This window comes from Prinia subflava, chromosome 1 (genome assembly GCF_021018805.1).
Source record: "Prinia subflava isolate CZ2003 ecotype Zambia chromosome 1, Cam_Psub_1.2, whole genome shotgun sequence".
Classification (NCBI taxonomy): domain Eukaryota; kingdom Metazoa; phylum Chordata; class Aves; order Passeriformes; family Cisticolidae; genus Prinia; species Prinia subflava.
The window spans coordinates 5,437,745-5,726,102 of NC_086247.1; the positions used below are offsets into that span (position 1 = coordinate 5,437,745).

General features: G+C 40.1%; 1 protein-coding gene across 1 annotated transcript; it reads left to right on the top strand.

The window, feature by feature from the left end:
- Nucleotides 1-234: 234 nt before the first annotated feature.
- Nucleotides 235-189,269, top strand: FAM135B (family with sequence similarity 135 member B). Its single transcript, XM_063408387.1, has 20 exons — nt 235-350; nt 65,607-65,702; nt 89,934-90,013; nt 122,151-122,290; nt 128,196-128,266; nt 130,187-130,360; nt 141,022-141,148; nt 164,070-164,223; nt 166,881-166,930; nt 169,675-169,830; nt 171,874-171,947; nt 174,726-174,880; nt 176,019-178,077; nt 179,862-180,028; nt 181,243-181,334; nt 183,477-183,574; nt 183,900-184,051; nt 184,834-184,944; nt 187,428-187,541; nt 188,849-189,269. Exons 2-20 carry the CDS (start codon nt 65,626-65,628, stop codon nt 189,052-189,054), a joined length of 4,257 nt encoding a protein of 1,418 aa, XP_063264457.1. The 5' UTR covers nt 235-350; nt 65,607-65,625; the 3' UTR covers nt 189,055-189,269.
- The last annotated feature ends 99,089 nt before the right edge of the window (nt 189,270-288,358 follow it).

The following is a 288,358-nucleotide window of genomic DNA, read 5'->3' on the forward strand; positions in this document are numbered from 1 at the left end:
GCCCCTGTGGCTGCACATGGAGGGTGGCTCGGTTGGAGCAGATCTGGGCGCTGGGGCAGCTGTTGCTCTGAGCGGTGCCGCCGCCGAGTTGGGTAACCATGGCAACAGCATCACCGCCAGCATCCTCCTCCTCCTCACTCGGCTCTCCTCCTCCCCGGCATCATCAGGAGCAGCAGCAGCAGCAGCAGCCCTGGCAGGAGCCAGAGCCCGGCAGCCGAGGCTGCAGCCAGCTGCTGCCAACCCCAACCCGCACCGGTGCCCGGTCACAGCCCCGGCCCCGCTGCTCCCGGGGGGAATAGGGCAGAGGGAGCCGAGGGAGCTGCACTGCAGAGGGACCCCAGACAAGCCAGGTAAGAGCTGTGGGGCTCTCACAAACTCCCCGGGATCGATGTGCTGTGTGCCTGGCGGGTGTTTGCGTGCGAGTGTTGGCTGAGTTTTCCGGCTTGCTCCTTCCAGCAGCAGTGTGGTGACAATTCCAGGCAAGCGTGTTTTCCAGCTCGTGTTCCCCATCTCTGCCATACTGTCCCTCTCTCTCTCCTCCACCCAGATACATAAGGAATAATAAATAATGTTCTAAAAGGTTAGAAAATGGGATGGTGGGGGGGCCAAGTGTGATCAGAGTGGGGAACGGCTGCGCTTCTAAAATAAAAGTGGGCAGCAGCAGTGGAGCAAAGGTTGACGTGGTAATTAATAACCCTTAAAGAAAAAAAATTATGCGACAACATACTTCTGTGTCTACCCACTCTACAAATAAATCTCTCTCATCATATTCAGCAGAGAGCTGTAAAGCAGAGAGGTATATGAATAGACAAGACTAGAAATCTCACTGTAGTCCACAACTGTCAGATTCACCTTAAGTGCTTTAAAACCAGTCTAAATTATTACAATATCAATGCAGTCATACCTGAGAATATATGTATGTATAGAAGTGCAAAAATACTGCTCTTAAACCTTTAAACTCCTAAAAAATAAATTAAAAAATAAAATTATCTTAAAGATGTGCATCTGATGGCCACACAGTAAAAGATGCTCACTTCATCTGTTGTGAGAGTGTGGAGTGGGTACATTTCAAAAGGTAGGAAGTATAGTTCTGATCCAAAAGCACATGAGGACAGTCCTTGTTGTTTTATAAACAGAAGAGATACAAAGCTGTGGAGTGTCCTTGTGCAGGCAAATAGATGTGGACGAGTGCATATGTCTGAGGAGCACAAAGGAGGGACAATAAGAAGTAAGTTTAAGCCGAGTGTTTAAACTGTGAGTGTTTGCTGTGTAATGACTGCAGAGAGCTCTTTCCACTTCCACAGAACTATTTTTATTTCTTTGTTTGTTTGTTGTTGTCAGCAGTAAGGAGAAAGAGATCTGACGCTGCTGCTGTCTCTGTCTCCTTCTCTAAAACCCTGTTCCTCCTCTCTGGTGTCCCTTGTCGTACCTAAATCATCTTTGTCTGTGTAGCTGGAAATGCTTCCTAATTCAAACCTAGGAATGGTCTGGGTATGACCCAACACAGTTACTCGTATATTTGTTTGTATATGTATTTATATATATTTGTATATCCTTGTACATAGGTTAAGAGGCACCTGTCTCTCATGTTCAACCAGATTTGAAAATCAGAGTGGTTTTGAGTCCCAGTTCTGCATTTTGCTACATCTGTAGATCCTCCTAAAATCAGCAGGAGCTAGAATATAGTTTAAGTTTATAGATACAGAACAGAGGGCAGAATTGTGCCCACCTTTTCTCTATGTTTACAAACATTTTCCTCTTGCAAGCTACAGAACAAGGAATTCGGGTTGGCAGGACCTCATGTCCAGTTCTTATGCAGAAGTGCTGTAAAAATTACCTGGGAATTGTGTTCCATCCCAAGGGAAATTGATAAGGTAAAGCATAGAAAAGGAAAATATAAGCAGTTATTTGGAGTCAGTGCTTCAATTTGAAAAATAATTTCAGGAGGAACTTGACCTCATCACAACAGGTCTTCTTGACAAGGGGCTCTTTGATCCATGGTAATGACAGTGCTCACAAGTTTAACTGAAGAGGATGATTTTGGATACTTACATTAATTAAACTAAAGCACTGTAGGGCTACAGTCCTTCAGAGTCTGGGCACATGACATGGTGTATTTCTGCATGACATTTGGTGTTTGCTTCAAACTCAGAATATGTAAATCTTGAGACTTCTTTGTAATAACAGAGAGGGAATAAAAGTGCCTGTCAAAATGCCTGTAAAAAGAGCACAGACCTGATCATGTGTCTGACACTGAGACACCAGTAACAGAGCCACAATCCTGTTTACATGTGTTACAGAGATGAACAGTGCATAATCCAGGGGCAGCTCAGTGAGGCACAGAGCAGTGACCCTCTCATCAGCACAAGCAGATGATTGAAGGTCAAAGGGCTCTGGGTAATACACATTAACACTCTGCAAGTATTCCTACAGGGTCCTACTCTGCTGCTCTGGGCAGGTGATTACAGAGAAGCCTGAATTTGCACAGTGCTGAAAACTTCTGTCAGAAATGACTCTGGGTAAGGCAGGGAAGCCTGATGTTTTCATGAGCACTGCTTGGCCACATAAATCTTCTGTGGGAGCTGTTCATGGAAAGTCAGGGCTCTGAGGCTGGTATCAGTGGAAACAGAAAGGATGTTCCCCACCTCAGATATCCAGTATTTAATTCTTAGTGTCCCCCAGTCCTGCAGCTCTTTCCATTGCTTAACCTGGAAAGCTAAGGAGAGATTTTTTTCATTTTCCCTTATGGTTTTTTCTATTATATTTTTATTAGTTTAGTAATGGATGGGAACATGGGTCTTTCTTTTGTTTTGTGCATGGCTGTTAAGAGCTGCTCCCTCAATGATCACTTATTGTTCACTAGCACTGTTCTAAGGGGAAAAAAAATTATATCTCATGATATAATGAAGCATCTTTTAAAATCTCAATCCTAATTTTCATTAGTCACTCACGGTGGCTCTCAGAGCTCAGACAAAAGAAGACTTATACAGTAGTTGCTGTTCTAAAGTCAGCATTTGCCAACAAGTTGAGGCAGGATTTTTGGAAATGCTGCAGCCAGGGTTTGGGGTTTTTTTGTTGTTTGTTGGTTTTTTGGTTTTGGTTTGGTTTTGGTTATTTGTTTGTTTTTTTGGTTTTTTTTAATAAGGAAGATGCTTTTTTCCAGATCCTGCTCTGTAGTAAGCTGAAGCAAAAGATGATTTGAAGAAGAATGTTGTACCTTGCCTTTAGTTTAACAATACTATTCATTTTATTTTGAACCTGTTTGTACAGTGCTGATTATTATTCTATTCAGCAATCACACTCTGTTATTTTTCCCTCTTGCAATATTATGTTTTTTCCCTTTGCACTCTATTGTGCTTGGCTAGATTCACTGTTTAATAAGACAGACACTTAACCATGGAGAAGTTTTCCCAGTGAGGAGGGGGCTGATGGGATCTTTACATTAGAAACTGGACACTGCTCTGTTTGGTTCCCTTAAAATTATATACCCAATCCATACTTTATACAGAAATAACCTTTTTTTTTTGCCAATTTTCATCTTTTTCCAGAGTTAGACTGGTCTTGGCAGGTTCTCTTAGTCTAACTGACACCCATGATGCTGCAATGGGAACCTTTGTGTCCACTGAGCAGATACCCCCTCAGCACTCAGGAAGGTTATAATTCCTTCTGTTGGCCTTCTATAATTCCTTGGTCTATTGGCTCAGTGATGTAAGCCTTGGTTCTCCGTTCTGTGACCCCTGGGTCCATCACTTTCCTTGCTCATGGTTTGAAACCTTCTTCCCCCACTGGTGAGACAATCTGAGTGTCTGTGCTTCCCCCCAGCACAGCTCTGACAGGAGTGTGTCCATGAGCACAGAGCAGGTGTCTCACTTTGTGTGTATTTCTTCTGGTCCCCTCTGTCCCCAGTTCCCTCCCTTGCATGCTGGTGGTTCCTGACATGCTGCAAGAACCTCAGGGCCTGTGGTGTAGCATGACCTCTGCCAACACTGCTCCAAGAGGGCATGGGCTGAAACCACCTGGGCTGTTGTGGCTGCTGGGCTGATCCTCCTTCAGAAGGTCAGCACCGTGACATGCCTGATCTCTACTTGTTGGGAGAGTGAGTCAGAAGCTGGCTTCCTCCAAATGTTCCAAATCCAACAGGATATGATTTTATTCCCTCTCTAATCCTATTATTAGTGCCTGCAATGTTAAGGACTCTGTTATTCAGCAGTTTTATTTCTTCCCTGTTCTACTGCTGCAGATGGAGCATCCAAACAAAGTGTAAAAGGAAGAATTTCTTTATTTTATACACTCAAATGTTGCTGATATCCATGTGCTGTCCCATATTGAAACAGAATACCTTTTGGAGGAGGGAGAAGCTCTGGTCCTCCTGCAAATCTGCCAGAAATCTCATGGCATTTCTGCTTCTCTCTCAGGTTCAGACATGTCTTGGTGTGGAGTCTTTGTTTCTGTAGCCTCCACACCTCTAACCTGGGTATGTTTCAGTACTAAGGTCATTTTCAGTGGTCACAGAGAGACTCACAAAGTTTACTTCTCTTACTGCACATGAGACACTGCAGGTAAATGCAATATCCTGATACACTCTTCCTACCTGTTGTGTTTTTTCAGGGGAATAAGAGAACATAAGCAGTACTTTCACCTTTTCTTGGTATATACACTCACTAAATTGATGATTTTGTAGTAGTATATCTAGTATGTATGTATGTATGTATTTATATATGTGTATATATATATATATACACAAAACCATGTATATATAGTAGTTATATTCATCATAATTCCTTTTTATTTGTTCTTAGCTATGAGGTGTTGTCATGGATTGCTAAGACCTTGTGCACTCTGTTGGAATGAGGTGAAACTGTAGGTATGAAACAACAGACTTGTACTGAAAAAGCTTATCAGTGGTGTGACAGTAAATTGATGTTTGTCTTATTTGGATGGAAACTTCAAACTCTGGTTACTGGATTTTGAGGATTCACAGAATGCAGCACAATGACAAGTGGGACTTTCTTATTGTAACTTGGCTTGGTAGGGGCCAGCAGTGTTATTAAGACCCTGGTGCTACCTTTTAGCAGCCTGGGGAGGACCAGGTTCTTTCTTGGTCCAGCTAATTGAGCAAAAAATCTCCCCATTGTATTGCTGTGCAGATCTGTACAACTGGGAAGGAATCCAGCTCTGCACCATCTTCTAATGTGCAATTTTGGTTTCCCTCATTGTTAACACTGCATTTATTTCTGAGGCTGGCAATCACAGTCTCATTACGTTTTTATGGCCCTAAAGAACGTGAGTGTTATTTGGAGGATGTGGCTTGAGTAAAATGTTGCTTATGTCTTGGTTAGTTTGTCAACCCATACTGCCAAAACCATTGTGGCAGTAGGAAAAGCAATCCTGCTGTATGAGAATGATTTCTTAAAGACCAGAGCAAAAGAACCAGAATTTCCATCCACTGAATCCTAGACAAGAGAGGGGTTTCAGTATGAAAACTTCCATCTCTGTTAAATTTTCTATTCCTTTCTACTCTTAGGCTCCTGTTCTGCTCAGTGGCTTTGAGTTGACCTCATTGCAGGGAGATGATGCCTATGGATGATGTAACCTCATATTCTTGCTAAATAGGCCCTTGGCTTGTAAGTGCCAGCCTTGAGGTGTCTGCATGAAACCACTGATTTTATTTGCATAAAAAGTCTCCCATTTGTTTCAGAGGTGATGGGGCAGAATAGGGCAACACCCACTTTTGGGAGATGGCTTCTCTTTGTATGCTCCTCTTCCAGATTTGTGTGCTCTAAAATAAATTGAGTTCTTAACAGTGTTTTAGTTTCTGCAGAGGACTCTGGCCTACAGGTTTTGAGCTGGCAGTCTGCCAGTACCTGTAGCAACTACTCCCCCTCTGTGTGATTGAGCACCTGAGTGCTGCAGGTGCTGGCTCACATCTGCACAGCCCTCCTGTGCTATTAGGGCCCAACTACCCCACGTCAAAGGCCGTGAGGAGCTCTGTGGGACAAGGCAGGTGGATTTCATTTGATCTGAGCAGTGTCTGCTGCTGCAAGTATCTCTTCTTACAGGCACTTACAGAGTACACTGCCCTGCATAATAAACCTGTTCTACACCCTGCAGTCGCACAGCGCTATTTATTTTCTTTTCCTGCCTGTCTTGGTTTAAAATCTCAGCTGAAAACTTCTTTTTTCTGTTCGTGCCTCATTGTTTTCTCTCTGTTTCCCTCACCCTTTGCAGCTGTGTTTAGTCTGAGCTGTGTGAGGGTGCAGTTTGCCACGGTAGATGTTAGAGGAAATAAAGTCTCATTGTGTGATGTTCTAGAGTGCTTTGCTCCACAGCCACCCAGCCCTTGCACCACTGGAGGCTGTGGGATGTTTGCCACTGACCTCAGGAACAGCAGGAGTCATCCCCGTGCACAAAAGTCTTTTCAGAAGGAAAGATAATGCACAAGGCTGTGAAGAGATTGTTGTTTGAGAAAGGCATGGAAGCCTGAACCCTCTCGGTTGAAAAGCTTTTGTTGGCTGCCACGGATGGATCAAAGTCAAGCTGCTGTTTTAGCCTGGGATGTCACAACCACCTGAACATTTCTTGTCTTTGCTTGGGGAACCAGGCAGCAAAGTCAGGGGCATTGTGAGGCAAAAGAGGGACAAGGCAGAGAGACATTATTTCAGCAAGGCTACTCTTTTTTGAAAGAAGTCTATATGGATGAATGGATGAAATGCAGATGAATAATAATTCCAGAAGGTTACGTGAAAAGCCCTTAGATGTGTTCTTTCTTTTGTGGTGGGGAAAGGAGAAATAGATTTTGGATTGCATCAATTCATTCGGATTGCTTCAATTCTTTTGGATTGCATCAGTTCTTTTGTCTGAAGAGGGAAGAAAGATTGTTAGAAAAAAAAAAGAAAAAAAATCCAGTGAAAAAACCTAGTGAGGAATGATCACCAGACTCTTGCTAATTTTTCGTAGCAGTGTAAATTAGGCCTTGTTTTCTTGAGGTGCCTTGCGTTGGTAGTGGGTGACATTAGTGCTTTATTAAACTTGCTGTGCTGAGGAGCTCATTGGTTTAGTGCAGCTAATAATAATACCCCGATGGAGAAACAGAAGGTGGGATAGCTCAGACATCGGAGTGCAGAAATAGGCGCTGCTAGTTGAACTAAAAATACACACCAGCATAACCCTCTTGCCTACAGCAGCACATGCTGAGCACCTCTTGGATGCTGGCAGTGGGGGGAATGGCTTCCCTTGGTTTTTGGCAGCTGCTGGGTCTGCAGTGCTCCAGGCTGATTCCTTTGAGTGACTGCCTGACGTTACCTGAGGCGTGCACGGCCCCTCAGAGCAAGTTAATTAATATCTTTGGATAGTTAATCATTATCCAGAGTCATAAACACACTATATAGGGTGAAACAGGCTGCATCAGATGACTTGTTAAGCCAATTTGTCCCAGGGTGGGACTTTGTGATCATGGAATCACCCATGACACGGGAGTGACCGGCAGCAGCCACCGAGATGTAACCATGGCTACTCTGTTCCACTGCTCCCTGCTCCTGCTTGGGGACAAACACCAGATGTCAAGATTGCTGCTGAATTATGAGCCTTGGAGTTATAGCACAGTGCGGTCAAAGAGATTTATCTAATTTTTTCCTTCTGCCTCCTGGGGTTTGCCCAGCCTCTCCCCTTGGGCACTGCATGGGTGAAATTCAGTTCAGCATATACAGGTTTTTCTGCTGTGAGCTTCAAAATCTCCATGACAATAAGCTGAAAGTGGCCCAGATGTAGTGGGGATAGGGTACCCTGAAATAGGTTAGGTAGATGAAATTAGGACACATCTAATGCCAGAATCAGCAGTGCAACATGGATATCTGCTGCATTGTCAGATGGTAGATCAAAGGTGAGGAACGCTTCGTAGATGAATCATAGAATCATAGAACAATTTAAGTGGGAAACGACCTTTTAAGATCATCAAGTCCAACCTCTAACCCAGCACTGCTGAGATGAGGAAAAGTGCTGGGTGAAAAGAGGGAGTTAATTGCCTGTGTTGGGTACAAGTGATGAGACATTGTCTCCAGATAAAGGATACTTACACAAAGTGCTGAGATAGTGAAGACGAGAAGCAAGGTCTGAATACTCTAATTTGAAATTTCTGGATTATGTGTAATAAAACCCAACTATGGTGGGAGTCCTTCCCTTGTTTGAGTACAGAGAGACCTGTGGGGTGGGACAGGAATGGACAAGGATGTGGCTGTAGCTACTTTGGTCACCACACCTGCAGGTAGGAGGAATACAGGGGCTGCATCATCACTCCTGCCTTGCTTCCTCTCCCAAAGTCAGGTGCCTGCTTCCTGTACGGGCACAGGTGCATCTCTCAATCTCTCAGGGCAGAACGTGTCAGGATATTGCATGACAATGCTGAGCTTTTTTTTTTTTTTTTTTTACTTTATTACAACCAGGAGATGCATGCAAGGACATCAATCTCTTTTGTGTCTCCTCTGGAACTCTTTGGAGTTTGAGGGTTCAGCTGGAGACAGAGCAGGCAAAGCACAGAAGGGTTTTTTTTTTTTTTTTCTCTTGGAATAGGTGTTTCTTTGTGTGGACTTCTCTGAGTTGAGCTTACCTTCATAAAGGGAGCACCAAGAGTGCCAAGCTTCCTTGCCTGTCTTTCTTAGCCAGTCTGAGCTTCTTTCTGGGACTGCTATTGTACTTACTCTCTGATGAAGTGAATAGCAAAAAGCTATTTTTGTTCACAGGATAGTTTCCTAGGATAATTCTGGTTGGAAGAAACATCTATTCCAATCACCTCCTAAAACCAGGGTCACCTGTGGGGTCAGATGAGCTTTCTTAGGGTTTTATCTAGTCCAGCTTTTTATACATCTATAACAGAAAGTGAGTGTCTAAAATCTTCTGAGTTGTCAGGACCAGAGTAATCAGGAGCTTTCAGAGAGAGTTTTGAGAGAGAGACAGGTCTGGCAGCACATGCAAAGAGCATTTCCACGAGGACTTCTGACCGTGGAGGTTTCCAGGGGAAACTCAGCAGCTCTGAAAGGAGAGTGGTGTGCAGAGCATGACAGAGGTAGAAATGAACTTATCAAAAGCCTTCTTGGGCTGTCAAGGGCAGGTTTATTCCTCAGCATAAGTGGCTTCCTCTGGGGACTTGTGGAATATGCAGTGCTGAGGTTGGCAGTGCAGTGAGTCTGGCTTGCCCTGTGTCTGTACTTGGTAGATGACTCTTCTGGGAGATAATGCCTCAGGTCAGTGACTTAATTATGTCTGGTTTGGAGACCTTTTACCATACCTAACTCAAGGCTTGTAGGATGGCTTTTGGAAGAATCATCTTGTTCAGCAGCAATAATCACCAATTACTAAGAAAAGATCACCTTATTTAGTCATTTCCCACTGGTCTCATCTTCCCACCAAACGCTCTGCTTATAAAAGCTTTTCTTTCAGGACCAGTGTGACTGATGATCAGAACCCCTACATCACAGGAACATTTTCAAAAGAGTTTGAGGGCCAATTATATAAATGTTTCCTCTTTTGTAAAACAGCTTGGGACTTGTAAACATATTAAGTCCACATATCTCTACATAATTCATGATGATGAATTATTTACTTGCATAAGCTGTGTTTTAATGAAGGAAATTTTTTTTCCTAATATGAGGGAAATAAAGATATTTTAGATAATTTTGAAAAAAGTAGCTGCCATTTCACTCTTTTGCTTTTCTTGTGATTTCCAGTTGATTTTTCTGATGAGTGTGTTCTTCAGGAGTGGCTGATACCAGATCTGTAGTGTGTGAAGGTGGCTTCCTCAGCACCAAAACCCACAAAACCTTTCAGCAGAATAAGCCTTATCAGAAATCAAGGACTCCACTTCATGTTGTAAATGTGCAAAGGGCACATTTTGGAACTCAGAATTTTAGAATCGTTGTTTATTTTCCAGATGAAATTGAGGATGACAACTTAAATCTGTGTAAAGTAAGGGTGAATGCTGTTACTATGGAGTCCTTTTTATGATACTTTTGAGTTTGAGCCTTATTTATGAGATTATTTTGAACTTTGTCCCTTTATATATATATATATATATATATATGTCTATATGGATCATTCTGTTGCATTTTCTTTCCTCTCCCCTTCCTTTTCCTCCCTCAACAACAGATGATTTTGAAGACAGCATGAATGAAACAAAATGTTGGCATGGTCTAGCTGAATTTCCTGAGAAGATAAACATTAAGTTAAATGTGAGACATATGCCTTAGTGTGTGACTGTAATTTTATAGGTTCTTTTATATGTTATGGTTGGCAACAGAATCCCTGTAGCCTATTCTGGCTACAAAGAACAGTATTTCTTAGTCTTAAGGAAGACATGTGATTTAAAATCTGTATATGCTACCAGCTGTGTGAGTGTTATACTGTGTGAGTGCTGCAGTGTATCTTGGTTATAAGTATTGTCCATTCCAATTCATCTCATAATCAAAGATGGTTATTCAAGCATGGTGCAGGGGATAATGTTCTTATCAGAAGTCCTCTTTTCTGCCTTCATCCCCCTTTGGAGTTGAACTGTCTGGAGGTGGTGTCCCTCCATTTGCTCCCACTGTGGAATGCAGGCTTGCATTGGGTGAGAATATTTCCTCTGATGGCTGCACAGGTACAAAATTAGAGGAATATTGGCTCTAGCTCATCCTGTGAGACTTTAGTTTGTGCAGCCAGACCATCAGAGGATAAATGCTGTGCCCTTCCCCAGCCCCCTTTATTTTGGGGACCACTTGCATAATCTTGGAGTACTTTGAACTGCAATGAAATTTGCTCATCCCCTCTCACCTTATTACACAAGGATCCCCATGCTGAAATGACATTCACGATTTTTCTATGGTAATTTTCAGGTCTAGGAGTGCATTTTGTCTGAGATCCTCATCACGAGTGGAATTTATTTTAGTTCACTTTAGTAGAATCAGCTTCATTCAAAGAAGCTACCAGCTTTCTTTTTGTGGATAGGGCAGAGAAATAGATGTTTCTAAGGAACTACCCAGTTAATTCTTTAAAAATGCATGGTTTAGGGCAGAAAAATCATGCTCAAGCTTTGTATTCACTGTCTGAACAGGAGCCTGGACAAGTAGTTGAGGAACAGCCATTTACCCTGTAGATGTATGTCCTTTTACTGAGTATGAACTTACTTATTGTCAAAATATGGAACAGGAGACAGACATCCAGAGCCTTATCCCTCTTTTCCAAACACCCTTCACTCTTGTCTTTATGGCATAGTGATCTTTTGTTTTCCATCAATCATACACATTCCTACTGCCTTTGCCATTCAGGTTTCCAGTCTGTTCTGGCATTTTGCATGGCAAGACCACATTTCCTGTGACCTGCCATCCTGTTCTCTGTGTGATGCCACACTCTGGACTCCTGACTGATTACTGGACTAACACAGGGGAGAAATGGTGAAGTAATCCTAGCATTGCTTCAATCAATGGCATGTTTGGCAAAAATGTAACCTGTTCAGAAACAGCATTTGAACTTGAAAGATGCAAAGATCCATGAGCCAGCTTGGCTAACAGAGGCACTATAACTTGCTTGGGCAGGTGCCCAGCTGCAGCAGGACGTCTCTGGGATGCACAGCTGTTGGGAAGGAAGATTTAGCCCAAGCAGAGCAGCATCTGCTCCTTGCCCCTGGGAGAGCTGCTTCAGAGACAGCTCAGGCACACCTCTGTAGTGGTTCAGAGATGCAGAACCCTTTGTTTGGAAGAGTAATTTAGCACTTTGTGTGGGTGCATTTATGGGAACACACAGATCCTCTTAAAGCAATAGGCACGCTTCTGGTATTTGCAGGGGTTATGGCTGCACATTAAGAGAAAAAAGATAAAACAAAGCACATTTAGTAGAGGAAATTTCCATTATTCATCAGCAGTTCTTATTTGTATCTTGATAGCTTATTCGCTGTGGGGAAAGGAGTTGGAAGCTGATTTCCAAAAGGATGAAGTATGTCTGGTACTTAGTAAATCAAAAAACTTGTGGAAAGAATTGCACCTGAAGGTCTTATTCCTACAACTGCTATTAGGGTGGCAATAAGAGAGGCTGAGGATGTAAGGATACAGAGCTATTGGAAATTGTCCAATAGAAGGCCATGGAGATGGTGAAGGGCCTGGAGGGGAGGTCACACAAGGAGTAGCCACTCCTTGGCCTGTTCAGGCTGAAGAAGAGGAGGCTGAAGGGAGAGACCTCATTGTAGTCCACACCTTCCTTGTGAGGTGAGGACAAGGGGCAGGCACTGATCTCTTCTCTGGTGAGAACAAGGCCAGAAATTTGGCTCAAGAGCATGAAGCTGTCAGGGGAGGTTTAGTTTGGGTATTAGGAAAAGGGGTATCACCCAGAGGGTGGTTGGACACTGGAACAGTCTCCCCAGGGAAGTGGTCACAGCATCAGCTTGATAAAGTTAAAAAAATTGGACAATGGTCTTAGGCACTTGGTCTCAGGTGCTGCACACCAGCCTCTCTTAGGCAGCCACTCCCCAGCTGGGAATGTGCTCTGCCAGCCCAGCCTGAGGTGCCTTCACTGTGCCTGGTGGTGCAGAGGGTGCTGAGATGCTTTGCTGCTGCAGATGCTGGCAGGAGTGGCTGTGAAATACACATTTTTCTGCTATGAGCTTCAAAATCTCCATGACTTTTGTGGCCTTTCTGCAGCCTGTGATTACACAGGTGCTGCTGTTGTTGCCCCCTGTAGTGGGTGATATGTTCTGGAAACTTGTTCCAGAAATTTTCACTTCTGTGTCCTCTTAGACATTGCAAACAAAATGTTAAGAAAACCACTTAAGTGGTTGTTTCCTTCAGTCTCCAGTGCTGTGCAATGCACTACCCAGTGGCTGCTGTGGTTGTTCTGGTAGGACCAGCCACAGCATCCTAGAACAGTTTGAGTTGGAAGGGACCTCAAATCATCTCATTCCAACTCCCCTGACACAGGCAGGGACACCTTTCACTAGACTGGGAAGATCCTGCTCAGGATCTGCAGGTCAGGAGGGTGTGTTATCACCAGCAACATTAACTATTCATTTAAACATTTCTCTGCTTGACTTTGTTGCGCTGGAACTGCTGAGGTAGAAGACAAACTCCTCCTTTTTAATTCTAAGGGCAATATTGATCTTGTTTTGTTTATGAATATTTGTCAAATCTCAGCACATCTATTGTAAGCCTCAAATCACCATTGAATACATCCTTTTTTTTTGGATCATTGATTTAATGATCAACAAAGTAATAAAGATGGTAGGAAATTCAGAATTATTATGCCTAGTGAGACTTGTGGCACCTTAACAAAGCTGCCTGAAAGAAGATGAAATTCTCTGTTGATGAATACAAAGTAATGTACAATGGAAGGAATTAACTTAAATGATTCATAGCCCTTTCTGACTTAAAAATAAATTCTGACTACTTGAGAGGAAAGAAAGCCTTCAGAAAACCTTTCTATGTGTATGGGTACCTAAGGAAATAAAATCTGCTGTGAATAAATAGAATATTTGGTGCATAAGAACTGGGATGAAGATTATTGGTGAATAGAAAAAATTAATTATGTTTTTTTTTGTTTTCTCTACAGTGAAATTATTGGCAATTAAAAATGTTTTAACTTCAATTAACATGAACCTGTGGGAAGTATTCATCTAGAATTTGTTTAGGGCAAAATCTGGAAATTAAGGAATCCAGTTGGAAAGTTCAGGGTTTGTTTGTTTTGAAACACTTTTTTAAATGTCAAAATGCAATTGTTTTAGAAAAAGCTATTTACATAAAAAAAATCTTAAATGGAAAGTGTTGATTCACTGAGACACAGTGTTTCTGATCCATCAAAATATTTTTATTTCTGTCAAAAAGTTTTGTAGGAAATATAGGGCTTTCATTTGAAGTCTGAACACAAACACCCACCCACTCACAGCCTGAGAATTTCTTGCTACAGGTCCCATGGGTGTGTTCTCCAAAACATTGCAATGTCTCACCAGAAGCGTGGCCTCTCCTGAAGTGCTGCATTTTAATTTGGTCATTCTCTCCCAAGGGTCCATATCACACAAGCAGGAGGCTCCAGAAACAGGTGACAAGAATTGATAATGGTTTTTGTGCTTCGGATTTGAGTAAAATGAATATGTTTTTTCAGCTGAGAATTAAGAAAGTGATTAGCTGAAGGGTGAGGTACTCATGTTCTCAGTTTCTGCCAAGTTAATGGAAAAACTTCCTTTTGGATGAGAAAGGTTTTCACTTCTGGTTTCTGTGTGAACAAGGTAGTCCATGTGGCAAGCTGGGTGCAGTTGTGCTATGCAGAACTAACTGCTGAGTACCTAGAACAGCAGAAAGTGAAACAATTTACATTTGCCTCTTTTATTTTCTTAAATACAGGAGAAATCTAGCATTCTGTGAATGTCAAAGGCATTACCTTGAATGTAGGTTAAAAAAACCCAACACTTTTAAATCATGCAGCTTGCAGAAAACTAAACCAAATCAAACAAAGCCAAAACAAACCCCTCAACAACTAAGCAAAAAATATCAGAGGAAAATTTAAAAATTAAAATGGGGAAGTGTGGGAAAAGTGCTCCATATGTAGTTAGAGGATGAGAGGATGACTTTAAAATCAGGTTTTAAACAGAGGTCACAGGGGCTGAGAAAGTGGAAGGATTTCACCTGGTTCATTTTTGCATCATGCAATATCTGAGAGAAATCATAACAAAACATACGTGCTGGGAAATAAATTTTTAAACTTTTCATTCTCATAGAATAACCCTGTTTGGAAGAGATGTCCAAAGTTCATTCAGCCCAGCCTTTCTGGGAAGGGGAGCCCAGGGGGGATCATGTAACAACCTGCCCAGTCACATCTGAAAAACACCCAGAGCTGGAGGCTCTGCCATGATCATGCAGGGTTGTTCCAGGGAATGATTCTTCTCACTGTAAAAACTTCCCCTTGTACAGGGATGACACCTTTTCTGGTGTAAATTGTAACCACTTCCCCTTTCCTTCTCCATGTGGTTGCTCATGTAGAAACGCTGCACTCTTTGTAGTTATCCAGGAATAGTTACTGGAATAATGTGATGAGATTCCCCCTGAGTCTTCTTTTCTCCAGGGAAGAGATCTCCTCCTGTCATTCCTCAGAGGTCAGGTCATGGCACTCCTTTGGAGCCTCTCCCATTTTTCTGTGTCTTTCTTGACCTGTGGGGACCAGAGCTGGACACACTCTGATCACCACTCTGAGTGCAGCCTTTTAGCCAATTTCCTGCCCATCTTGAGACCACCCATCCAGTCTGTATCTTGCCAGCTTGTCCCACAGATGCAGTTTGTCTAATTTATAATTTCAGGATGATTTTTCACCTTTTCATTGAAGCCTCTACCATTGGTACTGCAATGTGGTATTTGTCTCCAGTATTCTGAAGTGAAAAGGTGAACTCCAGCATCTATTTCTTGGGTCATAAACCCCTATCCATATGTAGAGATGTTTCTGGGGTTTTATATTTTTTATGTTTGTTTCTATCAGTACTGAAATTCTTAGGTCATAGTGCACATAACACTAGGCTTTAGTACATGGAACACATATTCTGCATTTGCTTTTTAAATGTCACAGTGCTTTCCTCACTAAAAGCATTCAGAAAGTCTGGGTTTGGTGCTGCATTAGGAAAAAAAAAAAGATTAGGAGAAAAAAAAAGAAATACTCAACCCAACATGTTAATTAAATTCCTTAGGATATTTTTAGGCTTTGGGATTTTTTTTTAAATTATTTTTTTTATTATTTTTTAAATGAAAATTAAAGTTCCATTTATTCAGGGTGTAAAAAATAAGAATGTTGAACTCTATGTGAAAAATGGAAAGGAAGGAATTACAGAGGTACTGGAGAATGCCAGGGCTCAGTATTTGCACAGAAAAATAAGACACTTGTGACAAAGGAAAACAAAACTAGAAACATTTTTTTCTCTTCTGTCTGCATGGTGAAATTGTCCTATAATAAATCAATTATTAGCAATCTCTTCTTCAGGAGACCCATCTGCATGGCCACTGTAGGTTAAAACATTCAGTGTCTCTCTCAAGAAAAAACCCCACTGTGCCATAATAGGATTTAGTATTTTCCATCATTGGGTAGCTGTGATTGTAAAAGGTAGTTGTTAAAAGCCCCAGTGTTCATGATGACAGGTTTAGAACAAGAAGGCTGAAGGTAGCAAAGTTCCAATGGGCATTTTCCTTTCTTTTATTCTCTCAGCTTAGAAACATCTCTTCACAGCTTGTCCTCCCTCTTTCCCCTCTTTGCCAGCATCTTCCATGGCCTCCTCTAGGTCTCATGTAAAAATGGAGGCAGAGTTGTGTAAAATACCTCTCAATATATAGAACTTGTATTGCTTGGGCCCATTCTTACCCCCAGGTCCCATAAACAGATTGCTGCAGAAACAAGGGAAATTGTTTCATAGCCACTTTTCTGAAATTGTGTTGTTTAATTTCTGCTTTGTGTTAATGTGCCCAGGCATAATTCCTGACTGGAACACGTCCTGATTTCAGTGGTGCTTCAGCAGGTTTGTCCTGCCCATCTCCAATTTCATGGACATGTGCTGACTATTGCCTCCTGCTGTTTTACACTCTCCCCTGTCCTTGTCTCTGCTGTCCCTGCATGGGAACCTGCCACATTTCTGTCACAGCTCAGAGTCAATATCAGCAAACCACCGTGCTGACTGCCAGGTGGGCCTCCCAGGGATTTGCCTTTTCTTTTGCCCTTCTTCCCATTAGACAAGAGCAAAAAGCTGTGATAATTTGTCTCTGGTTTTGGAGGGTGGTTCTTCCCTTTCAAAATTAAATCTCCTTCTCACTTTTCATTCAGTTTGGGAAGGATGTTCTTTAGCTGAGCCTATCCTTGTGCTTTTTTGTGTCAAAGAAGCTCAGCTCCTTCCCTCTGTTGATTGATTTCTCTGTTTCTGTGAGCCTGTTCAGCTCTGGGTGCTAAACATGTCTGAAATGCTGCAGAAATAAACATCATAACTTTGCTGAAATCTATAGCCCCTTAATCTTAGGTGTGCTTGAGATTGCTGTATTCTCTGGGAAAAAAAAAAGCTAAGATTGTCCATGTTCTTCTTTTCATTCACTGCCTTCCCTCTCCATACCTGTGTTCCCTACCTTCCAACGTATAACCAGTCTGTTTCTTAAAAATCTCATCATCTTTCCCTAGAAAGACAGCTTTTTCCCATCCCTCTATTCTCCTGTGGAGTTCTGACCATCCAGGCCCTCTGGAGCCAGCAGTGCCCCTGTGGCCAAGAAGGCTCATGGTATCCTGGGTGCTTTAGAAGGGTCATTGATTCCAGCAGATCAAGGGAAGTGATCCTGTCCCTTTATGATCCTGTCCCTTTACTCAGCCCTAAGAGGGCATTGGGAGTGCTGTGTCCAGTTCTGGGCTCCTCAGAGCAAGAGAGACATGGAGCTCCTGGAGCAGGTCCAGTGGAGATGATGAAAAGCCTGGACCATTTCTCTTGTGAGGAAAGGCTGAGGGAGCTGGGGCTGTTCAGCCCTGAGAAGAGATGACTGAGAGGGGACCTCATCCCTGTCAGTGTCTGCAGGGAGGGCTCATAGCAGGGACCAGGCTCTGCTTGGTGGTCCCAGTAATGGGACAAGAAGAACAGGCAGGAACTGATGCCCAGGAAGTTCCATCTGGACATGGGGAATCCTTTCTTCACTGTGCAGTGACTGAGCACTGAACAGACTGCCCAGAGAGGGTGTGAGGTCTCTTTCACTGGAGATATTCCAGCACTGTCTGGACACAATCCTGTGCCTGTGCTCTGGGGTGACCCTGCTTGATCAGGGAGGTTTGACCAGATGACCCCACTGTGGGTGTTTCCAACCTTACCCATTCTGAGATTTTGTGATTGATTCTTTACTTGAGGTGGGGACCGATTTTGTCAGTCAGTAACGTGTCCTTATCTCTGCTGCCAGTTGTCTTCTGGAAGGACCCCATCCTCTTCTAAGCCAGGCAGAGAAGTGAGAGGAAATGGTAATTTTTAAAATTGTTTCTCTCTTAGTGGTCACAACTAATTATGAAGGCTACAGCTACTGTGAGATGAGGTATTAAATGCCTTGAACAGGTTTCTGAAGTCTGTACTGGAATGGGATGAGTCACAGTTGCACCAGCTGAGTGCAAATGAGTGGGTGGGAGGGGAAGAGGCTCTGTACTTTGTTGGCAAGGTGGGAACAAAGAGCTATCCACAGGCCTGGGATATGGTCTGGGGTAAGGTAGGACTGACAGCTCGCAGCAGTAGGATGGAGGCAACAGAGTGCTCGTCAAAGAGGTAAAGCTGAAGCTTTTAAGTTAAATGACACCTTGAAACCATTCTGTCTGAATGAAGGAAGTGGAAGATCAGCAGAGGACTGCTCAGGCTGTGGGATGCTGCGTAGGATCTGGTCTGGCTTCTTGGTCTGACTGCTTGTGTATAGCTCCCTGAACAGCAACATTAGGAAAAAGAATGTGCTAATTTGAGTCAGATCAGAAAACACATTCAAGCTTCAGTGTTTAAGATCAATATAATGGAACATAGGCAGATAGTGACAGGACTGTGACTAGGAGTAGCAGTTTTAAACTAAGAGGAGAGATTACATGTTAGGAATAAATTCTTCACTATAAGGGTGGTGAGGCACTGGGACAGGTTTCCCAGACAAACTGTGGATACTCCAACCCTGAAAGGCTTCAGGGCCAGGTTGGATGGGGTTCTGAGCAACCTGGCCTCATGGAAGGTGTTCCTGCCCATGGCAGGGGGGAAGAAACTGGATGGTCTTTACAGTCCCTTTCAATGCAGGCCAATCTATAATTTCAACGAGTCTACAAAACTGTCTGCATCTGTGGCCTGGCACAGAGGGTCCAGATGCAAAAGTTAATTCTGGACCTGGGTTTATGCCAAAGATTTGGTGAAATTCCAGCAGAGGTTTCTGATTTGCCACCATGATCTTGCAGAGGCCAGAGTTCGGTGTGTCTGATTTACAGCAAAACTGTGCAGAGTTGTTTGAGGGAGGATAATATCCTGGTTGATAAGACCCCTGAGTGTCCTTTCCCAGGCTAAACACCCTCAGGTTCAGCTTCTCTTCTCCAGACTTGTGTTCCAGACCCTTCCCCGGCTCTGTTCCCTTCTCTGGACATGCTCCAGCATCTCAATGTCCTTTTTGTCACGAGGGGTCTGACACTGAATACAGGTTTGAAGGCGTGGCCTCACCAGGGCCCAGCACAGGGGGACAGTTACTGATTTGTCCTGTTGGCCACATTATTGCTGATACAAGCAAGTCAGTGCAGCTTATATGGGAAAACTCACCCAGCCTAGACCAGCCATGGTGTTTTCTGTTCTCTCTGATGAGATAATGCAGGAGATAACTATTTTGGGCACATCTTACTTGAGTTTTTGAGACATCGTCTGGACTTTTGAGGCGTGCAGATCGACTTGCTGCTTTCAGCATGGCATAGGCTGAAATATCTCACAAAATGGGATCCAGCCTTGCAGGTGGATAAACAGGGATGGATGGAAAGTCCTGAGTCAGGCTTAGCATGGGCCTAACAATGAATATTGGGAAAACAGGAAACTATGGGCTACTCGTGCCAGGAGGATGAAGACAGTATGACAATGTGGTCTCCTTGCAGTAAGAAAAAACAACCAACACTGACTGATCTAGTTAAAAAAATATTCTAGAGAGGTTAAAACAATTCAGCCAGACACATCATCAATAACTGATCATTTGCAGCTAAAATTAGACCTGGAATTGGCATCTTGTATCTTAATTAAAACAAAGCTATCCTTATCAATGAGCTACGACAACTTTGAGCAGACATTTCCTCGTGAATGTTAATCCCTTAGTCTCTTTTGATTAGTAGATGGGATTACATTAAAACTGATCCTCCTTCCGAGGTCCATTTGTGTGCTCTGTCTCAGTATTGAATTACATGGCTGGCCCTGTGCCAGGCACAGGTTCCCCATTGGGACAATGAAATCACAGCCACAGTGATGCTCATTTGTGTTTTACAGTATGCCATTTATTTATCACAGAAGGCTCAGGAGACTTTATGCCTTGGTGAGATGATATTTAGGCTTCAGATCTCTGTCAAACCTTATTACTCTCTTCAGTTCGCTTTGCACAGAGATGGCTTTTGAAGATAGGAAGGGAAAGGCTAGGGAAGAAAACCAATTTCATATTTAAAATCTAGCCCTGGTGAGTTTTCTTCACTTGTACAGGCTGTTCTGAGGGAATTGTTGAGTTTCAACCTGGGAGAAAAGATCTCTAGACGAAACATCACTGGTCAATCTCAGTGTAACAGGTTTGGAAGCTTCAGTTTGGAGCTGTGTGGATCTCATTAAAAGATGAGTCCCTCTGGCTCATGATTGAGCTTCAGACAGCCAAACTGAAAGAAGCTGTTCCTAAATTGTGCTGACCTGTTGCAATTGTTCTCTGAGCATCTCTGTGAAGCTGGTGGGAGTCGGGTGGGACATGATCCACACAAAACTCAGGAGCAGAGAACTGCTGTGTCTTTGTTTCAATGTTCTTTCTTAGTAATTGAGAGTAATTAAAGCTATGAACAATTCTCCTCAGGGGAATTGAAAAAAAACTTCACAAAAAATAACAGAGAAGAGCTGTTGACAGTCTGAAAAGCTGGACAGCTTTCCATTTAACTCCCTCCCACCTTTTCCATCTGTAGCTCTTGTCATCAGCCAGCAAGCCAGCCAGGAGACGGTGATAGATAAATGGTGTGCAGTCCCCTGAAGTTCCAGATTACATCTTCCCTTCCCTTCCCTTCCCTTCCCTTCCCTTCCCTTCCCTTCCCTTCCCTTCCCTTCCCTTCCCTTCCCTTCCCGCACCTTCCCTTCCCTTCCCTTCCCTTCCCTTCCCTTCCCTTCCCTTCCCTTCCCTTCCCTTCCCTTCCCTTCCCTTCCCTTCCCTTCCCTTCCCTTCCCTTCCCTTCCCTTCCCTTCCCTTCCCTTCCCTTCCCTTCCCTTCCCTTCCCTTCCCTTCCCTTCCCTCCCCTCCCCTCCCCTCCCCTCCCCTCCCCTCCCCTCCCCTCCCCTCCCCTCCCCTCCCCTCCCCTCCCCTCCCCTCCCCTTCCCTTCCCTTCCCTTCCCTTCCCTTCCCTTCCCTTCCCTTCCCTTCCCTTCCCTTCCCTTCCCTTCCCTTCCCTTCCCTTCCCTTCCCTTCCCTTCCCTTCCCTTCCCTTCCCTTCCCTTCCCTTCCCTTCCCTTCCCTTCCCTTCCCAAACCTTCCCAAACCTTCCCAAACCTTCCCAAACCTTCCCAAACCTTCCCAAACCTTCCCAAACCTTCCCTTCCCAAACCTTCCCTTCCCAAACCTTCCCTTCCCAAACCTTCCCAAACCTTCCCTTCCCAAACCTTCCCTTCCCAAACCTTCCCTTCCCTTCCCTTCCCTTCCCTTCCCTTCCCTTCCCTTCCCTTCCCTTCCCTTCCCTTCCCTTCCCTTCCCTTCCCTTCCCTTCCCTTCCCTTCCCTTCCCTTCCCTTCCCTTCCCTTCCCTTCCCTTCCCTTCCCTTCCCTTCCCTTCCCTTCCCTTCCCTTCCCTTCCCTTCCCAAACCTTCCCTTCCCAAACCTTCCCTTCCCTTCCCAAACCTTCCCTTCCCTTCCCAAACCTTCCCAAACCTTCCCTTCCCAAACCTTCCCTTCCCAAACCTTCCCTTCCCAAACCTTCCCTTCCCAAACCTTCCCTTCCCAAACCTTCCCTTCCCAAACCTTCCCTTCCCTCTCTTATATCCTTTATTAGACTGCTTTTATAAAGGGTGCTGTGTTGCTTGGCTTGTGCTGTTGTGATTTGGAAGCTATTTTCCAGCATCTGACTGGTTCACTAGGGAGTTACATGAGCATTTTGTGAGTGTGAACTGATGCCTTAACTGAGCTAGTAAAGCATCACTCTGAGCCTGCCAAGGTTCAAATGAGAAGTGGAAACATGTATATATATATATATACATATATATATAATTTAGGCAGAACATATAAAACATTATGGGATTCCATACAGTGTTGTAAACAATATTCTGTTCCACTTTGCTTATGTGATTTGGCATTTCTTACAGAACTAATGCTCTGTGATAGCAGTAAGAAGGATGCTGTGCTTGAGTGGAAATAACGTGGGATGAAAGTGATTGATGTTGCTTGAAATGAGGAATATAACAGACTCGGGATAGCAGGCTAATTATGTAGCTTGTTTATTTTCCAAGGAAGGTCTCATTACTACAGTTGGTGTCGAATGGAGAAGAGGGATCAGTTATTCACTGTCTTGGATCTGTTTATTCTTTCATCTGCAGGTCTTTGAATGCCTAGAGATGGGCTGGTAAGGGTTTCAGAGGAAAAGAGATGCACACAGTACACGACTGTATTTTGTAAAAGTGTCACCTTGACTCCACAAACCCATATTGAATTTTCTTTTTATTGTGGTAGCCATACCGTGGTAGATAGTTTATCATCTTTTTTGTGCTTCAGCCAATATTCTCCTGCAACATCTCCAAGTTTTCCAAGTACACGAAGTGCTTCACAGCATTGTGTGCTTCTCAAAACTATACAAAAACTTGGGAGATGAGGCGTAGGTGCTAGAAGTTTATTTTTTTGCTGTGATCTTTCCACTCAGGAAAAAGCAGCCTTAATTAGACTGGTTAAGAACTGATAGCAACCTTTATCAAGTGAAGTTGATGATGATAATTCTGTCTTGGAACTATAACACGAACATGAACATATGTAGCTTTGAAACAGTCTCCTGCCTTTGTAGTGCACTGAGACAAGAAACTTCCAGAGCAAATGTGAAAAAGATACAAAGGGTACCTCCAGTAGTATATGACTGAGTGAAAAAAAACCCCAAACAAACCCACTGATTGTTTTCTGTACTTCAAATGTCTTCATAACGCTGTGGGGAACATTCATAACCCAGTTTCTTCTGCTTTATCTGGACATTTCCAACATAAGGGATGACTTCTCCATGCTGCTGTTTTCCTGCAGAATCTGGGCCTTTTCACCCTATATCTCCAAAGGCACCATGGTGTCAGTTTGAGTCATGTTGTTTTGAGACACTACCTTGTCTCACTCTGCTCAGGGTAGCCCATTTTATTGTGATAGCTGACCAAAAAATGAGGAATAGTTTGTTGGTTTTTTTTTTTTTATTTGCATTTCATAGTGTTTCTTCAGTCTTATGTGGCCAAATCTCTTTGGACAAAGGATTGATTAATTTCTTTTAATTTTCCTAGCTTTTAGTTGCTTTCTCCCAACACAAAAGAGTAAACTGCTTTTGATAAGCAAACCAGTTCTATTTTTTGCCTACCTAACTGCATGCAAGCTGGAAGTTTCTTCTTTATGCAGCAAGCTCCACACTGTTATATTGAGCCTTGGAGAGCCTTGGCTTTCCATCTACCCAGGCTCTGTGGCTGTGCTCACCATGCTTGTAATACCAGAAGTGACTTTTAAACTATAATGGTTCAAATTCTGGTTTTTAGCTCAATGATTTATCTGTGTGACTGGGAAGAGGATGCAGATCTTTTGACTACTACCACAAAATCAAATAAAGTGGTAGTTCTGCATATATTTTTGAAAGCAAACTGAGCTGCTGCTTAAATTTGTTTAGTTTTGCTAGAAATGTAAGGAAATGTTTTAGGAGCAATCAATCCAGTGGTGCCAGCTCCAGGTTTGACAGAGAACATGAAGACTTACCACGAAACAAAGCAGAGTGATTTGGAAGATGATGTGGGTAGAAAAGTCTAATCCCCTGAAGCTTTGCTTGTATGGATTTAGGCATGAGTTTCTACTATTAACCTGTACACTCTCTACCCTGGTTGTTTTGCCTTCAAAATCAGGTTAGACTGCAAATGGATTTGAGCTGCTGTGCATCCACCTTGACCTCAGCATCAAGTTTTACCTGGAAAAGCAGATTTTGTTTTTACAGATGTTTCAAACAGGTTCACTATATAAATCCTTTGTACACAACCTCTGAGACCAGATTTTGCACATGGTACTGAAAGAGAGCATAGAAGGCAAGTACTGCCTTTAATTTGGTATTTTTTTCATTAGTGGAGGGAGTTTTTACATAATGCCTTTTCTAGCAAGACACCATATCAGTTGAGTTCTCTGGTTCAAGGTAAAGAACAGGCTGATTTCTTCATGATTTCTAGTAGACAACAGTAAATCATTCCCTCACACTTTTATTTTTTTTTTTTTACTGCATCTGAGCTACATCAATGCTGTTCTTCTGCTGGTGGCACAAATAGTTAACTACCGTGATAAACCAAGCTGATCCCTTTCCAAGTCACTCCTTGCTGCAGGTCACTGTCCTCTGTAGATCAGTTCAGGAGGTGACAGAACTTTGTGGCAAATTGATTGCCAAAGAGACTCTAATAATATCAGTGAATACCATCAGACAAAGCAAAAATTTCAGCACCTGCTTCGAAGCAAAAATTCATCTTGATTTGAGATATGAGTATCCTCCAATGAACATTCAATTTTAAAGAGTTTCCACTAGTTCTGGGTATTTTAAGCTATTGAAGCTGATCTCCAACCACAGAAGCAGAGAAACCTTTTTTTTCATACCTGCCTTTCCCATAAAAAGTTGCTGAAGCCCATGGAGAGGAACATTTTACAAGATCATGTAGTGATAGACCAAGGGGCAATGTCTTCAAACTGAAATAGAGGGGCTTTGGATTAGATATTAGGAAGAAATTATTCACTGTGAGGGTGGTGGGGCCCTGGCACAGATTTCCCAGAGAATCTGTGGATGCCCCATCCCTGGAAATACTCAAGGCCCAGTTGGATGAGGTTCTGAGAAACCTGGTCCAGTGAAAGATGACCCTGCCCATGGCAAGGGATTCAGATCTGGATGTTCTTTAAGGTCCATTCCAAACCAAACCATTCTATGACCCTCTCTGTACATAGTCAATGATTGCAGTCAATCATTTTGTGCAGACAAAGTGGCTTACTGAGGTAGTTACAAAAAAAAAACAACCCCAAACCAAATTGCTTACTTAAAATCATTTATTGCTGCCTAAACTAAAAAAAAAAAAAAAAAAAAAAAAAAAAGGGTCACCATGAAAGCCAGTCTCTGTCCTTGTTTGGCTGGGATGGGGTAATTTTCTTCCTAGTAGCTGGTATAGTCTGAAGACAGAGACCCTCTGATGCCAGGGCAGTGTGTTTGTTGCCTTGAATAAGACCAGCATTTCACCTGCTAGTTTTTCAGAACGAAGCCTTCTCAAGCTTACTGCTGTGTGCAGTCAATAGCTGCTGCAAGAACAGTATCCACAGATGGAGGGTGAACAGCTCTGCAGCAATTTCAGATATGAAATGTTTGTTTTCAGTTTACCAACATTTAGCAATTTCTTAATTATAGTACCCAGCACTTTGAGCTCTTTACCTTTTCAAAGCACTGCACAATTATTAACAAAATAATTGCTGCCTCATTGCCCTGTGAAATATGATGATAGTTATTTGATTATCTGGTTCTCCAGTAAACCAAAATAACCATATTGCATACAAGACTACATATTGTATATATGTGTACACATAGTAATATAAGTGGCCTCTATATATGTAATTCAAAGAAAGTTTTGCTGAATGAGGGCACTGAAGCCATCCTTTATGAATTTGTTTATTGCAAAGGTTATTCGATGCTACAGTAATATTCCTGTATTTGTGGCAGATTATTTGGAGAGAACAGAAAGAACAAAGGGAAGTTTGTCTTGTAATGGAAGCAAAGAATCTTCTTCACATGGGAATCCACTGTGGTGGGAGTGTGACTTAACAGGCAGAGGATTATAATTTCTTCAAGCTTCTCCTGAGGAATGGGGGTAAAAATAAGGATATCATAGAATCATAGAATGGTTTGAGTTGGAATTGACCTTTAACACTGATTATCTCCAGCCCTGTTGCCATGGGCAGGAACACCTTCCACTAAACCAGGTTGCTCAAAGCCCAGTCCAGCCTGGCTTTGGACACTGTGAGGGATGGGACATCATTTCCCTGGGAAGCCTGTTCCAGTGTGGAGGAAATGGATAATGTTTGAAACATTGCAATTAGTGGGACTGTAATTGGACAGAAGAGCTGAACTGGGATTTTTTTGATAAAGGGGAACTGCCATTTTGTTGACATTCTTTCTTTACCTTCTACAAATTGAAGTATTTCCCTGAAAGAAACTGTGATCTAACATGAGGATTAATTAAACAGTTAACCACATTTATCTCCTTTACCCAAGAGATCATTCCCTGATGGGGGGCGGGGGGAGAAGGGGGATAAAGGGATGTTTTATAACGAGTAATGAAAATATGGCAATTTAGGGAATTAACATAGTGTAGTGGCTGACGCAAATGTTTTTTCTATTTATAAGACTAAATATGTTCAGCTGTCTGAGCCTTAAGAGCTAAACAGTGGTAATGATGGACCCCTAGTGCCAAGGCTGTACAAACAGGCACGGGGAAGACTTGCTTGCTGAAGGCCAAGAAGGGATCAAAATGACATTAAGAATTGTTCTGTGCCTAATAAAGCTCCAGTTTTTGAGTCCTCCTTAACAAAGTCTACCAGTTTTTAAATCCAGGAACAACATATTATTTATCATATTTAGGTATCTTTAGGGGTTCCTCTGATAACTGCTTAGTCTTTCTGGGGATTCATGTATGTGTTTAGTCTTTGTGATCAATGATGGAAGTATATTTAAACTGTTGGCATGAAATGTCATGTTTTCTGTCCAGCAGGTTTTTTGTGCTTCCTGTTGTCTAATGGGTCCACTCTGATTTGGCTTAATAAACTGAGGGCATTAGAAATCACCAGTAGTGAATTATGCAGCCATACATCACTTGAAAGGAATATACTGCCTTTATGCCTGTTTGACCTCTGAAGCACCAGGAGAAAAACAACACATTCCTGTTTGAAGATTGCCCTCTGTTTTTGTTTTTGTTTTATTGTCGATGAATTGTATAAACCACAGCTCTGAGTTCCAAAGGTTCCTTTGTGCATTTGGGTGGTGCCTTGTCCATTTGATGTTGCTCACACAATTTTATTCTTCATGGTGGTACAATCCTGTATCATGATATTTTCAGAATTCAGCTTTGCTTTTCTTGCATAGTTTATTCATGCTCATCTCACTTTGGGAGCCTCAAACAAACTGAAGATTTAAAGTTTGCAAAGGAACAAGGGATAGCTCCTCTTCCCTGACAGAAAAGTACCTGGAGATTATGGAGGTTAGAGAATAGCAAATACCTCCTTAGTGTTCATCACTTTTGAGATTATGGGTTCTCTCTGTGTGAGGCTGTGGGTCCTCCTGAAGAGGACTCGTTAACTCCTTAACTATTCTTTTGTTCACTGCTCTCATTTTGTGGTGAATTTTTTCCACTTCTTTGGATCATTTGTGCTGTTTTTTATTTTTAAAACAAGGTTATGAATCTCTTTATCCAATAACATGTCCCTGTTCTCCAGAATTTAGCTGGAGGGTTTTTTGCTAGAGAGACTGAGTCAATGATTTGGCCACTAAACGTTCATGCCAGATTTGCCTCTTGCCATTGCAGTGAAGTTGACAGCATGTGTCTGGGGTTTTTTATATTTGTTTTGTTTTTTTCTTTAGATGAATTAATATTCCCAGCTGACAAAACCCTCTAGCAAAAAGGATGGCTAACCTGTGAGCCATGTTTATGCATACAAAATTATCTCATTCTGAAGATGTAATTAATACTCTGCTTCATAGAGTTAGGAATAAAGTCCTGAAGGTTTCATTTATTCTATCACTTTAAAATTTAGCATTTTGAATCTCCTTTCAAAAGATTAGTGCAGTGTTGTTGACTAAATGGTTCAGTACATCCTTTTTATATAACCTTTTTGCTGGGCTAGATTCCAGATTTTCTTGATTTCATATGTTTTATATCTCCTCAAGAGAGATTAATTCTATGTTAATTACCATATTAAGGTCAGCTAAGTTAACAAATATGATTTGTGGCTTATATAACCTTAAAAGCACTTTACGTGATAACTTTTTGTTTTTTGATCTGATGTTTGAATACATTTGGGAAAATGTTAATAATAATTTTTTTAAAAGACAAATATTTTCACATATTAATATAAAAATCCAGGCTTTAATAAGTGTTTTATTATTCTGTGGCACTTTGTTTTAGGGGAACTGCCAATACTGATGAGAAGAGAGTAAGTATTAACTCTTCCTTGAAGCTCAGAGACTGCCACTGGCAGACTTTCAAAAAATAAAGTTCTGCTTTTTGTCCCTTCCTACCAGAGCTAGTCAGATTGTACGGAAATGACCCAGTGCAAAATTAAGCCATTCTCTGCTGATCATTCTTAATTAAAATTTAACACATTTAACCTTTAAAATTGTCTTTCTTTCTTATATATAATTGTTTAGTTTTGGTTGGTTTGTTTGTTTGTGTTAAATCCCTTGCTCTTTGGCTGTGCTGTCAGGCAGAAGCTGTTTAAAAATTACAATTGTAGCAAAAGTTAGCATGCAGATCCCAGCATGGATGTGCCTTTGCAGTGATAAACTGACCAAGTCCAAGCTGTTTCCCACAACAGTCATGCTGTGTGCAACATTTTGTATATATTTTACAAAGGAGAAATACAGCTTCCTATCAGTCTCCAGCTTCCTCACAGGAGAAGGCAGAGAGGCAGGCACTGATCTCTTCTCCCTGGTGACAGTGACAGGACCTGAGAGAATGAATGGAACTGTGTCAGAGCAGGTTTATGTCAAACATTAAGAAAAGGCTCTTCTCCCAGAGGGTGATTGGGCACTGGCAGAGGCTCCCCAGGGAAGTGGTCACAGCACCAAGCCTGCTGAAGTTCAAGAAACTTTTGGCCACCACTCTCAGGCACATGGTAGGATTGTTGGGGTGTCCTGTTTAAGGCCAAGAGCTGGACTCAGTGGATCTCTGATTCTGGGAAGGCTTAGAAAAGCCATAATCCTTGATCAAAGCAATAAAGATTTGGAAAGACTTCTCTTTTCAACCTGTAATCTGTGCCATGCAAAAGAAGTTCCAAAAGGATTCAGGGAGAGAGATTTCAGGTCTGCACAAAAATCATGAGACTGCAGTAAGGATAAGTGTGAGTTCATAGTCATTTGCCAAGATCATCAGCCAGATTTCCATTTTGTCAATTCCAAAGCTCTTTTGTTAAATATGAGCTAAAAAAGACCACTTGTGGCATGAAGTAGGAATGGTTGGTGAGCTTTTACGGAAACCAGTTCAATACCCGCAGGATGCTGAAGTACAAATTGCCTGGTGTGCTGTAAGAAAAAGGAAGTCTTTGAAACAGCATGAGAAAAACAGTGTGTAAAGTAATCTTCTAGGATGTGAGCTTTAATTGTAGCCAAGTGAGTGGTATTGATTTGGTGGAGTTGGGGTGGGTTTGGTTTTGTTTTTTCTGTAAAGGAAATAAAACCAGAAAGGAACTAAAAATGTGCCTAAGCACAGAAATAAATGTGGATCAGAACAAAATCACAAGGTTGCCCAGTGTACATGAAATCCTTCTTCCACCTTGAGACAGGAGCAGAGTGCCAGGCTATTTTGTATTGAACAAATATCTATGCAGGAGTGAGACTGTGAAATGAAGTTTTGGAAAGGATACAGGGACCCCTGCAATCACAGATTGGAAGAGCTGGTCATGGTTCCTCCAGATCCAGCCAAGAGACAAATAGTGGAAAGATCCAAGAGCTGAATAGATAGGTCATTTCATCAAAATGTTTAGTGACTAGAACATCCACCGTTGTTTAGTGAATAAAAATGATGCTTGTAGTGAGTCTCTGTCTCATGACCAATTACCCTGGCTGAAGTGGCTGAGGAAAACAGGCAGAACTCATAATAGGAAAATTCTTTTAGAATTCATAGGGGATTCAAACCTTTATGTAGTTTCATTTGGTTGGAAGCATGGCTATTTAATTTTTTGAGCAGTTAGCCCAAACCATATGAAAAGCCACTCAATGCTCAGAGGCAGTGAGCAGATATTAATTTAATTTCTTCTCAGATGAATTATGAAAATGTGATATTTCTGTACATAAACCCTAGAAACTCCAAATTATACAGAACAGTAAAATATGTATCTTCAGAGACATCTGGCAACCAACCCCATGGATATACATTATATTTTCTGTCCAAGAATATCCAAAATATTTTAGTCTTCAGTATCATCAGACAACCACACGACACCTTGGAGATCAGCTAATGATGATGTAAAACATAGTTTGTTGGATAGCTCCTATGATCTGCTTGAACTCTATGTAATAAAAGCTCTTATGTGTACAAGAGAGGAATTTCTCAGTAGAATTCCACATTGACCTTCTGCAGGCAGCAAAGGGTTGACATAAGTCTCACAGTTCTGTCTGTAAGAAATATTTGCTTTCAATGCTCTTTAATTCAAATAGTGACACAAACACCTATTAAGGGCAACTTAAATGAAACATTAAAAGAAAAAAAAAGTCCAAAGCAAGAAATATTCCCTGTAATTCTGGAACAATAATCACCTTTGTGAGATTTATGCTAGTTTTGAACAATTCTTACAGAGAAAGGCAGAGTCTGCTACTGACAAGGCTTGCTGCAGGAGTCCAGGCTTTAGTAGAGATGTACTTTGATTTCTAACTGATTTTTCTTCTATAACTTGTTTCAACATTCTTCATTTTTGTCAGGGTCATTAAACTTGAGGCTGCCCTTTCAAGGAGTTGGATGTGAGCCACAATTTATAGGGCTGCTCCCTCAGTGGGAAGTACCAAAGTCTGGTGAAGTCAGATATTAAACTGCAGCCCAACAATTGGCTGAAGCTTGAAACATTTTCAACACAAATGACAAAAAAACCCAGAAACACCTAAAAAACAAAACAAAAAAACCCCTCCAAACAACCAAAACCCACACCCCTTAAAACTGCAGGATCTGCTTTTCAGTGTTGACATATATTTGTCATGTTTATACAAGTCTTCATTCACCATCTCTGTATGCTTTGGTGAAGCACTTGGGATATTTTCAGACACTGTGGCTCAGCTGCAGAACAAAATCCTAATATTATCACTTCTGTCATGGGGATTGCTAGCCATGCTCATAAACAACAGGAATGTGGTCTTCAAAACATTTAGATTTTGCCATTAGATATCATGGAAAAAGCAACAAACATGGAAATGACATAAAGAATTCTCCTGCACTTACGTTATATAAGTCAACATGGGTGTATGTACTGGTTTGAAAGCAAAACCAGTGAGACTCCAAGTCAGAAATACAATTTAATAGAGAGGGAACGAACAACAAGAAACGTAAAAATAAAGTAAGATAAATGCAATAGTACAAAGACTACTGACAGAGTCAGAATGCAAACCTGACACCCTGTTGGTCAGGGTGCTGGAAGCAGCCCGCAGTGAGTCCTCCCAGAGTGACAGATGTGGCTCTGTTGGAGCAGAGATGATCCTCAAGAAAGGGTCCAGTTCCTCTGGGAATCCAGTGCAAACAGGCTCCCTTGGTGTTTGGGATTGCAGGTTTTATCCCAGTGGAAAGGCTTTGGCTCCTCCCACTGGGTGGAGCATCTCCCAATGGGATGAGGTGATGTTATCAGTCATGTGAGAGGCCTTCAGTGGCCCATTCACAGGTGATGTCCCTCGGAGGAGGATGGGTGGAGGAAGAGATAAGAAGGCCCTGCCTTATCTGGTGTTATCAGGTGTCCCATTAACAGAAGGTATCTGCCCTCTTTCCACCCCTAGGGTAACAAGAGATAAGGAACAATATCTCCCAACTGGTTTCAACAGATTAAAATAGAACACACATTTTTGGTTACATTTCTCAACCCAAGACAGTGTATGATTTTGTGCAGGTGTATTTTTGGCTGTATGCACGTGTCTTGGTAAAAATATGGTGTGAGAAGCTGTGGGTGCTCCATCCCTGGAAGTGTTCAAGGTTGGATGGGCCTTTGAGTAATGTGGCCTGGTGAAGAGTGTCCCTGCCCATGGCAGGGGTTGGAACAAGATGAGCTTGAAGGTCCCTTCCAACCGTTCTGTGACTCTACATTTCTTCCTTTAGTCTGTAGCAAACATACCTTGAACAAGCCCCATCCTCAGCCATAGCATTTCTTGTACCCACGCCAGTGGTTGGTTCATTAAGGATCTCTTTAAATTCTAATAGATCTTCACATCTCACAATTTTTAAATACCCAGCTATTCTGTCTCCCTCCTGAGGACTGAAGGAGTAAACACTGCCTCCTATTAAACCATTTAGCCACTTTGTGTAGTGACAGAACATTCTGGGCTGTTGACAGGTAGAAAGGGATGAAGATGTTGACTTCACAAAGTGCAGCATGTAGATCCCTCCTGTGTGCATTTCTTGCTGCATTAAAGTGTAATAATCCACTCACTCCACACAGCTGGAACTTTGTATGTTTCAAAATATAAGAACTTGATATATTTTAGTGTGAAAATCCCTGGGAAGCAGGGGATGGGAGTTGCTTTATTGCTTTCAGGTGTTGACTGTGTATGGAAAGATTAGGAATTTAATTGTGAATTTACCTAAAACATAATTGTATTGGATACTTCGAATTCAAGACAAGCTCCATGATGTTTCGTCTCCCGTCTTTGTTGGTTAGATGCCTGAATTCATATCACCATATTGGCATTCCATGTTGACACAGTATTTGGTGCTAGGGCTAATCTTGGCCTTCCTCTACTAAAATCCTGGTTGAAGCCTCAAGAGTGGATTATTGGGTTTCAGGCTGCAGATCAGATGGAGTTCATGGGTGAATATTGATTTTTCACATATCAAATGCACTGAAAAGGAAGAATTTCTTTTTCTTTTCTTCTTCCTTTCTTTCTTTTCTGACTCATCAACCCAAGAGGTTAGGAATTTCCTTGGGGTAGAGCGAGAATTTTAGCGTGGATAAAGGGGGAAACAACAACTCATTTCTCCTTCTGTACAGAGTCCTGTTCACTCAGTTGTGCCATTTGTGCGCAGGTCAATAAAGCACAGCTGCTAAGGTCAATTTTCTTGTGTACCAGAGCCAAAGAAGCACAGTATCTTTCAGATCTTATTCCTGCAGCTCAGGCTGGGCCAATATTCACATTTCCTGTTGTCTGCTGCCATGGCTTGTTGGTCTGAGGGTTTTAAAGTGGAGAGCCAGCAATTTTCCTGTCATTTAAAAGACAGTGTTCATATGTAAGGGAAAGGTTGAAGGGACTTGAATTAATTCCTTTAAATCTTCGTTTTTGGTGTAGTGCCTTTATTCTGTGATACCAGTTTGTTAAGACTGTGTGTGCAGCCTTCTTTTTCTTGTCCTGGAAGTGTCCCTGCCCTCTGAAATCATCCTTTTTCCTGAGAATATTTCTACTGTGCTGGTAAGAAAAGTATAAAAGTGCTCTGAGCTGAAACTCAAGAAGGGAAGAAAAATTAACTTCTCAAAATTTGATTTTGTAATGCATTATTTTCATATATATTTTTTAATATTTTTGATATTTAATTAGGAAAGTGATTGTTTATTTTAATCTTTCATGCAGCAATAGGAAAGAAAAAAAGTAGGACTTAAAATTGGAATGCTTTTATAACAAACTTCCAAAATTAACAATATTTTTTGCCACACATGGTGGCTGTAGAAATTTGGCTTTTCTTTTTGTTTGTTTGTTTGTCTCCCATGAAACCAGATCCTTTTAGATCTTCAAATGGCAACTAAACAATAAGGAAGGACCTCACAACAAGGAAACAAAAAGATGCTTTTGTAATCCTGTTTGTAGTCATACAGGTGGTATGTAGTCATAAAGGTTATAGATCACAGAATCACAGAATCTTTAGGGTTGGAAGGGACCTCTGGAGATCATCCAGTCCAACCCCCTGCCAAGGCAGGGTCACATGAAGCAGGTGACACAGGGACACATCCAGGTGTGTTTGGAATGTCTCCAGAGAGTGAGACCCCCTGGGCCATCTGTACCTAAATTCACAGAATGAATTTATGTCACATGTCAGGTCACACGCTGTACCTTTTCAGTTTCTCCTTTAGCCTTCTTCACTTTTCACTTTTAAAAAGAAATAAGTATCTCTTTGTATTTACTCTTAAAAAAAAATTCCACCTATTTTTAAATAAATGTTGCACACCTAGGTAAATAATCTATTAAAAAGTATGTTAGTATATATATAGTATATATAGTCATAGCTCACAATTATTTCAAAAGAGATGAGACCCATGATGTTTGCTTTATGCAAGAAAAGTCAAGCTCAATGTTTTGCTCTGCATTCTACAGCTCTCATCATTTTAATGTTGATGGGAAAGTGCCAGTATGCTTAAAAATCCTGGGGGACTTTCTGCCTCCTGACAATGCCATGGATGCTTTCAACTCAGGTGAAATGAACAAACACATTAGTGTACAAATCTCAAGTTCTGCAGGTCTCCTTAAAGCAGTATCGAAATACATTGCAAGGTGACCCTGGCAGCTGAGGATACATGCAACAAGTAAATCTACCTTATGAAATTTCCAACATTTGCCATGTGCAGGGACACATGAGTTGGAATGGGAATTTATGCACCATCCTGCTCTTCTGCAGACACACCAGTCTTGTGTATGTTAGAGCTGGTGTGATCCCACATTTGTTTTGTAGGTAACTACGTGCCCATTACAATGAACATCAGTGCTCGTGCTGCGCTTTGAAAATCATATTTTATTTCCTGTATGAGACTAATGGTGATTTATTGACTGCACTAAAACAGCTCATTGGTGGAGTTGTTTAGAACAAATGGCAGTTCAACCAACTAAATGACTAATGGGAGATTTTAACAACAAAAGAAAATAGCTTCTGTTGTTCCTTTGATTTAGGCCATGAAGCTAGACAAAAAAATCCACTGCGAATTATTCTCTTATTCTCTACCATGACTGGTTCTGGCTAACAGTTGTGTTGATATCCTCTTAGCAACAGTGAATAGGTCCTAAATAGGCTTTACCAGTATTTCAGTCTATTCCTGACACAAAAATTATACAGAGGAATGCGAATAAGTTCTGAATTAGTGGGTTGTTTACAAAAAAAAATTAAAAGGATGTATTACAATATAACTTGTTTCAAAGCTTTTTGAAAAAGCAGATGTGCAGATAGCATATTAAGCTAAATTAGATGTTGAAAGATTGAGGCATTTGCTTGCTTGGTATTTCATCAATAGAAACCTTTCAGGCTGTATACAGGTGGTTTTCAGTAATTATTAGTTATTTAGATTATTAGTGACTTGCTGATGTTGAAGTACCAGAGTGCTTCATTTTAATGCACGTTGTTGTGTGGGCATTGAGACTGATTTCCAGACTGGTTTGGCTTCCACAAATTGCAGTTAATGTGAGCTGCAGGTGTTCAGCAGCTCTTTAAAGGAGAGGTGAGCAGAGAGAAAAAGTCTGCTCTGCCTGCAGTGCTCTTACAGCTCTCCCACGCCTCCCCTCCCATTTAGAGTTAAGTAACATCAAAGCTCAAGTGTCATCCATGAGATTTTGGGAATTTTAAATTCTCTATTCAGGTGGTTTGATTGCTAGAGAAGGAACAGAAATTAATCTCCCTTCTCCCAGGAGAGAAGTTTGCCAGGGTTGTAGAGGCTTCAAGTTTTAGACTGGCTTTTTATTGATTTATTAAAATTTTCCTGTTTTGTATTTAAAAAATTAAACATTAATGACAGTGCAGTTGGAGACAATGTGTCTTGCAGTCCCTCCAAATTTATTATTTTATATGAAATAGAGATCTTTCTTCCAATAAAACTTTGAAAAGATAAAAAAAAATTCCACTATTATTTTTAATACATGGAGATACATCTTATATCTATTCCTCTATGCATTAAGAGTAGTGAAGGATAGGGTGACAAGAGGAACAACATTTTCATGTAGGTTGATCTTTATATTACCCTCCCAGGAAACTTCTATCACCTTCCAGTCTTTTCATTCATCCTACTTTAGACTCTTAGTCTTTGTTCATCTCTTTCACAACACAGACTTTAAGAGAACCCAGGAGAAAGGTACTGATCTTTCTGCTGCAAAGGCCAGCCTATAGATGTTAGATGTGGAGAAAATAGTAAATTTACAATTAAGACATTCAATTTAGGTTTTTATTCCAGAGCTAATGCATTCCTACAATTTAAAACAAAGTTCTGTCAAGTAAGGAAAAGAAAGGTACTAGTCAGGATTTTCAGGTTTCACCTTCTCTCAATATTCTTTAAATTAGGCTCAAAATGTAAATACAGAAAGAGCTAGAATACTGTGGAGATTTTTTTCAGGGTTGACCCAGTCTATTAATTTGTCCACATATTGCTGCAGTGTATAATAAGCACAGGTATGGATTTACGTTTGCAACCCTAACAATCTTCTTCTTTAGTCAGCCAGGCACCAGTGACATCAGGACTTTCAGTCTCATTTCTTCCCCTCCTGCTCCTACCCCTAACTTTACACTGTGGCTGACATGGGCAACATGAGGCAAGGAGTAAGAAGTGTCCCTTGGCTTGTGCATCCTGCAGTCCTTCACCTTGACAGCCTGACCCCTGGATCTCCCAGGCCAACAGGAGTGCTTGTGACAGCAGCCTGCAGTGCTCATTCCATCCTGGGCTCCTCTCATTTCCCCTCCTGCACCCAGGCCTGCAGGGCTGAGGAGCACAGGGAGGTTCAGGGGGGTCTGTACCAGCTGTGAGTCTCACAGTGGGAGCAGCTCTGTGTAGGTGTTTGCCAGGGCCCTGCTGTTAAAGCTCAGAAAGCTGCAGCACTTCCACTCACTTCCCTCTTGAGACAGTACTTACAGCCCGCCTTGCTTGTCTGATTGTTCTCAGGTTGCATTTGGGATGTTGCAGAGCCCTACTGTTCAAGGGAAGGACATGAGGAGGTGGACCTGTTAGCCTTTGTGTAACACTTGCTGATTCTTTTTCTTACAGTTATGACTGATGAGTCATTAATTTAATTTTGCTCTGAAATATTCTTGCTCCTGTAGAAAGGGCCCCAGTAGCTCTGCTATGGAATTTCTCCACAGTTGGTGAGTTTCTCTACAGTTGATGACATTTCTCTACATATGCCATCAAATACGGCACAAATACGCTTTCTCCTTTTTTTTTCCCCTGTTGTAATAACACAGATGTGCAGTTCTAAATACCCTGATTTAGCTGTGCCTCTTGGGAGGGATCATCTTTATGCTGCAGATTTACAGTGGGGCACCATGACTAGATTTAGCTGTCAGCATGTCATGGCTGCAAAGGACTGCCAGCCTTTGTCATATCATTACTAATTTCAGTTGGAAGGCACCCTTGGAGAACTGGCCCATCCCATGCCCAAAGCAGGGAAGCTTTTGAAGATAGTCTCAGTTGCTCAGGCCCATGTCCTGAAGAGTTTTAAAGTATCTCTAGAGACTGAGATTCCCTCAGCTCTCTGGGCAAGTTACCAAAGCAAAACCACCCAGAGTAAATATTTCCCTTACCTCTGATCATAATTTACTTTGCTGCATTTTATGCCTATTGTCATCTAAACTAAATATTTTGGCTGATGTTATCAACTTCTACTTGTATATGAGGCGATTCTGTTGTTTATGCAGATTTCTCAATGGACAGAGAAAACTGTTGTAAGGAAGTTCCTTACTGCAGAAAAAGTAACAGAACTCATATGTCAAGGATTTAACCTGCTTTTTTTATAAATCCTGAGTGTTCTGAGAAATACCTCAGTTAGACTAAAACTGTGCTGGACCCATACTGCTTTCAGCATCAGGTGCAAGTCTTTGGATTTGCCCATATCAAAATAACTCAGAGCACTATGAGGAGTCACTTCAACTGTTGAATGCTCAGTCCTACCAAACCCATGAAATTCCTCGTCTGTGAACGAAGAAAGCCCAGTAAATTGTCTTGGGGATATTGATATAAAAATAGCATATGAACAGAAATACTTAGATAAACAGAGAGGGAAACAAGTGAGAAATTACTCTGGAGAGCTGAGTTAGAAGATAAGAAGGCTTTTCTATTAATGGTTAAGATGGGAATCCTTCAATAAAAAGAAGTGTCTGGTTTTGAGGGGTTGCTAGAAATCTTGTACCTTACATTTTAGGTTTGGCCCTTATATGTAATTGAGCATAGATCTGTTTATTTAATCTCCACTGCTTCAGGCCAGATGAGGATTTTGTTCTTAGGTTATTTTCATTTTCATTTAGTCCCCATTGTGCAATGGTGTTGCAGTGACTGAGCAGGCAATAGAATGCTGTATTGGGTTTGTATGGTAAGGTTTTGGTAGCAGGGAGGCTACAGGGGTGAGAAGCTGCCAGAAGCTTCTTCCATGTCTGACAGAGCCCTTCCCTGGTTGGAGTGTAGAATAAGGACTTTAGAATCAGAAATTGTAAAGCAGGCATGTTTTATTTACAGTTGGGACACACGGGGGATATCTCCTCCAAACCGTGTGTACCTGGTCAAGACAAGGTCCAGGTTTAAATGCACATTAATCCCACAAACCCACACCTGCCAGGTTTAAATGCACATTGACCCCACAAACCCACACCTCCCCACCTGCCCATTCCCCACCTTCTCTCCCTTCGTACTCTCATTATCTGTCACACGTCCTGGTAGTGTGAGCTGGGCTCTTGGGAGGAAGGCAAACATCTTCCTCAGGCTGATCTTCCCTTCTGGGTAGGCACAGTGGAGGTTTCGATATTTTTCAGGTCACTTTGTTCTTGCCAAAGATTAGGAGCTTGATTTTGCTGGATTCAAGCCACAAAGTTCTGCTTTGTTGATTTTTGACAAACACCTAGGTCCCGCTTTGCTGAGTTTCAATATCATACATCTTACCTATATGACTTCTACTCAGTAACTACCTAACAACCAAGCTTAATAGCTAATCTTCTATGTGTTCTCAGTACAAGCTGTTTCCTTACTTCTACAAAATCACCGAAAGCTACTTCTAAAATCCTGTATTTTTACATCCATAAATGTCCTCCACATCAGGCAGCTCTAAGATGGACCCACAGCTGCCAAAGATGAGCTCATCAGTGATGGTGGAAGCACTTCTGGGATAATTTATTTAAGAAGTGGGGAAAAAATCCTATCCAACTGCAGCCAGAGAGAGAGTGATAATAATATGTGAGAGCAACAACTCTGGAAACACCAGGGTTGGGGGAGGAAGGGGAAGAGGTGCTCCATGTGCTGGAGCAGAGGTTCTCCTGCAGCTCAGGGGGGTCCATGGGGAAAGAGCAGAGATCCACCTGCATTTCCTGGGAGACCCCATTCCAGAGCAGGTGGTCGTGTCCAAAGGAGGCTGTGAGCCCGTGGAGAACCTGTGCTGGAGCAGATTTGCTGCCAGAATTTGTGACCCCACGGGGAACCCATGCTGCAGCAATTAGTGAAAGATGTGGAAAGGACTCAGGGTGGAGAAGATCATGAAGGATGTCTCCCCTGGGAGGGACCCCACGTAGCAGGGGAGGAGTGAGAAGGGTTCTCCTGCTGAGGAGGAAGGAGCAGCCAAAACACGATGTGATGAACTGACCACAGTCTCCATTCCCCATGCTTCTGCACTGCTCAGAAACTGGAAGTAATATTGAACCCAGGAAGAAAGGAAGGGTGGAGGTGAAGGTGTTTTAAGATTTAGATTTTTTCTTATTATCCTACTCTGATTTGATTTGCAATAAATTAAATTTTTTCCCAAGTCACATCTGTTTTCCCTGTGATGGTCCCTGGTGAGTGATCTCTCTCTGTCCTTATCTCAGTCCTGGAAACTTCCATCTTAATTTCTTCCTGCCCTGTCCAGCCAAGGAGGGAAGTGACAGTCTGGCTTTGATGTGCCCCTGCATCCAGCCAAGGTCAACACACCACACATGTGCTGAATAAATATTACAGATCAAGCTGAGGGAAAAAGAAAATGTCAAGAAATCTTTTCCTATTGGAAAAATGCTGCTTTTGTGACAAAAGATAGTAATATTGTCAGTGTTGATTGTGATGAAATTTTCATTTGAGAAGGGGAAATAAACAATAGAACTGAAACTTACTGAAACACATCAGCAATGGCAAAATAATTTCTTTAAAAAACAGTAACAGAAATAAATACTCGGTATTGCTCAAAAAATAAGAAAAAGCCTTGTCCAAGATTGTTCCAGGGGAAGTCCGCCATAGGAACTCCTAAATTTGCCATTGATTTTGATTAAAAATCTAACTTTTTTCTCTGATGAATGACTTAATATTGCTTTTGTGGGATCAACGTCAGGGGCACTGCTCAGGGTCCCCCATTCAGCCATGGCCTTGCATCTGTGACTTTCTCTCTCTGCATCTCTAAATCCACAGAGAAATTTGGACCTGCAGGAGGGATTGACCAAATGTGTTTCCTTCTTGGAGATTCACACCATGCTTTGTAATTTCACTGAAGGTTGTCCAAAATGCTTTATCATTTATAGACACAGAATCATAGACTTGATTTAAGCTAACTTCTAAAAGTCACCCAAAACATCTTGCTTAGAGAAAAGCCACCTGTAGGTCAGATTGCTAAGGGACATTTTCAGGTGATTTTCAAGTAACTGCATAGATGGAGATCCTCCCAGCCTCTCTGAACACCAGTTCAAATCTCTGATCAAAATATATACATAGGAGCATATAAACACTTCTGTTACTTGGTTTTAAACTTCAGAACTAAATAATTTTGTGGTTTTCATAACCTTTAAAATTTACAAATCTATTTTTCCCTGTTTTGCCTTTATGTACTATATGCAATTTCTATATCCAATTGCATCTGAGATCTGGAATTTCAGGGAAAGAGCAAAATATTTGGAAATTATTCACATTTTCACCATTTTGCATTTTCTTTGACTTTGTCCTCTCCCTTCTCTTAATCCAGGGTGTGGAATTTATCACTAAAAGAATGAATTCTCTCACCAGAAATGTCTCTAGGTGAAATGTACAGATAAAAGAAATGAAAAACACCCACATCACAAATTCTTTCAGGTTAGAGAGTTATTTCAAAGACAAGTTAATATTTCCCCTTAAATTCTGAACTTTGGCTGAATGATAGAACAAGCAGAACCTTTTAGAAAATAGTTGAATTCTTCTTGTTAAGGATAGCTTTGGCATCTTATCGCAGGTTCTTAACAACTTCAGTAAATATTTAAAATGTATTGTTTAAAAATTAATACAGCAGGCATCCCTGGTGAACTGAAATAATTGAGCCTCCAGGCACCTCCATCATAATACAGCTAATTAGAATAATATCAGAGAAATGCAGACCAAAGAACAAACTTCTAATACTGGCTCCATAGGAAATTATAATCCGCTGGTTTCTTTGAGGTCTTTTGATCTTTCCTCAGGTGCTGGAAGTACCCAAGCACCAAGGTAAGCTCTGAAAAGAACAGGCCTGAAACTTTCCATTGCAATCATCTTTCATGTGTGCTTTCCCTTTTCTCACATGCAACTAGTGATGAGACAAAGGGAAATGTACTCATGTTGCACCAGGGGAGGTTCAGTTGGGATATTAAGAAAAATTTCTTCACTGAAACAGTGTTAAAGAGTAGAACAGGATCACCAGGGAAGTGGCAGAGTCATCATCTTGGGAAGTGCTCAAAGAATGAGTAGGCCTGGCACTTAAGACTAGTGGGGGGGATGGTACTTGGTGGAAGGTTGGACTTGATGATCTTGGAGATCTTTTCCTCTTTGATGATTTTATGAGTATTATCTGCCTTCTGTTGGAAAATTCCATTTCTCTTTTCATGAACTTGGGAATTTTTTACATTTCACTTCCTTTTATAAAAGATAAATCCTCTCCAAATGTGGAGGGTTGCTAGAGTTGTGGGTGCTACCTATATTGGTGCCACAGGTGCCACTTATTGTCACTGAGAGGTGACTTGGGTCAGATTTGCCTCACAATCACCACCTGCCTGTGCAGACTGTAAGAAGGGCAGGTTGTGCCTGTGCAGGTGTCACAATGCACCTGGTGATCCCAAATACCTGGTGACTGGAGTGAGCTGCAGTGAGTGAGGTGCACAACCTCCCTGAAGCTGGATCTCTTTGCTAATGGCAAATTTCCCCCATAATTCTCAAGTAAGTATCAAGATATTTTTTTATCTCTTCTCCAAGATGCCCTCAGCTTCCAAATACATCTTTTCCATTGCTGGCTGGGAACATGCTGGCCCTGATGCCCCACAGAGGGGAGGAGAACCCTGTCTTGCTCCACTGCCCTGTGCCTCTGAGCAATTAATTCATTAATTCATCACAGAGCAGAGAGAACTCAGACTGGTGGCAGTGTCAGCCCACATTCTGTTTATCCTTTTGGCCATAAAAATCCCACTGCTCTGGAGGCATATTATCTATTCTGAGACTGGATTCCCCTACCTCCATCATTTTTTTTTATTGCAAAGCCCTGCTGTCTAAGATGACTTTGCCTAATCAAGGACTGGCTTGGAGTAAATAAAGCAATAAATACTCAGTGTGAACAGTCCCAGTGAGTCCCATGATGATTTCTTCTGGCTGCCCTATGGCATTGTATGGAGGTGTGGGTCTGCCCTCCTTGTGTCTTGGAAAGAGACAAAAGTCTCTCTTTCTCTCTTGAGGAGAGACTCAGCCAGCAGAAAGGACTCTCTGCTTCCCCCAGCCTGTTTAATCAGGATTTCTGCTTCAACTCAGCAGCTTTTGTAGTGTAAGATGGGTTGCAGTTCTCTGAAAAGCTGATGTCTCTCCTGCCACCTGAAATTCCAGTCTCATCTGGGCTTTTTTCTACGGTGGCAACTTTCCCTCTGCATGGTCTGTTAAATGGAAGCTGGATAGTCGGGAAATAACCGAACGTTTGTTACAGCAAATGAGGCAATAAACGTCTGGGGTTATGACGGGCACAAAAGTCAAGGTATTTATCAAATTGCCATGGGAAATAGCTTTGCCAAGTGTTAAGTAATAAACTTTCAATTATCATCTTTATGCTCCTACTGCAGAATGCTTCTGAGATCAGATTTGCTTCTGGTGGTTCAAATAAGATCAGAGGTGAAGCTGTTTTGTTCAGTGAGCATAGAGGTGATGCATGTCCATGTGTGTGCTTATGTAGTGTGCCTCTACAGCTCTCTGGTAGTGTAAGGTAGGGCTTTTTTTGTTGTTGTTTTGGTTTCCCCCCCCCCGCTTTATTTTGGTACTTTTTTTTTTCTTTTTGTGCCTGGGGACTTTCTGCAACTCTGGATTAACTTACCTACATGCTGATAGTGAGGATTTTAGGATAATCCACTAAATGGCTCTTTGAAAGGTACTTACCTTTAGATTCTAAAAGATCATCATACTTTGTTATTGTTGTTGTTATCAGTGTAGTATCATCCTCTGCCTGGTATGTACTTCCCAGCTGTATATTGGTTTCTCTATCATATCTTCCTTATGGAATAAGAGAGGATTTTTCCCTTCTGCTGACACCTGGTTTGACATGCTCTCTTGTCAAAACACAAGCTGTGTTTAATGTTCAACCTGTCCTTGATTTAAGTAAAAGTCAAGCTCAGATGAACTTTTCTGTAGAAGCAAAATTTCTGTGTCAGTTGATGTGGAAAAATGCTCAAGGGAGGAAGAATCCTCAAAATCCTCAATTGTTAACAAAACTGATTCTGTGAAGTGAGAAGTGGCTGAGGTCACTTGGCTCTTTCAGCCTGGAGGACACTGAGGGAACAGCACATCACAGGCTGCAGCTTCCTCATGAGGGGAAGAGGAGGGGCAGGCACTGATCTCTTCTCTCTGGTGACAGTGACAGGACTCAGGGGAATGGCCTGAAGTTGTGTCCCAGGAGGTTTAGGTCGGATATAAAGAAGTTTCTTCCCCCAGAGGGTGGTTGGGCACAGGAACAGGCTCCCCTGGGCAGTGGTCACAGCCTGACAGAGCTCAAGGTGTTTGGACAATGCACTCAGGCACATGGTGGAATTTTAGAGTTGCCCTGTGTGAGGTTGGGGGTGGACACAATGAGCCTTGTGGTCCCTTCCAGCTCAGGATATTCTAGAATTCTGTGGTTCTGTGAGACTCTTTATGCATGGACGTTCATAAATTTGCTCAGAAGATGCCAAACATGGTCAGTTGCTACTAACAGATTCCAGAGTCCTTTTAGCCAACCTCCAAAATTATCTGAAGCATGGAAACTAATTTTTCTCCACTTCAGAGTTTATACTCTTCCCATCTTATTTTTATACAGCAATGTTGTAATTTTTAAGACCTGCTATATCTAGAACCAGCTGCACCACCTGGCTGCTTAGCCAGCAGTTCACAAACTATCCCTGTAAAATCAGACTCTTTGAAAACATACTTGTTAAAAAGCAGGCCTCCTCACAAGCTTTCTAGTGTACTGAATTCCCACTGCAATCCAATGTATTCTTTTATACCTCTGAAATGGCTGGTGATTTCAGAGGGAGTCTGTGATATGCTGGTTCTGTAGAATTACAATCCTAACAGCTGTAACATCACTAAAAGGATTATTGCATAGAAAGGCTGTGTCCTAAATGAGGTGTACAAAGACTGGAACTTGCAGCTGCAGCTTCCTAACTGTGCCTGCTGCCAAAAATGATACTCCCCAGGAAAGTCCTACTCTCTCCTCATTATAGTCTTCCTTTCAAAACAGCCAAATTTTAGAAAGTTTAGGAATAAAGGGTATGAGTAAGAATTTTTGTGGGCTTCTAAGGTGGTGGAGTTTCAGATGATGAAGTCCTCGAGAGATGAATGGCTGTAGTAAGATGTCTGAGGGCTAAAGACAGTCATGTTCACGTCTCCTTTGTCCCTCTGTGGGAAAGTTTTCCCCATCAGCCAAGGAGAGTAAGGCTGGGAGGTACCTGTGTTCACTTCAGAGTTCTGTTTATTAGACAAGATATCGATGAAGGTAATTTTTTCGCTAAAGTGTATCGGAAACTCACAGCACACGTATCTTCTGTAGGTTGTGCTCCAGCAGGCAAACTTCTGTTTGAGGGCTGAGAGTGACAGATAAGGACTGCAAAACTTTTGGAGCCAAAAGAATGAATTTAAATTTAGGAGCTGCGAGGCAAGGCATAGGGTGGGGACATAGAGTAGTAAATGAGTGTTGATTGTGATTAAGCCACATATATCTCCACACTGATCCTCAGGGTGTTCCCTTCAGCCCCAAAACCCTCTCCCTCTCCAGCCTTTGCAACCAGCATTTTGGGTTTGGGGTGAAATCACCCCCAGACACTGTATTTGGGATGTACTTTGTTCTTTTCCATGGGCTCTAAGCATGTCCAGAAGATGCTTTCTAGACTAGGACAATCAAGGGACATGTCAAAGGGACATTTTGAAGTTGCTCTCTCCCATTCCATTGAGAAATGGCAACATAGGTGCTCAGCCCAGCCAAAATTATATCAGAGGGACCTCATCCCAAATTGTTTCTTTACCAAAGAGAGCTCTGATGGTAAAACCTCAGGTAAGGCCCTGGATGCAACGGAAGAAAGCAAGTAGACACATTCCTGAGCTTAATTTTAGCATAGTACAGCTGTAAATATCCAGTATCCAATATCAGTTCTGGCCTTCTGAATTTTAAATGTTTGAGAAATCTGGGCATTTTGTTATGTCAAAAAACCAAAACCAACCAAAAAAAAACACCAAAAAAACAACCAAAAACCAACCAAACAAACAAAAGAAATAAACAAACAAAAAAAAACCACTAAAAAACCCCATAAACAAAATGAAGTTTAGTTTTTGTGCAGAAATTTCTATCCCTATCAATCTGAATGAAAGGGAAGTTGAATCATGGCAATTTTTCTGCACAAGAAAATCTTTTCTTCAGTTTTAAAAGTGTTTTGTCAAGTTCCAAGGGTTAATTATGTATTGTCACTCTATCTCTATGGGCCTTATTACACTTGGTCTCCAACTGCAGCGTGGTGTTCCCAAGATAGAAATTAAATTTTTTTCAGACAAATAGAAACTAAAAAGAAGAAAATGCATGTTTTGCAATTTCTTATCCAATACAAATTCCTGCCCAATTTTCATCTATATGTCTAATAGTGGATCCATAACATACTTTAAAAAATAGTGGTTCATTTTTAAATTGTGTGGTTTTATATTTTTCCTAATGCTGCTGTAAGGACTTGACTAAGGAATGTGTATTGTTTCAGAGCACAATTTCAAATTGGCATTGAGGTGAAAGGATCAATAATAAATTCCAGCTCAAACTGTGAATCTTCTGATGCTTTTCTAAATGAAATCTGCATGTGTCAGGGGTATTTTTATCCCTCTGACACAGAAATCATGTTTTTCAGAAGCCTTGGCTGCAGAAATAATGGCTTATTATACAAGAACAGAAAAGGACAAGATATTTTAAACATATAGTGGGAAACATCCTCCAGTGGTATAAGTATGTACAAATCCCCTTGATCTCAGTCAAAGTGCACCAGTATTCACTGCCTGAACACCTGACTGATGAGAAATATTCCAGATGCCATGTTGTTCAGGTTCTGTGCTGTTTGATAATTAATGTTCTTTGTACAGTATCAGCCCACAAGCCCATTCAGCTTGACAGGTTCGTGAGAACACTCTTTGTGATTTTTCAGAGTCATTTGTGTCTCCTGATCTTATTAGTGACATGTAGTAATATGCAAAAAAAATTTGAGAATAGCCATTTTGCTACTTTGGATGAGAGGGGAAACCTTTTCTGGAGAAAGTTTTATTGATGGCCAAATTTTTAATATTTCATAAGTGAGGTGCAGAATTGAAGTTATTTTTTACTTTTACAATCACAGACTTTTTTTTTTTTTTTTTCTGGTTTAGCATGGGCAAGAAATAAGATTATGTGCAATGAGCAGGTTTCACCAGAATCATGTAATATGTCTTAGTATAGCCTTATTTTAACCATGCAAATCGAATAGAATAGAAGCTTTCTATCCTGAAAAAGAAAAAAATAATTGCAATTAGCACATAAGTTATTGGAAGTAGTTCTGTCTAAGGGAGAGACAACTGGAAAGAGGGGTAAATGTGAAAGTCGACATTGTGCCAAGGATGTACAATGTTAAATGTGTTTATCCACAAAGATTTTATTTCTACAGTCCTGAAGTTGCTTTTAAATTTCACAGGTATCGTATCAAGGTTCACTTGATATTTCAGATGTTCAACAGCAAAATCCTGTGAGAATCTAGATAATGAAAATAATACTGGTATTCTGATCACTCCAGTGTACATAGTGTCGATAAAGTCTTAACAGTGACCTCAGATGCAACGTTGAATAAGAAGACAGATACAGTGGTTTCTATTTTCTCATTTTTTGATATCTCCAGATAGCTGTTTAACATTCACAAAGCTATTCTGTTGTCACCAGAATAACCAGAGTTTTACCCAACATCCTTACTTTCATTGCAGTCAGTATATTCCAGGAATCACTGGGCTATTACTCAGTGTGTGATGTTGTCTTTGCTGCCAAAATTTTATCTCAGAAGACACACAGATGGCCCATTTCTGCATATAAATACCAAGTAAAGAGTGCTGGAGCAGCCTGAAGCGTGTTCATCCTGCAGGAGCTGAGTCCTGCAAGCAGGACCCTGCCCCAGTCAGGGCTGGCTCGCTTTTGCAGGATCAGAGTAGGTTCTAGACCAGGTAAATGTCGATCCTGGCCAAAATTTGACTTTCTTGTCTATCAGTCTGTGTGGTGCTCAGCTGTTATAAACCATGAAACACTCAGGAACTGCTCTGCCATCATCTGTCTCTGCTGTCAGGGTGGAAACACGACTGCGTTTTCCTCATGACACAAGTGTAAATACTTGGGTCTCCTGTCTTCATCTGCTTCATAGTGATATTTATTCAAGTGCAGAAGAACAGAACATTTCACAACTTGCTATTTATGGCCCAATGAAATCATGTGCCTGCCACAGTTGTGTGTACCGTCTGTTTTCCTCGTTTCCAGCACTGTGTGAGGATTACATTTCATGGGTGTCTGGCTGCTAATAGGAGGATGAAATCAGAAATCCAGGATGAATGTTTCTTCAACACATCAAGTTCACGATTGTGATTAAAACTCTAAAGCTGTGTTGAGACTTTCCCCTTGATATCACACTATTTTTCTCAGATTTTAATTATTTATTTTCTTATATGAAAAAGGGATCTTGAGTGAGGCACTGAAAACTGATGTTGATGATGATAACATGAGTAGGAGAAAATAACCCTCTATATTTTCTTGCCCAGAATGACAGACCATCACTCCTGGGGAAGATGTGACTTGCTGCTTTGCTACTTTGTTCCAATGATAATTCACATTTCTTTAACCCAGGGGAGAACCAAAGTGCTCTCCAGTATACATATATCTGATTACTTTCTATCAGCTGAAGAAAACAGATATTTTATAACATCAAAACTGGAAAATGGTCTGAAACAGACAACGTGGCATTGTAAAATTATCAGAAAAAAAGTGCAATTGGGACTTAGTGAAAGAAACTTCTACCTGTGAGTGGACAGGACTTAGTTTCATAGCATAATTACTGTTGCATCTGGGATCTTTTCTGGTATTATTTAGTCTTAACTTTCTTTTCCATTCAGCCCTCAGAAATTAGGAAAATATAAATAAGATAAAAATTTCATTTAAATGACCAAGAGTGATTACTGTGATGTTCATACTTGAAATCCCTACATAAAATTCTTGTTTCAATTTTTAAATATTTTTATTTATTTTTCTGTTTGAGATATAACATCTGTAGGACAAAGTTGCATTTAGACTCCTAGCAATAATTTTTTTTTTTTCTGATAAGTATATAATTTCAAATTCTGAGTCCTTTAAGGGCATTGTCCTGAGTTGCATTTTGGAGAGCAGTGAAATCTAGGAATTTAAAATTTAGAGTTCCAAATGAATTGTAAGTGCCTGAAGATATGTATGCATATCTGATGGTACTTCTGAGAGGAAGGTACCTACATCTTGATCAATATCCATATCCTAGAAGTGGGATTTCTCATCTCTCTGTAAGAAGCTACATCAGAGATAAGCACTGAGATTCTCCTGCTAATCTGTGGAAACAAGTGGTGTGACTCATTTCAGTGTGAAATGATGTAGAGAAATGGGTCAGGGAAATCTAATACTTCTTTTTTTATTTCCCCCTTTTGTAGATGAGTAGCCCATATGTATGTACCTAAAATAGGTGAGATAGGTTTCAGTTTGAGCATGGGATGAATGCCCACATTGAGGCACCTCTGTCCTGTTGTTAAGGCACTGTGTGTAGTCATCCAAGTGTCCCATTAATTCTAAAAGAGATGCAGTCTGTAGAGGCTGAATTAATTTACTTGGGTGGCTACTTCAGGCTAAGTTAAACCACTTTCTAGGTTTTATTTGTTTGCAGATTTTAGAGAAAACACTCAGATCCCTAATCATAAATGTGTGCTGTCATTTGAGAGGCTTTAAGATGCCTCATATGATATTTAGCTGCTGCTTCCAAAGAAAGCAGGACTCTCCCACATGGTGGGTACACTGACAGTTGAGAATAATTTTAGTTTTTTATATCTTAGGGTATCTTAAGATATCTTTATATTTTAAATAAAATGACATTAGATCTCTATGTTTAGGAATTGGAATTTCTCCCTAGTTGTTTAATTGCTATTGTAAATAGAGCTTTAATAATCTCCTGCCTAGTGTTATGGGTAAAAATTGTAATACTTTGACACTCTGGCATTTGAGTCTGCAAGATGTCCTAAATTACCCTTTCCCCAAAGTATCTTACATAGATATAAGCATTCTCAGGGGGCAAAATAAAAGGTAAAATGCCACTGCTTTTAAAAAGGCAATAAAAAGACCCTGGAGGCCCTCTGTTCCTCATGTTTTGTTGATTTTCAGATCAAATCTGAAATGTTTGCTTGCACAGCAAGCTAGTGTCTGAAATTCAAAGTGAGATACAAACATGAAGGTAGTTTCAGCTTGTTTCAGCTCTGCAGGCCCATCATCACTTCTACTGTGAGATGTGGAAATAAAATTATGCCTCTGAGAAAAGTCATATGGACTTTTAAAATTGGCTAGACTCTCTACAGCAGAGGTAAAATGAGGCCATAAGAAATCTGAGATATTTGCTGGGGTTTGTGAAGCTGCACATAGCACTCAGAGCTCTCTAGGTGCTCCTAGATGTTCTCTGTATTGATTGTATTTCTAACACAAAAACCAAAACCAATGAGGGTTAAGAATTTGATCGTGGGACACCAGGAATGATTAATCTGTTGCCAAGAATTAGGCTATAAAAATCCCACAGGAAAAGAGCAGATTGGTACTACTATTTGTACTAAATAAACATTTTCTGAACAGGGATATTCACACAACAGGGACTTTTATTTAGATGTCAGTGTACCTATTTTTGTTACAACTTTCTGATTAACTACATTCACTTGACTTCAAGTTCACACCTCACTGTCTTGTTTGGAGATGGAGGAAAAGTCCTCTGCTAGTTTTAATATGGATGATTGATCTGAGCCTGACATTCGTTAGTTAATTAGTGCCTCTCCTAAGCTGAGTCTTCATTCTTAAGAGATCATGGATGTTCCCTGTGAGGTATGTAAATACAAGGAACTCAAAAAATTAGCAATGTCAGGATTTGGAGGCTATTCCTCTATAGATAATTCAGTTAATTAGGAAATGCTGTCAATAATTTTCAAAATGACATTTGATTTTAAGCTGGAAAGAAGCAAATATTCTGATAAATTCCCATGTGCCAATAGAAATCTGAAAAGTATTGTTTGGCATATAACTAAAAATTTGGGCTATATCTCAGCCTTGTTTACAAAAGATTCCTTCTATGAATAAGTGTTTCATCCAAAAGGCTGTCCCAGATTCAGCTTTAGGGATGAAATTTCCTCTGCTCTGTTTCTAGTGTTCTGTTCTTAGAGAATTCCTGTCCAGGAGCACCAGGAGCTGGTTTAACTCAGCAGTGTGATGTGAGATGGTGTAATTAGTGTTGTATGAGATATTGGTGTGATATATATTTTCCTCAAGATATTCTTGTCCCTGGGATGTGCAGTGTATTAGCAAAATGGGAGCAAAATTAACAAAATGACACCTTTGCTGGCTGCAAATTTGTCTTGGTGTTGGGTTCATTACTTCATTGTGCTGAGATGATAGCAGACAATATAGAAAGGTCTAGCAGAGAACAGTTTAATTTCATTTTTCTCAGGCAGACTTGCATCTTTCCATCTGATTTTTTTCTGAAACTTTATTAAAATATCTGGATGCCTTCATATAGGGTACTTTGAATGCATATCTAATGTTCTAAAGACATGAGAAAAACTTTCTGAACGTGCTGAAAAACTTTCTTCTTTTCTGAAATGAAAAAGCATGATTGTAGGAAAGGCAAGTAACTGGGAGAATTACTTCACAACTTTCAAATTTGCAGCATTTTGCCTTGGGAAGAATTCTCATGTGATGGTTTCCTAGAATCTTTTCTCATGTTATGTTTATTTGAGTATAAATATTTATATGGGAAGTGTTGGAGTTTTCACAAAATAGAAGTATTTGGTGTATTCATAGTGTGGTTCTGGCTGCTGATTGAAGTTGTGTGTCTGCATTATGTAAACCAAAATTAAATTAAATAAAGCTCCAAGATCACTCATTTTAATCTGTACAAACTAGTAAAAGTGGTCATCACTGCTGTATTGTATGAAAAGCACACTCAGTACTGCTATGTGGCAGTGATCAAAACTAAAAATTTAATGTCCCTTAGTTTTTCTAAGTATTTTCCAACAAGGCATAGAGTGTCCCTGTGGGCATAGAGCTTTGACAAAGGATGTTAAAAAACCCCAAGCAACAATAATAGAGGTGATAGAGTAAGCCCTTATTTATTTTGTTTGTCAGGAATAAGTTGGCAACAAACTTAGGAAGTAGGAGTGGTTCTAAGAGGAAGAAATTCACTGCAATGTCATGAAGGTGTGGCACCCGCCCAGCCTTGTCCTCACAAAGTCTCCAGATTTCTTTGCCTGATGGGATTTCTCATATGAACGTCCACATGAAATCTCATCTACCAGCTCCACCAGAAAACTGCAGTTCCTGGCTGGTTCATGCACACTGCAGTGTGCCATGGACATCCAGTCTGTTCACAGCCACTGCCAGCAAAGCAGAACTTAAGGGACACAGAGGTGACGTGGCAGGATGGTGGCACTGCTGTGTCAGTGGCCACCTTTCTAGAAAGATCCCTGTTTGTGTCGCCCAAGTTTACTTGGCTTGAAATACTTGGACACAAACAAAAACCGTTTCAGGGGAAAAGCCCCAAATTGAATATCTTTTTGTTTTGTTAGAATCTCACCTTCCTCTTCAGACACTGTGTGTTTTGCAACTCAAGTGCCTGTGTTAAAGACAACACCAAAGCTAATTCTTATTTACTGTGGAGAATCAGGAATTTTCAGCCATTAATGGGTTGCCAGTGCTCCCAATACTCTAAAATCCATCTCCACATCCAACTGAACCCCAAAAGGCTCACTATGATTTCTGCCAGCCTTCACTCATTTGAGAAGGGATCTTAGCTCCCTGAGCTGACTGAGCAGCATCCTTTCAGCATGAAAGGCACAGCTTGAGGGACAGCTGTTCTGCAGCTGGAATAAGAGTCATGGCCTTCAGGAGAAAATACAGCCCTTCTGGAGGAATTTGCCAAGATGCTGGGCTGAATTTGAGAAAGAAATATGTTTCCTGTTGTTTTGATAGACTCTGCTGGCCTTGCTGTATTCAGCAGCTGTACCTCAGGCCCTGTTGTGCTGGCTTCATGTCTCGCAGTGGCACAGTTGGCCCTTTCTATTTCTGTCACAGACCAAGCAGTGCCATGACAAATAAGTCAGCCTTTGCCTCTGTTTATAAACCACTTAATTTAGTTCTTGCTCTATAGGAAAACCTGATGCAGTTATTTATATCAACATGGCCCCAAGCACTTAAAACTAGTCAAAATTCTGAATATGGCTCTGCATATTTTATTGCCTGTACTTAAATCACACTGCTCTAAAAGAGCACCTGCTCTTCCCTTATCACATCCCAGTTTAATAGTTACTGCCTATCCAAAGAGGTGTTATGATGGAAAATGGTCTGAGCTTCTTTACTTACTATTATAGTCAATGGCCCTTGTAATAAAGGTCTGCCTCAAAGTTTTTGTGCAATTTGTTAAATATTTTACAACTGAGGACAGTGATAAAAAAATGATTTTAACTTTTTTTTTTCCTATGAGCCTGAAAGTAAATTCATATTGTGTTAATTTCAGTATTGCAAATATTCCGTCTTCCAGTAATTCCAAGACCCTGGTTTTGCTTATGCTGCTCTGACCATCTCTCTCTGTTTCCTCCCCACCACCCGTATCTTTTTAGAGTCATAGCATTATAGACTTACACTGGAAGGGACCTAAAGATCATCTAGTACCACCCCCATGCCATGGGCAGGGACACCTTCTCCTAGACCAGGTTGCTCCAAACCCCATCCAGCCTGGCCTTGGACACTTCCAGGGACATTTTCCCACCCTGTCCCCAGCCTTTAAGCATTTCTGGTGATGGTAGTTGAACCGCAAGTGCTTGTGAAATTTCCAGGGCTCTGAATTCTGCTCTTGTTCAGTGTGTGAGGGTACGACCCCTCTTGTTGTGTTGTTCTCTTTCAGTCCGGCTCTGCAAACACTCAATTCAATCTCTCCTTACAAACTTCAATAGCTCCACTGACTCCACATGAAATATTAACATCTGCTGACAGTGTTTCCTTTCTAGCAACTCCAGATATTTTTATTGACTATAAGGGCTGCATTAAGAGCCTTTAACGTGCTCAAAACTTGCCTCAAGAGAACAAGCAACAGAGAAGGTGACTTGTTAAATATGCACATATTTTCTTGGATCAGCAGTCTCTTTTTTACAATATCTTATCTCTCTCATAAGGTGTCTTTTGAAGTCTGAAAAGCCAAAACATCTCACCTGTAGTGTCCAGATTAATTCTCAGACCTTGTATGCCCTGAACACTGCAGAGGCAGAAGTGTTTTTGATCATTGTCTGATCATAACATGATCCATGTGCATTAAGAAAGGAGATAATGGAGATGTGTGGCCAGCCTTATCGTTGACATTTCCTATCTTCTAAGTGCTGAGGGCCTTTCTGTCCAGGGATAATCTGACTGTTGATTCCAGCTGGGTGTCTACACATGTGTGATAAACAGCAAAATGTTTCCAGGCAAAGAAAGGAAAGATATTATATCATCAAGTTTTGAAGGTTTGCTTATTTTTTCTTTTTCCTTTTGAAACACATAAAAGAATCATAGAATCATTAAGGTTAGAAAAGACCTGCAAGGTCATCAAGTCCAACATAAGGTACAAATTTATATATATAGATACACACATGCTACTTCTCTCACCCTTTCCATGAGGGATTCTGCATACACATTCAAAACCCTGTTTATATGTGGAATTTGGCTATGACTGACATTCATCTAACAAGATTTGGACTTAGCTCATATGTCTGCACCTAGGAAAGTTGCTTTCAGCTCCCTTGGAAGCTACCAATGGTGACATGAATCCTGTTGAAGGCATTTTCTATATCCCTACTGACAGCGAGGCTCTAAACAACTCATACGTATGAAGACATTTCTTGTTAGTGAGATGAATCTCATGGGCAAGTGCCTGTGCTATAAATTTTTCACAAACAAGGATAATCAATGCAATTAATGTGAAGTATGTGCTCACTTAGAACGTCCTCAGAAAATCTGAAGGAGATTATAACTTGTCCAAGAAATTTTGATCACACAAAATAATCATTAATGGTCTGAAAAGGACAGTTGAATTTACAGCACAATTAGACAATGCCATGAAATTTTTCATGACCAGAAATGGAAATGCAGTCAGAACAGTGCCAAGAAAACGTATAATTCAGTAGGCTTTCTCTGTCATAATTGTCACTAGTTTATTAGCTGAGACTCGTTTGTAGCATCAGGCTGATGCTGAAGTCCCTCTGTTTCCTACCTGGATTCTTTGGTGACGTCGCTATTGACACAACAGTTTGTGCTTCAAAGCAGAGAGCTCCTTTACTCATGCATCAGGCAGCCCCATATCTCTTGGAGGAGGATAAATCTCATTCCTCTTCTTACCTCTCCTTTGCAGCCCTACAGAACCTGATACAGGACTTTTTACAAGGAGGATCTTGGTCAAGTTGCTGTAAGATTCAGAATCCAGAAGACAGACAGAATTGACCTTTAGCTGTTGCTGAAGTTTTGAATGTGGCTTTCCTGGGGTGGCCAAATATTCTGATAAGCAAAGACTTAATATAGACCTATGTCCAAGCAGCTTTGACTTCAGTCAGGTATGAACTGGAGTATAACTTAAAAAAAATAATTATAAAAATAAGTTCTGGGGCTCTTCTGTGAGTACATGAAAATAAAATAAGGTCAGTCCCCTAAAGAGCCCTAATTTCCTGTATGAAACCAACAAAAGAGCCCAGACTGAGAAGAAAATATCTCCCTTTACTGGAAAGAGGAGCTCAGTCAAATGTGAGAATGATGGATAATTCTGTCTGAGTGTCCTAAATAGGCTTCAAATAACTTGCCGTCTTTTGATGCATTTTGTGTTTCTAAGACTGACAACAGGAATATCAGAAAAAAGAATGAGGTGAACAGTGGGAAAAAATCACAAAAACTGCTGAAGATGATGATGTTCTGAGGAGTCTGAAATTTTAGTCTCAGTTGTGCATAAAATTTTAAAATAACTTTTTCTTTTGAAGGTCATAAAGAAGGAAAATAAGTCAGGGAAGGAATAGGTAGGGAAGGCGTGAAGAAGAAAGGATTATGTAGCAGTGGGAAGCTAGTCCAGGGGAAGGTTTGCATTATCTCCTTTTTGCTTCTGTTTTGCCCTTCCTCCTCTTTTGCCTGAATTTCCCCTGCTGCTTCATTTTTTGCACAATACCAACACCACGTTGTTATTAAGTGGTGTAAGCACGTAGTGATTTGTGCTGAGCTGAACTCAGCACTGGTGTCCTGACAGGCACGTGCTAGTAGAGGACAAATAGACGCTGCTCTTAATTCTATTTTTTTTTTTGAATGCTCTGACCTAAATTTACACAGCTGTTTTCACATTTAATCCTGTGTAATAGCTCAAAGGCTTTATATCTCATAAGAGCAGCCTACTGGCACCTGACATTTATTCTGGCCCTCTTCAGTTCTGCCCTAAAATCCTCTGGCACAACCTGGTATTTTTGGGTTGTTCTAGAAGATTTATTCCTCTGTCTATATACCCTTGAAATGACCAGTTTATGGAAGGTATAATCTAGACTTGCTTCTCAGCCTTCTTGGACCTGGTGACCTGTACAGAATCTCTGGTGTAAATTGGTCTCACAAACAGAACACGAAAGGAATTGGAGTAAGTTGTTGACTTATTTTACTGAGTGATTTTCTTTGGACTCTTTAGTTACAACCTGTTCTTACCCCATATGGTCCATATATTTGAAGCTATTGATCTAGAGTGAAAGTTCTCAGCTGTGGGGTTCCTGTGGTTTAAATCTTAACATGAATTTTGTTGCTGGAAGTTGAATGGGCACTTACCCCAGTGAACTGGGTACTGCTGGTATTATGTGAATTACAGTTGAAATGGTAAGAGACAAATCATACTGGAGTTTGTAAATGCAAAAAAAAAAAACAAACCCAAAAACACCCAATCAAAAAAACCCAGCCAAACAAACAAACCAAACCCACAAACAAACAAAACCCGAAAAACCACCAAAAACCCACCCCAAAACCAACCAACCAACCAACCAACAAACAAACAAACAGAAACAAACAAGCAAAAAAACCCCATAAAATAACACAGCTCCTTTCTTATTTGCTCCACTCTGAATAGTCTTTGGGCTATGAGTAATTTCTTAAAGGATCATTGATATTTGTGTCGCTAACTCATTACTTTTCAGTGGTAGCAATCACTTTGGGAAAAGTGACTCATGGTGCTGCACTCTGTGAACATATGTCTAATGCATCTGAAAAAAATTTGAATATTGATTTTCCTGAAAATATTAAACAGCAAATTTTTTTTGTAACTTTGGAAGATTATTTTCAGGGCTTGCATCCAAACTGAGTTAGCTCTTTGGAGTATAAAAACTGAATTAGTCTTCATAATTTTAAACCAGGCTAAATGCTTATGCACTGGATGAAAAGCATGTTTCACAGATGTGACTGAGCATTGAATTTGTTTTTACCTGTATCACAAGTCTTTAATTTGGTTTCAATAATGGAGAAAATATGTAAAGGATTACAGCAGACTGGAAGCCTAAAAACCTTATCAAAAGAGGTGCAAGGGATTATCTGTGATGTTATCATTCTGTAAATTGTGCTGGGTAATGTTAGGTGGTTGTAAAGATTGGAGACCTCACAAAGTAATCCCTGACACTTCCATGACTAAGAGAACATTAGAAGTTTTCTCATGGTGGAAAAGAACTTGATTTCCAGGGAAGAGTGAAGTCTTAATTGTAATACACATGAGAACAAACAGAAAATCATAAACACACATTGACCCAAAAGTCTAACAAGACTCACAAGTCTTTGGGCTGAGATTCACATCATAAAATCATAGAATCATTTAGGTTGGAAAATGCTTTGAAGATCATTGAGTCCATCTGTGTATGTATAGCATCTCCTGTGCTGGTTTTAGCTGGGAGAGTTATTTTTCTTCACAGTAGCTGGTATGGGGCTGGGTTGGATTTCTGCTGGAAACAGTATTGATAACACAGGGATGAGTTATCAATACTGAGCAGAGCTTACACAGAGTAAAGGAGTTTTCTGCCTTTTACACCATACCACCAGCAAGGAGGCTGGGGCCACACCAGTGGTTGGGAGGGGACACAGCCAGGACAGCTGACCCCAAGTGACCAGAGGGATATTCCAGACTGTATTTCATCCTCCTCAGCAGATAAACTAGGGGGAAAGATGTCCTGGGGCTGCTGCTCAGGGGCTGGCTGGACACTGGTCAATTGGTGGTGGGAAATTGCTTTTCATTTGAATATTTTTTGTTTCTTGGGTTTTACTTAACTCATTTTTTTCTTAATTTTCTTTTTCAATACTCTTATAACTAATGTATTTTACTCATAAGTGATCCCAACACTTGCAGTACACTGCTGACATCATTTTGTGGGGCAACACAGCAGGAGAAAGTGTTTGAGAAGAGAAGAATAATCCAGACTATTCTGAAAGCTATTTCTGCTATAAAACAAAGTATGGTAAATGGACATGCACAGGAAATTCAAATTTTAGGACTATAAATAGCTAAGTAGATGTTTTCATATCTCAAGGGGTATGATCAATAAAATAACATCTAACAAAACAGAAGCACAAGATTTCTTAGGTGCCATGCTTTTTTTGAGAATGCATGTTCCAGGTTATAGTATGATCTATACTGGTCAGAGTTTCCCTCTCTAGTGAGTGACCTGGAATAAGAAAGATTTTAAAAGGGGTGCTGAGCAGCAGCAAACATTTGAACAAACTAAATGGGTGATAATTTGGGCCAGTCCAGACATGACATGAAGTAAAAAATGTGCTTTATAACCCAGACAGGGATAATGACTTGTAGTAATTTCACGTTCGCCAATTTTAACATTTTTTGGCCAATGCACCAAATTTGTGATAGTTTTTGTGCTTACTCTTTTTTTTTCTGTGAGATAGACTTTTGGGAGGAAAAAGGCAAAACAGGCCCAACTTAAAAGTTGCAATGTTAGTTTTATTAACACACACTAAAGGAAGGAAAAAAAGGAAAAAAATTGAAAGTTAAAAAAAAAAAGAACCTTTCAAAACCCTTCTTTCTTCCCCACAAATTGTTTACTTTTCCACAATAAACACAGAGAGACAAAACTATGATTTCCGCTCAGTTTCACCATTTAAACATAATCTTTCATCACTTGGGGAGAGGAGTCTCTCTTGATGTCCCATGGATCCCACTGACAACTTAAAAGAGTTCTCTTGTGGATTTTAACTGCCACAAAAACAGCTGCATGGTAAAAAACCCTGCTCTGTGACCTTTCCCATTGGCATTTTTCCCAGCTACCTATGGATCATGGGTCTAGACTTTTGCATATTAGGCTGTCACCTTTTAAAGATAAGTAACTCAAAGGAACAAAGGTTTCTTCTTCTCAGGGAACAGAGATATCTTCTCACTTCTTCACCAGCACAATGGACTTATCTCTATCTCTGTTCAAGCATCTCATAAGATCAATATCATTTAGTCTATCACATACACAGCTTTGTTCAAAATCTACACACAAATTTGTACATCTCTCTAAATGCCTATCTTCCCATGATTTGAAGGAATATGTTAGTTCAGTTTCCATGGTTTACATCCAGAGAAGTCCAGTCAGAAATGTCTACTTCTGCAATCCTTCCTTCCAATAATCTTTATTAGTTCTTTCGCTGACTTCATATCATACTGTCTCTCTAAGTGTTAAATCATTCTGTCCTTCCTCTCTCTCTCAGGGAAAGGGTTGGAGTTCTAAAAGCTTCATCTTGCCAAGGAAGGGTTAAATCTGCCCAGGCCTGCCATGGTCTGTGTGATCAGCCCTGGGCTTTTCTTCTCTGCCCCCTTTCCCTCTCAGCCCGGGAGTCACCAGAGGAGAGGCAGGGGGCTGCTGTCTTTGCCCATCCCTCGGTGGCAATCGGGGTAAGCTCGGCCCAGGCGGGCGCAGAGGTGTTATCAGAGCCCGGCTCCTGCCGTCCCTCCCGGCTCGGCTGGCTCCAGCCCTCCGGCCACCTCCCAGGGCCCGGCTCCTGCTGCTCCCTCCCGGCTCGGCTGGCTCCAGCCCTCCGGCCACCTCCCAGGGCCCGGCTCCTGCTGCTCCCTCCCGGCTCGGCTGGCTCTGGGCTCTCCTGCTGCTCCCTCCCGGCTCGGCTGGCTCTGGGCTCTCCTGCTGCTCCCTCCCGGCTCGGCTGGCTCTGGGCTCTCCTGCCAGGACCCAGAGGCACGGACAGGCCTGAGCTGACTCCCCAAAGGGAGTGTTGTGAGAATGGCCTGGCCCAATGTTACATGTTTGAGTGGCCAACTTGATCTCATCCAGAATTTTATATCGGTATTCCTCAAAGTCGCATCTAGCTTCCTCAATAGTTTAACAATGTCTCAGTATTTAAAAATGAAGGCTGATGGGTGCTTGTCTCAAAACAATTCCAAAGTCCTGACAGGAAGCTATTTCTACTGTAACTAAAAACCAAACTGTGAAACTTATAAAGCGGTTCCATCTTGAATACCTGTCCAGAGGAGCCTGGAGAGACTCCAGGCTGGCCTCTAGGGTCTAGAAACAGGGGATATAGGGGATCTAAAGCCTGTTACACTCCAACTGAGAAAGAAATATTGGCAACATATGAAGGAATTTGAGCCTCTTCAGAGGTAGTTGATACGGAAGCACAGGTGATTTTTTGCACCTCGGTTTTCTGGGGTCAGCTGGACGTTCGAAGGGAGGGTCCCCTCCAGGCATCATGCAGCTGGTGCTGCATGCAGTAAATGGGCTGCACTGATAATGCAACAGGCTCAGCCTGGAAATCCTGAGTGCCTGGGAATGGGGATATGATGTGGACTGGCCAGAGAGCACATGTTCATGTACCTAGGACTTGTGACACTGAAGAACATGACAACAGTGAGCAGGTGGACCATGCTGCTAGGACTGAAATGGCTCTGGTGGATCTGGATTTGGAACATATGGGTGAGCTATTTATAGCTCAATGAGTCTATGACACATTTAGGAAGAGAGGTAAAATACAATTGGGTTGTGATCGAGTGGTAAGACTTGGCTACTGATGGCATTGACAAGCCTTGTCACTTTTTGTATTTTTAGTGTTGTACTGAGATTGGCTCCTTTTAAAGTGTGAAGGAAATGTCTTACTGCCACCCAAAATCTTAGAAGAGAAATACTGGCTAGATTTTACAAAATGAGGTGTTAACTTTTGAAATCACCTTGAAGGTGAAGACCTGCCTTTCTCATTTTGCTGATGTGCTGGCAGGAAAAGCTGTCAGGTTCTGTAAAGCAGAGAACAGCTAATGACAGCATTGCAGTGGAAGGACTTGCTGACATTTGTGACTGCTTTGTCTCAGGAAATTAATGTATGCTCAGGCAAGGCTATTGAGGTGCAATCACTGTCCTAAGAACTGGGATCCAGTTCAGCTGCATGAAAGTAGGCAATTAAAAAGGAAAACAACAATGAGAAAGAGATTTGATCTAATGAGTTTGCTTCTTCTAATATTTTCATCTCAGAGCATATGTGTATGTGTACTGTCCTCCTTGTATTTTGTTCCTCTTACTTTTCTTACTAAGAAGTACAGTGAAGGCATAAGTGAAGAGGAGAATAAAGTTATCTCACTGTGATTTTATTCATTTAATCAAGGAATTCCTAATAAATAAATAAATGGCTATTAATGCCTAGCTTGAAACAAGTGTCAGCTTCTGGAGAAAAATCACAGTAAAACAAGAGATGCTTTAAAACAATAAGGACAGTAGTGACATCCTGCAGATAGTATGTGCTGTGTTTCTTGAGAGGTAGCTGTATTCTCCTAAATGAATGCTTCCAGGTTCATGAATCATTGTCCTTGGTCACATGGCATTTCATTCTTTTGTTCCTGCTGTATTTTTCCTTTTTTTCCCTTTTTTAAACCGGTTTCTGTAATGGAGAGGCTTAAGAATGGTGAAAACAAAACAAAACAAAAAGTGGTTTATGTTTAAAAAATATGGTTTGTTTTTTGCTTGGATATAATTGTGCAAATGCTACAAGGTTCATGGACTGTCAGATTATGTAATGTCCTGTCCTTCTATCCAATGTGCTCTCTCCCCGTTTCACCTTTCTTAGCTCCCTTTGTTTGGGGTGAAAGTGATTGCTGTTTCGGTGGGGAGTTGTCAGATTAATTTTTCTCTTCAAGGTCTTTTACAGTGGTGCTTGTGATACATAATCAAGTAATTGCTTCCTGGCAGAGGGCTTGGTCAATTGACTGGATCCCTAAAATGCCATTAAGTACAAATATTGTAAATTAAAAAGGTTGCATTTAGCCAACATCATTTCTTGAGCAGTCTCCAATGCAGAAGGTATTTCCACTGAGAGCAATGGGGGTGTGGGGAGCAAAATCCAGCCTTCCTCTAAAAATGCAAGTAAGACAGTCTCCAGTCTTTAAACATATAGATTTTCATAGGCTTTATTTGTATAAAGGATTCTGGTTTTCAGTTGGTGTGTCCTTGCTGTAAGTAAAGTGACAATTGAAATTGACTGTCCCTTGCTAGGACACCAACTCTGGCTGGAAGGACAAACTGTCAAGCTGGTGACCTGGCTCGTGCCAGTGGTGCGTGTAGGACAGCCCAGCACAGCCAGTGACAATGGCAGGGCCATCTGAAGCAATCCAGAGCTTTGGAGTGACCAGGGTGACCACAGGCACTGCTTTTACAGGAGCAGATGGCCAAAACACTTCCCATGTTGCTTTATTAGCTTTGCATTGATATTTATTAGTGCTGTCTTAAGGTCTCTTTTGAAAAATGCAAGGAGCTTCATACAGAAACAGACATTTCAGAAATACAAATGTGCTGAAGCCTTCTCAGCTATGACCTCTATATTTTTCTTTAAACTGCTGATTAGATAACTGATGATACTTCAATACTGGCAGCATTCCCTATTGTGTTTACAATGCTGATGTCATGGCAACTTTTAGTATTATTTTTACCAACTATTGCTCTATTTATAACCCAAGGTTGTCCCACACAAGGGTTGATCAGAGGTCCTTCATGAGCCCTGGATTTTGGAGTGTTATTATAAGGTTCCTTTAAGCAGGCACCTGGTAAAAAATTAAAAATTAGTGCATCATTTTAATGACTTATTATTTTCTTGATCCAGTGGTGCCTGGAGCTATTTTGTCAAATTTTATAGCTTCTTGCATTGAAGAATTATACTCATGTGTCTAAGCAGGATCCTTTGAACCTTGCTAAGTGCCATGAAAATAAAGTGCACCAGAGGCCCTTTTTATTACTTGTGAGGTGCTCCCTGAAGTGTTGGGGGCGTAGATCTGGATGATCTGATCTTCTGGTGTGCTGCTGGGGTGGATGGAAGTTCAAACTGGTGTAGCAGGTGCTTACACTTTAATTCTAGTGATGAGTGAAGGAAATAAAGTTACAGAAACAGGGTTTTTTTGCTTGGTGTTTTTTGTTTTTGGATAACTTCTATATTTGTTTTGAAGAGGTGTAAAGCTTGAAAAATACAGTGCGAATACAAAGACCTATGTGCATATTTCCATGCATTCAATTTTTGCTATACCTTAGTTAATCTTAACCTCACATCATCATTTCTATCTTTGACAATACTGGTACTGGGCTGAGCTGGCTGGCCATCCATTCACACCTCTCCTCTTTAAACTGGCATCTTCAAAAGCACGGAGCTTCCTTTGATCCTGAGCTTGTGGTCTAGGGAAATATGCCTCAGCCCAACATGCAGATATATTGCCAAAGGCAATTCTTTTAATTAGCACTCTCCTCAAGACTAAATACCTTGTCAGAGTATTGCTTTGTGGTTTGCATGGTTTCCTACTAGCTTCCCACACAGTCTGCTTTTTGACTCAGCTAAGACTATCACACACAGACACTCACACATCACCTGGTGGATATGTCATATTCATGACTTACAAACTGTGTACAACTTCTCAATCTGTGCCAAAAAAGCAAAAGGACAAAGCTTTAGTTTCATTCCTATTGAAATGGGAGACAAAGGAGACAAAAATATTACTTTTCTTGCCCTGTCATCAGCACTGCTTAGGCCATACTTTGAGTGCTGTGTCCAGTTCTGGGCCTCTCAGTTTAGGAAGGACATTGAGGTGCTGGAGCAGGTCCAGAGAAAGGCAGCAAGGCTGGCAGAGGGTCTGGAACACAAGCTCTATGAGGAGCATCTGAGGGAGCAGGGGGTGTTCAGCCTGGAGAAAAGAGGCTCAGGGAGGTTTCATCACTCTTCATCCCTCTGACAGGAGCGTGCAGCAGGTGGGGGTCGAGCTCTTCTCCCAGGCAGCAGCAACAGGACAAGGGGACACAGTTTTAAGCTGCACCAGGGGAGGATTAGGCTGGATATAAGAAAGAAAAAGTGATTGGGTACTGGAATGGGCTGCCCATGGAGGTGGTGGAGTCACTGTCCCCAGAGGTGTTTGAGCAAAGACTGGATGTGGCACTCAGAGACTTGTTCTGGTTGACAAGGTGGTGTGAGGTCATAGATTGGACTCGATGATCTCAAGGATCTCTTCCAACCTAGTTTATTCTGTGATTCTCTGACAAGTACTAGAGTTTAGATACACCTTCAGTACACCCAAATCCTGGCCTGACACAAGCTAATGAAGAGTTCCTTACCTCGGAGGCGAATCAGATGTGTAGCAATTCTCTTTTTCTTTCTCACAGTTATAGACATATATTACATATGTCTTACACCACATTATTGTCATTCCAAAGTTTGAGGATGGTGAATGAAAAATTAATAACCTTTTAACTCTGGAATAAGATCTTTTTGAAAAACTGTAGTGCTTGAGACAATAGCCAGAAAAAAACCTTAGTTTAAAATAATCAGTGTAATAAGCCAGTCAGCTGGAAAATTACTAATCAGGAGCAAGCCTTGAGAAAGCTAAAGCCTAATGCTTATTTGAGGACTTCATGTATCAAAATACTCTTCACTCCTGCTTCATTAAAGGACACGGTCAAATCTATGAGTGCCATGAAATTTATTGATAAGCACCTCTGGAGAAATTTTTCACTTTGCATCTCAGCTACATATCCCTTTAAAGCCTTGTATGTCTCAGAAGAGGGAATTGTTAAGAGCCCTGACATGGGTCTTCCTCAGAGACTGCACTTGGCTGCTGTCAAACAACAAATAAACTGTTGCTTATGAATGTGTTAATGAAAAAAAAAAATAATCTTTATCCTCTTATTGATCCTACAGAAAATTTCCAGGCACCTTGGCAGATTTCCAGAAGTACACTTGCAGGGGTAAGGGGGGGAAGGAGGGAAGGGCAAAAAATAATTGAAAATCTGTCCTAAAGCTGTAAAAGTCCTTGGCTTGCCTCTGCTGTAATTAGGGAAATATTAAGGATCTACACTTACGTATTAAATAGAGCTGGTTTGGAAATTTACTACCTTGAGTGGGGCATGACCTCCTGAGGTCCCTTCCTACCTGAATTATTCTATCATTCAATAAGCACATGAGATGAAATATGTAAATGGCTGTAATGCCTCAAAATCTTGATCTGACTGTGGTGGCCTATTAGGTGCCATGACTGTCAGCATTTTCTTTAAAAGAATATCTTCCATTCATTAATATTTAAATTATTCATATTCCCTCAGAAGCTTCCCTTCTGGGACTTTATTTAAGTCATAGAAGGAGTCAAAAACTAGAGAAATCTGAATTCTGCTCTCGTTTATCTACAGTTCTTGTCTTTTTGGCCTGTGCTTTTACAGAAATGAGCTGTGCTGACCCTGGAAATCTGCCATTTCATAAAATGAGAAAAAAAATCAATTTCCCATACAGGAACAGCAAGAGAGTTAATTAAAATTTGCTTTGAGATTCTTGCACATAGTATGTTATTTACTTTTTGCTTCTTATGCTTTTCATAATATTATCATTCTGTCCTCAGGCTTAATTAGACTTCTTACCTCTCTTAATTACTGCTTTGATCTAGCTTTTAGTGGGTTTTCCTGAAGATGGAGCCAAATGATGTAATTGGAAAGGTTCCAACTGATATAGGTCGATTTCAAGCTTTGCATGGACCCCAAGATGCTGCCTAAAATGAAACCATCCATTCATGGATTTGTTAAGCAAAATACTTCAAATGTTTAAAATCTCTTTGTATATTTATTATTTAGGTGATGACCTGAAAAAACCATGTCTGAGGTTCAGGGAACGGTCGAGTTTTCTGTGGAGCTACACAAATTCCATAATGTGGACCTCTTCCAGAGGGGGTGAGTTGATGTTTCCATTAATTTGAAGCTGACAACAGAGGAGCAGCTTACAGAAAAGAGTAAAATTGCAAAACAGGTTCTTTTCTGCCAAGTGCAGTTATATTTCATGCAATCTCCAGGGCAGAGAAGGATGTCATTGGGCTTTCATTGCTGTCAAGGAAGATCAATGTACATTACTTTCACTATAAACTCAGACTGACTGGCTTGTTTTTGCAATACATTGTTGTAATGCTGCAAATTATTTTAAGCCCCTGTTCAGATATAAGTACAATGGCTGTTTTAAATGCTTCTGGACTGGTTTTGAGTCTCCATGGTAAATGATATCTGCATTGAATTTTAATGCAAGCAATTTCATTTTAGGGCCATAAATGTAATGAGTATATTCTTTTAATGAAATTTAGCGGAATCCCACAATTTCAGAAGGGAAAATGAATGCTCATATTTGTCTAAAGTTCTGCTTCTGGTGGCCACACTGATTTTTCACATCCCCATAAATTAGAAGAACATGTACAGCTCTGGTCTAGTTAAACTTTTACCTCTATTATTTTTGTATTACTCTTCTGAATAGTTTTTAACAACCTGATGTCTGTGAAAAATCCTGGCCAGGTGTGAGTTGTTGCTTAGCTTGCACATTGCACCCCACAGGTGCTCTTTAGTGAAGAAAAATTAGACAGAGAAGCATTTTTGGGGGAGACCAGGACACTCAGGTCAAAAGAATGTACTTTATGGAAAACAGTGGATTTAGAGGAATATTAATTTCTTTCACCTACCACAACTGATGTTTACAGAACCCAATATATTCTCTTTCAAGCCTCAGCTTGGCACAGGGGTGGTTCACAGGTGATTTGTCTATCTCAAGCACCATTTCCCTCACGAAAGTCAGGGAATTGTTTCAGGTATTGGGATGGATTAGGTAGAGCTGTTTCCATCAGTATAGAGGCATTTTGTTATTAGATTTACTTTGATGAACTGTGTGGGAAAAATGTTGTGAACTTGAATGAAGGAAACACCGCTCTATTTGGTTTTAACAGCTGGCATCTGTCATTCTGTTGCTCTCGCCAAGAGAATATCCACCAACTTTATGTTAGAGAGTATTCTGACTATGTCAAATATTGGTGTCAAACTGAAAAAGAAATCTCTATGCTTGAGCTGTTTGGTTTATCCAAGCTGTAAAAAAAACCCAACAACAAACAAACTTCATGTGCATGCTGTTCCTTGTGATAACAGAAGACAGCCTTAACTATAGATTCTTTTTTTTTTTTCCTTTCCCCCTTGGTTTCCAGTGATCACTGTAATGTCTTTGATCTTCCTCACAACTGAAAATCCACTCCTGTCCGTCAGCTATGATGTTTTTGGACTTGACAATAGAATGTTTAGGAGTTAGCCAGGAATCTTTCCATGTTCCAGTGTGATGACCTGCCTGTTTTTTCTTGTATTGGTCTGATTTTGCATTCAATCATTTCTGTAAAGTGTTTTCCTTGGCTTTGACAGTCAGATCAAATGTCTGGTGTGGGGGTAAAACTAGCACTAACACAGATAATATATTCAGCTGTCACACTAATGAGTTCCTAATTACCTTTGCTTTTTTTCCCAGTGGTACTTACCTTGCTTTACTGATTAATATTCCAAACACATGATACTATAGGTTATACTGCATTAATTTGTTTGCATAATTTTTATTTATGTGTATCCTGCACAATATTGCATTTGCTTTTCTTCCATAGTTTTAACTTTTACATTTCCAGCAAAATCCTCGTGTCCCATATTTGCTGGTCACTATCCTCTGGCTGATTTCATCTGCTCAGCAGACCCTTTCACTGTAGCATGAATGTGTGAAAAGAGAGAGTAGATGAGCTTGCCAAGTTTCATTTTAACTTGAGTACAGTTTTAATTGTGACATTTTTATATTGCCGTTGTTATTGGCTGTAGACATCTGGGATATCTTGGATTTAAGTGGTCTCCACAGATGAGATTGGTAGAATTAAGAATGATGTGTATTTTCTATTTAACTAACATTTTTCTTCTCTGAGTGACTTGTAAGTTGAATCAACATCATTCTGTCCTGATGAAGGTCAGAAAGGTGATTTATGAAGTGTTGTGTATCAGAAAAACAGAGAAATTAAAATTCATCTTAATTTCTGTGGGAACCCAACATACTGTGGGTTTTTAACCTCAAAAGCATGAATAAAAAATGAAGAGCATTATAATTTATATAATCTACTTTTCCTCCTAATATTTTGGTACAAAACCAAAATAAAAAAAATCATAATAAAAACCCTGAATGTGTCCAAAAATACAGAGTAGTCCTTCTCCTGTAAGCCTAACTGACAAAGCTGAAATTTCTGGTTTGGCATTTAGCAGCTGCAGAAATAAGGGCAGTATTTCCCAAAATACTTAGTCTTGTCTAACTGTCCTTCTGAAGGCATCGCCCTTTGGGACAGCCAACTGCAAATCTTTTCAAGAAGAGCACTCCATTCAAATAAAGGAATGAATAAATCAACATGATTTAGGAAGAATCAGCCCTTCTGGAGCCATTAAGTGATAGTTAATCAAGCTTGATTAAGGACATGATCTGCTGTCCATAAGTCACAGAGTCAAAGTGCTTTAAAGTGTTAGGCTGCTGGTAATGGCCCTGTTCTATTTTTGATTTTACTGGATGCTACTTTGAAATCTGTATGCATGCACAGACAGTTGCCACCTCTACCTCCCCATGAGAAATGGAAGCTCCTTAGACCATTTGAACTGTAACTTGTGCTAGCTGAATCATGTTTCTTTATCTGTAAGAAGAGCTATTATACAAATATGAGATTTTTTTTTTCCTGGCGAATATTTATCATGGTTTTATGTTTTTGGCTAATATATATCAGGAACAGTCAGTAAATTCTGTGTTGCAGGTAGTTTGGTCAGTTATTGTTAAAGATATCTTCTTCTGGAGCACAAATATAACCATGTCAGTATTTATAGACATCAAAGGTTAAATGCTGTAGGTGCTGCTGCAGGGGAAGAAAACCTTTTTTTTTGGTTAAACTAAAGGATTTCCAATGCTTCTTGATGCCAGAGTTCTAAAGGTTATGTAATAAGTAATGCAATTTCTGTAAGGAAAAACATTTTTGAGTTTTCCGTCTTCAATTCTTTCCATCATGTGCTGCTTAATAACTGGTGACATTTTCTCTAGTGAAATTAGCTAACTGATTCTGATTTTCCTTAATAGAGTAGGAAATAAAATTATCCCTGACTGCTGGAGATCAATTAATTGATTTGTCTGCTTCTGTCAGAAGCAATCCTTCTGCACCTTTTTTTTTTTCTTAAGGCTTTTCAAAATCTATTTGACTGAGGGGAAAAAAATTAACCCCACAACTACTGCATTCACAGGGCGAGTAATATTTGGAGTTTGTGAGGAAAAAGAGGGCACAAAGAAGGTGACTGACTAGTGGTAGGATTCTGGCAATGATGTATTATAAAAGTAGGACCAAGATAAGTCACTGGTTACTGATCACAGGGCTGAATCAACTGCTTAACAGTCTTCTCAATCCTCAGATTCCAGGCTGCAATTTGTAAGTGTCTGATACTTACACTGGTGGTTTATGTGTGTGAGGGGTGGTGGTGATTAAAAATGAGTGGAAAAATGTTTCTTCTAAACGGAGTGCACCATTGCCCTGGAGAAAATATCTGTGGTTTCAGAGCTTACAAAACCCCACAGGGATCAGACCAATGACCAATAGCACTCAGAGCTGCTGGAAAGAAGATCTTCTGGCTTAACAGGCTAAGCTTTTGTGTGGCAAAACTTCCCTGTTAACTGCCAGATCGACAACTGGCCTTCAGTGTACTTAGCCTTGAAGTCATTCCTTTAGAGACAAAATGCAGCAGCTCCTTTTCCCAGCAAACTGGGGTTCAGCAATCCATCAGTGCCTCTCTTGTCAGATGGGCACCTGAAAAATACACATTGTGTTAAGGAGTTCAGATCTTATTTCTCAGAGTCTTTGAGGAACATATATATATGTATATATATATATATATATACATATATATAAAAATATCGTTTGAAAGTGTACAAAAGTAGTAAATCTTGTTACTTTGTTCATAAAAATATGCATTTCTTCAGACTTCTCATCTGTAATGAAATACAAATCACTTCTGGACTGTAAGTCTGTCATTTTGAAAACACTTTGTGCATTTATGATGCATGAATTCTCTTTATTATAAATGAAGAAATAAAAAGGGGGAAAATAAAAGGAAGAGGGCTTGTAAGCATTGTAAAGTAATGGGAGTGATGCCTTTTTGGAATAATAAGTGCTGTGGCTTAGAACAGATACATTGACAGAACTGACTTTTTTCTTGCCATGATGACGTATTACCTTCACTTTAAGGCAGCACCCAATATTCTGAAAAAAAACCAAACAAAAACCCCTCAGGAGTCAGTCATGGTCATGCAGTGATAGTTGAGAGCCTGCTACACTGAACTGACAAGGTGAAGCTTAGTTTAGCAGAAATCTAAAGTCATGAAAGTAGCTGCAGTACAGGTGTGCATGAAGCTAAAGATCAGTGTCCTGAAGTGTAGCAAATGGCAACCTCATGAAAATCATGAACAATGGGTTATTGTCATGACTGCTGGTGAAGACAATTTTCTCATTTGGTTGATAAGTATAGTCATCTTTAATTTCTAGGCACTTTATGCCTGTTGAAGAGAGTTGGGAAGTTCTGTGCCAGTGGTAGGGAGGCAACATTGAAAATAAACAGAGTGGAGCCTAAGAGGTGAGGCTGTTCTGCAGGTGAGGAGCAGCATCTCAGCAAACTCCATGGACAGGTAATTGATTAGTCAGTGAAGAGTAGGGTGCTCTAGTCTAATCTGGAAATTATCTTTCTCCTTCAAATAAGCAATAGTCTTACCCAACCCTAAATGCATTAGGTACTGTTCTGTGTCTCTTGGTCACCCATTGACAACTGAGTTAAAGGCCAACTCCAAGTCTGCTAGGAGGTTGTCTAACCAAGGCAGTATCCCAGAATTAGTACAAACTCAGAAATAAGGGGCATGGATAGATACTACTCAAGGCCTTGAGATAATGCTTTACATGCTAGTTTGTGATTCTTTTCCACACACTGTTCCCAGCAATCATTAGTACAGACTAAAAACCAGGCATGTGCAATGTCAGAGCGAAAATTCTGGACAACACAGTAATTTGGAACAAACACATATTGGAGAGCCCAGAAATGTTATAGCAATTTGAGAGCTTCTGAGAACTCCAAATGTTATCTTGACACTCCTCAACCCATATGGTCCAGCTTCACCACTTGTTCTGCTCCCATTTGGCACCCATGGAATACAACACGAGCTGACTGAGTCACATGTTGAGAAAGAATGTGCTCAGTTTACTTCAACCACCCTCCCCACATGGGGTAGCGAGGGTTTCTCTCTTGGTCATGAACACTAGTGTGGAAACTAATCATTAAAACAACTTGAAAATGCACACTGCACAACATTCAGCAAATTGGCCTCTATTCATGGGCACATCAGAGGAAAAAGGAGTATGTTCTAGTGAATCAATATATTCACTTTCTATTTCTCTTTCTGATCCTGGTGTTGTTAGTCTGGTCTCCAGGTTTCCCCAAATGCAGAAAATAAACAATTGGGACTTAAGAAAGACATTTTGAAGGATCAGTAAATGCTGCAAAGCAATTTCTGATCCAAAGATAAAAGGTGGTGATACTTACAGAGAGAACAGTTTGGTATAGATACTCTGGAATCCAGGTGGAAAGCTTTGTACACACCAGGAAAATTCATAAATCAAAGGTAAGGATGCAGACAGAGAAGGCACTCTGATTGCTCCTGGAAGACAAACATTAAAATATATCATATAGACAGTGCTAGCCAAGAGGAATGTCATGCAAACAGATGGGATCCGCTCTCCTAGGAAATAAAATGCAAGCTGTGATGTTAGATTAAAGTCTTGGGTGAAAAAATAGAGTTAAAAAGAGAAGAAAAAAATTGAAACTTTTGGGATTTAGCCAGCTTTTAATGCTCATCAGCCATTAACCTAGAAGACAGTTCATTCTATCATCTGTAACATTAAAAATTGACTATTATAAGATTTTCTTCAAAGCTCTTGATGTGCAATTTGGCACTGCCTTTCCTAATTTTATGAATCCAATTCATAAAATAAAAAATATTTCTATAAGCAGAGAACTTAAATTTAAAGTATAATCCCCTAGAGTATCACAGAGTGGCTTTGATCCACCCCTTAAGTTCTGCTGATCAAATATATTAATCTAATCGACTAAATGCATGTCTGAGGTGAATTTCTACTTGAGTCAATAGATTTTATACAAAAAGTAACTGCTCTTTGTTCATAGGTCTTTTAGATGTGGGTGTGATCTTCACTGATGCACTTGGGTCTAAGTGTTTTACCCTCTATCTCCTTAATGGATTGATGATACAAGCCCCATAAATTCTTACAATCGTTGGGTCATTAAGTGCAGCATTGAAAATTGAGCTCCTCCAGGATGTGACACACTTGTTGAGGAACCAGACACAGTGACATCAAGACTTAAGGCATGGAGCATTGCATACAGCTGAAAAGCAGAACCTCATTTTATTAGCAAACCACATTTCTCAGTTAAAATCACATTTTAATGATAATCAAGTAAACCTGTTTTGTGCTGTAAGCTAATTAGCCAGGTGAATTACTGACCATTGTTCTGATGATAAATCACTAAAACAATGTTTACTTCATGGGCTGAAACTGAGTGCAGAAAGAAGCTGCACAGGTTCTTTGTTGTTTCTGTGCTGAGGAGGGCTATGGTCATATCATCCTAGAGTCAGGGAACCATTCATGCTGGAAGGGAACTTCTGTGGTCTTCACCCCAATGCCTGCTTAGAGCAGGAATTATTGAATTCAAACTGTTACTCAAGGCCATGTCCAGTCCCATCCTGAAAACTTCCAAGGATAGAGATTCCCCAGACTCTGGACAATAAATTTCAGAGCTTGAGTATAATCACAAGATTTTACTTTTTCCCTTGCAAGGACCAGGTCTAGCTGTTCTCCCAAGAGCTTGTCCTGTATTTAAAGACAAGATTTGCTGCTGGTGGTCACTCCATGCTTTCCCTAGGGATATACACAGTGTGTGCCACAGAGCCATGGAATGGTTTAGAAGGGACCTTAAAGAACATCTAGTTCCAACCCACTTATGTAACAATGTGATAACAAATTCCAAATACAGGTAACTTCAGCTGCCTCTATTAGTTGTTGTTTGCAGAGTGCTTTGGAGAGGAAAAATGCCAGAAGGGCTAAAAACACCACAGTCACCCTCACATAAAAACTTGGAGAATAAATTCTAATTCCCTAAAAACTTGCATGAGAGGAACACATTTTGAAGCATTTCACAGTTATTTTATTACCAGACCCTCTCATTCACTAATGTCTGGCACTCTCTCTTGTTTAAAATAATTGCCCTGACAGAGTCTGTGCCAATGCCGTGTTTCTGGCTTGTTCTAGTTAAGATGCTTTTAACTGTGCCACTTCACTTGTTCTTAAGTAATAAAATGTTGCAGCACACACACATAAATCCTTTCACAAGCCTGAGGGCTTAGGCTTCCTTCCACAACTTACAGCAGCAGACATGGCTCCATCTGTAACTCTCTGAGTTAGGAACTCTTGTCCACATCTCAGGTATAGCTGTGTATAAATATAAATCATGTGAGGTGAGACTGAAGCAACTTTCTGACATAATTCACTCAGAAAGTCATCAAAGCAACAATCTGAATGCCACTTAACTAGGGTGATATTTGCTTTCCTCAGAGGAGATAGTATGTAGATGTTAAGGGGCAAATGTTTAATTTTTGGCCAGAGAAATGCAACTTTTAGCCCAGTTTGGGGGTTTTTTTTTGTTGTTGTTGTTGTTTTTGGTTGTTGTTTTTTTTTTTTTTGGTGTGGGTGTGGGTGTGGGGGTGTGTGTGTGTTACATAAGAGCTTGCTAAGAACAAACTTCCTTTCCACTCGTCTATCACTGATAAACAAGAACTAACTGTTTAATAAGTGAATGGAACCTTGATACCTTGATTTAGTTTTTTTAAAATATATATTTTTAAACTGTTACATATTTAATTGTTTATGGAGCTTTGGGGTACAACCTGCCATGCTTTTCATAGCAACTGTGAGCATTCAAAGATTAATTGTAAATAGTACAAGACTTTCTTGTCAAATTGCCTCACTCCAGGAAATATGGTTTCAAAAGAAAGGGGAAGGATAAGGATGACCATATAAAACATAGACATTACCAAAGAGTCAACTACAAACTCTTTAGTTACAACCATGTACTTAAACATGCACATAAACATTCCATGTGGCAAGCTTTTCTTTTTTTAAATCCAATTCTGTATGAGATTTTTATGATATTCATCACTAACATCTGAGTAGCCCTCAGTAGTGTCAGATGAAGAAAAAACCCCACACCAGTATTTTCTCTCACTGTTATATCCTTGATGCACATTATTTTCAGAGAGGAGACACTGCCTAAGGTCCAGGAGATGTGGTTTAGCTCTATTTCCCTGTCCCATATTTGAAGCAATCCTTTCCCTTGGCAATACTGTTCATACACCTCATTGCACTTCTGTAAGGTGCATTTTAATGTAACTGTTCCAAGCTAAAATTCAGTATCTGACTGTTGCTATTTGTTGGAATGAGTAGTGCGTTTGGGAAATTGCTTGAGGTGGGCTTGAATGACCTTTTAGCTCATCAACTATTATCCACAGACATTGGAGTAGGAATAATATCTCAGAAGATTGTTCTTTATAGGGTACAGTTACAAATGCTCAGATGCTGTGATAGTAGAAAATATAACTGAGTATGGGAAAGGTTTGTTCTGACTTTCATTTATCAGATACCTTTCTATTCAGCTTAAAATGCCCCAAAGTCTAATTTTCAGAATGGAAAACTGCACAAAATCTCTTGATCAGATCCTTTTAAGATGGCTTTTTCTGTCAACTCAAAATAATTACTTTTTTTTTGGATGTGTAATCCTTTAGGGTTTCCTTGATATATTAACTGGTTTTGGAACTGTTTAATTCTAGGATGCAATTAAGCTATGTGTTGTATATGCTGCAGACAGGGTACAGTCAAGATGCAATGAAAAAACCAGTTGTCCTTTGTCCTTGCATTAATAGAGTTCAGTATATTGTGTGTCTGGATGGGAAGATCTCTTTTAGCACTTTAATTACTTAATGTGCTTGCTGCAGCAAAAGTACATTAACAAACACAAATCAATTTCTCCCATCAATCCACATCCACTTTGTTAGGGTGGAACATTAATTCATTTGTGGGGATAACATCTGCCAATAAAAGGTATTACAAATAAAATGCAGCTGAAAAATGAACTGTTGTTTAGTAATCTCTTGTTCCTGTTTGGCTGTGCATGATAAATCTTTATAAGGGCGTCTTGCAGCAAATGAGAAGTCAGTTTATAATGTGACTTTTGGAGTGCTTTCTGCAACCCAAATCCACCACAAATACTGAGAAAGCTGTGGATTTTAAATTTATTTTGTAATTTTTTTGTTGACCGATTTAAAGTTATCTCTTTGATTTAGATATTTCCAGGACTCACATGCCCTCCTCACTAGATAAACTTTGTGAAGCAGTGGAAAGAGATAAGTTGATGCAACAGACCCACTAGAGCTTGAGGAGAGGACTGTGTGTAAAGATTCTCAGAGAGGAGCAGTCCTGGGTGGTTCAATCACTTAAAATTTATGAAGTATAAAGAAAGAATGCTAAATCATAGACTAGTTTGGCTTTTGGACCTTCAAGCTCATCTTTTTCCAGCTGCCCTACAATAGGCAGGGACACCTTCCTCTTTCCCAGGTTGCTCCAAGCCCCATCCAGCCTGGCCTTGGACACTTCCAGGGATGGGGCAGCCACAGCTTCTCTGGGCAACCTGTGCCAGGGCCTCTCCACCCTCTGAGTGAAGAATTTCTTCATAATACCTAATCTAAACCTCTCCTCTTTAGTTTAAGATCCCATATCTTGTCACTGGATGGATGAAATCCCTCACTCTCTTATAAGACCCCTTTAGGTTCTGGAAGGCTGCAGTAGGGTCTCCTGGAGCCTTGTCTTCTCAAGGCTGAACAATTTCAGATAAGTGTGAAGATAAGTGTGGGTTTCACTTGTAGCTGTTTTGGAAATAAGCCCCCCTCATACCAAGAGCAGATTTGCAAGCAGCTTGGAGGCTTTAGTGCTGCAAAGATAACTGTCTGCAAACTCTTGGTGTTTCCAGATTTCGGTGGCAGCTCAGGTAAACACACCATCATTTGTTTCTACTTCTGTGTTGTTCAGTATTGCTCTGATTCTAGGTTTTTTTGTCTGTGAATAATTTCTTCTGAGACAAAATTTCTGAAACACAAAGTTATGTGAATTCTTACATTATTAAAATTAATATTTTTAGTTTTAGCTCAAAAATGAGGTCAGAGCTTGAACAGAGGGGACAGATTCACACTACAATTGGGAATGAAAACTCCTTTCACCTTTCTGTATAGATTTTCTATACAGTACTGAGGACTTATATTGACAAAAAAAGAAAACATTGTGAAGATGTTTCAGTGTAATTTTTAGTGCTGAATCCATTCAGCAGAAAATGGGATTTCCATCTCCAGAGCTGTCAGGCTCGTGCCAGCACTGAGTGTGCTTTCAGAAGAGAGTATTCATCCTTGGGAGAGGGAGAAGTGTCCCTTCAATGCTGCCAGCACTTCAATGAGAAACAGGGCTGAATTTTGGTAAGATCTCACATTTAGCAATGAGTTTTGTTTCTGTGGAGTGAGTGGGTAGACACGGAGATGCCTCATTTCTTGAGAAGGGTTAGGAAAGAAAATGCAATGCACACATCACGAATCTGTCTCTTGAAACTATTGGGAAAGGAAAGCTGAAGGGTCACTGTGCAGGCTCTGTAAGCAGGGACAGCAGGAGGGGCTCTGTGGGGAGAGCCCGGGGCTGCACCATGCCAGACACAGACACTCCCTGGGGCAAGGAGCAGGGAATGAAGGAGTAAGGTTGGGAGTGGGAAAAAGGCAGGGAAAGGAGTCAGGAGTCAAAGAATGTCGCTGGCTGAGCCTGAAAAAAAAAAGGAGCTGATGCAGAGAAAATGGTTTATTTTTGTTTATCATCGGACTACTCTGCTTTTAAATATAAATAAATAATTTTCCCCAAACCATGTCTGTTTTTCCTGTGATGGTAAGTGCTCTCTCTGTCTTAATCTTGAGCCTAGAATTTTTTGTTTGTTTGTTTTCCTTTCTCCCACTGTTCTTTAGAGGCAGGGGAATGAGGGAACTGGCAGCTGAGCAAGGTTAACCCAGAAAAAACACTCAGGTCCATCCCCAGGTGTGCATTCTCTGACTAAAGCTGTGTGATGGTGGAAGTGCTGTGCTTTTCCTGCATCTCTGACTGTCACTTCAGCTGTAATATCTCCTAATTTTTGCTGATCCAATTATATTGTTCTATTTGTTCTAATGAGGCTCAATCTCTCTTTCATCACTAGTGCTTCCTGTTCTGCCTCCAAAGGTTCCTTTAGCACTCGATCAGAGATGCCTTCTGTAGGTAGCCATATCTTGTATCATACAATTTAAACTGTAAAGCAGGCACTGAATCTGGTTATTGTACTGTTGCTGTTGTCATCTTCATCTTCTTTCAGTTCTCTTACGACTTTCTTAATTCTTTGTAGTTGTTCCAACCAGCTTACAGTCTCTAAGACCTCATTACTTCTATTCTCCAGTTCTTGCATCTGTACTACCAGTTTTTCTATTTCTTTGTCAGAGGCTGTAAATTCTTGATGGTTTTGTTCCTTTCCTAATAAAAATTTGTTATATTTATCAATCCTCTATTTTATTTCTGCTTGCAAAAATTCTACCTCTTATTCTGTAAACATTCCTGAAGTCTTTGATGTTACTCCTGGGTTTTAACTGTTCTTCCAATTCCTTAATTTCCTGCACTCCATTAAAATTTCCTTTTACGAGCTGGTTTATCCATCAATTGCCACTGTTTTTCAAGCTGTTTTTCAAAGACTGGAATTTGCTTTCTTAGATATACAGGCTCCAAATCCTGGTTTCTATGCAGTTGTTCTCAACGTTTTACATCCTATTTTATCATCTGAGAGGGAAGCTCAAATGGTCCTTTCCTGCCTGACACTGAATCTGTAATTTGTCCTTTGCTAAAAATTCTGCTTCTAGTCCTAGAAAGTAATTATAACAGGAGCAAAGGTGTTACAGTTTTGTGGCACATCACTTTCTTTTCTTATGGACCTGTACAGGCTGTTAGAAACATCAAAAAAAAAGATGTTTTGTACAAACATGTAGTTTTTGCTCCACATTCTATTCTGACACTGAAAAGTGTCCATGTTTTGTAGCTGTTCTTTGAGTGACTTTTTTTCTGATTCTGTACTGAGGTCTTTAGTCTTTTAGAATAGGAAATGCTGTTTGTTTGTTTGTTTTTCAGTTTCTTTATTTGATACATGTATGACACAGACATGTCAGTCTCTGTTTACATCTCACAGGGGTTACCTTTAAAAATAAATGTGTCTGAATTAAGAACCTCATTTTGACAAGAAATGGACCATAGAAATCCCTTTCTCTTTAACGGGAAAACATTGAGTTGTAATGAGTTCTAGGAATCAGGTTCCAAAAGAGAACAGGATCAAAGTCCTCTCTGAAACCCACCTGAGACGTCTTAGGAAATGGCTGTTGGTGTTCAGGGAGTGTCTGGATGATGCTCTCAGTTATGTGGATTAGTTTTAGCTAGTCCTGTGAGAGATTTGGACTTAATGATTTCTTGGATGGACCCCTTCCAACTTGAGCTATGTTATGATTCTGTGAGTTGAATGAAAAAAAACATACTCCCCTCAAAATACCCCAGAACAAATAAAGCTGCACTTCAGCAGAAACCACTGAAGCAGCTTCTTTGTACTTTTGGAAAAAAAAATCAGTTCTGTTTTCTGACCTTAAGAATTGAGCTAGACCCAGACAGAAATGCTGAATTTTGTATTTCTCTTTGCTGTGATGCTGATCAGCCACCCCTGGGCTCGGTGTCACGCAGCTCTGCATTCCCAGGGGAATGTGCTGTGTGCCACTGCCTGATGCTCCCACCTTGCACCTGCTGATGCAGCTGAGCACAGGCCTGTGTGTTGGGTCAGTCTGTGAAGGAGGGCCTGGAACCCCAAACTGCTGTGGGACAGAGGTGGCACTGAACATGAATTCCCTTTGGGCTCCAGCAAATGTCAAGCCTTAGTGGAGGCACTTTCCAATTTCAGTGAGGTAATGCAGCTCCTCTCTTGTTCTGAAGACTGAACTCGAGTCCAGCGATGGCAGATCAATAACAGAGCTATGGGTCATGGATTTGGAGACCAGCCTGCAATTGTGAGAGGAACAGGCACAGCCGTGAGACAAAGCGAGTCTGAGGCCACACAGCTTGACCTGTCTGCAGGGCTTTGTTCCACCACTGGAGGTGTTCAGCCTGTATGAGGCTTCCTGGTGTTTGAGCTGACCAATGTGGTGACAGCAGAATTTAGGGATATGCAGGATGAACTAAATAAAGTGACTTGTCCTGGGATTGTGATTTGCTGTGTGTCAGGTCATACTGCATCTCCCCTTTACTCATTTCCCTAAAGTTCCTTCTTTTGGAATCTAATTTAGGGTCAATGGCTAAAAGATACTCAGATTTTGTATTCATTTGGGATTGGACAATTACCAGGCTATGAATGAAGTGAAAGTCTCTCCTTGGTCTTCTGGATTAGACATTGTGTCCCCAGTAGTTTGCACCTTTGTTTAAAGGTCACTTTGGCTCCCAACCTTCTGAGAAGTTCTGAGATGTGGGAAAAAAAAAAAAAAAAAAAAAAAAAGGTACCATTTTAAAAGCAACATCTTCTAAGAAACCATTTCATGCCTATCATTTTCATGTTTCTCCTGTTTCCAGGAGTGGGGTACAAAACAAAATGTAGTGTAAATAACCACATCTCTAAACCTGTTTACCCATTTCACTCTACAAGCATTACAAAAGCACTTTAGAAATCTCATGGGACATAATTTTTGCCTTATTCTACTGAAAAAAAATGATGTAATATAAAGGACTGAATTGATCTCAGCTCAATTTATATCTATTAAATAATTCTTATAGTTTCTTGATTGCACCCAGAACAGGTGAGGGTTAATTCTCTCTCTCTCAGATAATCAGAGTGTAGGTTTTTCCAGGTGCTTCAGTCTGAAAAGCACAAAATCTCTCATCTTTAGCTCTTCATATAATATAAGAGCAGATTGGAAAAGGTTACTGCTTGACTGTGAGATTAAATTGAACCATGTTTTCAAGGTTTCCTATTGCTTTTGAGACAAGAATATAAGTGCTCATATCCTTATCAGGGTCCTAATTTTTCTGCCCTTTACTTTCACTGCCTTTCTTTTCCAAAATAAAGCACATTTCTATCGTTTTACTCTTAGTTCACCATTCTACTGCCCACACCTCTTCACCCCTACCTTGCTATGATGAATGAAAGGGAAGTAAAGGGCAAATTGCTTTAAAAGTATGAATATGGGATTGAATAAAAGACAGCATTGCTACCTTGATGAGCATAAATGGGCAAGAGCCCCTGAGGTGAGCATAAAAGGAGATGTAAAGAGAGCTGGTAGGTGCAATTGTCAGAGAGCTGCAGGGTTTCATGGGCTGGAGATTTTATGGCTTGTGGGATTGCAGGTTTCTGCAGAGGAGAGGTGATCTGATGAAACTACAAGAAGCTGGACATATAGAAACAATCCAGGTTGTGGCTTATCTGGAACCAAATAAAATCCTTGCCTAAAAAACATTGCGTGCCTAGTGTAGGCTCTCCTTCAGTGATGCACTGAAATACTTTTGTGGACACTAAAGCTCTTCTGCCAGGAGTTGGGTATATTTTTTCCACATTATGCCCACATTATGTCCACATTATTTCTGCTCTTGAGAACTTCCAGCCCTAAATCCTGGACTCAGGACATAAATATCCATGTTTGATCCAGGGATATGCTGAGCACTTTCTGAAGATTTTGACAACCCATGTGTACTCTTTGCCTGGACGAGAAGGATTCACACCAAGCACTTCTCAGGCCTGCAGAACTGGGCAGCATCTGTTTTTAAAACAGGATTTTATATCATAATAAAAATAAGAAAAAAAAAACAAACAACAAATGTTGCCATGTAATTACAATTGAACAATTTCATCTTATTTGCATGATGCAGACTCCTGGTAGGTGAAAAGTTTGCTTTCATAGACTCGCTGTGTCTTTTGCTGAGAGACCAGTTCATTACTTACTGCACTGAAGGAGGGTATGGCTCAACCTCCTCACACTCTTAATTTTAGAGACCTATCTTCATCAAAAATTAAAGAGCCTGAGAATAAAACTGGGATGAGAACTGTAGAAACTTGATGCGCTAAATGGCTGTGGAGTCTGGGTTGGAGCATTGCAGCTGTCTTTGACCTGCCCTGGCACAGCAGCTCTGGGCATCACAGAGGGAGTTGCCAGACAGATCTGTCACTCTGTGTGCAAGACTGAGGGTTGGCAAAAGCCTTCCTCTCCTACCTCTAATAGCCTCCAAAGTGAGTGTAAGATTCCCTGGGCTGTCTGAGGTGTTCTTCCTATTGCCAAAGAGGTGAGAAAAAATGCTAACAGTGGGAATGGTGATGACTTCTGTGAACAACCACCTCCTGCCTGCTGCTAGCTTCTGTGTCCCACACTCACTCCCTTTTTTTCTGGGCTATTCTAGAGCCTGCCAAAAGCTTGAGGTGGAGTTAGGTCAGAAAAGCTTCTTGAAACAATATTTAATTGAGAAATGTCTGGATTTTTTTAGATGTGTCTGAAATATTTTGTGGTCATATTGTGGGGCTTCCTCATGCATATGATGATGCACATTGTGCTTGCTTGTATAGCAATGTGGTAATTTTTCTGATATGCTCCACAGTCTGATTTATCTGTCTGTTTTCAATCTTAAGTGTAAAATTATCACCTTTTCCCATGCTCTTCTGTTTGAATAGCCAAAGAACCCACCAAAATATTTATATACAAAATAGGGATGGATTTATACAGTGTACTTCTGTGACTCATGCACTTTAGAGATCCAGCAAATATTATTGACTCTGTTAGATAAGTAACCTTATCACCACAAACAAGGAAAATTCTCTGTTGTTTTATGTAAACTTACAGAATTTTTGTGGCTACACATCTGACTTGTTTCACTAAAGGGAAAGGAGAAATAAGTAATGGTCTTCTTGCTTCTTTGCCCTGATTTTCTCCCTATTCTCCACAATTGCTTTTCAGTTTTCACTTTTTCAGCAGGAAGCTAATCAGATAGAAAGCTTTGTTTTTAAGCTTTGGTCCCCACTGTTTGTATGGAGAGTAATAATGTGTTTGGCAGATTATAGATTACTGTTTTTTTCTGGGAATCAGCCTGGATGGCCACAGATGTTTACTCTGTCCTGCATAAACCTCTGGAGTGTCTATCAGGAAGCCCTCTGATGGTAACACACTTTGCACTCCTCTGCTGGGAACCATCAGCACAGGACAGAAATGTCTCTTAAGAAATATCTCTTAATGTTGCTAGAGAGAGAATGAAATTTTTTACATATGAAGACCTTGAGTTCAAAGCCCATGCAGTTAAGCCTTGCAGTGAGATTTGAGCTCTGCTCTATTGCTGTTTTGGTGAAGAAGTCCATCTTTTTCGTTGCCTGTAAGGCTTTTTCTCACTGGCTCCCAAAAGAGTGTGCTGCAGTACTTGGCTCCCTGGAAGCAGTAACACAAAGGAGATTTGCTGATATCCAGGGATTCCTGGAGGATAACTCCAACACTGGTCTGAGGAGCAGGTGGAACTCCAGGCTGACTCATCAGGCTCAGCACACAGCTCCTTTATATCAGCTGTATCAGCTTAAGGGTTGTTTATTTAAATGCAGCCTAACCTGGGATGAAACTTTGAGCCTTGGAGCTGTTCAGGTATAATTCAAAGCAGGTGGAATTTGAATTTATCTGGCTCCTGTGACACTGTTACTGAGCCAAAGGTTTTGATTTCCATGCTGCAAGAATGATCAGGGAGGAGCAATCTGGTCTGTCAGTGCTCCTGGTGGGAGTGATCTGGTTTGGTGGCATGAAGCATCAATATTATCTCACAAATTGCTTCTCTCAAACCAGTGAACCCTTCTTAACCTGGGTTTTACAGTGTTGTTACAAGCCAATTACAGGGGAAGACAAGTAGGCAGCAACTTGCACCACTAGGTGAGAGCTGAGATACTCTGGTATTAATGTGAGAGGAGGAAGGAAAGGAAGGATGGAGTCCAAAGCATCAGTAACAGGGCTGGTACCACCCTGCTCTCTGTTGATTTTGATTTAAATCCTTTAGAATGAGCACTGCCCTGTGCTATGATTAGATCACTAGAGATGACGTGATGAGTTATCTGTAGCAAAAAACATTTTATTATGCTAATATTAGGAGAGGAGGTCTGAGCACCTCAGTGTCAAGAGAGTGAGAGGTGTCAGCAGCTCAGCCCCGTGCAGGGGGAGGCAGGGGCAGGCAGTGTCACCCAGCACATCTGTCAGTGCAGCCAGGCTCCCGAGGGAGGGAGGCTCCAAACACAGCCAGTGAGGTGAGTCACTGCAGGTCAGCAGGGCTTAGTGTGTGTCCAGCCAGAGGAAAACAAAGAAGCCACTCAAATTGTTTAATTTTAAAGATTACAAATTCACAAATAGCTAGTGAAGGTGGGGGTGGTAAATTCATTGCTACTGTGGTGACCCACGCAGTTTATCTTGCAAGAGAGAAGGGACTTGGAGTAGTATGCACTGCCTGCATAAATAACATTGTCCTGCAAATAAAAAGGATCCATGTCTTATAAATCATTTGGAAATTTACTGAGCTTCCCCTAAAAATAAATTGGCTTTTTCATTCCTGCTTCTGGTAGGAGCTCTTTTGATTTTTTTTTTTTTTTTTTTTTAACACAGTCTTGCTCCTTTGCCAGCTACAGTTTTTACATCTTAACTGGATTTATTCATGGGCAATTTATATGTGTTTGTTCTTGTGCCAATGTTGTACTTTCTTGTACCTCAGTCTTCTTTCTTCCTGATTATTTTCCTCCCAATATATTTATAGATGGAGAGGGGATCTGATTGCTCTGTTTTGCTGAGTTAAGTGTATCAAGTTCCTTTAGTTCTTAAAATCAGTTTGCTTTTTCCTGATCTTCCCTTCACAGTGCCTGCACCACATTAGCTGGCAATTTCCATGTTCTCCCTACTTTATTGAAGTCTAAATAAGTTTTTCTACACTGCTCTTCCCTTTAAAAAGGGAAAAACAAACAACCACAAACTAGACATTTACTCAAAAAGAGGTACTGCCTACCCTAACTCAATGAGCCAGACTCAGCCTAATTGCAATAGAACAGGAATTGTACTGCAGTTTCTTGTTTATCCCCTAATTATTCTTTCCCTTAAAATCTACTGTAAAGCCTTATGAATTTCTGAGGCCACGCTCAGGGAGCCAAGTGATGTCCATTCCACTCCCCTTGCAAAATGACTTTTCATCTTCTGCTCTTCTCCAACCCTTCTGTAACTTGATGGATTTCTTGCATTTGTTGTAATTCTGTATTACCAAGTGTCCAATTCACGTGCCACTTCTACCAAGGTTCTCTAAGAAAAATAGCTTGTTGTTTTTGGAGGCAATATCTCATGGCTGTCAGCTCCGTATCACTACCAGGCAGTGCCTTCCTACGCATTTGTGGTGGGGGACCTCCTGTAACTATTTTGATGGCCTTTGCAATCTCTACCTCAGTCTGATTCTCCAGTTTTAGGTAGAGATTTTGATCTCCACATTGTGTTCTGTTCTTTGTGGTTTTTTATGTTCACACTTCACATAACTTTGGAGAGGGACACTCAGCTGGGAAGGGATGAAGTTGTCAGTAGGATTTCTCCCCAAGCCTGAAATTCAGAGAGAGCTACTTACACAAAGAGGCAGAAGCCAAGTCCCTGCAAATGCTCCCACCCAAGCAGCATCCCGCTCTCAAGGCTCTGCTGCTGCAGGGTCCACACAGCCAATGTTCCTCTCAGGTGAGAACAGATTATGCAGACTCTAGAAGAGCTCAGGAGACAAAACTCTGTCTTGAGGGGATGGGAAGAGTCTGGTGAGAATGACCAGACTATGCGGCCACTCCTTGATGAGAGTATTTAGAGCTAGCTGGAGATGGTTCACTGTTTTGAGGAAAACCAGGCACACTGTATGGGCAGGTTGTACCTGTTGCTTCTCAGCATGATTTATGTCATTTATACCTCAGAGTGCCTCACTGGAACAGATGAGTGGTCTTAGCACCCCAAAAGACCATTTTCCTTCTGCCATCCTGTTAGAATCATAGAATGGTTTGGGTTGGAAGGGACCTTCAAGATCATTTCATTCCAACCCCTGCCAGGGCAGAAACACCTTCCACTATCCCAGGTTGCTCAGGGCCACATCCAGCCTGGTCTTGAACATTTTAAGGGATGGGACATCCACAGCTTCTCTGGGCAACATGTGCCAGAGCCTCACCACCTTCTGAGTAAAGAATTTCTTCCTAATATGACTGAAATATGTGCTGTTTGAGTTTGAAGCCATTCCTCCTTGTCCTGTCCCTTAGCAGGGACTGAGGACAGTATTCAGTCACCTAACAGTGTGGATTTCTGTGGAAAAATGTTTAATTTATGCTCAAAATAATTTATGCTCAAAATAGCGTGGCTTTGTCTTATATGTTGGTTTCAGTGCCACTCAGACTGGTACAACAAAGAGGTGTGGGGTGGAGATGTGGAGACATATCTGTGTTTGCTGTTGAAGAAATCGTGTGGGACTCTGCATCTTGCAGTTATTTTATAACATATTTGATTTCCTGTATTTTGATCAGGAAACCTCTCCTCACAATGCACAAGCTATTATGAGTAACATCCAACTTCACAGTGTGGGAGCAAGAACCTTCATATTTTTGGTTTTGCTTGGTTATAAAGTCACTGTTTGGCAATTCCTCCCCACTTAGAAAGGCTTAGAGGAAGCTCTGAGGAGAAATGGATAATATTTGCATGTCTAATGATTTAAATATTGATATGTGGCTTAAAAATAGGGGAAAGAACCCCAACAACCAGCAACCACACAGCAGGTAATGGGTTACATTTAGTTTCCTTTATGGAGGTTGCTTATTTTAACTGGACAATAAGCATTCTTATGAAACTCCAAAAGGATGTCCTTTGGTTTTTCTGACCACCCAAGGTGAAGCTGTTCTTTGCTTATACACTGCTTGTGATATTTATCTCCTTTATGTACCTCCTCTGGAGCTGTTGTTAATGTTTTGCCTGAAACTGTCACTGAAAATATTTTCAGGAAAAGTATTAAATTTTTAAAGGAATAAATTGATAAATTGTGAGCACTAGTATTTCTCTGTAACATTTAATTCAATCTACCAGTTCGAGTATTTAACATTTTCACTGCCCTGTGTGTTCTTTACCAAAAATATCCCTGAGGTGTTGGGGGGATCTGAGGTCCTCTACATCTCTATCCTCTGCCGTTAATCCAACTGAGCACCTTGAGGTACAAGTCTTTGCAATGCTCTCATATACACAAATGAACCAACAACAGGACATTGAGAAGCCTTTTGTGTATTCAGATTAGAAGACCATTCTCTAAAGTCTTTCTTTAGGAAGAATGTATCCAATTCCATGATGATTTATACCAGACCTCCTTTATGTCATTGTGTTATGAAGGCCAGATTTTTTGGCATTAGGTGCCAAACAACCTGCATTAAATCCTTTATTGATAACTGTTTATTGCCATTCTTTTTATTAAGAACTAAAACACGCTTGGTCACCTAAAAAATATGAGTTACATTTTTGGCTCTAATCCTAAATAGTGCAGAACTTGCTAGTCTCTGGACTCTCTTTACATCTGAACCTTCAGACTCAGAACTTGACCTTAGCCTGAGAGTTCCTTAGGTTTCTATGACTTTGCTATGTATTTTTTATTTTGACTCATTCCATTTGAGGTATGAGGTAGATATGCAGGAAGACAACTACTTGTGCCCCCTACAATATCTCTGCCATCCAAATGAATTTACCAAAATTTAGGGGATGAATAGGGAAAGGTTTAAATAAGATGGAAACCTATTTCTTTTATGTTCTTGCATTTAGTCCATTTGGCAAAGGACATAATGAGTGCTGGAACTAACCTCGTTATGAAGTCACCAGTACTGAGATATCTTCATGTGTTTTTGATATCCAAGGCAGTGTTGTCCGGACAATGAGGAAATAAAGATCTGCCCAGCATCCTCCAGGAGCTGAATGCCTCTAAGTCTGCTGAGAGTTTGGACTGCATGGCCATCATTGCCCAGAAAGGTTTTGGATGCCCCACCCCTGGAAGTGTTCAGGGACAGGTTGGATGGAGCTCTGAGGAACCTGGGATAGTGGAAGGTGTCCCTGCTTATGGCAGGGGGTGGAATGATATGAGCTTTAAGGTCCATTCCAAAACCATTCCATGATTCTGTGATTCCATTATATGAAAGTGTCACCTTAGGCACCTCTGTATATTCTCCCCAGCTTTAGTTGGCTCAGTCAGAAGCACCAGCCAAGTCATTGGAAATCAGTTTCCTACTGGAAATATTTAGGGCTGTGTGGGTGGTTTCTGAACACGAGACACACAAAGAGGGAAGGCTGACATTACCATTGTGTGGCAGGTTAGATATTCCCTGAAGGAGCTGCAGCCTGGGGAACATCTGCACTGGAGCAGGGAGTGTGTGAAGAGGGGGGAGCAGCTTTTATGGCCTTTTATGGACTGACACTAATTCCCATCCCCCTGAGTTGCTTGGGAGGAGAGGAGCCTAAAAGACTGAAGCCAAGCCTGGGAGAAGGGAGTGGACTGGAGAGAGGTCTTGTTTTAATGTCTGAGTTTGTTTCTTACTACCCAACTGTGAATGAATTAAATTAATTTCCCCGAAGTTGAATCAATTTTGCCAGTGGCAGTAACTGGTAAGCCATCTCCCTGTCTTTATCCCATCCTATTTTTCAGCCTATATTCTCCTGCTGTTCTGTTGATGAGTGCATATTGTTGAGAATTTGGCTGTTAGCCAAGGATAACCCACCACAATTCTGAGCAGCAAAAATCTAAAGAGATGTAGCCAGACAGTTATAGAATATTACTCTTTGGAGCCGATCTAGTGGAATGGGCACAGGGTAAATCTTGAATATCTGCTTATGGAGGAGTGTCCTGTTACACTAATATGTAATACACCTTTAATACCCTGTTACTGGTATTTGGAAGTTATTAGACTTTATGAGTAGTCCACACAGAGCATTTTTGTCAGTAAAAAAAATGTATTGCATAAAACTATAATGCAAATTCAAAGCATCTTAAGGCATAATTCTTGTACTTGCTTTAGAAAAAATCAGAATCAATATCACTAATTAAAAACTCCTGCATAGTGCAAGAACAGCATAATGGAGAAAAAGATCAGGTAGCTTAGATGTGGTTGCTGATATGTTTAAGTAGATACTGTGTGTATTTAGAATATGAACTGCTTTTAGTTTCTTTTCTGAAAACTAACATGTAAACAGAGAGTTTTCGTGACCAAGCTCTTGACTAAAACAGATACCAAGAAATGTTTAAGGTTGTGCTGAAATTATATCCCAGTTGGAAGGGAGCTGCCAGCTGAAGCAACATGGGCTTTCAGCTGTGAAGGACATGGAGCAATTGCCTCTGGAGTGGTGCTGTTTTGTTTTGTTTTGTTTTTTTCTCCCCATCAAACTCCTTTCTTCAGCTTTTAACCTCAGAAAGACAGATCTAGTTCATTCACTGTTACACACTTAGTGAAGATTTTATTGGTAAGTGTAGCCTGTGAGAGATGTTCATACAGGAGTTCAGAGACATCTTGGTGTTTTCATAAAACTACAAAATGGTTCAGGTTGGAAACTGCTTTTGCATTTAGAGGCTGGGACAAAAATTGGGCCCAAACTATCTGCAAATACTAATGGATTAAAAGAATTTATAAACAAAGAGCCCAAAGGAGGGAAAATCCAGAGAAAGGGAGACTGGCACCAACATGGTGTTACAGCAGGTTAGTGGGAGGTTTGCAAAGAGGTTGAGCTATCCTGAGCTACAATAACCTGGATTAGTCACTGTACTGAACACTGCCTCATATTCCTCATCCATGGAAGTGGTGATGAAGGAAGACTAGGATGGACTAGGATGAGTTTTTCCCTCTGTTTAGACTGAGCTCATGTTTTGGGGACTGGAGCAGGCTCCCCATGGAAGTGGTCCCAGCACCAAACCTGGTGTTTGAAGAAGCGTTTGGACTATTCTCTCAGACACATGGAGGGGTTTTTGGGGTGTCCTGTACAGGGCCAGAAGTTTGCTTTGACAATGCTTGTGGGTCTTTTCCAATTCAGGATATTCTATGATTCAATGTGTAACTTGAAGCAGTGAAATTGCTGGTGTTTTCTTTTTCTGTCCTCCTTCAAAAAATGCAGGGATCCCCTATGGGATAGAAAACAGCCAGAATAAAACTGGTTTAGATATGATTAACAGAATCACAGAATGGCAGGGACCACAATGGGGTCATCTGGTCCAACCTCCCTGCTCATGCAGGGTCACCCCAGAGCACAGGATTGTGTCCAGACAGTTCTGGAATACCTCCAGTGAAGGAGACTCCAAACCTTCTCTGGGGAAATGATTAATGCTAACATTTTCTTGATAAAGTAGATTCAACATGGAACAGCAGAGAGATAACTACCATGCATAATTTGAATATCCCTAGATGTGAGATTAGCACTTTTGTTGTCTTTCCACTGAAGTTGGTGGGGTTTGTTGTTTGTTTGTTTGTTGTGGGTTTTTTGTTTGTTTGGTTTTGGTTTTGGTTTTTTTTGACATTAAATTTTTTGTCACTCCTTGTCTGATCTCAGGGCTTTTATCATAGATGTTTCTCTATGTCTCCTTTTCCTACAGGAGGCCAAGTGCTTTTCACAATCTTTCTTCACTATTCACACATCAGGCCATTGTGTCCACTCTGCCTGGTGTACAATAGAAGGGGTTAGATTAAACCCACTTTAATTAAAGCAAAAAAGCAGAAGAAAAGATCCTGAGCATGCCTGTTCTCTTGAGCACTTTTGGGTGCAGATGCCCAGAATGTGCTCTCACAGAATTTCATGTTGGATCAAGAGGTCACTTCTCCAGCAGTGTGTAATCTTTCATCTTTTCTCTCCAGGTATTACCAGATAAGAGCTGGACTGAAGATCCCATCCAGGATTCCCCACAGGCTGTTTGCCACGATTGCAGGACAGACAGGTAAGCAGGTCCCAGAGGATGTGACGTGACTGCAGGTGGGGTAGGGTGGAGAAGGAGTTGGATGCAAAATTATTAGACAAGTTTTATAAAACACAAACAGTTATATTAAAATCTGAGAAAATCACCTAAAAAAAGGAATCCCAAACTCAAAAGCTGAATAAAGAGATTTCCTTGGAAAATCAATGAATATATAAATAATTTAGTCTAGGTTTGGAAAAACATTTTGTTGTGAAAAATCTTCAAGGAAGAAACAATATTATTTTACAACATATTCCAGTGTAATTTGCCCTTGGTATATCCAGAATCCCCTGGAGTTGCTTTGATCTTTGGAAATGGCCTCAAATTACAGCAGTTTCTGGCATAAGTAGTCTTATAGTAATGAAATAACCTCCTGTGAAGACAGCTAGGATTTTACTTTATTAGGGCAAGAAAACATTCAATGACAAACAATAAAAAAGCCAAACTACTCCTGTTCAGAATAAACTTTGTTTTTGTATTTACATTTTTTTTTTTTTACAAAATAATATTTTCTTCTCCCTCATACATCCTCAGCATCGAGAAAATACTGAAGGTTCTTTGACCTCTTCTAGAAATTCACATAGACACATGGGCAGGGGAGAGGCAAGTCTGGCAGTGCAGTTACAGGATTAGCAGTTGACTTTCATGGTGCTAATGCAATCCAGACTGGGCTCTAATAGCTTTATAGGGCTAACATCAAGACAAGGGATATTTAAGCCATTAAGGCTTTAAACAGTTTCTCCTTGGCTATCTTTGCAAGTACTTCCTAATTGATTTCATAGATCTGCTAGAGAACATTTTTTTTAATGGGACTGAACTTAAAGGTACACAGGCCATAATGTGGGGTTTTTTTATGCCATTGATGTCTCTCAGTATGTAGATAGCTGGGATAGGGCTAATTAAATTGCTCTGCATGTTTCAATAAGACACTCCTATTAAAACAGCATTACAACAAAACAGGGGTGATATAAAATAGTGAATGAACTCCTACCTCACCAGCAAGAATGACTATAAAATAAGTGGAATTCATGAGTTTGGTTCAAAGGAAATATTTTTAATCTTTCCCTTATTGGGTTCATAGGATCTGTGAAAACAGAATATATTTGGAAATGATTATGTAAATTCATCAAGTAAAATCTGTGACTATATGCAGTAATAAAATATACAAAATATGTAAGTATATAAAATAAATAAGAGGCAGTATTTATCTTCCATTGCACGTGGCATTTTATTTTTATTAAATGTACAGGATTTACAATAAAACCTCGGAAACTGACAGCATTAGCCACGTTTGCTTCCCACTAGATGCTTTTAGCAACAGAGGCAAAACCCCCATAGTTTGCAATACCTCAGGAGAGGAAAAGCTGAAGTCTGTACTGGGTAGTCCCTTGGTGGTGAGCAGCCAAACGTGTGCAGAAAAAACTCCATCCATGGCACAGGACTGAGAGGTTTTACAGGAAGCCTTGGTGACCTACCACATGGTCCACAGTTTATCCATATCCTGTGTAAAGTTTAGGAAGAGAATGGGCTGTGTGGCTCAGTCAAATCACAGGAGAGCTGTGCTGGAGGCCAGGGGCCCCAGTGGTGTGGTCACTTATGTCCTCAGTGCTGACCATTAGCTTGTGTTGAGTCAGGGTGCATGAAGAGGAATATGCTGTGAACATGAATATAGTCATAAAAACATATGCATTTCATTCATACTCCTAAGCATTTTTAGCAAGGTGTATTTCCCTACAGACAAGACAAGACTAGTGTCTGTGGACTTTTCACAGAGTCATGCTATCATAAAATTTGGAAAAGTCCTCCAATATTAAGTCCAACATTTGGGCTGAATACCGTCTTGCCCACTAAACCATACAGTGGAGTGACACTTCTGCTTGTTTTCTGAACACTTCCACAGATTGTGCCTCCACCACTTCCCTAGGGATCTTGGGTAAGCATATATATTAATATATGCTTACCCACTCTTTCAGGGAAGAAATTTTTTTTCTTGTATTCAACCTGAAACTCCCCTGACTCAACTTGAGGTAATTTCCCTTTGTCCTATCACAAGTTGTCTGGGAGAAGAGGCTGACCCCCACCTCCTTTCAGGCTGTTGTAGAGAATGCTAAGGTCTCCCCTGAGTCTTCTCCAGACCTAACCACTCCAGCCCCTCCCTCGTCTGCTCCTCATAGGACTTGTGTTCCAGATTATGCACCTCATTTTTGAGAAGTGAAAAGGAGAGAGGGCTTGTTGTGCACAGTTTTTAGTTGCTGTCGTGCAGATTTTGTAGCCTCACAAAATACAGCTTCCTGTCTTTTAATAGACACCATGGCTGAAGACTGCTTTGGGCTTGTGCAGAACCAGTTATGCTCTCTGCTCATTCATGTGCAGCTCATAACAGCACAAACTCCATTGCCCTTAGCACCCTTCCTACAGGGCTGAGTAAATGCAGACATAGCCTGAATTTAAACTCTAGAAAGGCCTTTCTGAGTGGATTTATGGGGCTTTGGCTTCTGGTGCTGTTCAGCAGCGTGGCTTGTTAATGTCACCATGTGATGGTGTTTGCTTGCAGCAGACAGTGGGCTGAGCCTGTGGGACCCAAGCACCAACAGCTAGAGGAGCAGGGAAGGTGAAGATGCCATCTCACAGTTATAATTTGTATAATTAGCTCCTTGGCTCAGTTGCCTTATGACCCATCAAGTGTCTCCCTTAAGATTTTAAGCTACAGTATAAATTTTGGGGAAAAGATTCAGAGAAGTAATGAACACACAGTCATTCATTGAATTCCAGCCTCCAGGCACAAGCTGAAAAACTGCAGGAGCTTATCTTAAAACATGTATTTAAAAACATGTATTTTTTTTTCTCTTAATCACACAAGGTCATTGCTAAAAGCAGTGGGAGAAAGTGCTCAGAAACAGTTAGGATTAGCTGTTTTATCTTGATGTTCTGCACTGTATGAGAGAGGGAAAGATGGAGACCAGAACAGTACAGAAGAGGACACATTAAAGAACATGGGATTCATGGGATAAATCTTGGCAGCATTATTGCCAGCAGAGACTTAGAGGGTGAATTACAACATTGAAGATGCCATGTGCTACCAGCTTGCCTACTTGTTTACCTTACAGGCCAAGGACATTGTTTTGCTGGCTGAATATTAAGAAAAAAGAAATTATTTTGTGTGCCATATAACTAAAGAAATTACTCAGGACTTTGATTTGTGTCCTTATCTCTTTTTCCTCCACCTATAAGTACCACATTACCAATTATCAATACTCCAAATAGACAAATATTTTTGAAAACTTGACCTGAAAATATTGCAAGTAATACAAAGTATTTATGGTTATGCTTATCTTTATTAGACTGTAGAAGTCTTCCATCTAATTTTAGTCAAGTAAATTGGGTTATTGTTTAAAAGTGCAGAAAGCCAAGGACAGCCAAGGAATGTGCTTCTTTCTTGATTTTTCTCATAAAAAGCAGGGAGATAAGATAAAATATTTCTTCCAGACAAGTCAAGAAGAAGTAGCTGTGATTGCCATTACTCGTTAACTCTTTTTATTGGTGATGTAAAATTGTGTACCCACAATTTTATGCTTTTTCATAAAATGGAATACCTGACTTTAGGTGACAAGAAGCAGCATAATTTTAATTGTGGTATGCAAAGAAAAAAATTTTAAAAAGTAGGAGTATCAGAAAATTATAGAGTCATAGAATCATTTAGGTTAGAAAAGATCTCTTAAGATTGTGTTCCACAATTACTCTAACACATTTAAGTCCACCACTAACCCATGTTCCTAAAACAAAGAACACTGCTGTAATCTCTGAACTATACAAGTGCATGATAATCCACACTGAAATCCTTTCCTATAAATTAAATGATTTAATTAAATTAAGTATGTGGCTACCTGTCACCTAAGACATAATTTGAAGGGTTATTTGCATTTCTGATGTGCTTCATAATTAATTGTTTGTGCCTGTTTTTAATAAACAAGCAGTGATCTTAATCTCTTCATTAATGTTTGGCTATCTCAGAGCAGCTCCCAGTGAAGGAATTCTGCTTTGATTATTAAAGAGAAACCTTTTCTTGTAAATGGCTTCTTAATGCAGTCAAAACAAACAGTTGCAGTTAGTTGCTCATTAGAGCAGAGAGAAACAGCACCATGACTTGTGGAACTGTATGAAATTGCAGTCATTACTTTCAATAACTTTCTGAAAGGTAATTTCTTCCTCCATTAAGTGAAGATGAGGTTACTGTTTTTGAAGTATGAAGAAAAGGTGTAGAAATTTATGCTTTAGCAAACACATGGGTTTATTTTCAAAGCTTGTTAAAAGTAATCTGAAAATAAGTAGGTATTTTCTATATAAAATGAAGCATGCCTGATAAATACAAATTATATCCAGAGGGATATAATTCACTGTGAGAGAAGTTTTGAGGATGAATTGTCTTAGAAAACTTAGAAAACTTCAGCAGTGAGTTCCTAAGAGATGAGCCCATCCCTGGAAACATTCAAGACCAGATTTGATGGGGCCCATGGTCTAGTGGAAGCTGTCCTTGACCATGGCAGAGGAGTTGGAACGAGATGATTTTTGAGGTCCCTTGCAACCCAAATCATTCTATGATTCTATGACCAGACATTTCAAGGCTTGTTAATTCACAATCTAAGTAGAACTAATCCCATGACATTCTGAGAGAAAAGGAGAAAGAAACAGAGGAAAAATAATAAAAAGGAGTGAACAGAAGATCTTTCCAACTGATGTGATACTTCCATCTCAGTCATGTCTCAATCATCTTCCAGTCAAGGCCTTTTGTAAGAGCCTGAACGAGAGATGTGGGACAACAGGCAGCTCTGCAAAATGCTGTTTATTGCATAGAAGATGTTACAGCATTTGTGGGTTGCGGGTAACAGAGCCAAGCCTAAAGCTGACAGCTACAGCATATAGACATGCCTGAAGCCCTCTGGTTTTGGTTAAAATGCATGATATAGTTTTCTTTGCTGAGCATCTTATATACATAAAAACCAATCAGCATCATGCACAATACCTTTATATTTACCTATAGCCTATTGTAATTAGTATCATTACCATATTATGTTACAGTTTAAACTCAAAGTTGTTTTTCTGTTTTCTTGTAGTGGAAAATTCTTAGACTATGTTTCTACTTGGTAAAAACATGGGTGTTGTTTGCCTGTGGTATCTTTTGCTCTTTCTAAGACTTATTTCTGCTTGGTGAAAGCATCTTTGGTTGTGTTCAACATATCCTTTGCTCTAGCCATAAAACCTCTTTCCAACTCGACTTAACCTTTGCCTTCTTAGTTGTCCAGTAGCAATTCTAACTTTAGACATCCTTTATCCTTCTATAGCAAAACTTGCTTTAATTTCTATTCCATTCTCAAGTTGCACATTCAGAATCTTCTGCTAAGCATTCTGTAAAACTTTCCTGTTAATCTTTCATCTTCCTTAACAGCCTTTCATAAATGTCTCAAAGAATTGAAGCTGAAAAGTATTTGTGGCTACAAGAATTTCCATTGTAGATCCTCAGCTAAGTTGGAAACTCTCAATTCCCCCCTCCAGAAGCTGGGTCAGATCACTCAGATAGAAAATTAAGTAGGCCCCAGTGTTGGAGATGCTGAACAGCATCTCAACCCAAAACTGAGACCTGATCAGGTCTGATCAGCTGACCAGATTTTGGAGAAAGCCAAAACATCAAGGGTCTGTAAGCACCAATACATGCCACGAGTCTCTTCCCCTGGACAGTGAGTCTGAAACAAAAAACTTCAACATCAGTGGCCACCTGAAGGCCTGGCTGGGACAGAATCCAGCTGTTCATATGCAGAGATCCAACACAGTATTTCTGGTGCTTGGGGCAAGGATCACCTTCACCTTTGGGGTTAAATCGGCCATGCAGCTGTTTCAGACCTACCACTCCAGTCTGAACTGGCCTTCACAGAGCTCTCTTCTCTTCCAGGTTCACTTACCTACCTTTAATTCCCCCAGACAGTGATTCTTGCTGCCTTCGCTCTGATGTAAATTTCAGTCTTGGGATTCCTTTAAAATCCAGCGCTGCTCTAAACACTGGCAAGTCACTTACTCCAATTCAGTGGGTGAATTGCACCCAGACAACAGTTCTCTTGTTTTCTGCATTGATGAAAAACTATGTGCTATTGTAATGTCCCATACTTTACTCAGAGATTTTTGCCACCTGAATTAATATTTGGAATAAATATATGAAGTGGCAGCTACAAAGCTATAAAAACACAGAAAATTAGTAATTGCTTGCACAAGTTTCTGAAGAACAGAATTCTTTTCAGAAATTAATTCTACTTCTAAGCAATGAGTTTGGAAACAGAAATAAACACTATAAAAACTTAGATTCTTTTTATTTTAACAAAACATTAAGCATTCAAGAAAGAAATCTTTCTGCTGATCCCAAGCAGCTCAGTTATTCCATCATCTCAAATTTCAGCATTTCTGAGAAATGAACCTTGGTTTATAGGACAAATCAGAGATTGCATTTATGTTAGGATCCTTTGTACAAGTAAATTAATAGGACATCTTGCTTTTTATCATCACTGAATCTATGCATGGGTAGAGAGGTAGTTTTATATAATTCTTTCCATGAGGCTAATTCAAAATGTCAAAAGGCAAGGTTAAGATAAAGGCATCCTCTCAGAAATGTGCAGCTTTAATCAAAAGTCACACTGAGGGAGAAAACATCCTGAACTTTTTGATCAAGCAATTTTAAAATTATGGTGTCTCCTTTGGAAGTATAACATCTCCATTTATTCTAAATATAAATATGCTAAACATAATATTTCAAAATTAAAACAAGTCTCTTCAAACATTAAATATGAAAATGATTATGCATTGAAGGAGTTCATGCCTGAAAAATGTTGTCTTTGCACTTTACAAGTAGGCTTATTTTAGCCCTGGAGGGTCTCCATGAGTGTTCCTCTGCCATGGAATGTGTCTTTTCAACCTTCAGCAACTGGGCTTTCAAACTTTCTTAAAAGCAGGTTTGCAATTCAGTACATGAAGATAATTGTGACGTGTTCAACCCTGGTTTGTTGATTTCAGAGCCTAACTTTTCGGAAGTCACTTTCTATTAGTATTGGTTTGGTCTTTATTTGTTTTTTGTTCAGTCTGGAACACTAAAGTTTCAATAGAAAGGTACTTGAAACTGGGATGTCAAAATGGGCAAACTAAATAACAAACCACAACTTAAAGTCTGCAATAAGGTCTGATATTTCCTGTTGACCAAGTGCCAAAAAGGTGATAAAAATGAACAGTTTGTAACAAATTATGAAAATCTTGACAATCATCTGTTACAAACCAACATATACATTTTTTTATCTATATCACAGCAGGAGAAAACCCCACTCAATGTACCCAGAATTCTATGCAGGAGACAACCGTGTTTTAACAAAGCTTCTTGAAGTCTGTCATCAGAGCCAAAACCAGGATATGTCCTAGCCTTTCATGGAGCTGTAAATTCCTGTGAGCTCCAAGTGCCTGGAATGTTGGTGCAGCAGATTTAGTGCTAAGATTGCAGAGCAGGTATATTGTCTTTCTAGAGATATGACTGATAAAACTGAAAGTTTGTCCTGCATCACTTGAAGTCAGTATGAACTCAGAGCAGTATCATGTGTAACTGGAATTTCTAATAACTTCATATTTCCTTGAGAAAGGATATATCACAGGAACTATGACACACTGAACAGAGGACTAAAAAACACTGGAAAATTCTGCAGAAGGTGCTCCTGTGCTGGATTTTTTTGTTAGCCTAAGAAATAGGTAAATAGCACAACTGAGAGTTTTCATGGAATCATTTAGTTTGGAAGAGACCCCTGAGATGACCCAAGTCCAGCACTAAATCATGTCCCTCAGTGCCACATCCACACATCTGTTAAATACCTCCAGGGATGATGACTCAACCACTTCCCTGGATAGCCTCCTCCAGTGATAGACAACCCTTTCTGGGAAGAAATTTCTCCTAATATGCATCTGAACATCCCCTGGCTCAACTTGAAGCCATTCTCTTTGTGCTATCACTTATTAACTGGGAGAAAAGAGGAACTCCCACCTCATTTCTTCATACAGTCGAGGTCCATGGATCCAGCCTGAACGGATCCCTTTGTGGAGACTTCCTACTCTTCATCAGATCAACACTCCTGCACAGCTTGGGGTCATCTGCTCTTTTCTGCTGTCAACTCTCTGTTTTTCTGAAAGCCTCTTTTTACATTTTTTATTTAGGTAAACTCCTACAAGAAAGGGACAGGGGTCTTTGTTGAAGGTTGTGATTCACCAATAAAGGGATGACCCTCTATAGATCTAAAATGCAGAGGGGAGTGAGGGATTATATGAAGGAGCATGCAGCATGTCTGGAGCCAGTCGTTAGAGGGGCTCTCCAGTAACAAAGTCCTTTAGTGAGATTACATTCTCATTTATCTCTGTCTCTTCAAGTCTTACTTTCATATTTAGCAGATAGTCCTGCAATAAAGAATTTGCTACACAACCAAGGTGATAAAGTGTCAGCATCATCTGAAATGAAAGACTTTGGGGTCTAGTAAAAAATAAATTATTATGGTTTTAGGAAGTAGCAACTGTATTTTGTGTATGGAGACTACAATTATTTTTAAGATTTTCTTATAAAACCCTTATTGATGGTAGAATATGTCCCAGTGTTCTGCTTGGGAAACCATTAAAGATTACAGATGTTGCAGAGAGTGATGGTTCCTTGAGAAAACAGGTGGTCCGGATTTCCTAGTGACTATGGGATGCAGAACATCTTAAAAATTAGGATTTAAGTATCCTAAGATCTATAGATGACAGTTAGGCATCAGTTTAAATAACAGTTGTTAAGTAAGAAGTCAATATTCATTCATTACAGCATATCTATATATACTCTTACCAGCTAGAGGTAATAATGGTTCTTCCCTGGGGAGGATGTCTTGCATGATTTATAAATTAGCTTTCTAGCAAATCTTATTTCACCAGGCTTTCTATACCAGCAGGAAACAGTTGCCCTGTAATGATATGTTAGGCTATATTCGAAGGGCAGGCAATAAATCATCTGAGTTATGGCTGTGAGATGGAAGAAGCCTTGGAAATCTGTGGCTAAGGGTAAAAATAATCTTATCTAAGTGCTGAAATCTGTGCTGTGGGTGTCTTTACCTAAGCTAATCAACCAGTCTCCCTTTATAGCCAGAGGAGAGAAACAGGTAATTTGAGGGAGTAATTTAACATATCTATTTTAAGATGAGTTGAATCACACCTATTTCTGTCCGTTTACTATAAAAAAAGTTGCAGGAACTTTTGCAGAGAGAGACATTTTCATTGTGCTTGTGAAAGACTTGGCACAAAAAGGCTGTGATTGCAGTTTGTGCCTTCATGTATCTATGCAAATTAGGCAAGTGATAATAAAAGGTAGGAAAGGTGACATAGTCAACACAGAAAGAAGATGGTGCTCTTGTCTTTCCCAACAAATAATCAAAGATGGCATCTTAGTTCAGGATTTTAAATAATGTTCCTGAAGATTTTTTCAGGGTGAAAAAAAGAGCAAGGAGAAGACTCCAGAGTGAGAACAACCGTCTTATTCTTTTCTTAGCAATTCTTTCTGACACTAATAGAAAAAAAATCAATTGCATTATGTAAAAAAATGAATTAATATTTTCCTTCCATTGTAGTGGCACTGCAATTTATTAATTGAAAAGGAAGATGTGGAAGTGGTGTAGTAGTTTGTTTATAAAACTATGACTATATTTTCACCATAAATTTAATAAATGAACAAAAATATCCTGGGAAATAGAAGCCAGGTTTGAATTTTGACAAACCAAGAATTTAATTTGAGGTTCAGCAAAGCATTCTGTGCTATTAACAGATCTCTAGGACATCGCTCTGTGGTCAGCACCTATGAAGCTTAACACTATGTACGAGATGTGACCATAAATTGAAAACTTAGAGAATTTTCTTTACCTTCCAGTGTATATGTGGGTCTTTTAGAAGGATTTGCTTAATTTACTATTCTAGTCTAGGAATGCTGCTTGGATTAATTTCCCATTGCTATCACTGACAGGAAGTGGTCTGAAAAATTTCTGCAGTCTAGATGTTAAAACAGGGAACACACACAGCAGGAAAAACTGTCTTATCTTTAAAATGATGGCACTGCTTCAGAGATGCAAATATTTATATATAAATTAATAACCTTCCAAACAGGTAAGATAAGCAAAAGGAATCCAAATCGCTAGAGACATACACTCTCTAGCAGCTGCCTCAAAATATTCCATCTGAAGAAAAGCAATGTCCTAGGTAAGGCAATGATGCCACAACAAGAGGGAAAGTTATGGATGATTTGTGCATGAATTCTTTTATATCTGGAAAGGGACATTTCAATAGCTAGTCTGAAATGCTCTAAACCTAAGCCATGGAGCTTTAGCCAGTGCTCTGTGTGCAGAGCACAGCTCCAGTATGTGAATTGTGACATATCTTTGTAGAAGTATATTCAATATTAATTTTTAAAAGAGGCAGGTGGTTTGGGGTTACTGTTTTTGGGTTAGGTTTCTCATTTCAGTTTTTTGTATTCTTTTCCATTTTCACTTCAGAGAAAGGATTATCCTGCTTTCTGTGAGTATCTTTCTCATGGAAACAACTGGAACACTCATTCCCTTTCTAGCAGCTGTATTCAGAGACATAGGATGTCCACTCATGCACTTTTAATTAGTATTCATCTGCTTTTTCTTTTTCTCATTGCTAAAAGAAGCTAAAAAATTCAGATACAATCAGTTAGAGAGGGCTTTTAGCCACATAATCCAAGGAAAGATGTCCTTGCCCACAACAGTGAGGTTGGAATTAGGTAAATTTCAAAGGTACCTTCCAACTCAAACCATCCTATGAGTCTATGATTTTACATATGAATTGCCACAATCAGACTGAAAAAAAATGTATTTGAATGCAGCAATTTCAATTTTCTGTTTAAAATTGCCTTATGTACCCATTAAGTGGGAAGAAATGTGTAAACAAATTGATCCATTTAGACAGAAGCACTTTTGCTGGATTGAGATTGTCCTTCAAGTGCTTACATTTAAATTTGATGTTTAAATTGAATAGATGGGTGTGTGATGGATAAAGCTTAGATGCACTGGTCATCCCTGGCATTGGACCATTTGTCCTAAGGGGAAGACAACTGTTTTGCTTTATACATCGTTGCCTGGGATCCATTTTCACAGAGAATGGATCTGGTTGGAATGACAGCCTTGATCCTCTTGCTGCCTGCAAGACCTATCTTGCTCTCTCTCTAACAAAATCTTTGAGGGAATCTTTGGGAAGTCAGTGGAACAACAAATTAGGCAAGCAGTTAGAGGGCTCAGGTGAGTGAGACATCAGGTTTGTGTAACCTGCTGAGGAACAGGAGAACGATTCAGACTCTCTTCATCCTTTGGACTTGCATTTCCTGTTGGTGTGACACCACGGAACCTGCAGACAGTGCTGAAGCTCAGCACTTCCTTTCCTACAGATTTCACACACAGAAGTAATATCTGTATGTTTATATATTCACTTAACTACCCTTTTTGCCTTGAATTTCATACAAAGTTGTCACCCCTTTCAGGAATTAACAGCAAGCTGTATCCTGAGCAGGGATTTACAATTTCCATTGTCCTTGCACTTGCAGAAATAATGGGATGTACTTGAAGCACAATTACAAGCCAAATAGCTCAAACAGGGGCAAGGTTTGAGGGCACCAAACCACACTTAGTTTTTTGATTTCTTCCTTTCTATATCTAGGATAATGTAAATTTGGGTCTGATTTCTTATGTCATGAGCAAACAACTTTCTCCTCCCTATATGTAACCTAGTATTTGTGAACATGACTTAATCTGTCAGAAGCAGATAGTTTCCCCAGTGACTGATGTAAAGTCATGTGTAGTAAAATGCTGATTTATAACTTAAAACTTACAAACAATCCTGTTGGCTCAAATAGATCCTGCTTATTTATTAGACAAGCTGTTGCTTAAATAGTTTATCCTGTTTAATAGATTGGGGAAGAATGTAAGGAAAACCCATGGTTTCACCTTGATTTTAAATTGTATAGCTTGTAGCATAAAAATGATTCAATAGGAAATAGGAACTAAGGAAGTCCAAAATTACATATTTGGCCTTTACAGACAGGTGGTAAAAACTCATGTTCTACTGCAGATGATGTATAACTTATTCTTTGCCTTCCATATCTGTGTGGGAAGTCATAATGAGTAGTAAAATTTGCTACCACAACCCCCTCCACTGGTAAGATCATAAAACTCCCTGAAATTACATGGTGTCCATTTAAATGTTCCTCCGAGGGCTGCATGTAAAGTGGGGAGTTCAGTGGAGGAGTCGACTCACTACATCTTTCTGTGTCAGAGTAGAAAGTGATAAAATCCAGCAACTCTGAGCCATAATTTTTTTACTCTAGTATTGAAAGCTATAACTTTGAGAGATCTATTTCACAAGAGTATTTTATAAAGCTGTGGATAATTTAGAAAGTGTAGCATGACAAGAAAAGCGTGTAACTGAGGAACGGTACTCCATCTTCTGATTTTTCATCTTAAAGGAATAATACTGCACATTACCTGACAGGTATCAGCTGTTAGTATTCAAACAAAAAACAAACAAACAAAGTTAATTAGAAAAAATCTTACAGGAGATAAACACATTATCCCTTAAAAACAAGAATAAACCTTTCTTGTTGTGTTAGAAGAAACGGTCATGAAACTGTTACTCACATTTAAGTCCCTGAAAATTATTGTCAACATATCTTGCTGTTACAAAAGAAACTTAGTTGAAAGCATAGTGTAGAGAGGATCCCTGGATTTCTGGCCTTTCATTTGGTTAAAGAACACACACAAAAAGGAAACTGTGGGTACTTAAACTTAAAGTACCCAGTGTATATGTCCAACATCCCACATCCAGTGCTGTCACTCAAGCCAGTGAATACCAGAAGCAGAGCCCCAGAGAAGAATTTAACAAAAAAAAAAATCCCTGAGTCTTTGTAGCACTGAGCTGTGTGTGGAATGTGATAGCTGGAGGAGCAGAGGACCCAGGAGAATTTACTAGTCCTTAATTCCTATGATTGCTGGGCTCTTTTCTCCTGCTCTGATCTTGAGCGATCAGCTTCTCTCTGTTTTAGTTTCCCCATATGTGTAATGGGGTTAATTGTAGCTGTATCATAAGTGTACTGTGAAACTTAATTACTTAACATAAAGAGCTTTTATTTTTTTGGGATATGTGACAGTGCAGGAGAGTAGCTAATTGGTTTTGAAACTTTTTATCATTAGTTTACATTTTAGGGAATAAACTAGCAGATCTAAAGGGGGAAATGTTTGACCTACTATTTCTACTACATACTGGGTAATGACTGATTAAAACCACTGACTTTCTTCTAGGTGGGAAGTTTTTAATTGTGGCTGATGTCCTAAATGGAAGTATGCTGCACTTCATCATAGCTGCAGTACCACATCCAAAATTAGGAGAATAATTCTGCTTGTGAGCATATTTTTCCCTGAACCTCTACACATTAACATGTCCGAATTTACCAGTATGCATTTGGAAAATCTTCAGCAGTGAACAAACTTTCTGCTTTTGACAGTCTGAATACAGCCAGAGGCTCTGGAGTTTCACCAGGTCTACAGTCCTTCATGGCAAGAAATAAGGGACTGTGTGGGGGAAGGTGTTGGCCCTCAGCACTCCAGTGTGGGTGACACAGTGAGGGAGGGAAGGGAGGGACTTGTTCTCTTATTATGTGTAAAGGAAAATATAAAACTGCTTCTTTTACCTGCCCAGTAAAAGCATTGCCATTCACCTGCACTCCAACAAGGGACGCTCCTCTGGTGGGGGTGGACACCTCTGGAGCCAGGAGATGAGTCCCACACTGAGCAGAGATGAATGCAGAGCTCCCTTGGAGCCCAGGCTGGCTCCCCTTGGGAGGAGGCTGCACCGCCTCACTTGCTCCAAGACCATCAAAGCTTGGCTGCACAATTTGTGAATATGAAACAGAGACCACCTGAGACTAGTGTGCAGTCAAGGGCTGTTCAGAGGAAAGAGTTTTAAAACTCAAACAGCAAAAATCCCTTCCCCACCAGCTTAGTTACATCCCTTCTGAACAGGGTAGTACCTGAGTAGCACAACATATGCAGCCAGATGCTACTTTAGTGGAATATTTTTTTTTTAATACTTTTTCCACTTAAAAGGCTGTTCTTAGTCAGATGACACCTTCCTGTTTGCTAGGCAATGCTCTTCAATTTTCTGGGAAATTTGACTTTAATACCTGTCCTGCACAGAGGAAGATGCATATTTATGTCTTTAGAAGCAACAGGGCAAATAATTAAAAATGCAGGGGGAAAATCTAGTTAAACAGCTCAGATACATTGATTTATGATATTTGGTATTTTTTCATTAACAGCTACTAGGTCTTGCCACTTCTGTGTAACACTTTCCACTTGCACTTCTCAGCATGTCTCATTACTGTGAGTTAACTCAGCTTTGAGGCCAAGGCCTTGTGAGGTAAACAGGAGCATTTGTCTGTACTGCCAAGCACCAATAACAAGATATTGAAGATCTTTAGATCTTGGCTCTATCCTGCTGCATTCTGTGACCTAATAAACACTTTCCCTGAGCTAACTTACCTCCTGAGAGCCTGCATTTGTGCTAAATGTCTCTTTGTTAGCACATTGCAACCTGCCTCTTGCTCTGAGAGAAGTTTGCTGACTGTTATCTTAGGAGGATTGACACCATTCACTCTTGTACAATTATTGGTATTGTGTCAGGTTTATTTCCTAGAATTTTCACCCCAGAAAAATCCACACAAAGCCCAGCACAGATGTTGGCCAACAACAATGTGGTTTTGTCTTCAAGCCGTCTCAGGAGATGGAAAACTGTATAACCATAGGTCAAGGAGAATAATGGGATCTGATAAATACTGAGGTCTCCCTGAGACTCCTCTCTTCCCCTGAATAATATAAGGTTTTCCAACAACAATATAAGGTTTTGTAATGGTGCTTTGGTGAAGGTCTTAGCAAGTTCAGCCAAGTTGTGCTGAGAGTACTTCCAGTCATGGAGACTAATATCACCAGTAATTTCCTGGATTTGTCTATTTATGTCAGCCCATCTGTCATCTCTCACACTTCACCTAGAAACCTTTTATGAAGGTGAATATCACTTGGCTTTAGGCTTGAGGTTTGCATAGGTAGGCACATTTTCTACCATACCCCTGATGCCTTTGAATCATCTCTTGCCTCTCTGTCTTGGCATTGGATTCCCGACCTCAGGAGGAGGAATGGGAGTTTCTCACATGATCTTAGCAATAATTACAGACTTGGGTAGTCTTGGAGTCAGATCGAGTAGCCTAAGGCTGTAGTGGAAGTTTCCCTCCTAAGTAACCCTGGAAGGATTTCATTCCACATGTCTGAAGGATGAATTTTAGGTTACAGGGATTCCTGCTATTAGATCTTACTTGCCACTTATATTGCCAAAAAAACCCACCCCAAAACAAACAAACAAACAACAATGAAAAACAAACACCAAACCAAGCCAAACAAAAATCAAGTTTATTTCTTGCCCTTCCTGTGATCAAAATGAGACAGATCCCACTCTAAAAAATTTGATCAAGGCTAGTGGGTGCAACCAAAGGGCAGTGCTGATATGAGGTGGATCTGGGGAACCTCATCAATAGTCTCTAAGAAGAATGTGGAAGTCAGGATTTGAGTTTTCCCCATATGACCTTCCCAAAAATATCAGGGGTTAATTCCTTCTGTCTTCGGCAGTGGAAAGTAGTGTAATAACTCCATTCAAACACTAATAAAGTAGGATTATATTTGTGGGAGATGAAAAATCTTTGGTATAAATAACACAATAAGGATTTCTGTTACTAGATTTGTGTTATTAGACATAGTAATATTTGATTGAAAATACACTCATCAGAGTTCAGAGGCTTCAGGCTTAGGTTGGAAGACACAGCAAAGGATCTCTGACAGGATCCAAAGGAGGATTGTGTGGTTCTGTACTAGGGTTACACACAGGAAGAAAAAACAGAGGTTTAACTTCTATAATGAATTTCTCTTTTTTATGCATTACAATCGGAAGGCTAGGATGTTTTAATTTTTTTAATTTTTTTGTTGTTGAATTGAGTTTTAGGTTTTAATGAGACAAAATTAAACTTCAGATTTTTTTAATTTTTATTCCCAGTGATAGAAATTTCTATAATACTAGGAGGAGAAGAGGAGAAAAAGGAAGGCATTCATAATGTTGCTGAACTATGAAATGTGATTTCTATTTCCTACTGTCCAACAGGCTTCCTCTCCAATGTTAGGCACTTAGATGCAGGTCTTCAGTATCCCTCAAAGGTCTAACATTGACTTTAATTGAATATTCCTGAGGAAACAGCTCCAAGTCAAGCCCTGCCTCAGTTTCCCACCTGTAAAAGACACATGAACAGTAACTACCATTAGTATAGTGAAGGGTAAAATTGGAAAATTCACACTGTGAGGATGTGGTAAAGGCCAAAAAAATGTTCATGCAATGCAGTGCCTCTAAGCCATTCAAAAAATTTGGAGGCTTTCATGTTATGTCAAAGAGATTTAATGAAGAATGTTGTTCACTGTTTACATTGACAGTTCCTGGTTTTGGCTGCTGTTAGCTGCAAAAGGAAATTGAATGACTATACACACTGAAGGAAACTCTTTGAATATCATCTGGAAGTGGTGTTTCATCCATTTATTGTTGTCCTTTTGGAATAAAGAGGAAAGCCCATTTAAAATTTTCCTTTTATATTTTTTTCTTTGTCTGGGTAAGCAGTCCTTTTCCCAGACTGAAATGGAAGGTTTTCAATGTTTTTCTTCTTTTTAATTGTGAGCCAAGTGGAACCATTGGAAGTTATCAGGAACTTCACCTTCATTTACATAATTGCTATGTGGAATGGGAAATTGGCTTATGCAAGGAAGCTGAGACTCATTAGTGACAAGCATCTTTAGGAGAGGGAGGGCTCCCTGCATCAGTGTTCAGCTGAAGGTTGTGGGGGTGTCTGAGGAGATACATTCCCCTTAGCCAGCCAATTAATGAAAGCTCCAGTGAATTGAATGAAATTGAGTGTTTGCCTTTTTCTGTGAGGTCACTTGCCTGGTGATTGCAAACAAAATCTTGCACAGCAAAAGGAGATGCTGAATATACATTTGGGGAAGTGTGGGAAGAGGTACTTTGTTTTCTTACAGATAACCATGGTGATAACCATAGATTAAATAGGTGCTTTGTGGTCTGAGTGGTGATGTAGAATTTAGTCATGGGTTAAAAGGATAAAACCTTCTTCTTGTTCTTCAAGGTTTTATGTCCATCAGCAGCCTGGGGAAAGGGGGGAATGCAGACAAATGAGGCAGCCAGCCTATTCCTGCACAGGAGTTTGATTGCATTCACTTGTAGTTCTTGATTTAAATGGCTCCTTCAACATGAGGGACAGGGTAAAATAGTGTGTTGGTGGTGATTTTGTACAAATGAAAAATTATCAAATCCTGTTTTGCCAAAGAAGTTCAAGAAGGAGCAATACCTCCATGTGGATTAGTCGTAACATATGTTATACTCCACTGAAAAGTTTATTCTCCACTGACCTAAACCTCAGGCACTGATTTTGGTATCACTCCCACCCTTGCCAATGTAATTCAGCTCAGGCCAAGGAGACCTCAGCAGCATTCTTGATTTAAAAGTTCATTAACTGGAGTTAAGTGAAAAGATAAAGGTTAAGTAACAGCAGTGACTGGATGGGTTGATCAAAGTGTCTCTTCCATCAGATCTTTGTTATTGCAAGCTTTGAGGGAATCTGAGTGCAAGGTAGACCTTAAAACCCAACTGCTGCTGAAAGAGAACAGCATGAATGTAAAAGCCATTCTCAGCTAGGAAGAGTTCAGCCTTACAAGTCATCTTAGTTAATTGTAGCAAGAAAGAAACAAAACTGTCCTAGTAGGCAGTTTTTGGTTTTTTCAGCTCTGCAGGCTTGAGTGGGAAGCCATCCCTTTTTGGCACATTTTGAGAGAGCTCCCAGCAGTGACCAAATGGCAAATGACTCAAGAGTGTTCTGAAGCAGGAAAGGCACAGCTGCACTGAAGGAAGAGTTTCCATTCCAGCACAAGTTCTCTTCAGAGGTGCTGACCCAGCTTTACAGGAAATCTTCTTGAAACTGGTGCACTTGCAGTTCTTGCCTGACAGAGTATTTTCTCAAAAAGACATTGAAATCCATATTAAAAGTATGAAAGAAAACCAGTTGAATCTGAGTAATTTCAGCCAGAGAAATGTAGAAGTGAAGAAAACTGCAACAAGATTAAAGAAACATTTACCAGGTGTTGATGTTAGTGTGCTTTAAATTATTCATCTGGTTGTAGAAATTAAGATTCACTCAGCTGTTCAGCTGTAATTCTGGCTGATTTAGACACAGTTTCTGCAGGATTACATTTTAAAAAGAACTTTCTTGTCTTTATCCTATGCAGAACTTCAGCTGCAACTACCAAAAAACAGAGAAAGGAAGCTTTTCTCTTTCAAAGAAAGAAATAGTATTTTTTTTTTCTCCAGTTTACTTAACTGATGACTTTTCCAAAACTCCTGAGTTTCTAAAAACCCTCTCATCCTCCATAAGGTCTGATGGCTACGCTGGATAGTGCTTCAGAGAACTGGGAGACCTTGCCCAGATTTGGGTATAGAACATTTTGGGGTATTCTGCGTGCATTAATGATCCAGCTTTAGAAACATGAAGCCAAGATTTTAATCCAGTCACTTGTAATTTACTCAGAACCCCAGACCAAGTATCTGGTCAATATGGAACAGGAGTGTCTATTGTCAAGCTCAGTGCTGAGGTCACTGGAACAGGCCCAGTGGTTTTATGTTTGAATTTGGTCCATGATTTTATGTTGCCCTCAACCCCGTATGTTTTAAAAATACATTAAAGAGGAGCACAAAATCCTCTCAAAACACTGGTGTAAACACCTTATCTGACCCTGCATGTCTCGTATTTGAAGTTTATTTTGTTAAGGGATTTCACAATAGCTCCCACTGTCCCCTTCCAGCTCTGATCATTGCTACAGGGCTGGCTCACACATACGTAGAGTCAATGGGATGGAAAAATCTTAAAAAATCTGTCTGCAAAAAGATTTTTTTCTTTATTTTTCTTTTCCTGCATGAATTGTTCCCCACAAGTCTTTAAATTCCCTTTATTAATTTTTAATAAGTACAAGCTAACAGTCTTTTCCCAGTGATTCATATCCATGGACTCTTACATGATTTCCCATAGCTCTCATTTTCAAGGACAGCTGACCTTGCATGGACATTGGGATGTAGAAAAGTGCCTTATTCAAAAGGCATTGTAATTCTTTTCACCATCTAAATATCTGTAGAACAAGCTTAACCTGAATCACTATTCCCTGGGTAATGGAAAACAACATCTTAGCTTTAGGCATTTGTAAAAGTATTGAAAAGAGACATTGTTTTTACTGGCTTTGAGTCTTCTTACCCTACTTTATATGGTTAGTCTCCTGATTAGCAATATTGAGCTGGCAGTGTGTCCTTGCTGCCAGGAGGGCCAAAGGTATCCTGGGGTGGCCAGCAGGTCAAGGGAGGTGATCCTGCCCCTCTGCTGGGCCCTGGAGAGGCCACATCTGGAATATTGTGCCCAGTTCTGCCCAGTTTCTGGTCTCCTCAGTTCCAGAAAGACAAGGGGCCTCTCCAGTAGGAGAGGGTCCAATGGAGGCCACAAAGATGATGAGGGGTCTGGAGCATCTTTCTTAGAGAAGAGACTGCAAGAGCTGGGCCTTTTTAGTGTGGAGAAGACTGAGGCTCAGTGCAAACCAGTATCTCCAAGGTGAGTGCCAATGAATGGTGTCAGACCCTCTTCTGTGGTGCCCAGTGACAGGATGAGGAGCAAAAGCCATGAACTAAAACACAGGAAGTCCCACCTACCATGAGGGACAACGTCTTTATAAGGAGAGTGGCAGAGTGCTGGAACAGTCTGCCCAGAGAGGTCGTGAGGTCTCTCTAGAGACATTTAAAACCCACCTGCATGAGTTCCTGGGCAACCTGCCTTGGCAGGGGAGGCGGCTAGAAAATATCCTGAGGCCCCTTCCAACCCTAATTATTCTGTGATCCTGGGAGTCTGTGAATATTTTCTTGTTGAAATCTCCAGTATTTCTTTCCAACTTTCCTACCACTGAATTCTCTTAATTTGACTATAACAGCAGAAATTATATTTTTTCCAAAGTTGTGTCATTTGCATATATACTATTCATACTCTCATTCTTTGGGAAAGAGTTTAAAAGTTAGGAAGGGAGCTAGCCATAAGCAGCTGCAACACAATCTCTCTTCTTGTCTTCTGTGAACTTTCTGAGAAGTTATAATGCCTCCAGAAAATGGATTTCAATTCAAACCTTGCAAATCACGTCCTGAACATTGTCAGCTTAAACTTGTCTCCAAGGACTGCACTTGGAGTTGTTACTTTCAAAATTATTGGGACTGTTGATGGATAAATTTAGACAAAGAAAAGTATGATTGTCACTAGGCAAAAATATCTAAGGAAATATTGGCACAATTTATCCCGTGTGGGAGCCATAAAGGACTGACATCCCAGGCTCAGCAGGATTTCTCTGCCAAGGTAGAGAGAGCAGCTGAAAGCAATGTGGTAAATATTTAAGAAACATTCAGCTCTCCGAGTGCAAACTGGTTAAATGAGAGACAAGGCAAAGGAGAAGTCAATGGGTGGGTAACTGAGGCAACTGAGAGTTGCCTCATGGTTTGCCTGGTGTCTCTCAAGAAGATAGCACAGGGAGCCAGATCTCTCTGGAGATCTGAGTGCTTTAAGATCCCTTCTAACCCAAACCATTCTGTGAGTTCTTTCCAAGTTTGCTGTTGATTTTCAGGATTATCTTGAGCAGCTGGCCATAACTTTGTACAAGATTACTGTCTGTAGTGGCTATAAGGCCTTTTTTGGTACCTTTGCTCCACTTGGGAAGATAAAGGCATTTAAAATTCTGAGTGCAAGGGGGGGTTATACGAGATTTTTTTGATCAAGAGGATTTGTCTCATTTTAGTTTCAAAGTCTTAAATGGGTTTTGTTGTGAAAGGCAGGTGGGGTTAGATTCAAGGCACTTTATCTTACTCCATTTAAGAGCTCACTTCAGAAATATGATGTCTATGCAAAGTTTATGCCAAATAAACCCCAGACTGCTCAGAAAGAAATGACAGATCCTTTTCTTGAGTGACCCTTAACTGAGACTGAAGACAGTGAATGGTCTTACAAGAAAACAGTCCAAAGAGAGAGAACAGCTAATGATACTTTTGGCACATCACAGGAAGGGAGAAAAGTAATGCAGTATAGTGAAACCCCAGACAGAAACCCAAATGGCTCCTGCCTGACATGCCTTGACAAAGAAGGATCGGTCTCTTGCTGATTTGTGTCTGTGTGATACAGATAAAGCCTGAAGATTTCAATTGAGATAATGTGCATAACAAAAAACAAAAAACCACAAAAACCCACCAACTAAACAAAAAAGTAAAAAAAAAAAAAAATTACCAATGCAGTGGCAGAGCTTGATGGAATATAATTGGAGAAACAATGAAGAAGCAAATAAATAAGAAAAAAAAATCTATTGTATTTTTGTACTGAGCTGTATAGATAGCAATTAAATCACAAATCAGGCAAGAGCTGGCTGGCCTAGGAAAGGAGAAATCTCATGCCTCAGCTGGATGTGAAGTTTAAAAATATCTGCTCAAAGGAGTATTTAAAGGATACAAGACAAATATAGAACATTTTTGGGTTTCAATTAAGTTTATGGCTTATGGAAGCAGTTCCTGTGGCAGATTAGCAATATGGTTTACTTACTTGGAAGCTACTTCATAATGATATTGGCTTTATTTTTAACAGAAATTGTTTCTCACCAAAAGGAAATAAAATTTATTTTTGTGTGCATGTGGGTTAGAATTTAGGAGATTTTTTTTTTATTCCCTTAGACTCTTTAAAAAGCAGAAAAAATTGTCTTTGTATAGTTTTGCTTGACTAAGTGACTAAGTGACACCTGTCTGCTTCAAGGGTTGTGACCCAATAACACTTGTATTGAAAACATGAGGCCTTGACACAACTCACCTGTGGTCTGACTCTGCCAGGCTCCATCCTGTTCACTTCCTTTCTGGAGATTGTTTTGTAATTTTTGCCTTGAGAAACCAGCACTGAACATGTGAAAAGTCTCCAGAGCAAGGGTTGTATTGTAACTTGTGGAAAGAACTTGGTTCAGGAGAGGAACATCAAATTTGGAGCACATTATCTTCACCTGGGGACTTGTAGAACTCTTCCACCTTTTTATGGGCAAGTAAGGACTGGATGTGTTTCTACTTTTTCTCCTGTTAAATATAAATACCAAATCTAGTGATCAGAATCAGAGACCACCCGGGCAGTAGGATCAGGTCTCTCATGAATGAGCAAGGGATCTGTACAGGTCCAATGGAATATGGAGGAAAAACTTAATGTAGAGGGATCCCTTTACAGATAGGGTGTGACAAATCCACCTTGAACATCACACTGAACACTGAACTTGCAGCCTGTAGAATGAAAGACCCTCAGCTGCAGCAGCAGCAACAGCAGCAGCTACAGCTGAGATATCAGGTTTCTTCTATCTAAATTAATTCTGAAGATTAACTATAGAAAAAATGTGAAATACCTCACTTCTGGTATTGTACACAGGGACAAAAAATCTGCAGGACCTTGAAGCCTTTTTTGTATATTTGCTGTTGTGATCCAAAGTTGGTGTTTTCTTCCAGTGGAAGTCTGAAGTCCTTCACTCCGAATCCTCAGGATTTTTATTTTAGAGTGGAACATTAGGAACTACATCCTACCTCTGACAAATCAGATTTATTCTCATATTTTTTATTAGCCTGTCACAAAATGTTTTACATCTTCAATTCAAAGTAATTTACCCTCTGGGTAAAGTGCAACTGGCCAAAGTGCTCAAGATAAAAGTTTGGTAAATGTACAATTTCCATCCCTCACCTTCTTGAACACAGGAGACATTGAAATAGCACATTAGGAAGCATTTGGTTCCTGATCTATACCATTGATAAAGGAATTCAAAGTGTTACAGATACATCAAGGAAATCTTTATTTTCCAGTTGGACTTAAGCTCTGAGATTTTAACTCAGGACTTTTCTTTTTGAATCCATAGGTGTGGTGTTGATGAGGTGGTGCCAGATATGCTGTGGGACACTGAGAGAATAACCAGTGGATTAATGCAATATCTATGCTTGTCTGTAAAATACAGATATTCACACTTGTATGTATTATAATTCTTACATTTCTGGACCTCTAAACATTTGGGGTTTCCCAGCTGCCAAAGCATCATGTGAACAGTGATGAGAAAAGTGAAAGGGAATCTTCCGTTTGATAGTCAGAGGGAAAGACTAGTTGAAATTAAATTCTGGAAGCTATTTCTTTCTTCTTTGTGCACCCCACATTTACACAGGGAGGTCTTGGTGATTAATGGGAAATAACTCTCTACCTGATGGGTGGAATGAATTAAAACCATATTATTTAAATTTCTCTTTTATTTTATTTTCTTTTATTAGTCTTCATTTTTGCTAGAATAGTTCTAAACTTCATGGAAGGTCAGTACAACAGTCTGAAATTGCCAGAGTCTTGTGATGCTCAAAGAGCTATTTAGTGTTTGGGGTTTTCAAGAGGCACTTCAACTGTTCATTTGCCATATTCAGGGATGGACTATTTTTTATCCTTCAGTCTTTTTTCATCTTTTCACATTAAACAGCAAAGCAGAATAATGTTGACACTGGAGGCAGTTATAAAACATTTTCCTGATTGGTACAAGTGGACATTTATACAAATGGACATTTATACAAAAGCTCATTGGACATGAAAGTGAAGTCTTGTCTTTTTTTGAGCTCATTAGGAGGTATATTGTTCTCTAAATAGGCTGGAATCTCTCTTCCAGAATTTAATTTTAGTACTGGTTCTATCTTTGCTCCTGTTCTTCTGTGCTAAAAGCCAGATGATTTTGTGACAGGGTTGTTTCATTCCTCTCCTTCACTCACTACAGCAGCACAGGGGCAGCAAAGGAAAACTCAAATCACCAGGAGCTCTGCTCCAGAATGTGTCACTCGGTATTTATTAGACAAAGTCATTTTCTGTGCCAAAGTCACCCCACCTAATGTGCTTGGTGGGAGCTGTACTGTAGCTCTTACTACTTCCACAGCTTTTTAGAAATTTATTCCATGTGTTAACACAGATTTGAGTGTGACAGCATTAACTGCTGTGTACCTAAGTCCAGAAAACCAGAGAAAGACAACCCTCTCAGAACCTGGTTTGGAGGAATTTTTATCAAGGAGAAATGAAAATTCCAGTTGAACTTTGCAACAGTTGCCACTATTTGATTAGTATTGGTGGAGACTTATAATTAGCTCTTATTTAAGAAGGCATATGGCTCCAACAGATGGTAAAGGAAAAAAAGAAAGTTAGATAAATAGGGATATTTGCACAAGGTTTTCTGATCTCTCTGCTTATATTTTGCAGCACAGTGCATGCTTAGGTTCTGGAAGCCTACTCTTCATATGAGGAATACTTACATGTTTAAATGTTCTCTAAATATACCAAAATAATGTGGCCTGCAAGCATTTAAGAATTCTGGCAGTAATAGAAGACTTGAGGTGACAAGGAAACTTAGAAAATCCTTTTTATTTATTTATTTATTTATTTATTTATTTATTTATTTATTTATTTATATTGTTTTAATTTTTTTAATAAGGATTCTGAGCAAGAACCAGCTCTGCTTGTGACGTTACTGGGAATTTCAGATGGTAAAGGGCAAGGAACAGGAGAGCATGTGTATGGATGTGTGAGGGAGGTGGCCACCCATGAGAGAGATTTGGGCTGTGTTTATGGCAGTACCAACCAGGATGCTGTGTGCTGTAGAGATCACTCTAGAGATCACAGGTAGGTGGATTACAGCTGGCCCAGACTGAGATTTTAAATGTTTTGGGAAGCATTCCAGTACTCATTCTAGTACTTCTAAAAGAGAGAGGGAGACTTTTTACACAAATGGGGATAGGACAAGGGCAACAGTTTTAATCTAAAAGAGGAGACATTTGGATTAGATTTTAGGAAGAAATATTTTCTTTACTGTGAGGGTGGTGAGGCCCTGGCACAGGCTGCACAGAGAAGCTGTGGATGCCCCATCCCTGGAGATGTCCAAGCCCAGGTTGGATGGATTTGGAGCAATCTGGTCTAATGGGAGCTGTTCCTGCCCATGGCAGGGGTTAGAACTGGAGAATCTTTAAGATCTCTTCCAACCGAAACCATTGTGTGATTCTGGGATTATTTTAGGATACTCTCTCTAGCTGTTTATTGTCACCCTCCCTGTTCACCCCTGTTTAACTGACTGTGTGACAGCTTCCAAGTGGCTCCAGGGCCAGGACACGATGCTGGGTTCAAAGTGCCTTGTGCTGGGATTTACCAGCTTTCCCCAGAGGCAGACTGGAGAGATCACATGAACCGCTGACACCTCCTGTCTGTGTGGGCAGTAACATAAGGCTGGTGGGTAGGAAAGTTTCAAAACGTTCACAGCTCATTCTCAAGTGAGTGCCTTGCAGTGCCCTCCCTCTGTCTGTGCACGAGTGACCTGGAGAATGAACCCATCTGCCTTTAAAGGTATCATCTGCCTCTGAGATTTCCCTGTGTGGAAAAACAAGTATGATGTGCTTCTCGTGGCCATGAGTTAGGCTGAAATACAAATGTTTAAGTGTGCACTGGTATTTATAGAGAAACATTTACAGTACAGCTCCTTTTACAGCTGCAGTATCTTGGTTTCCCTACATTATTGAAGAGCATCTCTTTCATGAAAGCAGAATTCTGCTTCTCCATTTATCTGAATAGCAGCATAATAATACTGCTTTTCCCAGATAGCAAGAGAGACTCAAGAAGTTGCCAGCATTTGAGTAATTATCTAATTTCCAGTGCTATAGTCATAAAGACATTAAAGGGGCTAGATCTGAAGCTAGATCTGTTTTCCATATGGATTTTTCCTGACTGTTTAAGCATTCCTTATTTATTTTAGACCTCTGACACAGTACTCATGAAACTGCAGAGAACTAATTCTAAAGAAAGCTGTTTGTAAACATGAAGTTGTCCTTCTAAAAGGCCTGGAGTGGTATTTTATATTTAGAATAATAATTTTAAAAATACTTCCTTTGTTCTCTGCCATGCCTGGGGCATAGGAAGCAATGTAATGTTTTTAGCAGCAACATGTAAGGACTGAATTGTCACAATTCCTCCTTCCTTACTTTGAAAAAGTATTAATTAATAATATTTTTATGGGCTGCAGAATAGAGGATGGGATTCAGGTAGATCCTGTCTCTGCTCTTCCTTTGTTAGACCCAGAAGTTAAACTATGCTAAGTGAAAAATGCACAGAGGGGTGTGTGTTGTTTTGCCCTGAAATTCTCAGCATTCTGTAGCCAGGACCTACAGGTTTAAAAGAGAAGTTGTGTAGGATATGATTTACTGTGCAGGAGGTTTTAATGTATTTCTTTCGGAGAAACAATTTTTTTCATGTTTCATTTAGGTCTCACACTCCTTGTTGTATGGAGAAATCTAACATTATTAAAAGTTATTCTTAGTAAGACAATAACTTTAAAATAAACCAAAGAACTAACTCCAAAGGTTTTTTCATGCTTCTAGTGCCTTTTGGAAACAGAGCTAGAAAGTAGTGTGAAGTGAGGTAAGGAAGGATTTTTAACTTTCCTTTTCTAACCTCTCCAAAACAAATTTACTTACGGCTTACGGCTTTCAAGGTATCAGAGGAGCATTCCTTAATGCATTAGTCCTTCATTAAGGGCTGTGCCACGAGGAATTTATGTTTTAAAACCTTGGGAAAAAAAAAAAAAATTAACAAACCTCCATCACTTCTCAAAGATTAATACTGCTAAGCAAATCTGGGTTTGCATGCTGGGGTGTTTACCATCCTTGAAAAGGTTGTTGGTTGACATTGATTCCAGTTTTCTTTGGCAGGTAGAGACATCATGAGGAAGCACAATCAAAAATGTAATTATGGAAAGATTCTAGCTGGCCAGATTGGAGCACTCCAGTCACTGACGTGGCAGGCACAATGCAGAGGGCATAAGGACCAGCCAATCCTGTTGCTTTGCAAACACCAATGTGACTCTGATGGCTCTGGGGAAATAAATTATCATCAAGTCTCAGCTACACCAAGACTTTGCCATTTCAGAGTCTCTCCTTGGCAGAAGTCAGAGGCTGAGATATGCATGTGTCATTGTTTGTTCCATGGGAGAGTTATTAATCTAGAACAACCATGAAACTTCTCAAACCATTTTTATAGCAGTTAAAAAAAAAAGAGTAAAGGAGGGTTCAAATCAAAGATTTTTAAAGGAAAGTGATATAATTTAGGCATGATGAAAGCAGAAAAAGAATGCTATAAATGCTCAGAGTTGAAAAATGTATAATTTGGATTTGCTGGAGTGAAGAATTGGGATAATTGACCACTGGAGTCTGGGAGGAGTGCTAATCTATCTGGTGTGTGCATTAGGACCTTCGAAAGTTCAAGGGATCAGTTCTGACCTACAGAATATTACCACAACCTTCCATTATTTTTCCCTGGAAATGTTTCCCTCTCCTCACATTAATGGGATTGGTGTAAGGGTTCTCTTGGGGAAAATTACACAAATGAGAATATTTGAAAATTGGGAAAATTTGAGTCCCTGTCACAGCTTTGCTCCAGCAGAGGGACTCTACCAGTCTGGCCAGCAACACTTCCAGTGGGGCTTTCAACTAGAAATGCCAATTCTTCTGGCACATCACACTCCTTCAAAACACAAATAGCACAACAGCCAACAGAAGATGATTTCAGTACCTACTTTATCAAATTACACCTACTGCCAGCATCAAAGCTATGGTTTAAGTGGGTTTGATCAGGAGGTTTGATCAGAGTTTGTCACGTCTCTGTACAAGGCTGAAGTTTCTGGTGGTGTCCTTCAGGTTCCAGAGCTGCTTCTAAAAGATATTAAAACAGACTTTATAAGCCGTTGCTTACTTCTCTCTACATTCTTATCCCAAGATAAGACTCATATGATCTGAGGCATTATGTAAACCTATCCTATTCCCCTCCCCTTCCCCTCCCCCACATCTGCCTCAGACATCCCCCACCCCAACCCACCTCAGTGCCTTTCTCCTGGCAGTGGTCAGAATTATGTGATTTCTATTCTCACTAAATTAGGTTTTAAATACTTACCAAAATTGTTTACAGGTCATCAATTCCTTCCTTGTAAGATTATCTGGAGAGAATTTTTCAAGGGCCTCCTGGATCTAAATAACCTCTCTCTGAATCTTTAAAGAGATGAGTAATTTCTGTATGATGTGCTGCAAAAATATTTAGAAACCTCCATCTATAGAAACACCCAGATGGGAGAGTTAGGTAGACTAGAGTGTATCTGGGGAAGCATGGAAGAGAGAGGCAGAGCAGGACATGGTGTAGTGACTGGTCTGTGCAAGCACCCTGTGTATGAAAGCATCCAGAAGTGCAAAGAGCCTTTCCCCCCTTCCTTTTTAAAAAAGGCCATTGTCTAATAGCCTGTGAAGGGATTTCTAGGAATGATGGTGGGATCTCATGGAAAGAATAGTAAGAGAGGGATGTATAAACAGGCTTTTCTCATTCTCAGAATGCCTGTGGAACACAACTCTCCTCTTCATACTTGCAATGGTTCTCACAGCCCTGAGAGCTCTTTCACTTTCCAGATAAACTGAAGAACTATGCAACCTAAAGACAATAATAAGACAATAATAAGCAGGAAATGGAATAGACTTTTGGGAAGAGGAGACAGGAAAACAGGATTCTTTCTAGCATAAGGAATACTGCATATGTCCCAAATAAATCTCCTGACAGGAAAATTTACTGATCAAAAATTCATTACCACAAAATTAGACTCTTTTTGCAATTCACCGAAGCTCAAGCCTTGGAAAGTGTGGAATAAATGCAAGTCAGTAGAGTTTTAGCTCCAGGTCTCACCTGGGACTGGGACTGTTTCCACAGTGTGTCTGTCTCCTTTGGGCTGCCTGTGAGTGCTGAGATTTTTTTAGACAGCTGAAGTTGTAGTAGAAAGAGATGTGGGAAAACCCATGGCTCCAATCTTCTCTCACACCCTCCTGTGCTTTGTGCCAAAGGACAGAGGTCCTTGTGTGAACACAGGGATGCATCTGCTGTGTCTCCTGAATAGGGGGTACACCTGCTGTGTCTTCTGCCAGCAGCTCTCTCTGAACTATGGCAGCTGTGAGAAGGGCCAGCCTCAGTGCCACTGTGTCAGAGACACACCTGGGGTTTAGAGAGACACAGGTTTCAGAAAGAACCCCAGGAACTAGGGAAAGTTTGGAAAAGATACCAGGATTGTGATGTTTTCATGGAGTAGACTAAGGAAGGATATGTTTGGAGCAGCTTTTGGTTAGTGCAGGAAGCTCAGGCAGAGTGATGTAGCCTAGTCCCTGTCTGTACCTGAAAGCACAGAATGCACCAGTAGGTACTGCAGCCTGAAGGAAAATATCTGTGGGGGTGTTGTCCTTCCCCTCTGGTTGGAGAGGCAGGGTCTCTGCATTAATGTCAGCATTGCCAAGCTGTCCTCTGAGGAAATTCCTGCTGCAGCCTTAGGTCATTCTCTAAGAGGAGAAAAAGGCACCTGTGGCCACTTAAGTACGCAGGGATGGATGTGTTTGGGGGAGGATCAGTCCCTCACCTGCTTTGTAGGTGTCTGCAAAGGGGGTTTCCCTGCTTAAAAGTGAGCAATTTTTGACCCTGGAACATCATATTCCCTCTGATTTGAGGCAGCCCCAAACACTGTAGCATGACATTGACTTTGACCTTTCCAACAAGAGAAATTATTCCTTATGCCATCTTGCAAATTCAGCAATTACACATGAGGAGTGGTCTGCTCAGGAGTATGTTTGAAAAGAAATGAGATTAAACTTTCCATCTGAGAAGAATGCTAGTATATCAATATCCAAATCAAATAACATAAAGTTTCCTTTGTCTGCCAGCTAGGAGCAAGAATGCATTATACCTCTAATGTGATTTTTGCAGTGTCTGTAATATCATAAGTTTTAAATTAAAATAAATATGACTGCATGCTTTTGAAGAGCTGATCAGGCTGAAACATTCTAGCCTTACTGGTGTAGCACATGAAAATAAATATATATTTATCTAGGCTGCCTGGATTTATGCATAACTCATGTGCAGATTGAGTGATGGGAAGACAGTAGCAGGGTGAAATACTTGGGCTGCTCCTGGGTGTGCTTGATAAAAGCCAGTAATAGGAAAATTATTTGAATGTAGCCTTGATGACAGCACTATGATTCTGCTAATTAATTAGTTCAAGTCTCATTGGTCTTATTGTCATTTAGTCAATTCTGCTCCATATGATTTTTTTTTCTTTTTTGAGATGTTTCAGTGTCCTTGCTATTCCAGTTCCAGCAGACTGGCACCACAAAATTAATTATTATAATGACAAAAATCCATTCACTTGTCTAGCTTTCTTCAGTACATTTTATTTGGGTTTTTTTTTTGGTTGTTTTGAAATCCTTTTTTAATTTTTTTTTTTTTTTAATTTCCTCTAACCAAACTTTACCTCATAAAAAATTTAATCTTCTGTCAGTCTTGACTCACTGACCTATGATAGCAAATTATGTAAAAATCTCAGCAGAATAGATCTGTCCTGATTTGAAACCCTTGACAAAACAGCAGCCCCTGGACTTTTGTCTTACCACAGCTTGTGGTCCCAAAACAATTCTGCAGAGGGGCAAATTCCAAGAAGCACTTTTTGAAAAACCAGACTTCTATTGCCTTCTGACTTTTTGATAATGATCACACATCTGTCTCTCTCTGAAAGACTAATCCTGGTACACCTTTTTTAGGCACCCCTTCTCAGGAGAGTTCCAAAATACCATTTGCTGTATTTCAAAAGCTCAGATTCCTACAGGACTGAGTGCTGGAAAGGCTCAAAACAAGCTCTGAGTAAATTTTGCAACCTGTTGTTGCTCTGGAGCTACAAAAGTAGAATTAGTAGGGGATTCTGACTACCAGCCAAGACAAACCTTGAAAGTTCCTAACTCTTGTGCCCAGTTGTTTATTTAAAAGTCACACAGTAATTGCAGGCTCCTCTGGAAGACATTCACTCTAATACAAGTTGGTATCTCCAGGGTGGGTTTGTACTGCTCAGCAAGCCACAGTTTTCCTCTTACTGAAGAGGAATTGCTCAAAAAGCAGTAGACTTGAAGCAAAATATTCTGCAGTGTAAAGCATGCATTTTTTTGTTTTTTAATGATGTCCTAAATTCCACAGGCTCCATTGTAACTAAAACAAAATACATACACTGGAGGCACCTAAAAGTTAGAAAGGATGAATCTCACCTGAGTTTATGTGATTTTATTTATGATGATGTGATACATCAGCACACAGGGGATGCTACTTGCTGAATTTGACATAAAGAAGTCTAGAGTTTTAGTTCTTGAGTTCTTTTGATTTGTCCAATTTTTTTGGACAAAACTGGCATTTCTCACACATGCCAAGGACCTGAAGAATTATACAGCTTGAAAACAAAGACCATATTTTTATGTTTCTGTATTTTAAGAAGTCTCTGCACTTCCAGTTTCTACATTCAAGATCTACTATTGACTATTGTTCCCTCTCCCAAGCAGTAATTCTGGGAGTATTGAGAGATGCCAAGAAACTTCCTCTTCTGAAAGATGCCCACTGCAGATAAAAGATGGAGTTTCACAGGTGCTGGGTGCACCGAGTTAAACATTTGATGCTTTAGCTTTTACTACAAATAAAATTAATAGGATAAGTGCTGTCACAGGATCAAGTATTCTCACTTTGAAATCCAGCCTGCCTACAGTTTAACATTTGTTTTCTTTAAATATCATGTCTATGAACCTGCAACCCACAATAACAGTCTGCTCTATTACCATTAATTATTGAGAATGCAAGTGTTTAATTACAAGTACTACCTACTTAACCCTGGAGTGAAATCGTAGGATAAAAAAAAATCTCCCTGCTGAAATCACACCAGGAGTCTGTCTGTGTTTTGTGCAGGTGATTCCAGCCTTTGCTCGCCCTGCGTTCATGAAAACAATGTTTACAGCAGAATATTTCAGATTTTGTACAGAAATGAAGAGATCGTTCTAAATGAGTCCATGAACTTCAGAGTGCACCTGCTTCTGGATGGTGAAAGGGTGAGTTGTTTTGGGAAGCACATAAAAACCAGCAGGGCTGGGGTTCCTCTTCCGTAACTTCAGGTGTGCATTGCACAGGTGTCTCCATTTCAGAAGTTGTGAAGAAGTCCATGTGCTGCCAGAGGTCTCATGAATGCAGAGGGAATGGTGGAGATTTCCCTCGTGGTGGAGGGAAAGGCACAGTTTGTCTGAACAACACACCAGGATTAGAAGGAGATTGACTGTCCTGGGCCCATCAGTACCTGTGATTTGTTTGCACATGCTGACACTATAAAATTCTGCATGATGTCAGGTAGACCCTCTTCCTTGTGCCTGTTGATGAGGAGCAGGCTACAGCTTGGCTTTCCAGTGGAATAAGATGTTGACCTGCATAGATAAATCAGAATATCAGAAATTCAAGTGTCTCAACCATAAATTTCCATTTGTGCACTGGATCACTCAATACAGATGTACTGATCAGCTCCACATGACAAAACTGGGAGTCTGCTGCTTCCTTCTAGGATCAGCTACTACTGCCATCCATTATTATTACTCTGTCCTCCTCTCTCATGTGACTGAAATTTTCTACTGCTACCCCTCCCCTTTCCATCCTTCCGAGGTCTCCTGGCCTCTGTCCTGGGTTCTCCTGACTGCAGGAGTCCATGGGAGAGCTGCTGGAGCTTTCACTTCCTTATAGTCCATGTACAGCCCTTTTGCTTTCTGTGTTACTTCAGCCAGAACATTTCCATCCCAAGACCCTTCTCCCCTTTTTCCATCCACTCCTTCAGCCAGCAGCAGCACTCACACAAGGTAAGAACGTGATCTGACACACCCAGCTTGTAGAGCTCCTTTGGTTTAATCTTACTAATGTGAAACCAAAGTCTTCCAGCAGCAATTCCTCTTCCCAGGAGCTACAAGGGTGGAGCAATATTCGTTCAAGGTGAGCACAGTTTTACTAAAATCTTAAATAGAGAGGGGACAGAGTGTCACAGTAGAATGGCATTCAGGCATGTCCAATGTGCCATCACTGTGCTTTACCAGCCCAAGGACTCCTACAAAGTGTATGGCATTGGTACTTGCTCTCAGTGGTGATGAGAGACACAACAACAGCATCTTTGCCAAGTCAGCTTGTCATCAGAAGGAGGCACTGTGAGTTACACAGCCACTGTGAATCCTATGCTGTGTGTTGAACTCTGGGCCTGAAACAGTCACCTGTCCTTTGTATGGCCTTCTTTTTGATCATGATGAGATTCAAAATTTCTTTTTTGTCTTATTTCAAAGGATCTATGTCTATGTCTATGTCTATGTCTATGTCTATGTCTATCTATCTCTACCTCTATGTCTCTGTCTCATCTCTATCTCTATCTCTATCTCTATCTCTATCTCTATCTCTATCTCTATCTCTATCTCTATCTCTATCTCTATCTCTATCTCTATCTCTATCTCTATCTCTATCTCTCTATCTCTATCTCTATCTCTATCTCTATCTCTATCTCTATCTCCATCTCTATCTCTATCTCTATCTCTATCTCTATCTCTATCTCTATCTCTATCTCTATCTCTATCTCTCTCTCTCTCTCTATCTCTATCTCTATCTCTATCTCTTTCTCTATCTCTATCTCTGTCTAACGATCTAACTATCTATATGTCTGTATAACTATATATATATCTATTTAACTACCTATCTATGTGTGTGTGTGTTATATAGAGATCTAAATTAAAACAGCTTGAGAACCCAATTTAAGCTTAACATGATGCTTCCTTTTCTCTCCCACTTTCCTTTTGCTGTTTTGGTTTGGTTTGATTTCCTTTTTATGATGGTGTCATCAGTTTATTCCTCCCTAGAATTGTTGGTTTGTGCTTATGTGAAAAATTGCTAAGTGCAAGCCTATCAATATTTGTTAGGAAAATGTCCCAGCATGCTTTATCCAATATTAATTTTATCCTTCCTCTGTGGAATACCTCTGACTAAATATCCCTCCCCTCAGATTACAGCAGTTTCTGCTGTGTTGAGCAGCAGAAATGATTTCTGATGATCTTTGCATTATTATTCAGGAAGGTTGTGCACCTCACAAAATGGAAAATAAAAACTAGCCCACAAGATGCCTAACAGCTAAAACTCATTGTGGCTCTTCATGTCCTGTGTGCAGCAGCACCACTTGGCTTTCCATAGGAGATTCCTTGGGAAGAGGGCAGCTGTCCTGTTCTGTACTTACAGATTGGATTTGTACAGAAAATCTCATTTTTTCTATGTGGTGAAGTAACTTTGGGTTTTCGTGGATCTGAAATAAGAGGATAAACAGGTTTGTTCTTCCAGATGAGTTGGTGAAGGCACTCTAAAGAATCACATACAAAAAATAAAGATCTGTAATAATTTTTGTGTATATATCAGATTAGCACAATTCACTTCTGTTCAATGCGCCTAGGCTTCTTTTTTCTGCTTTGAAGTCTTGTCCTTCACAGCTTTTCAAATTTAATATAAATGTGGGAGAGACCGAAGTGTGTCACTAGTACATCCACAGCTATTCAGAGACAGTTTTGTATCTTTGTCACATAATCTCCTATGTTGGATGAAATCCTTGCAATGTGGTGTTGGCAAGTCAGCTAAAGATTTTTAAAGTGTTTTAAATATCATCTGTGTTCATAACTCTTAATTTATTTAGCACACAACAGATGTGAATCCTTTTTTGTGCCTCTTGTGTGCTATGGTGATTTTTCTTGGTTGAGGGTGAAGGTTCTGTTCACTGTTTTTCTCTGTGGGTGGAAGTTATGATAAATAGATAAAGGAGTTAGTCTGGGTAATGGAAATATTGAGTTCATACACTCCATGCAGTTTCTGCTGTCAGAGCTGGAATTATCCAATATTATATTAAGGGAGCATTGTTCCTCCTGGTGCTCAGGTAGTTTGGCTGATCAGATGTTTTGCTGAGATAGACTCAGGCAAAAAAACACCCCAAAAACCCAAACAAACAAAAACAGCCAACAACATAACCAATGTGAATGTCCAAATTAGATTATTTGCTATTTTTTTTTTATTCTCCCCCTCCTCCTCCAGCATAACCCTAGATATCCTTAAATATGTAAATACTTTTTTTTTGCCTGTTATTAAATGGAAAGAAGCACTATTATTTCCCTAGAAGTGGCACCGAACGTGCCTTTCACCCTTCACAAATGGTGCTTTAAAACTCTTTGGTTTATTTGATGCCTTTTTCTATATTGTCCCAGCATTCAGTATTTTTTGAATTCAAAGGAAACAATGTTGCAGGGCTGGGGCAGAATTTATTGCTACAAAGAACTCTATTTTCATAAGCTTTTGCTTTCTTTCTTATTAGAGAAGAAGCTTTGCGTTTTTCATCATGCAGTAGAACAGATAACTTGTCTGGCTCCTTTCTTGCTGGCCCCATTCAGGGAAAATTTAGTAGCAGGGAAAGAACAGAGTGAGGAAGCTGGAATATGACAGTATATTAGATTTTGTATTTTCCGTTGAAATTTAAGTGATCTGGGACACCCAAATCATTCAGTTTGACACCCTGGCTACGTGGTTAAATATTAGGGACAGAAAAAGGAAAACGTTACTTCTGTAGTGAGAGCTGTGATTGGTTTTATGTGGGGTTTTGCACTGTTCTGATCAGTCTGATTTCAATACAGTTTGGGGATTAAAAATACCTAATTCATGCAGTTTACTGCATAACCCCATGCAGTGGAGAACATCTCCTGGTCTCTCAGGCATCTGCTCACTGCCTCAAGGTGTTTGGGGTGAGTGTCACCAGCTCCTGAACTTGTTCTGAGCACAGACTCAGACCTCAGTGGCTGCTGCAGGAGCTCAGCAGTGCTGGGACAGACCCAAGATTTCACCCCTTCATTTGGAGGAGGAGGAGGAGGTTTGCTTTGTCTGAAGCACTATACTGAATTCCTAGTTTAAATTCAAAATGTAGCTTCAGTAATAACTACTTTTTTTGCTACTGCTAGCAACAGTGATTTTTAGTGACAGCAACTCATGTAAAAGGAAGAAGTCTTTTTATTTTTATTTTTTTTTTTAATGAAAGGCATACTTCCAGGTGTTTTGAGACAATCACAAAAGAGAAAACACACCTTCAGTGTATAGAAGTGGGAATTTTCTCTTCACATCTCTATGCCTGTGGCCATGCTAGAAGAAATACCATATTACTTCAGAAGGGATTAAATTTAACATCTTTCGGATTTTTTTCAAAGGATAATCAATCCTTGACTCTCAATTTTCTTACTTCAACAGGAAAAGATTGTACATTGTCGATGCTGTTTCACCTTTGGAAAGCCTGGCTAAACATGGTGTATGTTATTTATTTTATGAATCCTACCTGTCAGAGCCGGGTAGGTCCCTCTGACATTGCCTTCAGTGCATTTTTAGTGTATTCTGTGCCCTGTTGTTAAGAAGCTGATGATCAGCTTTGGAAAGCAAAGTTCATCTTGCCTATTTTAAGTCATCTAAAATGCAAATGTGTCTAGACCAAGATATTTCTCTAAGCTCTATTATCAATGGAAAGAGACAGGCACAATCAGAAATAAATTGTCCTTCTCCAGTGGGTACCTCAGGATGGAGCAGGTCACTCTCTGCCTCTCCTTGTTGCTTGCCACTGACAGAAGACAGAACCCATACACCTCACCTCACCTTTGTAGCAAAAAATGGGTAAAAATAAGTTGTATTTATAATACCACACCCCCAGTGAATAACTTCAATTTTCTACATTTGTTTCTGTGCACCTCATGCCGCATTCTGTCATGATATAAAGGATGTTTACATTCAGAGAAAAATACTATTTTGGTTATAAAATATGTAATTTTTTGTGTTCATATTTCCATTTAGGTTGTTGAAAATATATATATATTTAATTCTATTAGATGTATTTTTCTTGGGGAAAAATTGACATTTCAAATGAGTGAATAAGAAAATGCTGGACAGCTTAATCCTCTTCTAATTTATTTATTTCCATTGATTACAGTTGTTTTAACTGTGCCAAGCTGGGATGTGTTATCCAATTTAATTCTTTCCCAGTGAAGGTAATGAACTACTAGCTCTAGCACTGTCTCCAAGAATCCAATTAAACTATTTTATTGACAATAAAAGAAGGGTAATTTCTTACCCTGGAGGGACCTGTTAGATGATTTACAATGGAGGTCCCAGTGAGTCACACATGATTTCTTCAGTGGTTTTAGTGAGCAGAATCCTGCCACATGTGGACACACTTAGCCATGCAACAAGTTAAACTTCTGTTTTAGTTCTAAAAACAACCAAGGTCTTCGAGTTTTGGGAAAAAAATGGTCAACATGAGAATCAATGCCAAACTACCTATCTGCTAAGGGCCTGAAGGAGTGACTGTGGGGCAGGAAACTTTGGTTTGCTGAGATATAAACTCAGTGATGACTGATCAGAAATTTCCAGAATTATTTGAGCTATTTCTGAATGCTTTAAGCTGTAAACTTTGGAATTTCTATTAGTTGCAGGTAGGTAACCACACAGATTTGTGGCTGTTTCTCATCCAGGAAAACCCAGTCCTTGCTTTCTTTCAGCTGATAAGATAACCCAAAGAAAGGCTCACTCATTGAGAGAGAGCAGCCTCAGAAATGCTCCTCTGGCTCTTGGTGTGCAAGAGCAAGGATCCAACAAAGCAGAGCTTGATGATCTCTGGTTCCTCTTGTCTGGAGTGATTCTTTTGACATGTCATGGCACCTGGGGACAGATAACACCTCTGACTGCTCTGGTTCCCTCTGACTCCTTCAGCAATTACCTGGACTCACTGTCACCCTTGCTCCTTTCTGCCTCTGTGCTGTCATACTGCTGTTGCTGTGTGCTTTTGCCTTTGCTCTTATCAGACAAACCAATCCACCTTTGCCTTCTGTGTTGTAGGTGCCAACTTACAAAGGTAACCTTGTGTTTCTCCTTTTGCAGGTGGAAGATGCATTGAATGAGGCAGATTTTCAGCTCAAGCTGGACCTGCACTTTACTGATAGTGAACAACAGTAAGTGCTGGTTTAAAGCTCAGTTGGTAATGTGGGGGTCTGCTCAATTAGAAAATTACTTTGATTAAATGAGCCCTTTTAAAAAGGGAGAGCTTTGATAAGGGTTCCATTTGCCTTAGTGTTGAAGTTTCTTCTCTGTGTATTTGAAGTGTGCATCTCATATTCCTGCTTAAAAGAAGAACATTTTTTTCTCCTTGGAGTGTAAGTTTCTCAAAGGTTTTAAGAGTTGCTCTACCTCTGCTGCTGTTAAAGGGAATATCATCATTGACCTCCATGTGGTCAGTGTCTGTTACTCAGGAATGCATTTATCTCAGGAGGCAATGAAGTATTTTCTGCCTGAGGACAGGAGTTATGAACATGTTAAGCACTTTTTGTCTATTAAAACATAGCCTCTACCTTTTAGGAGGAAGTAGTTTTCCTATTGAATTTGATTTCCTCTAACTGAATTTGATTCTGTAATCTTAGGTGAAGTGGGAGTAGCATCCCTTCCTGAGACACAGAGGGAAGTGTGATCCCAGATGTTACTGAGCTTCACTGAATCAGGGAAAAGGGTTCCAGTGGCCTGAGTAGCATTTATGGGGTGTGGATGCAGAGAAATCATCTGGGCTGTGTTTCATCCTGAGACTGTCCCCATGGGATTATGTTCATACCCACAGAGCATACAAACAAATTCCAAGGACATGTTTCTATTATCTCCAACATAAAAAAAGAGAAGTCTTGCTCTCAGGAAGGGGGGACTTGACTGTCAGTGCTTGTGGGTCTTGAAGAGAGGAAAAACAAACATTAAGTTACAGCCAGAAGTAAAAAGAACTGAAATATTTAAGTTACGGAATTGTGCTCTAACCCATACACCTAAATTCTGTTACCACCTGAAAGATTATTGTGATTTACTATAAACAAAAGTAGTGATTTTTAGAAGATGATATTCTACAAATATCATTGGAATATTTCTTGGAACTAACCATGCACCACTCAACCATCCATTCCTAGGTTTTCTTAGCTCTGGGAAACAATTGGCTTCAGAAGTGTCTTTAAGGCTTTAAAATAACTCCTCCTTAGAAGTTTCACTTGCATTGGGAGGTTCTGTTTGGGCATGTTCCAGGTTTACAGCTCAGTCTCCTGTCCTGTAGATGACTCAGATATCATGTGATTGATTGCACACTAGGATGGTTATTCTAGAATAGTTATACACAAACTTTAAATAAAGTCTTGACTGTTATTGACTGAAAAAAGAAAAAAACAAACAAACAAACAAAAAACAACAGAAAACAGAAAAAAACTACCCGAACTCCAGAGAGGCTAATCCAACTTGTACTGTTTCTCTGCAGTTAGCTCAATTTCTCTTTTGAATTTTGGCTTCCAAAAAGTGTTTTCAGATCTACAAACTGGAATGGTACTTGGAATATTTTCATCTGTGTCTGACACAGGACTGCTTCTAACCCTCACAGATTGCCTGAGTTGATTGTTCTTACACAGAAGAACACAAGCAGTGTGGTGTCCCGTCTAGGAACGCTCAAATAATCCAAACAGATTTCTAAATGCATTTCCTTCTGCTGTTTAGATCTTGATGTGCCTACAAGTGCATAGCTGGACATCAAGGGCAATCACCAGGGAAAACCAGAATTCTGTCACATCTGTTCTTCTTTTACACCATATATTAATGTATAACTCTGCATATGTTCTTTATTTTTTTTTGTGTTTCTATTTACATTAATTATATCCACATTAGTATTAATGTTTCTGTTTGGCACGAGTACAGCACAAGATGCTCTTCGGTTACGTTAACGCTTGTGAAGCTGGGGAGCGATAAAACTTCACCTCAAGCTGTCTCTAAGCCATCTCTGCCTGCTGCCTGTGGCACGTCCCAGGCTGTGCCAGCTCAGTCCCTGGCTGACCCTCGTGCCCCCCTTTCCCTTGCAGGCTGAGGGACGTCCCCGCCGTGCCCATGATCAGCAGCCGCACGCTGTGTCTGCACTTCCATCCCCGCCGGGGGCTGCACCACCACGTCCCGGTCATGTTCGACTACTTCCACCTCTCCGTGGTCTCCGTCACCGTGCACGCCTCCCTGGTGGCTCTGCACCAGCCCCTGATCAGGTGAGGGGCACGGGAAGGGCTGGGGGAAGGCAGAGGAGGCTCCTCTGCTGAGTTCTCTCCTGCAGTTTGCTCATCGGATGGGAGAAGCAGAGAGGATAATTTAGTTTAAAGGTTTTTGGTCCTGGGCTGAGAGTCTCGAGATGGGGGTTTAGAACCAAGCTCTGGCACAGGCCTCTTCCCTTGGTAAGACACTGGGGGGCTGGTCAAAAGATTACAGACTTTTGGGAAAGAGGTTAAGAGTTTGGGTTAGTCTTGATCTCTATTCCCCATCTGTAATGAGGAAAGTGCAAATTGTGTTTTCCTTGGTTGTTTTTCCTCTTCAGTCTAAAAACAACTAAAAGCATTTACATTTTTCCTCTCTGATGGTTTGTAAAACATTCAGGACAGCTGGACTCATCCATGGCCTCTGTGTCTGAGCATAATTCATGAAGGGGATAGGAGGAGGCAGTGCTGGCTAAGGCTCCACGGGATTTTCCCTTTGCAGCATCATCAGGTTTGACTGTGCAGCACTATAATACCTGCTGCCATGGGGTCTAGGTGTGATTTATGTTATCCTGTTCATAATGAAAAGAAAATAATTCAGAATTCCTTCAAGTAAAACAGGCCTGGAGGTCAATACTTCTAATATTTACAGCAGGTGAAGGGAAGCTAAGGTCTTTCTGGCAATTTACTCAGAGCCCAATCTTGTCAGCCCATGAGATAGAGAGGGCTGGGAGGGAGGGAACTGCTTTGGTTTTGAAGCAAAGTGAAGTATTCAGATTTGTTCAGCTTGCCTTAACTCCAGCAAGGTCATTTTCCCAAATGAACAAGAAATCTTAATTTTGTCAAATATTGTGCAAAGAGCCTGGTGTCAGAGAGGAAAGATGAATCTGTAGAGTTTGCTTTCCTCAGGTTTCGTGTTTTGATTTAATACTTCCTTGCTTCAGTTCTCTATTAGGGTAAAGACATTGTTTGAACATGATACCACAGAATGAACTGGAATTGCAAGAGGTTGAGCCTGAGGTTGTGAGAAGCTGAGAAGTTGTGGATGTCCCATTCCTGAAACTGTTGAAGGTTGAATTGGATGGGACTTTGAACAACCTGGTCTAGTGGAAGAAGTCCCTGCCCATGGCAGGAAGGTTAAAACTAGATAACCTCTAAGGTCCCTTCCAAATTAAACCATTCTAAGGTTCTGTGATTCTGTGAGATGTGACAGGGATGTGTCTCATATCAGCAGATCAGACTGACATATCTGTGTTCTGCTGATGTGATACAGGAAACTGCTGTATATCTGATTTTCTGTGTGTTGACTTTTTAAACAGTGAATTAGGTTGTAACAGACTACTTCTAACCAGATAGTTTTGATAAGATAATTTGCTCATTGTTCTTCTATAGGAAAGGATGAAAGAACAATAGCTTAAGAGGCTTAATGACTGTTTTCAGTTCTGTGTTATCCTCTAATGAATGGGGTTGCACAGCCTTGTTACTGTTATTAGGCATAAATCACATGATGAGCAACTGTTCCATAGTCAGATTATTATAGCTTTTAAAATACTATTTTGTGGACACTTGTGAAGTGTACAATGTATTTATTTAGTGCGGTGGAATGAAGATTTTTGACAACACAATATACAGTCTCATTTGCTTAAAGCCATAAAATCATTTTAAAGTGAGATTGTGAGGATTTATCTTCTTCTTGATAAATATTCCAAACCCAAAGAGTTTTTATATCATGCATTCTCTAAGTATAAATCAGGATGAAGACAGTAATGTAAAATAAATGGCTCTTCCAAGCACTCTAAAACAAAATCAGCCAATTAAAACTTATCTGGGTTTCTCACAGCTCAGAACTTTCCTTTTTATCATTTATCATTGGAGTTTATTAGGAGCATAAAAAATTAAGTATACAATCAGATTTCTTTTCCTAACACAATAGAACCTGAATGACTAGAGAGTCTTTTTTTGTTGTTGTTGCATTATAGAAAAAATAAACCCCAAATCATACAATTGCAGAATGGATTGGGTTGGAAGGGACCTTAAAGATCATTTAGTTCCAGCCCTCCTGACATGGGCAGGGACATCTCCCACTAGACCAGGCTGTTCAGAGCCCCATCCAGGCTGGCCTTGAACACATCCAGGGATGAGGATAGTTACATCATGAAGGAAAAAAAAAAACATCTATGCAGTGTTTCACTGTGGTTTCATTTGCTACCTTAAACTGCCCCATCACAGTACATACTTTTTGTGTATATACACTTTATTCCTACACACATCTATAGACTCATATGCAAAATTGCAACAGTTCTAGACCTACCCTGAAAATAATTATGTAAAATCGAAATTCACTGCTGTATTAAAGTTTTCCTGCAGCACCACTTTGCCTGAAGCACATCTATCAGCTCATATGTGTCCTGTGGACTCATTTTTTCATATTTTGTCAGCTTTGTTGACAAATTAGATACTCTTGTTAATGTTCTTCCATGTAGTTTGTGTTTAAAGAGGAACACCAGCAAGACCAATCCAGGCCTTTCCCTTCAGGGTAATGTATACTCACAAACAGCTCCTGCTGAGGAAACCTTTCCAGGGTGCCTCCATCATCTCCTGCTTCCTTGACAAAGTGAACATTTTGATATTGATGTTTGCCCTGGTTAAAATTCTGATATAATAAATATTACATTAGATTTGAGACTTTGAAGCCCTCACCTTTTACCAGTCTGAGACTGAGTGAAATTCACATGTCTGGGATCCTTTGCAGGCTTCTGGAAGGAAATTTTGTGACTGAGCTTTTCTAAAAAGCGTAACACATCTCTTCGGTAGGGTCCAAGTTCATGGCAACTGCTAATGGTTTTGTGGATTTACTGAGATAGTGAGGGGCTGGGTAGGAAGGTGGTGAGGCAGACTTTGGGTGAACTCATCTCCAGCTTTGTTAGCACAGAATCACAGAATGGTTTGGGTTGGAAGGGACCTTAAAGATATTTTAGTTCCAGCTCCCCTTCCATGGGAAGGGACACCTTCCACCATCCCAGGTTGCTCCAAGCCCCATCCAATCTGGCCTTGGACACTTCCAGGAATGGGGCAGCCACAGCTTCTTTGGGTAACCTGTGGCAGAGCTTTACCATCCTCTCAATAAAAAAGATCATCATAAAATCTGAAATAAATCTCTTTTTCAGTCTAAAGCCATTTCCCCTTCTCCTATGATGTCAAACGCCTCTCTCCCTCTTTTTTATAAGCTACCCTTAAGTACTGAAAGGTGCTGCAATGTCAGTCTGGAGCCTTTTCTTCTCAAGGCTGAACAACCCCAGCTCTTTCAGCCTGTCCTCAGAGGAGAGATGCTCCAGCCCTCTGATCACTTTTGTGGCCTCCTCTGGGGCTGCTCTGAGAGGTCCACAATATCCCACAATTTCCTGTGCTGTGGGTGCCAGAGCTGGAGGCAGCTCTGCAGGTGGGGTCTCACAAGAGCAGGGCAGAGGGTCAGAATCCCCTCCCTCACCTGCTGCTCATGGAGCTCTGGATGCAGCCTACGATGTGGTTGGCTTTCTGAGCTGCAAGTGCACACTGTTGGCTCATCTCCAGTTTTCCATCCACCAGAACTCTCAAGTTCTTCACAGGGCTCCTCCCAGTGAGTCTCAGTCTTTACTCTGACCTGGGAATGTCCAAACTCAGGGATGGCACTCAGATCTCTTGAACCTCATGAGGGTCTCGTGGGTCCACTCATCTCCAGAGCAATCATATTTGCTGTACATGTGGGATGACCATAAGCATGGTGGGATGCTTTGGTCCTTGGGTTGCCTCATCTCTCTGCTCCTTGGGTAGCTGCATCCCTCTGCAGCAGGGAAGGGACCGCTTGGCTTTTACTTGTCCTTACAGAGCACTGAGCCAGAGCTTGGTTAAAAAACTCTTTCTCTCACCCTTAGAGATCTTTGACTTCTCTAAAAAGAACCCCAGGAGTGGCTCAGGATGCTGGGCTGCCAGGAACCAAGTTCAAGACTTTTCTTTCCAGGCAGGAGTGCAGTAATACGGGAGAGCTGGAATGTGGGGCTCAGTGGTTGTGATAGCTCTTGTCTTGACCTGAAACACTGCTCCCTTCACCTTGCCCTAAACCCAAAGCCTTTGACAAGGCACAGGAGGACACTGTGAGACCAGGAGCTGTGCTTGGCAGAGCAGTGACAGCTGCTGTGCTGGCTGTGGTGTCTGCACTGAGTGCTTTTGGCACCTGCAGATCATGGAGTAATATTCCAGACTTTTAGAATGTGGGAGAAATAGAGCAGAACCTACAGCAGGAGTTGGATGCCACATCCTAGTATGATACAAGTGACAATTCTCTTTGGAAAGTTGAGGGATTGCCTCTGGCAATCTCATTTTACCCAGAGTGACAGGAGATGAGCAGGGTGAGCCTGACAAAAGAAAATCAAAAAACAGGGAACAATGTTCAAGCTTGAGACTGCTCCCCTGCTGAGGCACTGGCCTTCATAAACAGCCTAAATACCTTCCATTGTGTCACCTAAGATCCAGAGGCTAAATGTGAGCAGACACTTTTAAGAGGAAGGTGAGGAGGAGGAGGAGTGGGGGCTTTGGACTCAAGTTTTCTCATTTGTATGGATGAGTTCAGTTTCTGGCCTGAGGCACTGACTTCTCCCTTAGCTCCCTGTCACTAGCCAGGACGGTAAGTGCAGCCAGTGCTTTTTAGCCCAGCTGCAGCTGTTAGAGCAGACACTTTGCTCCAGCATAACTCAGACTTCAAGAAATATTTCTGTGGGTGGTTGTTTTTTTTTTTTTCCCAAAGGAAAATGTGTGTGTCTGTGGTGTAGAGGTCTGCAAGCACAGTGCCTTATTTTACTGGACTCATTTAGGAAGCAAACACAAGAAACATGGTTCATTTATTCTATAGAGCTCTTCACTGCTTCCCAAAAAACAAAAACCCAAACCACCAAGGAAATTAAAAAAAAAAAAAAAGGCAGTCTTGAAATCGCTGCAGATAAGCAGATTCTTTGCCATGGGCAGCTGGCATACCTGTTTCCTTTTGCTTACATGAGAAAGGGGTTTATTTTTCTCAGCTTTCTGGATTCTCCTCAATTTTCTATTCCTTTCTCCACTTTCATACATAAGTTTATGTGAAAAAATGAAGTAGACTCTCATGATTTTGCTTGTTAAAATTGAATTCTTAATTGCTTATCTCCAAATCACTGTTTGTGAAACAAGAAATCTTGGTGGAATCTGAGACGGGGAAAAAATATAATATAAATTTTGTTGGTGGAGCAACCAAAACACAGATACTCACTTTTTCAGTGCCTCTACCTTGTTCTTTCTTGAAGAGGAAACAGAATCAAAGGAACACAAAAAGTATTTAAAGATTGCTGATCTAACCCTGATCTAGTTCTCTGCATCACTGCGCTGAGAAATTAGGCCAACCCTGGCCCTTCTTGAGCAGTTTTATCTCATCTAAATTCGTTTACTTCCAGGCATCCTCCTGTTCCTTAAAAGCACAACTGATCCTCTATAAATGAAACACACACTCGTGTACCTTGGATTTGGGTGCAGGTTATGCTTTTCCACTTTCCTACAGCTGGAAGTGTAGCTGACTCCTGCCTGTGGGAGGAGTGACTCCTGCCATGTGTCTGAACATGCACAAATATTGTACTGGGGACTAAAGTTCTTCACTTATTTTCCCTCTCCACCCTGTCTGCAAATAAATTAATCTGTAGAAAGAAAATTGAATTTTTGTGCAGTAAAGAGCTATTCCTTCCATAATATGTTTATTAGAAGAATATTGGTTTATATTATTTTTCTCTAAGAACTCATTATAAAAAACTGGATGATTTTTCCTTTTAATTTTATTTGGTAGTTTGTTATGTATCTAAAAAGATAAACCTCCACTTTGGCATGCCATTCTACTGTGCTACCAGCTGAGAACTCACATAAGAAAAACATTACAATTTCTGAGTCAAATTTAAAAAGAAAAATCCCACTCAAAAGTAAATTAAATATCACCACATGGCTTTATCTGCTTTCCAGTCTTATAGTAACTAAGGTTAAGTTCAGGACAAATGAGCCAGCATTTTTCAGCCGTCAAAATCTAAAGATTTCAAACTAGATTCCCTCTCTACTCTGTTTGGTATCTAAGGACAGATATCTATTTTCATTAAAATTTTATTTTAATAAACCTTATCAATTTCACCCAAAAAGCTCAGAACATTTTACAGTCACTGATTATAACCTTAATGAAACTCCTTGGTAAGAGAGAACCATGTCTAGAGGAGCACAATCTGTAAACATCCAGAGATTAGTCTTAAAAATAAATAACAGCTCACCCATGTACCCTATGTCCTTGTGCCAGTACTAATTTGCCAAAAGCTATATTAAAGTTTTGAATTAAAAAAAATGAAGGAAATTGGTGTTGTCACTACAATTTTCCTGGTCTGTGGGAGAAGGCAGTTCCTGGTGAAATGCAAACAGATGGCAGTGGGGACTGTGAGGGTTTAATGCTGAGTTATGCTATTTCTATGGGACCGACTTATATTTTCAATTTTTAAAGCCGTAATATTTTATGTATAAGGGACTGAGAGAAAAAGAAGTGGTTTCTCCAAGGATCTAGCCTAAATGGGATACAAGTTAATTTCTTGAATTTCCACTCCTGGTTTACTCACAAGGTTGTAATTTCTTGTCATTAGAAATGTGATCATTGTGTGTGTATGGAGGTTATTTTTTTTTTTTTTTTTTTTTTTTTACAGTTTGATAATTTAATGTAGTGGAAGATAGGGGTTTTTTTTCAAGCAAGAATAGATTCCATTCTTTCCCCCCATTCTGCTAAAAACTTTGATCAATAAAAAAAATTGTTTTGCTTACCAAAAAGCCCCCAAACAACCAAACCTTCCCCTGCTAAAAAAAGAAAGCCTCAACCCCCCCCCCCGGAAAAAAAAAAAAACAAACCAAAAAAAACCTAAAAATGAAAGAAAAGTTTGGAATTTTTTTGGCAGATTAATCTCAAAGAGAACATGATCTTCTATGAAGCTGCCCTAAAGTATTTTTTCTGATTTACTTCAATAACACACCTGAATTAACATTTATCAAGACCATTCAATTTCTTATGCTAGGAAGCTGTAATTTCATTTATATGAAAGAGAATTGTCCACAGAAGAGGAAAAAACAGGGAATGATTATTTAATATTTTGTGCTATACAAGAACCTAGTGTTGCCACACTGAATTCTGCAACAGCAAGTTCAAAAGAACTAGAAAGTTCAGCACGTACTACAATTCATTCCAAAAGATGTTAGAGAGGCCAAAAGTATAAATCACAAAGTCATGGACACAAATTCATAGAAGGTAACCATGACTGCTGGAAATAATTGCTTGAACATAACCTTTGAGTCAGAAAGGTCTTAAATTTTGATTGCTGGATCTTGAAGGCTGTAACGAAAGGAAAAAAATCAACTTTTCAAGGCAGTTTACTGTACTGTGTGTCCACAGATGACTGCTGTAATAATTGTGAGACTCCTTTGAAGGATAAAGGCATAAAAGCATAGAATTATAGAATGGTTTGGGTTGGAAGGGACCTTAAAGATCATCTCATTCCCTGCCATGGCAGGGACAGTTTCCACTAGACCAGGTTGCTCCAATCCCCATCCAACCTGGCCTTAAAAACTTCCAGGGATGGGGCATCTTCAAATTCTCTTGGTAACCTGTGCCAGGGCCTCACCATTCATGGGCTTATGGATAAGGTGATCAAAAGGCCAGCTCAAAAAGAACCCATAAAACATTTCACTGAAAATATTACTAGATCTGCACATATTTTAATCCTCTTGGGCACATACATGTTACCTCTTTTGACCTTTTTTATCCTAACTCCAATTAAAAGCTGAGGTTTATCATACTGGATAGGGATCTAAATGTTGATATTAAATCAGTGCTATTAAATAGTCCAAATGGACACATAAGTAACCAAGGCTCATGATTCATACAAATGAGCCTGTTTGCAGAAATAAATAGAAGAACTAAATACAGCAAAAAAAAAAATTGATGTGGAAAATTAACCTGTTATTGCTAATAAAAATTTTCTTCAAGCATAATTTACTTCAGAAAACATTAGAGGGACTCAGCAGTTTGTAAGTCTTCCACTTAAACTTTCCCTGAGCAGATTGATGATGTTTTGGCATGTTTCCCAAAAAAGGTTTTTGTTTTACTGTGCTATGTGAAATCAATTTCCATAAAACCAACAGATTAAAAACCCTTCTCTGCTGTAAAAGCAAAAGATAAATAAAAAAGGCATTAAAAAGTGCTCTTCTTTCCCTTTAAACCTTTGAAAGCTTTGCTCATATTCAAATGAGGAGTTTCTAATGTGCACAGAACATTTGTTTAAGCTTTTCTCGCTGATTCCACAGCAATCATTTTTTATTTTAGTTTCCTGAGCCTTTCCAGCAGACCACAGCAGACAACATCGTTCAATAACAGCTGAAATTATTCAGAGCCATGTTTATCTCTTGTCTGTTGGAAGTAGCTTTATTTATTTGTTTATTTATTTATTGCTTTTACCTTAAATGGTTCATGTAGGAAATACATGGAAAAGGCTTCATGCTGCTTGGGAGCAACCAGCTGGAAATTGCTTTGATCACATAAAATAAAATATACATAAGCAAGAATAGATATTTGCTGATTTCTTCTACCCCATCTTTCCTCTTATGGAATGGCCTTTTTGCCAGTATTTATCTATAACAAGCAGCAGTTTTGTTCCACACCCAAGACAGGGATTTGTGTTTAACCTTCTGAAACTGGTCCAATTTGTAATTTCGATTGAGATTCTTTTTCCAATGTTGCAAAATTATTTCACACCAGAACCTCACCTGTTGTATAGCTTTTAATGAGTTTTTGTTTGTTTTTTTGTTTGTATCTTTAAATCCTTCCAGAGTTCAAGAAGCATTAGGGCAATGCTCTTGGGCACATGGTGTGAGTCTTGGAGCTGCCCTGTGCAGGGTCAAGAGTTGGATTTTGGCGATCCTTGTGGATCCGGTCCATCTCAGGATATTCTATGATTCTGTGATTCTCTGTTTTCTATGTGTTTCTGTGTGTTTCTGTACAGCACTCAGCACTTTAATCTGTCCTTAGAAACTGAATCAGGTGTAGATATCAGTTCATTATTTTTACCTGAGCTGATGTGGCTATGTGATACACAACTACACAGAGGAATGACCTCGGATTGGAAGGCGTTGCAGCAGGAATGGCACTTCCCTGTGGCTTTTACTTCTGGCACATTAAAGAGGTTTTTTGTGCTGTCCAACCTGGAAGTTTTTGTTCTTCCAAGAAGACCAGGTCTCCTGGGTAAAATGGGATTTGGGATGCTTGGATGGGCGTCAGATACCTGTGGATGGTGATCCCAGTCTTGAAACTTTAGCACAAAGCCAGTGGCATTACTTCTGCACTTGGTACAAACAGCAAATTTGTTTTCTCTTTTTCTCTACACTTCATTATTTCCATATTTGCCTGCATGTTTTTTAAGAACCCTTTTGGTCACTTGCATTACAGTTTAATGATCACAGTTTGTAATTTGACTCATAGCATTCCCCACAATTAGACTGATTTCCCTCTTGAAATCTTGATGTAGTTTGTGTACAGCATGTATTATCAGAGGGACTAACAGTGGGGTTATCTCATCTCCAGTTGTTGATGAGGCAGTCATCCAGCCTCTCTTTACAATCCACAATTAGAATTAAATATTTGGAGGGTAAAATTCCTCTGATCTGTTTGATACCACTGCTTCAGCAAGAGGTGACTCATGCTGGAAATGCCAATTCCTCTCCAATGAATATAAAGGCAGCCCACATCATTAACTGGGGTGTAAGTGCTGCTCAGATTAATCCAGAATATGAGCCCTGGCTGTGCATCAATACTCTGGTGGGCTTGATGCTGAGTAAACTCCAGACAAGTTATTCCACCCTTATTGGGTTCTCAGTCTTCAATAGGAAATGTACAAATATAGCTAGAAGGGAGCACTGACCACAGTAGTCAGCACTGAGGATAAAACAACTTTCATTCTGTCAGTTATTTGAGGAAGAATTTGGATAACAGTGAAATCACATTGCACCCAGAAAAAAAAACCCTAAAAAACCCAAAAAAAGTTGTTTTTTGGCTGACGTGTTATCGTTTTGGTGCTGAAAGCTAATTTAATGGGAGAGTGAGAAGTTTCAACCAAACTTTTGATCTATAAAATATGTTTGGGATGAGCTAGAAAAGATATTGGTAGTTAGGAGAGGTCATGGACAACTCAAAGAGGAAGGATGATGTGGTTAAAGCCAGAGAGGAAGATGTTACATCCATCAAGGTTCAAGCTGATGAGAGGTTCCATAAGAGTGTGATCCATTTGGATAGATGGAAAGGTTGTGTTGGTGAGATGTTAAGCTGAAGAAAGGTCTCTGACAGCAGAGAAAGTAATGACTTAACACTCAAATCACACAACTGAATGCCTAGAAAACAAACTTCATTCACATTGCTTGAGCTCCTAGCTCCTGCACACTGGACAATAATCATTTTCAAGGAAAACATGAATTTGCAGTGCAACTTGAAATAAACAAAAGCAAAACTCACCAAAATTGTAAATCTTTTCTAAGCGAGGAAATAATACTGGAACAACAATGATACTTCTCTACCAATGCTCCTCTGATTACTTTTTTCTTCCCAATTTTTCTCCTTGTAGTTTCGCTCGTCCAGGGAAAGGTTCATGGCTTGGTAAAGGCAACCTGGAGGCAGGACCAGACCAGTCCAGTATGTCATTAGAAAACCTGGTGTTTGGAGCTGGCTACTGCAAACCCACTTCTTCAGAGGTAAGGAGGATGAGGAATGCTGTCTTACTTCAGTCACACAGAGTGTCCACGTTGTCTGTGGAGAACATGTTTTATATTTCCTGTAGAGGGATTATTTGGAGGAACAACCCTTCAAACATTCCTTTGTGGACAACCTGGCACTTGGGTACACAATTCCTGGTTGTTCAGCCCCCACCTGCATGGACCATTTCATGGTTCAGGATACATGGATACACCCCCATTGACAGTGACACTTTTAAGACAGGATATGCCTGACCAGGTGTCTGCTGTAAGATGAAATTTATTATTCAGGAAAAGGTCATGGCTTTCAGTTCTTGTCCATGACAGTCAGAGGATATGAGTCATTATTAAGGACGTTGGGAAAGAGGGTTATATGTCCAGAGTATTGTGTGTGTAGGTGATGGGGTGTTACACACAGTGCCTTACTCATGGCAGGTCCCACAGTTAGTGTGTGTCTTTGATCTTGGTACTTACCACTGGTAAAAAGGAGAGCTCTTTGTGCAACTTTAAAAAGAAATTTGGTTGGTTTAAAATAATTAATTAATTTTTTATTGATATTTTTTCTAATTTCTTTTTTTGATTATTTTTAAGTGCCAGCTTTGGGGTTTGGTTTGGTTTGGTTTTTTTGTCAAAAATGTTTCTTCAGCTCTAAAAACTCACCCCAGAATATTGCATCTGTTAACCTGTTATGAAACCTTGATTCAAGACTACTGATTAACATGCTACCCTCAGCTTCCCTCAACCTTTCCTGTCAAAACTTTTCTGTATAAACATTAAAACTATGCAAGCCTAGAGCTCCTAGTGCAGAGGAGCTACCAGGGAATTAACAAGGGCTGAGAGAACATTTGGCCTGAGGCTGCTTTCCCAAACATTAGGTCAGTGTATGCTTTTGGCAAACAAACTGACCTTAACCTCTGTCTCTCTGGTAGACAGTCACATCACAGACATTTAAAAAACTGTTTGTATTCTGCGCCAATCTCTGTACATGTTTGTACATCACATAAGAGAGAGGCTTCTTTGGAGAGTGCTGCCTATTTTCACTATTCTCTGGACAAGTCTCTGTTGAAAGAGAAGAAATGGAAAGCTCTCCACTGCCATTTTTACTTTTAGTCTCCATGGAAAAATCTTGGTCTGCTGTAATTAGAAAAAAACCACTTGTTTTTTTCCCAATCTTCTTCCTTAGCTGGAAACTCTATCTTTTACCTATCTCTGTAGACTAATTTTTTTTTTTTAATGGCAGGATTATTGTGGTAAGTTGACCTAGACTGGAAGCCAGGTGCTCACTAAGCCATTTTATCATTCCCCTCCTCAACAGGACATGGTGCAATAGAGAAAAATTGTGTGTAAAGATAAAGTCAGTTTAATGAAGCAAAATCAAGGCCATGTGCAGAAGGACAGGAAAACAAAAGATTCATTTTCTCCTTCCCTTCAGCAGGTGATGTCCAGACACTTCTTGGGAAGTGGGGCTTCAGGGTGTGAAGTGTTTTTTCTGGAACACAAAAATGAATGCTCCCCCTTCTCTTTTCCTCAGCTCTTACTGCTCAGCACACACTCTGTGGTGTGGAACACCCCTGTGGTCAGTGTGGATCAGCTGGCCTGGCTGTGTCCCCTTCCAGGACCTTGCCCACTCCCACCCTGCTGGTGGGGCAGTGCTGGAGACAGCGCTGGTTCTGCTTCAGCTCTGCTCAGCAGGAGCCAAAGCTCTGCAGTGTCCCCAGCACCTCTGCAGCCACCAGAGCCCAGCACAGCCCTGGGAGGGCCATGGGGGAAGTTGACTCCATCCCAGACAGAGCCAATGCAATTGTTATTATCCTGGCACATGAACCAGGAGATACCAAAAGGAAATTGCTGTACCCAGAACTGGCTTTAGCACGCTGCTGCCCTGCAGCCATCAGAATGCCACACACCAAACCATCATAAATGTAATGCTGCACAGTCCACATGGCCAGATGTGCATTTGCTTAGCTTCAGAAACCTCATAACTCATGACATCTGTTCTGGAGCTGAGTGGTTTAATTTAATAGGCCGTGATGGCCTTTTTGCCTATGCATGATGCACGATAATGAACAAAGGCTATTTTCTCTTGGCTTAACACAAAGAAATAAAAATTCAGAGCTAGAAAAGAAATTGTTGTGGGGCTGGACCTCACTCCAAGCAAGGGAGTGACTAACTGCTTGTTTATATGGAAGTATATATCAGGCAGTAAGGGACTGAAGGAAGAGGAGCAATATTAGTTCTTATCGTGCTGCAGCACTTGGCACTGGGTCAAGTTGTCTTCCCTTTAAAAACTTGTAGGTGCTATTTCAGGTTGTTTGAATGTGTTTGTTAAACTTCAATTGGTTTGGAGAATTTTGCATCACTGGCAGTGGCCATGAGAATGGATCCCTACTCTTCATGAAATAAAACCCCCTGAAACCTGCAGACCTCCCTGATTACATATATTTTTATTTGGACCTTCCCTACTGCATGCCTGAATTAGTAACTGATATTAGTTGAATATCAGAACTCAAAATATACCACACATATGTCTGTTTGTAAACTATTCTAATTTGATGCAACTGGCTAAATCTAGGGTGAAACATTAATAGATCTGGCCTTCCAAGGCTGACAAAGCTTCACTGAGAGGCAGGACATGGGAAAATCAATTTTTTAGGGATGTTGGTTAGTTTCTTTTTATGTCATAAACTGCCATGGAACAGCTAGTGTTGGTCTATCCTGTTTTTAATTTTGTTTAGTTGTATTTTCATCTCCTTTTACATTTCATGTGAATTTCTGTGTTTTCCTTGATCTAAGTCTCCAGGCTTAAACTCTTAAAATGCATCTCCTGGGCAAGTGCTTTCTGTTTAGTATCTTTTCTAGGGAACCAAATCTGATTATTCAGTTTTCTCTAAGACTGCAAACAGTCAAGACTTTCCTTATTTTAGCCTTAGCTATTGTGAGTAAATCAAAAAGAGCTTCTTTTTCCCCTGACAGTTGCAGATAGATTTTTTCCAGAATACTTTCCAAACTATTACAAATGAGCAGAAGTTTGCAAAGTGTAGGAACTCTAAATCATTACTATTGCACCTTTTTTTTCCCCCCCTAGTCTAGGCATAAAACCCCAGGAAAGCTGTAGTTTGTGGTGTCTGAAGGCTTACTAACTCCACAATTTATTCAGTTGCATAGATTTGGTATAAATTCTACAAATTCAAGAAGCAGATTGGATCACAAAGATAAATTTTGTTTCCAATAACGTCATCATATTCAGTAGATGGATTAGCAGCATGGTGTTTTGGGTTTATGTGGCAAGGTTTTTGGTACCAGGGTAACAGAGGGGAATGGGACCAGGGGAGGCTTCTGTGAAAGAAGAACCTTCCCCCACATTAAAGAACAACAATTCACCACTCATGGTTCAGAAAAGATTTGAACACAGTAGAGTGGTGGCTGGATTTACAGTAGTCTTAAACCCCCAGGAAAGCCAGAAATGTGCAGAAATATGATGTTAAAACTGCCAAGTTATGTTTTCCAGATATCTCTTGAATACAAAGTAGAAGACTCTTACCTTGATATATCACATATAGGTCATACTTCCCATACTTTCCGTTTACCCTCTTTTTCCCTGATAGGACTTGCATGCATGTGAGAGTTAATGCTCTTTTTAGGCCCACAGGTTGACTGTGGAAGTGCTCATCTAATTCATGCCACTGATTTGCTTTTTCCTCACTAAAAAGGCAATTGAGTGCCTTAACTTTTAAAGATAGTCTGCATCAATCAGTTTTTCTTTCCACTTCCTGATGTCATCTCCTGTGTTTGGGCTGCTGAGGTGCCACTGCTTAATGACAGATCCTGAAGGATTCTCATTCTGCACTTCTGACTTCTCACTGTGGAGATTAATTAACTGCCAGCAGCTTTGGACTGTACATGTGCATTTTCCCTAGATCTCACCAAATTAATTCTGGACATCACTAACACTTTTCTCATCTCCTGGCTTAGCAGAGTAATTATAATAATTAATTCTATTTAAACCTAGGTGATTTTTTTAAGTCTTTCTGTCACTTCCTATTCCACTACTGAGCAAACAGGGATCTTCCTTTTCTCCTTTTCTCCTTGCCTCCCTCTCCAATATTTTCTCTATATCTATACTACACTTTTCTTTCAAGGACAATTACTACAACAAAGATATTTATTATTGAAAGAAGATAATTTTGTGTTGTCAGATAAATATGAATGAAGACAAAATTTTTGGTCAACAAACTAGAAGAGAAAAATGTACAGAATAATAAAATCTATTAAATAATAAGAAGTGCTAGAACTTTTTCAAGTTATTTTCAGCACATACCCTATGCTCACAGGGAATATATATCACTGTAGATGTGTTCAAAACAGGATCAGATCTACTGCAGCCTTGGGAGATGCCAGTGGGGTGAAACAGCTTCATGAGCTCTGTGTGACTGGTTTCCCTTTGGGGAACCTGAATTCCCCTTTGTGTCTGCTAAATTGCTTTTCTGTGTGAGGAAGTTCAAGGGGTTGTTTCGGATGTTACAAGGTCTCAACTCCACACTGACTCACTCTTTCAGGTGATCTCAACTGCCCTGAGAGCTGGATAGTGGAAAATCACAGCAGATTTATTTATCTACAGTAAAATAAACTATTCCTTGCAGATCTGCAAATTGAGTGGTCACTTATACTCCAGGATTTCTGTGCTTTACCCTGTAGCATAAACCTCTTCTGTATTCACTGTTGTCAGGCTTGGTTAATGTCTTTGTAATATTGTGCATCACATGCCTGCTGTGTTATAATCAAGTTGAATCAATGGCATAGTGGGGATTATTAATAAATTGTACTCACAGTAATCTTATTTTCATTTGGCTAGCAGTTGCACTGCAGATAAATTGACTTCTAAGTAATCAGATTGATTAATCATATGATTTCTCATTAATAAGGCACTGGTGTTTGATGAGAAGTGTTCTTCTTTCATCTAGCATTGATGTAGCAATCCCAAAAGACATGAGGTTTATGCCTGGCATAACACAAGAACCAGGAGTGTCATTCAAATAAAACTTGTTGATGATAAGAGTTCTTTTCCACAGACAGTTTGATAATATTTTCATCTTTTCAGCAACATATGCAAAACCTGGGCTGTTCTAGCCTAGCACCAAAACATTATGCAAACCCACATTTTTATGTCTCATAGCAGTCATCTGTGGTTTACTCATCTTTTCTCCTCTATAGTTATGGCTCTTTGGCCAAATAATTTCCAGCTCTCAAAGTAGGAAGACCCTGAGATTATCTCAGTTCATTGGAGCATAGGGTTAATAACCCCAAGGCTGTGGGTTTGTTCCCTGTCCAGGCCATTCACTTAAAAGCTCAACTTGGTGATCCTTGTAGGTCCCTTCCAACTCAGAATATTATTTGATTCTGTAGTGATTGTGCATCAGAGAGGAGCCCACATAGGATCCATTGTGGGAATTGTAAATTGTGATATGATTCTGTGGTTCTATGACAGCTGATACATGCTACTGTTTTTTTAAAAATCAATTTTTTAAAAAATCCCAGTATTTGATATAGGTTTTTCTTATATTGCTCAATGCAGTTTACATCAGAATTTCATCTAGAATTGATAATTTTTCATGGAAATGCCTTTAGTTTTCATCTCAGACTTCTCTGCTCTGGTGTGTTTAATGGCAAACGCTTCTTTCATGTGTTAGAATGCATTTGTAATGGGTGGTTTTAAAAGATTTCTTGTGTGTCTTGCTGATGCAAATGGTGATTAGCTGTGATTGGGACTCCAGCAGATGTCCAACACATAATTATTCTGAAATGCTAAGACAGCTGATATACTACTCTTCATAAGGTAAAATGACAAGTATCTTTAATCAGTATGTTGAAGGCACTATTTGTGATAATTACTGATGAAGTCTTTAATCTTTGGTTGCCTGAAGATAAATGGCTGATCTCTAGAAAGAACTAAATGATTTCCTAGCTGTAGCAGAAAACATGTAACTAATAATATGACAATAACTGGTTTCTTTAATCACTGGCGTATTTCTTTTCTGTGGTTCTTACTTTCTGATCTGACATATGCAGCATATAGCAAAGCAATGATCTGCTTTTTTATAGAGTTCAAAACTGAGATTAATTTGGGTTTTGGCCTGAAATATGGTGTTAAAAAAGCCTTGCAAGCTTTTTGCTAAGGGTGTTCAATGAAAATATCATGAAATCAACTGTAGATTCTTTTGAGACTCCAGGTAGGAGGATGATGGTAACTTGTTCTGGAGAAAATTCTTGGGAATTGCTCATATTGGACTGATAATTTATTCCTTTTGTAAAGCAACAGAATTTGCATAGGACATTGCTCTTTTCATATGTATTTTTTTGCTGGTTTTATGTATTGTTTATGTATTGGAAATAATCAAATTGCTGCATTCTCTTTCCAAATCTCACCTAGACATATATGACTGAAATGATTTTTATTATGGCTAATTTAGAGCTGTGAGTAGTGTGTTAAAAGACAGACTAAACATTGAAAATTAATTTCTCTTCACAGCTACTATTACCATTATATACTAAAGAATTTATTTGTCTTCCCTCACCATAGTTTCTCACTTTGTATGAATCCATTTACATGGTTTGTACAATCATTCACTTGCCTGACATTCTTTCAATTCAAGGGTTTCCTTTCTGGAGATTTCAGCATTGATTTTTCAGGAATTTTATAAGAAGGGCCTTGTGCAATACCTTTTTTTTCTTTCTTCCCGGAAGTAAAGTGCAGGAACAGTGGGAACAGACTTTTTGCTCCTCACTTCAGGAACTGGACTTGGCTGCTCTCTACCTTCCGAGAGAATGTTTTATTATTCGCTTTTTCTTTCTTCTCAGTATTTTTTCCAGTGATACCTTGCATAAAAATCGTGTTCATATGCCCTAAGGAAAACTAATCCTTAGTTCCTAAGGAGCAATAATTCCCACTGACTGATGATGAGAGAGTTCTTGAAGGGAGACCAAATCAACTCTCATAGCTTCTGAGCTGACAGCCTTTCCAGGGTGATCAGAGGTGCCAACAACAGCACAGTCAAGATCCATCATCTGAAAGCCAACCCTTTGCTATTGGCAAGCATCCCAGACAGCAGCTCGGGGACTGGGGAATGAGAAAAAAGATTCCCTCTTTTTCCAACCACTTTGGCTTGCTTTGTGGAAACAAATCTTCACATGGCAGCAAAAGCCTACACCTCTGCTCACAGCTATCACGTCAGTTGTAATGACCCAAGAAACAGCTTCACAGCTGATAAGAATTGAAAGTTTTGGTGCAGTGCTAGACAGGAACAGTTAGAAGTGCAGTCCCTGCAACATCAGTTTGTGCAAAACCAACTGACCCCACTCAAAGGGTCTCATTTTCTCCAAGGATCAGACAAGATTTAGCAGTGTGACAATCAGAAAAGAGATGGGTCAGTGTATTATGACTCTCAAAAGCACTGCCAGACAGAAGTGAACAGTATTGGACAAAAGTTTAGCCAACAAAGCTTCTTAAGCTTTCTTAAACTTTTTTTTTTTTTTTTTTTTTTTTTTTTTTTTTTTTTTTTTTTTTTGGTAGCTATATGGCAAAATATGAAAAAAATTTAGAAACTCTTCAGGACAAGAATAACTTCTGAAGATGACTTGACTTATTCACATATCCAGAATCTATACTCAAGTATTGTGATGAGTGACAAAAAGAAATTTGAGTCAAAATTGGTTAATGCTTCAAGGAAGCTCTTCACACGAGGAAAAGTGTGTATTAAAGCAGTTACACACATGAGTACTTGGGTGAGAATATGGGTCTGAAGACTTATTTAGGGTAAGCCAGACACAGAGGCAAATGAGTTTACACTACTTCTTTGACTGGCATAAACCTTGAAAAACCAAGCTTCCAGTCAGTCTAGTTTTACAATAGTATTTACCTCTGCTGTTGCCAGCTCCACAGAATGGTATTTGAGTAGGGTCTGATGTATTGTTAATATCTGTGCACTCAGCCCTGCATGATCCCAGGTTAGCTGGGTGTGCCATGGAACGTGGAGGAGCTGCAGTATTGTTCTGCTGCCTCTGGTTCCTAGCAGATCAGGTAAGGCCAAGTCAGATAAGCCTCTACCCATCACTTTTCTTCCTTGCCTTCTTCACAGACTCATAGAATGGTTTGGATTGGAAGAGCCTTTAAACATCATCTAGTCCAAACCCCCTGCAATGAGCAGGGTCATTGTAAACTAGAACGGGTTTTTCAGAGCCCAAACCTGGCCTTGATTGTTTCCAGAGATGGGATATTTACCAGGTCTCTGGGCAATCTGGCCCAGTGTCTCAGCACCTTCATCATGAAATATCTAGTCTAAATCTACCCTCTTTTAGTTTTAAACCATTGCCCTTTGTCCTATCTCAACACGCCCTGCTAAAAAGTTCGTCCCCATATTTCTTATAAGTTGCCCTTAAGTATTGAAAGGTTGCTATAAGGTCTTCCAAGATATTGCCAAATTCTTTCCATGGGTAGGATAAAGCCATAAAATGAGTTGAAGACACTATATATCTACTCTTTGATGACCCAAGGCAAAAGTCTTTGCCGTCTCTCAGGTTTTTGTTAGGCCTAGATGCAATCTGCAATGTCTCTGCTGGAATTAGGTTTTCCTGGCATTGGCAGAGTTGGCTGATGAGAAGAAAAGGGTGAAAGGCTGAGCAGGACACCCCCAAGGCAGTGTTAAAAAACGTTCATGTGGGTGGTAGAGCTCTGGCTGTGCTCTACACTTTGTGTTTCTTTTGTAAACAAATACATTTCAACTCTCCAGAGCTGCCAATCAGTCTCTTTCTCCGCTACTGAACTCATTAGAAGTATTTTATTTAAAACCATAAAATTATGGCCTCCAGAATAAATGGTAAGCTACTCATAGCTCATGAAATTTGATTGTCTTTGACTGTAAATTACTTGAGGGCTGCTATATGTACTGTGCATAATACAGGAGGTATCTATGGGGCTATGAAAATGAACCTGTGAAGATGTAATTGTTATGCAAATTTATACAGTTCCAGCTATTCAAAAGTTCCCTATTTTGTTGCAGTAAATTATAACATATCAATGTAATTGCCTTAAAGTAACATACCCAGGAAATATTCTGATTAGCCATTATTTCTGTTTCAGTGTTAGAACAGAAATTGTGGATTTCTGCCGTGATAAAAAAGGATTGTATATTATTTTATCATTGGCTTTTCCATTTGATGTATGTTTGCATGCATGTGAAAGACCTATAAATGATTCATTGCCTGAGAGTGTCGTAAGTAAAGACTTCAGGAATGTGGCATAATCACAGGATTAGACATTGAGCTGTTTCCTGGCAGCAAAAGGCATAGAAACCACATCCCCCACATCAAAGAAACCAGGCTAACGTTACAGTACCTGGGCCAAAGAGGAGCAATTTTTGTGCAGACCAATTTTTTGCAACAAGGAAGGTGCCTTTAATCCAGCCTGTAAATGATTTTTTCTGAGTGTGATTTGAAATAAAATAATAACACTAATAAAATAATACTCACTAAAAACAGGTTTTGAAACATTTCTAAAAGAAAAATTGAATGTACCTCATTGGGTCACTTTGACAACTTCAGTTACCTGAGTGATGGGACTCTGAGCCTCAGAATTATCTTCAGCAAAATAACTAGGGAAGTAATGGAAATTGATTTGACTTGGTTTTACAACAGACCTTGGAGCATGTTCTCACAACAGATCTCCTGTTGATTATTTTTCACAGTACAAAAATGGACAAAATTCAGGTAACCTGAAAAATAGCACATTTAGACCCAGTAAAAGGATTCTTTTTCTCATTTCTGTAGACCATAAGAGAGCTGGTATAACACATTGCTGGAAGGTGCTTCTGTGAACTTTGTTGGATCTGACACAATTGCGCAAAATGACAGCACTGACACAATCCTTGTTCTGAAAGGATGGGAACTGTGAGGGCTGTGATATAAACCAACATTTGGGTAATTTGAGGAAGACTTTGCTTGAAGGCATTCAATTTCTGAAACTGTCAGGGGTTAGGATTTTATTTTGTTCTCTTTGTTTACCTCTGTCTCCTCCATGAGTATCAAATACTTGACTGTGATTTCTTGCAAAACACAAGACTTGTTGGATTTCTCTTCTGATCCAGTTTGACAAAGACTATAGAAGTCAAAATCTTTTACTCACCTCTTTCGGGTAAAATGGAAGTCAATCATGAACCAAGTAGAAAGTCTGGGGTATGCAGGAGCATTTATAAATAATAATAAAAAATAACAGTCCTGTCAATAGAAACATGATTTTTTTTCCACTTGCATATGAATCATAGTAACCTACTTGGTAACACTTGTGGCTGTGTAATAGGCTGAAGGAAACAATAAAATAAAAACTCTGCCTTGGTAACAAAATGTCAAACTCCTTAAAAAATGAACTCATAAAGGTTGAAGTAATTTTTCACTGTCAAAAGACAGTTAAGTATTTCCTCTTTAGCCATTGTTTGACAGTGTTGCTAATGTTTAAATTTGCTAAGATGAGGAAAAGATCAGAAATAGTCTTGTGATTGTTTCATTTTTATCTCCATTTGTGAAGACAAAGGTAATTAACCAGCATGCAGCAACTGCTCTGATTATAGACATTTCAACAGTGAATTCTGGGCAAAGCTCTCAATAAATAGATTTCAGTGGGCTTGGTTGGCACCATATCTCTTCCCTCCTATGAGAGTCTGCGTGATCAAGAACTAAAATAACCTACTAAGAACCTATTTTCAGATGGTACCTATAATTTCTGAAGCCGAGCCAGTGGTAGCAAAATGACAGGGTTCAGAGATCTTGGCCACCTGCTGTAGCAGCCTGGAAAGCAAACCGTGCAGTTCATAAACATCCTGCTCATAGGAGAGTACCAAAAGTCCCAAGGCACTCATGTCTGGGCCCTTGTTATTAAAGTAATTCAAAATTCTTCTTGTTTCTGGATGGTACCATGCCATGTTGTAAGACAGTAGATGTATGTTCCCCATAACTAATACCAGCATGTGTTGGTAATAGCAAGGGCTCGGCCTCTTGGATTGTTGTGGAATATAGTCAAATAGAGGTTTTTTGTGGGTTTTTTTTGGGTTTTTGTGGTTTTTTTTTTGTTTTTTTTTAGTTTTTATGGCCTATTTGAATTTTAGGTTCCCCAAGAAAAGGAAATATATCCTATTTTTTATTGTATTTTTATGATGCTTGAATAATGATCCTCAGATTTTGCTTGTGGCAGCATCTAGCTCATAAACGTCTTTTCTACAAAATGTGAACCGGAAATGAGCAAATTCATCACCCCATTTAAGTGAGACCTGATTTTTATCATCTCCTTAGTATCCTTTCTGCACTTTTGTTGCATCTGGTTCTTTACATATTCCTTTCTTTGGACAGGAGGATCCCTGTCTTTGCCTTTGAGTCTTTCCTTCTGCACAAATGGTGCTCCAGTGTTTGAAGTAAGCAATTCTCCCCCCATACATGGACATATTTGTAGCTGAGAATAGTTTTAAGAGAGTAGCAGGATGACAAGTTTCTGGGTTTTTAAATGGCAGCTTTATGTGCTTCATGTGCCCAAGGTCTTCATGCAACTCAAGCACAATTTGTTGGGAAATTTCAAGTAGCCCCAAATAAGTTTTCATTGGCATGACCTTCTGCATAAACAGAGCAAGAGTGGTTGAAATAGAGACATTTCCTTAATGAGACTGTCCAGTGGATTCTGTGCTTAGGGGCAGGATATCAGTCAGGATAACCCTAACCAGTCTGATTCCAGTGATAATGCTGTGTCTTAGAAATAGAACTCATCAAATATTTAATCACTTTGATATTTAATTTTGAGGCGGCTCCTGTCAACATTTTGGAAAGGTAAAAAAGACCCCAAATTTCCAAAAGTCCAAATGGAACATCAGTGTGACAAGTGCAGTGAGACTTGGGTTATTTCTCGAATCTGTCTGATGTGCAGACAGTGCAGGGTCAGCCTGGTTCTCCTCCTGTATATTGTAGCCCACTGACATGCCATTTTCCTAACAAGAAAGAACCCCCAGACTGTGGTCAGAGACAGGGAGTGGTGTGGCTGCTGAGTTCAGTCCACCACCTCTGTGGGAAACTGTGAAATAGGCATATACTGTAATAGGTTGGAATATATTTTCCAAATGGACATCCTCTGTACCCTAATGTTTACTGCTCCCCACATTAAATAATTGATGTGTTGTTCTGTGCTATGTTACATGACTCAGCACGTGTCAATTTATCTAACTCCACAGTGTACAGGTGAGTTTAAGGTATGATTTAATTTATATTTGTAGCTCATAAGGTTGTAAAAGGTTTGTTGTGGTGCTTAAGTGGCAGGTCTTGCAAAGTCACAAGGACTAGATAGCTTGCAGTCACCAAGGAAAATGTCTTTAAAAAAAAAGAAAACATCTAAAATGGTGTTTCATTTCACTTTGAAGAAGGAAATACTTCTTTCTAAGTTGACTTAACACATTTCTTTTTTTCCCATTTGGGAAGTGAACTGTAAAATCAATTATTCCTGTAGCTCTTGTCATACGTGAACAGAGATCCAAGGCTGAAGTCACTTTCTCTCTGGCAGTGACTGTCAGTACATAATAGAGCCTGGCATTTCTAAATAGGAAACTGTAGTCCTTGCTGTTGCTTTTATTAAATAAAAAGCATATCAGAGTGACCATTTGCTTTATGTCTGTGCTTCAGAAGGCAAAACAGAGTCAAGTAGTTTGCTATATGCATTTTGTTAGAAGTTCACTGTGTTTAATAGCATATTTTGCCACACACCATAAGAGAAATGGCACACCTGCAAGAGAACTGAGTTTAATTTGTTTGTTAGGTTCACACTGGCTCACATGCATTGGCAAAGTGTCTTCACCCAGCTTTTGTAACAGCCGTGGCCATTCTGTCTTGTAAGGACAAGATGAGACCTTCACCTCCCACACACCTCTTCACTTCTATCTCAGTTCCTAATTTTTCTCTAAGAGGATTTCCAAGCTCACACTAGACCTGAAATTACATGCTCTGAGGCTGATTGTCAGCTTCTTGCAGTCAGCAATTACTACTGAGTGAGGACTCCAAATCATGATGTCTGAAACATTAGTCCTATCTGAAAGAAGAAAATAACTATTCAAATTCAGCATGCTCCACATTTATTTTCCTCTGTTCAAAACAATATGAATTAAGGTTTGTTGTTGTTGTTGTGGGTTTTTTGTCTTTTTTTTTTTTTTTTTTAAATAAGCACTGGAGTGGAACTTCTCTTCACAACTCTGAATTGTTGCCTCTGAGCTTCTAGTTTAATTTTCCTTCATATACGGTCCTTTCCTTTCATACACAGTGGAAAGCAAGGAGCATTTCTAGGGAATTGTGCATTGTAAGAAAGTTGAAGAGGGACTTTTTCTAAGGGTGTGAAGTGATAGGAAAAGGAGGAATGGTTTTAAGTGTTGATTTATGTTGGATGTTAGGAAGATATTAATTTCTGTGAGAGTGGTGAGGCACTGGAAGAGGTTGCCAGGAGAAGCTCTGAGTGCCTCAGTCCTGGAAATGTTCAAGGTCAAGTTGGACAGGCCTTGGAGCAACCTGGGATAGTGGAAGGTGTCCCTGTACATGGCAGGGAGTTGGAACTGGATGACCTTTAAGGTGCCTTCCAATGCAAACCATCCTATGATTCTACAACAGCAACATTTGAAGTAGAGGGGACGAACTGTGCTCCAAAAATGCCTCTTTCTCTCTCTGTGCAGTGAAGGGAGTTCAGGGTGATGAGCTGAGCTGGACAGGTTTATGGTCTCAATATAAAATTTTGCTAGATACTAATCTCACCACTCATATACAAGCAAACTATGACATGTCTTAGAGCTTTGGTCATTATCCCTTATGTAATTAGCTGTAAACTTTTGTAAACAAGGCCAATAATAATCTATAAAATCCTGGGGAAAATAATTTATTTAATTACTTAGCTTTATTCATATACTTAATATCAGACAATATATAGCATTGATATAAAGGGAAATACCCTGCCATCTGCTCACCTGTATAATTACATAGCATAAAGTCACCTCCAATTCAGCCAGAGCCACAGCTGAGCCCATCCTTTCCTGTTGCTAGGCACACAAGTTGAATCAAAACTTTTTTGACATTTTCTGATGTCCTGAATGCCAATTGTAATGTCAAAATTGTGTTAATATCACTCAACACAATCTCCTTTTGTGTGTGTGTGTGTATACATAGAGGTGGGAGAGAAAGAAAGATGTTAACAAGTGTTCTTTAAAAATTTATTGTTTTATGCTGTTGCCTGCAGAGATGAGTAATAACAAGGCAGCTCTTCAGCTCAGGGGTCTTTGTTTGATCACAGGAACAGGAGTGGATTTGCTTTCCTTATCTGTGAGCATGGACTCTTAATCAGAAAGGACAATGTGTTAAGGCCCTTTGTGGTGTCTCCACCGTGTGATTAGGAGATCAGAATTTGTACCATAAGTGTGTATGTATTAATAAATATTTAATTTAAAATTACATATTAAGGCCAGCTTTAGATAGATAAATAGATAGATATTTATATAAATCTTGGTACCTAGTCTGTCCCCCTTTTTTCATAAACACTTATTTTTTAATATTTTAGGGGGGAATTCACCAAAAAATTGTAATTATTCAGTGTTGCTCTATCATCTCTTAGCCAAAGGATATCACAGTGTACTTTGTAAATGTTCTCTACACAGACTCTTAGTAATAGCAATATGAAGATATGGACTAAAGTAATTTTCAGACACAGATGTAACAGAGAGAAAGAAAAGCACGCCCAAAGGGTGGTAGTGGATATGGTCATATGAGGCTGGCGATGTAAATAGTGAGATTTTGCAGGGTTCCATCATCCTTTTCCCAATTCTCTTCAACATCTTCATTAACAACTTGGATGCAGAACTCCATTAAATACTAAGAATATTTGTTGTTGATGCTAAATTGGGAGGAGCTGTTGACTCCCTCGAGGGCAGGGAGGCCCTGCAGAGAGACTTTGATAAATCAGAGAAATGGGCAATCACCAACAGGATGGAGATGAACAGGGGCAGTGCTGGATCCTGCACCTGGGATGGGCAGCCCTGGATGTACAGACGGACTGGGGAATGAGAGGCTGCAAAGCAGCTGTGGGACAGGACCTGGAGATCCTGGTCAGTGGAAAACTGAATGTGAGTCAGCAGTGCCCTGGCAGCCTGAAGGGCCAGCCCTGTCCTGGGGGCATCAGGGACAGCATCACCAGCCAGGCTAGAGAGGGGATTGTCCTGCTCTGCTCTGCACTGGGGAGGCCTCACCTTGAGTCCTGGGACAGTTTTGGGTGCCTCAGTGTAAGAAAGACACAAAGATATTTCAGAGTGTCCAGAGAAAGGTTATGAAAATTGTGAAGGCCTCTGAAGATAGTGAAGATAGAGGGGCAGACATGAGAAGCAATTGAGGACTAGGCATTAGATTCAATAAGGGGTCCCTTCCAAATCAGGACATTCTGTGATTCTGTGATTCATGATTCATACAACCTTTCCTGTGCCAGATGATTCAGTACTCATCTTAGAAGAAGGATGCCTCAGGTCAGACACTGCTCTGCCTTTCAGGAGATATTTTCCCCACTGCTTAATTTACTGCTAAAACAATGGTTTTATAGCTTTAATTTTCTCTGTGGTGATGTATAACCATAGAGATCAGGTGGAGAAAAAGGGTTTTTCTCCTTCTTATTTATTAGAATTGTTCAAGAACTTCTATAGAATACCCTATATGTGCTTTTACATGAATGGCCATTGTGATTGTTGACAGTTGTGGTGATATATAGGATGTAACACAGCCTCCAGTCACTAGGTTCAGTTTTTAAAGTGATGTGGGAAACAGACGTCAAATAATTGCATAGAAATTAAAAAAAATTTTGAAATGCCCCCTAAAAGAAAAATCTGGAAAAAAACCCCACAAGAAACCAAAACATTTGTGCATGAACTGAAGTATTTTGGGGTGGTTTTTTGACCTTTAAATTCTAAAATATATTGCTATATGAACTTTATCTTGATGAAAAACAATTAAAAAAAAAAACCAACAAATTTTATTTTAAATGAGAAATCTTTTTTTTTCCTTCTTAACAGGTCAATATGAGACATTTGGAACACTGTCAGTGTATTTTCTCCTAGAGGAACTCTAAGGGAAATAAGAGCAATCTGTGAAACATTTTTGATTTACTAGAATGATATTTTTAGATGGTAATTCTCCTAAAAATACTTTCCTGGCCACTCCTTCTTCCTTGGCCAATTGCAAGTAATAAATCTATAGCCTCCATTTAGAACAGTGACTTATAGTATTGAAAGCAAGAGACACGACCATTAGAGCTGACCAGGAGAATTCTCTTCTCTCTGTTCAGAAAATGCTCTTTTTCAGGCTTGATGCTTCCTGTTTTTCAAGGGTCTCAAGTCAAATACTTTCCAACTGCTAATTTTGTACAAAGTGTAAATTATCACTGAACCTGTCACTAAATCTGACTGCAATGTCAAATATTTTTTCTACTGTGTTATTATCCCAGGGGTTTTAACAAAGTAGCTCTAACTTTTAGAGGTAATATAAATGTCAAATTGTATTTGTGAAATACCAATCCACGTTTTCTTACATAACAGATTTAGTGAGAGGCATAACATAAATAGTTCCATATATTGTCAATGCCTTTCTAATTATTGCCTGTTGTTGAAGCTTTGGATTAGTGTTTTTAGTGTAACTGAAATAGAACTTAAATATAATATAATGATTTTACTTTTATTTAGGAACTTTGGATAATGAACCAACATAGCAAATATAGACTAGTAAATCAATACAAACAAAACAATTTATTAAGTTGATAGAATATGGACATCGTAGTCCAAACATTTCTATCTTAAATGTTTGGTCCTCAGTTTTACTTTTTTAATGGAAAATAATATTTTTTTCGGTTTTCCATAGCTGTTCCTCCTACAAGCATGCAGTCTTCCTGTTGGTGGATATTAGAGGAAAGAGATTAATAGGGGCTGGCTCATGTGGGTGTCACCCTACCCTCAGGAATGTTCTGTGTTCACATATCTGTTGCTGTCAGATGAAAAAGAGAAATGTATTGTTTTTCTGCCAAATAGGACCAAGATTTGTGTCCCATGCCTGCAATATGTAGCCTGTGGTTGCTCTGTTAAATAAAAATATTTAAATTGCCAAAACTGGGCATACAAGAAACAGCATCACCACAGAATGGCATCCACATTCTGGCCTCTGTGGGCTTCCATGTCTTTGAACTATGGGTTTTTTAGATTTGCCAATAATTTTTCATTGCCTGGCACAGGGATGTAAAAGATGTTTGTATTGATGAATGAATTAACGAGGAGGAGTTGTTTGGGTTTGGCAGTTTTCCATAGCTGAGTGGAGATGTAAATATACATATACACACATATAGAATCATTAGGGGTGGAAAAGACCTTTAAAATTATCAAGTCTAGTTGTCAACTGAGCACCACCATCATTTATACCATTAAACCACGTCCTCAAATGCCACATCCAAGGGATTTTTGAACACTTCCAGGGATAATGATTCCACCACTTTCCTGGGCAACATGTTCCTATGCTTGACAACCTTTTTAGTGAAGAAATCTTTTTTAATAGCCAATCTAAACCTCTACAATGACTTTATGTGTATACATTTTTTTCTATATATACCACACATATTTACAAAAATATTCTTAGTCAACCCAAATGTATATCTTTTCTTTGTTGCTTTTGTTGTTGCTGTTGTTGTTGGTTGGTTGTTGTTTTCCTCATAAAATATCATCATTAGCAGTTTTTCATTTTCAATCATCTAAATTCCTTTTTTCTCTTTAAATTGCATGTAATTTCTGTCTGGCTCAAAAGACATTCCTTGCCTCTTCAGTCTTCCCTGAGCATTCACGTATTTTTCACGATAACCTCTTTAGAAGAAAAATAATTTCTGATATGCAACTGGTTTCAAAACAGGGAATAAAAACTTGTCCTTTTTCCACCACTGCTCAGCACTTTCACTAATGAAGAGGAAACACTAAAGTTTTAGCTCAATACATAACTATGATTTAATTTCCAACTACCAAAAAACAGCAAATCTCCTATCTTAGAAAACAGCATCCAAAGTAGAGAGTAAAGCCTTGGGCCTTGAGTTTGAAGCCAGAATAAAATTTTCATATTAGGTAATCAAAATGGGCTCGCAGATAAATGGGCAGATTCTGTGAACTCAGAAATTACATTTATCTTGGGGGGCTGAGATTTGTCCCTCAGTTTCAAGCAGTTCTGTAGATCTTTCCCAGAAGCAGGTAGGGTATGGTAACACTCTGCTACTGGAAAACAGTTGGAGAGTGCAAAACTTGGCTATTTAGTCGGGAATGGCTTTTTAGTATATTAAAATTCTTGACAAGCAATTTGAATCTGAATTGTGAAATGTGTTAAGAGTTAGATTAAGCATAAAGGGTCTCATTTGCCAATTTTTAGTGTTATTATTGAATGTTGCACGTAGTTAACATAGCTCATGAAATTCCTTTAATACCAAAAAAATACAAGCTACCTACTGCACATTACAAAGCATAAAATTCAGCTGGTGCCTTTTGATATTATACAGATGTGGGACACAGGTAGTAAATATCCACAAATTGTTCCCTGCATTTGAATAATGAATTGACATGAACCTTATTGATGAAGGTGTTTGCTTTTTGCAAGTAATTTTCCTTTCTCTTATTATAAAGGAAAAGTACATTTATAAAGGAATACAGTCTAATTATAGGAGGAATCTGTTGACTGATAATAGCGTTGCGCAGGGAGCCTATTCATTTTAAAGGCTGTATTCAACAGGGATATTGCAAAAATGTTTAGTTTGTTTGGGGTTGTTGATATTGAAGGCTATTTTACTTGGCTGGGTAAATCTAGCAGATGACCAGCTTGAAAGAGAGATGGACAAGAGTCAGTGATGGTCCAGGGTTGAGGTCCAGCTTTGCACATCATGATCAAAGTGAACTGAAGCCTTTACATTTCCAAAACACTAGACAGTTATTTTTATCTCACTTTTTTTTTTAGGTTTTTCTTTATCTGATCATTTAGTGTGAAGTCTTCCTGCCTGTGGCTGGGAATTTGGAACTGAATGATCTTTAAGATCCCTTCCAATCCAAACCATTCTATGACTCTATGATTGATGATAATCACAGGAAACAGGGAAATGGAGAAATTAGGCCTATGTGCTTAGGATTCTTCATGAGAAAAGACCTTCAGAGTTCTTTAGCTGGAGATAGTTTATGACCTTTGGAAGAAGTTGCAGGAAACTTAGGAGGACTACAAGGGTGTTGTGAGGTTATGCAGGGAGAAAATTAGAACAGCCAAGACTCAGACAGAACTTAATTTGACTACTGCTTTAAAAATGCAAAATATTTGTATAAATACATTTAGAATAAAAGGAGGGACAAAGAGAATTTTTTGTTCTATTTTGCCCTAATGATGTCGACACAATGGAAAAAATAATTTTGTTCTATTGGCTTCTATGTTGTCATCCATCTTTGCTGTCAGAGTACCTTTAGGTCTTCAGTCTTGAAGTGAAATTTGTCAGGAATTCATGTCCTCCCAAAATTTTCAGAAATGGAAATGGGCAAAAGCCAGAGATGCAGTCCAACACTACAGACAGAGGGGGCCTTGGTAAAGGAAATCAGCACAGATGCATTTTACAATCAGCATAGAATAATCTGTCCACCTACAAATTAATGTCATTAAAATAGCAGTAGACCAAAGGAATTAGTTCAAAAGGTCATGAGAATCTTTACAAAGGAAACCCACATGTACTTTTACAACAGATATGACAAGCCCAGAGCAGCCATCAGGATTTGTGCAAGGTGGGATTGTCAGCTTTCGCATTATTTTTCGGTTTGACGAGACTTTTGTCTTAACCAGAAGTAAACTAATATTTGTCTTAACCAGAAGTAAACTAATATTTGTCATCCTGAGTCGGGAAACTTGGAAAGATGAGCACTTTGTAGCTGTTTAATGGGTCATAGCCACTGTTTTTTCTGAGAGCTGGTTTTACAGCAGTGTTTGCCCTTGGAAATGCACGTGAGGCATTTGTTACCAACCTCGATTTGTTAGTATTGTATTGAATCCATGTTTCAGGCTATTGGCAAGGAAATAGGGAATCAACTGAATAAATGAACAGAAGATGCAATTAAAATAGCGAATGTGAGAGGTTTCCAATCTTTAGACCATTCCAGAGGAAGGCATTTCTTGACATTTCTCAGCTTACTGAACAGTGATGGATAAGCTGATTTAGCTGCAGCAGTTTCTGATGGCATCATCTGACAGATGCCTGCCCTGCTGGGGTCCCTGCAGATGAAGATGCACAGACCTTAGTTCACATTAGTTTAAACTGTCCCTGAGGTGGGTTTAATAATCTCTGTAATGTCCTGCTCTGAATCCTGTATGTGTGTGACAACGTTCAGACGAAGCAGAAGCAATCCTGTGAGAGCAGTAATATCTTTAAGCCACTGAAGAACAAGAAATTTGGATCTTGTCACTTTTTTTTCTGCAATTCTGCAAAAGTCACGCTCACTTTCTACATCAAGAAAAAAAAAAATTTTGAAATTAGGATGGATATTCCCACTAAACAGCAGGGTTTCAAAGCCAGTTGCCATTTAATAGAATTTAATCAAAATGCTAAATGTTATGCCCTGTTACTCATGCACAGCCCCACCTGGTCAGTGCACCGCTGTTCCTCTTGTGCAATGGCATTCTCAAAGCACAGCACATTTCCTTGGCACAGTCACCCCACCCAGAGAGCTGGGACAGGAAAAGAGCTTGGAGCAATCTTTTCAGCTCTCTGTTCACACAGGTTCACCATCCACATCTTACAGTAATTTGAAGAAAGTTTACATTGCAATGGAGAGAAATGCTGGAGAAAATTTCACTTGCCTGTTGTGGTTGTACTCAGTGCTCCTAATCCTTTGTCTGCAGCTTAGAACATGTGGTCAGTAGTCCAGTAGAAATCAGCTGAGGGAAAATTTGAAAAAGCACCATAAGATAGGAAGACAAACACTAAAGAGTTCAAAACTAGACTAATTGAGTAATATCTTAAACATTGATTCACCAAGTTTTAAGTGCACCTGCAGGTGCATTTTCCTATTACTTTTCGTTTTTAAACTATAACCTATGCCAATGAATGGCTGAAAATAGACCTATTAAGGTGTAGTCATGCACAAGAGTATGTCATAGCATTCATATAACCTATGAAATCAACTCACTTTCTTCCTTCTTCTCATCAGTGTAGCACTTAAATGCCAGACCAATTTTTGCCTAAAAAATCAGCAGTGGATAATAAAGGAGGGCAGATTTTCATGACATTGTGACACTGTACATCAATCTACTTCCAATTTGCTATTTTTTTGAGCAGCATTTTTTTATGCTCCCTTTTTTGTTTTGGCCATAGTGAGAGTAAGATATATTTGTGCTGAGGCTGGAGATTTTGAAACCTTTGAAGAACAGCCAACTGTCAATTATCATCAGCTGTTTCTCTGCTGGTCTAGAGAGCAATTCCCTTTGTCTCTACCACAGAATTGCAGTTAACTCCTTGAAGATTTGTTTGAGAAGCTGAGGGAAACATCCTGGCTCAGGCCAAGATTTGTGAAATACAGGTTTTAAGGAAGTCAAAGGGAGAAAAACACAGGAGATGTGCTGGCATGTCATTGGTTCTTCTCTGTTTCTCCTGGAGATGTGCAGATTTTGGGACTGTCCAAAAAGGCACTCAGCACCTGGCTGACCTGTAGGATTGTATTCTTACCCTTGCAGCAATAAGCAGTGGACTAAGTTGCAAATTGTCCATGTTTCACAAACCCAGGGATTAATAAGTAGTTTTGCTTTAAACCTATGCAGTTAAAATTTCAAACACCAGTAATTTATACCAGTATCTTTTGACAGAAGTGAAAATTTCTGATTTATGGTGTCCTAATGAGAATTCAGTTTACATTCTAGGTATAAAAGTGTTGTTTGGAAAATATTTGTGATAAACTTGCTGTGATCGGTCCAGTTACATTCTCCCACAAGAGATCTAACACAGACATTGATCCTGGAGTACAGAGTGGCTCGTATTTGTTGATGGGATAGCAGTGACATCTGCATTGCTCATTAATAAGTGTAACAAAATACACCACCATACCATCAAGCTATAACCTTTGCAGGAGGCAATAAGGAGGGAAGAGGAAAGTGAAATTAGACATCTTTACAGTTCTTTCTACTCCTTCTACTTCACACAGGACTCTCTGTTTTGTGGGGAGAGACACTGGCTCCACAGTGGGACATGGGATGGACAGAGGTAGATTTCTTTGTTAGATTGTTTGTTCTGAAGGTCTTTTCATGTGACAGCCTTGCTGAGACCTCACAGTTTAGTTATGGTTTGGGCAAAATGAATGTGTAGAATGAGATACTATTAATTTACACATCTAGCTTGTTGGTTGGCTGGGAGGTTGGGATGGTTAAAATCTCTCTTTGGTGCCATGTGCTTGATTAGAACTGAAGAATCACAGAATGACTTGAGTTGGAAAGGACCTGCAATACCATCTAGTCCAAATCCCCTGCCATGGGCAGAGACACCTTCCACTAGACCAGGTTACTCCAAATCCCCTCCAGCCTGGCACTGAACAGTCCCAGGGATAGGGCAGCCACATCATCTCTGGAAAACCTGTGCCAGGGCCTCATCACCCTCACAATAATGAATTTTGTTCCTAATATGCTGTCTAAACCTACACTTTTTTAGTTTAAAGCCATTATCCCTTGTCCTATCACTATATACTTTTATCAAAAGAGATGAACGACTGTTCACAACTGGGTTTTTATGGAAACCTGTCACACAAATGGAAACCATGAATTTTAATTTCTCAATTTTCTTGATACTTTTGCTCCACAGGGCAGCTTTTATGTCCCATCTGAAAACTGCATGCAGCATGCATACAAGTGGCATAAGGATCTCTGTCTTCTGCTCCTGAATGCTCAAAAGGGTCTTCACACGTACTATACCCTCATAATGAATGAGATTCCTGATTTACCACAGCTGAAGTTGGGTAAGTGAGAAAGCATTTAAAATCACTAAATATTTTACAGTGCTGCATTTTTAAACACATATTTTAGTACCAAACTATTGGTCTGTTCAGAGACTTTAAGGGGATTTCATCTGTGTTTTTTGATTAGTGTTTATTTTTGCTGTTTCAGATGACTGATTCCTCAGATTATGTGATGTGATCTGGCCTGATGTGTAGATGGATAAAATATGTTGATATATTTCTCAGAATATTTGCATTTTGGTGATTTTTTGGCCTCAGTTGCATTTTGAAAAGTGTAACTTCCAGTTCTGAATGGCCGTGAAATCTTGGGAAGACTCTTAACATATTTTTTTCTCTTGAGCAAACATTTTTTATAATTAAAAAGAAAAATCTTAAAGGTGATTCAAGTGGATTTAAATTATACTCCTTTCTTTATAACTCACAATATATTTCTCCACTGTCAATTACAACCTGTTCTTCAAAATTATTCTGATCTTCTTCCTAATTCAATTGTTTAATAGATTTTCTGGGTTTTTTTGGCAGAAGGTTTTTTTGGCTGGTCAGGCCTGTTAGGTCTAATGTGCAAGTGCTGGCTGGCTGGATTTATAGGATGGAGTTCTGGAATTTGTGTTTAGTCATCTTTGTAATGACAGCATGAGGTCCCATGAAAATGAGACTCATTCATCACATTCAAATCCTGCTGTCTCACCTGTTTCTTTGAATTCAAGGAATGTGCCTCATAATTTCACATCTGTGATTTTGTGGTTTTGTATTTCTGTGGGGTGCAAGTTTTGAAGTTATCAGTTTTTGTTATGTTGCAGAGATAATTACATTAGGAGGGTCAATTGCATTGGCCAGCAGGTTTTAAAAGGAAGTAAAATTTTCCAGTATAGTCCTTGTATATAAGAGCTATCAAACACAATGCATTATGCTTCACACGCTTGTGGACTTGATAGATCCTATTTTCCACTTCATCTCTTGTTCCCCAACATATATTTCCCTTCAAGACAGTCTAAAAGTCATAGGTAGGTAGCATAGTGTATTATTCAGTCCAACTACAAGAGGAAAAAAAAAAAAAACCCAACAAAAAAACCAAAAAACAATAAAACAGCATTTTAATTTGCAGCGTATGAGCCTTTAGACAGAACACAACATGCAACAAATCTGCTTCATGGATCTTGGTGATCAGGTATAGATAACAGAGGATTTGTGGTTCACCCCGACAGGGTTATAGGTCATGAGATGGCAGAGATGTGCATGAATGAGTGACCACAACTCCAGGACCACCCCAGAGCACGTACTTATGTTCTAAATTCCATTTTCCTGCTTTTGAAATGAAAACTGGTACTGATGCAGGCGTTTCATTTGCAAATGTACTTCTTGTAACACATGAAAATGTGCAAGATGCAAATACCCTTTTTAGCCTCCTGAGCAGTGTTATTTGCATCATTTTATTCACGGTCTGAAAATCTACTAAAGATTTGGTTTTAAGGCTGATCTTCTGACACCTGTTGCAAAAGTCAGTAAAATTATGGGGTGTCAGATCCATGCAGTAAGATGAATATAAATCAATTTTTTTTATCTGTCTCCTTACATTCATTGGGGTGAAACACACCAAATTAAAAATATGTTTTCTGACACAGGTAGTGCTCTCTAATTTGGGATGGCATAAACTGCACCCTGTACTTGCTCTATTTCTCCAATGACCAGGGGAAGAATGTAAATGGCTCATTCAGTAGTAATATCTATATTGGTCATATTAATCTCATAAGTTTTTACAGAAGGTTAAGATAAATCCTAAAATATAAATCTCTGTGCACTTCCTTATTTTTTTTGTAGCTTCCTGAGCAATATATTAAAAAGAAAGTAGCTTACTTTAGACATTAAAAGTGGGAATTTATTTCCCAAATTTTACCAGCTCAGATTGAGTCTTTTCAAGGTACAACCCCTCTTGGTCTGTCCTTTCCCATTTAGTGCAACTGAGCAGAGACATTTGGGGATTGAGGAGGGGATTGGTCTGTGGGTTGTTCTGCCTTGTTCCTGCTTTGCTTCTTTACAGACACCATCAGAAGCTTCCTCATTGCAAAATCAAGCTGCTAAAGTTGGGGAGTTGATTGATGTCCTCATTTCCCTGATAGTTTGTGGCGCATTTAAAGCAGAGTGTCTCTGTGCTGGATTCTCTCAGGATTATATCAAAACACTGCTGCTTGCAGTGGTGAGGTAATTCCAACTTCACAAGGCAGTACAGAGATGGTCAATGTTTTACTAGTCAGGAATTTGGTGTTGATTCACCATCCTCTGTAGCACACCAGGGACAACCATTCCTTGCACATCATTTGCTCAGACTCTGTATTCAGTTCTACAGTTGGCCATAAATACCAAAGGCTAAAAGCCAAACTTCTAGTAAAAGAGAGTCAACAAAGAGTCAAATTCTGTTGTCTTGGTCACCAAAAACCCAACATTCTCTACTGCTTTAGTGGTCCAGATTGCATAAGCAGGAGTTGCACCTGCAGGAATACAAAGTGGGTTTTGGAGTGCCCACACCCAAACAGAAACTTCTCTGTCAGGGAGAGTACCAAATGACTGATTTCTCTCATGAATAAAGAGCAGAGAATTAATGTTTCACATCCACTGTTCTCAAACCTGATGTCTTTCTTTGTGTTTTTTTTTCCACCCAGAGGAGCTATCTGTGGAAGAGACACTATCCCAGCTTTGTGTGGAGCTGCAGGTATTTCCTCCATCACAACCTGCCCATAGGTTTTTCAAGTCCATTTTTCAAGTGCACTGGAACAGCCCAGTAACATATCAGACTGGGAAAAAAGGGAATTTGGCATCATCAGAAAGTTTGTTTGCTGTTTCTTTTCCACTAACTATTTTGCATAACTCTGCTTAGTTGTTTATAAGGTGTTCCTGTCACTTTTAACAAGCCATCAGCTGGATTATTCTAGCATCCTTTAGTGAGCCTACCCTGAGTATCAGAATAACAAAAAATTATTTGGGGTAGGTTGCAATTATAGCTTTTCTGCTGACAGGAGAAAAGGTACTTTGTCAGGTTGTACAGCCATATGTTTTCAAATAAAAATACCTAAATTTGTTGGTAGGATCATGGGAGCAAAAAAGTGATTTTGGCACAGAAGTGACTGAACTACTCTCTTGAACTTGCTTCTGCCAAGTTTATTTCAAGTGAGGTAAAGAAAAGTCATCAAGAGTGCCAGGAAGAAATGCCAGCACCAGCTGATCACTGGAAAAACCAGAGACTTCATATATTTCATTTATCACAGGATCATAGAATCATTAGGTTTGCAAAAGACCTCCAAGATCATCAATTCCATCCTTTGACCCAATATCACTGTGGCCAGTAATCCATATAAATAATGTTCCACCTGCTCATTTTTTTAACAATTCCAGGATTGGTGATTCCACCACTTCCCTGGGAAAGTGAATTTGGTAACAATTAATGGAGAGAAGATGAGTCCAAACCAAATGAGAATTTCATTTATATTCCTGTTACAAACTGTGGGCTAATGTTTGGCAGCCATGGTTTTAAAACTGTTTCAAATGACAAATTTATTAGTTTTAAGTCCTGACTTGGATACTTTGAAGGAAACGTGATTTCACATAAAATTGATTTAGACAAGCATAACTTATTGGGCTCATCTCTACTAAATTTAGAAGTTTTAAGGGTATAGGGCAGATAACACAGTCTAGAATCTCCTTTGGATTAATTCTCAGTGCAGTAAGATTCTCACAATTAGAAATCCTTCCTTCCTGCCTTCCTGCCTTCCTGCCTTCCTTCCTGCCTTCCTTCCTTCCTTCCTTCCTGCCTTCCCTGCCTCCTTCCCTCCCTCCTTCCCTCCCTCCTTCCCTCCCTCCCTGACAAAATCAAACGTTTGATAACCAGCACACTGCAGAAATAGCCATCACACACCTATTCCTAACGTAACTTGCATTAATAATTCATCTTGCTTGAAGACTGAGTTTATGATGTAAGAAACAGCTTACTGACTTAACAAATAAAAAATTAACACTGACATACAGCATATAAAATTGAATGCCATCAACAAAGCAGTGCCCTGACTCTGCAAAGGGAAAGCAGGATTTTTTGTTTCCCAGTATCCCCCTGATTTTTCCCATAACAGAGTGGGTGCTGGAGCTTGTGCCATTTTGGACAAGTCATTAAAACAGAATAGCATTCAAACAATGTAAACACGGTGGCAGTATCTGTTTTATCCACACACAGATTTTCTCTGCTTCTCTCACACACAGACAATTTGTTTTTAATCATGGCTTAGTTTGCAGTGTCACCAACCTGGAAACTACCTGCATAATAAAATGCAAAAAATAAGCAGGCTTTCAGCTACAGTGCAGTCCTAAGGAAAAAAAAAAAAGACCTAGTGAATAACATGAAGGTAAAATGCAATGTCTGTCTCTCATTAAAGAAATTAACAAGCTGAAAAGTTAAGAGAGCTGGGTTTATTCAGCCTGGAAAAGACTCCAGGGAGAGCATTTAACACCCTCCAGTACCTAGAGGGGCTACAGGAGAGCTGGAGAGGGATGTTTTACAAGGGTGTGTAGGGCTAGGAGAAGTGGGCATGGTGTTAAACTGACAGAGAGCAGGTTTAGATTAGATATAAGGTAGAAATCCTTTATTCTGAGTGGTGAGATACAGGCATAGGTAGCGCAGAAAAGCTGTGGATGCCCCATTCCTGGAAGTGTTCAAGGCCAGGTTGGATGAGACTCTCAGCAACCTGGTCTAGTGGCAGGTGTCCCTGCCCATGGCAGAGAGTTGGAAGATCTTTAGCCCAATCCATTCTACAGTTCTGTGATTCTATGAAATTGTGAAATGAGAAAGTTTGGTGTGCAGAGCCTTTGCTTTCTTGCAGAGCTTTAGCACAGAGCTGGGGGCACACAGGGACCCAGCACGTTCCTGTGTGGGACACGGGCAACAGCACACCCTGGAATGTCTGTTTTCATCATGTGCTGAGGACACAGAGTTTTGGTTTGAGGTTATTTGTTTGATTCCCCCTCAATCACTTACCCGTATTCTAATGTAACATGGCTGAGAGGGCTCCTGTTGCTAACAGTCTGGCCAGGGTTTATTATTTCAGAGCATCCAGCACCATCTGGTGGATAATTTGGAACCCACATGCTTTGATTCCCACCCCCCGCCTCCCAAGTTACTACACCTGCAGTAAAATGTCTGTAAAAAAATTATGTATTCCCACTTCTTTCTCTCTAACAGCATAGCTGAGACCATTTACACTAAAATGTATGATTTTAAAGAAAAAAATGAAATGTCTCACCAGCTTTATTTGGGGTAAAATAACTGAAAATGGTAGCTTTAGTAATAATATTCCTAAATCAAGAGAAATTTTTCTTGTTGCTGTTGTTCCTGAAAGGACTTAATCTGATGTATGAACTGATTCTTTTCCGTAATATTATTGATCTCATAATTTTCTTTCTGTCCTTCAGCTGCTGAGCAATCCAGAGAAGATAGCAGAACAGATAAGCAAGGACCTTGCCTGGCTTTGCTCTCACCTCCTGGCCCTGTGGACCCAGTTCCTAGAGGTGGCAACGCTCCATCCAGAAGTCACAGCTTATCTGACTCAGGAACATCACATGCTAAGGGTAATCTTAAGAAACTAAAACCAAGTTCAGTAGTGGTCACCTCCTGATAAACGTTAGAGATTTATTTGGACGTATATTTCCAATCCAGTTCTGCGTCTATGACTATTTACATGAAATGGGGTGAGCACAAAAAGAGTTGAAGAGGAGGGGAAGAAGAGGTGAAGCCCAGGATTTGAAAGTACAGATTTGAGTTTCTGGAATGAAGATGGTTGAGTTTGTATGACTCAGAATCCTACATAAAATGAGTAACTTTGAACACCAGGATCAGACATAGAACAAGAGGTGGGTGGGAAGGGGTGTATGTCACCTATGCTTGATAGGTATCTGTAAATCACAAACACTTGTTTTAAAAAATCCAAATATCACAGTGACAAATATAAACAATACAATTTCATCTCAGCTGATTTCACAAAACTACCATAAGGACTATGGATTTTTTTTCTTCACTGTCATATATATAGCTATGTGCCTTTCTCACAATAAAGTGCACACAACAAAATATTAATATTGTTCATGTTGAACTTGCTTCTTGTGCTTGGTAATAAAGAAGGCACAACACCACTTGTCATTCGAGCGAATGTTGTCAGATCTGCTTATCTGATTAGTTCAGCAAGTGTTCTGTCTTCCATCAGGGAGTCCTTGGTTATTGACCAGACAGCAGTACAGACATCACCTGAGCTGAACTCAAACTCTGATCTGATCATTAGAGCGGGGACAGTAGAGAACAGGGCAGGATTCACCATGCATGCATTGGGAGTGTGCAGTGTAGGCATCGACACCTCAGCTCATGTTCTGCTCCTGCCAAAGTCTGTGGAGGTCAGAATGAGCTCCCCTGGAACTTGCAAAAATGGGGCATAAAATGCAGGAAGAGGTGGCTGAGTGCCTGGTGCTAAAATTCCCCTGGTTAGTCTGAGGGGACCTGGGTGGATTTCAGTCAAAGGATCCAACTTTTTGTACTCTCAGCTCCAGCAAGGTCAATCCCAGCCTCTGGTTTGTTCCAGCCTCAACTGATGCCAACTGCCTTCTTGACCTTTGTCAAATGACATAACTTTGTATGCTCTGGTTCCTCCCCATATAAACTATGTGTAATTATACTCTTTCCCCTCTGTAAGATGGTTTGAGAGCCCTAAATGAAAAGTCCTACTCTTAAGACAGTCTTTTTGAGGGGATGCTTGTCCTTTGTTCAGTAAGGCCATTTGCTAAAGCACAGCTGGGATTTAGGGAGATGCTGAGATGCTCTGACATATGCTTTTCACTGCCATTTTCCGTCCCTGTAACAGAGGTCACTTTTACAATTATTATTAGGAATGTATGGGCTGCAGTTTAACAGCTCAGTACATTTGATTGCATATTACGCTTGATTCATTTAAACTCAAAGCTTATTCCAGGGCAGATGAGAGCACTGAATTTTTTATAGCTTATTTCACACTTTGTGCTCTGCCAGCCACTTCAGATCCATGGCTCTTTTGTAATTGATTATTCAACACAGAACAGATCTAATGTCCATGAAGGGATTTGAAGAGCTCTTAGTTTGTAAGTATCATGACATAGGCAGGTGTGTTTTTACTGTGATAGGGCTCATTCTCCTCTGGACTGATATGTAAGGCTTCCTTTGTTGTCATGGCAGTTTGAGAGTCACTGCAGATGTTCCCATAGAAGAGATGATCAATTATTAATTGTTCTAATTTAATAAGTCACTCCACTACTGCTTTTTGCACAGTGGGAAAGGAATAAATCTTCCCAACTTTAACAATCCAGGGAAAAATGGTAAATTTGACAGCTTTTACAAAAGTAGTCAGAAGATGCAGATAACCAAACTTTGATTTATTGTCAAGGGAGTCTTCTTACCTTGCGGCAAAATATGCAGCAACAACAGCTGCTTGGTGCTGGACTGGGAAAATGAAGCAGAATCAAACTCTTTTTTTTTTAATATCAACACTAAGGAATCTGGTCCTGATATTCAATGCTGTGTTCTTAGACTGATGGCAGTTGTCACCTTTCAGTAGATCTTAGGTTTAATTTGTATGTGTCTCTCTCTCTCAGGTGAGAAGATTCTCAGAAGCATTCTTCTACACCGAGCACCAAAAACCTGCTGTGCTCATGTTCCAGGAAGGCCTGTAAGTTACCCATTAAAATTCCCCTCTCTCTGGAATAACTAAAAATTTACTTTAAAATATTTTCTAATCAAGAACAAGATCTTTTTCTGCAGGGTGTGAAAGAATTAGGTTTGAGAGAGGTCATTGTCTCTGTTTTAGCTCCATATTGTAAACCTATCAAAATGAGTTTCAAAAGTAAGTGACTGATCAGGCAGGCCCCAGAAATAATTAATTTCAATATATATATACCATTCTTTATTTAACTTCCTAATCCAAATGCATCCTATCCAGCACTGGTACTTTTAGTGGGAAATAACTGTTGAAAACCAACAAATTTTAACATTTAAAAATCTGCTTTTTACCGTCCCTAAACCATTGCAAGGTAAGTATTTCTTTCTGCTGGAACATTCCTGCTTGTAACCACACTGTGAAGTGTGAGGAGCCAGTCTTACAGCTACACCAGGGCAAATCCTGCCTTTGGTTTTAGCCCCTCAGCCCAAGTGGAGGACTTGGATGATACTCAGGACCCGACCCCTGAAGGCAAAGTTCAAAGAAGGATGCTCAGATTTGAATTTCCGAGTAATGAAGGTTATCCAGACTATTTGTCATTATGGGCAGACCACAACATTACCAGTGTGAAACCCATCTTTCAGAAGGGGCTGAAGCCCATGACATCAGGTCCTGTCACAATGATGATTTTTAAGTGAAATATTTGCTTCTGACCTAATGCAGAGAAGAAAATTGCTTTTCTCAGAGCTGTCATTGGGGACATTAAGGCTGATTCAGTGTTGATGGAAAGGGCTCTGACTTCATTAGTGGATGGGTTGTACAAGGCTCTTTTGCTCTGCCAAATTAGAGTAGCACCATAGCTGCAGGGTCCCAGCTGTGTTCATTTGGTTCTCCCATGTCAGGATTTTAGGGAGCTGTGTACAAGGAAAACCCCATGTCAGGATCCTGGGGTGAGGACACACACACCCATGGCCTCATTGAAACAAACATAACCCTCACGGGGGAAAGCCTGATTGCATGAAGTGCTTCTATTTCTCCAGGCAGACACAGAAGTAGCCCATTTCCTACAGATAAACATAATGTTTTTTCTCAGTGAGTATCAAGAAGGATAAGTAAAAAACCATCCAACAAACAAACAGAACCCCACCAAAAACCAAAACAAACACACAAAAAAAGAAGGTAAAAAACTTATTAATTGGTCTGTGTAGAAAATACAGACCACATGGCGGAGTCAGGTTTTCTTCCTGAATTTGCTAGATGATGTAGTTGGAAAAACAGGGTCTTGTCTGTCAGAGTTTTATTGATATTGGGAGTGGTAGTAGAGTTTATTAGTTGGGTTCACAGAGTCACCAGCTGAGATCAGTGCTCAGTGTGCCAGGTGCTGTACAACCACCTCAAGCAGTAAGGTTTTCCCCACCCTGTTTTATTTTTCCTTCTTACCAGACAGGAGCTGTTTTTTGCCTCCCCTGCTGTGGTGGGTTTGTGTGAAGCTGTGCACATACGTACCTGACAGCATTTCACTGCTTGGGCAGAAGAGGACACACCATACCCTGCAGGCACAGGGTGGAGGCCTCTAGGAGGTCACATTCCCTCCTTAGATTTTACAGACAAAAATATTTCTCCTCTCTTTAATATCAATTATTCATCTTTTTCACAAGGTTAAGTAGTAATGAGAAAAGAGATAAAGGGTTTAAGGTGAAGTACAGATTTGTTTTCAACTGACCATCAATGAAAATCTTGCCTTACTCTCTGTATTTCATGTTTTCCCCATTTTTTGAGACAGATGTTTAAATAGGAAAGCTCATCAGAAATAGAAATTATTGTATTTATTATAGCCAAACACATATTCATCTGCCAGTTTAATGTCACATTCACTGAGGAGAGCCGGGCAGCATTTTGAGTGGCCCTAAATTATGGAAACAGATTTGGGCTACAGAAAAGCCAGAGAAGGACTTTTTACAAGGATATGTAGCCATAGGAAATAGCTTCTAACTGAAAGAAAATAGATTTAGACTAGGTATTAGAAAGAAATTCTTTACTGTGAAGGTGGTAGGGCACTGGAATGGGTTGTTCAGAAACTTTGTGGCTGCTCCATCCCTGGAAGTGTTCAAGGCCAGGCTGAGCAACCAGGTCTGCTGGAAGGTGCCCCTGCCCACATCAGGGGGGATGGAACTAAATGACCTTGAAGGTCCTTTCAACCCAAACCACTCTGTGATCCTGTGACTCTGTAAGGGACAGTGGCTGAGTAATGTGCCTTAGCTCTCCCAGGTTCATGCAGGTGGGAGACACTTCTCTGTGAGGCCTCTGAGGTCTGATACAAGTGAGACAGAGGGCTTGCAATGCATCCCTCTTGGCTTGGTTCCTCCCTGTACTGCTCAACCAAATTTTGATTATTGCTTCCTGCATCTGGGTTTTGAAGCCCTGGCCACAGCCAGAGTGTCAGATCTCATTTTCTGACCAGAAACCAGCTGAGGGATCCAGGCCCAGCCAGCAGCTGAGACCCTTGGGAGGACAGCAAGGGGTTATGGCAGCTAACAGGAGCCTGTGGCAGTGGGATCTGAAATAATTTCAAAAACACTGAGATTTTTCAGGAAGGGATTGTGCAAACTGTAGATGTCTCTAACTGAGATACGGAAACCTTCTAAGAGTTCTGGGCACCCCTGTCATGCAATACTTCTTCCCTTTAAACACATTGACTGTCCTCTGCCTGCATATCTGGGCTTGCAGGAGTGATGGGGAAACAGCACAGCAGCTACTCCAGCACTCAGTTTGTGTTTACTTTTCTGCCAGGATCCAGAGCCACGCACAGATTTCCACAGAAATTCGCAATTCGGATTATTTCACCAGCATGCCCCCGCTGCCTGCGGAGTGCCTGGACATCGATGGGGACTGGAACACCCTCCCAGTTATCTTTGAGGATAGGTACACAGACACGCCTTGCAAAGGTGAGTGAAACACCACAGGGCACGGCTCCATGAGACAGCCTGAGCTGAGAGAGGTACTTCCCCAGCTCAGGACAAGATCTCACATCCCTTGGGCTTATGAATTCCAAAGAGAGTGTGACCCCTTAAGTAATGCAGCTGAATTTTAGTGTTTTCCCTAACAGCAGAGTATTTCCTTCACATTTTTCATCTTTAAATTAAGCTTATTTTTAAAAAGAGCTGGAGGAAAAATCTAGAAAGAAAAACAGATCTTTTGGATTTTTGCTACAGTACTAATTTAAAGAAAAAACTAGATCGATATCTCCACTATGACCTCTAGTGGTAAGAAATCGAAGAACAAAACCCCACAATTTCAGTATAAAGCCCCACACTCCCCTGAAAGGCAGCAGTCCCTTCCAAAAATATTTTGCCCTTTGAGTACCCAAATCAAATATTTAATCAAGAAACTATTTAATTCCAGCATTATTTAATAAAATCTTATCGCCCTTACTACCATTTTTCTTTTTCACTCAACCTTTAAGATTACCAAGGAAGAAATATGTATTAATACTATAGGTGCCCATAGACCAGTGAATACAGCCTGTGATACAAAATTCTTCCATAGTTATTCTACTGCCTAAATAGTGACAATGCTCATTTAAAGGTATTTAAATTATTAATCTGAGTATGAAACTGATTCAATGTAAGAGCTGTACTATAAACAATGTTGAATGACACCAGGAATACAAAGAAGTATCTATTTTGTTTTGCTTATCTATGCTCTAAAAAATAGCAGTATATGTACAGTTATACTGAGGAAAGTATATTTTGTAATTATTGTTCTCTTTGGCCTAACTATAAGTGTTTAGTAAGTGTAATTCTAGTTAAATGCACTCTGGCATGTGCATTTGAAATATGCCTTTAAGGCATGTATAATTTTAATAATATAAAAGTATAGCATAATATTTTAGACTTTAAAATCCATTTTCAAAGTCACCCAATTCTTTGGGGTGATTTGTTGTGTTCTTAGAGGTAATACTTCTTTCTTTCTTTCTTTCTTTCTTTCTTTCTTTCTTTCTTTCTTTCTTTCTTTCTTTCTTTCTTTCTTTCTTTCTTTCTTTCTTTCTTTCTTTCTTTTCTTTTCTTTTCTTTTCTTTTTCAGATCAGAATTTGGAAGTTTTCCCAGATTTTGAGGTTCCTGCAAGTACTCAAATGGGTGTAAAACTGGACAGCAAAGACTGTGCATCAGATGATGCCACTACAGTAATGAAAGGAGACTTTGGGAAAGATACTCCTCTAATACACACAGACAGGATAAACAGGAATCCCTCATGCCCCCACAGCAGTACTGAAGCTGCTGCTAAGGGTTTTAACCAGCATTCCACATCTCAGGTATGTACAGTAAACAACGAAGGCCAAAGGAAACCTGAAAATATTTTTGTTTCAAGAGAGGAAACTATTTCTGACTCAGAGCCAGGCAATACAGAACACATGTCAGAAGACTTTAAAACATCCGAGGAAGTTTTATTAAAAGATAATAGACTCGGGGCGGATGTTATCTGTGGAGACATGGAACCCAGCAATAAGGACTCTCACAAAAGTGAGCCCATGCTAATTGTCAGTGCTCAGTATGAGTGTGGAGCATGTGGAACTGATGGCTTGGAAGACAGGACTGAAATACATGAACTAGATGAATTTGGTCACCCTGAAACTAATTTCACTTCGTCTGAGCTTGCACTGAATGAATTGACCAGTCTTGGAAAACCAGAGGGAGCAGACACCAAGGCTCATCTCCCCATTTTGAAAGCTTTGCCTTCACACAGCTGTGAAGTGAAATCGGTCACAAAGGAGCAACGAGGTGAGGAGGGTGAGGAATTTACCCTGATGTCGGGGGTCATAAAGAGATCTTCCTCTATAATATCTGATTCAGGCATTGAGAGTGAGCCAAGCTCGGTGGCATGGTCTGACGCTCGCAGCCGGGCCCTGGAGCTGCCCAGTGACAGAGAGATCCTGCACCACCTGGTCCGGAGGCACGCCATCCACCGGAATTCCCTGGAGGGTGGCCACACGGAAAGCAACACCAGCCTGCCCAGTGGCATCCAAGCGTCGCTCACATCCATCAGCTCTTTGCCCTTTGAGGAAGAGGAGAGGGAAGTGGAGCTTACCAAACTGACGAAATCTGTCTCTGCTCCTCAGATCAGCAGCCCAGAAGAGCCCACAGAGGAGGTGGATATATCAAAACACAGCAACGCCACCTCTGGAGATTCAGATCAAAACTTAAGAAGCTGCATGGAAACAGAGGATAAAGATGGAACAATGATCATGGACTTTTCTGAGTGTCAAATGACCACTGAAAGTGGACAAATAGAACACAGAAGACATCCCAAACCCCTCCTCAAACACAGTAGCAGTAACACTGAGTTACAAGGGGAGGAGGACAAAGGTTTTCCAGAGACTTGCTGTAGTTTGGAAAGTACAAGACCACCCGTTTGTCCAAAGCAGCTCCAAGATAATGTCTCTGAGTGCCTGTCACTGGAGAGCAATGGTGAGTGCACCTTAAAAACACCAAGGGCTTGTAATTACTTGGACAAAAATATAGATAAGGTTGATACATGCATTGAGGATCCAAAGGATAAACTTAAGCCGGACAGTTTAAAAATACAACAGGGATCTTCCAATAGTAGATTTTCAGGAGAGGAGAGTTTTTCACAAGGCATAAAGGTGGTACCAGATTTTTGCTATCCTGTTGCAGCTCCTTCAGAAACCTCCACTGAATTTGGCTCCCTGCGAGGAGAATGTGGCAACTCTCTCACTGATGAGAGGCCAGCAGTGCATGCAGAAGTGCAGGGGTTGCAAGAAATTGAGCTCAATGACTCGCCTGCCTCAGCAGACCCTGCTGCAGGGTCCCACCAGGCTGAACGTCCTCAGGAGCCCAACAGCCAAGAGAATAAACTTGTAGCGAACAGCACCGGGTTTCCTTTGGCCACGACAGAGGGAGTAGCCCTGGAAAGCAGAAAGGCTGCTGATGTGGTTAACCTGTCCATCTCTTGCACAGCCACCTGTCTTCCCTTTTCTTCCGTGCTCAAAGAGACCCCTGCCGTGGCGGGCTCCTCAGCAAAGCCGGCGGCGTTCCCCATCACGCGCCAGCCGCTGGGCTCGTTCGGAGTCGTCTGTTCCAATTCCGATGAGGTGGACGAAGACACCAACGAAAGGATGCTGAAGTAAGAACGACCAATTACTTCATTAATGTAGCTCTAATGCCACAAGACCCTGGCACAGTCAGGACTCTAATGCACTGGGCATAGAAGAAGCTTGCATTTGAGACAGTTGTCTGAGGAATTTCAGTATAAATAATCCAAACAGAGAAATGGTTCATATAGAATGAGTAATTTAAATAGACAGGAAGGATGAAAACACAGAGAGACCAAGATTGCCAAAGACATCAGATCCTTAATTCTCAGGACAAACAGTGAGGTTTAGGTATCTAAATCATCTCTGAAGGATGAACCTCCTTCCTGACATCAAGGCTACCCATACCAGAGTATCGATCCCAGACAGTCAGATCACTGTGGCAGTGCCACAGACTGTTTTACTCTTCTGCTTTGATAATTGCACTCAGTAGCTGAAGTATGAAATGGGGAATTCAGATTGGCTGATATGTCTCTACTTCACCTTCTGAAACTGAAAAAATGGGAGAATTGAAACCATGGGTAGCTGGAGAAGAGGCATTATTTTTGCTTCTTGCTTCATTGCCCAATGCAACAGTTCCACATCTTGACCTTGATGTCACAGGGGTCCATTTCACAGATTGGCACACTAGGACTTATATTTTTCCAATATAGTTTGGTGCCTCAGCTGTGCTGATGAAAAACAGTAGCACTGAAATTGCTCAACCCATTCAGCTGCCCAAAATTTTGGCTGTCTGCATGTACACTCATTTTCAACCCAAGACTTTGTTTTTATTCTTTTGAAAGAGTCCTGAAGTTTTATACACCATGCTTTAGTCCTGACAAATCTAAGTACAGAATTTGTTTCTTTTTCATGAAACAGAACATTTGAGCATGTATTCGTGCACATGAATCCAAAGCTTCCAGATTCATGGCCCAAAAGCTATTTTTTTTCATTCTTGTGTCCCTTAAAATTACTTGGGCTGATGGAAGTAATTGCTCACCATTAAACTTGACTGTCTTGGAGGTCTTTTCCAATCTTAATCATTCTATGATTATATCAAATTGCCTTAAGAGATCTCCAGGCTTTAAAGGTTATATCTCCAAAGCTTGTTTGGCCCAGTTTTCTACTTAATTCTACACTTACATTGTGATAATTAATTCCTAAATTATCTAGATAAGTTTTACTGAGTCAAAAGCCACTGAAGAGTTTGGCATCTTCAGCCAGCAGAATGCTTCCAGGTGAATTCGAGTGTCAAATTTTAGATCTTTAGTAGGAAAGATGTTATCTTAATTCTTTCAGCATTGAGATCTTCTTCTAAATGGTATTAAATGTTTCAAAAGAATCCCAAATCAAACCCCAAAGTATCTGTCACATGAGGTGCATCCCTTAACTCTAGCTTGAGAAAGAGGGAGAATACCTTCTACCTGACTATAATTGTATCTGATGGTAGCAAAATTATACATTTTGTATTTCAGTTCCTATAAGGCAAATTATATTGTTAAGAGACAAAATTGCTAATTCTGTACCTCAGAATTCATGTACCTCAATTCATGACCTACAAGAAAGTAATTTTTTGCTACTTTCATTCCTCTGGTAAGTGTGAGTTGCCAATGCACTTTAGTTCTTCCTTGTATGTAGACAGATATTACAAAGAAACAAAGTTTATTCCCTTCATTCTGACTTCTCTCAGTCCTAATAGATAAGGAATTGCATCCAGGTCTCTACTTGAAAGTTGAAAATGTAATTTCTTGCAAAGACAAGCCTCCTCATTTCTAGTTTGAAGGTTTGTTGCTGACCACTCATTTCTATTGTGATTAATTAATATATTCTCCAGTTTTTATCAGGCCAAAGAAAAATTTAAAAAAGAAATGAAGATTGAAGGATTTCTGTACAGTGACTTATCTGTACTAGCTTCTGATATCCCATATTTTCCACCAGAGGAAGAGGAAGAAAATTTGGAAGATGGAATTCACCTGGTTGTCTGTGTCCATGGATTGGATGGTAAGGCCAGGAAGAATTGCTGTTTGTAAGTCATTTGGGTGTAAATTACAAAAAAAAAAAAAAAAAAAAGACAGATGTTCAGCAAGTATGAAAGAATGGAGAGTCTAAATATTTGTTTTAGCTAAGCATTGATTCCTTATTATGCTATTCAGTCCATTTTAATAAAGGAACTATGAGAATATTAAGTATGGTTGGTATTGTTGCTAATATCTGGGGTCCTGCTGTCTGTTTTTGGTTTTGTTTTTCGTTTTTGTTGTTGTTTTTAACAGCAGTCTGCACCAAAACACATCAGTCCTCCCTTGTACAGGAAGAGTGCATTGCAGTAACTCCTTGTCTTTCCACAGGTGCTTGGTTGTTTTGCAGTATGCCCCCAGGAGGGAAATGTTATTTAAGCCCCCAAAACACTGTTATAGATTAGATAGTGGCTGACTTTATATAGTGAGAGAATAAAAATCATTCCTCACTGCAGAGGGAGCAGGTCTTGAGATATTTTCCGTATGTGCTTTCTAAACAGGAAACTGTTATGTTGAATGTGAACTTTCTCTTGACAAATTATGGATATCAATTAGAAAGGTGCAGATGTTAGCGCTGAAACTACAAAGAAGAGGAAGTAGAGGCTCTGAAAAACAAACATCTGCTTGAGCCAGGACTGTTTGCCATTGAGTATCTCAGTAGCAGGAATGCTCTTCTTCTGAGGTGGTGGTACCTTCTTCACCCACAAAATATTCCAGAAGACTTTTGAATTTCCTAGTACAGAATGAGGTGTCTCTCAAAATATTAGGAGTCTGATAGTATTTCAGCACCACCTGTAATTGTGAGTACAGGAGATGAGCCCCTCTGCATCTGAAGGTACAGCCCCATAGCCCAGCACAGGTATTGAGGGGTCCCTGGGGGCCTCACCTTACCTTCCTGTCTTTTTGTCTTACCTCTGCTGTTCAGTAAATAGAGGACAGATTTATTCTGGACCTGATCTTTGCCCTTTCTTACCCACCATTTATACAGTCCCCCACAGCAGCAGGTGAGGTCCAGCCCACCTGGGGCAGGCTGTGGAATTCCTGTTCTCTTGCTGTTTCAATTGCATGATCCTGAGGTGTGATAACATTCTTAGCAGCACTTAGCAAGAGACCGTGGTGTTGAGGTTGTTGTGTTGAATTGACTCTATATTGGTTATTTTTCTGTTGAATTGCATCTTATAAAGTACCATTTGTTCCTAGGTAACAGTGCAGATCTGCGGCTGGTAAAGACTTTTATAGAACTGGGACTTCCTGGTGGAAAACTGGACTTCCTAATGTCTGAAAGAAATCAGGTAGTACAGAGCTCATTTCTGTCTTCCTTTCAATTGCTGAAGTAGTGCCTTCAGCAAAAGCCTTTTCACCAGCTGAGTGAAACAAAAGCACTGGGGAATTCAGGGAGTTGTATGCTGTAGTTAGTGGAAAGGCCTGGTTCTATTCCCCTCTAATTTGATAGGGCGTTCGAACCTATTGGAAAATATTCCTGGCATTAAAGTCAAAGACAATGACATTAGCAGTAATAGGACTAGACCTTAGTGGAAGAAATGGATTTATCCTGCCAGTTTGCAAACTTGTCAGCCTGGTGCCTCTGCAACACAGCACCATCAGAAAGCAGCAAGTTTAGTGATGCTAAATTATCCAGAGGATGTGGAATATCCAGCAGGTGTTGTCAGCTCCTTTTGCTGTATCAGCCATTGTTTCTCCATTGTTGCAGTGTTTGTGGGATTTATTTCCTTGAAGGATAAAGAAATGCCTTCCAGAAAAATTGATTGCTGGTCTAGGCAGAGAAACAGAAATGAATCCTGTGCTTTGCTTGGCAGTGGAGCCATATTTATGACCAAAGACCTAACTTTATGCACAAGATAAGGATTTCCATTGTGCAGTCAGAAACATTATTCTGATTTATGAGTACCTGAGAAACCTGAGTTAAAGCTTTCTAACCTTCTTTGTTCAAAAGCTTTTATTGAAGTGGCTGGATGGTGTACATCTGTGAACTTGCCACCTTCCAGTGCACAGCTCTGTCAGCAGCAGGCCTGCACACTGAACATAAGCAAGGTGAATAGTCACATTTCCATCAAGGCCTCTTCCAAGAGAGGAGAATGTTTTCAGAGAATGAAACATCTTACAACATCTGTATTTAACATTATCCAGAGTTCATAATGGAAATAACTTAGAGATTTTACTGTCTGGGAAGGTGGGGAAGTTCTCACAGCACTGGAAGTGGAGTCTGGGTGACCTGATGGTTATTTTAATGTTGTAAAGCATCACGTCACTGTTTTTCCCTTCTCTGAGAACCACACTGAAAATGACCCAAGAAATCAATCATCTATCTAGTTTGCCTTATAGAAGAAAATTCAAATCACTTTTTTAGGCATTAATTTGTGATGCATTTGGCAAGCCCAATCAGGCTGAAATGATAGTAAAGGGTGAAGATATAATCAGGTGAAATAGACGCTTGACATGTTTTATTTATGACTAACATTCAGGCTGATATTCTTGGACTTTTAAATAACCTGAAAGATTTGGGATAATGAGCCTAGGAGGAAATCATTAATTATCCGTGAAGACAAAACAAACAGGCAGAAGGTTACTGGACTGTTTGTAGTTTATGAGAACATTTATTTTAAGTCTGTATTGCAAAGTGAATATCATCATGTTTTCCTGTGCAAGAGCTGCAATTAGCAAGATGCGTTGTGTCACAAAAGCATTAATTACTGATATGTTTCAAAAGCATTAATTACTCATATCTTTGCTCTGAATAGCTGTTCCAAGATTTGATGATTGTTTTGTGGCATCTCATTAGTTACGAGTTTGATTTAGAGTCCTGTTGGATTGCCAAATTACTAAGTTCTGAATAAAATCTGCCTGTAATTGTATAGACTAGAAATATATTGCTTGTTTTATTGTCTCACAACTGGCAGTACTGTTGCAAGCAGCAAATTATTCATCTGTCTCTAGCACTCATTTTCTTACTGATGACTGTTGAATAACAAACACACAGCATTTGATTAAGATGGCCAAATAATTTTGTGATGACATCCTTAGCATCAGCATAACCCTCATGTCAATGTATAATCCTGTAAAGTATTTTATTGCAGTAATCTGTTGAATCCTAAATGGCAAAAGCTTTTCTTCCATGTGCAGAGCTTGGTATCTAGAGCAGCTGAGCATTAGCAGTTCTCACCATTGTCAAGTCAGGCTGCTTTAGCATCATGTTTATGATTCTGGAATCACTCAGCAACCTGTCTCAAAGGAGAACTTCAATTTAAAAGAGAACCTGGAGACTGAGAAAAATCTCCTTTCTTCCCCCTTGAGCATGTATAAAGAAAATTCACACTGGATATTACATTTCTGCTTGCATTTGACTTTGAAAACAACATCAGTCTGCAGTAAGTGTAATATATTTTAATTCATTAACTCATTTAATTTTTCAACAGACTGATACTTTTGCTGATTTTGATACAATGACTGACCGATTACTGGATGAAATTATTCAGCATATCCAGTTGTACAACCTCTCCATATCCCGAATAAGGTAAGCTTTATGATAGCACATAGTGTGTAACTGTTTGAGTCACATGAGCAACATCCAGTGAAATTAGCTTTTCCTAAAATGCCCTGTGTCGAAAGCCATTGAATCAGTGAGACTGATTTTTTACATTCTTGTAGCTGAGAATGAAAGAGAAAGATTCTTATGAAAGAGAATCTTGTAAGCTGAAAAAACCATTAAATGATAACTAAAGGATCTTATTGAAAGCCCTGACAGAGTCTTCCCCCCAGAGCCATTTGTGCCATCCTTATGCTTATTTTAAATAAAACAGATGGGTTTTGTATTAATGTAATTCTGACTTTCCCAACAGTTTTATTGGACATTCCCTTGGTAACGTCATCATTCGATCTGTACTGACTCGCCCCAGGTTTCGCTATTACCTCAACAAGTTACACACCTTCCTGTCCCTCTCTGGGCCTCACCTGGGAACCCTTTACAACAACAGCACTTTGGTTAGTACAGGTAAGAGTTGATGGGAAAGCTTTGACTGGCTGTGATCCACAGCAGAGTGCACGAGAGGGCAACAAGTGGAGATAGGAATGTATTGCAGTATGACTTGTACCTTGAAGTTGTGGAAAATATTTGCTGAAGGCTTCAAACCCATAGAAAAAAATTTGCAATTTCAATATCTACAAGGTCCATCATATTGGTCCCAGGAAAGCTCAGGGGTGTGTAGCAGGGAGACATGAACCTGTTTCCACTTAGTCTTCCACTTCTCCTCTGCTGCAAATAAAGAGAGGCATCTCCATGGCTGAAAAAGAGCCATTGTTAAGGAATTGGAATGTCCCATATTTCAATATTCCTGAGTGTTTTCCTACTACCATGAGACAACTACAGAATCATAGAATAGTTTGGGTTGGAAGGGACCTCAATGGTTAGCTGGTTCCACCCCTGCCATGAACAGCAGTTCAATCAGCAGTTTGCTCCAAGCCTTGTCCAACCTGAGCTTGATTATTTTCAGAGATGAGACATCTACCACCTCTCTGGGCAGCCTCTTCCAGTGTCTTACCGTCCTCATTGTAAAGAATTTCTTCCTTATATGTAACCTAAATCTACCTTCTTTTAGTTTAAAACTGTTTCTTCTGTGCTGTGAGACCCTTAGACCTTTCTCCCTATTGGTTAGGAGTACAAGAACAAACAAGGGTTCTACTAAATTACAGTGCTTTCCTTGCTGCAGGCATGTCTTTAACTCCCCTTCCTGATGATTTATAAAGGATAAAAACATGCACCAATTTCCATTCCAGGTCTATGGCTAATGCAGAAGTTGAAAAAGTCAGGGTCTCTTTTGCAGCTGACCTTCAGGGACAACGCAGATCTGCGCAAGTGTTTCCTCTATCAGCTCAGCCAAAAAACGGGTGAGTAGGGCTGGATGTGCCTTTGAAAACACCAAGGGCTGTTCCACTGGCTTGTGCTGGATTGGCCTGTTCTCCAGGGAGTAAAGGAAATCTGCATTTTGCTAATGATCTTTCTTTAAACACGCTTTTTAGAAGGGCTGTCCTGTCTAAAATCTAGTATCAATTTCACCTGTGCATTTTTTCTGTGAAAGTTATCAGATAATGTCTTTGCCAAACTATTAGCATTAAATAAGACCTTCTTGCTTCAGTAAACATGCACCTAAGTTTATATTTTGAGAGCAAGAAACATCATTCTTGACAGGCCATCATTGCTTAATTTATGCTATGAGATGAAAACCATTTTTCCTTTTTTTATTTTTTTTTCTAAGTTTAACGTCTCTTGTCTCTAGGAAATATGACTCTGTGAGATGAAGAGAAAATTTTATTCATGTCTTTTCTGACACTTCTGTACTACAGAGAGAGATGTATGGCCTCACACTAGAAAAATGATGTCTGAATAGAGAATCTTTTTTCCTGTTCTTTAGTCTGTTATGAATAAATGAAATAAATCAGGCTTTTCTTAAGAAAAGAAAGCAAGCATGATCCTTCTGTTGAAGCATGTGTTTTCTTTTAGGAGTTATTTTTAATATTGTATGTAAGCAAACTGGTGCTAAGTTTGTAGTCACAAGGTTACTACTTGTTGTTTTATTCTTTTTCCATACTTTTGTAATCTACTAATAGGAAACAACAATCATGTTAATATGAATAGAACATCTAAATCTTACAGATATACTACATAACTCAATCAATGACAGGAATTTGATGTAAATTTGTGTTCTTTGAATTTTCCCTTTGATTCCCTAGTTCCTATTTCCAAGGAATACAGCTGATGATTGCTTTACTACTGTCAAGTTAAAATAAATTTGGGTTTACACAAAAAGCTCATATTTTAACTTTCTAAGCAATGAATTCCCAAACATGTGTAGCAAGTCAAAGTGATTTGCTGCTCGTTACCTTGGTAGACTGAAGATATAAGAGGCTACAAATACAGGTGTCATCTTTGAAAATGGAGAAAGCAGAAATTTAAATGTAGAGAGAGTTGTCTGTGAAGTCAGAATCATCTGGGTATGCTCAGGGAAAATATCTGAAGATGTAGCTATGCCCATAGTGAAGGTATGATTTGACAAACTGATTCAATAGAGAGATGTCCCTACTCTGGCACCCTGCTCCCAAAAGAACCTACAGAGGGAGAAATGCCAGAAGCAATGTTGTGCCTGCATTGCCAGATGACTCTTTAAGCCTCCAGCAATTTCTGACTATTTTATTAAAGCAGAAGTCCCTTCTACATTTCAATCTCTTTCACAAATGTTCCTCGTGCTTGTTGTGAAAATAAAAACCAAAATAAAACTCAGAAGAAAATACTCTTCCCTACTAAACCTCTTCACATAAGGTTTTAGAGTCTTCTCCTATCTTTTACACACTGGGGCTTCTCCTACCTTTTACTTCAGAAAGAAGTTGCAAACTCAGTTGGTTTGACTGCACAAGAAGAAAATGATAAACACCTTAAGTCAGGTTTTGGAAAGGCAGCCAACAGGACTTTTCATTGTGGTGGTGATGGTCAGATTTTCTATGAAAGTCTAGAAATCATAGCTGTGGAATCACAGAGATTTGGATGGGCATTCGAGATCATCAGGTTTCAATCCCCCTGCAATGGGCAGCGACACCTTCCCCTATATCAGGTAGCTAAAAGCCCCATCCAGCCTGGCTCTGGTTCTGGACCACTTTCCCATAAAAGGGAGGGAAAGATGAAGGACAAACCCACAGCTCTTGTGTGCTCAGGATATTCTCTGAATATTAAGGTTGCGTCATCAGTGTCCATTTTCTTACCTTTCTGTTAAATGTGGGTGATGGAGCACTCCAGAGACCATAGACAGGTCAGAAAGCAGGAGCCCATCAGTGGTCCCATTAGCTCAGGGAAGAGGGAGGTTTAGGATTTTGGGGGTTTTGCTGAGGTACCAACAGTGTGGATTTGTCCAGTGACTGCTGCATGAAGGGACTGCATGGACCTTAAGAGTCACTCAACACCACTGTAACAGTATGACATTATAGCAATTCTTTTTCTTATCCCTCTCTCTGTTTTGTTTGAGAATGTTACTAATTTGTTGTGTTATTTTAAAACTTGATCTTGTTTAGAGGTTTAAATATTTGCAAGAATGAGTTTTTAATAAAAATGGGGGTTTTTACAGACAGTTCTGACTTTTCCTTGTTGACATACAATTAACCTGTGTGAGTGTTGATAAGTAACAAATAGTTCACAGAAGCAACAGAAATGTGTTTAAGTTGTTATGAATCCTTCTAACATTGTTGCATGTTTTAATAATTATAATCCATTTTGCACTGTAGATTTTCAAAAGTCTTTGAACATGAAATAATCATGCTGACAATGTATTCATTTTCATCACTGTGGTTAATTCTGATTAATGTTTTTAATATGTTTGCCACAGGTCTTCAGTATTTTAAAAATGTTGTGTTAGTGGCCTCACCCCAAGACAGATATGTACCTTTTCATTCAGCAAGAATAGAAATGTGCAAAAATGCACTTAAGGACAGACACACAGGTATGTTTAAGATCTTTTATATATTCCCAAGGCTGTTGAAGAATTGCATTTCTGTGCAACTGAGGTCATTACACTAGAAATGTTTTTCATCAACGTGATGAAAACTCAAATGTTTATTTGATAAGGAAGAAAGTGTTCGCTTCCCACAGGAAATTACTGAAATCAATAAAAGAAGCTTTTCAAGAAGCTCTTTGCCTGATGAAAACAAATTTCAATCAGGCCATAATCAAAGGTTTCTTACTGCTTCCTCCCCTTCTCTCTAATTTTATTTTTTTAAAGTGATAATAGAACTAGCTCTTGACAATGTTTTTCTGTAATCTACTGATTTACTTGTATTGTATCCCCTTTTTTACACATAATGAAATCTTTCTCAACACATCCAAAGTAAGGGGGTTTTCCCTTTGTTTTCAATAGTGTTTGAATGATTGCAAGATAATTTAAGGGACAGATCTAAAATCATATTGTTTTGTCATAAAATCTGTAAAACACATCAGGACTCACACCACCAGAGGCCCTGCTGTGAGCTCAGGCTGTGTGCATTGCTTTTGTTATTAGCAGACTTCCTCATTTATGAAATGTTTCATGGCTTCAGTTTGATACCACATCCAGGGATAATGTTCAATGCAATTTCATCCCCGTTTCACATATGTGATTACCTAGACATGGAGGTACTGTTTGGAAGCAGAAAGACACACACAGGCCAAATAATCAGCATTGTTGCCTTCACACCTCTTCCTTAAATGACAGCTCTTTCTATCCTACCTCAGACATGAATTAAGGGGAAATACTTCAACTCACCTACAGTGGTTGTTCCTCAGGGACATGTTCGATCTAGCAGGAGCCTAATGAGTACATTTATCAATACATCAGATCATTTATCTGTAAATGTTCCCTGAGCCATTGTTTCTGCCCCTATAAACACTTCAGCTATCTCTACATGATGTCTTTCCTGCATCAGAATCCCCAGAAAAATCCAAATGGACTTGGGTCCTGCCAGACCCTCTCCCATTTGAATTCACAGGCAGTGTGAGTCCAGCCCACTGCCACAGGAACATTTTCTTCACTGACAGAGGAAAGGCTGAGGCTGCTAAGCAGCTTCAGCAGATCTCTCCTCATGCCCAGTGCCTCCATGAGATGAGCACCACTCTGGCACCTGGCAAATCTTTGAACTGGACTGCTGCCTCTCACAATCACTTTGGTCTTGCTTCCATTTTCCTTCTCACTACCATTGTAATTAAGTGGTACTAGAAGAAAAGAGAGGATCTGGAGCTTTGATGTGTAAGTGTGATATCTCCACTCTTTTTCAGGTCCTGTTTACGCTGAAATGATCAACAACCTGCTCCAGCCCTTGATTGGGGCCAAGGACTGCACTTTGATCAGACACAACGTGTTCCATGCTCTGCCTAACACCGCCAACACCTTGATAGGCCGGGCTGCCCACATCGCCGTGCTGGACTCTGAACTTTTCCTGGAGAAGTTTTTCCTTGTGGCAGGACTCAACTACTTCAAATAGTGCCTGAAGTATGGGGTAACAGAGGCCACCTTTCCATTGAGAGGAGGAGACTCCCTTAGCCAAAGGAGTGCAATGTTAGAAATGAGATCAGGTGGGACTTTCAAACTTTCCATTTCCATTTCTCTTTCAGAGAATAAAGTGCTATGGCTTTAAGGCATTCAAGCTTCCAAGTATTGGTGCTTTTGGAAGAAATAAATATTTCTCTTCAGTTTCTATATTTTTTGTCCACATAAAGACAAGAGCCACTTCTGAAGTACAGAATCAGAATAAGAAGGTTAATTCTCTAAATGTGATTGGACCACTATAATTCTCATTTCTCCTGAATATTAAACCGGGAACTTGTCTCTCCTTGATTTACTGATTATTTATGTATTAACAAAACTCTACATTTGTAGCACTTTTGGGGTAGTTAACACACAAGGAAACAAGAGTATGTGAACTCAGGTTAAAACCTTCTTTGTGATGAACTGAGAAGTCTGAAAACCATTTATGAAAATTTCAGTCTTTCTGTTTGTTGGAAAAAAATATTTGGATGGTTCCATTACTGGTAATAATTTGTAACATATAAATTGTACATTCAAATAACAGAAAGGAGAAAAATATTTTACATAGAATGATCAAATATTGATATTTGTCTTTAAAAAGGAACCCCAACTTTAGTTTGGGAAGAATTTCATTCGAGTTAGAAGCTGCCAAACCAAGAGGACTATATTGGATTACTTGTAAAATATCAGTGGCATCTGTTAACATTTCTTCTGTTTACATTTATAGAGGATCATAACTGACTGTGTTTGTTATAAACTTAAAGGTACATTTTTTACATTTACATTTGTATCTAAGTCAATTTTTTCCCAACAATTTTTTTTTAATTTATTACGCTGTTATGGAGTTCAAAATCTAGCCAGTTATACCCTTGAAAACCCAAAGCATTTGGAAAAAAGGCTGGAGATATAGAATGGTAAGGATTGTAGAAGCTTAAAAAATATAAGGATGTCGTAAGATCCTCTGCAATACTCCATAAATGCTTTGTTAATGCCCATTTGCAGTGCTAGATACAGTCCTAATAATTATATGGTTACAGCTGGTTGAACTGTTTAAAACTTTATTCATGCAATTATATCTAGGTTGTTTTTAAGAGTTTGGAAAAGAACATATTTCCCAACTTTTAGGGTTTTTTTCATCAAATTTACATTACGATTTTTATCACAAAGTTATCAGATTTAAAGTGACAAATTTCAATAACTTTCTGCACAGTTTCATAACATTTTGATAAATTTTCAGTGTCACGGGAGTTTTTGAAAAAAGAGAAAGTGAATAATTCTTCACAATTATTTTTGTTTAGGAGGCAGGCAATTTTTTTAATGCAAATACAATTTGTTTAAAAATACAAATGAACAAGTCTCTATATCTTCTAGCAATGACCGTAAAGAACTAAAAAGTTGTGTGTAGGTTTCAAGACTCCCATCTGTAAACTAAGATCAGGATGGTGGAGAATTGTGAAATAAAAGAATACAAAATGAAAACAAAAATCATCACAGCCACAGGGAAATATTTGTAGTTGCAAAAAGTAAAATTAATTTTTTCTCAAAAGAAAAAAGTGAAAAACTTATGCAAAATTAGTTCAAGAAAAGAGTTTTATCAGGCTGGCAAATGCTGGTAAAGGAAGAAGTCTGGCTTGATAACTAATGCATGTTTTTAAAATAGGAAGGAGAAAGGAGATCTATAATCTCACCAAAGGGTGAGATGAAAATTCCATGGTGTGATTAAATGTTGACAAATTTCCTAAACAATACCTCAGTACTTGAATTAAATAGGTAGATACTATTTTGTCACACTCCTTTTTTTTTTTTTTTTTTTTTTTTTTTTTTTTTTTTTTTTTTTTCTTTTTTTTTTTCTTACAGATTGACTGTTAAATGTTACAGTTGGTTTTACCCAGTTAGCAAATGAATTCTGTCAGGAAATCTGTGTTTTCCACTTTTTGTTCTGGAATTCTTTCTCACTTTTTGGCCTCAGCAGTCTAGTGCCAGCTGCACTGGCATATCACAACTTACTTCTTCCTCAGTAAATTGTCTAGAGAATTTTAAATATAATAGGACATAAAGGTTGAGCTGTTATATAGTGTAGCACTTTTGAGGCAAGACTAGTACATCTATATGGAAAAACAGGAAAGAAAAGCAATCTCTAACCATAAGGAACCTCCAGTGTGCTGTATGAGGGTCTGGTCCACTTGTAGAAAAAATTCAGGAGTCTGCAAACTAAAAAATTTTGAAAAACATTTAGAAAGAAGTGACTTTACACCTATATACATGCCTGCTGTGTGTGTGTACATAGTCTGTACAAAGAAGTTTGCTTCTTTCCAGGTCTGACACACCAACTTTTACAGTCCTGAATCTGACAACAAACCAGTATAGCTGTTCTTATGGTCAGATGAGAGGTTTTTGCCTTGCCTTGTGCATTGGAGAGCATTCCCAGCCTTCTTTTTGCATGATTGTCAGAGAATGGACATGGGAAAAGGTCTCTGCATTGCTGCAGGAGCTGGTGAGCCTTTCCATATGTCCACTTTGACATTCTGTACTCCTAGCAGTGCCAGTGCTCTGACTGATGGATAGATACCTAAAGGTATCAGTGTTCCCGTTCATGTAGAATTCTTTGATGGCTCAGTCTGATTTCAGAGTTGTAGTGGGATTGTTCATAGACTTGGATCAGGTCCATATAACTTACATCTTGTGGGGTAAAGAGGAAAACTCCTGTGGAACCTCAGAAAGATCTGGGAAGTGTCATTCCTGTCAAATGATAAGACACAGATTTTACCTTCCCTCTACTGGCAGAACATTGTGGGAAATATTGGCAGTAGCAGTCTAGCTGAGCTTCCATTTTAAAGGTTATCAGAACAGCCTCCGTCACTTTTTCTTCTTTTATTCTTTTTAACTGGATGTTGCCTCTCAATGCTATAAATCCACTCAGTTGTGTAGATTGTATTACAAAGAAATCTGCATTGTCGTTGCAATATAAACAATATCTAAGTTTTTGGACTTCATCAATTACAGTAATCAGCATGGACTTATTTTCAGATTTGTATTTACATGGAAAGAAATATACAGCAAGAATTATCTTCATAAAAATTAGCAAAGTAAGTGCACAGTTAACATCTTTGTTTCTGTCACAATGTTTGGAATTTAAGTAGTCTGCAGGAGTAATATGTTTTCTGCTTTGGTGACATTCAGGGTTATTTATCTCTGTTCCTTGTCCAGGGAACTTATAATAAAACTCACTTTTTGGGTGTCTAAGACAGAAACTAGAGGCTCAACATTTGTGGGCTGGATGACATCTTCAGTTTTTCATACTTGGGTGCAAGTTTTGACTGAACACCTTGACCAAAAGTAAACACTGAATATGTGAATAAGGCTTCTTTAAATTCTGGCAGGAAATGGGTCTTTTTCCAGCCTCCAATGAATGCTTGTTTTCTCTTTAATGAAATTCAAAATTTATTTTAAAAATCAGGTCTGTCCACTGACAATAGAGGAAGTCAAAATTTTTTAGCTTTAAAGGATTATTTTCCAAAAGACTTGAAACCTCAGCACCAAGCTTTGGAATTACCTACACAATTTCTGAGCTCCATTTTACTTCAAAACATTTCGTAAATATCCCCTGACCAATCCTCTTCACTGTTCCCTTGCCAGAAAGGAGCCACACTTGAGAGAGAAAGCTATCACAAGACACTGTGAAAACTGGGAATTCAAGCAAAAGTTTTCATTAGAATTTGTAGTTTTCTTTGGTGCTTTCACATGTTTTTTAAAAAAATAAGTTCTCTTGCTTTCTACCTCTGCATTTAAAGTAGCTGAGTGGTGATGAAGGAGAAAGATGAGAACTTCTAATAACAGGGTGAGACTCTTGTGAAGGCTTATGCAAATATCCCATGAAATTTAATATATAATGAATAGTCATGGAGAATTTCTGAGGCAGTCTCAGCATGCCAATATGTGTCAGCCTCGCTGAATGATTATTTTCTTTGTGGACTTAAATTTCCATTTATAAATTATCATCAAAACAGCCTAACGTATTTCACTCCAACTGATTATTTAGATGCTAAAGGTCATGTCCATAGAAAACTCTTATGGAACGCTTTTCTTCATTTCAATACATATGCTCAGCAGTTTTGATAGCTAATGTTATCTAACTGACAATTTCTAGCTAAATTTACCTCCTCTCCCAAATTTTCAGGGTTTATTGAATCATTGAATTGTTTTCAAGTTACAAACCAGTATAAATACAGGTTTGTTGGAGTCAGTGTTCATCTTCTTTAATGCCATTGCTTTATGGCTATAGTACCACAGTCTCAGGACAAATAATCACTGAATTAAAAATTAGACCATTAATTTTTGCTGTAATGAAATTCAGAGTGGGGGACTTGTTTAGCTGCAGTTCACCCTCCTCTGGTTTGGTTTTGCCTTTATTGTCAAACATAACCACAGCAAGATTGTGCCCCGGCTCTGTTCATGGTTCCCTTAATTTGCTATTCCTTTGAGATGCCTAAATGGCCCTAAACTACTCTTGTGCTTTGTCCAGACATTCCCATATTTGCTTGGTCACCTTTCCATGACCTGACTGCATCTCCTCCCTATACTGTGAAGTCTGTGCAGAAAGGGATTCACAAATACATCCAGCACTGCCATTCCACTTATCCAGGAGTGGGACACAGTGCTCACACATTCATTCCAGTCAATTTTCTCAGCCCTTTCTGAAGACTGCCATGCACCTGTCCAGGTGTGTCACAGATGACAGAATATTTTGTTTCAGAAGGAATAGCTGGAAATATCACCGTATAATTCCTGTTCAAAGCAGGATTATCATGAGTCTCATGGTAAGGTCAGCCATATATTTGTCTTGCTGGATATTGAAAACAACTGGTAATGGATATACTATAGCTACTCTGGAATACCTTCTCAACTGCTGCATGTAATTCCTAGGGAAAACAACCAAGCAAACAACAACAAAAATTTTTTTAAAAATCCAATTTAAAATTTCTGAGCTGCAGCTTCTTTCTCTTACCTTTTTTATCCCACCTTTTTATTCCATGGGATTGTTCTTGCCTCTGGTACAGCTGCAACTTCCTTTTCCATGGTTTCAGACAAATCTTTGTCACTTGGTGTGTTTTGTGCCAGGCTAGACAAGCCTAACACTGTCCTCAGAAGCTGTGTGCTTAGACCTCTCACCATCTTGGTGATCTTTTGTTGGGCCCCATCCAGTTTCTCAACCCTGAACTGGGTTTAAGAGGCACCAGGAACTGGCAGACTTCACTGGACGGTAGCTCTGCTGCAGACTGGTGCCTTTTTCGTGTTCAGGAGGGCTCTGGCTGCTGGCACTCATCACATCCTCTCCCTATCTGAGGCTCTAATCCAGAGAGCTGGAGCTGTTCTCCTGTATCCATAACTGGAATCTTCCAGCCCCCTATGAATTAGTCTTTACTTTGGGCACAGATAGAGAGGAAGCCTAATGTGACCACTGCTGTTGCTGTTTCTTTTCTATTTTAGGAAGACTGTATAATACAAATGCACTTCCCCAAGAGAAATCCATGCACTGAATAGAAATGCTTATGAGAACAGTTTAATCAGTGTTAAACAGTTAGAATGCTTTAAATGCAGATGAGTCAGGCCTTCCCCTCACAGGATAAAAGCATAAAGAATAAATATGTATAAACTCTTATTATGCAAAAGGTCAGACTAAATTAACTTCTGCTGCAACCTTGAAACTTGATTTCTCTGCTTCTGAAAATTCAATTCTCTACTTTCACCCAAAGTGCTGCAAGATGCTCTTATCTGAGTAACAACCTAACCATATCTGTCTGAAATGGATTTGCACACATGCATACATGTTCCATAAGTCCAGTGTCTATATGCTAATTGCATGGAGCTTCACGTCTTCAAATGTCTTCTGCTTCTTCAAATATGAGACTGTGATACAATGAACTCTTACTGCAATCCATCATGCCTTCCAGTCTTTGAAAGATGTCAGCTACAAACACAAACAAGTTATCCAAAGGAACAAAAAAATAAAAACCCTTCTCCACATAAAAGTCCAGTCTCCAGTAAATCTGTTTCATTTTGGGGTGCGTGGTTGGAATATTGTGATGCCCTTGCTTTTTTTATGCATCCTGTAAATGGGGTTACACTAATAACAGCTTTTGGTGCTGAAAACTCCAATACTTCAAGCAACTAATTTAAGATTATCATTCCTTCTTGAAAGCATAAGTGCTATTAGGAATCTACCTGTTCCAGCCCCGGGGACGCTTATTCTTTGTTACTTTTACATGGGTAAGTCTATGTGCATAATTCCCAGCTGTGCAAAGAGGCCAAAGCATTCCTGATACTATCAGATATGCAGCTACATGCATGGGGAAGGCTGAGTGGGAACATTTTGATGTAAAATGAGTCATCACTTTGAGAAAAAATGCTAATATAAGGCATAGTTCTTGTATGTCATTTCTCCCCTATGATATATACACCCTAAATACACATGTACACAGAAAGTGTCTTTTCCCATAGAGCTGTATGCTGTTCCCATAAGGGATGAACCTGTGCTCCCATACACAGTGTATAAATACCACACCACACCATAGGAGTGGTGGAAGGAGGTGGTTAGGAGGAAGCTGGTGGTGATCTTTCAGCCCAACAGGTTTCTCTTGCTTTTGGGGCAGTTTACGTTGCTTGTCCTCCAGAGCTCCTGTGAGGGAGCCATTCCTTGGCTTCATCCACCTCCTTGGAGGAGAGAGGTTGTTTTGTGCAGTGATTTGTCAACCTCTTGGCACACCATTAGCTGACTGAGCTTATCTAAGCAGTCCTGAGTTTGATGGGTGTTATCTACCACCCCCACAGTTTCCGTGGTCAATGCAACATGTCAAGCTGAGCTGCCCTGTCTCTTCAGGACAGGAAGCTTGTCACCATCTTTTAATTTTCCTTGACATCCATCCTCTTCAACCATTCATTTTTTAAGCTGGTAGATCAATGATTTATCAGCTTTGCCACTCTTCTTACTAATTTTAGTCTTCTATGTATTTGACTATGCATCCAGTTTGGGAAATTAGCTATTTCCTTTTTCTGCAGTTAAATCTTCTTATGAAATATGGAGGAGATCAGTCAAGAAGTCTAGACAAGACATGGTATTCCTTTGCCACTGCATGTCTGGAAAAAAATCCCACACCACTGAAAACCCACTAATATTTGTAGAGTATTCTGTGTTCATTTTCTACTGTGTTCGTTTTGCCAAGAAAAAACATACATTGATGCTTTGTCCCATTCCTTTTTGGGTCTCCAGGTGAGTCAGAGTCTAAATATAGCTCTGACAGACTGAGGAGAAGGCAAAGATAAACCTCCTCCTGTCTAGAATATGACAGGAATATACCCCACTGAGATGGCAGTAATGACAGAGACATCAAAAGGACACCTTCCAAAATCCTATCCAATTCATCAAAATGAATCACTCCAGAATGTTATTGGATTTTTGGCAAAAGTATCAGGTCAAAACACAGATCAGCATATTCAAAACACAAAGTTCAGAAGTAAGTTCCTTAAACATGGTACAGTTTAAACTAAAATTTGTTTTCTTGGACTTGAACAATGAATATATTTATTATTGTCTTAGCCTCTGGCACCAATCATCTTTATAACTCCTTTAAAATATACTCAACTCCTTAAAAAAAAAAACCAAAAAACCCTGATCTTAAATATCTACCTTTCAATTATGCTTAGACAATTTACCACAGCATCTGAGACAGCAAAAAATTAAATTTTCTCTATATACTGAATTACCTTCAATGAACAGTACAAGCCTTAAGCGGGAAAGACTTGTCTGTCTGTTGGGAGATCTTGTCTTGTCTGTTGGGAGATCTTTCTTGTTTAGAGGAAAGTTATTTAGATGAGTCTCATTTAGCTAATAAAGAAAGTAGGTGAATTCTGTCCTCTTTCTTAGCCCTCTGTTCCATGCTGCAAATTCAGGCACTTAAGAGTAAACATTCTAATTTGTGTTACAAACAAAACACGTCTCTGAGGCAGGTTTTGATTGATGTCTTATCTTTTCCTGTATGCAATGTACAAACAGTTACTCTGGTTTTGACACTGGATCCATATTCTTGATTTAAGTATTGTAAAGCTTAATGACACTCTCTTCAAAGTGTATTAAAACTGTAGCTCTCAAGATCAGACTTTGACTTTCTAATGGTTAAAGTTAACAATGGCAGGAGAAGTAACCACATTTTTATTGTATCTGTTCAAATGGAACACCTTACACTGCTGGATTAATTCCCAGCTCAATAGTAACACCTAAAATTGGACTTTCACTGTTCCTCAACTGACATGTGGACTAGAATTAAATGGACAGGAGCATAGTTCTGTGAAGATCCTTATCTGTGTTTCAAAGAGTTACCTTTTACTTATTTTATGAAATGTTAAGAAAATACCTCTTGGAATTAAACCCTACTGTTTCCTGTAAATAATTAGCTCTGAAAGTGGTTTTCTGTATGCACATTGTTGCAATTTTTAGTTAAGGCAAGGCTAGAAAGCTTTCTGAAAGAAATAATATGGTTTGAGGTTTTTTTCAGATAAGCAGCTGCCAAATACTATTGGGCTGAGTTTCAAATGAGTAATTTCAACTTAGGCATTTCAAATTTGTGGGGGTTTTAATCATAATAATACTATACAAAATCAAGAGGTTGGCCCCTGAATTTGATAACCATTTGTACTCTTGCAAAGTGGATGTAAAATACTAGCATTGGATTCATGCCCATGTTTGTGCACACAGGCTGCAAAGCAGAGCATCAGAGATATATCCTCCTCCAAGTACTTCCATTGGGGCTGATTGTTCAGGGCAAGCAATATGCATGATATAACTGGTGCATGTAACAGTAACTACAACATCCTGCAAATTTGAATTTATACAGTAACTTAATATTGAGGCTGAACTTTGCAGATGAGTAGTCTATGGTATTTTTAATTATAACCCTTTCTGTGGCCTGAATATCAGTACAGCTGATTCTGTCGTGTGAAACTAGAGGTTGGACTTTTAAATGAGACATTATTATATTTGATTGAGGCGGTTGTGTTTCTTGAGAATTATATCAAATCAGACAGAAGAGGCAATAATTAGAGGCTGAGAGCTTAGAAAATCTGTACTGTTTTTTTTAACACTAAGATTTACAACACATGCTCTGTCTGCCTCTGTCTAATTTACTTCCCTTTCCCTAATGAACATTTGTCAACTGCCATACACTTCAATTTTCTTTAACTATGTCTGTCAAAATTTAGGTGAGACTTACATCAAAAAAACCCCAAAACTATTCTCACTAAGTGGAAACATGTGAAGTTGAGTCAATTCTGTGATATTTTAAAGAAAATGGAAATGCAAATCAATTTTCTTGGAATGTAGGTTCAGACTCAACAGCATTCACAAAGTCTTTATTAAAGGTCTGATCCTGAGGAGTGCTGGTCAAATGCACTATTAGTATAATGGACCAAATCTGCAAGAGGATTGACCTGGTGAAGAGCTTTTTACAGCCACAAGATCTTAACAAATGGCAACCAGCAGCATCCATGGCATCTCAAAGTCAGACTACCACAAGATAACAAATGTTCTGGGTTCTTTTTAAGGCAAATTTTCCAGCTGGTCAAATGTGGTTTAAAAGTAAAGTCTTTTAAGACAAATGCAGACCTCTCCAAGGGATCAAGTCAATGGATTACTGTGGACAGATCCTTATAGGTTAAGGGAAAGGGCTTTTAATTTCTAAATCTACTACTTTTAATCATGACCATACAAAAAAGCTGAAGAAATCTGAAATGGTCCCTTGTATAAATAAGATCATGAATGTAAAGCCTATAATGCCACTGTGAAATTTTAATGCTTATTTATTATGGTTATGATGAAACCTGTATAATAAGATGATAATGATGATGATAATAATAATAATATAATGAATAGTCATCAGTGCCAATATGATTCTACTATTTTTCTACATATGCTTTATTGTGGCATTTTGTGTAGCTTGTGTTCTGTGTAAAGAAATGTCAATAAAATCTTTGCTTCCTTTTGTCCGTACTTTCTGTGGTTCTTGATTGTTAGGAAATTCCCTAACCTCTTTTGTCCGTGTAGCTCATGGCAAACATGATGAAAGTGATAAAGAGAAGTAGAATAGATGATGCTTAATTACAAGCAAATAGATGAGCTGTGGCTGGTGCCTCATCCCTGGAAATGCTCAGGGCCAGGTTGGATGGAGCTTTGACCAACATGGTCTGGTGAAAGTTCTCTCTATCCATGGCAGGGAGATTGAAACAAGATGGTTTTAATGTCCCTTCCAACCCAAAATATTCTGTGATTCTATTCTTCAGACTGTCCCTCTGAAGAAAGAAAACCATCTCTGACTTATTGGATACACAATGATTAAGTTAGATAATTGTGGTCTAAAAGGCCTTGAACATGAAGCTTTTTTTGACCAGTGAAATGAATGAGACCTTGAAACAAGGTCTTGAAACAGCAAAACCTTGAAGGAAGAAAATTAGCAAATTCTAGGACACTTCGTAGGTGTTTTTGTGTTCAAGATTTAAGAACAAGTTTTAGGAATGTTATTCAGAAGTAGACTTGAGTTCCTCTGGCCCAATACATATTGATTGTGAACTTCCTTACACCTGGCTGCACATTGTTACCAGGAAGTTATGGAAATTGGTGGGATGGGGTTGGAGTTTGCTGTTTCTTCATGACTCTGTGGTCATGTCTGTACCAGTTAACCAAAAAAGTAAGAGATATTTCTGCTTTTACTCTGGTCAAATAGACAGGGACTATAGCCATAAGTTCTGGTCTTAACCCACAATTTCCATAAAAATACATCTGTACTTAAAATTAGTCACAGCTGTATATCAGCAACACAAGCATCTGTTTATCCTTCTGTCAAGGATATGTCACTCTCTATTTGTTTAATCTTTCTCCAGAGATATTTACAGGCTGTTGATGGCACGGGTAGTGTGGTGTTATATGATGGGATACAACCCATGGTATCTAACTTGGGAAATGCAAAGGATGGGAGTGAAGCAGAGCAGAGCCCAGTTCCAGAAGTTTCCTGGTCCTAACCAGTGTTTTACACTCTTTCAGGTAATTCTTGTGGAAAAAGAATTATTCAGAGGTCATCCCTAGAGACTCCAAAAGACAGCAAATACATTGAGAGGTTGATGGAAGCCCTTAGACAACCAGGGAGGGAGTATTAAATTTAGGGCATTGCTGCTTTCCTGTTGCAAACTGATTAGCAGTCTGCAGGAGCTGTGTTGTTGTGCCTGTGTCTGGACAGATAGTTTTTTTTTTCCCTAACTCATTTCACAATCATATCAAATGGCAAAGGGGCCAGCAGCAGGGAGGGCATAATTAGTGCATTGGTTAAATGCATTTTCTTTTTGATTATAATTACATTCCATTCTCACAGGCAGAAAATGAATTGACCTCACCTTAATCCCAACAAGTTTTTTGTCCATCCTCAAAACGTTACATCCAGGAGTTGGCATATTCTCTGTGATTTGGCAGAATGCACCTCAGAGCAATCAGGATAAGCAGATAAGCTGGTGCTCTGGTCAGTGCCAGGAGAGATTCATCACAACTGTACAGGAAAGCCAAACCAATGCCAGTTTTATGATGTCTGGTCCAAATTGATATTTTTAGTGCATTATTTTTAAAAAATTGCTAAATAACCCTTCCTATTCTTCTGAATCTAATTGTGTTAATATGGTAAACTATATCCTCATCACAATCTAATTTTGTGCTGGGAACTCCTAGTGAAGAAACACCATGATTTAATGTCATGGCTGTCCAAAATGAAGTAGGTGTTTTCAAAAAAATCTGTGGCACGGTCCACGTCCTGGTTAGGTTTCAGTCATAGACACGTGGGATTCCTAGACCAATAAAGTAACATAAGAACAACACTTTTAAAGAAGGCCTCTATCTTCTCAAAGGCAATAAGCAGGTGACTCTTAGGGGACAAAGGCTTAGTTTGGCCCTTTAAATAACTTCTTAGGGGAGTGTAACAGTAAAGGCTGCACGTGCCCTTGAGAAATGGGGAGAATCACAGTTATCTCCATGAGCAATATGAAGCAGAGCATGGGTGACACAAGCTTTTATAGTCTTTTCAAGCCTAGGGACAGTCTCCTTTTATTTCCTTATGGTTGGAGAGCCAAATGCAAGAAGGCAATCTGGTAAAATATTATTCTGTATAGCCCAAAGCAAATCTGGTCCAAAGCCTCTCCAGCACCTGGAAGCACAGTGTGTTCCCCGTGGTTCTAACCTTCAGATGGTTGGGCTTTGGTCCTGTTCTTCCAGATGTAACTCATACCTGTAGCTGCAGCCTTTGTCCCTTCCCATAATATTTATATTCCAATTTTTCCCTCTTTTTCCTCTAGCCAGTGTTTCCCACACAAACATATCCCATTCCCAGGCTGTTACCAAAGATAATACCCAGTTTGATGAACAATTGACTATAAAAGTCAGAAGGCAAATTCAAATAGACTGAATTAGAGAAGACCCAAGCACCTATTTACACAATTTAGACTGCAATTGGCAGACAAATAAGCCAAAACTGGTCTGCTGGACTTTGAGTCAATTATTGTGCTGGAATTGAGGGTTAATTACTGAAGAAGAGAGTTAAGTGTGCGTTTTCTGCATTTCATCCTTCTGGGTGTCGTTGGTCAGACACTGATATGAGCAGAGTGATGGCTGGTGGCTTTAGCAACCTGTTCTTCAGCTTGAATGGTTCCTGAGAGCTCACATTGGCTTGATCAGGTTTTTATTATTGCTCTCCAAAGAGAATTCCTCTCTGATTGGAGTCAGAGAAGGAGTGAGACACTCATTCATACACGCTGTCACACACAAACACCAACGCATGCACACAGGGTACAGAGTACATGCACACTGTGCTACACTTACAGGAAATTCTACTGTAGGCAACTAACAGCTTCATATTCATACAAAATTGCCCACATATGGAGACAGATGAAACTCGGCCTGTGCTTTTCTTCCTTGAGCCATGACACTGAAAATAAGAACCAACACCCAGACGGAAAATGCCATCTTTCATCAATGCTTGCTTTTTCTCCCTCTCATTATGTCTTCTGCATTTTGCATTCAAATTCACCCATTAATTAATAATTAGTAGCAATTTTTGCACCTGCATCTAGGATACATTCATGCCATAAGCACCATGAGGTGTTTATTGCATGGACTGAAAAGGAATATACAGAAACATGAGAAGTTTGCCTTGCACTGTGCAGTAGGATAGATTAGCTCGGCAATCCCTTAATGTGCTCCATCCATTTGTTTTACACAGATGTGATGATTTCTGTACCAAATTTCAAATTATTTGGGTGGGCTCGGACATAAAATTCATAAAATTGTCTCCTTTTAAATAGTACAAACTCCTTCCACAAGCATGCATTTTGCCTGGTTGTATAATCCAAAGCTGCCACAAGCTTTTTAGCTGCAGAGTTATTTATGGATTACCCTGTCTGATCTTAAAGTGGGACATATACAGCAATACCTCTCTAGAGCTGTGCCCTACTGTACTAACTGTAAAGAAGCAGCAGGCAGCTCAGAAAGAGCATCCTTAAGAAGCTTTGATAAATCATAAAAGCAATCTGTACATGGCAGGGAGACATAGATAGTCAAAAAGAAAGTTATTTTAAATCACCAGTAATAGTAACTGCAGACTCTCCCTGTCTGGCTCAGTCTGGGTTAGATGTGAACATTCCCAAGAGCATTTTGTGGTTGTGTAACTGCATCCTGCCCCATCTACTTGTGAGTGGCTTGAGGAGCAGGATCTTTGGCAGGACTAAGCAGACAGCACATCTTTGCTCTTATTCTCAACATTAAATTTTGAGCCCAAGCTGGCAGCTGCATGTCCATGTCATTTCCTCCACAGCTGAAATGCCACTGACTGGTGAACCAGTGGGGTGGCATTAACAGTCCCAAATACCTGCAAACTCATTTCATACACAACAGGAAAGCCTTTGCCACTGGAAGTATTCAGGAGGAAAACAGGAAGGATGATTCAGATTTGATAGTTTTATGTTGGCTTCCCAAGCTGCAAATCAGTAACAGATGCTTTTAAAAAATCACAAGGATTCTTAGTCCTACAGGCAGTGGACAGTCCCAAGGGAAGTCTGAGGAAGTCTCTTGCCCTTGCCAGCAGCCACACGGGGTCAGTATTGGCTCACACAAACAGAATGAGCTGTGCATTCCCTTGGATGTTGTTGTGCACCTGCCGGGGCTGTGACAGACCAAGGACACGATGCTGGAAGTGACCTCAGGTAAGTGCAACACCTTGGCTAAGCACAGAACCAAGAGCAGAGTGAATGGATGTAAAGGCAAAGCTGTGTGTCCTTATGATGGGAAATGTTGCTGCTGATAAATAATTTCTCTTTTCTAGACTACCACCATGTATCCTGGGGGTATATGAATCACAGTTTCCTTATGTTTTTCTCATTGCTGATGATATAAATTGGATATTTAGACCCAGCGTGTGGCTTAGTGCCCATAGATTGCTTTGTGCTTTACATCATGATGTTCTCTGAAGATGAACACTGGGTTCTAACAAATTTGATTTGTTTTACAAGCTCTTCAGGACTCACTGCTTCTTATTAAAATAACTGCGCTAAGATTAAGATATTTCACTATCAAAAAGCATGAGGGCACAGAGCTTCCTGAAATTTAACTGGAACATTTCAATTGATCAAGCTCTTAATACAGGAATTGCCATGAGGCAGTGGCCAAATACCAACTTTTTGCTTCTTACAGCTTTCATTAAAATGGCCAGTGAGGCTTTGGCATTAATATGTCCTCCCAGAAATGACAATTTCTTTGGTAGAAGGGTTTTCAAAGATTGGAACAGGCTGTCCAGGGGTGTAGTGGGGTCACCATCCCAAGAAACATTCAAAAAATGTGTGGATATGGGAATTAAGAACATGGTTTAGTGGAGGACATGGTGGTGGTGCAGGGTTGATGGTTGGACTCGATGATCTTAAAAGTATTTTCCAACCTTAATGGTTCTATGAAGAAGAAAACTTTCTTTTTGCATAAAGTTAAATCTTGGTTGTATTTTTCCAGTGGCGAATATGCAAGTACAGAATTTTAAATGGAACAGATCTGCTACTTGGCTGAATTTCTCCTTCAGTTTGAACATTCCTAACTATTTTAAGGAATGATGCTCTAGAGCTTGTGTTGAAAAAATTAATCCATTCTACTGGTGACATGTCAAAGCTTGGCTGAAAGCATAAACTGGGTACATTCTGGAAACATTTCTAGGTTTCTGGCTTTCTTGTGTTTTACACTTCCTTTTCTGGGAGATGATTCATACACAGAGAAAGATTAGTTCTGTGTTAGAACAACTGTTTTCTCTATTGCCATATTTTTGGTGGTATAAACACAAACAACAGCAAAAAGACAAATCATCGTTAAATACTGAAATCCTCTTAAACCTCTTTATCAGAAAGCCAGCTGTTGGTGGTGTTATAGTTGGGAAACAAGTTTCTATTTTTTTTTAATTTTAGATGTTATGTTTTGTTTTGTTTTTGCATGATATTTATTTAGAAGTCTTCCAGTGTGGTGTCTCTGGAAAAACAGATGCAGGAATTGGACCTACATTTCACTGTTCCTCTGTTACACCTTTGCTGTTCTCTAAGGACAGCAGAACAGCTACCTATGTGCTTACTTCTCTTTTTGTTAAAATGGATGGAAATTAATGGCTGATAGAGACACTGAGGTCTTTCCAAGCTAGGGTTCTCTTGAAGCTTTCTAAAAAACCCTTGATAACTCCTCTGCTGGAGATGGAACAAGTCCGTTTGCCTACTTTCACCAGCTCAGGTCAGATTCAAGTGTCACAGTAAAATAGTTCTGGTCCAGAAACAAAATCCAGGGTGAATATTTGTCAGAACAAATGTGGAAGTGTTTCAGCTCTCTGGCTTCCTCAGCAAATGACAGGATCACATTACACCACTGTTCTCCCTCTTCCATTCCCTCTCAATCCTGAGGGAGACAGGATTCAAGGCACAGACACTACTTTCTGCTTTATCTTGGGATCTAAATGTAAAGTGAATTTAATTCTATGAGGCTGATCTTTCTTTCAACCAACCTGAAATAATGAATGTCACAGTCTCACTGTAAAAGGCTTTCAATTGGGCTTGTTTCATAACTGAATACAAGGAAAATGGAAGTTCAAGTCATGGAGAACACCCTCAGACAGAATTCTCCTACCTTCCTTCGAGCCTCCTGCAATACCAGTCAGTTTCTCTTGGATGAAAATTTCCATAATAAAGTTCCCATGACACAGACCCAGACACCAAAGCAAACCCCCAAATCTCTCTTCCTCTTTGGGTCTGCTCTCACCAGCAGCACATGCTGAATGCCCTAGTGCCCAGGACACTTCCCACAGGAATGTAAATTACTTATTCATACCATTTTTCCAGAGAGGAACTGAATCAATTTGAGTCAAACTTCTTTTCTATTTACTACAAGGGGCTTATCAGTTTTATTCCCATCTTCTACTACAGGTTAATTGGAAAAGGACCCAAAGATTGCAAAGTCTTTGTGGTCGTCATTGGCTCATAGAAGTGTTTGTGGTACATCTTTAGATCTACACTGAGAAAACTCAGTTTCCCTTAACTTTTTGTTTGTTTGTTTGTTTTGATAGGATATTCTTGTAGATCCAACTGAGCACATTGTCCTCAAGGGTGCAGCCTCCAAGCCAGATGATAAAGGGCTGAAATAAGGTATCACAGGCCAGACCAAGCACAGTCCTAATGTGGAGTGAAACACATCAAGTAAGAGAAATTAATGAAGAACTATAAATAATAATAATCTAAAAAAACCTTTAAAAGCCTTTTGTTAGAGAACACTCAGTCAAGACTCTGTCAGAGGCTTTTAAAGCTTCAGACACATTTATAAAAACTGTTTCAGCTGTCTCTGCAGTGCTCATCATTCACAGAGGAAACAAGTACATTGTTAGGCTGAAGTGCTAAGAGAAACAAACAGGAATGAAACAAACCCAACAACTGAGAGACCCTGAAAATGCTCATATGATGTCACAAAGTTTTAACCACCTGATTAATCTTCATCAGGGCAATTTTGAAGCAACATTCCTAGTAGACAAGAGTCCTTATAGGTTTTGTAGTTTGGAAGCTTTTAACATAGATTCTTCAATGGTTCCTCAGTTAGAGCAAATATTGACCTCTCCTTTGAGCAAGACAAAATGGAAGAGTGAAATCAATTAAAAATATCCTCTGACTGCCAGTCCAGGGAGAAGAGGTTTCCAATTGATCCTAAAGAAGTAGTGATTGGTGAAGAAGCATCACTGCTCCACTTGTTCTCTCAGGGTAAAGGAATTTCAATATTCCCTCAGCTGTTTTGTAGATTATTTTCTTGGGGAAATGATGCTTATACTGTCCTGCTAAGCATTTCAGCTGGAGTCCAATTTCATTTAAATTTGATGGGGAGATAGAATTCACTTAAATATATAAATTCTCACTTCTGTACACAAGAAAATGCATCTGAATAAAAACCCCACAAACCAAAACAAACAAGGAAATGCAAGCTTGGTCTTTATTAGATATGTTAATTTGCTCATTTTGTTTTAGTAGTAGAGTAATTCAGCATCAGTACAGACTTAATTTATAATGATTATTTATTGCTTTTGAAATCAGTGCCTAACACTAAGAAATCTAAAATTATCAAGTAATTCCTGGAGTTCTTAAGTAATAAAGTGAACTGTTAAATCTCCTTTTACCCTCATTTTCCCCTTTAGATTTTAAAATACATTTACCCAGTCTTGCTGGCAACCACGCAATATTTTATTTTACTTTCTGAAAAGAGTTATCATGAATAACTGAATGTTCACTGTGCTCATCTAAACACTAAACCAACCTTAATCTACCTGAGAAATATTGAGGGGATTAATAGCTCATAATGTTAAGAAGTTAAAATTTATATGTCATGAGGAAAGATAGAAGAGGTGAAAGTTATAGGTAAAAGACAAAATTTTGTCAGATTGATATCCTGTATTGCTGGGTTTAGTCTGGCTCACAAGTGGCTGTGTTTCACTCCAAAGAAAAGAAAAGGGCAAAAATTTCACCAGGGGTCTTGTTCATCCACTCCATCTTCACTAGTGGCAAAGGTGGATGATGTTCCCACTTATCAGTGTGCCACTTGCTGGGGTTATAAACAGACACATCAAATGCAAATAGTAACAAATGATCCCAAGGTGCCAAGTGTGTCCCTCAGGGCACTCACTCTCTACACTGCAGGAGCTGTGTGTTTTCAAATACAAATATTGCATTTGTATTGGAGAAGCTGATGGGAAAAAAATTCTCATCTCACATCTGGTGTCACCATAGACAGGTCAGCACTGTCAGAGTTATATTTTTATTTCTTAGCCTGAGGTATTGTCCCTTCCCATTGGATTGAGCAGGTTTTGCCCTGGAGCCAAACCAGAGCTCAGTGACAAAACCCACTCTTGTTTTGTTTTTTGGTGGCTGTCAAACTGTAAGTGATATTTTCTGAAAAATGTCTGTGCCTCTTGGGGCTTCCAGATGCAGCAGACTCCTGGTAACTCCCAGCATGGGCATTAATGTAGTGGGAAATCAGTTCAGCTTTCCTGGGTGTTACTTTCTGCAGTACCATGATGTGATGAATTACAAACTGTCCGTGTTACCCCCTCTCTACGGAGACTCTTTTATGCTTAGCAGTAACTACTCCTTCACACAGAGCTGGCTGGGACTCCTCCTAAATAAAATGTTATTTATGGGAGGATTGTGAATGTCTCAGTGCTAGATCTAAATTATAAGGCATGCTCGATTCAGCAGGGCAGAATGTGACTCCACCTGCTCTGGCCAGGAAACAAAGTTATTTTGTCCTGTCCCTGCTGCTACAAGGACCACGTAATAATTACAATGACTAATCTGTTCAACCATCTAAGCCCCCATGCTGTCAAGCTTCCTGCAGTCCTACCTTTGAGTACAGTGGGAAGCTCCTAGGTCAGTGTCTGGGGACGTGTAAGGTGTGGATGTGGAGCCAACCAAGCCCCAAGCACTTGCTCAGTTCTGCAGTTCCCCTCCCTGGAGATTCATATACTACAGGCACTTGATCAAAACCTCTTTCTTTGCCTGTTTATAAAAACTAATTCAATGACTGGGACAAAGGGATCACAGAGGAGAGAAAGGAAGGAAGAGAGGGAGAGAGGAAGAGGAAGGCAAGTTATGAGGAAGAGCAAGCAGATATAAAGGGTTATGACAGATAACCAAGGGATCACAGAAACACAATGCTTTGAGTTGGAAGGGACCCGCAAGATCACCTTGTTCCAACCCTTCTGCCATGGAAAGGAACACCTTCCACCAGACCAGGTTGCTCAGAGCCCCATCCAGCCTGGCCTTGAACTCTTCCAGGGATGGGGCAGCCACACTTGTGTGGGCAACCTGTGCCAGTGTCTTACCACCCTCACAGTAAATTAATTCCCAATATCTAAAATGAGCCTGCCCCTTTTCAGTTTAAAGCCTTCCCATTTTGTCTGGCCACTAGACGACCTTGCAAAAAGTCCCTCTCCAGCTCTCTTGTAGACACTTTAGGTACTGGAATGTTGCTATATAAGGTTATCTTAGAGCCTTCTCCAGGTAAAATATCTTCTGTCCTGTGGGTATTACTTTATAAAAAGGTCTAGAAGGATGATGTATAAAACAATCTTTTTTGAATACTCAGGCTGGTTTTGTAACAACATTAGGTCCTCCTTTTCCTGTGGGAACAGAAAGGCAGTGGGTGAAAAGCATCTGGCCCTTCTCTCCTGTTTCTTTTCTGGCACACTCCAGAGGAGCAGGCATGAGCTTCTCACAGACTGTACGTTTGTGATGTGCAGAAGTGACTCTGGAGATGAATAGATACAGATCCATCCATTCCAGCTGATTAGCATGTTATGTTTTAAGGATTAAGAATAAAGATTGTGGAGCTTGCAAATCCAAGATAAAATTCAACATAAATCAACAAAAAGCCAAGACAAAATAACACAATAATTAATTTAAAAGACAGGAAAAAGGTCACAGGTCTTATCTGTCAGACTAGCTACCAGTGAAATCTCATTTGAAGCTGAATGTACAGTGTTGGTCACTCCTCTCCAATCAATGTTAAAAAATGATTACTTGACATAAGGAGATGAAGGAATATATAAATAGACTAATATCAAAACAGAGTAAAAGAAAAACATTTCAAAATCTAAAGAGCTTGGCTTTAGTCTGAAGTAAACAATCATGGTTAAAGGGCAGAAATGCTGCCTGTAAAAAAGAAGGGGGTAACAGGGAGAAGAAGAGAAAAATAGAACACAAAAACCTCCAAACACTTATAAAGTAGCTGTGAATATCATTTCATTGACTATAAAAGGCTTCCAGCCACCAAAGACTATGGTCTGAAACAACCTTCTGGTAGGAATAAAGGGAAATGGAAGCTAAGCTCGCCCCAAGATTTTGGTCAGTGATTTTGTAACTGAGGTTACAGGACTCTCTTCTCTGCAAGCTATCCCTTTCAATCAAATATCATAATTTTTTATATAGACCTGTGTTTCCAAAGCAAAATTTGATTCTCATCGTGTCTCAGAGCAGTGACCTTTTCTCCTTTCAGCAAATCTTGTCCACCTCTATTAAAATAAAGGTCAAGATAAGAGAATAAAAGTGAGAGTGGAAGCTGCTATTGACTATTTATGAAAATGGTCATGTTCTGCTATGAGTGAAGAAGAAGGAGCAGAAATATTCACAGCTGAAAGCGTAACAAACTTCACAAGTTGAAATTTGAGAGTTGCTTCAAGAGAAAAGTATGAGGTTTTTTTTCTGCAAAGACATTCATGGCCTAAGTTGGCAAAATACATGAATGATTTGGCTTAAGTTTCATCTTCAAGAAACTTTGAAAATCAAAGTTTCACTTGCCTTCAAAAACCAGAAGCCTACATCCTTCCAATACCTTAAAAAGAAATGATTTCTCATTTATGCTACTGTTTCTAAGAGCACCATGAATCAGAGAGGAAAAGCACTGAATATGACTTGAAATATTCTTAATCCTTTGCCACTAAGGAAAATTTCCATTTACATTATTTTCAGTCCATACTAAGGCAGTTCAATATACAAAGAAGAAAATTACTATGTTTGCTAAAAACATGTACATGCCTGCATGATATTCTGGTTATTGTTTTGTCACTTAATGTAGGCACATTGGACTTGCAAGTTTCAGTCTTTCTCTCAGGATCTGAAATATTAACCTCCTCTCTAAATCAATCATCAGTGAATATATATTATTTACTACCCAGTCCTACATGCAGTACCATTAAATTCAGTCTCCAAAGCTGATTTTTTGACTCACAGTAAAATATTATGCCCAGAAGGAACCATGGAGACTCTGCAGTGTATATTCTACCAACAGCAGAATTTCACCTGAAATTTCACCCACTGAAATGAATTATCTCCTAATTTCATTGAGCCTTGGACCATATTGTGTTGAACACTGCAACTTAACGAAGTTGAAAAGAATATCTGGCAGTTTCTGCCCATGAGTCCCTGCAATTTCAAAGTGTGACCGAAGGGTAACTGGGAACTTTCAGCAATGGAACAATCTGCACAGTTGAAAACTGTCAGCTTTCATGTGCTAGACATGCAATTGAATTACCTTCTTGAGTTTGATTTCACTTCCCTGAGACCAACACAGGATGAAATCTGTAGCTGTTGAGAGAAAAGCCTCATCAGCACAACAAAATGGGAAAATAACCCTGAAAATAGTGCTGAGGTAAAAGCCCTTCCACTCCTGCTTATCCTTCCAAATGGCTGGGGGTGAGAAAGAACATGTTGCTAACTGTGTAATGAGGCACAGATTGAAAATTGCTTAAAAGCCTGTGCACAGTAACAGGGTGGATTTTACCCAGCGGCACTTCAAGAAAATTATTGTTATTGCACTTTTTAGTTATTACCAACTTGGTCTCCAGGACCTTGGTAAGTGCCATTAGACATCTGCTGTGGGACTATTCTCAGTGAGTAAAGAAGAGACCAAGTCTTTTAAAAATATAGATCAGTCAAGAACACACTGAGTGGGTGTTTATTTTTTGCTTTTTTAATTTTTCACAAATAACTTTTTTTTTAAAACTCAAATATAATTATTATTATTGGTGCAGGTTGGCATATGCTATTTGCTGTAATAAGTACTTCGCAGGTGAGTTGGATAGCATGTGTTCTACTAATTTTAACACTTGTAATACCCAAACATTTAAGAAACATTTTGCAAACAATTGAAGAAAGGTATGCTGTAGATTAATAGAAGTTGAATATCTAGACTTCTCATTTTTCACATTTCACAACCCATATCTGCTTTACCTCTGCCATAGTTCTGCAGGGTTACTCTTGTAAAAGGAAGGTGAAATGGAGAGAAAAGGGATTGGATCCAGAAAACAGTGGATGAATTTAATGAAAAAACATCTATTCCTGATGTCTTCACTGTGAGAGCAGGGGGAGAAGCAGGAAAGGCCTTGGTGATGTGCAGACACTGTTCAGCAATAGATAAAATGTGAATGTGTCACCAGTACAGGCTAAATCAGGAATGTAACTCACACCTCTGTACCAGCTGCTAGGGAGGGTGAAATATACTCCAGCCAGACCAAGCCTGTGCAAACATGTTCATACCAGAGATCTCAGAGGTCAAATCCTGAGTGTGAGGCCTCTTTCACTGGAGGTCTCTCATATCATTAGAGGAAATTCCAAAGCTGTCCTGGAATCTGGGTAGAGATGCTGCCATCCTACCTGTGGATGAACCTGTTCTGCTGCAGGCATGGGAATGCAAAATGTATGGCTGCAGGAGGAAAACAGCATGAGAGAGCACAGGCTCCTAGTGAGGGTGGGATGGGGGCAGTTTTCAGCCCAGCTCTTGGGTTGTTTCAGTTTATTACCAGTGCTTGCAGACAGAAATGAGTCAAGGCTACAAGTACACCATTAAATGTGCTGTGACTTTTCTCTGGCACTGACCCTACTGGCACGACAGAGTCAATATCTATCCTATGAAAATCCCTTGTCTTCCAAAACAGGATGGATACATCTAAAGTGCTTCTTGGAAATGTTCCATGGCCCCCTCATTGACTGGGACTTGTCTACAGAGTGTTGGCTGGTCCTGACCAAAACCATGCCAGGCACTATTTGAACAAATCCACAGAGTTATACTGCAAGGTGATGTCAGAGCTTGAGCAGGACACAGACACAGCTGAAAGGCCCAACAGGCAGATGTGTATTACAGCAGCCTGATTATCTGCTGTAGCTGCTCAGGATTGCCACATGTCTGTGGCAAACAGAAGTTACTCTGCCCCAAATGGATCCACCTCCATGGAAGTGGCTCCTAGATGGACCCAACTTCAGCAATCCTTAGACTTCTAATAGTTCATCAGGCCAGCGTTCAGCAAAAAATAAGAAACCTCTCTTGCAGATTGAGTCCTCACCTTGCAAAACCACACTGTAGACAGTGCAGATCTGGAATGGCAGAAGGACAGGAAGGGTTCCATCCTTCAGGAAAGTCTTGTTTCCTCCCCATGTATGCTCTTCTTTTTGCTCAGGCAAGACAAAGAGTTAGGGCAACAGCAAATAATGATATTTGCAAGAACCCTTCCTTTGCTCTCCTCTGCTGTACCTTGTCCCTGTTTTCACGTGCTGTTAAATCAGGACAACACACGTAAACAAAGAACTAACACAAACTCTCTCACAAAAGCAGGCCCTCAGTCTATTCCTTGCATTTTTGTTTTCCATAAGGACTTACCTTGGAATCAAACACAAAGCTTCTCATCTCCAGCTTTTGAATCTGGGTGAGACAGAAGGGAGAGCCTTGAAAGCGAAGGTAACTGCAGAGGAGCAGGCAGACGTTCCCTTCACAGCAACCCTCTTGGGCTGTTCCCTGTGCTTTTGCTTCTCATTTTTCCCCTGATCAAAGCTCACTGCCTGCATTATACGTGAAGCCATGAGAGCTGACAGCACCTCTGGCTCTGGGAGCTGGGAGACTCTGATGTCTGCATGCTCTGAATGGCCCTAACAGGGGCTCTTCCCCTGATTGCCCACACGTCCTCCAAGCCCCTGCTCAGGGGCAGAACCAAGGAATTACAGTTTCCTGACTTCTTTAACTAAGTTGGTGCTTTTTTTATCCCCCAATAAAGCCACCTCAACTGGCCTGTCTGGGGCATAAGGAAGCAAGCACAGGACAAGATTGGTATAAACCTGGTGAGGGATAAGAGAAGGAGAGAGAAAACTTGTTCAGTGACACTGACAGAGATGGGTAAATACAGGGCAGTATCTCAGAGTGGAGAAAAACCATTCCCCACTGCTGCACAAAGGAAAGGGATTAGCTCCCAGCACTGAAGCCATGCTTTATGCTAGGCTTCTACATGCTTTGAAGCACAAGCCTGAGAAATTGAAAAGGAAACAATCCTTAATCCTGCTTTTTCACGATTTAGTGATAAAGTCAAATCCACTTTGCTGTAAGTAGCTCAGCTGTTTTCTAGAAGCCAGGCTATTTCCTGAGATACAAGGCTTTGCTTATATAAAGAGAATGACATTGTTACTGGGGCATGGGGTGGGGAGGAGCAGGCAGAGGTGTGTGGGAGAAGTTTGGATGCCCTTTGTAGAAGGCTGCCTTTTCTGATTTCACTATTGACATTGCTACTACTTGGTTTTTGTATGACTCAGGGAGTGGTGTGTAAAAAATGGAAAAAGAAAATGAGGAATGAAAAGCATTTTGTACATTTTTACAAAGACATTATTCTGAAATTCCATTCAAATGGTCCATTTCTTTATTTCCTGCTACACAGAAATTTTTTTCAGAAAAGAATAACATCTGCTGTTCTCATCCTGTCCAATAGGAATGACGTAGTCTGAATTACATATGACCCATCCAGCTAAAAAAGACAATCCACTTATTCCCTGAATGGCTACTGAGCACACAGGTCTTAAAAGCCTCATGCCAGTGTATTTCAAGGCCTAACCCAATGACAAAAGCTATCTGCAAAAGAATAGAAAGCCATAAAACAATTAAAATTCTGCATAAACACCATTAACAATAATGAATCTTTTAAATTAGGAAGCTTTTACTGATTCATCTTGAGGCTGGAGGTTTCAATACAAGAAAAAAGAGCTTCCAGCAAATATGAAAGAAAAAGCCACTAGAATAGATACACCCCATTCCACTCAAAATTCTGCAGTTCTGCTGATGGCACTAGGCTTATATTAGTCATCCAAGATGACATATGACCAAAATAATTTTGTATTTGTTAAATAATATCACTTTTGTTTGTAATATCTAAACAACTTTTTAAAATACAGACTGAAAAGACAGGAATTAAATACATGCCAATTTACCTGTCTGGGAGCAGTCTGCATTTAGAGATGTAATAAAAGATTAAGATATAAACCATAAATATGGACATCATGCATTTTCATATTTTGTCAAATGTTTTTTATTAAAAAAGCCCTTGCAGATATTGTTTTTGTTTTGTAATTTGCAAGAAGCTTGGGTGAAGATTTCTTTCATAAGCACAAAGCAAAGCATTTTAAATTTTTTGAAGTACTGAGTATTGAATGACCTAATAAAATGTAATTCCTGCAGTCACCAAACTGCACCTGATGAAGTGAAATGGTGACTTTTTACACAACTTCACGTTACTGTTTATTGCTATCAGGAAAATGTACTCTGAGCTTTTTACAGATACAGATACTGAAAATATCAATCTGGGGGAATGGCTTTAAGCTGAAAGAGTGTAGGTTTAGGTTAGAGATTAGGAAGAAATTTTTTACTGAGTCTGGTGAGCCACTGGGACAGGTTCCAGAGAAGCTGTGGATGCCCCAACCCTGGGAGTGCTCAAGGCCAGGATGGATGAAGCTCTGAGCAACTTGGTCTAGTGGAAGGTGTCCCTGGCCATGGCAGGGGATTGGACTGAGATGATCTTTAGTGTCTCTTCCAGCCTGAATCATTCTATGATTCTCTGAAATAGCAATTCAGTAGCCTTCTCCAAACCTCCTATAATTTTCCACCCTTGATGTTACCCTATCAATGCACTCCTAATTTCTCTCTTCCCTCCCGCCACTGTGGCACCTCATCTCCTGGTATTTGTGAATCTCAGGAAACCTGAAAGGTCAAGTGGAGCACACCATGCTCCAGACACCTGTAGCTTCGAGCAAACCCTTTCACTCCTCTTTGCATACCTTATGTCCAAGAGAATTTTGCTTTGCAAAGTGGAGGCAACAGTTCTCTTCCTACCCAGGAGCCCCATGGCAGGCAGGCAGACAATGCTTTTTTCTCTCTTTCATTACTTCCTGAGTATGGTGTGACCTCCTCCCAAAGTTGTTCTAGTCCTTGAAGTCTCTCTAAGAGGGCATCTTTTCTATGTATTGCTTTAAGGCAACCTACTTATCTTTTGTTGAAAATGTTCCTTATCCTTTGTTAAGTCACATCTTAAGAGAAATAATCCATTGCAACTCTGTAAGAGGCATATATGCCATCATAAGTAACTCCAGAAAATCTCAGGACTCTCAGAGACAGTGTAAGTACAGCACTGGAAGATCTTTATTATTTACCTGAGAATTCCCTCAACAGGGATGATGAAATCGATAGAGATGTAACATCACTAAATTTGATTTGCCATTTTTCAAGGTTGATAATTCTGGACTTCTCTTTTTTTTTAGGAGTAAGAATCACCCCTAGAATGACCTGTCATTAGTATTTTTATTACTTTGATGGATTTACTAAATAATAAATTTACTACTTTAGGATGAAAGCTCAGTTGTATTGCATGAAGTGTGCAGTGTCTCAAATTCTGTCATCGAGGCACATGAGAAATCAGTATGTGAGATGTACCTGAAAGCTGAGATACACACACCAAAAATGCCTTAAAAAAATAAATTACAACAACCAACCCAAAAGGAAGCAAACCAAAAAGCTGCTTTGTGGTAATTTCTTCTTCTGACAGAGAAGAGAAGCAAATGAACACACCACAAAAAGGCAGTGAGAGAGAGGGTGCTTCTATTGGAGACTCAATTTGGTAAACTTTTCAATGAGTTAGCCAATGAGCTGAAATGAACTGAAATATGTCAATACACTATGTGGGCTGTTGCTGTGGATATTTCATTTCCTGAGGGACTGGGGGAAATCTATGAAAAAAACCAAATAGTTGCAACAAAGATGTTGACCAGGCTGTTCCTTTTTATTTTATTGATTCTATTTGTTGTGATGGGCTACAGAATTCTCACTAATTAAGATAAATGAGTGAGTACTGCAGATGGAAATTTGCTAAAGAAAGATTTAAAGGAAGAAGCTTTGGAAATCAGATTTCATATAATCATGGAATGGTTTGATTTGGAGGGGCCCTTCACAGATAATCTATGGGTAACCTGTTCCTGTGCCTCACCATTCTCACTGTAAAAAATTTCTTCCTTATTATCTAAATATAGCCTCCTTCACTTTCAAATAATTCCTCTTGTTTTATCACTAACTGTCTTTGTAACAAGTCCCTCTCCAGCTCTATTGTAGAAACACTTTATGCACTGAAAGGGGACAGAAGTTTCCTCTAGAATGTCCTTTTCTCCAGGCTGAACAACACCAACTTTCTCAGCCAGTCTTCATGAGAGACACTCCAGCCCTTTGAGCATCTTTGTGGCCTCCTCTAGAGCTGGTCTGAGAGATTCATGTCTGTCTTGTGCAGGGGATCCCAGAGCTGGACACAGAACTCAGATGGGGCATCACAAGAGTGGAGTAGTAGGGGTGAATCACCTCCCTTGATCTGCTGAACACTTTCTTTTTATGCAGCCCAGGAAAGTCTTTAATATTTACCTTCAAGATCTGCCAAGAGAAATTCTTGATGGGGAAGGAGAAAGACAGAATGAAATAGAAAAGATAAATTAAATTAATTAGGGAAACTCAAGTTGGACCTTGAATATAGGTCAGAGCAACCCTGTTGAGATGTGCACATTTAAAGAAAAGTAGGAGCTCTTTTATTTCACTTCCTTTTTTCTCCACTGTCTGTCACCATCCTAATCTAAATGACAATATAAGACTTAACTGCAGATGAGACCACAGTAAATACCCCACCCCATCAGAAGCAGTTTGTTTTCAGTCTGTATTAGTCTTAAATCATTAGTGTAATTGTTTTTTTACTTGAACTGTTTTTCTTCCATGTGAATCCTCCCATCAGACTCTGGTCATGGCAGAGGACAGAGCTCCACTTCAGTGTATGTTCTGGCTCTCCATATCAGCTTGGAGGATGTTCCAGGGCAATATTGATCTCAATTAAAATCCGTATCCTACATTGATACAGAGTTAAATAAATATTAATTTCTTCAGTAATTAATAATGTTTTTCTCACACTCTGATTTGAAAGGACAAACAAAATCTCTTTCAATCTTTTTTGATAACACAGAACTCAACCAAATCGTGGTGTCAGCTTCAGGGTGGTTTGAAGTGACACCTAGGTGGCAGTGGCTGACGAGGAAGAAAACAATTACATTTTGATTATACTGAAATAACACTAGAATTAGATAGTTGTGATAAATACATCTGTAGACATGCTTTATAACTGGAATGTGTTAATTTTGAGCTAAAGCTAACTTCTGGAAAAATTTCAGCCACTGCCTATAGGAAAACACAGAAGGAGAGAATCATAGAATAAGTCAATTTTAAAGAGTCAAGTCCAACTCCCTGCTCCTTTCCTGCCTGCCTATTGCTAAACCATGTAACTGAGAACATCATCCAGATGCTGCTTGAACCCTGGTAGGTTTGGTGCCATGACCATTTGCCTGGGGAGCTTGTTCGAGTGACCAAGCACCCTCTGGGTGAAGAATCTGTTCCTGAAGTCCGGTCTGAACTTCATCTGACACAATGTCACCCCATTCCTTCAGGTCCTATTGCTGGTTACAAGACAGAGGAGATCAGCTCTTCCTCCTCTACTGCTCCTCTGGAGGAAGGTGCAGACTGTGAGGAGGGCACCCTCTTCTCTTCTCTTCTCTTCTCTTCTCTTCTCTTCTCTTCTCTTCTCTTCTCTTCTCTTCTCTTCTCTTCTCTTCTCTTCTCTCTTCTCTTCTCTTCTCTTCTCTTCTCTTCTCTTCTCTTCTCTTCTCTTCTCTTCTCTTCTCTTCTCTTCTCTTCTCTTCTCTTCTCTTCTCTTCTCTTCTTCTTCTCTTCTCTTCTCTTCTCTTCCTCTTCTCTTCTCTTCTCTTCTCTTCTCTTCTCTTCTCTTCTCTTCTCTTCTCTCTCTTCTCTTCTCTTCTCTTCTCTTCTCTTCTCTCTCTTCTCTTCTCTTCTCTTCTCTTCTCTTCTCTTCTCTTCTCTTCTCTTCTCTTTCTCTCTTCTCTTCTCTTCTCTTCTCTCTTCTCTTCTCTTCTCTGGCTGAACAAACCAAGGGGCCTCAGCTGCTCTCCTGTCTCGCCCTGGGGGCCTCTCACATCTTGGTCTCTCTTCTCCTCTGGACACACTCCAAGACCTTTATATTCTTCTTGTATTGAGGCACCCCAAACTGCCCCAGGACTGGAGATGAGGTCACCCAGTGCAGGGCAGAGTGGGACACTCCCTCCCTTGCCTGGCTGGTGATGCTGTCCATGATGGCCTCAGGACAGGGTTGTCCCTCCTGGCTGCCAGGGCACTGCTGGCTCATGTTTGATTTGCCATCACCCAGGATCCCCAGATCTCTTTCTAAAGGGCTGCTTTCCAGCCCCTCCTCCAAAAATTGTCTTGTGTCACATATATCATTAGACTACATCATTATGTCAAAGTCTCCTCCATTTTATACATGGAAAGTATGCAGCAAAACTCGAGAAAGTTTTCTCATAGCTATGCAAGAAAATCATGCATTTTACAAACAGCATGCACCAAGCCTGTAACCTAATCACTGGTCTATTCAATTAGGTCTTGGCATCTTCTTTTTAAAGGATAAAAAAATCTGCAATTCAGCTGAGAGCTGTATAGTGTATAAAATGCATTTTCATGGCACATTTCATTAAGATATAATATACAATATATAATATTTTCAGGCAGGTGTCAGTGCTGTGAAATGTCAAATACTTTTTTCTTTTAGAGGGCTTTTAAATATTAGCACAGCAAAACTGCTGTTTAATTGAAATCCCCTTTGCTGTCACTCAGACAAACAGAAGGATTAAAACATCAATTAAATGGTGATTATGGCACTGTGTTACTTTGTGGAATCTGAAACTAAATGTTTAAGAATAAACTTTTGTGGAAGAAGCTGTTGAAGAACTATTTGAGGAAGCAATCCAACCTTAATATCTAAAAAAAAATTATTTCTGAAACACCATTTTATATGTATTTTATGAAGAAAATGAATGCTTTTTCTTCATTTTTGAGAGTACCAATAAAATATCATAAATTAAATAAAGCAAGGAATAAAACTGAGGAATTAAGTTTTCCCCTAAAGAATCTATGCAAATTCAGGCTCTAGCCTCCAAAACAGAGCTGAAAATAGATGCTCATCTTTGCAGCTTCCATTCCTCAGGAGTGCAGGATAGCTTCTAGGGACAGTGAAGATGTTGAATGCCCAGTACAGTTTAAAGTAGAATTTTTTGCTCAGTACACATGCATGCTTTCATGCTCCATCTCAATGCCAAATAGATGTGGTCACTGAAGTTCTGGGATGCAGATACAGGAAGGAAATAAGTTTCTTCTTGAGTTGTGTGTGGGTAAATCTGTGATGATTTAGGCACGACTTCAGAACAGAAGACTTTCCACAAGGGGGCTAACTCAGTGCTTGAAATGTAGCTTCTCTGATTGCCAGACTGATGTAAGCAGGCTTTTAAAAATCTGGGAAGCTCACAACCACCAGACACTTCCAAAATTTGCCATGATTGGTCTTAAAAGATAAAAGATGGGAAAGCTGGGGAAGGTTTCATATTGAATGAGGTTCAAGACAAGTACAAAAAATTTTCAGTGTTGGCTGCCAGCCATGAAGAGTGATCCAGCCATGCATGAAACTTTGTGCCATTGCAGTCACGTGATAAAATAACAGGTTTTCAGCACTTTCATCACAACACTGTGGAAAAAGCAGCATTTTCCCCAATGTGTTAACTGCTCTAGGTAATAACCCCTTTAGTTTGCACAGCTTTCTGTGGAGGCACTGGCACATCATGGTGGGTTCCTGACCAGGACAATGGTCTAGTCCATTTTTGGTGGGCTGATTCAGTGCTCTGGCTTTCCCTGATACAGTTACTAGAGTTCCTTCACCTCTCCGTGCTCCTCAGTATATTTCATTTACTTACCCTTTGGTCAGATAACAATATCAGTGCAAACTCTGAAGAAAGCACATTTTGGGTACCTGGTAGCTGATGTTGTTAACAAACTGCACTCCTGGCAAATACCACTGGCTTGCTGCATATTCTTATCAACTCCTTAACAAGTTGTTTCAATGTCTGCTCTCAACTGATAAAATGTGATGAATACAAATGTGTGTAGGTTTCATAATGAAGTAGCTCAGTTTCTAATCCATTACTAATGTGCAAGCATAATTACTAAGGTAAATTTCTAATGTTTTGAAAACTGAAGGCATCATCTTTTTATTGCTGTTGCTTCCATATCAATATCTCAGGCTTGCATTGTGTAGCCTGTACTATTTTTGTGCCACACTAAAATAAGTAGGTTGCTTTTCTCTAGAATTTTACCTCAACTTCTGTTCAAATTTGATAAGCACTCTCTCATAACACAAATGTTGTATACTGCATGGGTGACTGGATATATGGAAATTTTCTTCTTTTTGGAAAAAAACAAGGGCGTATTTTTGATATGGATATGATAATAGAGGGGGGTGCCTGCAAGTTCTTCTGTCTTTCAGTCTTTCCACACGCTGTCTGATAACTGTGAGAAAACAAATAATTTGGAAGCTTCTACCCCAACTTTCTTTGAAAATAAATGCGGTCACTGATGTCTTAAGCTTATGAAAAGAAATATGCCATAGGGTAGAGCAGCTGTGGTCAAAGACTTTAATAGCCTAAACATCTAGCAAGAGAGTTCAGTTCTCAGAACCAACTGTGAGTCTAAACCAGGGAAAGGATAAGCAGTTGGCGGGGGAGAAGATGGGCTCAGGGGGAGAGCATCCAGTGCTGTGATTCCTGTAGGGATTTCAATGACATAAATAAACGAGTCAGAGATGTTGCTGCAGCAGATTCTTCCTAAGGGCATGGTCAACTCTGAGGAACTTTAAAGGAATGCATGTTGTTGTTTTTTTTTTTCCTTGCCAACACAATTCAAGTGCCAGGTACAGTGTTTCTATAGCAACACAAATTTACTTCAAGAGACAGTTTGCACAAAAGGAGGCCGAAGGCTCCAACTCCCTGAGTACACTGATTTAGATAACTAATCTGTGCGTGGGCTATCCAGCATCTACTGCTGTGCTGGGCTCACCACCAGGTGTCCACCACAGCTACTCTGTCAGATGGACAGGGGGAGAGAAAATATAGTGGCTTGGGGGTGAGATAAGGACAGGGAATGATCACTCACCAGTAACCATCCCAGGGAAACAGACTTGACTAGAGGAAATTAATTTGATTTAATTACCAACCAAATCAGAAATAAAATGAAATTTTAAAACCTTTTCTCCCCAACTCTCCCTTCCCAGGTTTGATTTCACTCTCAAATTCTCTACCTCTTCCTCTGCAGTAATTCAGGAGGACAGGGAATGGGAGCTGCAATCAGTTCATCACATTTCTGCTGCTCCTTCCTCTTCAGGGGGAGAACTCCTCACAGTTTCCCTCTGATCTAAAGCAAGGTCCCTCCCACGGGGGACAGCAACCCATGAACTTCTCCAGTGTGATCCCTTCCCACATGCTGCAGCTCTTGATGAGCTGCTCCAGTGGTGTCCCTCCCACAGGGTCAGTCCTTCAGGAACAGTCTGCTCCAGTGTGGGCCTCCCTCGGGGTCACAGGTCCTGCCAACAAACCTGCTGCAGCCTGGGATCCTCTCTCCATGGGTCACAGGTCCTGCCAGGACCCTGCTCCAGCCTAGGATCCTCTCTCCATGGGTCACAGATCCTGCCAGGACCCTGCTCCAGCCTAGGATCCTCTCTCCATGGGTCACAGGTCCTGCTAGGACCCTGCTCCAGCCTGGAATCCTCTCTCCATGGGTCACAGGTCCTGCCAACAAACCTGCTGCAGCCTGGGATCCTCTCTCCATGGGTCACAAGTCCTGCTCCAGTGTGGGGTCCTGCAGGGCTGCAGAGGGGTCTCTGCAGGGTTGTCTCTCTCATACTCCCCCTCCTCTCTCTGCCTGCAATTTCTCTTGTGCAGTAACTTTGCCCCTCTCTAAACACATCCTCCCAGAGGTGTCACTGTGACTGAAGGGCTCAGCCCTGCCCAGTGTTGGGTCCATCCTGAAGCTGTGGCATTGGCTCTGTTGGACATGGGAGAAGTTTCTGGCAGCTTCTCAAGAAGTGACCCCTTAGTGCTGAAACCTGCATGGGGCCTTCAGTCACCCTCAGTGGGGTCATGGCCATAGACACAGACAGCCAGGCTCCCACGTGCTTTGGGTTCATTCTCTTTGTCTGGAACATTTTCAGCTATTTTTCAAATGACAGCAGTTGCTCTCAAGCAGAACACAATCCCACAGCACACAAATTCTGAAGCTAAACAAATGCATCGTTTGCTATCTGAAAATACACAGGCTGCAGAATTTAAGGAAAATAATTTACTAACCCAAATTAGCAGTTACCTGTGAAAAGAGGAATAATTACCATGCTCAGCTGAGCATAGATGATTGAAATATGTTAAATTCAACTATTTTTGATGATTCTTTCACAAATAATTCCCATGAAGCCACAGAAAAAAAGTTATGTCAACAAGAGTTCTGCCTGCCTTCTGCTCTAGGAAATTAAGCCTTTGGATCAATGCAGAGCAAAGGCATCCATGTCTGAGATCATCTGAAATCCATCTACATGGGTTCCCTACTTCTTTTGCCTTTTTTTTTTTTTGTTTTGTTTTGTTTTGTTTTGTTTTGTTTTGTTTTGTTTTGTTTTCATTTTCATGACTTATTTCCCAGTACTCACACCAAAAACAGGCCAAAACCGGTTAGCATGAAACTATCACTCCATACTCTAAGTGACACATGATCAGTTTTATTCCCTTCCTACTGAAACAATGCTCTTGACTTGGCAACCCATTTTTTACCTTAGGGTATTTCCCAGGGTACAAGAGGGAACAGTGCCTGATCAGAGGAGGTATCCCCTCCTGGGGAGCTGGGCCTGAAGATGAGGAGAGAAAAAAGAAAGATATGAAACCCTGTCTGTGTCTTTTATTCTTTTTCCTTTCATTTTTTTCATTGGGTCCTAATTCTCTTCCACTAGCTTTCTGCCTTTTCAACAGCTTGATTTTCCTTTCTAAGTGAATTATAATGAATGCTGGGTCTTCTGGTAACAACTGGCCCAATTCTGTCTACAACATGAGTCTGAATCTGTAATTGCATTAATGGTGTCCTTTCCTTTGTTCACAATATGCTTTTTCCTTAGTTTTAAATTAAAAAATGCTCTCTGGAATTCCCTTATTTTTAAACTTTATGCATTCTTTACTCTCTTCCTCTCTCTTTTACACACTCAGTTAAATAATTAGAATTCCTCCCTTCTCTGTCATTGGCTTGTTCATTCTGAGAAGCTGCCAGTGGTTTCACAGAATTTTAGCTCAGCAATGGATGTACGGAAGGGCATCACCATCACCTCAGTACTGCTCACACATTTTGTAGATGCAGGTGTCTATCCTTGTTATCTCTGTTCTGAATGTTCATCATGGTCAACTTATCACCTCCAAAATGAACTTGCAAATCCATCCTTGTAGAGCTCCCAAGTATGGTCTCAGTTAACCCATGGTTCCCTACATTATATAATAATCTCATTTGCCATGAAGCAGACTATGTTCTGAAACACCAATTCCACTCAAATATATAGAAAAAAAATCTGTCTGGGATTTATTACAGGTAGCATGTTATGTCTGTGATTCTTTTTTCTTCTTGCATGCTCTCTGGTTTCAATTTCCCTCTATAAACTGTCTTTTGGTAAAATCATCAGAACTTGGTGATCTTTTTTCACATCTTTTTCACAAAGGCTCTTCCACTCTGACTTTTATTTTGTACTGTCTGAGGATCCAAGGAATAGAGTGTCCATCCCAGTACAAGTTGCTAAGAGAGATGTGTAGGTTTGAATTATGTGTTGTCACTGTAATTGTGCGTGTGTCTGTGCACACTGTATTGTGGAAATCATACTGTTCTTGTAGGAAGGATTGGGGAAAAAATGTAGAAAATTAAAAACCTAAATGCCTGATTTCAGTTTACATGGATATTTCAAATATATTTTGACCCAAAAACATCATCAGTCCTCAACGCGGTAAAAAAAACAGACCAACCAGACTGGGCACAGGCACAGGTTGCCCAGAGAAGCTGTGGCTGCCCCATCCCTGGGAGGGTTGGATGGGGCTTGGAGCAACCTGGGATATTGGAAGGTGTCCCTGCCTCTAGCAGGGGAGTTGGAACGAGATAATATTTGAAGTCCCTTCCAACACAAACCATTCCATGACTCTAATAGTAAATTTTAAGTTCTTTTTCTCTGTTTGTGATCCATATCAATTTCCACCACTGCCCACCATTAAGTTCTGTACAGCTCCCTCCAAGCTGCTGGGACAGAGTTTGAATTAGGGCAGCTGTAAGTGACCCTGCTCAGCATCATAGCTGAAAATGAGGATAAGACTTATGTTTGTAAATGCTCTCTTTCAAGAGCTATCAAAGCATAAAGAAATTGTGATATTTCTAGTATTGTTTAGCTCTGGGTTGAAGGTGTTTCTATAAAAGGAACTTTTATAAGAAGTAGACAGGAGTAGAGACAATGAGATAAGGTATTGATGGTGTGAATATATAAAAATCTGAATATACCAGATACTGTTCCAAGTAGATATTTTTCTTTTATATTTTCCAAAGAATAAGCAAAGTATAAGTTTTGTAACTGTAATGGCACATGCAGCCTTAATGAGCTCAAAAAAAGGCAGCAACCTTTCAGAATGCATTCTCCTCTGAATAAGAGGGGAATGTGATAAACCCACTACTAATTAGACTAACCATATTCATCTGAAATGGCTCCAAAGAGGGGTTTCTTTTCAAAAACTGGATTTGGTAATCCAAAGATACTGCATTATTGAAAGGACCATTACACTTCCAGTCATAAAAAACACATTCTCTGTTTACTTAGGTTTTTACTTATTTACAATTCCACTTTTTTTTTTTTTTGTGACATTCTTGCTCCCTCTGAAGTCAGTGGGAAACGATACGAGTCTTAGCATTGTGATACCTTTGCACACAAGTTATATACACCTCGAGGTATATGAGGCAGTTGCACAGACTGAAAATTGGAACTATAGACCATTGTACTGCCTGGAGAGTTCTAATTTAAATATTTGGACTCTTAGATATGGTTGCTGTGAAGAGTGTGTGGCATCCTTCTCACGTAACACCGAATGACAGAATGACTTGTGTTGGAAGGAATCCTAAAATCACCTGGTTCCAATCCTTTACCCTCAGAGAGACCTGCAGTGCATGGAGCACTGGTGGCAAAGCCCAGGCTACCACAGGGGTGGGAATGTCAGTGTTTGAGTTTTGGCCTTTGAGATGCACTGTCTCTGTAGGAGTGTGCAGAAAGATCACATTAATTCCCTTATCTTTTGATTAATACAGAAGGCAACAGGCCAAGGGACAGGCACAGAGGAATCCAGTGCTCTGTGCTGTGGAGGAGTGACTTCATCTCTGTGGACATGTTTCACATCCACTGCTCCAAACACGACTGGCATCTCCCTCAGTCCCATGACAGCACAGCCCTCCTTTGAAACCTGACACAAGTGCTTTGAGACAGGCAGGGAACAATTCCTGAGCACACATCCACACTCGGGGACGAGAACAATGTGTGTCACAGAGCTGACATGACACAGGCTTCGCCTACCAACCTATTAGTCTGATGTTCTTCTTGAAGAGCAAACAGAAGGTGAAAACACATCAAAGAACACTGGGTAACTCCAAATCTCCTGACATAATGTATTTACCAATGATCTTTAAAAAAATTAGATGGAAATCTGGGAATGGAATTTTTGAGGGGCAGGGGATAGAGTCTGGTTCTCAATTTAGACTCCAGATTAAAAAAAAAATCAACTGCAAAAATCTGCAGGAAATACAGCCATATATTTATCTTTTTGTTCAAGTGTTCAAGGCCAGATTGGCTTGGGTTTTAAGAAAAACTGTCTAGCAGGGGGATTGGAGCTAAAATACCCTTGAGGGCCCCTCCAACCCACACATTCTGTGGTTCTCTGTGGCCTCTTCACTGGGGACAGGTGCAATGCTGATCCACACTGGGAAGGGAAAGAGAAGGAAATTGGTGCATGTGTCACTGCAAGGCCTTTGCCATGACCCACAGCACGACAGCACCTTCTGCAGATGTGATCCCAAACAAGTTCCCTCAAAAGAAAAGGTCAGGAAACTTATATCCATAGGCTGCAGAAAACCCAGATATGAAAATGTTAGATACTAGTGTGGGACCTACCTTCTCTGTTCTGCAAAGGCAAACTAAATCCTGCCTGACATCTGCATGTCGTGCCGGGTCACCCCGTTCATAATTTGCTCTAATTGGCACAGCAATGCACTTCACCTGCAGGCAAATGGCAGCTCAAAATGGTGTGAAATCCTCTGCCTCTTCTGACAAAACATTGGAGCTTTCAAACTGATCCCTGCATCCAAAAGACCCACTGATCAGGATAATTGAGAGGCATTTCCTTTGGGTACACATGGATGTTATAACCCAAACCCAGTGTGTAACAAATTACATGCATCAGGGTGCACAAAGGTTCTTCTGCAGGAACCCTAGGGGCTGCAGGACTGTAGTTAGTCTTTGTGTGCCACATATATACATAATTTCCCTGCCTGAATCATGCAAAGAACACTTTGACCCTGCAGCTCCTCACTGTGCCATGTGCTGTTCCTCAGAAAAGCCTTTCAGACAGAGTCTTCCAGGAGTGCATCCACTTTCTGCAATTTGGGACAACAAATGGGGAGGGGAGAGAGAGAAATCAAGTCCCTGGATATATATCTCCAGGCTTTCTTTGATCCTAGCCTAGTTTTTCAACTTGATTTTAAGCTAGATGCTGCAGCTATTTTAAGATTTAAAGAAAACGATGCCTCAAAAATATAATAGGAAAGGAAAACAATTTTAGAAGTACAAGATAACTTGTGGGGTCATAAAGTCCAGTCTTCAAGTTCACAGGAAACGATGTAATTAATGTTTGGTCAGCAAAACATACTTGAAACCCTGGGGCAAAAAATACTTTCAAAGAGTCTACGTGAATCTTAAACTTTACAGTGTGAGAACAAAATCTCCAAATATGATGTGTCAAAGAAAAAGGCTGAGAGTGATGTTGAGTGCTGCCAGTGTACTCACCTCCTACAAAGCCAGCAATGATTTAAGAAAAAAAATTAAATAAACAAATCATACTTTACTGGTCTGCAGAGCTTTGTCCTGTGAATTGCCTTCTGCCATCAGCCTGAAAAACATTTCCACCCAGAGTGCATGTTGAAGAATTGCCATCCAGATTCTGAAGCAAATTCTGTTTCACTCCCATCACCATGTACCTCTGGGTAAACTCTCATGTCAGAGGAAAACAAGGAAACAAACAGACAAACACCACCAGTAACTAAAACCAGAAAGAAATAATGAGCAAGGAAAGGAAAATAATCAGACTTTTTTATCCCAACTATCCCAACTAGTGACTAGTGGAAGTCACTAAGGCAAACTGCAAAACATGAAGAACAGAATAAACACAAGGCAAGAAAAGAACAGCCAGGTCTCATTCTAGACCTTTGACACAAGCATGTTGGTTCAAGTCCCTGGAATCTTTCTTTCAAGACTCACTTTTCCTACTTTTTATTCAGGAAACTGAGAACACTTTTTATTTTATTTCATTCCCTTAGCTGTAAGGCACAGAAATGTATCATCCAGCATCCTCCTGTAGCAGCTGGAATGAAAGATTTGCTTGGAGTCTGGCTGCATAATAGTGCTTTGCCTTCTCATTAAAATAAATCACACAAAGTGTTGTCATTGCATGCTCTGGGCTTAAAAAGAAGTCCTCAGGTCCTTCATACCTCAAGGGCCAGGTATGAAGGGAAACTCTGAAAGGCACATGGAGAATGCAGAAAAAATGCACAAAGGGAGTGAGAATAAACTTTCAGTGTACCTACTTTTGAAAATTCAACCTCTGGAGTGGATTAAAGAGTCCCTAGAATTTTGCATGCAGTTAATTAATTTGCCATAGTGAAAAACTTCAAATGGTCATGCATTTGGGATTGGCTACTCTGTGTGTGTGTCCACCTTCTTTTTCCCCCCATTTGGAAACTGAATAATGAAATACAGCTTCTGGGAATAGAGTTGCTAAATTTTGAGGATTCAACTGATATTTATAAGTGCCACTGGGGAGAGACAGATTCTTATTTACAGATATATGCATTTATTAATATTTTGCATATCTATCTATAGATCTCTCTCTCTCTATATATATATATCTTTATCTCTATCTATATATTTAAATATATAGATGTGTGTTGCATATATATATATGTATATAATAGGAATGTAAGTGTATATATGTGCCAGAAATATTCAAGAGCATCACAATATCATATTTTTTACTTTCTCCCCTTCCTGTTACAGCTAAGCAAAATATCCTGAAACCTCACACACAAATCTCAATGGGTTTTCTTTTTCTCCCAGGGTCTGGGTACTGACTTCTAGCCTTTTCTCCCACCTCCAGGGTATCTTTTAGCAGTGTGTGGGACTCTGCCCACTCCCGGCACAGCTCACCCTGAGATATCAAATGTTACACAAGAGGTTTATTTCCCGGGAAGCCCTGGAGCCCCGAAGCCCTGTCTGGTGACTCTGACACACGTGGTTTCCCAAATCACTAGATGGCACTATTAACTAACTTAAAATCATGGCACACTTCACCGGGAACTCGTCTCCAAGCTTCAGACATGAAAAAGAAATAGCAATGGGTCTCTCTGGGTGAGGAGAGGGAGGCAGAGTGAAGGCCGTTGACAAAATAGTCTAATTTTTTAATTTTTCTATGTTCTAAAACAATCGCACTTCTGAAAATGGTCCAGGGCACTTAAAACCACATGAGAAAAAGCCTCGGGCTACTTTGGCTAACTTGGATCTGCTCACAGGAAGGTTGAAGTGGCATCCTGAATCCTGGGTGGGCTGGCTCCTTGCTCCTGCCCCGCCCGTGGGGGGTTTGCACCTGCGGTGGAGGATGAACACAATGTAAGTGCTCATTAAATTGTTACTTTCTTTAAAGACTCGAGGCCTAAGGGATCAGCCCTGGGTCTGTCACTTTATAGTAATGAAAAAGAAAAAAAAAAAAGGTGCTTGTTCAGAAAATCACGGTTAATTCAATCATGACCTGAAAGCAGCAGCAGTTTTCTGTTCTGTAGTGAGCTGATAGTACCTGTCTCTTACAGCTGCTTAGTGGGAGGAATTACTATTTGTTGCAGAATCCTTTCCAGTTTGGGTCAAAAAGCAAGAGGATGCAGCAGTTTGTTTATGTAATTGCACTGTCTGCTGCTGCTCTCCCTCTGTCTGTGGCACGTTCAGCTCTCCTGCCCACTCTGCAGTGCTGGGCTGGGGTCACAGGAGCTGTGAGAGGGTGTGAGAGCCCCCCAAAGCCCCTGGGCTGGAAGTTTCTCAGCACTGAGCACAGGGCTGGGATGAGATGCTCCAGGCACAGATGAAGTCAGGAGCAGAATTCATTGCTCAATTCTGGGAGCCCAGGAAAGGCAGGCTCATGCTGGTACCTCCTTATAATGATGCTGGTGGGTTTGCAGCTGGGGATGGGGGCTGGAGTGGTTTGACTTACATTTCTGGGAAGTTTTCAGCTGAGTCCCATGCTCAAGGCCTTCTTCTAGGCAGACACCACTATCTGGCAGCTTCTCTTTTCCTGGCACTGCTACATAGCAGTAAAACTCAGTCAGAAATTATGGATGAGATAATACATTGTACTGCAATAAATACTTCTGGTACCCTCTGAAGCCTTAGCAATGATTAAACTGGTGTGTATTTCTGGTGAGGGCAGAGCAAAGGTGGAATCACTCCTCCAGGATTCTGCACAAGGAAATGAACACTGGAAACTGAAGAGATTCAGATTCCCTAGCTCCTAAATTAATTCATGACCCTGAAGGAGATGCTTGGATTCCCTGCACAGTGAAGATGAAGAGGTAGGAGTGTAGTAATGGGACCTGCAAAGGACTTTATCTAGAACAGAGTGTGGCAAAAACCAAGGACTGAGAAAGGGGCTGAAAATACAGTTCTCTCAAAGATTTTGGAGCTTACCTCTGGACTGCCCCAAGATTTCAATTTCTTCTCAGGGTTCACTTCTTTTGGCAATTCAGTGTTCCAAATCCTCCAACATACTGCAAGGAATGCTCAGTTCTCCCCATTTCCATGTCTAGCAGATAGGGATACCAGGAATTCCAGGAATTCTGCTCTGCCTTCCCATGGAGAGAGAGAGACCTTTACAATGGTGTTAAGACTCATCTTGTGAAAGAGGGAAGGCAAATTCAGCTATGCAAATATTTTAACATAAAATGCAAGAAATGAAACAACTGAGTTGGCTGTGCCCTCCTCCCTTCTCCCCCCTCCCTTTCCTTCAGGATAGTTCATCGCCTGATGATTACAGCTTAATCTTAGAGGATTAGAGATGGGATATTGAAATACATTTAGTCTTTCCCCATCCAAACTATGATAATATCTGAGTGAAGAACACTGTGTGACAGTGAATTTCTTATAGGGGAATATGAAAGGCATTATATGAATGGCTTTATTTGCTGTTTTGTTAGTTTTTCTTTTCTCAAAGAAAGCTCTGACTCTGAGATGCTGGAGGTTTTGTGCTATTTCTGTTGAAAGCTGCAGACCACAACCAGAGCAAACTGTGAGGAAATGAGTGTGGGAGGGAATGAATAATACAAAACCAAGAGGATTTAATAAAATGGGAATATATTGACATGGTAAAGGCAGGAACTCAATAAAGAATGGACAATGCATGATTGATGGTGAGTGCTGTGTTGGTAAGCACTAATTCTGGGATCTCACTGTGAGGGAAAAACACTTTTCTTACAAGATACCAGGTGTGTGGGGAGGAGTAAGTTTTCAAAAGTCATGTTTAAAAAAAGCTTTAAGCAGAAGGAAGTGTCTTTTTAATTCCTCTCCATCCTTTGTACATACATGCACACACAAAGCTATGGTGAAAACAAAAACTATCTGTTATCCCCCTGCTTCTAACTCCTTTAGAGTTTTTCCCCACTTCTTTTTCTGCTGTTATTGCAGTCAAAGTCTTCTGACACTTTTGTATTGCTGTGACACCTGCCAGGAGGGGGAGAAAAGAACAAATCCTGCCTTTCCCTTCCACAGACCTCACATCTGTGGTGGCTTTAGGAGAGCACAGCTGCTGCTTGTCTGGCAGGACAAATCAGCCAGATTTACTGTCCTCCTTGAGGAGAAGCCACCCTGATCAGGGCAGTGATGTCTGCTTTCAAGACTAGGTTCAATTTTAGATATGTTTTTCTTGGATTTCAAAAGGAAGGAGCCACAGCAGAAGGTGAAATGTATTAATGCCCTGGGTCTGTCATCAGCCCTGAGTATTTCTTGTCCTTTTTTTTACCTGAGTTACCTTTCACTTTTGTGTTTGACTGAAGATTGCTCTAATTAAGCAGCTGCACCAATGATTGGACCAGTTAATTTTCTCATAGTCCTCACAAAAAGATTTTGAAAGAAAAAAAGAAAACCAGGAAAAAAACCCACAGGAAAAAAAACCCTAGCTACATGTCTAGATTCACATCCTAGACCTGCATCATTTAGCAGAACTTTATTTAGGGATCTCTGTTTAGGTTTGTTTGTCATTATTTGCCCCATATATCATTAACCCTACATTTACTATGTGGGAGTTTCTCTCTATAGAGCCTCAGCTGAGAGCTTACAGCAGGATTTGCAGGTGGAACAGACAGTGCAGCTCATACATGTACACATAGGAGGGAGGGAGTGAAGGGAGGGCTGACAGGAGGCAAGTGGGGGAGAGAAATGAAAAAAGAAATACCAATTTATTTAGCAGAGTATAATTTTCTGTAGACTAAATACGAGAGTAGAGATTTGTTTCTGGGAAATGATGAATCAAGTCAGAGCTGGTGCTGGTGCAAGGCTGACAGCCTGGTTTTCCTCAGGCAGGAGAACAAAATGGAAAGCAGCCGTGCGACAGCTGCTAATCCTCCTCTGGAAGGCATCCAGCTGATATGGTGACAGGGCATAGACCCTGTGGAAAAGAGAAGGGAATAGCCCTAGGGAAAGTGTGCCCAGAGGGGACAGTGCAGCACCAGCAGAGGCTTCTCACCATGCTTTAGCTAAGCTTTTATTTCCACCCACAACACTAAAATCCACTGGAGCAATAAGAAAGGGTTTAATGTGCTCTGGTTTTTATGTTAAAGGAAGGAATCAAAGCCACCTTTTCAGAGTCAGTAAGCTTAATGCTCTAGGAGTGAGGTTCACTGAGCCATGGAAATGCTTAAATTTTATGTTTCTTGCCATGTAGGGGAAGGCATGAACTAGGCATTGGAGGCCTAAAATTGCTTCACAGTGGGGGAAGAACTAAGTCAGTTAAAAAGAAGTAGTGATGAGAACATGCAGGAAAGCCATTCTTTTTGTGTATAAGGCATCTTTGATTTAAAATTAACTAGAAATTCCTCATGGGAGCATCTGGCCAGGGATGCGTGCTTAATTAATCTGAATTCCAGAGCTGGGAACAGCCCAGGGATGCTCAGCTCAACCAAGGTGGTGATGGTTCTGGGAAAAGTGTGACAAACCATGGCCAGGAACAAAGTGGTTGGGATGGGAGCAGTTTTGAGCTGTGGCCTTGACTTTGACTACAGGAGGACATCTGGTATCTAAAACTCCTTTGGAGCAGGTATATGAGGGGGATGATGTGAAGTCTCCTGGGAATGTTACAGCTCTTTTTTCAGACCAGCCTAGAAGTGCAAAGTGCTGATGTCTAAAGTTCAAGCCACAGACACACATAAAAATCTGGCACCATGAGGAACCATCACCCCCATGTTCTCAAGGGGAACCAAGGCACACCCTGACTTCAGACCAGGTTTTGGAAACCTCCTAGCTAAACCCTGCTCTGCATGAGAGAGAAGACCCAAACCCAAGGTAACCTGCCTTTAAATACACATAAATTTTCACATTAGCTTAGCTTATTATTGACTAAGGGGGAAAGAAGGCCTAGCATTGTGCTCCCATGCCAGTAGAACTTTTGATGAGGTAAATCAGAGCCACTTCCATGACATGGTGGAAAAAGGATGAGGAAGGGAAAAAGGAAGGAATGGGAAGAGAAGAGAGAGAAGAGAAGAGAAGAGAAGAGAAGAGAAGAGAAGAGAAGAGAAGAGAAGAGAAGAGAAGAGAAGAGAAGAGAAGAGAAGAGAAGAGAAGAGAAGAGAAGAGAAGAGAAGAGAAGAAGAAGAAGAAGAAGAAGAAGAAGAAGAAGAAGAAGAAGAAGAAGAAGAAGAAGAAGAAGAAGAAGAAGAAGAAGAAGAAGAAGAAGAAGAAGAAGAAGAAGAAGAAGAAGAAGAAGAAGAAGAAGAAGAAGAAGAAGAAGAAGAAGAAGAAGAAGGAGAAGAAGAGGGAATTAAGCCGCATTGCAAGGTGGTTTTACCTTCAGGAGAGGCAACATCCAGGACTACCTTGAAGAAACCTTGCATTTTGTCAGATGGGTTTTGTTCCATTGACTGAGGGTATTTAAGAGCAAAAACGACTGAATAAATTTCAAATTTCTCAAAAAAAAATTTAAAGCTTTTCCATAGTAGGAGCTTGATTTTATCTTGCAATGGGTTTTAGTGTTTATTGAGGAAAGCCCCATGTTTGTGTGCAGTGAGAGATGCTGCTCCACCTTTATACAAGAACATGAACTCCTTTTACCCTGTGTTGGCTGTGTAAGGGTGGGTTGCCATGCAGGTATGAAAGGAGGGATGATCCATCAAAATACACATTCCTCTCACGTTACAAGGAACTCTCCCACCACACCAGGAGTGCTAATGGAAGGAGCTACATTTGCTATGGCCACCTGGGAAATCCTTTTAACCAGTCATCAGTTTATATAAAATCCTGAAATAAGCTATTGTTTACACAAAACAGATTTGTTGGGTAAATTGCTACTTGTGAGTTGTTTTTTTCTTTTTTCTCCAGCAAACTCCATCTGATGCTATTTAAATCACTAAACATCACTTCAGTATCAATTTCCCCTGTGAAGGAAGCTGAATCTGGGAGAAAGATTGAGAACTGTTGCATGAAAATCACATCACCCTGTCTCAGGGGTGTTAGTATAATTTCCTGCCTTGAAATCAAGGAAATAAAAAAGTTATATTGATTACAGAAAATGACAGTAACTTGTCTGGAAGCAGTAAAACAAAACCAAACAGACAAAACCAAGTATGGTACTACATAAATGATCACCTCCTCTATTCCTGCACACCACCCTGCTGTCAAATTGGAGGCCAGTGATGCCAGAGGATAAAATGTTCTTTTCTCCCTAGGAACAAGCAATAGGAAAAGAGGGAATGGCCTCAGGTTATGTCAGGGGAGGTTTACAGTGGGTATTAGGATACATTTCACTTATACATAAGTGAAAGAGCTGTCAAGCATTGCAGCAGCTGCCAGTGGTTCAGACAACAACCTGGAGGTAATTCAAAGGTGTGTAGGGGTGGAATGTGGGGACATGGTTTAGTGATGGACTCTGGCAGTGCTGGGTTAATGGCTGAACTTGGTGGTCTTAGAGGTTCTTTCCACCCTAAATGATTCCAAGATTCTATGATTGACTGATCACAGTGTTTCATTTCAAGACTCCTATAGCCAGTGTCCAGTGTCTTCTGGTCTTGCTGCAGACTTTGGGACTGGAGAGGAGGGGAGATTTTTCACAAATCCTCTGAAGAAAATCAGTTTATAATGCTGCAACCATTCATCCTGTGGAGGACTTCATCTCCCAGACAAATATGAGGACAAAGTGTAACCTCCCTAAATTACAATACACTTTGATTTAAGTGAGATAGCCATCTGGTTTTAAATTAGAAAAGAGGAAGATAATCAGATTGTTCTCTAAATTTTAAGTTATTTGGGGAAGAAACCGTGATCTTATATAGAGCTGTTAAAGGAAACCAGAATGAGAGATGGTCTGGTACTAATGCAGACTTAACAGCTGATTGTTTTCATTTTAGAGGTAAGAAGAGCTAAATGAGCCAGTATAAAATATAGTTTTCCAGAAGCCTGAACAAGACCAAACTGATCTGTGCCCTCACTCACTTTGTCAGAAAAGAGGTGTTTTTCTGTATGTTCAGAAGATGGCTCATTTCCTCCAAAGGAAGATCTCATCTGCTGTGGAGCATCCTAGCATCCTCAGATTGCATTTTTCTGCTCTGGTGTTTTGCCTCAAGCCAAACACAGATGTGAATTTAATTTGGATTGTGCAATTACATGCTATACACACTACAGTTTTTTGTTGTTTTCTGTAGCTACACTATTCTATCTGAAGTATCATAATACTGCTCACTTTTACAAATGTCTTATAAAGTGAATTTGTTTTTGTCTCATGGTTGCAGGGATGTAATTGTAGCAAATTGCTGGCACAGTGAGTTTGGTGGGTGTGATGGGAAGGATCATGCCTTTCATTGGAATGTCTTAAGAAGGCAGAAGGCAATCCACATTTTCAGGTCTGCATCTCAGATGACACCAACAGGAAATAAAATGCTCAGTGTCTCATTTTAATGATGACAGGTTTTTACCACACAAACAGGGAATAAAATGCTCAGTGTCTCATTTTGATGATGATAGGTTTTTACCACACAAACAGACTGCTGCAAACAACAACAACAAAAGCCTAGTGGAGCCATAAATTTTAAATTTATGAATCTACACTGAGAAAAATATTTTAATATCTGCAAAGCCCCTAGTAAGGATGTTTACAGAACTGCATTTTTGAGACAGTCAGCTGATTGGCAATGAATGCTTAAAAGCCATCAACACTCCTTCTCCACTACTTATGTTTATATCTACCCATGGTCTTCCAGCTAAAAGACACTTGTCATCTATGATAAAAAATGCAGACAAAAAGCCTCTTCTGAAATAGGAATCTGTGTTTTCCCTTCAAGAAGAACCCAGGTAAAAGAAGCATGGACTTCAGCACATCCAGAGAATTTTATCTCTCAGTTTTTCTCAGATTCCTCATCTCTTTAATGCAACTGAGGTTATTGAGGAATATATCTGGTCCAGGTAGCTCAGCTCACAGGCTGCACATGGAGACAAGAGGCCAAGAGCTGTTTGGGATAACAAAGGGCATGAAGGAGGGTGATTGCCAGCCAGGGGAACGGATCCTGGGGGATGCAGAAGAAGCAGGAATTGCTGATCTCTTGGATAACAAACAGGATGAAGATTGGTGATGCCAGTGAGGTGGATGGACACAGAGAGGGGGCAGGAGCTGAAGTCTCAGGAGGAAGGGCAAGACTCGCACCAGGAGACTGTGAGGGTATAAGAGCCCAAGAGTTTGCTGGGGCCCTTCCTTAGAGGCACCGAGTCTGAACTGTTTCTGGGTTATTGCACCATGAATAAATGGTTTTATGGAATGTGACATATGAGACTAATATGGTAAACCTGGGGCTTACCTGGTAAGGAAACCTGCTCTGGCTGCATGATGGGGATTTTTAGGAAGTCAAGCAGGGATCTGTGGGCTCACTGGAGCTGCCCACTGTGAAGGGGCTTTGGTCCCTACAGTTAAATCTCTGGCATTGGGAGTGGGACTTCTAGAGAGCCTCGTGAATGAGCAAGCTGGTGAGTTTCCTTAACAACATCAAGACCATATGATAAAGACAGCTTCTGATTGTTTTTCCTTGGCTTTAGCTTGTTTGCTTCATTTTTAAAGCAACTGGGAATTGAAAGCAAACCTTTAAACGAGCCTGACCCAGCTGTTCATGCCCCATTTTCCAAAGTAATTTTGATCTGCATTATCCACCCCAAGAATAATTGTCCAAAATGCAGCAATGTTGAGCTGTCCAGGCTGCTTTTAGAGAAATAAACAGATAAATTAGTTTCCTTTGTATTTCAGATTCCCTTAGGGAAAAAAAAATCCCAGACTATAAGAAAAAGACTTTGAACATCCTGTACCCATGAGAATCTGTTGCTCTTGTTTGTTTTCTCTCTTAATTTCTGGAATTAGGTCTGTTAGGCAATAAAATCATACACCCATTAGATGGCACTGTTAAGTTTTCACTTTTCCCTCCATCACACCTGATGAGTTTTTAGAAAGTGGGTCAGAAAAAAAAAAAAAAAAAAAAAGAGGAAAGCCAAACTGGAACAGATTTGGTCAGTGTGCAAGTCCTTTGGAGTCAGGAACAAACAGACCAGTGTGCACAGAGCTGGTTTGCACAGATGCTTTGGGTTCCCCTGGCTGGAGCTGGGACTCCACACATCTAACAATAACCCCCTATGATTGTTACTTCTGTCTGGGAGCTGTTTAGCTGGACAAACACGTAATTTCAATGGCTATTTCTGCACTCCTGGATGTATAGACATCTGGCATTTCCCAGGTACAGAATGTACTATACAGCCAGCTCTTAGCTAGACTCAGTGGGATTATTGCTGCATTTTTCTGTTATTTCCCTTTATGTGTGGCTGCCTTATATGAAAGGACAGTGGTTATAGAGCGTGCTTAAGAAGATATGAGCAATTTCCTGCTCTGTCCTTGACCCTCCCACATCTCCCCCATGTCCCCAAACAAATAAACAATAGAAATCCAGTCTCAATGCCTCTCTTTTCTGCAGGAGTTTTTGCCAAATACTGCCAATACATAGCTTTGTGAAGGAAAATTGGTGGGTTAGAATAAACATCCAAAATACACAAAAGCAGATTGAACACGGATATTTTTGGCAGCTGCGTGGAGGTAGATCAGGCTCCGTGACAGCTGATTTTAAAGACATTATAGTTAAGCACAAACAACAAAATTATCAGAAATAGATGCCCATCAGTTTTCAACTTTTCTCACAGAGGAAGAAAAATTCCTTTCCCTTACACTTTTAGACATTTCTTCTTTCCTTCCTCTTTTGTTTTGCTTTTTTTTTTTTTTTTTTTTTTTACTGTATTTATCAGAAAAAAAATAGCAAAATGAAGAAATAGCATGCTCTAGTAATGCTGTTTTGCCATACAAAATCAAGGAAATTCCACTAGTTTTCGGGTTGCACAGTTTAATGAAGCTGTTTTGGATTTGTGTTTCTCAGCTGACCAGCCATTTAACAATAAAGAGTTTCTTCTCATTTACATCAACCCCTTAATGTAGAGTTTGATAGTACATTGAAGCTGCCATGGTTAATTACAGAAATTTGCACACAAAAGTTTCTAGGAACAAAGTTACGAACATTTGAACTGCCTTGTTTGCTCAGATTGTTTTGTGAAACCTTTATGAAAGGAAGTATCTTTGTGATCTCTGTTTCTTGAAAGGGTTGTCAGGCACTGGAACAGGCTGCCCAGGAAAGTGGTGGAGTCACCATTCCTGGAGGTACTCAAAAGCCTTGTAATTGAGGCCCTTGGGGATGTGGTTTAGTGGTGGACTTGACAGTGGTGGATTAAAGGTTGCACTTGATGACCTTAGAGATCTTCTCACATAAATAATAAATATTTTTATGATTCTTTTGAGGCGAAAAAACCCAAAGGGGAAAGGACATGGTCTACTCAGCTGACTGTCCCCTGGGAGAATTTCCTAATCTAAGCAAACCCTTGTTGGTATTATTCTAGGGGTAGCATTTTTTTTTCACATTTCTAGATTTGTCATAGGGCTTAGCAAACCCCTTTCTAATATGTTTCGTAAATGTTGATGAGGTAAGTGCGCTTTAGGAAAGGTCATGTCTTTCCCTTCTTTTATTCTTTAGCCTTTCCACTCAACAGCCTTGTTTATGCAAAAGCAATGCTGCCTCATGCAATATAATTTAAAATATTGTTCCTTCTACACACTTGCATTTCTTGTGACCCAGGAGCTATGAACCCTGACCAAACTTTTCTTTCCATATGGGCATTTAGAAATTTTGTGGTTTTTCCCCACTTCCCTAAGACCTGTAAGACTACAGATATTCATGAATCCTCTACCCTTTCAGTCAAGTTAGATGCCTTCAGCCATTACTCCCAAGGTTATTGCTGAGATGAGACTGAAGGCACACATACCCTTTATATCAGGGCTGCATAAGCCTGAGTTCTTTGGAAGTGCACTTAAAACCTCCTTTTTGACCACAGATTTGAAGCTAAATGTCAGAATGGAGTTGGGGAAATTTTCACTACCTTCATGATCAATTATCACTTGTAAGTGAATTTTTTCCTTTCCTGATACCACATTTAACTCCATGGTCTTCCTGATGAGAGTAAAAAAATTAGACACTTAGACATAATTCTCCCTCCATGCATTTTTAATCAAGATCTTTTTGGTAAATCTTTAGAGGATTCTTAAATTTAACTCAATTTGCATCCACTGTGTAAAATCTCTTCCTGCAGCAGCTGCTGCAGTAATGGACCCTCTTCAGGGACACCTTGAGACAACAGCATCCTCTCAGAATGTGAGGTTGGTTTAAATGATATGTTTTGATTTCCTGATCAGCTCTGTGATAGTCAGGATGGAAATGTCAGTATTCCCAGTCTAATTCCACAGAGAGCAGTCCTAAAGGTGGGACTAGAAGTCTTTACAACTGCTTTCCCAATTGCTGTCAGTGGTAATCATCCTGGTGGTCAAATCTGGTCCTGTCTGGGGAATTTCCCAGCACCAACACACAGTTACTGACACACAAATATAGACATAGGAAAATATATGAGAAAACACAATATATTACCAAGACAACTCCAGCAAATTAATATAGGTACATTTAGGAGCACTGGGAATATGGAAATATTCACTGTAATTGCTTTTCACTACAAATTCATTTCAAGAAGATGAGAAGGTTGAAATGAAGAGCTCTTGTAAAAAGCCTATTCACTGGGAGTAAAAAAAGCTAATTTTGTAGTACTGTCTCATCACTACATTTTCTGTCTTTTATTTATTTATTTATTTATCTATCTGTGTATTTATTTTATGGTTAAGGAAAATACAGTGAAAACTCCCAGAACAATCCCATGATTCCTTTTCCTCTAAAATAAGCGTGGAGGATCTATGTATAATGGACTGCTCCAGAAAAAATTAATATTTCTAGTGGCTTTTGAAACAAGCAAGTAGCCATCATCTGTACTCTTTGGAAACTGCCAGTAATAAGATCCTTCAATGTGCCTTACTGAAATTTCAGGTTTAAAGTAAGTTGTGGAGCTGATTCAAACTTTATTTTGTGCAGGCAGTTGTGTATATGGCATGCAAAGATAGACACACAAAACCTGTGGCAACTCAGAAATTCCCACACTTCTTCAATTACAGTAAGTAATTGAAATTGATCTGGTGGTAAAGCTTTCAAATACCCATGGCCACTTTTAATATCATCTTGATAAGAGACAGAGAGAATCTTAATTCAGGAAACTGCATATTTAAAGCTAAATATTTGTTGTTATCCTTAAAAAGGTGGACTTAATTCTGACAAACTCCTTATCTCCTTTCACAGAATAAGTCTCAGGGACTAAATTCCTTTCATAAACTCTTCATTGTTGTACAGATTTAATTATTTATAGTTATTCCTGAAATTTAGATATTCATGGAACAGTGCAGATGTTTGGGAGGAACACAGGAAATTGAACTAATGGTATAAAATTGTACAAAGGAAATGGGCAGCATTAGGAGGATTAAGGTTTTGTTGCTGTGTGGAGCCACTGTATGCAACATGCACACATTCTCCCTGGAAAGATCAGGCAGTTGTAGTGCAATGACTGGGGAGTTTCCATCCTAGATTTATACCTTTTCTGGTCCCAGTGGGAATAACCAGTGCCCGGGATAATTCTCAGAAGACTTTTGAATCATGGCATGCGTATCCCCAGTCTGGGTAAACAACTCCGCAGATCTCTGTATGATCTTGATGTGCTCTTCACTAACAGCCATGAAAAATGATCTGGCATGTCTTAGAAGGTGTCAAAAGCCAACAAAGACCCTCAAAGTGCCCCCAGACTAGTTCCTGAGGCTTTCTGCTGGAGAACTGAAAGCTCCTCCTCATCACGGGAGGTACCTGGGCATTCCCACTGAGCCTGAGCACATTTTAACCACTCAGACTTTGTGTTTCTTCCCCCACCCCAATGGATCAAGACCATCAGACCAACAGACAACTAAATTGCAGCAATGAAGTCTCATAATGAGATCCACAGGTGATGATATGTTTTGATTCTTCAGGCACTTCAGTTGTCTTAGCCTCAGGAACTATGTGGATTTTCCTAAGTAGTGTCCTCTGACTCATGCAGTGGAAGTGTCCAAATCTTTTCATTAATTTTTCCTGGTTTAGGGCAAATTTGGGAGAAAACCTCTGAATAGGGTCCCTCTGGGAAACAAACCCAAATGGAACCTCCCCCAAACTGGTCTGGGAGAAGATCTCCTTAGAGAACAAGTGGAAAAAGCTGTTTATTTAACAAACAAAGTGCCCACAAGCATAAAGAATGAATGATATGAAACAATAAAACCTTTTGTTCTGAAGTGAGATGGCAAATTCAGAAAGTCCTTGCTATGGGTGTAGCTCAGCTTGCTCAGTCTCTTATCAGTTCCTCCGGCCCTGGAAATGCTGTCCTGGGCCCCAGTGGGCCACAGGTGGGAGCTCCTGGTGTCCCTCTGGGTTTTTCAGTCCAGGATAGGTTTAAACAGTCCCAAGAAAAAGAGAAAAAAAACAGTCCAGGGAGCTTCTCTGTCTCAGCTAGCTAAAAACTGACTAAAGCAAAGCAGATCTCTGTCCTGCTGTCTGTCTGTGCTCCAGACAAACACAGTCCAGGAGCAGAATGCAGAGGAAGGAGTGCTGTTTATCAAAACAAACTCTGCCCTGCTTCTTTCTCCCCCTTCGCTCTCAGAACCAGTCCTAAAGGTACAGAACTCAGTATACAGCACAAACAGAACAGACTATTGAGGATACAAGCATCATAAAGTCACCCTGGGGCACAATTATACAAGGAGTTGAAGCCCCAGCATTTCTAAGGCATTGATTTAATCTAAAACAGTCTGAACTTAGGCATTCTTTAGAAACTCCGCATTTCTATGAAAAGTTAAGCAGCCACCTCTGACACCACCCTTGTCCTTTCAAATTAATAACAATAATATACTCCTTTCCAATGAGCAGAGATACAGTACCCTCAGAGCTCCACCTTTATTTTTCCTCCATGAACAAGAAGAACAGATGCCTTATTATTATCCACTGAGGAGGAATGGAACCCTGAAACATTCAGAGACAGAATATTACAGTAGATGACTGGGGACAGCTTGGTACAAATGTTCACTCACGGTCAAGACTGACGAGCTGATAAAATTACAGAAAATTGTGTGCTCAGCTTTCACAGTGAGACTACAATTTGCTGATACTTCTGGAGAGAGTTCTCACTGCTTGGAGATATTTAAACAACTACTTGGTGTGAGGCACAACACAGCTTTGTTGCCATACTGTGGCAGTAATTAGTCATTCTGATTGTATTTATGTGGAGATAAAGGGATTGACACTAATATTTATTCCCATATTTCTGCTGAAAAATTTCATGAAAGGAACATAAAAAGGCAAATTACCACCTCTTGTGCTCACCATTTGATGATGTGGGTACAGCAAGAGATGGAGCAGCAGATAGATTCTTTCAAGAAAAACTCTTTTGTTGATTTTTTGGTGAAATGTAATTTCTTTTTCATTTCATCTTTGGACAAATCTAAAAAAAAACACCAAACAAAGCCCTATGAAAAAACATTCAGTGTTTCTTCTTATTGTTTTTTAATTGTATCCCTTGACAACTTTACTGGAAATAACATGGCATTAGAGCAAGTTCCTACAGGGTATAAGCTTAAACATGGAAATGTGGAAGAGGCATGTCCTGGGACTTTTGCTCAAATCTGCATCTTCTTGAGTTGTGTGATGGTATGCCAGAAGGTTAAGAAAGTTATCCTGCTAAAGAAATCAGTAGATCTTTGGACTGCCAAATTCAGACCTTCTATATGCTGAAATTTTGTCCTACCTGGAGAATCCCACAGAAACAAATGTATGTGAGGTCACAGAATCATTAAAGCTGAAAGAGACATTTAAGATCACTAAATCCAACCATCAACCCAGCACCAGAACCATGTTCACCATTAAACTGTGTCCTGATGTGCCTCATCTAAATGTTTTTTGAACACTTACTGGGATGAAGATTCCACCACTTCCCTGGCCAGTGTGCTGCAATAATTTACAGCCCTTTCCAGTAAAAAAAAAGAGATTCTTAATATCTTATCTAAACCTCCTATGGTGAGATGTTATTTACAAAGAGACAAGAGCATTGGAAAAAGGAGTGAGACCAAGGACATGACCCAGCCCTTACTGATAGGCCTGGGATCATCAAATAGAGGAACACAGTTGTGGTCACAAAGTCCAAGCAGTGCTGATGTCTCTACAATTTCATACAAAGTGTGTTCTTTTGCTTAATACTGATGCACAATGTGAAGGTTGTTTTGTAAAACATCCTCTTTCACCTAACCTTAGGTGAAGTTATTTCTAGGTAGAATTTGGATCCTTCCAAACAGGTTTGTAACCTTATTTTTCATCATCTGCTCACATTTAGACTATTTTCTTATTAATAAAACAATTGCCATGCAGGCATAAAAAATCAATTTGTAAACTGCATTTTCTCTTAGGATAAATAAATCCATAGGAATTACTGAAAAAGCCAGGGGCTTGGCATATTCCTAAGCTCCTAGGCCCAAGAACAGAATTCTGCTCATAGTTACACCACCACAGTGATGAGTAACCAAATAAGGATTGAGTCTGCTGTCATCTAAACCCTACCAACAAGACAGTGCAATCATGGGTCATTATTATGTGCTCAGTTAGAGTGATTATGTGTGGGACTGAGTCCAGTTGAACAGCCAACGCCAGATTTTGTTTATTTGCTTGTAAAGCTTCTAGCACATTTCAGCCATGGTATAAAGAAGAACCATTACCATTCCATTAAAGACATCTGACAGTAAAAAATTCCTGTGCAAATGGAAAGTGATACGATTGCTACAACATTAGGTTGTTCCAAAGTGCACAAATACATCTACAAAAAAAAAAAAAAGAGAAAAAAAAGGAGAAAATAAAAGGTACAAGAAAGTCAACAGTGAAATGAACTTCAAAGCCTCAAAGTACTTGTTTATAAATCCATGACATCCATACTTATTAAAACAAAGGAGGATGCTAAAAGTACAAAATTATGATGTGTCGGTTTATCTGGCAAACAGCTGCACGCTCTTTTCAAATTCCTTGCAACACACAGATTTCTCTGACTGAATCAAGAGCAAACAAAACCCATCAGAAGTGCAAGCATATGAATCCATTAACAAATGAAGGATGTGTCTGGAGCAACAAACAAGAGAACCCATGTGTATTCAAGCTGGTGAGCACAAATTCCTGGGAAAAGAAGTGGAAGGAAGAAAAGCAAGTCAGCAAGAGATCTGAAGTGCTGGGAGATATACAGATTAAAGGAAAGAAGTATGCAAGCAATCTCATATTAATTTTAGCAGATTCAGTTTGAAATATATTTCTAGCCTCTCAGGAGAATGTCTGGAATTTCAAAGGTATTTCAGTGATAACTCTGGCTGAGCCACAGTCTGGAATATTGAACTATGGAGTTGTTATTTGCACAATTGTATGTATTCCAACTTGTCATCAAAATAACCCCCCCCAAAACAACAACTCAATGACCACCAACAAAATCCAAGCCCCAAAACTGATTATTTCACTGCAGAACTTATTATCAACCCATGACTCCACCTCCAGATTCTTTCTCAGAACCTGCTCTGCATTTTCATTTGACTCTGGTTCTGGAGTCCACCTGTGTCTTTACTTATACTGGAAATTTCTTTAAGTGAAGGCTGTTTCTCTGTAGTTGTGTTCGATATTGAAGAAATCTCTGTATTTCTGGAATGCTGTGGTTCTTCTCTCTCTTTCCTGAGCAGTTGTTGGACTTGGATTAATTTTTGATTTTAAGTGGAAAGTTGCTAGCAATTGGTATGCTCTGTGAACGATAGTTCATCCATTCTCCCATTTTATTTAGATGCATCCGGGAAAAATTTATTATATTACTCAAAATGGCACATATTTCCTCCATTAGTGAATATACAGGTAAAATTGGAAAATAATTCCTACAATCCCCCTGTGCTCTTTCATACTAAGAAAAATACATTGAGACAGAATTCACATGTGAAATCTGTGTAAATTTTAATATAGGGTGTAAGGTGGTAGTAAAGCCTGCTCATTCTTGAGAACAGAGATTCCTAATCTTAAGAACAGTGGTATTCAGAAAAGTCTGTCAGAGGTGATGGGATAAGTCTTCTCTACAAAGGTAAGTAACACTGCCTGAAAGCAGTGAGATTTTTCTGTTAAATTAGGAAGTCTTTGAGGCATCTGCTGACTGAAGCTGGAACACTGTTCTGCTGTAAGTACAGATGGCAATCTATCTAATTCACAGAGCAGAGAGAAAGTAATCAGCTAAACCAGATGAAATTTCTTTAAAAGCTTTCTGTTTTTCCCCTAGAGAGAAATTTTCTCAGCATATCCTTAGAAATCACCTATCATTCTGAAAATACCAAGTCAACATTTAAATCACTTTTCATGTCATCCTTGGTTTAATTCTGCTGCATTTTCAGATGAAGTGTCTGAGCTCACAGTCACACAGTGCTACTGGAGGCAAATAGGTAGGAAAAAGTTCCCCAGAGAAACTGTGGATGCACCATCCGTGGAATTATTCAAGGCCAGGCTGGATGGGGCTCTGAGGAACCTGGTCTAGTGCAAGGTGTCCCTGTCTGTGGCAGGGAATTGGAACTGGGTGATTTTTAAGGTCCCTTCTAGTCCAAACCATTCTATGATTTTGTGGAACATGAAGCCTGCTGAAATTCTGTGGAATTGGAAGGTATTGGTCAAGCACAGACAGGTCCTTCCTAATGTTTCTTGGACAAAAAACCCCTCAAGACAAAATGTATAGATAATGGTGATGGAATTAACTCAGAAATTCAAGCAATTAGATGGCTACAGTATAGAGGTCTGTACTGGAAACACTTGTGAACATTTCTGTTGATTACTGAGGACACAAATCCTCTAGATGTTGTGAGTGTTGCCACCACAGTAATGAGAATGAAGTTGTAGCATTATGAAGAACTTGAGTGCTTGGGAAGGGGAATTTGTTTAAACAAAATATGTTTTAATACACCCGACTGAAAGGTTGCACTAATGGAACACTGGTTGCAGAGCAAGACGTTTGTGCAACTCTTAATGCACAAGCAAGTACAAGGCAAATTAGAACATAATGATTCATTCTGAGACTAAATAAAAGAAAATTAAACTTATCTTTTGTTGTTAAGCATAACTCCAAAGTGTTTTTTTCTCCTTCTTCCTTCTTCCCAACCAGTACTCTTCACTGATGCACAAGCTCAAAACCACTCAGAAGGGGTTTTTCCTCCTTAAGCCCCTGGCTACCTTTTCCTATCACAATCCATTCACCTTCTGCATTTGTGTTGCAGACCTCCTCAAGGTCTCTTTCATTCCTTCTCTGCTCAGCAATTCTCCCTCTCTTCCAAGGGAAAATCTTCTTCCTCCTTCCAGCAGTTTCTGCAGCAGGCAGAGACCCCAGCAGTACTGTGTCCCCTTCCAGGCACTACCTTTTAACAGACTAATACATGCACTATTCATTCAAATCACTTGATAGCAAATCAAATTTGCTAAATTTTAAAACCACCCAAACCACTCCCAAACACTGTCTAGAAAGTCACTTGTGTTCTGGAATCTTCCAATACCTACACGTTATCAAACTACAAATGGTTTGGAAGGTGAAATTGCTTGTCAATAGATACAGGGTCCCTTCTGGTTTTGAGAGAACTTATTCGAGATATTTCAGTGAGCATTTATTCAAGATATCTTGCCTACATAGATATAAAGTCAACCAAATCAGGATAAGGACAAATATTTTGCAGTCTGTGTTACAGTTATACCATTTTGTTTTTGAGTGTCTCTTCAATTCTATAGACTTTACTCCTCCTTGCTTACTGAAATATGAATATTAATAATTTTGTTCATGTTTACCTGGCACACATACTGCAAAAATCAATGTTCTACTTAGGAGGATTATTCAGCAGGTATAAATGTTTCTTCATACCACTTGTATCAAATTTCTGTTGGATTTTTTCATTTACAAACTGAAAACCTGTAGGAAAATATTACAGCTTCAATCATAGCTAACTCTACAAAGTTCAAAAAAGGAGAGAAGGAAAAAAAGAAAGAACGGAATTGCAATAATAGAAATCTGAATGCATCAAGTGCTGAATGCAAAATTGGGCAGGGTGTTGTGTGTCTGTGTGGGGGAATCAAAATGGTTTTGTATTAAGGTACTTTGCCTCTTTCACTTAAACAGCAAAAGGTGATAGAAAGAGAAAAACATAAACTAGTTCTTCCAAGCAAAATAAATGTCCTTCAGAGCCCAGTGAAACCACTGTGGGTCTTTGAAATGCTTACATGAGATTTATTGTCTTCAAGCATAACAAGCTTCCATTTCAGCATAATATGAGCAGTAAACAAAACAAAATGTGGCTTAAAACAAAGAACATTCCTAGAACAGGGATCCAGTACGCTTCCTGTGAAAGCAGACAATATCACCCACCAAGTGAAGAAGCCTTTCTCTGCTATCAAGATGCTAAATCTGAATGCCAGCACTTGAGCTTGATTGTTTTAAATATTCTCTCAGCAGAAAAGTGCAGACTGCTCCTCCTTTTTAAGAATTGTACAGTAGTAATACTGTAAATCTTTGTCCTTTGGCATAATTTCTTAGAGCAAAAAATAATTCTGGTGTGCCGTCTTAGAAATCATAGGGAGTTTCAGTTCACTAAGATCTAAAGATGTCTTAAATCTCTAAATCTAGGATTTCCTTGCTCCTTTCTTCCCAAGAGGGCACTCTGCTTTATAATCATCTTTTCAGGGAGATGGAACATTTGTCATGGAAGAGACAAAAAGATTGAGATGAGTTCTTTCTGCAAACTTCAAACAGATGCACTTTATTCTAGGCAGCATGAGAAGAGAGCTAAGCCATGCAAAACAAGAGTTATGCATATGAGATTTTTGTCAGCATTTTCTCTGAAATTTGGTTAAAGGGAAGTCCAAGATAATTCTTTTCTCCTAGTTTTCACTTCAGGATTCATGTCCAGTTCTTGTCTTTCTGAAATGGCCAGAACCATTCTTTTCAGAGGTATCTATTACATAATATACAGCTTTCCTACCCAGCCTCAATCCATGCCCTGCAATTCATTTATACAATCCAGACTTAAACCACCTTTCCTAGATAAATAGAACTTAATTCAGGATGTTTTTGCATTTGAAAGATGCATATCAATGAGTAATACAACACTTAGTACTTTTAAATCTTCTGTTAGGTAAGATAAAGTCTTTGACTGTTGCAGGACATGGGAATTAAGTTCAAAATGGAGATAACAAAACTAAAAGGAAATTACCTTTTTTATATTATAATATATATATTATATATATTATATATATATATAAATATATTTTAAAACCCCATTGTTCCTTCTCCTCCTAAAATTTACCATTAAGAATGAAAACAGTGTTTCTAGCTACTCGTTAACCTGTTTAATTTCCTAAGTGGAAGTCAGAGTAAAAAAAAATTTTAGTCAGAGAGAAAATTCCTGGTCATTCATCTAAAGTTTCTAGTTTGAAAGCGTGGCTTGATCATTTAAATACAAGACAAGCTGTAAAAGGCACTTTCAGCTTTTGTTACTAAAAATAAACAATTAAACAATTTATCTCCTAGACTACAAAACCCTTATTTATAAAATAATCTGAAATGCTAGTACATTAGTAGTAATGACTGTGTAATTAATTGGTACCAGAACAAATTGTTAGGAGAGGCCTAGATTGAGATATGTTATTAATAAATGTTTTGGCTTTTTTTCTTAATTTTAGAATTACTGTAAAACTTGTGTTCTGTATTTCACAGAAATGTGAAATAATGTTGAAATAACTCAATATAGCTACAAATGAGTTGACATTGGTGATGGAGGACTCACAACAACAGCAGCCCACAGGCCCCTGATATCTAGATCTAGCTGAAGGGCAATTATATAGCAAGGTACAGAAAAACAAAATCCCTTTTTCTTCTCTAGCATGACTGTGTGACAAGTTTCTGTACCTATGGCTTTGTCTCCCTGCCTTCCCTTTTCCTTGGTTCCCCTCAGGCCATCAGCCTTAGGATCATATAGTTGTCACTGAGATTTTGGAATTGCAGCCTGCTCTGACTGAGGTGGCATTTGGTGGTTACTGCCCTCCTCAGGTACCTCAGCTAGTACCTACAACCTTCTTCAACAGGTAATCAAAATAAATCCATCCTCCTTGATAACTGAATCATGGAATGATTTGGGTTGGAAGGGATCTTAAAGAATCCCTAGTTCCAACCCCCCTGCCATGGGCAGGGACATCAGCCCACACTGGTGCACATGATGGACACAGGCTGCTGACAGGAATCAGACATTGCTGACCAAAAAAATGCTTCAGTGTAGAGGACCAAAAAAATTCCTCCAGTGTAGAGGAATGAAATACAGAAAAAATCTAATAGCTGTATTTCTTTGAATATTAACAACCCCATTGCCATTCTTGTGTTCCAGAAGAGAGGAAAACTCCAATTTGGGAATGTCCAGGTGCTAAGATATATGTAATCTCAGGGATGTAGAGAAATGTCAATAATTTTGTGGTGAGAAGGACATCAGTATGTGAAGCTGGGAACTGATGGAGAAATTTGAATAAGTACTGTAAAAGGGAAAAACTTTGAAGACTACTGCAATTTGGTTTATGAGACTAAACTGAGAGGAGGAAGATCAGAGCTTTGTTGGTCCATCTACACACAGGATAAATTTCTGGAACCAGCTGTCTTGTTTCACGAGAGATGTGTTCGCAGTTTACCCATTATGCCATAGAAAAGCTAATTCTGGCACCTGCTGAGGAAAGCAGATTAAATCTTCATTGTCACTGTCAGCCTGTCTCAAGAAACAATTGCCTTGACCAATATCACAATTTGGGAACAGCAGAGGAACATCCGGCACTGTCCTTAATGAAATTTTGGTTTTCTTTATGAATAAAAGCAAGAACTGACTTTGCTGAACTCTGCTCTGCTTTTTATTAATTACTATTATTTACTGCTTGGCACAATACATAGTAGGAAGAAAAGCATTTGCTTTGCTTAAATGAGTTCAGAATTGTATTATCTTGTGTGGTAAGAAAGAAAGCAGCATATTGAAAGTGTGTAATTAACTTGTACCATGAATGATGTGGTGGAAAACAAAGCCCAGTGTACAGCTAATGTGGTGGATGCAAAATAATGTGTTTGCCTGCGCAGCATTCTGGAGGTGTACATTATTCCTACCATTCATTGTTTCCTGAGTCATGGTGCTATTTGGAAAATAATCTGAGCCAAAACAAAAACCGAGGCTAAATCATACGCTTTTGTGCAGGGAAAAAATCTCAGTGAAAAGGCAAATAGTGTCCCCACCCCCCTTCTTTGTCTAGCAGTGAAAGAACGTCAGGGACCACAGCATAGCAAACAATCTGATCGTAGCTTAACTCCTTGGCAGTCCCGGGAGCCCCTTTGGAGCCATCAACACAACCACTGGGGCTGCATCCCGTTGGTTTTCCTTGGCCCTGTCACTCTGTGTTAGCAATGTCACTCGTGTCATGCACCAGGTCAGACAAAGCATGATGCTTTGTGTCATGTGAGGGAGCTGAAAGGAAATGTTCCCTGAAGAGTGGTGATTTTGTGATTTTTCTTTAAGTATCTCAGACTAAAACACCCTCCTCATATATAGCTTTTTTTTTTTTTTTTTTTTTTTTTTTTTTTTTTTTTTTTCTTTTTTTCCTGAGGATTCCTGTGGCAGCTGTCAACTCTGACCTGGCAGGAATCACTGCACTCATGCATTTAATGCATATCTGGGATGAAGAGTGGCAGACAAGAGGCAGCAACAGCACGGGAGTTGGAGAAGGAACTCTGGGACAAGGACAGCAGGGCAGCTCTCTGCAGAGAACTTCCTACAGAAGAATTCAAAATAGCCTGTGATAAATATTTTTTTCCTTCTCTAACCCTTTTCCCAAAGGGGACAACTCACTTTCTGCAGCATATTGGAAGGGGAAGAGCCAGCCAGTTATATATAAAGCCAAAATATTTAAAACTTTGAGATTTTCAGTCTCATAAACACCTTCTGTCCTCACACCCCTTATCTGCACATATTTACTTCTGTTAGATGAATAATCTTCTTTGCATGTGAAAGGTGACTACATAGAGAGCAAAATTACCAAATTCATAATGTTTCTTATAAAAGAATTGTTCAAAAATATTAAAAAAAAACCCAGAAAATATTCTTCAGGCACTGACAAGAATCTCCAGAGTGTATGCGACCCAAAAGACCCACACCAGAATGAAAGTGAAAAGCTACAACTTTCCTGTCTCATTACCAAAACACTCCCTGGAGCCATCAATGTACCAAGTATAAACAACAGTGAGAACTGGGCTGTTCAAAATAAGAAGCAGATAATTTATTAGGATAGAAGACCAGATAGGAGAGGAAAACAGGGATAATTCTCCTTTTCTCCTTTCTTACCTTTTTAATAAAAATGACAGTAAGATTTAGTTGCCTCATCTGCTGTGAAGACACTTGAGGTGGAGCAGAGATAACCCTGAGCTGGTTTCTTCTCTCCAATTTTCACTCAACAACACTTTTTTGTTTTTGAGATCAGAGGTGCTTAGTATAAAACTGTTGGTACCATGCTATTATAAATAAAATCCAAGCCCTAAAAAGGAAAAGGTCTGCCCTTCCTGTCATGTTAGATTTGTGCTATGGAAGACATTACTTTAATAAATAGAGGCAGTTCTGTGTTAGACTTCAACAAAAATGACAACTTGCACACTGAACCCTTATCAAAATACCCCTTCAGGTGAGGAAACAAAACCAAACCAACAAAAACCCAAAAGCCCAAACCAAAGTTAAACAAAATAGGCTCCCCCCAAACTAAACAGCAGATTTGCATCCTCAGTCCAGATTGTGTTTACATTTTTCATTTGCAACAGAAAGCAGGAAAAAAAAATAAAAAACAATCCAAAACAAACAAACAAACAAACAAGAGGAAGTCCAACACAGCTATCCTCATTAACAGCATGTTTCCATTTTCTGGGTGGAAAAGCTGGCTGTGTGGGCCCATACTTTTCTAATCTATTCCTCTGAAATATTCAAGGACTGAGAGACCACAGCCAACATATAGTGAGCAGCAGGACAATTTTTCTCTTACATTTCTAGAGAAACAATCCAGGGCTTTCCCTCATACTGCACCTCAGGCTGTGGATCAAGTAAACCTCAGAATAGTCAATAGTTTTTGTTTACTGGGGGGCTGGTTGAAGTGAAAGAGGCATTGTGCTCAGCCCATTTTTTATAACTACATATGGAGGGCAGCACACAGCTCTGATGCATGGCAGAAAATACAGGAAAATGCATCCAGATTTCTTTTGCATGTTATGACCTCAGTCTGTATTCTTGATTTAAAGAGTGGGCCTGAGAATCTGTGCAGACATGCAGTCTCTTGCTTTCTTTATACCACTTAGAAAATACTTGGTCTTTACAACCTAGGACAAGTTTTTTAGCATCAGTTTTTCCACAGATTGAACTGTCTTCACACTGGAAATTTGGATTACTGTAAGCAGATGAGTAGAATTAAAATTTGAAGTCCATCTATCTTTTTTTTTTTCTCATAGAAATGTATATTATCTATAAAAAAGATCAGTAATACCGACAGTTCATTTTCTCCCCTTTTCATTAAAAATAACTTGAAATAAGAAGTCTCAAAACCTCAAATGCAAAGAAACTTATTGCTTGTCAATCCTTATACATTAGAACAGATTTTAATCTCCAGACCTCCAGTCCTCTGGCGTTTTTAGATGCAAAATAGAGTGTGAGTTTGAGTAAAAAAGAGCCTTTGCCTGAAGGATTGCATTTGGGCTGCCTACTAATGCTACTTTGCATTTGCTTCATTACAAGCAGGGCACAAATTGGGTCACAGACTGCGTGTCCTTGCAGCTCGCTGCTGGCACAGCCTGTCTGCCTGCTTTGTTTTCCTCTCCATTGAGTCACACCTTTCCCTCTCCTCTCAGCAGCTGGGCAACCGAGCAAAAAACCTGCACAGAAAAGGAGCAGGGGAGGGGAAACACACCCTTATTAACTAGGGTTGAGTTGTTACCCATGTTTTCTGCAAGACTTATAAAGAATATGTGTCCAGACTAGAAGACTTGCGTTTTGTTTTGCCAAAAATTTGAATGTCTAATCATACAACACGAGTCAGAAGAAATGCTGATTTTGGGTCCTTCTTTAACCACTGAAGAAGTCATTCCTTCAGAAACATATTCTTCCCTTTGACTGTAAAAGGAGCCTTATGTTCTTCACTTAAGTAAATATAATTAAAGGTCTTTGGGAGAAACCTCTGGAGATCTTTAATACAACTTCACCATCAGAAAGAAAGTCTAACTCCAAAGTTTAGTTGATTTCAGACAATCTTTTCCAGACTGTCTTCCAAAAGCTCCAAAGATGGAGACACAACATTCATCATTCTCCTGAGGGAAAATGCTTTTCTCATTTCCAGTCAGAATTTCCTTTCTTGAAGGAGCACTGCTGTCTCTAATCTTCCCTAATACCTCTAAGAGTTTGGATCTGTGTTCTTTAAAAGCTTTTTTTTTTTTTTTTTTTGTGTAATGGTGGGAGCCCTTATAGACACCTTTACCTTTCTCTTCTCTAGGCTGAGGGGAAATTCCATTTCCAGCCGAAATTCCATTTGCCCCAGACTGACTTTATATACAATGCTCTGTAGACTCTGATCACCTTAGTCACCCTCCACTGGACTGTCACTGGTTTATTCATAAAAGTAATGATAAGTAGCATGAGCTCACCCCAAAGATATCAGCATTACTCAGCAACTCCCATATATGCAGACAAGTTCAGTGGTACAAAAGGAAATTAGCATTTGCAATTGTGCAGTTTCTTCCATTTCTAAGGTATAGCTCAGTACAGATCAAATTCTGTGAAAATCACTGCCTTTCAGAATCACACTAAGGCAGCCTTGCCAAGGCCATCTTGTTTATCCTCCAGCAAAATTATGCCTTAAAATTTACAAAATGATTCTTGCTAAAAACAAAATAAAATCCAACTAAAAACTAGGCAACCTAGTTTAAGAATAGGTATTGAAGAATATCTGCAAAGTGCAACAGAGCTGGAGAACTCTAAACATTGGCTTTCTCATGAATCCTTTGTGTATATCTAATCTGATTTTTCACCATAGGTATGCCTGTACAACCAGTGAGTAGTAAATTTGCAAGGCATGTTAAATCAGGAAAAATCTCTACATCTGGATAAGAATTTTCTAATTGCTCTTTAAGAAAGTCAGAAGAAGCCCCCTCAAAACATATGATGCAATATAGGTCACGTATGACCAAACAAACTCTTTTCTTTCCAGGCTCTAGTCTTGCAATCATGGTTATGCAAGCAAACTTTACTTATCCATAGTATTGCACTGTGTTTAATAAACTTAAATGCATGAGAATGAATCAGTCCAGGAAGAAATACAGGTTATGATAGTGAAGATTCAGTTAACATGGAAACTAATTCCTCAGTGAAATCAAACTATAATTAATAATAGAAATAGAGTCATTCATGAAGACAAGGGTATTGCAAAAAGGAAAGGCTACTAGAATATCCAGTTCTATATATTTTAATTCTTATCTTTCTGAAGGATGTTGTCTCATATGTGTATGTATATACGTTATCATTTTAATTTGAACTAGGAGCATGTTGTCAACTCTTTAAAATACTTTAGAAGGACAGTAATACCCTATGATTTTTATTTCTTTGTATGACTTGTGAATAGTGATTCTCAGCATATTTTTTATTATTTTCACATGAGAGAATAGTTTTACATTGGTTTTGAGCTATAAACATGCAGACATGCACTGACAGACATGCACGTGCATAAAGACAAAGAACTGAATACATTGCATTATCTTCCCCTCTCTTTTGGATTTCAGTGTCAACAAATAGAAACTCAATTATTAATATGCAGACAAATTTCCCTAAATTACACCTTTAGCTATTTTTATGACAGTGCTGACAGTGTTATTACTGAGTAGAAGAGAACACCCTGCTGAACAGTATTTTCCTGCTTTTAGTATGAAACAAAGACAAAAGCTAGGGGAAAAAGAAGAGCTTTTATTTTTCTATATTTCTTTTGCTGATGTGCCTTTTATGCAAATATCTCATAGTTTTCTACAGTAATGGTACCATTAAATGCTTTGAGATTATTTGTAAGAGAAAAGCGTTACCTTGAGATTAAGACATAAAGTACTAAGTGCATTTTTAGGAACAGAGAAGATTTCTCTGTAAAGAAGTTAATGTTCCAAAGAAAGCTTTGTTTATTTGAAAGGTTTTATAGTTGTGCTGTTTTCTTCACTTAGCACCTTAATTCTCACGAACCATACGGCTGTCCAGATGTTTAAAATAAAAAGCCCATTTGGGTATTATCAGAGATTACTGAGAAAAGATATACAGACATGATGTTTAGCCATGCAACATAAATTCTCAGAGCATGTAGTACCCAATAAACACCCTATCCTAGATCTGATGAAACTGAACACATAAATCATAAAAACTAGGAAAAGGTCTCATAATACTATTTACCTCTAGCCAGATGCTTTCTGAAAAGAATCTACTAGCCAGGGTGATAATCCTTTTCTATTTTCCTATTTATTTTTATTTCTTTCCACCAAGGCATTACTGCGGAATGTGCTTACCAGGGGTGAATATGTTTCTGCCCAACCCAGATGCACTTTTCAGATGTTCTTGTTGCTTGTAATGCCTAGAGAATAGGGTTGCCTAACACCTAAAACACATACATTCTCCTTATTGCCCGAATCTTTCATCTCCTCTCCTCTGGGGTTGCCTAATATGCTCACCAAGCTATTATTGTTTTGCTTCAGATAGCTTGGCCCTCTTGCCGAGTTTCATTTGCTGTCACACAGTCACAAATTACAGCATTTACTTCACGCTACCTCCATTCCAAACTATCAGTTTGTGCCTGCTGAACTGGAGAGCATGATGATGGATCAAGGCACATTTGTGCTAATCCATTGCAAGTTGATTCTCCAAAGAATGCAGCACGGTAGTAGTTTCTGGCATTTTCTTTCCATTCTAATTTGCTTATGCTGTTTTCTAGTAATAGTTTGCTATCCCTGTTTTGGTGTGAGTTTTCTTTTGCTTTTGTTTTTGTGGGGTTTTTTTGGGGTTTTGGGGAGTTTTTGGTTTGTTTGTTTGCTTGCTTGTTTGTTTTGTCACAGCAGTTTGCTCCCATTTTTCTTATTTGGCTTTTGACAGATCATAAAAAATAAAATAAAATAAAATAAAATAAAATAAAATAAAATAAAATAAAATAAAATAAAATAAAATAAAATAAAATAAAAACCAGGAGGAAAACAGATGGAAAAGTGATTTTTGTTTTTTACTTTTTTTTACCTTCATAAACAAACCTTTAAAGCTAGCCAGCTTTTCTGCAGGTGTAAATCACTCTGGCTCCATTGTGCACACCATTTCATGCCAGCTGAGGCTGCAATACAGTACTTTGAAAATGCCAGTGCTGTAGCTGTTGTCTAGACTGGAGTTTCAAATGTAGACGTGGATCCCCTAAAGGAATCAATTGCACCACCACATTATCCATATTCACTGACAAACTGCATCTTCTGTGTCAAATCTTTTCAAAAATATTTACTCCTTCATGTATGAGAATTCAAGGTTAGAGTGCTCAATCAATGGACATTACATAAAAATCAATTTGTATGTGTTCCAAGAACAGTTTAGTAGGAAAATCCTGAAGCAGTGGGTTGGCATTTATATCCTTCCTCAGTGGGTCAGGATCTGCCTTATAGACTATACTCCCACTCCTGCAGCTGCTGGATCTTCACAGGACAACAGGAGAACTCTCCCTTCTTGAAGAATCCATTTTGAATGTTAATTTAACATTAGGAATATTCAGTCAAAGGATCATAGGTAAGTGTTGGGTCCTGCCCCCGAGGAGGAATAACCCCAAGAACCAGCAGAGGCTGGGGGCTGACCTGCAATAGAGCAGCTCTGCTGAGAAGGACTTTGGAGTCTTGGTGGGTGACAGGTGACATGAGCTGGCAGTGCTCTGGTGACTGGGAGGCACAATGTTATCCTGGGGTGCATTGGGAATTGTCTGCAGGTTGAGGGAGGTGCTCCTTTTGCTCTATTTGGCCCAAATGAGGCCATTTCTGATTTATTTATCATTAAAGATCATTGAGTTCCAAGCTCCAGACACAGGAAGGGACCTTCCACTGGAGCAGGTGACTCAGAGCCCCATCCAAGCAGCCTAGAACAATTCCAGGGAAGAGGGGAGGAAGCCCACAGCCTCTCTGGGCAACATGTTCCAATGCCTCACCATCATCACTTTAAAATATTCTGATTTTAATATCTAATCTAAATCTACCCTCCTTCAGCTTAAGGCCATTCCCCCTTGTCCTATCACCACATGCACTTGTGTACCTGCCATTCAATCCATTCAAAATGAAAAAGTTATTTATTTATCCAAACTCCCCTGTACTATCACATGTAATTTGGCTCTTTATGTTTGGTCTACAGTCCTGAGGTCTGTCTTAGGAATGCAAAATGTGTAAGGGGGGGGACCATATTTCTGCTGGCAGGCTGGGATTAATTTGGATTTGCTGGACTTTCTGTGTGGTTCTCTGGAGTCTTATTTTACTGAAGCACTTCTGCTGGATTCTAAAGAAACATCTTACCAAGTTGAACTGATCAGGAATTGCAAATATTGTTCTTAATGAATAACAATCATAAGACTGTGCTTTTTAACTAGTTGTATATTTGGAGGGTTTTAATTTTTCTTTTTTAACAAGTGTCAATAACTATGCAATCACCCACTGGACAATATAAAAATGAGAACTACTTATTAGAATAAATTCTGTCAATTGTAAGAGAGATTGATAAAAGGACATTGTGAGTTATGGCCTAAAAAGAAGTTAATGATTCTAGAGGTGAAGAAGATGAAAAAATAAATAGAAATGGTTTGCTTTATTTTGACCAAGGTTCAAGTACACACACAAAAAGCAGGATGTGTGGTTCAATTAACAGACAAATTACTTGCCTCTTCAGATCAGTCAGATAGTTTCACACAGGTTTGAGTTTAAAAAGAAAAATTCCCATCACTGAACAAAAAACCAAACACTTCAAGAATCTTTAAAACTTCCTGAGTCTCAGTGCTGTGTGACTGAGAGTGTGGTGGGTACTGAGTTCTGGACACACCATGTACATACAGGACACAACAGGCTAAATTTTTGTTCCTCTGCCCAAGATTCATCCTGTCATCAGAGGAAGGACGATGACAACATCTCAGAAAGACATTCAGACCACAGAAAGGGAGACTTAAGGTGGCTTCTGTAAAGCCTTGCCCACTGCATTGACTACAGAGAAATTAAATAAAATTTTAAAAGGGCTCATGGCAGAGAGGAGAAATGAGAAAAGAGAAGAAATACAGCAATTATAGCACTAATTTAGACTTGTTGGGTACCAAGATTTCAGTGAAATGAATTGGGGCCTTTGTATCTAAACCCTGCAGTGCTCATGCACAAAGCTGTGTCTGTGGGAGTATCATAGGTCTGCCAAGTCATGGGAGGTCTGGGGAAGATGAATAGGGAATGGTTTCCTTTTCTCTCTTCTCAGCAAAAATTCTGCAAATCTCCGAAGGCAATAATTGTCAGATTACAAGCAAACAAGAGGTGGTGATTCTCCACACAAGGAGAACTGAAGTGGAACTTTACCTTCAGAAGTTTTACTCTAGACCAAGAGGCATTTAATGCAACAGAAGCTTTATTTACACATTTGCCCAAGATTTCTCTAGCTGCTCTTAGATCCTCTTCAGCTTCACAGAATACTTCTGTGCTGGTAGGGCTGTGATATTTTCTACCCAGGTCATTCTGCCTAATCAGGATCCTTCCTGGAAAAATGTGGTACATTAAAGATTCCCACAGAATATTTCACAAGGCAAAAGTTTGGAATGCCATTCATTTCTTCTCTCTGCCTTGAGCCTTTTTTTAATATAATGACTCTCCTATGAGGTGGGAGAGTGCAGTTTGATATTCAACTCTATCTTTACAGATTCATACTTGTGTCTCTCATTTTCTGAATAAGCTACTTTAACAGTCTAGGTATAGAACAGACAGGGAGAATGAGGAAATTTGTGCATATTTCTCATCCTTTACTCCCCCCTGAGGATAGTAATCTACTAGATAGCGAAATAATTTGAGATTCATGAAAACCAGCAGAGCACAAGTGGCAGCATAAGTCTGTAGCCTAGTGATTAGGATCCCCTGGAGACCTAATTTACTCCTCCAACAATATGATTGAATGTAAAAACTGTTACAGGATAAACCATAGAATACTCACTTTTTCATTCCGACCAAAATGTCCAGGTGTGATCTCCTTTCATAGGAATGATTTTTTGATCCAACAATGCCATGTATGGAGATGATTTAACAGGGTGGGGTCTAACATAATGATTTATAGCAATAGATTCTAGTAGTTGCTAAAGCCATTTTTGCTCACACAGCTTTTGGTCTTTCCAGCAGTAAAAGAGTTGGTTCTGGATTTACTCACACTAGGAAGGTATGGCTGATCTTAACAAACACCTCAAAAAGGCCATGTAACAAAGAGATTTAATTATCTGCTGAAGGTGCTAGGTTCTGAAGACTTCTAAATAGAAACATCTGCAGCTTCCTAAAGAAGTCTTCTTTAAAAGCAAGTTCTCAGCATTAACACATTTTGAGAAATTGAACATTTCCCCTTCCAAGCAGTTATCTGGGGCAGCTGGCAGACACAACAGTACAAAAACACTGAAATATGGAGATGTCTATTCCTTGGCTAAGTGCATCATTTTGGCTTCTTTCTCTTCTAGAGCTCCTTATGTTTTAAAGACTCCACATCTCCTCCAGGTAACTGTGGCAAAAGTCCATCACTGAACTGGAGGTTAGAATAAATGGCCTGCAGAGATCCTTTCAAACTAGTATTCCCATGACTCCATGAAACCCATTCCACTGCTTTGAGAAGTTTCATCCTGAAACCTAAACTTAATCTTTTAAAAATAGAGGCTGGTATTTCTTATCAGGTCCAACAAGGATGTTTCTTTCCTGCTTCCAGCAGCATTGTCTACATGAAGGCTGTTACCAGTATGCTTCCAGTCTTTTCCTCTTTTGGCTGAACAGTTTGATTTTTTTTTTTCAGTCTTTCCTAAAATATAACTCTTTTCAGATATGTGATCACTCTCACTCCTGCCCTCTGGCTTTTGTCCATAGCTCCCTTTGATGTGTTGCTCTAGAAATGGCCTCCCCAGTGCTGAATAAATTGAAGGGATAACAGCATATGGGACCGAAGGTTATGCTACTGGTTTTACAGTCCTGATGGAGGGAGGGGGTTGGAGGAGGATGACTGTTCACTTATGACCCACTATAACTTCTAAACACTTTTCTGTGTAACGGCTGCTCAAGCAGCTGCTCCCCATTCCGATTTTTTACAGCTGATTATGCCTGTGAAGTGTTATATTTTGCATGAGTCCCTAATGAATTTCAGTGTAGTTTTTCCAACCGTACCTCCTGTGTCTCAGCATCATTTTGAATTCCAGTCTTGTTCTTGAACTTCTTGAAGCTTGTTGTCACCTGCAGATTTAATAAGTACACTTTGCATTCCATCATCTGGATCATTAGCAAAAGTATTGAAGAGCTCCAAAATGAAGGCAGACGAGTGTTGGATGCTGCCCAGTACTTCCCTCTGTTTTGACTGTGAACCACTAACAAATAATCTCTGAGTACAGCTTCCAAATTGTTTTTCCACCTACTCTGTGGCAGTTTCATCCAGTCCAGATTTCTCAGGCTTGTTTGTGAAAATAACCACTAAGCCTGCATCAGAAGTCTTACCAAAGTAAAAATATGACATAACCAGTTTCTTCTCAATCCACAAATAATTTTATAAAAGAAAAAAGTTGATTTGATATATCTTCTTCATTACAAATAATGACTCTCTATGGCTCCCTGATATTTCTAAGGTACTTGGAAAGAATTTGTTAGATTTTAAAGCTTTTTCACTGCACAAACCACAGTCACAAACTATTGTTTATCATTTCATATTTTCTCTAACCAAAGCAATGTTAGCTTTGTCTTGAAATTACATTGCAATACCCATTACCTCCAAACTAATCATGCTTTAGTCTTTTGTGGTGAGAAAGAGCCATTCAAGATAAATATCTAGATTTATGAATGGAGATGCAAATCATATTTTGCTTCTATGCACATGTAGTACCTCAAAGAAATCTGCCTTTCAAAACTGCAAGTATTTTCAATCATAGAGTTCATTGACTGAAAAAAAGGGGGTTGTGATGTTAATGCACCATGGATGTTCAGCTAAGGTGGTGACTTGGAACAAATCCAGAAGAAGACACCACCATGGGGACAGTCTGAGAGAGTTAGAGCTGGAGAAACGAGGGCTACAGGGAGAATTTAGACCACCATCCAGAACCTAATGGGGGCCTCCAAGAAGGGTGGGGAAGGACTTTTCATGAGGACATGCAGTGACAGAACAAGGGAGAATGACCTTGAACTGAAGGAAGGTAGGTTTAGATTATGTATTGGAAAGAAATTTGTTGTTATAAGGGTGGTGAGGCCCTGGCACAGGTTGCCCAGAAAAGCTGTGGATGCCCCATCCCTGGGAGTGCTCAATGCCAGGCTGGATGGGGCTTTGGGCAACCTGGTCTAGGGAAAGGTGTCCCTGCCCATGGTGGGGGTATTTGGAACTAGGTGATTTTTAAGGTTCCTTCCACGCCAAACCATTCTGTGGTTCTGATTGTGGTGGGTTGACCTTGGCTGGATGATAGGTGCCCACCAAACTGCTCCATCACCTCGCGTCCCAGATGGACAGGGGAGAGAAAATAAGAATGGAAACAAAAGTTTATGTTGTGACCCACCACTGAAGGCAAAGGTAGCCCAGGTTGTTGTTATCAGCTCTCCTGCAGCAGATTCAAATGAAACAACACTGAATGATGAGTATTCCTATACATATATTTATTTATATGTAAGGTTTATTTTAGAACAATTTGGCTACGCTGGAAAGCAGGTATGCAGCCATTTTGGTTGTTAATATTAGTATTGATAGTAATATTATAATATAAAAGCATAAAAATATCCCTTAAGAAAATATATGAGGGAAAAGTAAGAAAGAGAAAGAAAAGATATGAGTAGAAAGATACCACCATGCATGGATCCCACAAGGAGGCTTGATTGCTGTGGAGTGATGGTGACCCACTGCGGGCAGGGAAAGTCCATGAGACTGAGTTCAATCTGTTAATGTAGGTTCAGGCTTGGAGGGATTGCCTGGGTACCACCCTGGTGGTGTAGCTTTCATTCCTGTGGTGGAGGGCCTCAGAAATGAGTCTTGGGGCACTTTGGGAGTCTTTGATGTTTTATAACTCCTTTTAGGGCACGGCAGCTGTCTCTCATGTCAGCCAGTTATGCCCCATCAGAAGGGATGAACAACCTCAGGCCTACATGTGAATGTGAATGTCCTGTGTGAAGGGACCTTCCTGGGGAGCAGGGGGTCTGTGAGGGAGCATAGCTGATATGATGAAAAGCACCATCCCACCTCACAGGATCTGCCTCTTACTTGGCTCAAAGCTTGGACTGCAGCCTCCAGTGATGGGTGTTCTTCCTCTCTGTCTTGTGCGGACCAGAGGCTTTATCAACAAATATCCAAAAACTCATCTCCACCTCAGGAGATGGAAACTTGGCCTCAGCAAAGCTGCCTCCACAAAGGGACTTTCATTTTGAGCCATTAACCCCTAACATTTCAGTCTCTCATAGGCTGACATAAGTAGTTTGCTTAAGCAAAGTTTGTGTGCACATAAGCAAAGAGAAAAAAAACCTCAGGGTTTATTCTCTACTTCCCATCAACCACTTCCTAGGAAGCAGGGTCTCAGCACAGGCAGGGGTTGGTCAGGAAGCTGAACTTTGTAAATAATGAATGTCCCCCTTCCCTTCTCCTTTCCTCAGTTTTTGTATCTGAACTGACATTCTGTGGTATGGAATATCCCTTAGGTTAATTTGGGACAGCTGGTTGTGTCCTCCCCCAGGATCTTGCCCCCACTACTGATGGGAGGTAGGTTGTAGGCAGTGCTGGTGCTGTGGCAGCTCTGCTCAGCAGGAGCCAAAACTTAGAGGTGTTACCATCACCTCTGTAGGCACCAATACCCAGCAGAGCCCTGTGGGGGCTATGGGCAAACGAACTCCAGGAGCTCAGCCAGATCCAGTGCAATGACTCTATGATATGATACAAGAGACAGCTTCATGGTTATTTCAATAGCTAATTATTCTGATAACTGAGGCAGAATAGCATGAAGTGGGTATTCTTGTTTTCTAGAGATAATTTTTTGTATCTAAGTTTGGATGTTAAGCTTTTAATACAACCAGTGTAGAAAACTAAGCTCTGAATCACCTCCTGAGAGACCTTTTCTTAGGACTCCAACTACAAGGCTAAAGGCAGGCTGTGTAATTAACCTGTGTTCCTCTTCTTCCATTGCCCACCAATGCCACTTTGGCCTAGCCTCAACCAACTTCCCATCAGCTTCACTTTTTTATCCCCCTTAGGTCCAGCCTTGATTTCACTAATGTATACAAAACTGAATAGATTATTGCCCAATAGATTAAATCCCTGATTTAATTTCCCTTTGCTTTATTGTTACTCCTACAAGCAGGATGAGGCTTAATAGTTCATCTAAACTTCCTTTTTTATCCAAATTTATACTGGGTTTTGCTTCTTCAGGGAAATCAGGAGCTGGTGGGGCTTACTGCACTGCAGTTATAGGTTAAACTAGCAGCAAGGCACGATCAAGTTTATAAACATTTCTAAGCATTATTTCCCACTGTTCTTTGTTGCTGTTCATATGACACTCAGCAGTGAGGCTCTTCAGGGGATCCTCCTGGGATGCTCATTAGTGTTTCCTAATTGCTCCATGCAGAGGGAAATAGCTGTACATGGCAGGACTGCATCATTGCTTCAGCCTGTTTAACTCGTGGGGTCTTAAGTTATGTGTCAAACCACAGAGAATGAACTAATGAGAGAAAGATTAGTCTAACAACCCTCTAATGTGTTATCAGGAAGGCCTCTGCTATTACATTAAGCTGTCTTTTTACAGACTAATTTCAGCTTGTCTCTGCTAAACATGGACTGTTCCCTCACTTGTTCTCCTTGCTCCCTTCTGCTGGGTTAAGCAGAAGCCTGGTCTGCTCAAAATATACATTATCCACCCTATTTCCCATCAGGGATTGCCATCAACCAGCCAGTGGTATGCTTCAGGAGTGGGAAATACCAACCTCCTCTTAAATTTTCAGGGCAGCAAACAAGAAAAAATTTTGGAGAAATCATAGAGTCATTTAGGTTGGAAAAGATGTCAAAGATCATCAAAAAGAAGCCATGTAAAAATTGAAAAGCTAATAGTTTCTTTTGATATGTTGAGCATATTTCTGTAATCATGTAGCAGGGTAGGATGTGGGACAATGAACTCTAACAGCAGCTCACATAGCTGAACAGAAGAGGAATAGTACAATTTTCCAGAATGCACATTTTGCTTTTATCTATGTAGGTAAATCTGTTTATTAACGGCATCTGAGATTTTCTTTTAAGAAGACAAATAAAGTGACGAGGCAGATGAAGAAGAATGAAATAAAAGGAAATAAAATGGAATGTCTTGCACTTGAAGATGTCCTTTCCACCAAAAAAGTAAGCCAAACAAAAGTCAGCATATTTTTGGGTTTTCCCAGTTTGCAAACTTTAATTCCTACACCTGGTCACTACACATATGTGGCAAACACAGTTGGAATAGTTGGGCAGACACCTTGAAAGATGACCTCTGCAGATGCTGGGTTTAAATCTGACAGGGACCATACATCAGATACTTTATTTTGGTTTCAACCATTTTATTTTGCTTCCACCTAAAAACAGGAAGAGAAGATCCAAAACAGTTACTACACTACCTATAAATTATATTTAATCAGTGGATTATGGGATGTAGGTATTACAAAAAAAATACTAATTTTTAGAGAAAACCTTTTTTTTTTGTTCCAACTTTAATAGAAGGAGAAAGCATAGGCCTTAAATTTTTATATTTTTGGTCTTGATCAAAAGCTTTTATAAAAAATCCTTTCTTCAGCTATGGAGGCAAACTCATTCCTCAGAATAAGGTAGCATGCACTGATAAACTTGACCAAATTAAAAATTGATCCATTCCCTGCTCATGTCTTTCAGAATAACAATAAATAAGTGTTAATATATAGGAACAGACAGATTTTAAAGTATGACTGCTACTTCATGACATTGCAGATATATACAAATAATAATGAAGTTTCTTGATGAATAAGAAGTCAGCTTTTAAGATGGCCAACATTTCTCATTTACTGTAAACAGAAATTAACTTTGTCTCTACTGACAAAGTCAAATCCATGCAGTGAAAAGGAGATGGCAATGTTCTTTTTATGTCTTCAAGGTGCATAAAGAGGACTGGAAGTAGCTTTTTGAATTATGAATAATGCCTGATTAAAATATATATACTGAGGCAAAACCCTATACATATATATATATATATGTCTAAAATATAAAAAGCAGAAGCTTTGAATTGAAGCAATCACATAATTAAATGTTAATCTGTTCTCAGCTTCATTTCATGTGTAACTTTTTTTCTACTAGCAAAATTAAATTTAAAGTTAAAAAAAATCAGACAGAAAACCAGAACCTTGTTTTTAAAAAACTTACATTTCAACCATTCTGAAATTGTGCTTAGTAGGGGAAGCTTTTAAAATTACCATTTCCTTGAACAATTTTGTTTACCACACTGGTAAATTATGATAAAAAAACCTGTTGAAAAATAGATGTGCTCTTCTACTAATGGACGTGACTCAAACAGGTAGGATACTTGAACACTTATGTTTCTGCACAGGTATTTTCAAATAATTCTCAAATATTAAAAAAAAAAATTCAAACATTAAATTTAAGACTAATATTTGTAAAATGCTCTGGTGTCTCTTATTAGAATCATAAAATAGTTTCGTTTAGAAGGGAACTTGATGATCACCCAGTTCCAACTTCCTTGTGGTGGATGGGGACACCTTCCACTAGACCAGGTTGGTCAAGGATCCATCCAGCCTGGCCTTGAACACTTCCAGGAATGAGGCATCCACAGCTTCTCTGGGCAGCCTGTACCAGGGCCTCACCCCCATTATAGTGAAGAATTTCTTACCAATATCTAATCTAAATCTTCTTTGCTTTAAAGCCATTTTCCCTCATCCTGTCACTCCATGCTCTTTAAAAAGTCTCTTTGCATCTCTCTTGTAGCCCCTTTAGGTACTGGAAGATGTTCTAAGGACTCCCCAGAGCCTTTCTTCTCCAGGCTGAACAATCTCTTCCAGCCTGTGTCCACAGCAGAGGTACTCCAGCTCTCTGATCATCTTTGTGGCCTCACATGGATTTGTTCCAACAGGTCGATGCTTTTCCTGTGTTGGAGACCCCAGAACTGGACACAGCAGATCCAGGAGGGATTTCACAGGAGCACAGCAGAGGGGGAGAATCCCCTCCTTTGACCTGCTGGGCCCAGCTCTTTTGTTGCAGCCCAGGATGCAGATGGTTTTCTGGGCTGTAAGCACACATTGCCAAGTCACGTGGAACTTCTGGAGTGAAGAGCAGATAAATACCTGGCCAGCAGATGTCTTTGAGGCTCCTTCTGTTAGAAACTCCAGTGCTGAATCTAAAGAAAGAAATAGTTACACGTTTTGCTTGTGTCTGTAGAAGAAACAGGGGATCTTAGGGGGACCTTCTGTACCTGCTCACAGTGGATGAAGCTGCTGTAACTAGAGTTAAGTGACTCTTTATTCATAACCTTCTAAAAATGTTCTCACCAATGATGTGCAGGTTTTCTCCTGAACACATTACTGCCACTGGACCATGAAATAAATGTATGAGTCCATTGCAGACTTTTCTGACTCTGAGCCTGTCCTATGACAGGAATTAAGCTTTTATCTCTTAAAAGCTTTGACTCTTTACAGAGCAAAGCAGCTTGTTGAGAGGCTTTCATCATACCCCAAACTGACACTCAAGATCTGGAACTACAGATAAAAAGAAAAAAATAAGAAGAAAAAAGAAAGACAAGGTCTTATTGGCAGGTAGAGAAGCTTTTACAATAGGAGTATAGCTTTGCTTACTGGAAATACTGATAAAGATTCTGTTATGGAACTTACTAATTACAGAGAAGACAATTTGTTTTGTCAAAGTCTGTTTCTGAAGCATAAAGAGAAGGAAGTAAGCCTTCAGTTAAGTCTATCAGACATTGCAGTGGCAACCTCTGGCACATTAAAAAGTTAATGTGACTTTAATAGGTCATAATCACACTAATAAAGTTTATAACCACTTTAGTAGCCAGAGTAATTTGACAAAACTATAACTTTTGTTCTTAGGGTTTGCTTTAGACTCAAAGTACAATTAGGTTTAACAAGGCAGAGCTCTACTTTAATGGAGTTCAACAGCAAGAGACTCAGGCCCATTCTTGTTAAACAGCAGTTGCAATGAAGCTGGGGCTAAAATGTCCTGCTGCTCAATGTAGATGTGCAGAGAAACTTCATCTGCAGTGAAAGGGAGAGGGTTGAACATCTCTGGGTGCACCTCTTGTTCTGAGACATCATGGACCTCCTGGAGGTCACCTCAAAGACCTTCCCTGTCTGCCACAGCCAAATCAATTAATATTGAAAATATCACATTGTTCTCTGTGCTTGCTTTTTTGGCTGAATAGGCTAGAAAATGTTTCTATTGAAGGGTAATTTTTATCACAAATCAGCTCAAATCAATATACTCACCTTAATCTGAAAGGTCATTGAGGTGAACCCCATCACACAGGAAACATTCTGTGTGCCTATTTGGCACTGTAAGAATGGAGAACAACCTGGCCTAAGCAGGACTAGAGATTGATATCAGTGAATAAGATTAAAACTTATTTTGATGGGCAGTTAGAAAAGCAGTCAATAACATTATACTTTCCTTTGAGTGATGTCACACTCCCCTTGCCCACAGCAGAAGTATTTATCCTTCAGTAAAGTTGACAAATCAAAGGTGGATTGGTCCCTCATCACTGCACAAAGACAGTGACAGCAACCCCCCCCCTTTTTAGAAAGGTCTATATTGCGTGAGAAGACATCAGGGGACTGAAGGCCTTTGAAAGGCAAAAGAGTTCCAGTCATTTGAACTTTAGTTTATCTGATAGAAATAGCTGTCAGATATATTCAGCTTCTCTTTCTTCTTTTCAGTGACTCTGAGACAGGGCCTATTGAGATAAGCCTAAGAAAGAGGAAGAAAGGGCAGATAGTCAGCATAAAGCAGTTGTATTGTGTAATGTGACAGAAGAGAAAGGTTGAAGAGCTCGGCTGGAAGCCTGTAGTTAATGTTTTAAATATTATCCTATTGAGCTTAAGTGCTGGCCGAAGCAATTTCATGTTAATGACAATTCTGCTTTCCAGGCACTCTGCCTAAAAGGGAAATCGTGCTGTTCATGCACTTAGCACTTCTTCAGAGTGAGATGTGCCTCTGGAGGCCGTGGGGGATAGAGGGGACTGGCTCCATGGTCCAGAAACAAGGGAATTTCTCCCAGTAACTCGTGGGACATTCCTCCCCTGCTCAACAGATGCTGAATGATGATGGACAAAATTTTGAGATCAGATTATTCTGTTCTGGTTTACCTTAATACCAAGTTGAATATTAATGTGATAATGTATTTTGCAGCAGAGCAGTAACAAGAATATTTCCAATCACCTTAAAGATACTCTATGAAAACAGAAGAAGACAAAATAAGTAGGAGAATACATCTTTACACTTGAAACTCATAAATAAAAAGAAAGAAATAGTAAAACAAATGAAGGTCCATTTTGACAGTTCTGGTGGTATTTTTGTTGTACGAGCATAGGTGCTGTTGTTCCCTATGGGTATGTGGGTTAAAAATGTTTACATAGCAAACTTCTAATTTGAACTTAACTTTTAAGATCTAAAGCATTTTAGATAAATGACTGAATTCCATCCTGTCATTTTCTAAGTCTTGGTTTGAAAGCTTCCATTTGTCCTGACAGGGTTAGCATTATTGATGGTAAAAAACTTCTCAAACTATTCCAGTAGCTTAACCCTAAACTGTCCTTTTTCCAGTACTCTCATTTTCAATTAAAATACATGCTTTGAGATTTTTTCTGTCCTCTCCACATGTATTTTTTGGGCATCATTTAAATCTTGCTGATATTCAATTATTTTACTGCAGACACTCAAAAAAACCCATTTAACCAACGTTCTCACATATTCTTCATTACTGACCAACAGAAAAAGAAACCACAATAATGAGCCAGGCCCAGATTATGCCTAAAACCTCAACAATAGCTAATAATATACAGGTAAGGTATTTTCTTCTTGCCAGCCATCCTTCTAATGAAGGCTTGATTCTGTAAACTTTGTTCAAGGCACTGAATATTTGCTATTTTGTTGAAGTGGTGATACCAGAGGCTAGGAAACAGCAATTACTTCTCAACAGTATGCTAAAATGCTTTTGCAGGTATTTGTAGATGATTTGCAGCCATGAAGATGGCTTTATTGTATGTATGTAACTTGTAATTGAGTGCAAAAAGTATCAGCTCTGAATACAACTACAGGCATAAAGACAAAAAATTTCCTGGCTATATGTTAGGGTCTACAGTACAGGTGTCTGCATTTCATAGAATCAGTTTCCCCCCCCCCCACCCCTTTGCAGTGCATAGAAGCTGGTTAATATTGCCACTGAAGTTGTTCATAAATGATTCAGCCTGTATTAGTGTAAGCACGTATAGGGCAGCTGGAGTTCCACTCATTCTTATTAGGTTCAGTGGGAACCTGAGTTCTTTCTCAGACTAGATTTTGATATCCTGAACCTGCAGGCTTGTGGGAGCTCAGTTCCCCACAAACTTCTCTAATTTAGGAAATCAGATTGCTGTACTCTTAGAAAACCATAAATCCAACCATACCCCCAGGTAAATTCATGCTGGTCTCTGGCTGGCTGAGACTACACATTTGGAAAGAACATTCACATAGTAATAAATAAAATTTTGGGATAAAGAATATTCCCCTTATTTGTTGGTTTTTTTTCATTGTCTTGCACAAGGAGACCCTGGGCTCTGATCTTGGTGGTAGCATAAAGATGGTGATTAATACTACTGCTCTATAAAAAATACCCACACAAAAAACAACAAAGCAAAAAAGACCGATTTCCCTTCACTTAACAAATGGAAATAAGAAGGGAACAAAGTCTTATGTCACTCAGATGATATTTTCTTGGTGCACAGATGTGATTGTGGTGAAATGAACAAATTTTATGTAGGAAAATCAAGTTCCTTTACTCCCAAGTTTGTCTGTGAGATCTAATGATGGCTGAAGTAAAAGAGCTTTTGAAAAGCTGGGGAATAATAAAAAAAACAGTTTGCAAGACATGAATTTTTCTTCTTCCTGCCCTTCCATTTCATAGGAAACAGATGCAGGATCAGTTGGCAACCTGGCATCAGTCTGCATGGCTTATTTTAAGAGAGTCTGTTGTTCATAAAATGTTGGGAATACAGTTGCACCACAGATGTGTGGAACTGAATTTGTAGTGACATCAGTTTAATGGAAACACATGAAAGATTCAGAAGACTTCTGTTTGTGTTGCCTCATTATATGTGTGATTGCATGCAAAACCACCAATAAAACACAGAACCTGTGCAAATTACTCACGGATGTTGGCTGCTGGGTAAATCCACAGTTATTCAATAATATTTTAATGAAACACAGAAAAAGTTGTAAGGACAATTACCTAATATTCCTCAGCCTCATGAGACATTTTGATGATTGCTTCACTATTGTTTTGTTGTCAAAATTTCAATAGAAACATTATTTTCTTTTAACAACAGGAGGGTTAAGAAGAATATCTTATTTGATGAAGGGAGAAATCTAGTGATAAAGGAATAAGAAAAGGCTGAGATTTTTCAATCCACCTTTTCCTCAGCCTTTGGTAGGAAAAACTGGTTCTCCAGGTACCCAACCCCTGAGCTGGAAGCCCTATAACCCAAGGGGAAAGGGTTGGTGACCTCCTACAACACTTATGCAGATGCAGTCTGTGGAGCCAGGTGGGATCCACCCAAGGGTACTGAGGAAACCAGCAGCTCTCACCAGAACATCTTCAATAATTCACCAGCAGTCCTGGTCAGCTGGGGAGCTCCTAGTTGTCTGGAAGTTAGAAAATATGATGGTCTTCTAAAGGAAGGGCTTGAAGGAGGCTCTGGGGAACCCTGGGCACATCTGCCTCACCTCAGTGCCAGGGAAGGGCATGGAGCAGATCACCCTGAGTGGTGTGAAATTGCCACGTACAGGACTCCCAGGTCATCAGGTCTAGCCAGTGTGGGCTGATGAAAGACAGGTCCTGCTTGACCAACCTGACCTCCTTCTGAGATAGGATGTCCCTCTGTGAGGTAAAGGCTGTCAATGTTGTTTACCTGGACTTTAGTAAAGCCTTTGACACTATTTCTCACAGCATTCTCCTGGAGAAAAGGTCTCCCATGGTGTGGAGAGTTGCAGTGATTTGAGGATGTGTTTTGTCTAGAGAAAAGAAGGCTCAGGGGAGATCTTACTGCTCTCTACAGCTCCCAAAAAGGAGGTTGCAGCCAGGTGGGGTTTGGTCTCTTCTCCCAGGTAACAAGCAATAGGACAAGAGGAAACAGCCTCAAATTGCACCAGGGCAAGCTTAGATTGGGTCTAAGGAATAAAATCGTTACTGAAAGGGTAGCTAAGCATTGGAACAGGCTGCCCAGGGAAGTTGTGGAGTCAGCATCCTTGGAGATATTTGATGGATGTGGCACTTGGGGATGTGGTTTAGTGGTGGACTTGGCAATGTTGAGTTAGAAGCTGAACTTGACAATCTTTGAGGTCTTTTCAAGCCTTAATGACTATGATTCTATATATACATCACATACAGACATCAGTCAAGGGCTGGACAAGCCAATGATCAAGATTTATTAGGGAATGGTACAAAATGCAGAGGGATTTCACCACTTTCAGAATCATTTCCTATTCAATTATTTTTTTTTTACTGGGAGAGGTTTTAGTTGGGATCTTGATGATGCCTAAAGTGGGTACCTGCTCTAACTCCTTTGCATTGCAAATAGCACCTTGGACAGCAGCAGCAGATTATAAAGACATTCTTAAATTTCTGAGCCACTACTGAGTGTCAATGGGCATTACATGATGCCCCTCTTTAATGAGTTGTTTGTCCAAGTAACGTCAATGCAAACCACACTTCTTCAGAACCAAGAAATTGGATTATCACTGGTGGCCATATTTTATGGGACTATATTAAAATGTCTTTGTCATCCATCAAAGTCTTGAACCCTATTACATAAGAGTTTTATAAAAGGAAGACAAGTCATTAGGGTTCTGGAGTTTTTTTCTTTTCATGGTCACAGATTCTCCTTTCCTGAGCTTCTCATTCCTCATTACCTTTGCTTTTGGCAGAGTGAATAATATTATTGGGACCAGTGGGCTGAGGGGCTGGACAAAAATGCATATTAGTCCAAACCAAGAATTTGCACATGGCTGTATGAATTGATATCTTGCTGTCACAGTTAGCTTGATTTGTACAAGGTGTAAATGTGGCTTAGACACTGATTGCCATTTTGAATGTCTGTGTATGCTGAAATTAAGGACAGTTCTCTATGGAACTAATTTTGACTTCCCATGTAAACCAAGGATTCAGTTACTTACTCTCAGACAAATATATAGGAAGGGGGGTTTGATTAAAGTTGCAGTGTGCTTTTGTGGTTTATCCCTGAACCCCTGGTCTTTCCCCTGGGTTCCTCCTCCAAGTTGTGCCAATCCTTCCTCCTCTCCCCATCCAGATCCCTGCCAATCTCCAGAGCCCTGCCTGTCACCAAAAAAGGGACCCTCCCCTTATCCTGGAGAAATTCCTGAGGAGCGTCAAGTGAATGGCTGATTTAAAAGACACCCTTCACCTTTTGGAGAGTATTGGCTGTCCAGGTGTGCTTCTTCCCTTGAGACCTCCACCCCTTTCCTATCTGACTGGTGAGTCTCCTGCCCTTTCCCGTCTCTCCTCTCCCCAGTAAAACCTATGGGGACCACGTGGCTCAGGAGTTCTGGCGGGGCAGTTGCTGAATTCAGAACTCTGTACGCTACAATAAAACTCTGGATTGAAACCTGCCACCAGAACCGACTCTCTTCTTTGCCATTAGTCCCAAAGCTTCTCCGACAGAGGATTTAAGAACAGCTACCCTCTGCAAAGGCAGTTCTCACTCACTGGCTCTGGAGCTCCAGGCAAGTCCAGGCTTGTCCCCACACGCTCGACCCCACCGCTTGCAGCGTCTGCCTGGCCCAAGGTATCTTTGTAGGTGACACTGCAGCAGCTGCCTTCTGCGCTCAACCACCAAGTTTTTAGCAAGCCCAGACTGGTTGTGTCCTGTCCTATTGGTAACACCAATATATTAATATTATTTACAAAAGATTATTTTAATCTTCAGAAACTTCAGAGAAAAAAAAAAGGTTCACAGAGCATTTTCTTTCCAGTTCCTCTTGTTTTAATACAGAAAGTCAGTGACAGATAACCACCTTTCACATTTGCAAAGTGCTGTGAATTTAGAAGCAGCATGTCAAGTGCTACCCATCATTATTGGAAGCTGCATAGTAATTAAAAGAAGAATGATAGCATTGCCTGCAAGGTGAAAGTGCTAAATAAATATTTATTTTACACAAGGCAAGTAATCTCACAGAAGCAAAAATATGTAGTATAATTACATGGACCAAATCAAACCCAAAATTAATGAGAATTTCCTTCTACCTTCATGTCTGGGCTACTCAAGCACCTTTTCCAGGCTGCTGTAACCTTCCAGTTATTGTCCCCTCACTTACTTTGTGGAGGGTGATGGAGATCCTAAACACACAATATTCACCTTCTAGGGAAACTGTGCTTAACAAATCCAGGCATGGAAATGATGCTACCAGGTGTCTTTATCTTGCCAAGATGCTGGCTCAGCACTTATCTTCTGCTTCAGATTGCTTAGAGATGGGAAAACAGAAACAGACTCCTAAATCCACACCCCCAATGAAGGCCCACCTGCTAGATCAATTGTTACTATGTCGAATTTGTTTAGCTTGCTCTTAAGCAAAGGAGAGAAACCTCTCCTTTGCATGACACCATAAAGAAATGTAAAATTTCATCTGTAGGTCCTTCCTAAGCCCATTCCTACCTTTTCCTGCTACTTTGACAGCTGTCTTGAAGTGCCCTTCTCCTGTCTTACTGTCTAATAAAGATTATACCTATATATCCAAAAAGGCAAGATCTGGAGGTTATAAAGGAAGGCAACTGCAATGAGTTCTGAATTTACAGTATGTTGGTTAGGCCATTCATCCAAGAGGGAAAATAACTGGTGTTGTGTAATTAGATAATAACTAGATGAATAGTACAGAAGTGATTTGGAGAATGGGAACAAATTTCTCCTGCTGTTGAACTATTGACTTCTTTTTGGTTTGTATGAGTGATAAAAAAGTAGCCTTATCTCACCCCTCTGCAAGGGGAACCCACACATTTAACCTATCTTTATGAACTCCTCTCAACCCTGGCACCTTCATCTTGCACTTTTTATGACCATCATAATGCCTAGGTCCCCTTGGTGAAGGCTTGCCATCAACCTTCTTCAATCTCCTCATTCTCTTTGTCAGTTAATCAAATTGCTCCATGGATCTCTATCATTGTCCTATAAGCTCACATACGTATTTCAGCAAGAACCTAACTGGAATTTCAGATTTTTTAATTAATTTCACATCTTGATTAGCCTAGTTTTAGGAAACTCAGGATCCAAAAGTTAGCTCAAAGTTAGTTAGAATTTGGAAAATCTGGTATATGGGTTTCTCTTAGAACCATGAAGACAGATAGGACAAACAGGCATCAATACTTAGTTGCTTGACAATTAAATTTCAGCTATTAAAATAAGAAATAGGTTAGTTTTTTTTAAAAAACTCCCATTTGAATGCATGAGTTTTTCACTTTCAGAAGTATTCCCTCTTCAGTTCTAGTATTAGGGAAGAGTCCCAACTACTTTTTTTCCTGTAAGACAAGTTTTGTTCTAACTGTTAGTACATTATCTTACACTCACATAATCCGTTATTTTAATTGCACAGCATCCCTTGGGTCTCACCAAGAGCAGGCACTTTATCAATAAAACTATAATTATAGCAACTTAATGAGGCCAGCCAGGAAACACTAAGAATCTTGATCCACTTGTCAGAAAAGCATAGATAATTTAGTGGAGCTTACTCTGTTTCTGTACTGCAATCTGATAACTCCACCTTCTATCCATCACTCTATGGCAATCCAGAGACTTCATTCCCAACTGCTGACATCCTGACTTCAGAGCTGTCATCGGTAGGATGAAACAGATTCCCTTCCCTTCCCTTCCCTTCCCTTCCCTTCCCTTCCCTTCCCTTCCCTTCCCTTCCCTTCCCTTCCCTTCCCTTCCCTTCCCTTCCCTTCCCTTCCCTTCCCTTCCCTTCCCTTCCCTTCCCTTCCCTTCCCTTCCCTTCCCTTCCCTTCCCTTCCCTTCCCTTCCCTTCCCTTCCCTTCCCTTCCCTTCCCTTCCCTTCCCTTCCCTTCCCTTCCCTTCCCTTCCCTTCCCTTCCCTTCCCTTCCCTTCCCTTCCCTTCCCTTCCCTTCCCTTCCCTTCCCTTCCCTTCCCTTCCCTTCCCTTCCCTTCCCTTCCCTTCCCTTCCCTTCCCTTCCCTTCCCTTCCCTTCCCTTCCCTTCCCTTCCCTTCCCTTCCCTTCCCTTCCCTTCCCTTCCCTTCCCTTCCCAAACCTTCCCTTCCCTTCCCTTCCCAAACCTTCCCTTCCCTTCCCTTCCCAAACCTTCCCTTCCCAAACCTTCCCTTCCCAAACCTTCCCTTCCCAAACCTTCCCTTCCCTTCCCAAACCTTCCCTTCCCAAACCTTCCCTTCCCTTCCCTTCCCTTCCCTTCCCTTCCCTTCCCTTCCCTTCCCTTCCCTTCCCTTCCCTTCCCTTCCCTTCCCTTCCCTTCCCTTCCCTTCCCTTCCCTTCCCTTCCCTTCCCTTCCCTTCCCTTCCCTTCCCTTCCCTTCCCTTCCCTTCCCTTCCCTTCCCTTCCCTTCCCTTCCCTTCCCTTCCCTTCCCTTCCCTTCCCTTCCCTTCCCTTCCCTTCCCTTCCCTTCCCTTCCCTTCCCTTCCCTTCCCTTCCCTTCCCTTCCCTTCCCTTCCCTTCCCTTCCCTTCCCTTCCCTTCCCTTCCCTTCCCTTCCCTTCCCTTCCCTTCCCTTCCCAAACCTTCCCTTCCCTTCCCTTCCCTTCCCTTCCCTTCCCAAACCTTCCCTTCCCTTCCCTTCCCTTCCCTTCCCTTCCCTTCCCTTCCCTTCCCTTCCCTTCCCTTCCCTTCCCTTCCCTTCCCTTCCCTTCCCTTCCCTTCCCTTCCCTTCCCTTCCCTTCCCTTCCCTTCCCTTCCCTTCCCTTCCCTTCCCTTCCCTTCCCTTCCCTTCCCTTCCCTTCCCTTCCCTTCCCTTCCCTTCCCTTCCCTTCCCTTCCCTTCCCTTCCCTTCCCTTCCCTTCCCTTCCCTTCCCTTCCCTTCCCTTCCCTTCCCTTCCCTTCCCTTCCCTTCCCTTCCCTTCCCTTCCCTTCCCTTCCCGCACCTTCCCTTCCCGCACCTTCCCTTCCCTTCCCGCACCTTCCCTTCCCTTCCCGCACCTTCCCTTCCCTTCCCTTCCCGCACCTTCCCTTCCCTTCCCTTCCCTTCCCTTCCCAAACCTTCCCTTCCCTTCCCTTCCCTTCCCTTCCCTTCCCTTCCCTTCCCTTCCCTTCCCTTCCCTTCCCTTCCCTTCCCTTCCCTTCCCTTCCCTTCCCTTCCCTTCCCTTCCCTTCCCTTCCCTTCCCTTCCCTTCCCTTCCCTTCCCTTCCCTTCCCTTCCCTTCCCTTCCCTTCCCTTCCCTTCCCTTCCCTTCCCTTCCCTTCCCTTCCCTTCCCTTCCCTTCCCTTCCCTTCCCTTCCCTTCCCTTCCCGCACCTTCCCTTCCCTTCCCGCACCTTCCCTTCCCTTCCCGCACCTTCCCTTCCCTTCCCGCACCTTCCCTTCCCTTCCCGCACCTTCCCTTCCCTTCCCGCACCTTCCCTTCCCTTCCCGCACCTTCCCTTCCCTTCCCTTCCCTTCCCTTCCCTTCCCTTCCCTTCCCTTCCCTTCCCTTCCCTTCCCTTCCCTTCCCTTCCCTTCCCTTCCCTTCCCTTCCCTTCCCTTCCCTTCCCTTCCCTTCCCTTCCCTTCCCGCACCTTCCCTTCCCTTCCCTTCCCTTCCCTTCCCTTCCCTTCCCGCACCTTCCCGCACCTTCCCTTCCCTTCCCTTCCCTTCCCTTCCCTTCCCTTCCCTTCCCTTCCCTTCCCTTCCCTTCCCTTCCCTTCCCTTCCCTTCCCTTCCCTTCCCTTCCCTTCCCTTCCCTTCCCTTCCCTTCCCTTCCCTTCCCTTCCCTTCCCTTCCCTTCCCTTCCCTTCCCTTCCCTTCCCTTCCCTTCCCTTCCCTTCCCTTCCCTTCCCTTCCCTTCCCTTCCCTTCCCTTCCCTTCCCTTCCCGCACCTTCCCGCACCTTCCCGCACCTTCCCGCACCTTCCCTTCCCTTCCCTTCCCTTCCCTTCCCTTCCCTTCCCTTCCCTTCCCTTCCCTTCCCTTCCCTTCCCTTCCCTTCCCTTCCCTTCCCTTCCCTTCCCTTCCCTTCCCTTCCCTTCCCTTCCCTTCCCTTCCCTTCCCTTCCCTTCCCTTCCCTTCCCTTCCCTTCCCTTCCCTTCCCTTCCCTTCCCTTCCCTTCCCTTCCCTTCCCTTCCCTTCCCTTCCCTTCCCTTCCCTTCCCTTCCCTTCCCTTCCCTTCCCTTCCCTTCCCTTCCCTTCCCTTCCCTTCCCTTCCCTTCCCTTCCCTTCCCAAACCTTCCCAAACCTTCCCAAACCTTCCCTTCCCAAACCTTCCCTTCCCAAACCTTCCCTTCCCAAACCTTCCCTTCCCTTCCCTTCCCAAACCTTCCCTTCCCTTCCCAAACCTTCCCTTCCCAAACCTTCCCTTCCCAAACCTTCCCTTCCCAAACCTTCCCTTCCCTTCCCAAACCTTCCCTTCCCAAACCTTCCCTTCCCAAACCTTCCCTTCCCAAACCTTCCCTTCCCTTCCCAAACCTTCCCTTCCCTTCCCAAACCTTCCCTTCCCTTCCCTTCCCTTCCCTTCCCTTCCCTTCCCTTCCCTTCCCTTCCCTTCCCTTCCCTTCCCTTCCCTTCCCTTCCCTTCCCTTCCCTTCCCTTCCCTTCCCTTCCCTTCCCTTCCCTTCCCTTCCCTTCCCTTCCCTTCCCTTCCCTTCCCTTCCCTTCCCTTCCCTTCCCTTCCCTTCCCTTCCCTTCCCTTCCCTTCCCTTCCCTTCCCTTCCCTTCCCTTCCCTTCCCTTCCCTTCCCTTCCCTTCCCTTCCCTTCCCTTCCCTTCCCTTCCCTTCCCAAACCTTCCCAAACCTTCCCAAACCTTCCCAAACCTTCCCTTCCCTTCCCTTCCCTTCCCTTCCCTTCCCTTCCCTTCCCTTCCCTTCCCTTCCCTTCCCTTCCCTTCCCTTCCCTTCCCTTCCCTTCCCTTCCCTTCCCTTCCCTTCCCTTCCCTTCCCTTCCCTTCCCTTCCCTTCCCTTCCCTTCCCTTCCCTTCCCTTCCCTTCCCTTCCCTTCCCTTCCCTTCCCTTCCCTTCCCTTCCCTTCCCTTCCCTTCCCTTCCCTTCCCTTCCCTTCCCTTCCCTTCCCTTCCCTTCCCTTCCCGCACCTTCCCGCACCTTCCCGCACCTTCCCGCACCTTCCCGCACCTTCCCAAACCTTCCCTTCCCTTCCCAAACCTTCCCTTCCCAAACCTTCCCTTCCCAAACCTTCCCTTCCCAAACCTTCCCAAACCTTCCCAAACCTTCCCTTCCCAAACCTTCCCAAACCTTCCCAAACCTTCCCTTCCTCATTCCTTGGGCAGGACAAGGGCTCTGTGAGAAGCTGAGGTCCTCCATGGCTCACACAAGTGCTGGAACTCCTGGATTTTATCATGGATCTCACAAACCCCAACGGGCAGAGCACTGAGGCCAGCAGATGTTGCAATGCTCTCTGGCCACCCTCATCCCTACCTAAGAGCCAGAACAATGCCAAAGGTCTGGAGCTTTGCTGTCAAGCTGATGTTTGGAACTCAGCCCCTCTTCTCAAACACTTCACTTCACTCCTCCATCCAAAGGGGCCTCTTTTCACGGTACCCTCTCAGTAGCCGTGACCCAGCTCTGACCCCTGGCAGTGGCACAAAGGACGTTGCTCTCAGGTCACTTCAGAAAGGTCTCCTTGAGCACACAGCTCCCTCCCTCTCCACGTGGTGACACAGGAACCTCGAGCTCTTTGTTGTGCAGTACAAGGTGCCTCAAGAGCAAAAGTGAGCATCAGCCAGGAGCTGGAGAAGGGGTCCAGAGGGCAGCAAGGAACATAAAAGGCACCACAAAACACCTGTGCTGAAGGAGAAAGATATCAGCTTCAGTGGCTCATCATCACAGGGAGGAAGATTGTGAAAAGGGCACACATACGTTCTGTTCTCTTCCTTCTGCCCTTCCCAGGTATCGCACTGCAGCTATCAAAGGGGAGAAGAAAAAAAACCCAATTTAAGCAGCCCTAACAAGTTTTTTCAGGCAACTCTTAATGGCATCTTCAGCAATTACATTTTACTGAAAGCAATAGATAAGCTGACACAGTTTCCAATATGCCCCTTCATTTTCTTTTTTCTCTTGTGCTGGCAAGTTTTGACAAGTCACAGCTGTTGGCCGAGGATACTGAAAAGAGAAAAGGAGATAATATGCAAATTTACCCAGCAGTACTGAACAGTGAAACGCAGCACATTTCATTTACATTTTAAAAGAAAGTACGATTTTAGGAGCATTTTTACATTCATATAGGTTTTTTTGTTTGCTTTCTCTGGCCCTGAGCTTTCCTAATACAGGGTGTTCTGTTATGGTTGCTGTTTCATATTTTCAACCCATGCTTCTTAACTTATAAAACAATTAAATCTTGACTTCCAGAGCTCTCTCCGTAAAGACAAAGTATATCTTAGCATGTAAAACTTTCCATTTGGAAATTTACAATTATAATTGTGAGCTCACAGTAGATCCCCAGGGCAGGATTTATACTGAATATGGAATAGGTGTGAGGGTTTGGGTTTTTGTTTTTTCAAAGTAGTTTGAATATGGAAGCCTATTTCTGAAATGACTTGGATCCAGAGATATTTTTCCACCAGGCCAGAAGAACTGCCTCTGAAATATTCTTTTTTTCCTATATAATTTTAACAATTTTACTTCATAAATCACACGCGTTTTAATACTCAGGCTTCCACTTAAAAGAAGGCAAGAATGTCACTGCCCTGATTACATCTTCATTACATAAACTTGTTGGATTCTGAAGAATAAGTCTGCAAAGAAATCGGTTCATGTGTCTAATCCCAGCTTAAAAACCCACTTTTTTAACAATTAATTAAGTTTAAAACTATCCACATAATTTACAGATTTTAAAATTACTATTATTATTACGGTTACTATTATTTATTATTATTTATTGTTATTGTTATTATTTCCATACAGAGTAATAGATTCATTTCTAGAATGCAAGATATTAGTCAGATTTCACTGCACGTCTATCTCTTACCCCTAAGTTTATTTTAATTTTTGAGAAAGACATTCAAACTTATCATGCTTACAGGAGATATCTGTTTCTTGACTGTCAGCAATAGTTTTAAAGTGTTGTAAACTGAAGTAAATTTTAGTTACATAATAATTTTATAATTTTTGGAGTGTTAGCTATTTTAAATAAACAAACAGATAACTAGCAATAGTGGCCAATAAGTTCAAAAGCCTTTGAATTTGGACAATTGGGTAGTGTCAGTCACCAGTTCATGTTTCTCAATCAAAAAAAAAAAAGCTTTCTGTCATGGTATAAATAAACACAGAAAAGCACAGACATTTTTAATCTTCACGTTCTGGGTATTTTCTTTATTTTGTTCTATTTTTTAATTAATATTATTTTGTTTTATTCCACTTCATTTGTGCTTTGCTTCAAAGCCAGCGAGTTTAAGCTGTCAAAAAGGGATCAATGCAATCCATGCTTTCAGGAGTAGTAGTACAAAAGAAACAGAGAAAGAAGAGTGTGAGTCACAGAGCTCAGAACAAGATCCATTTAACTTTGGAAACAATAACCATTTCTTAATAAAGAATCCTGTCTTCTTGGAAATGGATTTCTAGCTGCAGGACTACGAGCTGAGACAATAAAGCAAAATCCAAAACACATACAAAAATAAATTTTGATTCCATTTCTCTAGTTTTATACATATATATACACATATATATATGCACACACATAGATATAAAGATATTAACTATATTTCTACCCTTGTTCAGGTTAGTTTGACACTAAATTGAATATAACATCCTCTGAACTTGTTGATTACTTTTCATATGTAAGATTGTGTACCTTTTTTGTACCTTTTGCACTTTCCTTATTTTTCATTTTACTTGCATATTTTTCCAAATAAGCTGGTCTGCCTCTAGTAAGCTTATCATTTAATATATTTTCATTCCTTGTAAAGCAGAGTATTTACATTACAAGTAAGATTGACATGGACTGGATAATAATGAGGAGAGAAACTTCTAATTAGTGAGAGACAAAAATACTTTTTCTGTTACACTGGATTAAAATTTGAGCACATTTCTCAAGAGACAGCAACCAAGATTCTTCCCAACCTTTTTAATATGCAACAAAATAATATTGTTGCAAATTACCACAATATCTCCATGCATGTCCTTTTATGTCACTTCTTACTCAGGAAAAGGTGAGTAATATGTTTTTAGCCCAAGAACAAAAATATCTAGAAAATACTTTTAAGAAGCTGTTCTTATATTTAAAAAAATATTTTATGTGTCCCCCACTGCCCCCCCCGAAAAAAAAAAAAGAAAAAAAGACAAGTCACAGAAATGCCCAGAAGAAATATTTCAAAATAGACAACACAAAACCCTCAGAATTGAGAGATCCATGTTCACATCTTCCTTATTTCTGAAAGACTTTGAACCCATAATACCCATTTCCCCAGAGTGAGCTCTAATCTTATGTGGTATTCTCAGTCTCTCCTCTGACTTTATTCCATATTCAACTCCATTAAATATTCACCAGATCAGTCCTGCAACACAAATATGCCCTTTGGGTGTACTGTTGGCCAGGATACAGAGCCATTCCTTCTACTACTGACTTTCCTGCTCTATCTCACATTGCCTAAGCACTCTAACTGGGCATAAATGAAGATATTTTGTCATCCACCATTTTGGGAATCTAACTGAATTTATTTTTTTATTTTATTTTTTTAAATTTTATTTTGTTAGTCTCTATTTCAGGGATGTCAATATCCTTTGAAAATTACTAATTGAGTTGTTTTCCTTTTTTTCATAATTTTGAAATATATTGTCTTTTCTATTTATCCAGAATTATTCAGTTGGTTTAAACTAAATTCAGGAATGTCTCAAATTACTGGTGTGTTTTTGTTGTTATTGGGTTTTGGGTTGTTTTTGGTTGGTTGTTTTTTTTTTACTATGTACTTAATTAACCTAAACCACTGATTTTTCTTTCACTGTTTCCATGAGAAAAAGAAGAAATGGGCAGAAAGTGATGCACAGGAAGCTCCACCTGAATATGAGGAAAAATTTCCTCACTGTGTGGGTGACTGAGCACAGTAAGGATTGCTCAGAGAGGATTCTCCCTCACTGGAGATATTCCAGCACTGTCTTGTCACAGTCCTGTGCCTGTGCTCTGGGATGACCCTGCCTGAGTCGAGAGGTTGGACCAGATGACCTCACAGTGGTCCTTTCCCACCTGACCCATTCTGTGATTTTTTTATATGTTTTTTTTTTTAGAAATGTAAGGAAAAAAAATAGAAATCAATCTGAATGTGTCTTTGCAGAAAGCTAAAAATTGTAAAAAAAGGGAAGAAAAAAAAAAAGGCAAAAAATCCCACAACGTGATTAACAGAGAAAATCATGTAATATCCAGAAAGGAGTTTAGGCTCTCAGGTAAATAAATTTGGTGATTACATCACAAATAAAAAATAAACTCAGCTTATTTTTATTTTATTTTTAGCTCACTGCTTATTGTCAACATGTGGCAAAATAAATGTCATTCTATAGACAAGAAATAGTTCAGTGAGTGTTACTGCATAATAACCTGGAAGTTTTGGATCTTATTTGTTTATTTGCACAACAAATTAATTATATTCGTTTATCTTAGATACTGGCCATAGATTGAACAGATGAGAACAGATGATAAGTTTCAATTTTTGAAGTTAGAAATTCTGACTGAAAGAAATTTGTAGCATTTAAATTGTATCATAAGGGTCAATTTATATGGAAAGAGGAGTTTTTCTTTTGTCAGTAACTCATTTGTCATCAGTCTCCCCTTCTTCTGCATCAGTTTCTGACCATGGGACATGTGCTGTGTTTGGGAACTCCCATCAAATACATGGACCCATCAGCTGCATGAAATAAAACCCTTGGTGAACATCACGTGTGCATTACAGGCTGAACTGCAGCAAAGTTTAACTTAGTGATATATATCGTTCCTAAAAGGTGGAAAATCTACAAAAAGCAGATTCTGCCTGAAATAATTTTACTTTTTTTTTTTTTTAATTCAAAAATTAGATACTGTTCTAATGGTTTATATTCCACAAGCTTCTAGTAACAGTGTGAGAGATTTTCCATCTCCTCTGATCAAGGCTGATGCTGGGCCACATTCTCCTTAGTGCAACACCAACCCAGCACCACACAGGGCAGGTCCCAGATTCAGGTGTTTAATTAACCCAACAAATCCACCTCAACAAACCTTATAGCAATATCTCAACCAGCTTTTATAACAAAACTCTTCTATACTTCTCTGGGGGAAGTGAGGGAGTGCACTTGGTCCTGGGAAGGAGGCAAGGAGATGAAAGTTGTTGCCTGAAGGTTTTTATTTGTTTCTCATTACTTATACCCACATAGACTAGCTATAATTTAAATAATTTTAGCCAAATTGAGTCTGATTTGTCTATGAGAGTAATTGGCAAGTTTTTCTCTGCTTCATCACTCATTCTTTTCCACCCTGCCCACTTGAGGAGTGGGAGTGAGTGAGCAGCTGGGTGGGCATTTGACCCTTAGCCAAGGTTAACCCACCACAGCTCTTCTTCATGATCTGTTTTATCAGCACATCTGCACATCTAATATATCATCTGAACATCTAATCTCACTTCTGATGTCAATAACTAGTCAGGCATTGGACTGTATGCCAAAAACAGGTGCAAAAAGTTTTCTTGCTTTTGTGTAGGTGAAAAAAAATCCATCCTAAATAGAACTTACTCTTCTCTGCATGACAGATTTTTTTATTTGCTTAACTGGGACAGAAGGAAGTGCCTAAAACTAATTTATGGTTTTACACCATAAAGTCATTTTGGACCTCCTGCTGAAAGATATTTTTGAATACAACAATTTAAATAAATTCTAACCTGTGGATGTTATTGTTGTGGTACAAAACACTTCTGCTGAAATTTGGATCCTTTTACAATCCTAACTGCCTCTTGCATTTGAAATGTCTCATTCAGTACTTCAGAGAACCGTAGGATCACACAAATGAGAACTTGGGTTTGTATTTTTCAGTTGCAGAGCTAAGTAGATTTGCTGAAATTTAAAAAGTTATTTCCATTAGCTGTGTTCTGTTGGCAGATAGTCTGTGATTGCCAGGGCCATACAAGAAGTTTCACAATACTTAAACTTAATAAAGGTTAAACATTAGCATGACAAGTGAATTTCTATTCTTTTTTGCAGAGATGATATCTATTCTGTTGAGATGAAAACACAAGTAGAATAGCTTTGAGAAGGCATCCAGATTTCTTGGCAGGATAAACCTTGTCTCTCTGAGGCACCAATGTATCCTCAAATTGCGCAAAAAAAAAAGAGTATGAACTGCAAAAGGCTCTATTTTGCTGCTTGCAACACCAACAGATTAATTAATGTCAAAAGAAAAAGACCCAGAGTACCTGCTGTAAATCTGCCTTTAGGCTGTAGAAATTGCATTTGTCAGAAAACAGTTGATGGGGGGACACCTGGAAGTCAGGGCACAGATCCTAAAGTAGGGGATAAAATGTTGTAGCTCTGAAAAGCCTTCCTGAATTGTATAAAAGCTGTGGTAGTGGAGACAAACCATGTGCTGACTACAGAACCAGGGTTATGGAGAGGAGAAACTCTCAGTCTCAGCATGGACCATGCAAAATTGCCTGAAGCTGTATAAAGCACTGTGAAGAGTAATGAGCCATCCTTGCACACAGGTATGCACAGCACAGATGCCAGGAGTGTTGTTTAGTGAGGGGAGCTCACTTTAAAAGCAGCTCTGTTTCTCATCAAATATTACACAGATCCCTTATGAGCACAACTCACATCACAAAGTTCCCCAGAGTAGCCTAAGAACAAGGTGGGTGGTTTATACCACAAGGTCTTGGAATAAAGAACAAAGATATGTCACAGAGACAAGCTGAGGACTTCCACATCCTTAAGGGGACTTATCTGTGCAAAGCTGGCTGCTGGGGCAGCCGGGTCTCCCGTGGTGAGAGGAGAAGGTGAGTGATTTAGAGAATCACATAATTTGTAAAAGTGCAGCCAACTGGGAAGGGTGGGTAGGCTTCTCTACAGGACTGCCAATTTACAGAACTTCCTGAAATTAAAATGGCTGGGGAAATCAAAAGTAAAAGTATTAAGGGGGTATATCCTTAGAGACTTTAATCTTTCATATAGTATCAGTTTGCTGGAAAAATGTCAGCTGAAAGTCTACCTTTCGAACCCTTGTTTCCTGTTCAGACTCCTGTGGTTTTGGAACAATTACAGAAACTGAATGTGATTCTATATAAGAAAAAAAAACCCCAAACCTATTGATTGTATTTTGGTTTTCAGACCAGAAAACACTGCAGTTCTCCCTTATATTTTCTTTCATTTTTAAGTTTTCTCCTTATTTTCAGGGTAAACACAGTCACTGTAGCTTAGTTTTGGCACAAGCTGTTCCAGTAGGAATTTTAAATATACATTTCCCAAATTATTCCATCTCTGGGATAGAGAATCCTCCAAGGGACCACTAGGTCAGCCCAACAGTTTAGCTGAATTGTTACTAAGGAGACAGTCTGATGCCACAGGCCTTGATCACAGAGTGCTTGGGCTGGCAGAGTAGCTTGCTTTACTGCTGAGATGTGTGGAGAGAGTGAGGGAAATACTGTTTTCATTAAAGAGTCCCTTTCCACTCAAATTATGCGAGCACTGACCTGGTGCCACAATCATATCAAGTGACTGGAGATAGTTGAAAGAGCTACCACCAGTTAATCTGCTCTTAAGAAAAGGAGGTTAAAGGCAAAAGACAGTAAAGAGACACTAAATAATTTGCACAGATGAATTAGTTTGCTGGAAAAAAATATCCAACAAGTGTGAACCAAGAGTTGTGCAATTATTTGCATTCCCTAGCTTAAGGTCTCTGCATAGCAGACAGTTTAGAGATGATTAACAACCAGGAGGAAAATGACATGGCTATTAAGTTATACATTTGTAGAAATTACATCCTAAACAAGAATCACTCAACAAGGAAGGGCAAATTGGATTAACTCTATGTGTTCTGACTTCTTGGACTTGTTTGGTCACTCCCTGGCTGCTCCTCAGGTATGGACAGGACATAATGGGCCAGAAAAGAGTTTATCTAATGAAGCACAGCACAGTATGACATGTGTGAAGGTGAGTCTAGATCGATGAAATATCCTCTGGTCTTCATATCTGGGAAAATGTAGCCACTGCTTAATCCCCTACAACTCTGCAAACCTTCTGTAAGAACAGTCTCAAGGGCACACAGTCTGACTGCATTGCTCTCTCAGAAGTTTATTCATGACCAATCCTACAGCCTGGGAACATTCAGGAAAAGGAAAGTGCCTGGCAGTGCCCAGAGCTCCGGGGTGTGTGAGGCTGCACCTCCCTGCAACATCAGCAAGATATGGATTTTTTTCTTCAGGCAGACCTTCTGTCAGGCAACACATCCACATTACCTGTTAGTGGCATTCCAGTTCGCTCAAATACTTTTCTGGTATACCTATAAATGTGACCCTTAGAATTTTGAAACACATATTTATATAATATTGAATTTTAATGATTATTCTACTTTAAGTGGAGTTTTCATCTTGTCTAGGACTTTTTTGGAGGGGTCATGGGTGGGTTGTGTTATTTTTTACAAGTGCTTTATTATTCTTGACCCTTTCCTGTTTGCACTTCATGATGTGAGTTTGCCATCTCTCTGTTTAAAAAAATCTGTTAGACCTGATAACTTTGGGACTCAGTGGCTACTTTAGAGAATATTGAAGAGTGAGTATAGGTCACAAAAAGACTAAAGTATATTTTTTCAAAATTGGTGCCTGGGTAGGGTAGAGATCCTATTGTGGACCCTATTCAGCCTTTATTCTCTCCCTCAAGAGATGACTGACCTGCCAGCTAGTCACATATAGCAAATAAATATTTAGATAGCTCTGAATGGCTCACAGCATTGCTACCAGTTATTCAGCTGCCTATTCAGATTACCCCCAAAAAACATACATAAAGTATGTGCAAGAAACTGACAGCCATCCTCAGCCATCCTGCAGACTTCAAAATCTTTGGCTTTCCAGCAGCTAGTTGGGATAATGAATTTGTGACACAGTTGAGGAACTCAATTATT

Bases quoted from the DNA above. Each gene is read 5' to 3' on its own strand.
- FAM135B (XM_063408387.1), top strand. From the start codon at position 65,626: ATGTCTGAGGTTCAGGGAACGGTCGAGTTTTCTGTGGAGCTACACAAA. The intron at 184,052-184,833 runs GTAAGAGTTGAT...TTTCCATTCCAG, and splicing joins CAGCACTTTGGTTAGTACAG to GTCTATGGCTAATGCAGAAG. The intron at 187,542-188,848 runs GTATGTTTAAGA...ACTCTTTTTCAG, and splicing joins ACTTAAGGACAGACACACAG to GTCCTGTTTACGCTGAAATG.